The sequence below is a fragment of the Watersipora subatra genome, chromosome 3 (genome assembly GCF_963576615.1).
Source record: "Watersipora subatra chromosome 3, tzWatSuba1.1, whole genome shotgun sequence".
NCBI lineage: Eukaryota > Metazoa > Bryozoa > Gymnolaemata > Cheilostomatida > Watersiporidae > Watersipora > Watersipora subatra.
The window spans coordinates 35,552,671-35,760,241 of record NC_088710.1 but is presented as its reverse complement, the minus strand read 5'-3'; the positions used below and the strand labels follow the sequence as shown (position 1 = coordinate 35,760,241).

Here is a 207,571-nt window from a genome sequence, read left to right as displayed (position 1 = left end):
GCTTGTAGGCACCATAGATAGTCTTCTCATCGCGCTCAAGCTTTGGCTCCTCGTAATTTTGTTCGCTATCGACTCGGGATTATTTTGCATATAGTTTGACATCTTCGTCTACAACAAATATGTTAGTCGTTGCTAACTCACAAGCATAGCTGTGGTTCAGACAACATGGCTGACATGAAAGCCTAAACTGTGAAGCCTTGCATCGACAGATCGATGCAAGATGATGATCGATGCATCGATATATCGATGCAAATTTGGCAACATGCAGAATAGTAATAAAGACTGATTATTTCAGTGATTATATAAAACATTAATCAAAAATAACATTTTGTTACTGTATGTGTGAATATCAGGAATTATTTTGCTGTTTCATACAAAATCATGGCTAATAAAAATAGCTGTTTGTAGACAATTTGTATTACTCAATAACTTTGGATTGCTAGAGTTTACATAGCTAAACAGAAAGAGTAATTGATTTCGGTTACCGAATTCATTAAAACAACCAACATTCTAAATCCTAATCATACCCATTCGAAAAAGGGTATCGTGATTAACTAAGAATTTAATGATTAGACAGTCAACTTGATATATTCAGAGCCGGAAACTTTGAGCGGGGTTTACATATTAACGAGTTTAAAACCTCCGCAATTCCTCTCGCTGATTTTACCATTCAGCTAAGTTTCATAACCTGGACAATACTTTGTGAAACAGCGACTTAATGTGTGGTACAATGTTAGAACATTTAATTCGTACTTCGGAACATACAAAAGTGTAGAACGTAGGAAAAAATAAGTGCTTAATATTCCCACAATGACACTATGCAAGGTAGAGAGCTGAGACTAGGGACTACAAGTTAGAGAGCTGAGACTAGGGACTACAAGGTAGAGAGCTGAGACTAGGGACTACAAGTTAGAGAGCTGAGACTAGGGACTACAAGGTAGAGAGCTGAGACTAGGGACTACAAGGTAGAGAGCTGAGACTAGGGACTACAAGTTAGAGAGCTGAGACTAGGGACTACAAGGTAGAGAGCTGAGACTAGGGACTATAAGTTAGAGAGCTGAGACTAGGGACTACAAGGTAGAGAGCTGAGACTAGGGACTGCAAGGTAGAGAGCTGAGACTAGGGACTACAAGGTAGAGAGCTGAGACTAGGGACTACAAGGTAGAGAGCTGAGACTAGGGACTACAAGGTAGAGAGCTGAGACTAGGGACTACAAGGTAGAGAGCTGAGACTAGGGACTACAAGGTAGAGAGTTGAGACTAGGGACTGCAAGGTAGAGAGCTGAGACTAGGGACTACAAGATAGAGAGCTGTGACTAGGGACTACAAGAGGTTCTCGAATTAAATTCTAAAACTCGCGATGGCTTCATGTGAAACTCTTTTAACATATCAGGTCTACCTGAAACAAAAAAACATATTAATTTATTTCAAGTGATGTTAAAAGCAAAAAACTGTAATTAACATTTAAAAACCTTTGCCAAAACTTGTTACATAAATAGCTACAACTTTCTTGTTTTCAATTCCTCGCTATGTTACGCGCGACTTGTTAAGAACTATAGAGTGAACCACGGATAATACATGTTCTTCGGATCACTGAAAAGTTGTAACCAGCTAAAAAAGAATGAAACTGATGGCCCATTACGGCAATAAGATGACTCGGGCAGTACTGATAACCTACCGTATGACTATACACTATAAGCAGTAGAAACTGCGCTATGCTTATTGTCATTGTGACGTTTGAGGGAGGCTTTTGTATTAGAAAGACTAAGACGTCTGTTTGACTCGTGTATGTTGAGTATCTGTGAGACAGTCGAATTCTACAGACAGGAGAAAACACAACAGAGAACTAAAGGCAACATATAGGTTATGACAGGTTTGGGAGAAACAATAAGATACAAATAATATGTACATTTAGCAGACACATTTAGGTTGAATATGGCTAGCGTACCAAAGAGGTCAATAGGAACTTTCCTGACATGTTTAAGGATTTTTGAATTAGAAGTCACAAGAACTGTAGTTAACATCTTTATCAGCAGCTGAATTTTGCAAGTTCATGTTTCGTAATTTTAATTATCAAGTATAGATCATGGTGTAGAGTCAATATATGCAAAGTTACGAAATTGGGAGGTACAGAATCTACAATTCAATTAAACGTAAATGACGACACTTCTATATCTATTTATTGTTTTTTATCAGTACGAATTATCTATAATTTTTATGGTTCATATTCAAACAAATCATTTTGATGGAATAAAGATAGACAAAAATGTGAAAACAACTCTAATATTCTCGCCCATCTGCAAAAAACAGCTTCAACATTTGAGAATTTTTAAGCTTTGTTCACATCACCATCTGTATAAAACCCAATCCAGCATTAATTTTGCTTAAAGGTTGACTTGCAACAAAATTCACATTACAGTTATTTGGTATCAAAAGATTCACCATGTCTTACTCTGTTGTGTTGTAAGTGCCAAATATGTGGAAATGTGATTACAAGCTATTAAAAGCTCAAAAACGAAAAGCGGCCGTAGATTGGAATCTCTTTATTTCGATGACGTAACCACGAAATTTGGTTATCGTCTTTTTGAATTGAAAGGCCAATACAAAGCTCAATATAAAACTTATCGTAGTACTAGTTTATGACAAACACTTTGGGTTTTACCGAAGACCCCGTATCAAATATAGATACTCGCTACTTTACAGTTTTGCTTCGGCATTATTCAATCGTCAAGTCATTCTCTGATCATGTGACCCAATACTTCGCAAATAATTTCTGCAGCACTTTTTGATTATCACAGGTGACCAACAGGCTCAGCATGATTATCAGACAATGACATGTACTCCTTCGAGGTTAAAAAGGTTAAAAAGTTTAAAGATTTTTTACGGTAAGTTATAAGATATCAGTGCTAAAAGCGACAGCATTACAATGACGATAAAACAGACGCGTAAGAACAATAGAAATAGTTTTATTGAATGCGTGAAGTATATTCGTGAAAATATTTCGACGAATAAGGTTGCAAGAAAGTGTAAACAGAAACTATCTCTCACAACTACATCACATTTGAGCCGTTTTGGAAAGGGAATCCAAACTATGGCGGTTTCGTGTGGCTGCGATTTTCTGTTCGTTTTTGAGCTTTAAAGAGCTTGTAATCACCTTTCCACATATTTTGCACCTACAACACAACAGAGTAAGACATGGTGAATCTTTTCATATCAAATAACGGTAATGTGAATTTTGTTGCAAGTCAACCTTTAATGATTTCTACAATAATGGGAATAATACAACCATAAGACTAAAATTATGGATTCTAGGTCAGGTATCACGGTTTAAATATTGCGTACCAGATTTTACAAATTAAAGCGAATGCATTAAAGATATGAATCTGTCATTAGCTTCGGCAGGAACTTAAAGTATAACTACTCATATATGTATGAAATCATCACAAACTGTTAATGACGTAAGCGAAACAAACATACCTGGCAGGTAAATAACAACAACTAGAGCATCATCGGCCAGTACCTGGTCTGCCAGTACCTGGTCTGTCAATACCTGGTCTGTCAGTACCTGGTCTGTCAATACTGTTCAACAACACAGACTGCCGCTACTTAGCATCTGTATGTGTAGCATGCAACAGAGACAGACAATGATAACTACTAACATAAGCGAGCAATGGTATTTACAGAGTATTCAACGATGATTGCTAGACTGAAGGCCAAATAACCACAACGAATGTTCGCAAATCGTCCTGGTTACGCAACACGCTACTCTTATGTACGCAGTAAGAAGCCATGGTAATAAAATAAAAGCGCAGAAATCACGGGAAATTTGTGTTACCACGGCGGATCGTAACAACTGTTATACATCTAACGGCGCTCTGATGAGTTATGATGACCATGTTAATTCATAAGCATGAGTTGTATTTTAAAAGGAAAGATATTATGTTTTACATTAGCAAAAGTAGTAATGTTGTAGCGTGTAGAAAACAAACATCAAAATGCTCAACTTGTAAACATTATTTCAAACGTATATTTCCAAACATTGAAACAGTACAGAGATTACACAAATAATCAACATCGGTAAATAGAAAGAGTGTACAGAGGTAGCCTAGTATATGAGAATACTGTTATTTATTCATGAAGTTTTGTAATTACACTTTACGGCTAATAGTAACATAAACAAATACCATAAACCAAAAGCTGTTCGTTAAAAATGCAGACTTCAACCAGGAATGAACCATGGTTTTAGTTTAAAAGCTCTAGAAAACCTAAGTTCAATACCGAAACAGAAGCAACATATAAGTATGTATATGTTGCTTTTGTAGAGAACTAAAGCAACTTTACAGATCTGTGATTTTCCAATGACCCTTACCTAGTTGATAAACTTAAAAATTGAATCAGGGTTAATGATACAGTTGACGAAAACGGCTTTCATCTTTTTATTAATTGCCAACCTTCCATCTTGTGAATTTCTTATTTTTCTTAGTCACTCTCATGCAATCAGTCGAGTTGCGTCAGTCACACTGATTTCTAGTCATAAATTGTTTAGTTCATGACTAATAAATTAATGCACAACATCAAAGTTGCCATCGCGCTGAGCTCGTTCTGGAGTGGCAGATCTCGCACGCGCTTGACCTGCCTGCATCTGATACAGCTTGACAATTCTTCTCATCTTCGGGCTCTCAATTTGTCTCTGTTGAGTGCTCATCTAAAAATTTAATAAAGAGTATAGCGTATCTCTTACTACCTACTCTATGTTGATTCTGTCACACACACATTTTAGCCCTAACTTTGTATAAGAGTTATTATAGACGAACAGAGAAAGCATAGAATAATCGGAACAACCTGTAGACAACTTTAAGAGGAGAACTAAAGCAACTCTCTGGTCATAATGAAGCCGATACAAAACCTTTGCAACGGACTTGGTTTGAGACCGCCAAGAAACGCCCAAATCTTTCACACTGTTGCTGTCACAAGTTTATTTATTTTAAAATAAATAAAAATTATATGAACTTTCCTTTCGATTAGATGGAATTAGAAGAAGCTTGAATATAGTTTAAAAGCTGCAAAGCTTTTCTGTTGTTCTGGTGTCGAAGTTGCAAAATGATTCGGGTAACAACAGCTCGACAACAATTTTATGAAGCCTTAGACAATGTTCACATAAACATTTTACCCAGTCATATTCTCTATTGCTACATTTTAATAGAATTACCCTTATAAATGCGACTGAATGACCGGCTGACAAAAAATAAATTAGAAATCTTAAATTCGCAAGAGCTCAAGTTCACAAGGTCTTAAACCAATGCAACAAATGTGAAGACACAAAAATTTTTTTCTAATGATAAAGAACTAAATTACCGTGTACACTTGAATGTGAGAAGCATCTTCACCGTTCTGTTTATGGGAAAACTATTTGAACTTATGAAATTATAACACATGCACGAAGTAGTGACACCGTAGGTAGTAGCAGAAGAGCCACTCGTTACAAAAGAATACATGCAGTATCATTACTTACATTATTTTCACTACAGCAATATCATTATATAACAGAATCATTACCTTTCACGCTTCCACCGTGTAGAAATATTTCACAGCGACACTTCAAAACTGTTGAACAAAATGATTCGGAAACGAGGTATAACTAAAGAGGAATGAAAACTTGAATGCGTTATCTCAAATAATGTGATATCCAGTTTACATGATTAGACATTCATGTTGCCTCCAATACTTAACTTTGTGTGACGAGTACCTTAAGCAATGGTAACCGAAGTCAAGCTTGTGTTCCAAACTGATAGTAAGCAAGTGAGACGACCCTGTGGCTACGACAAGGAGTAAATAATTTTTTTAAACAGACAACCAGTTTTTTCTGCTTCAATGTTGTTTGTGCGGTGGTTGGAAAACTCAAGTCATTTGAAAGAATACAGTTGTACAAAGCATATTCAGGAGAAACCATAAGAGGTCTCTAATCAGAAACAAAAGAATACAAAGACTTATCAGAACATGTGTAGTAGAACCTACATCAACTCTTCTGACTTTATGCTATACATTGTCTTACTGATCAAAATAACCTACAAGATGAAACAACTCCTTAAAGTGTCATAAAATTCAGCATACGAAGGCTCAGAATGTTTTACAACTATTTCTTCTAGTAGTACAGACTGAGACATACGTATTACACACAGAGTAACACGTAATCAGTGAAAACTATACAAGGTGTGTAGTCATCTATCTCTCGTTACCTTTATTACCATGGGGCCGACTAACACAAGATATCTGGCTACAAACAAGTCTGTTTCAACTTTTTTCCACATGAAAATAATTTCATGAAAAATTGTGTAGCTCTTCAGAAGCAATAAAATTATAGAGATAATGCCGCTACATTCAACATAGCAGTCGGATGTTTCTAGGAGAGCAAAAAATAACGGGTGGATGCACTAATGACCAGGTGATGCAGCAAGAACCTCAAGGCTAGCAGCCAAAGCGCAACACATTAAATAATAATTCGAATTAAAAGCATAAGGCTTCTTTACGACTGTCTAAAATGTTTATCAATATGAACTCGCCTTGAGGGAGATTGGCATCCATATTTTTACCTCAAAATCCGCTTTCAAATAAATTTACAAAATTGCAATTGATCTTGTTGTCGAAGAAGAAACTTCTGGATTTTATAACAACGCGAATCATGTCTGACATAGAGGTACGTTTGCTGCCAGCGAGTACAGAAGGTTGCTGTGTTGCCAGCGAGTGCAGTAGAAAAGGCTGCCATGAGCGAATGAATCTAGAGTCTAGACCTTATTGCTAACATAACACAGCACGTCTGTGACGAAATGAGAGAAACCAAGTACATTTAAATGTTATTTATTGAAACTTCTCAAAATATAAGCACTATAAAAACCATAATTATTCAATGTATTGGAAATGAAGATGGAACTGTGTATATAAGTAATATTTACAGAATGCCTATAGATTGCCATTAGAGAGAACATCTTGAATATGATGAGAAATTCAATAGATATTAACAAAATGAAGCAAGCATGGCACAAGTCAACAGTGTGTGCTACCCCTACATGTACATGCTGCCCTAATCATGCAACATAGCGAATAGCCTCAAGAGATACGAGGAGAGAAACCTAATATAAATCCCATAGACAAAAATAAGTTACACATTCTAACACAACAATAATCTCTAATTTCGCACTTTTTATAATTTGAGGGCCTCAGACAATCAATACACATAATCAAATGTTGCCATTTTGCATAAAATTCTTAATATGCAGTGATGAGACAGAGCACAGCTCCATACGCATTGGAAACAAACTTGTCTTCTGGCAAATGCTACATTACAAAAAGCTAATAACAAGAAAGAACAAATTATATTATATATATTTTATCAGTAGAAAGAAAAAGCGATCAGCAAAGATACTCAACGCAAAACTCACTAGTATACTAACGAGTAGAGGCCTCTAATAGACAAAACTCACTAGTATACTAACGAGTAGAGGCCTCTAATAGACAAAGGCAAGCGATGCAAGTTTGGAAAAAACCACACACCTATGCTATTAAACAACAAGGGGGGGGGGTGCACATAGATTTCACTGTGACATAGGACGCTTTTCATGAGGACTCAGACTGTGCAGGTGCCCGGGTTCAGTGGAACCACCCAGTGTAGAGCTTCGGTACTTAGCATAGTGGGCGGACCTTATGGATCCCATGCTAATTTGGCTTTGATTATCTAGATGCATACGGAATGCATTGACAACACGTATCTACAATTAACACAAAACAGACTAAACTAAATAGAGGTGTTGCTATATAACATGCACTCCCGACAGAACAAAAAGCTTTGTCTTGGCTTCATGCCTAATAGACGCAGTCTTACAAAAAAGAAAGTATGACAGGGATACCAAAAATTTTCTGACGAAATGAGTTGCCATTGAACAACAGGATTCAAGATCATATTATTCAGGTTAAGTATCGATCAAATAGTAAACATAGTACATCTTGAAACTAAATAAGATAAAAAGGTTCAATTTATAAGCTCTAGACACCTCTAGTAGACAAAGAAGCCAAAAAAAGCAAAGACAAATAGTCAGTATTGTACACTTGAAATTGTCCGCCCCCTGCTATTAATGAGCCGACTCCCTAAAATCCTCAATTGACAGTTAGTACATATACGTGTGTGTCGCACTACGGGTATGGAGAAATGAGCATCCATGCTACATGCCCAGGCAGTTGCTACTGAAAGTAAAATTAGTAGTTGACTAAGATGCTGATTGAAAGGAGCGATTGACTAACACGCTTGAGAGATTCAAAATATGCACAAACTGAGAGCGCGGAGAGAGTACGCAAGGCAGTCACTAGTAGGCTCAATTCCTTAAAAAGATGTTCAACAAATGGCACTGGATGTGAATGACCAGAAAGGGAACAGTGGATTGAGGAACAGCAGGCTAGATGTATTCACACGAGTGTCGTCGAGTTTGTAGAAATGGTACGGACAGGTGGTTCTTGCCGACTAGGTACGTATCGTGAGGTGTGTGGCTTTTATTAAATTCCCTTAACAGAGTCACATGGTTGTCAGATCTCCGGCGATCTTGTGAAAGGAGAGATGCGGCAGCTCTTGGCAAGCTCTGACTTCTCAGTGAGCTATAAATAGACCTCTTCTCTTCCAGGTCCTCCAGGTAACTCCTGAATGCTCTAACTACTCGCAACTGGAAACGAGACATGCACAAGAGGCTGAACACTAAGCACTCCAAAAAACAAAGAAAGACGACTAGAAGAGGCCAGGTGCTTGAGCTCTGCAGAGATGAGGTTTGCGAACTGGTGATTGCAGCAGAAATGAATGTGCAGACAACTCAAGCTGCGGTGTCAGTTCAGCAGAGACAATGCAACGTTAGTAGCGAAGAAAAATACAAATTAACAGAGATCAAACACGCACATCGTGTCAACTGTTCACACAAAAGAAACCGAAGCCAGCGACAATGTCTTCCACCACGGTTACTCTGCAGCAGATGAGCCTGAGAAGCCAGTTAGGTGCAATTGGAACTGTGATCTGCCTACCACACAAACAAAAGGTTGCACAACATTCTATTCAGTAATTTAGGTTCATTAGTAGAAATTGCAGTTGCATACAACAAGCCGAGTGGCAAAAAACAACACTGCATTTTATTCATGAGTCCGCTTTAAAACTTTGACGAATGATATGTAATATCCCTTACCTTTACTTATCCGTCACTATCGATGATTCCAATCCATTGGATCTGCCATTTATTTCACATGATTGTAGAGCGCTCATAAGATTCTTGACGTATTTCTCTTTAGTAGTACGAGCTGCGGCGTACTTATACACCAAAACTAGGTGACAACAGGCGAGACAGGCTAACAGAAGCTAAGCTGACAACAACCAAAACGATAAAAACAACAACTGAAAAGCAAGCTCAGACCAACTCAATGAACAAAATTGAGAGAGAAGTCAAATAGAAGAGGGGTGAGAGGGCAGGCGGCGGATGAGAATGGCTAACAGAAGTAAACGGAAGACAATTTCACTATACAAGTGGTCGCAGAATGGACAGGATGAGCAGAATGCGCTCCACTGATAGACGAAAGATTATTGCATACAGGAAGCGCGAAGCTCAAGGTGCTCGTTATGGGCATTATAGAAAAAGGACACTGCTGGAATATGCAGATGAAGGTATTCAGTACATGTTGAACAATAAGGGACACACAACCATATACATTGCAAGTTACCAAAAGCCAGATGGCAATAGATACAAAAAAAACACATTGATAAATAAAGGCGGGTAGAAGTACAAGCAAACTCAACTGACAAAAGCACAGGTGGGTGGGGGGGGGAGCTTTTAACAAATTATGACATGTTCAACTCAAATGTTGTACATCTTCATGCATAAGTGATTTCTTGACACATGCGAAATGCCTGCTCGGTGTAACCAGGCTAAAGGACATGCATAATGGAGATTCAAGTTCATCGAGTTATCTGACAGATTTGAGACAATTAGAAAAACTAATAATAATCTTACCTGCTGCTGCAAGCGATTAATGCTCCTGATCCAGAGGATCTGACCTCTCGAGGGTCCATCTCCGCTCCGAGGCTCATGTGCGCTGAACGCTGCATGAGTGACCAGATCTTTCTCTCTCACCTCGCGACCAACCGACAGCGATTTGGGAAGCTTCTTGATCGGCAGCGAGGTAATTACCTCGAAAACAAAATTACAGAATCACAAATACTGAGGAATAACCTTGGAGCACAATGTGGACAAGAATAATATGGATATGTCGCAGGCATAATGGATACACGTCGATTATGAAATGTCAATGCATACACCAGTCAGCAAAGCTATCCTATAATATAATTGAAAACAATTAAATAAATTTGAGAGTTATCTCCATACGATTTTAGCTAGAAATTAGCATGTTGATGTATACAAGGCTGCCATAAAGCAGCAATAAACAACTTCAAGATCATTAGTTGCCATAGATGTATGTTCAGAACACCTCAGGTTACTACTATTAGAGATGAATGAGCGCCTCCGAATGCAAACTATACAATACAATAAAATATGAGGATTATATTATATAAAAAAGTGCATGAATATATCAGGTGAGCCCAGACTAACCAAATGACGTTTCAGTTGAGCCCAGACTAACCAAATGATGTTTCGGGTGAGCCCAGACTAACCAAATGACGTTTCAGTTGAGCCCAGACTAACCAAATGACGTTTCAGTTGAGCCCAGACTAACCAAATGATGTTTCGGGTGAGCCCAGACTAACCAAATGACGTTTCAGGTGAGCCCAGACTAACCAAATGATGTTTCGGGTGAGCCCAGACTAACCAAATGACGTTTCAGGTGAGCCCAGACTAACCAGATGACGTTTCAGGAGACGCTAACATTAGCAAGGCAAAATACTACAAGGAAGGAGTCATTCTGAAGACAACACGATAATTCCATGAACATCTAAGAACAGAATCCATGGGAACATCAATTCAACAGAAAACCTATCTAGAAAAAAATTTTCTCATCTCTAAGCTAACACAGTCCAATATTAGCCTAAACTCTTCTTAGTGATATTTATGGATATTCTGAAAACATGAAGATATATTAAAAACTGAAAACATTAAAAAAGAACTTCACTTATTTAAGGCAATGTTTTCATAGATGTTATGCTGTTTTTCATAAACAGTTTTGTCATTCCCATTGAACAACGATAAATAGTTCAAACACAGTAAAGAATGACTGAAAACTTGTTCTCCCTGATCATAATTAGCACAGTTGGCAATAACCAAAGAGTTCAATGCGTATGGTGTAACCACTAACCAGCTCTAACTGAAGATGTCAATGCTTATGGTGTAACCAGCACTAACTGATATCGCCTACAGGATGACATGTATGCGATGCGTGACACTACTGTAACCTTACATTTAAACAGACCATTGTCCCAGTAAAAACTCGAAATGCAGCGTTCTCAATTATTGCAACCTGAACATCATCAGAAGAAACTCTGCGCAAAAGTAAAAGAAAGAAGAGAAGTGATGTAAAGATACCTGGCTCCAAAGAAGAGTTCCGACACCGAAGAAGAGGCACCAGCCCCACTGTTCCCAGCTGAGTGGTACACAGCTAAACACCAGACCTCCCAATTGCACCAGGATTATCTATGTAAGTAACAAGAAGCAAATTGACAGCTAGTTGTGAGTTCACACTTAAGGAACTATCTGCTCTCTACATACAATCCAAATGATTAACTCTCCTATAGATACACACCAGAGAAACTCAGAGCTGCGCTTTAGCTATTTTTATCATGAGATTCAGAATGCAATAAACACAAATAACATAGTCTACGGCAAAACATCAGCAAAATAAATTTGACCAATCACAGTGCATGACCACATAATCAACAGCTTTTATTGGTTAATTCTATACCCTATTTGTTATAAAATGTACTTGATCTTGAGATACAATATGTTATTGCAGACGATTAGTCTCTCATTTTGTAGAGAAACTAAAGATTTGAATGGAAGCAGAAAATGCTTGGTTGCTTATATATTTTATTGCAGCGTTTGATAGGACAATGATTAGAATAAAAATGTCTACAGAATGTTACTCTGATCATATTGGTATGGCCAATCATATCAGCCAGTCATATGAAGATATATATTTGGTGCAGCCAGTCATATGAAGAGATATATATTGGTGCGGCCAGTCATATGAAGAGATATATATTGGTGCGGCCAGTCATATGAAGAGATATATATTGGTGCAGCCAGTCATATGAAGAGATATATATTGGTGCGGCCAGTCATATGAAGAGATATATATTTGGTGCGGCCAGTCATATGAAGAGATATATATTGGTGCGGCCAGCCATATGAAGAGATATATATTTGGTGTGGCCAGTCATATGAAGAGATATATATTGGTGCGGCCAGTCATATGAAGAGATATATATTGGTGCGGCCAGTCATATGAAGAGATATATATTGGTGCAGCCAGTCATATGAAGAGATATATATTGGTGCGGCCAGTCATATGAAGAGATATATATTGGTGCGGCCAGTCATATGAAGAGATATATATTTGGTGCGGCCAGTCATATGAAGAGATATATATTGGTGCAGCCAGTCATATGAAGAGATATATATTTGGTGTGGCCAGTCATATGAAGAGATATATATTGGTGCGGCCAGTCATATGAAGAGATATATATTGGTGCGGCCAGTCATATGAAGAGATATATATTGGTGCGGCTGGTCATATGAAGACATATATCTTTAATGGTATAATAGGTATAATTTTTTTATGAATTATCCCACGACCAAATGAGCGGATGCGAAGTGTGCGAGTTTTTATGATAAATGCATGTGCACACAACTTACGAAAATTATTCATCAACGATGAGACGAACCCTTGTTTTGAAATCTCATCAACAAATTTAACCATCGTTTTGTAGAGTCGTTAAAGTATAATAACGATACAAAACACATTTAAACCTATTTAAATATGTTACCAAGTCTTTGTAAACCGTCGGCATTATCTTAAAACTTACCCATCTGATCGAATTATACACAAATAGACAGATTAATTTGGATGAAAATTGCCACAAAACGCTTGAAAAGCTTGGTTTAATAAAAGTTAAGACCGGCCTACGATACGCCAATAAAGCCGTGCGACAGATAGTAGAACTATTTAGCAGTGCGCATTTCACGAGAAACCCGTGCTCATTTCACCAGTCTATGGCATTGTTTACTTGTAATCGAATTTATTCGAAGGTTTCTGTAATGAACGTAGACCTTTTGAGGCATAGGCCGAATTACAGGTACGAAATTGTGGTACACAGTGTATCAGCCTATGTTTTTTGTCCAATCACCGAAGGTTTCATTATTTAAAACGTTAGCCGAAAATATTTACAACTTATGTACAAGCTAGGGCCGAACTACAACGCCCCTTTATGACGAGAACATTTTTTATTTTAGTAGCTGCAGTTTGCAGAAAACTTTCAGAATCGCGAACGCTCATACTTGCTTTTTGTTAAAGATCGCTATCAAAACCATTCTACATTCAACGCAACCAACTTTCAAACTGTGTATAGTACACAGTAGCTTGCCATTTTACTTCTACTTTTGCATTTCTGAGTTATAATAAACATATTTCCTTATCGTTGTTGGTAAAATACATACATTACAGTAGGTTAGGCCTACAGCTTAAATTAATATTTTTTTTATCGTTGTAAAACAGGTTTGAGATAGTAGTAGATTAGGTGTGATTGTCTGTGTGATTAGGTGTGATTTATTATTGTATTAAACCAAGCTTTTCAAGCTATTTCTAGAACATTTTTATTTCAAACAAGTCTCATTTACACTATACTTTGTCAATTCCTGCTGAGAACTACTTTTTCAACAACCAACAGTACCCTTTCTTTTTTCCATTATCACTTTGGTCGTGGGCTGTATGACAGTGGAATTTCTAGTGTATTAATGTAGAGTAATCCAGGCATATTTGTAACTAGCATCAAGCCTGACATTGCCTAGGATATATTTCATTTTCGACCAGATAGCAGGAAGAAAGGGTGTAGATTTTTCATGCAAATCGCCATAATTCTTTCACAATAACCGTCCATGAACACATTTATCGAAGGCAATTGTCTTGATTGCATGCGAATGCGCAACCTTGAGTTTCTATTCAGATGTTTAGTGGAAGTTTAAGTGGCTGGTGCTCGGAAACCAGACGGTGTTTATTAACCAAATATTTTGGATGGTTTGGCGGAGGGCAAGGAGCATATGGATGGGAAATTTAGGCGAACTAGGCCAAAAAATATGAAAGAGCATAGTTCGCCACGCGCGTGTCAATATGTGATTTAATAAGAGAGATGTCATTAAAAACCAGAGGTGAACACAGGAGGACATAACAGCTCTTAAGTCTGCCGTAACACTCTAACAAGCTCGCGACTCAAACCTGTCCAATGAAAGTGCCAATCCAGATTCCGAGGAATAAATAGTTCTTATGCAAGCCATCTAGAATATTCCGCTGACCATGAATCTTCCTCGCGGTCACTTCATTAAAGAGAGTCATCAGGACGAATGTGTTGAATATCATTGTAAAATGGACTGTTGGCTTAGGACATGCCAAACTTGTTCCATCTTCAATGTCTAGCCATTTGGCTCCTAAAGTAACAGAATGTGTTTTCTACTATCCCAAAAAACAGCAATCTTACCAATTTTACTCATAAAAAAAAGACTCTTGAATTGAAATGAAACGCAGAGCTGAGTGTCCAGTGCATTAGCCTCAGTGTATAAGTTTAAAAACTGTATATCTTCACCAATAATATACATGAAAACATTGTAAATTAAACTTTAATTAATAAGATATTGAGAGAAGATTTCAGAGGAATGGCAAACTTTAGTTTTTGTTTAGTAATAATCTTCTACAGCCATGTTGACTTGACACCTACGATGAACACACCCTAGCTTCAGCAACTAATGAACTCCTCCCCTTCGCATCAAATCTCTCATGCAATCAACGTCTGGAGAGAAAATTTCTATCTGGGTCAGGTTTGCGATACAAAAATATACAAACTATTCCTTTCTGCATATTAAATCTTTTGAGACAACCAGACGCGAACACCAAGCGAACAGTTGGAAATGAGACCTACCGATGAAGAGCATGACAAAGAGGACTATTATCTGGTAGAAGCCTTGTCCGAGGATGTTAGCCATCATACGACGGCTGATGAGAGGCTTTGTACGGCCGTATGGCTTACGTTCAAGAAGCTCATCTGTAGGCACCTCAGTGGCGAGGGCGAGAGAAGCGAGGGTGTCCATGATCAGATTCACCCACAGCATCTGGATAGCCTTCAGAGGACTGTCCTGTGATCATATGTGAACAATGCTATGTAAGTAAGCGATGGTACGTATTGCACTGTTATTGTGTACAGGATATTTATTATCTTGCGTACTCAAGCCATGAATATTCCTTCAAAGCCGTATTGCGCAATATGCATAGCCACAATCAGATACAATTCTATAATAAACTATATGAACAAACTTGGGAAAGTGGGGAGTCCTGATGCAGTCGCTATTTAAATCTGTGCACTAAAATCATCATTTCTATAGATTCTTCAACTGTTTCTAAGAAACAGTTGAAGACTCTATTATTGGACAATATTAGTGGACATATTATGGATATATTATTTGACATTATATTGGACATATTATGGATATATATTATTGGACATATATACATGGATATTATTGGACATAACTGTTTGTAGCAAACACTTATGTCCAATAATATCATCAGAATTTGCTCAACCTTGCTCTTCATCTCAACTTTGATAAGTGAAGCTTTTAGGAAGCCTGTAGGTTTTGCTTACTACTATTCTAGGGCATTTTTAAGCTTGTGCATCATCGCACAAAAAATTGCAATCTATGAAAGAAATTTTCAGATCAGACACAGTGATAATAAAGTCGGCATATATTCAAAGATCTTCAAGAATATCAACTTTTATTATCACATTAAAATTTCATATTATGAAACTCAGTATGTAACTTACTAAATGTGGGGTAATTTACAATACTATGAGACATAGACCGTCAAGGTAGTGAGTGCACATGGAATGATCGGGAGAATACAAATATTTGGGAGCTCGTTCAGTTTGACAAGCACTCGAGTGAATTTGGTTAAAATACAAGAGAACACAATTCTCAACTTCTTAGACAATTGGCTAAAGCTTGTTTTATATTCACCCTCGGTGTGTGTTGAATAGGTCTGAATAGATCGGCAGTTTGCCTATCATGGCCAAAGAATTTGGTATAGTTCGTTACCCAACAATAATTTAGGATGGATGCTGACACAATACTGACCTTGATTGCGGCAGCTCCTACGAAGGCCACAACTATGGCGACTACGTTAACAGTGAGCTGAAACTGCAGGAACTTGGCAATACTGTCATAAACATTCCTGCCCCACATGACTGCCTTGACAATGCTTGTGAAGTTGTCATCCGTGAGTATAATATCAGAGGCCTCCTTCGCCACATCTGTGCCAGCAATGCCCTACAAAATGGGTTTAGAAGACTTTTCCGATTCAAATTCACATGCCTAGCTTGACCCAAACACACAAACTATTCATTCATTCATTCATTCATGAGAGAAGGGCTCACTAAGTTGACATTTCTTACAGGTTCGTGCTATGACTGACAACACTTTCAGAGAAGACTTGCCAGGTTGACAATTCATTGCACGGCCACACACGACTGTAAACCCTCTTATACTAAATAATACGTCACTCCCCAGTTGGAATAATAACCAATTTTAATAATCAGTATTTCTAACTTCCAACTTTCCCCTCGTCAAAGGAGAAACTATGATGTTGAAGATGGTAGATCAGCTAACTTATGGTATTGGTGTGAAGTGAAGGGCGAAGACAAAGTTTCACAAAATACCTCCAAAATGTCTCTTAGAAAACTGTAAAAAGTAAAATGACTTTTCAAGACTCCTGAAAAGATACAATATTTGAATTGTTTCCATAGCAACTAAATAAAATGAGTAAATAAGTGCTGACGTCAAGCTTGTCGATTAACAATTATTACAAACCGTCAGCCAATCAACCAGTCTGTTACAGCCAATCAGCCAGTCTGTTACAAACCGTCAGCCAATTGACTGAACTAAATGCTGTAGCATAATAACATAGATGTCAATAGTTAGAAACCAACTTTCTGCAAGTGTAGCCTTTTAGCTACCAAGCACGGCACACAAACAATAACAGAGCCTCTAAGGTGGTCCACAGAAGCCTTCAAAGATATTGCGTACCACAAACAACAATTTACAAAAAGTTGCCCAACACTACTCACCATCGCAAAACCCACATCAGCCACTTTCAAGGCTGGGCCATCATTCGTCCCATCTCCGGTGACGGCGACAACCTCACGGTTAGGATTTAGCTTGCTCTCTATTATGCCCTTGACCAATGTATACTTGTCGGATGGAGACGATCGAGCCAGCACCCTCAACTTTTGCCAAATCTTGTCAATGAGTTCCTGACGTACCTGTTGAAGTATGGTAAGTTCTATGGCCTAGCCCAACAACCTCAGCAAAATATCACATGACTCTTACAGTCATCGTGCATCCACAGCAACGATTTAATGCATGGGCACCACTGTCAATTGTACTATTGTCGATGCATTCCAGGCAATCAGATTTTGAAGCCCTAAAGCAGTGTTGTCATTGTACAATTCTAACAAGAATGTTGTTATCCTAGTATTTTGACCTGCCCACCCCAGCCGTGGTATGCCTGTGGAATGTGTGCCCAGCTGTTATCCCGCCAACAGCAAAGCCCTTCGATACTCAATTTTACTTTTAATGGAATGTGAAACTAAACCGAGTATGTCTGTCTATACTCCGTTGTAAGACAACGCAGTCAACATGGATGAAAACATGGAAACACTGGATGACACAGGCCTGCACTAGTCAATACTACTACTACTCGTTCAAAACTCACCTAAACCTCTACTACTCATCCTATAGTCTCTCACGCTGCCATTGAAGCGACCTTGACATTTGTAAGGCTGGTTAATATAATGGATCAAATTTGCATAAAAATTACTAAAAAGTGGCCTTGGTTTTAAAATTTTGAACAAAAGCGAAAATCCACAGGAAAAAAATTAAACATGCCTAGCTGAAGAAATGAAGAATAAAAGGCAGCTTATGGATTGATATTGACAAAGTCTAAAGAGTTAAAATATGGGCGGTCTGAACAAGCTCGACATAATAATGTGTTAGAATTAGCACAGATAGATAAAGCTTTGGATGATAGACATCAAAATTTAGATAACAAAATTACACTTCGTAACAGGACGCAACTTTCATGCAATATATTCACATATCTTGTGAATATACCTACTGAGATCGTGTAAACAGCTACTTACATAGTACATATACAAGGTGTCCATACAGTATACTCACAAGGTGTATTGCATATTTTTCTTTCGAATTAACATGACCGCATCAACAGAATGTTTGAAGAAATTTTGAATCATACTTTAAAATCATTTAAATTTTATGTAAGCAGCTTCTGGTTGATGAATGTAGCCTAAAAATAAAAGGCAGCAGCCAAGTTTTCATTGAAATATAGTGTCAATATGCTCATCGCTCGGCTGAGACTGCATCGTCTTGTGCAACTCGAATTCACATGAGTATAGATAGGTGATTATAGCCCAAGGTTTAATACAGCATTCATGTTTATGTTTGATACACTCACAATGCCATTCTCATCCTTGATCCGGTTGTTGAACTCTTTTCCATCGAGCACGAGGAAATCTGATTCAGGGGTGATGATTCCACATTTGGTTGCAATAGATCTGGCAGTATTGATATTGTCTCCAGTGACCATACGAACAGTAATGCCAGCGTTCTGACACTTCTGGATGGAATCAGGCACCTAGAGACCAACATACATGCAGTAGTTGTATGGATACATATATGCAGTAGTTGTACGAATATATACATGTGGTAGTTGTATGAAATACACATGCAGTAGTTGTATGAATACATACATGTAGTAGTTGTATAGATATACACATGTAGTAGTTGTACGAATATATACATGTAATAGTTGTATGAATATATATACATGTAGTAGTTGTATGAATATATATACATGTAGTAGTTGTACAGACATATACATGTAGTAGTTGTATGAATGCATCTTGCATGCTTATGCAATGCTAAATAGGTCATGGCTAAATCATACTCCCGATTCAAAGATGTACATAATCTCAAGAACATCAATGTTAACATCATCATCATCATTCAGAACATCATCCAATGTGTCACGATCTCTTTTTTACATTTTTCCAAAACTATTCATGAAATTTTCAATTTACGGTGGTTAGTCTTGAAAGCCTAAGTTCTGATGATATACTTGATGTCTATGTAAATTATAATGTAGAAATATAGTAAGGTAAGTATAGACATATAGTAAGGTAAGTAAATGTATATATAGTAAGGTAAGTATATGTATGCAGCACGGTAAGTGTATGTATATAGTAAGGTAGGTATATATACATAGTAAATTAAGTATAGTTATATAATAGTAAGTTAAGTATGGATATATAGCAAGGTAAGTATAGATATATAGTAAGGTAAGTATAGACATATAGTGAGGTAAGTATATGTATATAGTATGGTGTATATATATGTATACATCAAGGTAAGTGTATGTATATAGTAAGGTAGGTATATATATATATAGTAAGGTAAGTATATGTATGCAGCACGGTAAGTGTATGTATATAGTAAGGTAGGTATATATATATATAGCAAGGTAAGTATAGATATATAGTAAGGTAAGTATAGACATATAGTGAGGTAAGTATATGTATATAGTATGGTATATATATGTATACATCAAGGTAAGTGTATGTATATAGTAAGGTAGGTATATATATATATAGTAAGGTAAGTATAGGTATATAGTAAGGTGAATATAGGTAAATAATACGGTAAGTACAGTAGATGCTCCTACAATGTAAATAATTTGTTGTGGAATCGTTTACGCTATAGGAATTTTACATTATACAAACAGGCAATTTACATGTATTTTTCTAATTCCGTTCCAAGATCTTTCTAAACTCACTCCTTTGGCCCTTGACAAAGGTTGCAACGCTAGACTCAATGTTTTAATTTATTGGCTGTACTGTAACTGCAGTATTAATGGTTGTATCGACAACTTCACCTTTTTCTTACCACTCATTCAGTTTATAATCCATGATCGTAGTAATTTTACAATAAGTTAAGGGAAGCGCATATCTCCAATGTCAATTTACAACAATTGGTTCATTTTTTTTCTAGACAGCAAGATCTATTCTGCAAAGGAAAAATAATAAAATATATTTTATACTTCTACAACAAAGCTAAACAAAAATAAACTTTTGCTATTGTAACAGCGATGTCTATCTGTCCTTCTATTCGTCTCCAGGGTTCAAGTTAGGAGAAAACTGACATAGTTTTCGATGATACTCTAATTCGTCACATCAGGATTGGTCAAATGACACCCTAACACCTGCATCAATCGATAATCTTTCAAGTATTTCTGAATGATTGCGCGGCTACTGATTCTGTGCTTCATTGACACCAATAACGATCTCTCACGGCAAACTAGACTGCCAGAGTACTTGTGTATCTAATAGAGATATACATGTATGTCGTTTTCTTTCACAAGTATGGCAAAATAGAAAGCGCTATCTTTAACATCTGCATCAATTTATCGTCTTTTACGCACTTTTGAATAACTGGGCAGCTACTGATGCTACATGCTTTATCGACACATCTGACGATCACTCATGGTGAACTAGAGTGCCAGGTTATTTGCTTATATAATAGAGATATACATGTTCATCTTTTCTCTCCCAAGAACGACAGGATAAAAAGCGCTATCTTTAACGCCAACTACGAGATTTTCATTATTCAAACTGAATTTGAGAACTTGCACCAACTTGTCACTTTACGTTATATGGAACTTCTTTTGTAGTATGAAGCAAAAACTTAACATAAATTCTTTATGTTATGTGGAATTTACGTTATAGGAGCGTTTACTGTATAGGTATGTAGTAAGGCCAGCAGTCAAACCTCAATGCCGATATAAACTTGTTCAACAACACAAAAGCAGAGTACAGCAGATGCTCCTATAACTAAACTTTCTAAAATGTTAATTCCACATAATGTAAAGAATTTATGTAAAGTTTTTGCTTCATACTACATAAGAAATTCATATAACGTAAAACATCAAGTCAAGAATCTCATAGTTGGTCTTGTAATATCATTTTCTCTCTTGCCATGCTTGGGAGAGAAAAAGATTTATATTTCTATTATATACACAATTACTTTTCTTTAATAAATACAAAACAGACGAAGTTACCTCACCTCTGGTCTCACGGGGTCTTCAATGCCACAAATTGCTATGAAAGTCAATCCCCCCACAACACAGTTTTCATCTTCCCAGTTTATCTCTCCATCCTTTGGCAGTTGTATTTCATTTGCTGCCGGGTTAGCTGCAAAATGAGATTAAGTATGTTTATGGAGAAGATGTTTATAACAAAAGGCAGCTTATGGATTGATCTTGACAGAGTGTAAAGAGTTAAAATATGGGCGGCCTGAGCAAGCTCGACATAATGTGTTAGAATTAGCACAGATAGATAAAGCTTTGGATGATAGACATCAAAATTTAGATAACAAAAGTACACTTCGTAACAGGACGCAACTTTCATGCAATATATTCACATATCTTGTGAATATACCTACTGAGATCGTGTAAATTGCTACCTACATAGTATACATATGAAGTGTCCATACAGTATACTCACAATGTGCTTACACGGTAAACTCACAATGTACTTACACAGTAAACTCACAAGGTACTTACACAGTAAACTCACAAGGTACTTACATCGTATACTCACCCATGTACTTGCACGGTATACTCACAAGGTACTTACATCATATACTCACAATGTACTTACACGGTACCTCACAAGGTACTTACACAGTAAACTCACAAGGTACTTACATCGTATACTCACAAGGTACTTACACAGTAAACTCACAAGGTAATTACATCGTATAATCACAAAGTACTTACATCATGTACTCACAGTGTACTTACATCGTATACTCATAATGTACTTACACGGTACCTCACAAGGTACTTACACAGTAAACTCACAATCTACTTACACGGTATACTCACAAGGTACTTACATCGTATATCCACAATGTATTTACACGGTATACTCACAAGGTACTTACACGGTATATTCACAAGGTACTTAAATCGTATACTCACAAGGTACTTACACGGTATACTCACAAGGTACATACATCATATACTCACAAGGTACTTACACGGTATACTCACAAAGGTACTTGCATGTATACTCTTAAGATACCTGAGAGCAAACCTGAGAGCTTACCTAAACTATACTCACCAGGTACCTACAAAGCAATCTCCCAGATTATATAGGGAGTACTCACAGGGTACATAGTCCTTGTATGCCAGTGAGAGGGTTCTAAGACCTTCCATGGCCATTGGCTCTATGATATTAGCCACAAACTCTTCCTGGTCAGCTATGGGGAATGGTTCAGCGCCGTTACTGCTTTTCAGTACAAAATCACATCTGCAAGTGGATGTCATGTCATACATGCATCCAACACTCTATGGTGGCACGTTATGCTAGGATGTACTTAATAGTACAACGCCAAAAGATCCAAACAAAAATATACACCAGCAAATATTAACAAACATGTTGAGTACAGACAAGCTACATATGAGATACGGTAGTATTTTTATTATTTTCTGTTTGCAATATCTTTCTCAATAAAAACAACTTAATTTGTTCTTCCTATCAATTGAGTAATAGCTGCACTGATCGCTTCACATTAAAGTAAAAGAGAAAATAACTCTCAGTTTATTGATTATAATTTACCCACATTCAACAATAGATAAGAGGTATGCATTGGAAACCCAAAAGCACCCCCAAGAGTTTAAGTCTCTCACCTCTCTATGACAATAATCTAACACAAAAGAAACAGTTGATAATTTTAGACTGGTTTTTACCTAAGTGATTTTAAACAGATGAATAGTGAATATTTAACACATTCAAACACAGAATGAATACATCCCCAAAACATAAAGACAGAGAACGTAGATATAAACAAATACCTAGACATCTCCTTCACACTAATACGGATATTCGCAAACCTGCTCATTTAGGTTTGAACTGAATTACTTCTAGAATGTCAGAGAACAATAATAATATGACTTGTAATAAATTAGCTGCTGTTTTTATTATGTCAGCTCTCAAAAAACACAGATCGCCATGATGTATTCATGACCTGTCCATCGTACTGCTGCCTAAAGTTGCTTGAAGTTTCTAGTGAAACAGACCATAAACTTCCCCCATATTGGTACTTTTACAAATTCTGTAAGAAGATGCAGTGATGTTAGTGACTATAGAATGAAGTTTTCTTTACAATCTTTGTTTCCATGCTTTGAATAGGTTTGGAGTTGCGTGCTGCCGACGAAGTCACACCCTAGCGTTTCAACGGTTCAGAGTTGCAACATGTAGACCTTTCCTAGATTCACGATGATTCCTAGATGCCTCAAAACAAAACTTGTCCAGCAGACTTGCTTTCGGGTAAGGTCACTTTTCAATTCATGCGTAGACAACTAGTTCCACTAAAAAGTAATTATTTCGTCATCCTCGTATGAGCAATCCATCCTTGGCAAGTATATTTTCATGAAAAGGCAAAAAATCAACCGGAAACAGTAGTGAGTAGCAGTAGACCGTTTTCAGGGCAGAGGCCTCTGTGGTTGTCACCTGAAGTGTGCTGAATTTTTTTACCTCTTATGGGGAGAGCCTAGCCAATATTATCGATTCGGATCTATCAGCAGTGAGTGTTTCTATCATGTAAAGGTACTTCGACAGCGAGTGCCTTCACACAAATTAAGCAAAGCGAAATGGGGTCAAACTTATTCAGATTTTACCGTTACTAGGATTCGGAGTGGAAGCAACTCTGAACCATAGAAACAAAAACCTATTCGAAGCAAGAACACGCAGTGAATATGATCGACTAGCTCATGCAATATTGGAAGAGGAACAACCATGAAGTAACGCATTCTATCCAACCATAAAAAGGAGAGATAAGAGTGTAAGTTTATACTTTCTGAGAATAACTTCGGATGCGCCTTTGGTGAAGACTCGATAGGTTCCATTCTCCAGCTTTATGACAGTACTCATACACTTTCTCACAGAGTTGAATGTGTACACTTTAAATAGCGAGCTTTCTGGCCACGCTTCTCTAATAGGATCGTAATGCTTGCCCATGTTTAGAACCATCCCCAAAAGCGCGCACTCCGTTTTGTTGCCCAACTAGAAAGAGATAATAGTAATAAATATGATAAATATAAGAGAAAGTTGGTCAGCACAAACTTTCCCTCGGTTTATGGTTCATGATTACGGTAATTTTACGTTAATTTAAGGGAAGCACACGCCTTCAAAGTCAATTTAAATCGATTTTTTCATTTTTTTAAACAGCAAGGTCTATGCTGCAAAGAAAAAAGGAAACCATTTAGTTTACGTAAAAATAACACAAAATCAAAATATATTTTACTACAATACGTCTGTAGCCAAGGTTAGAGATTAGAATAAAAAATTGCTTTTAACATGATGTCAACTCGTTATATTTGGCTTAGTAGAGCGACACTAACAGCTGCACCAGTTGATCGCCTTTATGTACAGTAGACTCTCCTATAACATATACCCACTATAACGTAAATTCCACATAAAGTTAAGAATCTATGTGAAGTTTTTGCTTCATACAACGTGAGAAATTCTATACAACGTAAAGTGTGAAGTTGGTGTAAGTTCTCAAATTCAATTTGAATAGCGAGAGTCCTGTAGTTAGTTTCTTCCTTGTTTCCTTAGTTCTTCCAACTAGTTTTTTTCCTTTTGAAGGGCCAAAGGGGTAAGTTTGGGAAGGCCTAGGTAAAGTATTAGGCAATTAACATTTATTTTACTGTTCATATAATGTAAAATCCATATAACGCAAATGTTCCCGGGAGCAGATTATTTACATTGTATGCACATTTACATTGCATCTACTGTATTTCTGGATAATTGTACAGCTGCTTATTCTCTGTGCTTTATCGTGACACTTGGTGATCTATTATGACACACTTTATTGCCAGGGTACAAGGATATAGAGATAATAGAGTGTAGCAAGAGCAAAAACCGTATTATTAAGGCTAACCATGATTAAGGAGAACCCTAATCATTCAAATTGAATTTGAAAACTTGCACTGACTTGATGCTTTACGTTATATGGAATTTCTTATGTAATACTAAGCAGAAACTTTACATAAATTCTTTGCGTTAAGTGGAAGTTACGTAGAAGGAGGTTTACTTAAAAGTTGACTTGCAACAAAATTCACATTACAGTTAATTGGTATCAAAAGATTCACCATGCCTTACTATGCTGTGTTGTAGGCGCAAAATATGTGGAAATGCGATTATAAGCTCTTAAAAGCTCAAAAACAATCAGTTAATCGTCGCCATCTTGGAAGCGCCATAGGTTGGAATCAACTTATTTCTCTGACGTACTCAAGAAATTTGGTTATTGTTTTGGCACGTGATGTTCTCACGTGAATTGAAAGGCCAATAAAAGGCTCAACATAAAACTTCTCGTAGCACTAGTTTATGACAAACACTTCGGGTCTTACCAAAAAGCCTGTATCAAATATACATGTAGATGCTCGCTAATTTACAGTTTCGTTTCAGTTTGGTCTAATCATCTAGTCGTAATCTGATCATGTGACCCATACTTCCTGCCAAAGAGCACGAACAGTTTCAGCAGAATTTTTCAACTATCGCAGGTGACCAACAGGCTCGTCATGTTCATCAGAGGATGATATGCACTCCATCGAGCTAAGGTTAAAAAATCAAACAAATTTTTAAGGTAGGTTTTGAGATATCAGTGCTCAAATGATAGCTTTACAATTATGATGAAATAGACGCGTAAGGACAATAGACATGGTTTATTGAATGCATGAAGTATATTTGTGAAAATATTTCGACGAATGAAGTTGCATGAAAGTGTAAACGGAAGCCGTTTTGGAAATGGATTCCAATCTACGGCGTTTTTGTGATGGCAGCGATTAACTGTTCGTTTTTGAGCTTTTAAAAGCTTGTAATCACATTTCCACATACTTTGCACCTTCAAGACAGCAGAGTAAGACATGGTGAATCTGTTGATAACAAATAACTGTAATGTAAATTTTGTTGCAAGTCAACCTTTAAGTAGTCTAAAATAGCCATCAAGGATTTCAGTATAGAGTTCTACCTGATCAAACAGCTCAGTATTGTTGCCTTGCCGCAGCCTCGATGTGTAGCCACTGTTAAGTGAAATGGAATAGATTATGAGGTCAGCCAACATCGGCTCTAATTCATCATATTTGGGTATGCTTTTGTAAAGCTTTCCTGAAAGAATATATCTATGTATACAGTATGCTAGGAACAGTACACGTATGCTATTGTTATACATTTATACAGTATGCTGGGAACAGTACACGTATGCTATTGTTATACATTTATACAGTATGCTGGGAACAGTACACGTATGCTATTGTTATACATTTATACAGTATGCTAGGAACAGTACATGTATGCTATTGTTATACATTTATACAGTATGCTAGGAACAGTACACGTATGCTATTGTTATACATTTATACAGTATGCTAAGAACAGTACATGTATGCTATTGTTATACATTTATACAGTATGCTAGGAACAGTACAAGTGTGCTATTATTATACATTTATAAAGTATGCTAGGAACAGTACATGTATGCTATTATTATACATTTATACATGGCCTGCTAATGAGGCAACATAGAGAGGCGGAACTCACCGGCGAGATACGCCTGCACAACTGTCATTCTATTAGTTGTAAGGGTACCAGTTTTGTCTGAACAGATAGCAGTCGCGTTCCCCATCGTCTCACAAGCATCCAAGTGTCGTACGAGGTTGTTGTCGTGCATCATTTTCTACAATGATCAAAACGAGTAAGGCATTTGAGTGCGTGTGTGACAGGCTTGTGTCATAAATAACAATGCATGGATCATTTCACGTACATCTCCGAGATCTACTTAGTAGACGTAATGAGATAAAAAGAGCTTTCCACAAAGTTATACGTAGTGTCTATCCCTCTATAAATACACTCTATTAAGGTGCTCAGAAAGAGATCTCGCTCTATTTGTCCTAGAATTTAGCAGATGCTATTGACACGCTGTAACTAGTAAAAAACGAAAAATTATTATGGATGTATTTTCTAATAAAATTCATAAATATAATACAATAAAATACACAATAGAGAATGATACGAATCTATACACCTATAAAACTATGATCGCCTTGTAATCTTGCTTGAAACGGCTGCTCTGAACAAATGGTATAAGTGGTAATTAAAGCTACATTCAGTTTGAGATACTGACATCACACCCCTGTGCAATTCTGATCACCAATACGCAACGCAATAACAGTTACTATAATAGGAGTCGTGTTTGGTGATGTTAAAAATTGTCACTTGAAAAAAGAGTTATTAGATCAGACTACCAAAGCCGCAAGAGTTATCTACGGCTTAATGTAAGAAAGGAGGCCCAATGCAAGTAACGCTGGGCTCAATTGGTAATCTTAGAACTTTTGTTTTTCATGTAAATGTGCCCCTATCTATCTAATAAAAACTTGGGAATGCATGTTTGCATGCATCAAGGACAATTACAATCAATGAATGCATTCATGGTTTGTTGACGTAAAGTCAGACTAGCAATTTGCGTTGAAAATCTGCTTGAGTGCTAAGGTCTATCTGAATATAAACAAATTTGATATAAGTAATAGGCTATATTGATATGATGATCAAGGTTAGTTCAACAATTTAATCCAATATAAGTCAAGGAAGAGCTCATTTGCGGGAAAAGATCTCCTATATTATGCACAGCGAATGTTACATTGTAAATAACAATGCAGAGACATCGCTAAAAGAACAGTTCGAGAAATGTAAAACTGCAACCTCTGAATGTGAAAACAACTCCATTTACTATAACTAAATGTCAATACTCAGCCATCGTGTTCTCTCGTGAATGAGAGTTCACGTATATTGAACAATGAAAGGCTGCTAGGTAGAAAGTGCAATTAACGAACAAACCTATCAAACTTATTCTTTTGAAGCAGGAAGACTATTCATCGTGAACTTAAGGCAGAAAAAGGCCAATGAACAGATAACTCCCTATGACAAGGTGAACTGTTGATTGAGCCAGTTAAGGAATATAACTACAATAAACTTAATATTGAGCCAGTTAGAGAATATAACTACAATAGACTTAATATAGAGCCAGTTAGAGCATATAAATACAATAGACCTAATATGGAGCCAGTTAAGGAATATAACTACAATAGACTTAATATAGAACCAGTTAGAGCATATAAATACAATAGACCTAATACAGAGTCAGTTAGAGAATATAACTACAATAGACTTAATATAGAGCCAGTTAGAGAATATAAATACAATAGACCTAATATGGAGCCAGTTAAGGAATATAACTACAATAGACTTAATATAGAACCAGTTAAGGAATATAACTACAGTAGACCTAATATAGAGCCAGTTAGAGAATATAACTACAATAGACCTAATACAGAGATGGGCAGGTAGAAGAATGATTATTGCTAACTACGCAACTAGATGAATGCTAACACTTCGGATAGTCAAGTCCATCGCTTTTTACTTAATGTTCTTGTTACGAATGAGACCCACCCTGACAGAATATGCTAGGGCCAGTGTGACAGCTAGCGGCAGCCCTTCTGGCACAGCCACTACAAGCACAGTTACACCGATGATAAAGTAGTCCACAATCTTCTTCCAATGCTGTGTGTTATCCCATGGTTTGCCAGCAATCGCGAATTCCTCGACAGCCCATCTGATGAGCAGCACCAAAACCGTGAGGAGAGCGACAGCAGTTCCTAAGAAAAGTGATATCTACGTTCAAAGCATATCGAATGAGTGATATTAGTTATAGGATTTAGTTTGCGACAAGCATTCACTTCTCTGTACTAGTGGCCAAACCAGAAACCATTTTTATGTTCATGTTTCTGAAGCGCCTTTACTCAACTTCAAGTAGGTGTTGACAACAGGCCAGTTTACATATTACTAGAATTCTACTAATTTAACAAGGAGCATGATTAGATATTCTAGAATATACCATCTTATTATAACATGATATTCTAGAATATACCATCTTATTATAACATGATATTCTTAGAGTATACCGTCTCATATAACATGATATTCTTAGAGTATACCGTCTTATTATAACATGATATTCTAGAATATACCATCTTATTATAACATGATATTCTTAGAGTATACCATCTTATTATAACATGATATTCTAGAATATACCATCTTATTATAACATGATATTCTTAGAGTATACCGTCTCATATAACATGATATTCTTAGAGTATACCGTCTTATTATAACATGATATTCTAGAATATACCATCTTATTATAACATGATATTCTTAGAGTATACCGTCTCATATAACATGATATTCATAGAGCATACCATCACATATAACATGATATTCCTAGAGTATACCATCTCATATAACATGATATTCATAGAGTATACCATCTTATTATAACATGATATTCTTAGAGTATACCGTCTCATATAACATGATATTCATAGAGCATACCATCACATATAACATGATATTCCTAGAGTATACCATCTCATATAACATGATATTCATAGAGTATACCATCTCGTATAACATGATATTACTAAAGTATACCATCTCATATAACATGATATTCATAGAGTATACCATCTCATATAACATGATATTACTAAAGTATACCATCTCATATAACATGATATTCATAGAGCATACCATCACATATAACATGATATTCCTAGAGTATACCATCTCATTACAACATGATATTCTAGAATATACCATCTCATATAACATGATATTCCTAGAGTATATCATCTCATATAACATGATATTCATAGAGTATACCATTTCATTACAACATGATATTCTAGAATATACCATCTCATATAACATGATATTCCTAGAGTATATCATCTCATATAACATGATATTCATAGAGTATACCATCTCATATAACATGATATTCATAGAGTATACCATCTCATATAACATGATATTCATAGAGTATACCATCTCATATAACATGATATTACTAAAGTATACCATCTCATATAACATGATATTCATAGAGCATACCATCACATATAACATGATATTCCTAGAGTATACCATCTCATTACAACATGATATTCTAGAATATACCATCTCATATAACATGATATTCCTAGAGTATATCATCTCATATAACATGATATTCATAGAGTATACCATCTCATATAACATGATATTCATAGAGTATACCATCTCATATAACATGATATTACTAAAGTATACCATCTCATATAACATGATATTCCTAGAGTATATCATCTCATATAACATGATATTCATAGAGTATACCATCTCATATAACATGATATTCATAGAGTATACCATCTCATATAACATGATATTACTAAACTATACCATCTCATATAACATGATATTCCTAGAGTATGCCATCTCATATAACATGATATTCATAGAGTATACCATCTCATATAACATGATATTCTAGAATATACCATCTCATATAACATGATATTCATAGAGTATACCATCTCATATAACATGATATTCATAGAGTATACCATCTCGTATAACATGATATTCTAGAATATACCATCTCATATAACATGATATTCATAGAGTATACCATCTCATATAACATGATATTCATAGAGTATACCATCTCATATAACATGATATTACTAAAGTATACCATCTCATTACAACATGATATTCCTAGAGTATGCCATCTCATATAACATGATATTCTAGAATATACCATCTCATATAACATGATATTCCTAGAGTATGCCATCTCATATAACATGATATTCATAGAGTATACCATCTCGTATAACATGATATTCTAGAATATACCATCTCATATAACATGATATTCCTAGAGTATATCATCTCATATAACATGATATTCATAGAGTATACCATTTCATTACAACATGATATTCTAGAATATACCATCTCATATAACATGATATTCCTAGAGTATATCATCTCATATAACATGATATTCATAGAGTATACCATCTCATATAACATGATATTCATAGAGTATACCATCTCATATAACATGATATTCATAGAGTATACCATCTCATATAACATGATATTACTAAAGTATACCATCTCATATAACATGATATTCATAGAGCATACCATCACATATAACATGATATTCCTAGAGTATACCATCTCATTACAACATGATATTCTAGAATATACCATCTCATATAACATGATATTCCTAGAGTATATCATCTCATATAACATGATATTCATAGAGTATACCATCTCATATAACATGATATTCATAGAGTATACCATCTCATATAACATGATATTACTAAAGTATACCATCTCATATAACATGATATTCCTAGAGTATATCATCTCATATAACATGATATTCATAGAGTATACCATCTCATATAACATGATATTCATAGAGTATACCATCTCATATAACATGATATTACTAAACTATACCATCTCATATAACATGATATTCCTAGAGTATGCCATCTCATATAACATGATATTCATAGAGTATACCATCTCATATAACATGATATTCTAGAATATACCATCTCATATAACATGATATTCATAGAGTATACCATCTCATATAACATGATATTCATAGAGTATACCATCTCGTATAACATGATATTCTAGAATATACCATCTCATATAACATGATATTCATAGAGTATACCATCTCATATAACATGATATTCATAGAGTATACCATCTCATATAACATGATATTACTAAAGTATACCATCTCATTACAACATGATATTCCTAGAGTATGCCATCTCATATAACATGATATTCTAGAATATACCATCTCATATAACATGATATTCCTAGAGTATGCCATCTCATATAACATGATATTCATAGAGTATACCATCTCGTATAACATGATATTCTAGAATATACCATCTCATATAACATGATATTCCTAGAGTATACCATCTCATATAACATGATATTCCTAGAGTATACCATCTCATTACAACATGATATTCCTAGAGTATACCATCTCATATAACATGATATTCCTAGAGTATGCCATCTCATATAACATGATATTCATAGAGTATACCATCTCGTATAACATGATATTCTAGAATATACCATCTCATATAACATGATATTCCTAGAGTATACCATCTCATATAACATGATATTCCTAGAGTATACCATCTCATTACAACATGATATTCTAGAATATACCATCTCATATAACATGATATTCCTAGAGTATACCATCTCATATAACATGATATTCATAGAGTATACCATCTCATATAACATGATATTCCTAGAGTATACCATCTCATTACAACATGATATTCCTAGAGTATGCCACTTCATATAGCCGAAAAAGGAATAGCCATGCCTACCAGCATATCCTATCTGAATAGCGAGCCGAGTGAGCTTCGTCTGTAAGACTGACTGGTTTTTAAGCTTGGAGTCTTCCTCGCTGTCATCTTTGGAGTTGTTGGCAACATCTTCTTTTGATTGGTTGGCTATAAAAAGGTGAGTGGATTAGCATCTAGAACCTGCAGACCCTTATAAACATATAAGCAAGCCAAATCCCACACGAAGACACCTACTGCCATGCCACCAGACTCATTCTAGGGAAAACTATAGACTACCCAAGAAAGGCATACACAAACTACATGTAAACAATTGCTTAGCTAGAGTCGGCGGTAGGAAAGTTTTTATAAGTAATGAGATTTTGCACAAGAGCTACTAGTTTAACGTTCAGTAAAGCCTAGTTCCCACATACGTTGCAAAGCACAGGCGACAGCACAACAGGCTATTAGCGGTGAAATGGGAACCTGCACGCCGAGTACCGCCGATAGTTGCTGGCGGCAACGCAAGAGTTTAGCGCTGTTCAAATTTCGTGAAGAGCCGCAGGCAAAACCTTCCCGAAATGCATTGTACAGGTGAAGGTCAGCATTATCGAAACGGCATAGCGAGCGAACATTTTTATGCCGTAATTAGCGATGCAGCTTTATGTGAACATAAGCTGCCGAGCCTAGCATCGCAAGCGCTTTGCTGCGCAATATTACTGCCGGAGTCTCGCAATCGATATGGGAACCAGGCTTAAGGTAGGAGTGTACATGGTAGGAGTGTACATGGTAGTAGTACACTAGTATATTACATGGTACACTAGTACCATGTAATATATTGCCGTGTACACTAGTATCATGTACACTACTACCACATACACTAAAGCAATCTAATAATCTAATAAGTTTTGCTAGAAACTGGATAGCCCGATCATTCAGAACGAATTTCAGATTATGAGCGAATTAGAAGCAGACAAAAAAAATATTTTGCCAAAATTCAGATGGCTTGTGTTTAATCCATGGGCAATTATTGCATTACGATAGCCGATAGCCTACGAGTATGGTTTCATTTACTTATCAACCATAATCAGTTTTATTTTGAAACACGATCAAAATTTGCATTTTTCATCATCAAACTTAGTTTACTAAAAGCCACAAAGTTCACCAGAGTCTTTCGTTACAAACGAATATTGCGAGTCCTATTTATTGAACACCAGTGAAAGCTTTTGTTAAGAAGCATCTTAAAGCAGCAAGATGACTATCAAAAGTAGAGTGTTGTGACACCGCTAGTTGAACGGATAGCCTAGCAAAATATATGGAATTAACCATACTATTACATCCACTCTTTATCAAGTATTTTGTTTGAGTAAACGCACAATGATTTAAATAGCAGATCTACTAAAATGTATTTTTTTTGTGATAAACTGAAACAAATTAGCTCGAGCTAGCATTGACGGAATTGCAAGAAAAAACTATAAAATTAAATGATGTAAAGCCAATCAAGGCGACAATCTCGTCGCTGAAACTAGAAAAGAAATATCAGCTTAGTTAATTATGCTAAATGTTGCTTTTGATTGGAACAAAATGATAGAAATAGTGCAAGAGTTAGGGACTACTAGTGGAGAGTGTAGCACATAGATGAGAGCGAAATAATAAAATACAACATCTACTTGGCTACACTGCCAGCAAAATCCGTCAAAACAGTGAATTCACACCACCCGCTGCTTATAGTTAGTCTAGAGGTAAGTGTAGCTGCAAAACCCAGTTGTATAGAATAAATCCTTCATAAGCGTTGAGAGAATGCCAGTTACCTGCAGCTTTCTTGTTGGCCTCATTAAGTACTACAGAAAATGAAGAGATCTATTATTTGATTTATACTGACAGGTAATATAAGCTCCATTACACACAACATCTCTCAACACAAACACACACTCACAGCTAATGAACTGGTAAGCCCCTGAAAACAAACATACACAGCATTTTCAGGGTTTGACAGTAGCTTTCATTGGAGTTATAATTCCTTGGAAGAAATAATTACAGGCAAGTTCTGGTACACTAAGAGAAATCTTCCGCTAATCGAATTTTGTACTGTTGAGTAGAATTGTGTGTCGCTACTAAAGTAGATCGATGAACTACTAAACTGTCCACAGTAATTTACAATTATTAATTCCGTTCATTTATCAATTCACAATTTCAAAGGTTTTCTTTGAAGGCTATTTATATTTAAACATTGGAAACTTCACTAAAACATGTTAATCTTTGTATCATAGCTGAGATCAAGGGTGTCAGCTGCAGTTACAAGACACAGTCCTTAATACCATCTGACTATGATAGCAGTTAAAGTATTTCACAGATAACATTTCTATAGAATGGAGGATCCTTCAGGGCAGATTTTTGGAAAGATTAATCTTTCTTTAGTGGTGTATTATTTGAAGCTTTTAATCAACATAGGTGGCTCAATGCTCACTCATTTATACAAACACTTACGTGCAGCATGGATTAAAAAGCAACTGTCCATCTTTGATCTACTAGTTAAACGCCCTGAAACCTTATTTACCTGAAAATCAGTAATGAATCAAATAGTTGTAGATCTATTTTTGGCATAGCCAAGTTATTGGCATAGCCATGTGTATGCTAACATGACTCCTGCCTGTATATGCTAACATTACTCCTGCGTGCATATGCTAACATGACTCCTGCGTGTATATGCTAACATAAATCCTACATGTATATGCTAACATAACTACTGCATGTTTATGCTAACATGACTACTGCACGTGTATGCTAACATGACTCCTGCATGTGTATGCTAACATGACTCCTGCATGTGTATGCTAACATGACTACTGCATGTAAATGCTAACATGACTACTGCATGTGTATGCTAACATGACTCTTGCATGTATATGCTAACATGACTACTGCATGTATATGCTAACATGACTACTGCATGTGTATGCTAACATGACTACTGCATGTATATGCTAACATGACTACTGCATGTGTATGCTAACATGACTACTGCATGTGTATGCTAACATGACTCTTGCATGTATATGCTAACATGACACCTAGAATTCTTTTCATGAGTAAAACTGAGCACCAGCAACCTTTGGATTTGGGTAACGGAATAAAATTCATAAATCTACCAAAATCTTAAAAACCCTAAAATGAACGTTAAACAAATTTTTTGTCTAAAACATGCAGACATACAAGGTAGTTGGTGACTATAGGCAATCTATTATCCTTGGCCTCGTAGCTGGACTAAATTCATCACTTGGGTCTACGTCTACGTAGAACCAAAAGGAATGAAAAGAAATTATGCATATTTGGTATTCACATTGTCAATTAAACTAATCAATCGCATCCTAAATCCGTTCACATGGGATTGTCTAGAACTCAAGAGAGAATCCCCAGATAGTGTACACATAGTGTACGCAGTCAGTTTCTACCATTCTCGGATACAACTAATCATTTCAAACACGCCATCTCATCAACCAAAGAATAGTTCATCAATTAAGTCAATAGAGTGACAATGAATTTCCAAGGATACCAATCGAGCGGTCGAGTCAACATCTCCAACTGCTAACATTTACTTGCGTGCATCAATTCATCTCGTATCATTATGATAGTCGTGGCGGCTGTCATACGGGAAAACAAATATGATATTAATAGGACATCAATAATGAACTGCTGCCTCCCTCCTACACAGAATTGAATATGGCACGACGCAATTGCCAGTCAATGATTGAATGCAACCGATGATGGTGAAAGCTTGTAACCATAGGTCGCATAGCGCTCATACTGTCCTCTCAATTAATCTATTTTCATTTTTAACTCTCACAAGACCATTGGTTCGGATGCGGCGTCAACGAAACGGAATATCCAATGAATTGACAAGATGAAAGAGCTGATATGCGCAGCTGGATTACTATGCAATCAGATAGACACCTTGCCATTGAATAACGTGGAATGTTTTACCGAGATAAATTGGCATGTTTAAATAAAAATGGCATGAAAAGCACTAAGATTGACAGTTTGTTATTGAATACATGTAATTGACAATAATTTACAATGCTAACCTTTAAAATAAATTACTTACTCTCGAGGAAAGCGAGTAAGGGTGAGACAACTCCATATAAAATACCGCAGCTGTGATATTAACATCAAGTTAAAGGGAGACGTTTGTATTTGCCTCCAATACGCAGAATTTTTTTAATGATATCAATTTATTTCCATGACCTGCAACTTGTTAGAAATCAATAATAATAGCATTATTATTGCTGAAAGGCTCTGCTAAAGTCCTTCAATTAAACCTAAGCTTTGTTAAAGTCCTTCAATTAAACCTAAGCTTTGTTAGAGTCCTTCAAGTAAAAATAAGTAATAATCTAGAAGTTTCTCGACAGCTACTCAGCTCTATGCAATATACGGTGGCACATGGTCTATGCGGAAGTATGGTACAAAAAGCATGATTTTAAGAGCACAGCCTAAGCTATTTAAGATGAAAAGGCTACGACTATGATAACAGCAGACAGAATAACTTTAAGATAAATATCTCTGATCTGTTCATGGCATATTAAGTATAAGATGGCGAGAGCGAGTCAAGCTAAAAATCCTACAAATCAAGAATAGTCAGCAGCCAGAAGAATAGAGGTATTTACATGAAGGTATCCAGTGAATAAGCCTTAAATAAGCCTTACACTTGAAGTTTTCCGTCTTGAGAATTGACCTGCTTCTCTTTCAATAATTGACTTGATATTTCTTTCAATGAATCAGAATGCTTTCAAAAAATTCACATGATTTTACTTTTAGAGAATCAAAATGGCTATACTTTGAAAGGATAAAAAATGGTTTTACTTTCATAGCATCAAAAATTAAAGTTGAATTCAGATTCATATTACTAGTACTTGGCAACAAAGCCAAGATGGAATGTATACACACCTCATATGATGTGGTATATGAATTAATAATGTGTTGTTCAACTGCATTTTCTAGAAGCCAACACAATTTTATTACCTAAACGACTTCATTTTTCAACATCAAAGCCAATCATTTAGCCTAATATATTGCAACTGTATGTGTAAACGCCATATTGGAAGTTTACACTCTAAAGTAATATTTGTTGTGAGATGACTCTATATGATTAATGCTGAACCAGCAAACTCTATAACAGCGAGCGTGCAAAAATGCAACTTCAACAACAAGGGAAAAAGCTTAATTTTAACCCTTGCAAGAAATAAAAGGATGACAGTGCAAAGTGTCTCCTACCTACATTAACCAACTTACCCTGTCAAATAATTCACTAGTTTTTATTTACAGACATGAATAGTATTTCGTATTTTTAAGACCATAGACCACAACATGGTCCAATGTACAAATTGCATAGAGAATCCTAAATCTATAGATCATACACCACACCACTACTCGGCAATCCCACAGGCTACGAACAGACATACATCTAGGAGCCCATACTACCGTGTATTGCAAACACTATCCTAAAAGCAAGTTGCAAAAGACTTACACGGTGATAACAAACATTCAACAGCAACAAGTAAAAGTAATATTGAAGAGAAATTACGAAAAAAGATTAACTTACATGGCTGTTCGGCTGGCACGGCTACAAAAGTGAAGAGATATTAAAATTCTATTTCAAGCACTCATAAAAGCGATGATATAATATATGATATATGATAATATGATATGTATTTCATTAAGTGAGAAAAATGAGTGAAGTGGGTTACTGAGCATTCTCGATTGACACCGAATGTTTACACATAGAGATCATTGTGCATGTACACTCAGTTGCTTGTGTGAAGACCCGTCGTCATCCTAAAACCGGTCTCGCGTAAAAAACAGCCTGCGGTGAAAACAAATAAAATAATCCATTGGGAATAAACTTTCTTGTTTTGGCCCATTATAAATGTGTCCTGTTTAGATACGATGCATCTGGGCCCCTGTTAGCCACATTTTGGCTACTGTCTTTTTTTACTGGGTATAGGCCTTTTCCAACCAGAGGTCCCTTTGTTCACATCATGTTACAAGAAATCCTTATAGTGTCGATTACTTCTACCCGAAGTTTGAAAACTATAGTATGTTCATTTGTCCTAATACTAAACACTAGATGTATTAGTTTTATAGGAAAGTGTAATAATAAATATATTACCATATGCTGCCTTGCCATTTCCCTGAGCTTCCTTCGGAACTTCCTCAACCTGACCAGACTGATGCGCTGCATTCAATAGCTCCATGATGATCCCTGCCTGCGAGTTTACACCGACAGCTGTTACAACCATCTTTCCACTGCCTTCCATTACATGTGTTCCTGCACATAAAATACTATGGCTAGCCTGATCATCGCTGACTCGTATAGCCGGGACTATCACTAAACAATGAACAGAACTTGGAAAAAAAAACTCCGCAGACAAATTCAAAAATCCATGATCAATAATATTTTCCCGGCAGAAAATTGTACTTTCATATGGGTGCTATTGTTGGTTAACATCTATAAGACCTATTGGAAGACAACTTGACCTGATGGGAACAATGTACTAGAAAAAACTGCCACCCAACATCTCTGCAACTGATGGTTCCTTACCAGATAGTAACATGGGGTCTCTCTCTACTGATTTCTTCATTAGGTCCGACTCTCCGGTCAGCGAAGACTCGTCGATTTGCAAATCACTACCTTGAATGAGGATACCATCGGCAGGTAGGAGGTCTCCTAAATAGTGATGAAACAAATAACTTGTAAACATGCCAACTAAACAGAAGAGATCATTATTAAATTTATGGTAAACTAACGTAAAATAATCCCAACAAACAGCCAGACGCCGCTACCAAAAAATTTGTCTGCGCAAACTACAGAATGCTGCTTTATTGCCATAAAAAGGTATATTGTACCACTCTTCCCCACACTTATATAAGAATAACTTAATCTTATTCATATGGCTGGCTTGAAAATTGCTAGCAGCAGGAAGCCTTTTAATATTTTCTTTTGTAGTAGCTCTGGTTGAAACCCGCAGCTGATGACGCCTTGGTATTGTATGTAACAGACCTGGGTTGTATTTAACAGACCTGGTGTTGTATGTAACAGACCTGATTATGTATGTAACAGACCTCGTATTGTATGCAACAGACCTGGGTTGTATTTAACCGACCTGGTTTTGTATGTAACAGACCTGGTATTGTAAGTAACAGACCTGGTATTATATGTAACAGACTTGGGTTGTATGTAACAGACCTGATATTGTACATAACAGACCTGGTGTTGTATGAAACTGCCCTCGTTTTTCGTGTAACAGCGGTAGGTATATGCATGCGCATCTAGCGGTTGGTCAAGTAGTTTTTCCTCAACCCATGGTAAGTGATAGTAACAAAACATATAGACTCCTGAAAATATTAATGTTATTGCTTCCTGCACTTACCAACTATGTTATTACTGTTTTGTTATTGTTTATTTCACACCAATACCATTGTTTACCAATACCATTCCTCTCCGTACCTACCATATTTCACCTGAGCGATATCTCCCACAACGATGTCACTGACTGGGATTTGCTCAACCCTGCCCAGTCTGATAACTGCAAATTTGTGGTCGTTATCAATACGCTCCTGCAGACCTCTGAACTGTATCTCCTTTCTCCAATCATTGAATGCTGTGACAAGTACGACAATAATCACCGCTCCTAAGATGGCTACACCCTCTATCCAGCCGGGGTGATCAGCCCCCTCTTCGTCTTCTACAACAGTTCAGCGCTTAATGAACAGAAAAAATACACAATCAAGATTGTATGAATCCACCATTCTGATTGCGTGTCAGAATAAGGCGTGTAAATGAGTGATTGACAGGTTTAGAATTTGCCGATGGCTCCTTATCCAGGTTTTGGGATATCTGAAAGATGTTGAGTAACACAAGACATTCCGTATTATTTCCGACATTAGCTATTTTCAATCACCAAAAAACAACAATTCTACATATATACAAAAAACTAAGTTGAGATGATTTGTCTAATTTGACTAATAGCGGACAGTAACTGTATTGATTATATGTCTCTCTGTTGTTGGTGTTGTCACAGTATCGAATGGCTCGCAAGCATGCTGCCCTTGAATGTCCCGTGGATAAACAACCTTCGTCGATGCAAAAGTTGAACAGACCTTCCCTGAATAAATCACCAACATAATCAGGTGAGTTGCATGTCAACTTGAATGAAGATTTTTTTGGAGATTTGCAGCAAAAAGGAGAGCATCTGAATGAGACTTAGTTCGTTATTTGGCGATTTAAACCAGAGTTGTCTGCCCTGTAACCATTCTTCCTATGTTACTACTTCCTCAAACATACCTAATACTATCCTCTAATTTTAACATATTCTTTTCACATTCCACCACCTTAAATCTGTAAATACTGATGGGTTCATTTATTATGATCAACAGCAAAATATTGTGAAGATTACTTACACTCTATATCGACAAAGTTTTTGACTTCTTCCTAAGCCACCCAACTACTTGTTTGTGATCTAACTTTAATTTAATAAAATTATATACAAGAACGGATATTTTGTTTTTCAATCGCTGCTTTATTTATTCATACAAGCACAGTCAAGTCAGCTTAAATTAAAAGCTACATAGTTTGTATAGAACTAACCACAGGTGTCCTTTAGCGGGTATATTGCCGAAGCCGAGACCGGGCCGTAGTCTACACACACAAAATAACAACAAAGGTCCACGTAGTTCTGAGCAAAAACAAAAATATCCACCCAAATATCTCACCAATCCGATGAGCAGCACACACAAAAACTAAACCAATCGACAGCGCCACCCATCATGTCAAAATATTCCAAGTTTCAAGCCATGTCTTGCACAACTCACCTTATGGTTTGTCAAAACTTGTCCCAAAGTCCTTATTAATTTGAGACTGTCTAATATTCGTTTTAGAAATTGTCGCCGCTAGCCTAGCCTAACGTTCTGATTTAACATCTTAGTAACTATCGGGGCATTGCTGAGTGCTCTCGATCTTTTTGAGTCCCTCTTAAGTTTTGTTTACAATAGTGTTACCCCGATTTTGATTGGTTCTTGCATGCTCAAGAAAGATTCAAAAAGATTAGGAGCACTCAGCATTGCTCCGATAGTTACTAAGATGTTGAATCAGGACGTTAGGCTAGGCTAGCGGCAACCATTTCTAAAACGGATATTGGACAGTCTCAAATTAATAGGGACTTTGGGACAAGTTTTGACAAACCATAAGGTGAGTTGTGCAAGACATGACTTGAAACTTGGAATATTTTGACATGATGGGTGGCGCTGTCGATTGGTTTAGTTTTTGTGTGTGCTGCTCATCGGATTGGTGAGATATTTGGATGGATACTTTTGTTTTTGCTCAGAACTACGTGGACCTTTGTTGTTATTTTGTGTGTGTAGACTACGGCCCGATCTCGGCTTCGGCAATATCCCCGCTGAAGGACACCTGTGGAACTAACACTAAAGCTTGATTCTTTTCGTTTGCTCACGATTGGAAAATGCAGATATCTGGAAACCAGGGTTCTTATTCAGCAATCGGATCCGGATTCTGAATGTAAGATACCAAATGCTTGCAACAGTTAGGGTATTAAATACACCCACACACACGAAGATCATTAATGAAGCTACAGTCATACCTCGACATACACTAGGTTTCCATGACGCGCATAATCCGCGAATTTGAGCCAATCCGCAAGTTATCCCCGGCATGGAAACGGCATAAACGGAATCCATCGTGCTTGCAAATCATGAAAACGGCACTTGCGATTAATGCGCATTAGAATATCGATGGCTATTACATTAAAAACATTTTCACGCTTCAGTCGTTTTTATTTCGGTTTCAGCAGTTCCGAACGATTGCTGCTCAGCTTAGCATGACAAGACTGCATAGCTATTTATAGAGTCATTAATTGAGCTAATACTTGACCTATGGTGTCAAGCGCTGGCGTTAAATCCGCATCGACAGGTGTTCATTGAAACACTCGATTGCAAAGTAACTCAACTTGCGAATCATGCGAATGATGCGAATGATGTGAGTCATGGAAACATAGTGATACCAGCCTAATTCGTTCTACAGCTGAGCTAGCATGTCAATTAACTCGTGTCTCAAGGCACTATTTCCTATATAAAATATTTAAATACAAATTAATCCATTACCATACGATGAAAGAAACCACATAAAACAAGATATTGCAGTAGAAAAACATGTTTTTAATTTTTGTAATTCAGTACCTACGCTAACATCGCTAACTAACGCTAACTAGAATCTGCTATAAAATGTAACATTACTATGTACACTACAGTAAGTTTTTACCTTTGAAAAAGACTTAGTGGCTAGCGGCGGTCTGAGAGAAACTTGATAGCAACGCGTTCGGTACAATAAACTTCTGTGATGCTACGCAACAGAAACTTTGAAATTAATTTACAAGAATTTAGCTTACTAAACACACACTTGAAGGTAAATTTTAATCATTTACTAAACTTACTCTAATTTTGTCACCTGAATTTAATTTTTTTACTGTTTGACGCTTTTCTGCCTCGATTTACTATAGCTTTTAAGCGACCTTTTAAAAACTTTTTTTAAACTGATTCGAGAAGGACTAAGCGATGCTGTTCTCAAAAACGGCCTCTCACATACTTTGCCATATATAGTGGCCATCGAGAACCGGCTCGTATCTCGAAGATTACTCGTATCTCAAGAGAGAAACTTGCTTGAAATTTTACTCGTATCTCAATCTTCTCACATGTTGGGCACTCGTATGTCGTGGTATGACTGAATGCATTCAACCTCCTAGAGAAAAGAGCAAGAGACTAGAGGGAAACTATTGGTCACGAGGTCAATATTCCTACTTGTTGAAAAAAATTTATAAATCAAGATGGAAAACAGAAGTTTGTAATGTCTATAGGAGATAGAACTCACGACAGCCAGAGCTGGGCACGAAGGAGAGAGCAAGAGATATAATGGCGGCTATTATTAGAATTATTAGTGTGACATCCTGCAGGGCCTCCCAGACCAGCTGTAGAAATGTCTTGGGTGGTTTTGGAGGAATGACATTAGCTCCGTACTTAATTTGGTGCTCCTTGATCTCACCTGGACTGCCACCCAAACCTACAATCAACAATAGAACATAGCCTCAGTCTTCAATTATGAGGACTGAAATGACTAGACAACTAACAAGGAGACAAGGAAAGGCTTATGTTTAAGTTTTCATGTTGGGTAACCAGCCTGACTGGTTTAAGCATAGACATTGGCTGGACACGCTACAACAGGACAGCCACTGGCTCTCATGTACATTCCTTTATAAAACCATCAAGTCATTTATTACTTTGTAAATCTTAAGTAAGGGTCATAATATTTTCGTGCTAAAAATCAAACCAAAATTTGAATAATCGGAAAACAAACTTACAGAAGAATTAGTAGCTGATTTTTACAGGTTAATACAATATATAATAAAATAAAGCAATAATATAGGTATGGTCAGGCATACAAGTAATGAAACTCATAACCATAACTTATACTAGTAGCTCTGCAGATGTGAATTCATTCGGGAAAAAAATTGTTATATGACAAAAAATTGTTTTGCAAGCATCAAAAGTCATCGCAAATATTTAGAGCTATAGGCTACTGCTTTGGCATCACCTCCTCCTGTACACCAGTATTCCTAAACAAAACTAATCAGTAGCCACATTCAGCACTTGATACAGCCTTCCCGGCCGCGTGAAATTAGACACAAACAGCATAACTGTATGAGAAACTGTCAAACTTCAATAAGACCAAAACTCAGATTTAAAGTCTTTTACCATTATTTCTAAATGTGGAACATGCTGCTGCAGTTAATATATATATATATTATATATATAAACTAGCTGTGCTACTCGTCATTGCCCGGGTAATAAAGAAGCCTTTGGACAGAAAATAGATTTGTATTTAACATATAACAACATTTGTCACCCTAACTTTCAAACTACATATCATGAGAAAAGTGTTTTGTGTAGCTGAAATAAATTAAGATAGAAAATAAAAACAACTGTAAAGGTTTTCAAACTTTGTCAAACAACTTTTAAACTCATATGTTTCGTGCAGGTCAAATAAATTTTACAAAATAAAACGATTATAAAAAGGTTTAGATGTAAATGTAAAATGATTAGCAAGTATTAGCTAAATTAAGTCTGTTTTGCTACGATTACAATAAAATATGATTCGGTAATGATACAATTAATACGAACTGAGAAAACAAAATAAAAATCCGTAGCATATAGAATTAATAATAACAATTCTTGCATAGAAGTGTGTGTCTATAAAAAAGCTTACTGTTCCATCAGAAGCAATTCATAAAAATGATATAATTAATCGCGTGAGAAGAATTGACCTTGACCCCAGATATAGTAACTGAACCTTATGAAAAATATTTCTTAACAGGAACATCGTAACGCATGGGCGCATTGCTAAAATAATTAGCATGCACATGGGGTATTCAGTGTATGAAAACATCTTTAATCAACATGCTGTTCTAGCTCAGTGGTAGAGCGTCAGATAAGAAATTCGTCTTGAGTTCAAATCCATCAGGGTGCGGAACTTAAATATCAAGATTTTAATAGCCGGTTTGACAAAGAAAAGATCCACAGATTTGAGAAATATATATCTCAAAGTTTGTCATTATCTGTTCAGATGTCTGTCTGTCTGTCCAATTATAGCTATTAAAATACTGGAATGAAAATTTGTTATGGGCTGGATTTGAACTCACAGAGATTGCAACTGCAAGTTTCTAACCACGCATTTAACCACTGAGCTACACTGTCCTTATAATTTCATCGCTTTCACCATATACCGTATACCCTTTTCTTGATTGCACATGCTATATGACGTATTAATTGACACATTGCGTCCACGCGTTACGATGCCCCTGTTATAAAATATTTTTCGCCCAACTCCAAAAAACACAACGCTTTTTTGTCCTTGCCATACTAGGGTGAATTTGTTTCCGTCATACGATATCAACAATAATTTTTCTCGAAATTAAAATTTGGCGATTGCTGGACTGATAACGATAAAATAACAAAAATACTGACATGCTATTTTGCTGCTCAGTTTAGCGTTATCCGTTGTGGTAAAAGAAAATTTGCAAACAGATAAGTGATAAAAATTTAGTTGGATGTTTGCAGTTTACTAAAATACATGTATACTAAAACCTCGTTTAAGTATGTGTTTAGTAAGCTAAATTCATTTAAGTTAGATTCAGCTTTTGTTACACTTCTGTCTCAAAGGTAAGAACTCTTCACGTAGGACATTGTAATGTTACATTTTCTTGCAGGTCATAACCACAAAATGCACTAAAGTTATTGTAAGTAACTATAGTTACTAAGGTTAACATATTGTTTTTTTACTATTTTTAATGATGATGATTTCGATAATTTTTACCAGGAGGTGATTGCATTAGATAATGACCATGGGTTTCTATACCACTCTATGCAATATTTTCACCTTGTGATGCCACCACTAAAACGAACTACAATCTTATAACTGTATACCAAATAATTTTTCATTGTAATCGTAGCAAAACAGACTATATTTAGCCATTACTTGCTAAAGATTTCACATTTAAACACCTTTACAGTTTTATTTTTCCTCCCAATTTATTTCAACAAAACACTTCTTCCATGATACGAAATTTGAAAGTTAGTTGTTTTAAACCTTTACAGCTGTTTTATTTTTTTCTCAATTCATTTGAACTGCATGAAAAACACTTTTCTCACGATATGATGTTTAAAAGTTAAAATGATAAAGGTTGTATACATAAATAAAAATACATTTTTTGCCCAAAGACCTTTTTATTACCCGGGCAACACCTGGCATTCATCTAGTCTTTACTATAATAAGAGCCGTGTCTGTCTGTCTGATGCCATGATTGGATATTGACAACAAGAATTGCATCGCAAAAATTCAAACTCACAACAATCAGCTTCGCACACCGACACGCTAATATCTGCGTCAACAGACAACCTTTGTCCACATTGGAATAATTGTGCACATAGTTATTATACCATAAGATTTCTCACTGCGCACTAGACTGCTAGTTTTTATTATAATAAGTGGTATGTCAGCCTATGCCTGAAGCCACAGTTGGAAGCTGAAAAAGAATTGCATTGTACAGGATTCGAACATGCAACATTGGGCTAGGTCACACAATGCACTACCACCATGGCCAACCATTAACCTTCTACATTAGAATAATTGTGAACATACTTATTCTCTGTGCTTTACCCACACACCTGATGATCTCTCACAGCACACCATACTGCGGTTACTAATAAATATAATTTGAGCCACTACTACACAATAAAACGAGAAGATACAGACAAACTTCAACATAGGATTCGAATTCATTGACGATTTTCTTCATATGCTGAATTATTCCGTTCAACTTGTTCCAAAGTTTAAAAACTTGATGATCGTGCATAGCATTATAACAAATGCATTATATCAATCTGCACGCCAAAAACATAATTTTTATATAAATAATTAAATTGTGTAATACAACGATCCGCGCTACTTGGTGCCTCTCCTTCTACGGCTGAGTGCCTCACGGTTTATTAAAGTTTTATCCTGCATGACACTGAGGGGGTGACGAGTTCAGTATACATTTGACAAAGCGATAACAGATGAAAAAGCAAACTATTAGCCTATGGGCCTCTAAGATTATCAACTAAATCTGTAAAACAAATATTGTTGAACTATCTTATCGTTTGTCAATGCTACATAAGCGAAGGCTATTCGAGTGATTTTTTCCCGTCACAAGATCTTTTTGCAGCATGCTACTTACCATAGCAGCATACTACTTACTATTGCAGCATGCTACTTACCATTACAACATGCTACTAATCATAGTAGCATGCTACTTACCATAGAAAAGATGAACCAATCTATAAGGATGTTTTCAGCTAATACAACCTGATGAAGCAAATATTAGAATTATTGACTACCTTCATTTTTACCCAATCTGGGTCACAATAGATATGCTACACTTTATCCACTACGTGAACAATATGAAGAGCGTCTACGTGAACAATATGTACGTCTCACCTACAGTATTGGTCGCCATTACCATAATACCTGAAAGACCGGTGTAATCAGTAAACATATTTTTATTGTCACGTCGCTTGTACATTAAAGACATTTGGATTGACATATGACGTTGGCAGTTTGGGAGACAAATGGTGAATAAGTAGAAGTAGTGATAAAGATACGGAGTTGTTTCAACTTACACTATGTCAGCTTCAAATTAAAAACTATTTACATTCTTTTCTTTAGGTATTTAATATTTGTATATGTTATATTTAGTTATCATGGCCAGCCTCCCCATTTCTACTCATTCTAAGCCAACCTTACTTAGTGTCACTTTTGTTTTCTTTCTCATGATAACTACTGGAGAGGTTCAGAAATTTTATAAAACATGATTATTTACACTTTTTCTAAAATTTCTTGCGCTAATTCTAAGGAGAACACTGCGTTCTTTTTGTGATGCTCTCTTATTTTTCTTCTTCGATACTAATGCAATTCTCACAGGTTTTGTCTAATTCATGATTTTAAAATTTATAAAAGGAAAGCATGAAGCACTGATTTAGATTATTGCAGAACCAAATTACAGCGCACTCTTGCGTTACGTTACAGGGAGTGCTGTTTAAGATTATTCAGACATTGCATAAGCAAACTACAGTGCATCTATACAGTGCACCCACAGGTTACGACGTCCCAGTTTTACAGCTTTTTCGCCTGACCATGTAGAACACGATGTTTTTCCATCCCCTCCGTAGCACATTTTTTTCGTCATACAACATCAACAAGAATGTCTCTCAAAATTTAAATTTGGCAGTTGGTGTTGTGTATATGTCGGAACAACAAAGATGCCAATATGCTATTCTCCAAAATCCCTCCCTAAACGCCTGAAAGAGATACGATGCTAGCTCACTCTCAGTTCAGCATAATTTATTATAAGTTATTGTGAAAACGAAACTGAAACAGATAATAAAGATTAGGAGAATGCCAAAATCAAAGTTTAGTTTAGTAAAATACATACTAAAGCTTAGCTTTGTGCGTGTGCAGTAAGATAAATTTATTTAAGTAAAATTCAAAGTCTGTTGTATGTCTGTCTCGAAGGTAAGAGTTCCATATGGTACATATTGTACCTAGTAATGTTACATTTTATTGTAGATCATAACCACAAAATACACTAAAGTTACTGCATTTAACAATTATTATTTTTTTAATTTTCAACTAAAGATTATTAATTTTGTCATATGTACAGTACATCATGTACGTGTATAAAATCTTGATAGTTTTTACCGGAGGAGAGGGGGGTGGGGAGAGGGGGGTGTTTGCATTAGATAATTACTATGGGTTTCTATATTCCTCTATACAACATTTTCGCCTTACGAGGTCAACACCGAGGTCAACACCGAGGTCAACACCGGAATGAATTAATTTCACATGGTAGGGGTTTAAACACTAGACTCAGCTTTATAATTAACTAACTCTACCATAACTGTAGTACTAATGGTTTGTATCGACAACTTTTCTCCTTTGTCTTATTACTTTCACTCAATTTACGATCCATGATTGTGGTTATTTTACAATAAGTTAAGGGAGATGGCACCTCCAACATCAATTTACAATGATTTGTTCATATATTTCTAAACAACAAGGTCTACTCTGCGAAGGGAAAATAATAAAAAATATTTTATAGGTGTAAAATAAAGCCAAACAACCATATATTGTTGCTATAATAGGATCGGTGTCTATCTGTCTGGCCGTCTATTCACTTCCAGGGTTCAAGGTTGGGAAAAAATTTAGCTTTTGACAATATTCCAACTAGTGACATTCATATTGGTAGACTGACACCTTAACATCTGCATCAATTTATCGTCTTTTACGCACTTTTGAATAACTGGACAGCTACTGATGCTACATGCTTTATCGACACATCTGACGATCTCTCATGGTGAACTAGAGTGCCAGGTTATTTGCTTATATAATAGATATATACATGTTCATCATTTTCTCTCCCAAGAACGACAGGATAAAAAGCGCTATCTTTAACGCCAACTACGAGATTTTCATTATTCAAACTGAATTTGAGAACTTGCACCAACTTGTCACTTTACGTTATATGGAACTTCTTACGTAGTATGAAGCAAAAACTTAACATAAATTCTTTATGTTATGTGGAATTTACATTATAGAAAGTATATGTTATAGGAGCGTCTACTGTATAGCATTACTACATGTATATACTAGGGTCCAAGCTGAAAATAATGATTGGGAAACTCTTCATTTTGTTAGCATGTAGGAGTGACTACAGATGAGCTGACAATTTGAATAAGCATTTGTCAAGCAATGTCAAGGTAAACCTTAATTTCCATATAGTTCATGCGCAGCGGCTACATGCTCGTAAGATTGTCAGCAATGAAACGGTAAACCTACGTACTAAATGCTAATGGCTACTGGCAGAGGTCAGCGCAAGAGTTAAGCGCTATCCGACTAGCAGGAGAAACTCTAGACAACACTCCTTCAAAACGCATTGTGTAGGTGAAGGTCAGAATTTTTGTAGCATAAGATTGCTGTCGAAGTCTCGATGGCAATATGTGAGCCACACTTTGTAACTTCAGTCTTCTGTTAAGACCAACCATTTTCAACATGACCTTGACATTTACATTGCAACTCAACATTACATCGCAACCTGGGTAAGCGCTCAAAGGCGGCACAGCTAATGTGAATGAAAGCCGCAGTCTCAGCTCGCGGTATTTGGCTGGGTGAGATGGCCACCAAGCTATCGAGGCCAATGTGGGAACTACTCTTACCATAAAGGTTGTCTATGCTACAGATAATTAGCCTGGTTTCCATGCCAACAACCTCCCGCAGCGCAACACTGACAAAAGGCTAGACAGCCTGCCATCTGATCATGTAAAGCCATGGCAGCAATGATCACTTGGCCAGGCTGCTATGGAACAATGCACAGTAGATAGCCAGAATGAAGATTTTAGGGCAAAGGGGCATTCAGCACATATTAGTGGTTGCCAAGACCAGCCACAATCGCGATGCTGTGTACATACATGTAGTTGCTAGTTAACCATCATACCAGCACTTCACTTGTTCTAATACATATAGACAATTGATTATGCCTTTTCCAAGGCAATTTCACCAAACATGTTTACATTTTCCTTACTCACAGAGGAGGCAACACAAAGGGATAGATGGCTTCTCACTCAAAAAGTGTGCTCAGCCTTAACAGAATTACCAATTGAGATAAAATTATTGTGAAGCCATCTGAAGACTTCAACGGAAAAACGATCAATGTCACATTTGCTCAAACATGAGATATAGCCATTTTAAAGTTTAAAAACTTGGACATTGATCAGTTTTGCAAAGAGCTAGTCTATTTTAAGTAGGGATATCCCTTGACCTGAATCATTTTTGCTGAAAGTTTGTCACAGAGACTAAACTTTGTGGCCAGAACTATCTAATGGAAATTGAACTTAGTATTTTGAGTAAATGTGACATTGATCGTTCTTCCGTTGAGGTCTTCATCTGGATGTTGAATGCTAAACCTGTCGTGAAAGCACACACTTGGGCCTTTGTCAACCACTCAAGTGAGACTTCCCGACGAGGTATTCTCTAACCTTAAAGGTTGACTTGCAACAAAATTCACATTACAGTTATTTGATATCAAAAGATTCACCATGTTTTACTCCGTTGTGTTGTAAGTGCCAAATATGTGGAAATGCGATTACAAGCTCCTAAAAGCTAAAAAACAAAAAGCCGCCGCAGATTGGAATCTCTTTATTTATTTGACGTATTCATTACAGTTTGGTTATTGTCTTGTCACGTGATGTTCTCACGTGAATTGAAAGGCCAATAAAAAGCTCAATATCAAACTTATCGTAGCACTAGTTTAAGACAAACACTTCGGGTTTCACCGAAGACCCCGTATCAAATATAAATGCTCGCTACTTTACAGTTTTGTTTCGGCATTATTCAATCGACAAGTCATAATCTGATCAAGTGTAAACAGAAACCATTTACCACAGCTACGTAATATTTGAGCCGTTTTGGAAAGAGAATCCAAACTACGGCGGTCTCGTGTGGCTGCGATTAACTGTTCATTTTTTAGCTTTTAAGAGCTTGTAATCACATTTCCACATATTTGGCACCTATAACACAGCAGAGTAAGACATGGTGAATCGTTTCATATCAAATAACTGTAATATGAATGTTGTTGCAAGTCAACCTTTAAGCTTCTCTAATAAGTTTTAATTCACAGAAAATCTCGCAATGCGCACTCAGTTATAACTCAAGCAAACACCGAATATCAAACCTTCTTACCAGAGTCTGCAGTTGTGTAGAGTTTCTCACAGATATTGCCCACGCCTCCATAATAATCCTGGATGCGCTGTACTGCCTCCAAACCTCTCAGCTCCATCAATGCTCTCAGCTCTTCAACTGATACGGATAAGTATTCTACATCACGCTGGCTGTGGAAAACTCCTGCTGCTGAGTCTACCTCAGTTTTCCCATCTATTTCATCCAGGGGAATTACATCATGATCACCAGATGCCATCTTTCTACTGGCTACAACATAAAATAATATTTGCCAGCTAGTTGATTATGGCCCTTACATGACTTACAGTCACAACCATTGAATCACAGGAAACATAGTCAGACCTTGACATACGACCTCCATGCGTTTTAAGATACAAATTCATTAAATACAAATTAATCCTTCCTCTGAGAAAACGACTTAAAAACAGGATATTACAATGGAAAATGTGCTTGCATTGTTCTTCTTCACTACCTATGCTCGCAAAGTAACAAATACATTGTACCTATCTAGTGGTTAAGATCTGCAATAAAATGTAACATTATTAAGGTCTGGCCACACGTAACGAATTATTCGTTCAATCTGACCGAATCCACGAATTTCACAGAATTCACAGATCTATTCTGCCGAATATCATAGATTCGTCTGAGCTGTGCATGCACACCGAATTCGTTACCGAAACGCGTTTAATTGGCTAACCAATTTTTTTAGCGAGCACGATTCTATTAGCTTTGACAAGTGATATAGTCCAAGACACGTACGACGACCCACAATAAAAGTTTCATCGCGATATTACTTGATACATACGATGCAACTGCCTATATGCGCTATTGTTGGTTCTCTCTCGTTGGTTCACCATGACAGGAACTTCTCATCGTGTATCCAGAATTTCTTTTAGATATTTTAGAAGTTATGAATTATTTCTTTTTCAATAATAGTAATTTCTTTTTATGCAGCAAAAGCTCCGTCGCAAAAACAGTCGCTATCTCTAGCTCAAATAGGCAGTTGCATCGTATGTATCAAGTCATATCGCGGTCATACTTTTATTGTGTGTCGTCGTACGTGTCTTGGACTATATCACTTGTCAAAGCTAATAGAATCGTGCTCGCTAAAAAAATTGGTTAGCCAATTAAACGCGTTTCGGTAACGAATTCGGTGTGCATGCACAGCTCAGACGAATCTATGATATTCGGCAGAATAGATCTGTGAATTCTGTGAAATTCGTGGATTCGGTCAGATTGAACGAATAATTCGTTACGTGTGGCCGGACCTTTATACATGTACAGTACTGTGTTGAATTCTTACCTCCCAGACAGACAACAGCGGCTAGTGGTGTACCAACAGAGGTGTGAGAGAGACATGACAGCAATGTGTTCGGTACAATACACTTTTGTGACGCTACGTTACAGAAACTTTGAATTTAACTTCAATAAATTTAGCTTACTAAACACACTTAAAAATAAGTAAATTTACACTAAACTTAATTTTGTTTTCATTTTTTTATCTTAATATCTTACTTATATTAATATCTCAACTATTTATCATTTTCCGCCTTGGGCCTATTCGCCTTATTTTTTACTTGCTTTCACCTTCCCTTCAATCCGGCCATTTTAAAACTTGTTCAAACTGATCCGACAAGAAAAACCGAACAATGTTGGTTTCGTAAGCAGCCTCTGCCTACTCGACCAGCAGCCACCTAGCGAGAACCGCCTCGCATGCTCGTATCTCAACCTTGGCTCGTACCTCAAGGCGAAAACGTGCTTGAAATTTTCCTCATATCTCAAATTTTTCACATGTAGAGACCCTTGTATGTCGAGGTAAGACTGTAATCAACATTTAAATGGGTGAGTTGGTTTGTTAAACAATATCTGACATGATGACAGCATAGCCCAAATTTTCGCACTATTTATATGAATCCATATAAATATTAATAACCGAGTCATGTTTTTTGATGAGCAAATACCCTTGTAATACGACCATAATTAACATACTGCTTGTTTAAATAGTCGTAGAGTGTCTATATCGATTAAGATGTTTTTCAATATCCCCATAATTATCCCTGATACTTATATGGTTACAGTTAGCACTGCAGTGTTCTGTGTTCATAACTACAGCTTTGACCAGTCTAAGGGGGTGACATTTCTACCTACTTCATAACAACTTTCTATCAGCTTGACTCTATGCTATCTATGTGTACCTACTTCGCTCCAGTGTTTGTTCCTAACTCAAGTAGCTAGCATACATTTCTGTTATGCATGTAGCAAATCAGCTAATGCCACATTTACAACGTTGTACGCTTAAAACATGAGAAAATCGTGTAAATATTATGGCATAGTCGGTATGTCATCAAAAAGGCCTATGCAGTTTAATGTAAGTCACAACAGGAAGAAAACGAGCTGAGATTCCAAAAACCATTCTGAGTTTTCCTAAGCCTTTATTTACTTATTCCCTCATCGATCAGATTTCTAGCCTGATAGAATGATTTCTAGCGAGGTTCATATAGTCAAAATCATCACTTGAAATAATCAAACTTTAACACAAGGTAAGCAAAGTGTTTCCAAGAGCTGCCTTAACCGACTAGGATCACATTTGTAGATTCTTGTCTCTTTCAACCATTTTGCTGCCAGACAGTCACACCCTCAAAAAAATTAAATTCAATTCTTACAAATTTGGGAGGCATCATTTTGTTTTATTGAATACCAAACAGGCTTCTGCCTCAGACCACCTACAGTTTATGTCGCTTCCTGAGATACAAAACCTCTAAATCTATAAATCTTTTACTTTACGATTGAGGAAGTCAAATATCACTCCAACAATCTGATAGAATATTTTATATCAGTTTAGTGGGCAATTTATAAACAGGACCGCAATACATGAGCTCTTTTTACCTTTGATTCTTTTTATTGATTTGATTATTTTTACTTCAAATTGACCACAGCCACCTGTGGCAATGGGCAGACAAGTCCTACTGAATAAAGTTGCTCATTCTATGGCAAGAGCTATAGCCATTCAGCAGATCTAGATGAAGCAATTCCATGCAACTGAGTGCTCACTCGACTCAATAAAAACTTTCCAAGGTCAGGCTTTATTCGAGATGTTTCTTAGACTAGTGTTTTGTTTTAAATTTTAGGTAATTTTTGTTTCCAGAACATTAAAATTAGTATAGAAAACGTACAATGTAAATAATCTGTTCTGAGAACGTGTTATGGGGATTTTACATTGTACCAAGCGTACATTACATGTAAATAGTTTAATCAGTATTAAGATTTCCCCAAAGTCACCCATCAGCTTTTGAAAATGAAAAAACTAAACTTAACTTTTCAATTCAATGATTGTACAGTAATTGTGGTATTAATGGTTTGCATCAACAACTTTTCCCTTTTGTCTTATCACTTTTACTTGGTTTAGGGTGCACAATTACAGTTATTAACAGATCTACGCCGCTGATAAACACGACGTGTGCACACATTTATGATTTCTATGGGTTGTTAATGAACTATTAGAAATATATACATGCATGCATACATATATACTTCACACTATATTTATGAGTGAAGTGAAATCAAGCTTATTCCGTGAGAAAGTAAAACTGCGTGCTTTGATTTGCTATGATTGGCTGTCAAAACCAAATAAGCGTTTGCAAATTTAGCCAGTTCAAACTGCATTTCAGCCAATCTTCAGCACAGTCCAGCCGAAAATCCTAATACTACTAAATTCATGGGTTCAACGAGATTTTGGACAAAACTCCCATTTTTCGGCCCATATCCATTAGGCTAAGCGTAGCAATTAAGAACGCCTGTGCAATGCCATGAAACTGGAAGATATATTCGATACTAGCTGTGCCTCCCGGTGTTGCCCGGGTATTAAAAATCGCTTATAAACAATGAGATGTGATGAGATTTGCTTACCACTTGCTGGCAGGCAACTCTCAAGCAAGTGGTTGGCCGTTGCCAAGTGGCCTGGCACATTGCCAATGGAAAATTCCACTAACCTAGTTAGTAAGCTTCAAATGCTGGTAGACAATGACATTGCGTTAGCATTGTTGCCCAGCTAGGCTATTCTAATAATAGCTATAGCCGGAATGCAGACAGACATACGACACACGGACACTCTTTGAAAAATCTAAATATAGATATAGATGTTAATCTCTAACCCAGATTGGCTGACCATGACAGCATTCTGTGCTTTTGGAAAGTTGAGAGCTTTTATCAAGGCTCACATTTGAAGGCACTTCTATTCTAATCTATTCTATTACATTCCTTAACACTTTCAAACTGTGAGAAAGTCCTCTATAATTCATGATGACTGACATTACAAAAACACTACTGACCAATGAGCAGTTGCAATGACCGAATTGCTCATCAAACCAAAGAGTATACAGTTTAAAGAGTAGCAAGTGTATTTGCTTGTTTATTGTCCTTTTGCACCCAATATTATTTATTTACACAACATGCACTGCTGGTTTACCGGGAATTTCTGTCGCACACTCAGAAGTTGTGGGAGATCATGTTTGGTTTGTTTGTCGATAGCAAACAATTTATAGAATTTCCAAAGCGTCAGGCAAGTGAGTTCGCTTGAATTTTCATGCCAAGGCTAACAGTGCAGCATTTAAGCGCCTGGTACTAAATTTCTATATCTTTAAAGGTTGACTTGCAACAAAATTCACATTACAGTTATTTGGTATCAAAAGGTTCACCATGTCTTACCCTGCTGTGTTGTACATGTAGGTACAAAATATGTGAAAATGTGATTACAAGCTCTTAAAAGCTCAAAAACGAACAGTTAGTCGCCGCCATCACGAAACCGCCGTAGATTGAAATCAGTTTATTTCTCTGACATAGTCATTACATTTGGTTATTGTTTTGTCACGTGATGTTCTCACGTAAATTGAAAGGCCAATAAAAGGCTCAATATAAAACTTCTCGTAGCACTAGTTTATGACAAACACCTCGGGTTTTACCGAAGACCCGTATCAAATATAGATGCTCGTTAGTTTACAGTTTTGTTTCGGCTCGGTCTAATCATCCAGTCGTAATCTGACCATGTGACCCAAACTTTGCGAATAATTTCTGCAGCATTTTTCGAATATCACAGGTGACCAACAGGCTCATCGTGTTTATCATGACGAGTCTCCTTGATATGTACTCCTTCGAGCTAAGGTTAAAAAATTAAACGAATTTTATTGGTAGGTTTTGAGATATCAGTGTTCAAAATGACAGCATTACAATGATGATGAAATAGGAGCGTAACAACAATAGACATGGTTTTATTGAATGCGTGAAGTATATTTGTGAAAATATCTCGACGAATGAGGTTACGTGAAAGTGTAAACAGAAGCCATCCTGTACAACTACGTCCCATTTGAGTCATTTTGAAAAGAGATTCAAATTTACGGCGGTCTCGTGATAGCTGCGATTAACTGTTCGTTTTTGAGCTTTTAAGAGCTTGTAATCACATTTCCACATATTTTGCACCTACAACACAGCAGAGTAAGACACAGTGAATCCTTTGCTACCAAAAACTGTAATGCGAATTTTGTTGCAAGTCAACTTTTAAAGGACTATCTTTAGCATGAGTGAGCACACTTACTAAATTGGTTTCTCTGAAATAAATAACATCATCAAATCATAGCGCAACTCTACGCAGAAATATAGTTGTTCAATAGCACTGTTAGTGTTCAATACAAATATCAAAATTCAATAGAATTATTAGTGTTTAACAGAATTATTAATGTGTAATATAGTTATTATAGATTCAGAATGAAGATATTTTTGATTAGATAGGAAATATTCAATATTCATGACCAAAGGTTGGTGATATTATCACAAGTACTCATGCTATCAAATTAGTCAAATTCGAAGGCGTGAACAAAGAGATCTGCTAATTATCCTTTCCACCAAGGCTCACTGAAAGGCATACATCATCTACAGCAACTAAACTTGAAAGAGCTCAGCATGATCCATAAGCTCAAGTAACATTATTAAATGTTACTTCCAGTCATATTGTTTAAGGAACTTTGTGCTCCAGGGAGACTGTACTTAAGTACCACACTGTACTTGAACTACAGTTAACAGATAACTTCAAGGATAAGAAAACATACAACAAAAATAGTAAGTTGTATATGAACTAAAAAATTGCAAACTACAGGGTGTTGTGCATTACAACTCTCTATCCTACGCCTACCCAGCTCTGTAATTCGCATCTCTATCCTACGCCTACCCAGCTCTGTAACTCGCATGTCTATCCTACGCCTACCCAGCTCTGTAACTCGCATGTCTATCCTAAGCAAATAATTCTTTTCACTTTTTTAGTTTCAAATTGATGATCTACTCTACAAATGTCAAAAGAAATGCTAAAAATTAAGAGCTTGATTAAAGTGGTATTAACATAGTGAAAATATAAAACAAGATCTGGTACAAATACTCTACCAGTACAATACCAGTATAACACGATGCCTCAAACACGCTAACATGTAGCAAAGACCACACAAAATGAACTGCTAATGAGCTGGCATAATAGGCCTTCTATATGGCAGCCAGAGTGGGGGCACCTGCAGTAGTGGAGCACCTGCAGCGCCGCCGCCATACAAGTTGGCGCTATAAAAGTCAGCTGACCCGTAATGAGACTATTAATAAAATGCAACAAGACTCGTAACTCTCAGTGTGATTGAGAGACAACGAAGACTACCAAAGTAGACACATGTAAGAGCTATTTATAGCCGTTAATGTCCAGAATAGCTAATGTCCAGAATAGCTGATGGCCAAACGTATTTGCCATGATTTCTGAAAGCGGCTTGTCCAAAATAATCATGGTTCTTGATTCAGAAGCCTGGTAACTAGCCTCGGGACCAGTACTTCAGGCGGACACATCAAACTCTGGTAGCATTTAGCAACATCAACTCTAGTTATGTTCTAAGGTTGCCCAACAGGGATAACATGATTATTATTGACATTTCGCCTCGTGTACACCGTCTCTTACATCTGTGTGCTCAACATAATTAGAATAATTGATTTCAGATTTCATATATCCTAATAATCCATGGTTTAGACAGAGTAAAAGAAATCAAATATCCAACAAGTGCGTCTGGCAATGTTACAAGCAGCCATGGCTGTAGTCTCACTAAGCGTAGGTTAAGTTTATTAACCTATTTATTAAGTAAGTTTATTGATGTTGAAGCCAGTAAATAAGTATACCTACTGCGGAACTAGACGTACAAGCATTGTGCTACTTAGTCGGTGCTCACTATCAAGGTTACTTATAAATCAACTCCCTCGTACATTCATAACATTCAATGTTTCTATAGAGTAGATGAAGTGGATTTGGAGTTGTGTGCACGCTGAGTTACCGTGCAATAAGTGTTTTAATGGACACTCGCGTGTTGCGGATTAACATGTGTGTTTTGTTAAAAAGATAAGGAATTCTATGTCAGAGGTCGTAGCGGCACACTGCCGTCTCGCGCAAAGCAAAATAGGAATGACCGAAGTGTGGCAAATGTTTAAAGTGGAGTAGCTTGTGCGGTATTTTCTTCATCATCCGCAAGGGTCGTCTCCATCTTTGCAAGCATAAAGCATTCAATACAAATTTGCGAGTAACCAAACTTGCTCGACTTTCGAGATTTTGCCATTTACCATCTTGCGGATGATGAAAACTTGCGGATTAACCCCGTGATGAAAACGTAGCGATTATTTAAGAATTCCTTTTGTCACCCGAAAGAGATACCTAATGCCTGTAACCAGAATTATGTTCATCTGTTTTAATACAAAAATATAGCAAAATCTAGCGAAAATATAAAAATTGTAATATTGGGCAGTTAGTCTGGTTTGTCCAGAAGCATTTCACCTGACATGCAGCAGCTGGGCATTGAAAAATTTCCAAATTTTGCAATTATATTCTGCTCTTCCATTTATAAGTTGCACTAATAATAAAAATATTAATGTTTCTAATTATTTCTATTTGTTTGTGAAGCTGCAACTGCCAGGTGGACATCTCAGCGCCTTAATCTCCGAAAGCAATATTTTTAGAAAGAGTTCCTTCTTAAGATTCTATTCAAACGATTATATCAACCTACTACCATCGATATTTGCTGGACTGATTTCTGTCAATGGCTGTATTTTTGCCGATTTCTGAACGTATTGACATTTCGTTGATCAAATGTGTGACAGGAAAATTCAACGGTTTAAAAAGACCTTTGCATCCTCTGTTGCAATTTTTAGTTTAAGGCTTATTAAGGGCAAGCACATTTCACAACTGACTGATATTTTACTAAAGCTGTGGGGAATGCTAGCGGATTACATTTGCCAGAAGATACTAGGAAGAAATAAAGTTATCAGAGATAATTTTCAAGTAAACTAGCTTCATGAAATATCGTGCAAGAAAATGCTTAATAGAAGAAAATGCTTAATAGTTGTAAATCTTTTACATGAATTTGAAAACCCAATATCTTACAAGTGACCAGGTAGTTACTCCGACTAAAAGAGATCAATTTCATTAGCATTTCATTGCCAACATCTGCTCTACATACTGGAACTGATGAGCCTACAACTCCATGTACCTTGTTACATTGAGTACCCCATATTTCCTCTTTAGACTATCAACTCAACGCTCAAAATAGGTTTCCCAGTCAAACTAGGCCCGAAACATTAAAAATCTTAGAAAATATTCTTAAAGAAAAAGCGGAGGAGAAAGAGCAAAGAATTTGGTAACATGAAATAATAACAAAAAAGCAAACCAGCTTATATAACAAGAATACTCCCTTGGTTGAATACTCAAATAGCAGTTGGATCTAAATGTCACTGTTATACTCAGCACCAAAGGACAGCATTTTAACTAAATTAATAGTGTCGTGGTTATGCAGTGTGTCACAAGTGGTAAATATAGAACTATTAGTTAACTGCCTGGGCGCTGCCGGGTTAATGAAAAAATTCTTGCACAAAAAATGTATTTTTATTTAACATATACAACATTTACTATACTAATTATTAAAGTTCATGTTAATAGAAAAGCGTTTTGTGCAGTTCAAATAAATTTAGAGAAAAATAAAACAACTGTAAAGGTGTTTAAATGTGAAATTACTAGAAAGAAATAACTAAATAGTTAAGAATAAACATCAAAATTTATGTGAAGGTTTTTGCTTTCTACGACGTAAAAATTCCATGTCACAATGTACCAAGTCGGACGAGTTCTCAAAATCGATTTGAATGTTTATCTATCTTGCCACACTCGCAAAAGAAAAACGACACGCGTATAGTGTTATACTTGGTTATATATTATAAACGCTAATATCATAAACGTATACAACTTTTACAACAATCTAGTTCGTCGTGATAGATCGTCAGATGTGTCAACAAAACATAGCATAGGGTAGCTGCGTATCGTTCATAAATACAAAGGCAATCAATTGGTGCAGGTGTTATAGCGTTGGTCCATCAATCCAAATGTCACGAGTTGCAGTGTTGCCAAAAGTTCTCTTTTATTCTAACCTTGACCCCTGGATACAGATAGAGAACGAACAAGTAGTACCATTTTTTTGTAATACAATTGGTTGTAATGCTTTCTTGTAGACGTATAAAATATATGCTATTAGTTTTACTTTGAAGAGTACACATTGTTGTTTAAATAAATAATCAAATCGCTGTAAATGAACGTCGAAGATGTGCGCTCCCCATCAACTTATTGTAGAATTATCGCAATCATGTTCAATAAAAACCTGTGATATTGATCATAAAAAAGAGGAACGTTGTCTGTGTAAGCTAATGATGCTGCAGTTACGGTACAGCCAACAAAAAAAAGTTAAGTCAAATTTTTTCTTTATGTATGCCTAAAGGGATAAGTTTGGAAAGATCTTGGAACGGATTAGGCAATTTACATGTATTTTACTGTTCTTATAGCGTAGAATCCCTGTAACGTAAATGTTCCTGGAATGGATTATTCATGTTGAAGAAAAGCCTACTGTATAGATTTGAATATACAAAGCAGTCTAGAGCATAATGCATAATGCTACCATATAAACAATTTATTACTAATTGTATAGACAACTCCTTCTAACTTTGTGGATTACCCAAGATTTCGTGTTTGGGGCAACCCAGTCATTCAACTTAACAAGAGTAAACATACATTCTGAACCACTTATCTTTGCAGTTTAAATCAAATAATTTCCTATTACCAACATCATGTCAGCTAAACAAAAGCGAGCCGGAAATCAGTTTTCAAACCGTTATATAGATTTCTATCACAAGTAATATCTTTTACGCAAATATGACCCAAACCCAAGTTGAAACCCAAATATGACCCAAACCCAAGTTGAAACCCAAATATGACCCAAACCCAAGTTGAAACCCAAATATAACCCAAACCCAAGTTGAAACCCAAATATGACCCAAACCCAAGTTGAAACCCAAATATGACCCAAACCCAAGTTGAAACCCAAATATGACCCAAACCCAAGTTGAAACCCAAATATGACCCAAACCCAAGTTGAAACCCAAATATGACCCAAACCCAAGTTGAAACCCAAATATGACCCAAACCCAAGTTGAAACCCAAATATGACCCAAACCCAAGTTGAAACCCAAATATGACCCAAACCCAAGTTGAAACCCAAATATGACCCAAACCCAAGTTGATCGCGAAGTAACCCTGAAACGTGATGCCACTTGTACCGCATGATAATTAAGCAGATTTTGTTGAAAAATGAACGAGCAAAATTTTATTATCTGCAAATCAGACAGTGCCGAAATCAGCTGAAAATTGATTACTGAAGTTCAATCTGACAAAAATATCAACGTTCAGTGGGTGTGGTCCGTGTGTGCAATGGGTGTGGTCTCATGTGTGCATGAACAATGGTAAGTTTTACGGCTAAACATGTTCAACAGCAATATTTTATTGCTAGCATCTATAAACAATAAAAAACTGCCACTAAGATGCCGAGATCTCCTTGATTACAATCAATTGAACAGTCCCGGTTTTGAGCAACAGATAACACTTTAATTACATGTATATGGAACCTTGAACTAGGCAGTCACGTGTTACAGACAATTGTGTATAACCTGTTGAGTGATGGTAGACTATATCACATCTTTACTGATAGCATTCAACCTTCACATCATGTATAACCTGGACGGATATAACTGGAGTACCTCAGAACCTGATTGCAACCTCAGAACCTCTATGTATGCATGCATACATGTATGTATGCATGCATACATGCATGTATGCATGCATACATGCATGTATGCATGCATACATGTATGTATGCATGCATACATGCATGTATGCATGCATACATGCATGTATGCATGCATACATGTATGTATGCATGCATACATGCATGTATGCGTGCATACATGCATGTATGCATGCATACATAGAGGTTCTGAGGTTGCAATCAGGTTCTGAGGTACTCCAGTTATACCCGTCCGTATAACCTATTGAATGTTGGTAGACTATATCAGACCTTAACTGGTAGTATTCAACCTTCACATTGTGTATAACCTGTTGAGTGTTGGTAGACTATATAAGACCTTAACTGATAGCATTTGACCTTCACATTGTGTATAACCTGTCAGTTTTAGGAGCATTCCCTTTATGTCGCATCAAACATGCATCAGTATTCTGAATTCTGTTGCCTCTAGATGTCATTGCCTCTGATGGTATTTCATCAGATGTGTACAGCTTAAATTTGAATAGCAAAATTTTTAAATCCTATAAAAACTCAGGTTCTTCGACAAAGCTATAAAGATATAAGGTTTATTTATATATGGCTTACTAAAATATGGCTACTTTGTGGGGTTGTCTCCTCGATTGATATGCCTTAAACAGCACTTTGATTTAATATGATTTCTTCTAAATAAGGTAAAATTTAGCCTAATGATTATTAGAGGTTTTCTTGATCAAGAAAAGCACTGCAAGTTTTTAAATCAGCAACATTATTACAATAAAATACCAGCTACTAAAATAGTCATGTGGTACCACTGTATTGACTGACTGAGCTTAAACCTTATATGGAGTTTGCCACAAGGCAATACTGATTTCATGGCATATTTGCGAACTGAAAAATGGATCTGCTACTTTGTGCCGATAGACATTAGGAACATATATATGTCAGTCAAATTTTAAATATTTACTTCGAAGAATCGTGGAACAATGTAGCTGTTGCAGTAACAGCGGCGCGTGATATTGCGCAAATAGCGACTCAGAAAGTTTCATTGATGATGGGTATACATAAACCTTCACGGCGCATGATTAAAAATTACAACCCGCGATATTCATCAATATCTAATGTTTATCTATAACAATAATTAATATTTAATTAAGGGGGCTTTTGGATTCCGTAAACGTACTCAAGTTCTTTTCATCGAAAGAAATGCGTCCGACCACCTACTCGTGCTACGGCATTTACATCAATCATGTAGGTGCGTGTGCTATCCGACCGCTTATCATGTAGATGTTACTTTGGAGCTGATAGATTTTACAAGCTTAACATGATCACCTTATTAGCAATTCAACGCAAAAGTATCTGATACTTAGAAATTGGTAGCTACTCAAGTCTATATCGTAATGCTTTCGTCTCTTAAAAATCTCATATTTTAAATAAACTGTTTGTGCCGGTAATAAAAGGTGACAGAATTCATGAAGGTTCACGGGTAAATGGAAACTGCATTCGATGGAATCGATAATATAAACACACAAGAGGAACAACAATCTGTCTAAATTTTGGTTGCGTCTGAAACTGAAATGCTAGTAGCTATGGCAGAGCTATCTGAGACTTCCAAGTTGATATTATTCAAAAAATGACTCGTCACGATAGTGTCTTTTGTACCCATTTCAAGACAATTAAAATATTCATGAATAAATTATATTTCTATCTCAATCAATGATGCGGTATCCAAAAGATAGCGTTGACAATTCTTTCCTTGATATTATTTTAAGCATATGTATGGGATCTGAAAACGCCTTGAATCCTTAGCAAGCAGGAAGTATGTAGCCCCTGAAGCTGGCATTATTTTCCCATTGCTAGATACCCACGCATGTATAGACAAGTTTTCAAACCATTCAAATACAGTCCCACCATGATGTCTAACCACAATCAGTCAGGAATGCTATTCGAAAAGTGATTCATTCAAATTCCAAAAAAACTATTAAATAATGTTAATCCACTCCAAGACTAGAAACGACCTTTTTGTGCATTTTTACATTATTTCAGACCAAAAACTGTGCACAAAGAGAGCCCAGTAATACAAAGTACACTGCTTTTCTAATAAATACTTTATTAAGCGAGTATGCTAAGACTGGGAATGTATGACTGCATCTGTAGCAGCTCATACCCCAGCCTTGTTTCTTCAGATGTTTGCTTAAAATAAAGAGTACAAAAATAGCCTGTGTTTCATGTAAATAGAGAATAAAATTAAAGTAATATATTAAATATAGTCAGTATTTCTTAAACCACGACAAACACATCTGCGCACAATGATTGAGATGAAAACTAAAGACAACTAGCAAAAGGACTACAGCCAGCCAATGGACTTTCTTGGCGGAGGTTCGAATCTAAAATGTTTGTTTGGCAATAAAAGAAATCTCATATTTGTTCGAATTCAGATTCATAAGCATCTGAGATATTCACGATCTACTGTTGGACTCTAATGCTACATTCATACTAGAGTCATAGCCACAGGAACTTATCTTATTTAAATTAACAAAAATATGTAGTTTAATAGAGCTGAGGTTCTCTACAGATGACACCCCAGCTCGTAACAGACAAAAGCTAACCTTTATCTCGCATGAGAGAAGCCAAGAGCATGCTCTATAAATAATTCATCAAATGAGTAGCTAGTGACACTCAAACATCAGACTGAACCAAGCTGAGCAGCTGGAGACCATATCTAGCTTGATTCAGCTTCAGATTCGATATTACGAAAGTGATTGTAGGCTAACTGACCTTACATAATACATTAGTGAGATGCTTGCAGTGTGAGTAACTGACACTAATCAGTTAGTCATTATAACAATGGAGAGAAATTACAAAAGATAGATTAAACCTTTTTTCTATAAACATGAGATTGTAAAACTTTCCTTGGGTATGTAATTTAATGCAATTAAGATAAAAAAAATTGTGGGAGGAACATAAAGTTCTACTTTGAAATGGATATTCATGAAAATAAACATAAAATATTTGGTTTGTTGAAGAAGCTTTTTCGGATTAATCTAAAGCAATGGTCAGTGATATAGCCTAAATCTTACCCAAAGACACGTAGGCTAATGCAAACATTTTTGGTGCTACTTAAAAGTCTGAACATATAAAATGTATGAATCACAAGCTAATTTTATGTACATAGAAGTGAGTCTACAGGCTTGTAGGCTTCTCTCATAATCCGTAGAAGCTCAATGGTACATGTGCTGTATTTCGAGACAACTAAATTATAAAAGCTAATATCAAATGACCACTATTAAGGAGAAACCTCATGAAAACTTCAAGATACAGAGCCTATGCTAATACATTTTTGATCCAGTCTTTGACATAGGCAACAATCATGAAGTATGCCTTACCTTCCAGTCTATTAGTTATGTACGAGTTTTACCCCTAGTTACAATCAGTATATATATAGTTCTATGGCCTCAGGATAAAAAATGCCAGGTAGTTAGATTAGCCCTGTCATGGAAGAGCAACCTGCCAGGCCATAAAGTTCCATAGAGTTGGCCTATGGTCAAACGTGAAAGACATTGTAATGCTTACATCAATCATAGTGACATTCCTAAATGAGCAAATTAAAAATAAACTCAATGCCCACCAGAACGTGTCTGCTAATAAAAATAAGTCTTCACCGATCGAGATGTTTTTAAATTCCTGAAGTTTAGGGAGTGTGTGTGGAGGTGGGCACACGAGCTGGGATTTCAAATGCTTACCCTTTATCACAACTGTAAAATAGTCAGCAGTTTTTAATAGTCTGTGTAGTGATTAGGGTATACAATAGGACGTGATAAATAACTCGTCTAGACCTTAGGTAAACCTAGACTTCTCGATACATTGCCCAAAATCTTTGTAAGTATTTAATGTTTGCAGAATGCAAGAAGCAATAGGCTGTTTTGTAACAGACGTGTACAGTGACTGTTAACAAACGTTTAATTAGATTCGTACAGTAGCTACCATGTAAATCTGTATGTTTTGAATGCAGTGTAGAAGATAACTCCAGATACATAAAACCTTCGACGACAGGGTCTAGCAATCTCTGGTGAATATGTGTATGCTTACATTTGATGTAACTTTATCATGTAGCAAAACGTACCTATCGTCGGGTGTTAATACCTGGCAACTGCATAGATATCCTCTCTGTTCTTTCAGTATTAGGTTGTCTGCATACAGCCATCAATAATGTACACTTAACACTTATCGGTAGAAAAAAAAGCTAAAAAGTCTTAAAAATTACTGTCAAACTCAAAACTGAGTTCCTAAAATGTCACTGTGGCGGCGAATTTTTGAAAACAATTTCTGTTTTCACCTTGACATCTGCCTTGAAAGTTCTAGTTATTGGTATGAGGTGGCCTACTCCTGCTACTGACTGTCGAGGAGACGACATGTAGGACAGCAAGTTAAGTTGTGAGCGATAATAATAGCGATGCTCCTAATCTACTCAGCCATGACATATTTCAACCTACGCAAGCCTCTTATAGATTTTACAAGCAATACGCAGCGGCCTGTTCAATCCAATCGATATGAGAATTGCATAGTAAGAATGGAGCCGGTATTGTGGCAAGACATTGATAAAATGGCACTTACCTCGGCCTTCTACTCACTAAAACTAATGCTTTGTAACCTCTGTATCAGCTAGTTTCCATCAATTTTATAGTCTGGGAAAACCTGTGAAAGAGAGAAACAGAGCCATGGATATAAGTCTCATATTTACAGCTGTCAACAGGAAAAATGTTCACTGACAGTTTGAATGCTATGAACAACGTAATCTGTATTAACTAAGGGGGCTAGAAGATAAAATATCTTCCATAGAAACCAATTCAGGATGCTTTTAGACTCATTAGATTCATAGAGGGATACGTCTGTGAGACAAACTTTAAAAAAATTTCAATGATGCAATGCGGTATTTAATAAGTATTTGGTTCAATCTATGCAAATCAGTAAAATTATTGTCTGCATGCCACTCACTGTGTTTCCATTGGGTGGATGATGCGGATTTATAACTGTACACTCGCTAGGTTACTTTACGAAAAGTCTTTCAATGGACATACGCATGGGCGCCTGGTTAAAAAAGATAACAAAATCTATGCCGGAGGTAATAGCGACACACTCTTGTCGTCTCGCTTAGCAGCATGCTTTCGAAATAAGAATGACTGACGTATAAGAAATGTTTCAAGCGAAATAGCTTGAGTGGCATTTTCTTGCGTATCATTCGCAACCGCTGTTTCCATCTTTCCAAAAATTTGGGAGTAGCAAAACTCGCTTGACTGGCGGGTTTTTGCCGTTCCGATCTTACGTAACCCACAAACTTGCAGATTAACTGCATCACGGAACAGTGACTATCAGCGATATGTGACTGACAGAGCAATTACTCTAGCAATGACACTGACATGACATTTTAGCAACGCTGAACATGTTTGTTTCGAGGCGAGCATTTAATTGACATAGCCTAAAACATTGAAATGTTTATAAAGCTCTCAGATTATGTAAACAGAATCTAACCAACATGGTTAACGAATATCCTGGGTCCCAAAGAAAGACAAAAACTACAATAAATTTAAAACTACAAAGGGTACCCAAACCAGTATCCATTATAAAGCGAGGGCAACTGAAAGCATGTTAACTGAATAAACTAACTCAGGAATACTGTGTGATACTTGTTTACATACTGACCATCGCAAGCAACCGACATAGTTGTTACATCTGATAAAAATTGGGACATTCCATAGGCATGAAAATACATGCTGGGTAAACTATGAAGTCCGCATTTTATGAGACTCGTCTCTGGCCTAGATGGCATGTTACCGAGTTGAATCACCACATATTGATACTGTGAAGCTATCCCACAGACAATTCCTCACCAAATGTCATCATGAAGACCTAATATTAGGCCAGTGTTTGCTGCAGTACAAATGCATATGCTCCAGTTGGGCAAGCGCACGACAGCGATCAGACTGATCTTGGCTCGTACTTGACTAGCCAAGGATTATTGATTCAATAACATTCACCCAGCGGCAGTTCAGTTACCTGAGTTTAGGAAAAGAAGTAAGAGATAGTTGAGAAGCCTATTGACTAGATGAAGCTGTCTGTGATAGAAAATCATATTAAAGTTTCGTGTATCAACCATCCTTGTCTAACAGGCTTATTAAGATCAAATGAACGAAAAAGTATTAAAAAGCTAGTAAGGCATCAAAAACTGTAAAGTTACATATATACGATGGGTAAAATAAATATTCATCCATCTAATTTCAATATGAGATAAAGATCCAAATCATCCGATATTTTCAAGATTTTCAGTGACTGAATATTGCTTATTGGTGGTAAGATTCTAATCTGGCATATTTTGAATAAGGATGCTGACCTGCCTATATACAATTCCCTAGATATGCGAGTATCAGTTGTAAGCATTAGTCAATTTTATTTTGGAAATAGAAGAAGAAGAATACAGAAGCATAGGGTAACAAAATGAATTTCATTCTACAATAGCCACATACCTATTGCTAAATTGTCAGTGCCTAGTGTCGATAGTGATGTATAGCTTGTGATAGGTTGCATACCGGCTGCCATAACTGCATGAGGACTAATATACAGGACTAATAATGGAATGAGCTCAAATGATCACTATTGTAATATTTACCTCTTCTTCTTGATATGAACTATTATGAGAGCAATAGGTGTGTCTGTGATTACATAGTCTTGTTTACTTGCTTTAATTCACTGTTAAATTTACTACGACTTTGAAAGCCCATCAGAAAATATACTTTCATTTTCTTTGATTGCTCGTTGTAGGAATCCACTGTTTCATACTGTTAATGAGTCTAGTGTGAAGTTAACCAGTAATGAACAGCATGTTATTCGTTTTAATTAAAAAAGTGTCAGCAGTAACAGCTTCTTGATTGTGCTATTTCTCGTGTTAACTTGCCGTTGGCCAGCTGATGGCACATTGCACAATATATATCTCTTTGACTTCAGACACGAATGTTGCAACGATGCAATTTTTAGTACCGATGGTTTTACTAAAAATTAGTAAAACGTTTTATACATTAAGATTTTACTATTTTTTAAAACAGATTAAAACAAATGTTTTACGCTTTTAGGTGTACAAGCAGTGTAAAGCACACTTAGTCATGTCCAACCCATGTTTAGCTTCTGAAACTTTGAACCTAATATGATGATTTAATTCTAGTCAAGTTCATAATTGATTTATGTACATGTATATTGTATTCTAAACACCTTGAAGTATAAATTTCTATGCACATAAACTAGTTTCTGTACAGAATTAGTTGCATGGGTAGCCCGCAAAATAACATAGAACAGGGTTAAACTGGATTATAAACGACACCATCAGATCAGATCAAAAATCTTCCCACTAAACTCTTCAGAATGCAGCAACAGCGTGATAGTTAACACTAGCTTCACAGCTTCCAACTTTTTGAAAAGTAGTAAACTAATAACTATTAATGATGTCCGAAAATTCGTTATATGACTTTAAACCATGGACTCCTACATTAATGAGAAAATGTCCAAGTACGAACGAAGCAATGCATATTCCGACAAAAACTACGCTTATGAAGCTTTTCAATGTTTTACTGCAGCAAGTCATTCGACGCAAATCTTAAAATTAAAACAGCCTACCCTTGATAATTTTTCCAAATATCTTCTCGGAAGATCACACGAGCCTGTACTAGCTTAATGGCAGGTCTACTACTACATGTACTACTAGTACTAACTACGTTAAAATAGGGTTAAGCGGAAGCAATACTGTGGCGCCCGCCTTCGCGAAAGTCTGTACAAAGGAAAAGAAGACAACTTCGGTCTGATAAACTTGAGTCGTTCAAGCTCGCAGATTGGTGATTTGCAATGTAACTACAGTACTTCGAAGTGAGCAAAAAACCAGAATTGATATTTACTGTTCTTTTATAAAACTGATTTATATCCTTTAGGTGAGAAACTTCAAGATTTTCTTTTTAGATTAGCACTTAATCATACCTTTGCAATCTTCTCTGGTTAGTTACTATCCTTGCCTTTAGTGCTGGTGAACATCTTCATTCATACTTCATTGTGTCGTCATGTCATTATTCTTTGACAGCTTTTTTACATAAAAATCGAAAAGCTAAAAGCCATAACTTTTTTACCTATGATAGTTAATTTGTGGCATAAGAATTAAGGAAAGCTTATGCTTGCTAGCTTACCTTACCATTCAAAAGATTGCACATGCGAATTTTATTTCAAATAGATTCAATATCTTCATTTGTTACTTACTGGTGAGAAATTATCACCTTACTGTAATATAACTTATGATATCGGTCTTTAGCATCTTTGTATCTAATATCAGACAAGTTGCAACCCTTAAGAGGGCGCCTAGTTACTTGCTTGTATTGCTTGCTCATCACAGCTGTTTCTGTAACACGCTTGCAAGACCACCAATTTACAATGTTACACAAGTTCAAAAGCCAATACTTACTTTCGCAACACCAAGTTTACCTAAGGATTTGCTAGCATTTTTTGTTGTTTTTTCAAGCAATTTTGGCTACTTAATACATTTTTGTCAGGGGTGTAGGAATTTTGTTTTTCTTTTTGTAGTGAAACGTAGTTACATCATAGCATAGAATTTTTACAATATGTCACAAGCAACTACCAAGTGAAGCATGTCAGTAGTATCCACATTTGAACATAAGGAAAAAGCACATTGTGAGTAAGCTATTAAATAACAACAAAGTTTTAAAAATAAAATATTAAGCAATCCATAAATGATTTGTCAGTTCATACAGGCATTCTGTGAATAAATAAATCTAGCAAAGGATTCATAAATAAAGAACGGATGAACCAAAAAAAGAATTATGTCTGTCTTTAGAGTTACGGTCTTGTTCTGAATATAGTTCTGCCGGGTGATAATTATTGATAATGTCCAGCATTGCACGGGTAATAATAAAGCTTTTACACAGAAAATGTACTTTTAATCAAGATCTACCATTCTAGATTTTAAATGAAAGTGTTTGCTTATTTCTGTGTACTGTGTTTATTTCTGTTCAATTCATACTGTAACGGCTGCAGCGCCTACTACAGCTTTATACTGGTTCTAATAGTCTTTTGGCAATGTGTGTTTAAGCATTTTTCTTATGGTCAACAATTCTAGCCTGATGCTATCATTATGCTAGCTAAAATGTTTAGCATGAAGCCATTAAAGATTGGCATGTGTAATGAGTATGTACATAATTTATTCCATAATACAGCTAGTTGGGCAGTGTAGCTGTTGAATAAATGCCTGTCTGGGGAACTGGAGGTTCCAAGTTCAAATCCAGTGCATAGCATATTTTTCAAGCCTAAAGATTTGTTGCTATAACTGAACATGTGAACAGACACTAACAAAAAACAGAAGACAAGCACTGAGATATATATAGATGAGTAAAAACTCAATTGAACTGAAAGGATATTATGTCTTTTTTAGAGCTATCATTTGGTTCTAAAGACAGCTCTGCCAGGTAATGATAACAATTATTGAGCTATTTTAATACCAAGTCATTACAATTCAAAAAACATTACTGAAGTAGCTTTTTTTCTTGACATATATCTGTGAGAGATTTTTATTACAGGATATTTATCCCAATGAAGTTTATATACTGTGTATAAAAAAATTCTTTCCCCACCCCAGTTAACCCTTGCGGTTGGTAATTTTTGCTATAACTCGAGTCTCCTACCAGAGACCTTCGAGTTTGATATCACTCGCCTCAAGATCTTAGCTGTTCCTAATAGCACACTTTTCTGCAACTCACTTGTTGAGCTGCAGAAAAGTACTCTATATATATATATATATATATATATATATATATATATATATATATATATATGAAGATTATTAAAAACTACAGGTTAAAATCATTACTACTATTAGTTCCATGCAATCGTGTGGCAATCTTCAGGTAGAATGACTAAAATGTATAATGTACAAGCTATAAAATTACTTAATAAAGCTGAGGGCTTAATACTATTGTGTGATATATATATTATAGTATACAGCAAATTATGTAGTCAAATTATGTTATATTTTTATATTTTTATAAGTTATGTTCTTCAGACTCTACGGTTGCCTGATATACTATGCAGTCTGAAAGGCATTCTCCATTTAGAGGGCAATTTTCCCGATTTTTGCAGTTGCATTTTCTGTCGATGTTGGTTGGTTGCGATAGTGCTTGTTTATTGTGCCCGCTAATTATGTGGTTGATGTTTGAAGTACAGCTATAACTTAGTTTTACGGAGTTTTTGTTGAAGATTTTGTGTAATTTGTGTTCTGGTGGAAATTCACTCTCCAGGATCTGGAAAAATTGAACGCGATGGGCAAGAGACACAAACGTATGTAGGCCTCACCGAAACAACTTTTAAAACAAGACTAGCCAACCACAAAACATCCTTTAAATATCCTACTAAAAGGCTACAAACAGAATTGAGTAAATACATATGGGACTGAAAAGACAAGAACATTCGCTATAATATAACCTGGAAGATCATCAAAAGAGCGCGGTTTTACAACACATCAACAAAATCTTGCCAGTTATGTCTATGGGAAAAGTACTTCATCATATTTGAACCAAAGTTAGCCAGCCTTAACATTAGAAGTGAGCTGATATCCACATGCCGGCATGCCAGAAAACACCTAATTAGCTCAATAACATAATTTGACTACATAATTTGCTGTATACTATAATATATATATCACACAATAGTATTAAACCCTCAGCTTTATTAAGTAATTTTATAGCTTGTACATTATACATTTTAGTCATTCTACCTGAAGATTGCAACACGATTGCATGAAACTAATAGTAGTAATGATTTTAACCTGTAGTTTTTAATAAACTTCATACACAGCTCTAATTGACTCGATTATTGAGCACTTTACTTTACAGTGTAAACCACATATACTATATATATATATATATATATATATATATATTTGCCATGACTGAGGATTTAAATGAGCATATACCTACACTGCGATGCTAATACACTTCTTTTGTTCAGAGAGCACAACTCCAGTTTACTAATTATGATGAATCTGTCACGTATGTTTATGTTGCTTTATTTGGAGTAGATAGATTATGATTTACATTTCCATAGTATTTTCTGTTTTATCTCATGCTTTAATTATTTTTCCTTCAGAATGTGTATATGTTTGCTGTATGTTTGCTGTACATACGTATGTACATACATATGTATGTACGTATGTACATACGTACGTACATATGTACATACGTATGTATGAGTTTAGTGTATTTTCCTTTTGCTAGCTATTTTTAATAAGGATTTGTGTTGTTTGAATCTTGTTGTAAATCCTGTTTTGTATAGACTCACAATTGTTTTTTTAGATTGAATTGTTAGTTCTGTAACTGTTAGTTCTGTAACTGTTGGTTCTGTAACTGTTCTGTATTTGTTAGTTCTGTAATTGTTAGTTTTGTAACGGTTAGTTCTGTAACAGTTAGCTATGTAACTGTTAGTTCTATAACTGTTAGTTATGTAACGGTTGGTTCTGTAACTGTTAGTTCTGTAACTGTCAGCTCTGTAACTGTTAGTTCTGTAACCGTTGGTTCTATAATTGTTAGTTCTGTAACTGTTAGTTCTGTAACTGTTAGTCCTGTAACAGTTAGTTATGTAACTGTTAGTTCTGTAACTGTTAGTTTTGTAACAGTTAGTTATGTAACTGTTAGTTCTATAACTGTTAGTTTTGTGACAGTTAGTTCTGTAACTGTTAGTTCTGTAACTGTTAGTTCTGTAACTGTTAGTTATGTGACTGTTGGTTCTGTAACTGTTAGTTCTGCAACTGTCAGTTCTGTAACTGTTAGTTCTGTAACTGTTGGTTCTGTAATTGTTAGTTCTATAACTGTTAGTTCTGTAATTGTTAGTTCTGTAACAGTTAGTTTTGTAACTGTTAGTTCTGTAACAGTTAGTTCTGTAACTGCTGGTTCTGTAATTGTTAGTTCTGTAACTGTTAGTTCTGTAACTGTTAGTTCTGTGTACAGTTTTGTTTGTTACCAGCTTCACATTGTCTGTGTCAATTTGTTTGTTGCCAGCTTAAATGTCAAATAATTTTGGATTTAAATTTTTAGATATGTTTTTAAGTATACTTAGAGAGTAATTGTTTTTACTGTTAACATCCAGTATTGTCTTGTTACGCTTTAGATATAGTCTGTATATTTATATAGTTTACTAGGTCTGGTTTTGTTTTAACACTCTAATGTTTTTAGGTTTGCTTTAATAAGTATTTTTAAAGTTGTCACTTTTTTGTTATTTTTTATTATTTCTGCCTCGTGGTGGTTAGATTTGTATACAATTAATCTGTCATCTCTATAAAGGCTTTCTTCACAATCCAGTTATTTGTTATTATTGTGTAAAAGGAACACCTGACTACTACAATGGTTCTAACCCATCAAAGCTTCCCACCGTTACAACTATGCTTGTTATGTTGTTTGTCTTGGTCCACTGCTAGTTGCTATATAATAGTATAGACTTGTTATATTATATGTTTTGCCTCCTGTGTTGTTGCCTCCGGCTTTTCGTTTTTGAGCTTTTAAGAGCTTGTAATCACATTTCCCCATATTTGGCACCTACAACAAAACAGAGTAAGACATGGTGAATCTTTTGATACCAAATAACTGTAATGTGAATTTTGTTGCAATTCAACCTTTGAAGCATTTTCAATATTTTTTTAATGTCTTCAAAAATTGATGGATAAATTTGCATAAGTCAAAATTTATTAATGCAGTTTTTTTGCTTTTATCTTTCAAGTTTTTCAACAATTTCATAACAGGTTGAAAGTCTTGTCATTTGTTTAATTTTGTTTTTAACATTGTTTTGTTTTTTATATTATCAAATGGATGCTTTCTTATAAGTTAAGACTTTCTTATTAAGTTGGACTAATTTTTTGCTAGTAGGTTGATTTTTGAAATTGTTCTAGTGGCCTTTCTTGATAATGATTTTTCACTCACTATCTTTTTTATTCTGTCGTCAAGGTCCAGGATTTTTTGCGATCACTTTGCCTGTGAATGTTTTTGCGTCTATTTTATGGTATTTTCTGTTAATGCTGCTTGAAAGCAGTTCTGCATGTATAGATGGTTCCACTTTTAAAAAATGACTGTCCACTTTTGTTAACAGGTTTTCAAATTTTCAACTACGCTCAGTTTTTTTTTTATTGTTGCTTGACAACTGTTTTGTAATGCTTTTGAAATTTGGTATTTTGTATAAAGTCAAAAGTGCCTGACTGCATTGGTCAAATCCTCTAATACTCAAACACTCGCTAGATAATTTAAAGCCAAATTTTCAGCTTAGGAAAATAAATATTAAACCAAAAACCTATCATTCTTTGACAGAATCATATATTGTTTATTTTGACTGAATGCTCCAAGCTGGTATTCCTTGTATCAGAAACTGATAAAGAAAAACTAATACGGCTTCAAAAATTGTGTTTAATGGCTGTGTTACCTGTTATGGACAAGATATGAGAATCTGATATGAGGATCTGATATGAGCTAACTTTGTTACTATTTACTGTATAAAATATTCAGATCGCGTCTCCAATCTGCCTGACCATCTATTACCGTACATTAAATGTAAAAAAGTAAATCTTTTTTACTTTTCTAAAGAAACTGCTACACCTTATAACAGATGCGAACACCTTGCCAATCCAGATTACAGAACAATGTTATGAAAAAAAAGCTTTTTCTTTCAATACATATAATTTTACTTTATTATTCTTTATTTTATTTGTCCCATGTTCTAATTCACTTTGAAGGGCATTGAACGGTGATAATTAAGCTTATATCTATCTATAAATGTTTATTTGTTCACTTGTAGGGTTTGGGTAGAAAAAACGTCTCATCTCTTTTGCTCCATTAGCACGTTGAACATTTCTATCAGCCTTTTGCAGTAGTCATCCACATGTACTTTCTGGTACTGAATATTTTCCTTTTACTTGCACCTGCTATTTGCTAAACATGTTGACTGATTTAGAAAACATTGAATATTAAAAGAAATTCTACCTCTTGTGGTTTCAAATGAATTGTTCTTTTTAATTTAAAGCCTGTTTTAGCAAAATAATTGTATTTTTATAGTAAAAAATGTAAACTGTAAGTAAGTGTTATGCTGTTATTTAATTAAAATATGTTTCAAAATTTAAAAAGTTTGAAAATCCTTCAAATATTAATCGAATTGGAAGCCACGTTTTGCTCACTTTACTACCTATATTAAAAAATAATGATCTGCAAGTCTAAAGTTTATACAAGATAATTTTTCTTTCTCTCGCAGTCGATCAATTTGACAATGACTGTCTTATGGTTTAGGCTTTATCATTCACTTTCATGCAGCTCTGTTTCCCCGCCTTCTCATGCCATCTGTTTGTGATTAATTCTCTCAACCTCATGTTACGCTTAGCTACATCTTTGCATCTCAGTCTGAGTCTGCCCTGATTTCTCTTTCCTCTGTAGAGTTGTGAATATAATAGTTCTCTTGATAAGTAGTGACAATACAATATTCTCTATGAAATTAAAAATATTCTAGCAAATTCTAGATATTACTAAAATGTATTTTGAGTAAAAATGTCAATGTAAAATTGTTCAATCTATTATCTATGTTGTTCATGCTTTTGACTGGTTAATGATTTTATGTAAAAGTTTAGTAAGTTGTAGATATTGCTGCTCCTTCAATGTTGCTAATATCAATGATATATAACCCCCATGTGGTGGCTGCATATCATTGCTGATATCCATCATAATTACCCTTGCTTTTCGCACGTTGCTTTATAGAGAGTTTTGTTAGGCAAAAAGTTTATTAATTAGTCCTGGAATATGTTGCTCTATTTTTGGTTGATAGCGATGATAGCTACTAACTCACAATTTATCAGTCTTTCTTTAAAAAGTTTTTATTACACCCCTATTACATTGGTCGAACAATTCCCAAGCTTTGATGCTGTCCCAGATATTCACATCTTGCTATTAGCATTGATTAGACAACTCTTATTCTTGTTAATGGTATAGCAATTTTTTTTGTATATTTTTTCCTTCACTGTTAGTGAATGACGTTTGTTGTACATGCTGCATTTTGTTGGTTCTTGTCATGGTGCCATTATTTCCTTAATCCAACAAATTAGCATATTTCTTCCAGACTGTAAATCATTGTTTTTAACTCTGAGACTATTATAAACGAGCGACTCTTATAGAGCGGTCACGTCCACAATAATTTTTACATTAACTTTAGCTTGATAAAAAGGTGTTACAAGTATCGGTCTTTTATCATATATGCGGTTGCCAGTTGGTAAGATAAGAAGATCACTAACCAGCAATAACAAGCGTGCATAAATAGGGAGATTCGCATTGAACTCAAAAGTTTTGAGTCAAAACCCCAATAACAAAACTCAAAAGGGGTTTTAAGTTCAATGAAGATTCGTTATAAGAGGGCGTGTTGTAGAAAAAATGGTCTAAGCATCGCATACGGGAAAACTCGTTGACGAAAAATTAAATGCCCAACAATGGATTTAATCAACGCACCAATGTTTTACACAACTCAAGTTAAATCTCATGACATCAAACCACTGAATAATTTTCAAGTTTTAAAATTGTTTGAACGCTTTCAAACTTGAGTATATACGCATGTGTGTTACACGCATCCCAAAAAGTGATCCATGCTTACGATAAATTCGTACGTGCATGTATAAAAAACTGCCCAGCGTTGCCGCGTCTATGGCATTCGCGCATCGGGAAGAATTCTGGTAGTACGTGCAAAACGTCAGTTGTATTTTTTCTTCTCTTATTATATGGCGCACAGATCTTCTAGCTGATTACGAAGTACTTGACGTGTGAGTTAAGCTATTGAATGCATAGCTGGAAAGAAAGCAGCATTCAAGTTTATTAAGCCTTGGGTCACCAGCACTGTTTGAAATTGTACATAAATAACTCACCGGCATGGAAACCATTTTTATTATATCAATTATGCTAGTATTTTGATGGAAATGCACTGTCGTTATCGTTCAGTCATGTTACACGGCACGATTAGGTAGCATGTGAGCATTCTTTTTGCGTTTCTTTTTTGTAGTGCATCATTTAATAAAGTGATGCGTGGTAAAACTCTAGTAAAGAGCAATGGTCTTGTTTTTTTTGTAAATGTGGGGCGTTCACATAAATTATAAATTTTTGGTAGCGCTGGTTAACTCGATGAACTTTTTTGCATTAACGCAACAGGCCCTGTTGGCTAAATTGCTGGCAACATGGAACTTATACTGCTCAGACTAGGTACTATACTTTAAACTCCAATTATATACTCAAACTATATGACTCATTGTCTAGATGCATATCTAAAACCAGCCTCTTATTGTAGCAGTAGATCCAGGTTTATTTGCCTCTTATTCGACTTAATAAGGGTTTGTCTAACAGAATTAGGGCATGTGCTCTTCATATATTTTATGGTAGTTTGTGGAAAACATGGTAAAATATGACTATTGATTACCACAATAAAGATTGCTCATATATATATAGTTTGGTGTCTGAAATAGTTGCTGCCATACTTGCTCAAATTGTCTCCAGCTCTACACTTTAGCAGACTATCTACACAATGTGAGAGCTACCATAGAAGGTGTTCTCTTAACCTTGCTTGAGAGCGAAGGTAAAGCATTCACTTGTTCAAAGATGTTGCTAGCATCCATTCCTTTACATAGTGGTTGTACATTGCAGTGATCAGTTGGGGAAACTCTATGAGGCAAATTGTCCTTACTTAGACAATCATAAGTGTTTAGAATGATTTCCATGTAAAAGAAAAAGAAGTTAGCCTACACCAGAAGCCTTTGTATCTGTTAGATGCACGTTACGTATATAAGTCATATAATACAGTATTATCTATTTTAGCTACGGTCATAGCTTTTAATGATAGAAAATGTTTTCTTCATTTGCTGTCATGAGATCTGCTTGAAGTAAAAAAAGAGTCCTGTATATTTGAGTTCGATTTGCAGTCTTATTTTGTAACTTCAGTTAAGTTTGACTCTTCAAGCAAGATATTCCACTACCAAACAGTGAACAAACAATACCAAACAGGAAGCAGGTTGAAGATGTTTTATGAAATAGTTATTATGAAGAGACATAGGCCTACCTACAATTTTGGAGCCAACTATTTTGTTACACAATTAGTGATGGATTATATAGTGTGAAAACAAATACCTATGACCAAATACCTATGAAATACATTACAATAATATGCAACGATGTAATTATTACTTTCAAGTGACAGCTTTCAATAATTCAAGTACCACCAAGTACCTTCAATGGTGAATGAGTCTCAAGCAGCAAGTTCAATAATTTTTATTATAGGCTAGATGGTGGAAAGATGAAATTCTTTAATTGCACTGTGGATTTAAACTACTCTTGGAAGGATGTTGCTTTGGCAGTATTTCAACGTTACCCTAATCCATACAGGTATTGAAATATCGAGCTTCTAGTTTACTGATAGCAAGTGATAGGTTTGAAAGTTTCAAGTGATGGAAAGTTTTTGCTAGTCTAAGTGTTTTGCTTATTTGTTGGATTATTTGAACAAGTTTTTTACTATTTCATCATATTTTGTGCAAAAGTACCGTAAAACCTCGAATTTAATGCCACCTTTATTTGAACATCACCTCCATTTGACAGCTGCTATAGGAGAAAAGTTGCAAAATAAAGCACCACCCTTTAATTGAATGCCATCTCCATTTGAACACCAATTTGACATTCTTTGATCTTTACGAACCCATAATAGAAATTGATCCACAGAAATGTCCACGAAATAGTACTAATATCGACTCGGTTACATCAATAACAATCAATTCTTTGGTGGTTGCTGTTTGTTTTGAAGTCCATTTTTCAACTCTAAAGCTGACGGTTTTTTTTAAAACCTTGAAAGCGATTGCTAACATCTTTCCGGTTATGTCAGCTCGGCTTACAATGGACCGACGCTCATAACTCCTCTATTGCGCATAAAGAGCCAGTTTTGGCTGCAAACTGTAGCAAACATATCAGTGAGTGCAATTAGCTTTTATACATTATTGTTAAACATAGTTATAACATGAAAATCTGCCTTAAGATTTAGAATAAAGTAACAAATTGAAAGCTTCAACAAATTAAAAAGCAGGGCACAGGCTATAGTATCATCACAGGTTAATTGCAAGCAATAGACATTAACTGGTAGAAATATTTCTCAGCTTCCCAATGCAAATCTCTATTGAGAGATCTACAACAAGTTGGAGATAAGTTAGCAGATTTTTTTGCATCTAAAAGGATTAATGTCGCTCTGCCTGAATGAAAGTGCAAAATATAGACCTGTGACATTCGTTTCGCCCGTGAAAGAGTTAAATTTATCTTCCCAAAATTTTGACGAGTTATATGAAAAATGCAACACCAGCCTCCATTTGAACTTCACCTCTATTTGATCGCCACTATAGGGAAAGGCTGAAAAATAGAGCGCCATGGCATTCAAATAGAGGTTTTACAGTAATCAAATACTATATGTACTTTGAGAAGTGAGCATTGTCACAATTGGTCAGCTGTTGTACACGTGACAATCTCTCCTGGAATGCTAGACTGTGAGGGTACTAGTTTATGTATAATAGATATACTCCTACCGTAAGTCCTCATGCTCAAGCTGCGCGGCTTGTCGTTGGGCACGGCTTGTCGTTGGGCGCGGCTTGTCATTGGGCGCGGCTTGTCGTTGGGCGCGGCTTCTGGTTCAAGTTCATAGACCGCGGCTAAGGCCATTCTTTTAAAACTTACGTGGGGCTGAGGGCGGCTTCTTGATGAATGCGGTCTCTGCTCAGCTCCCGCGCTATAACCATAAAATCTCATTCATGATACACTTTTATGTGCGGTGTTTTGGCGACCTATTCGTTTATTTTCAAGGTCATGTTTTGGGAATACTTTAGGCTAAAGAATTTATCGCTGTAAGTCGAGACAAATTCGTGACACACCAGTGAGAGACAAGTGGTTGGGAGTGTGTTAATACCTGCTGACATTGAAGCAGAAACTGTGGACCAAACTGAGTGCAAAACTCACCATATCAAACAAACCGGATAAGCTAACCTCACAATCCTATTCAAATTATCAGTGAAGATTTTATTTAGTTTGAATTCATGACATTAAATTTCTTGGGTGTTTTTTTGTATTTTTTAAAAATAAATTTAAATTCCAAACGAAACTTTTATCTATGAAGGTGATGAGGTATGTTTAACTCACCACAGTCATAATTATTAACACCTTTTCATTCTTGACCGGCATCTTTCCATAAACATGAAGCCCTCTAACAGCGCAATAAAAGTCTAGCTGAGACATGGCAAGTAAGTTCTTGATGCAAGGGTTCAGGAATTTTAATTCGAATTTGGAAGTAAAAGAAAATTCTTTTCACATGTACTGATCTAGCCTGTTTTCTTATTCAAGAGGACGGAGGTATAGCGAAACCCGTCTCAACACTTTCGCTCCCGAAGGGGTCAAGGACGACAAAACCTCATTCGTTAGCCGCAGTCTGTGGGCATATGCGGCTTGTTGGTAAGGGCGGCTAGATACCACAGACGGCTTGTCGGAGGGTTATTTTTTCCTTCGTGAGTCATCTGTGAACACAAGCCGCACAGCTTGAGCATGAGGACTTATGGTATACGTTGATGTTATCTTAATTGCTGCAAGAGAGAAAACAATATTTTTAAGGCTAAATATGGGACTTTCGTTATTTAAATTGAATTTGAAAACTTGCACCGACTTGACACTTTGTTATTCGGAATTTCTTATATAATACGAAGCAGAAACTTGACAGAATTTTTTACGTGAAGGGCAATTTATGTTATAGGTTTACGTTGTAGGAGAGTCTACTGTAATGATTAGAGAAATGTCTTATGGTAGAGTTTGCGTTTTGTAAACGAGTTTAGGAATGCCGATTTTTATTGTAGAACCTGTCATGGATATTGTTAAAGAAAATGCTGAGTTAAACATGTATGACAATATGTGGATTGTTGTAATGAATGCTTTTTGTTTAGTGTTTTAAATATTAACAGTGCTGGAGGGTTAAGCAAAAAGAAGTGCCACAATAATGACTTCCTGTCTGCAACTAACCCAATCTTTACTATATTAAGAGCCATGGTGGTAGGTTGAGAAAAAATATTCTATCGCATGGGGTTTGAACTTGCGGCTTTCAGCATGGTAGAATGACACTAACAACTGCACCAGTTGTTCTCTGTTCTTTTTGGCAAACGTGATGATCACTAATGGCTCAGTAGGCTGCCAGGGCACTAGTTACTAACAATAGTAGGGAGTCTCTGAATATATTATAATTACTCACATTCTGATTCACCAACGTTTTCCAGCAAACACGTGTTAACGGAGGATGTCCTAGATAGACATGTCGATGATGAAGGCAACCTGCACACAACAAAGCTGCTAACCAAAACAAATTCTATGCCTAAATGGGGTGAAAGATTCTACAAAGGACCAAAATTTGTTGCCATTGTTGAAGAATCAGTGGTGGACCCAAAAGCCCAGACTTTTACAACGTATACTAGAAACATATCTATGTCACGGTTTATGGTAAGAATGGTTGTAAATTATTTTATTGGCTTGTCACCCAAATTACTTGACAGCTAATTAAAACTTTTATATCAAAAATTTGTGCTTAATATCACACTCATCAAAGCCATTATTATTTTCAAGCCTTATTTCATCTAGCGTTAACCTTTTGCTGTGATAGTTTCAGTTGTCAATTTGTAAATTTTCCTACGCAATTAAATCGAAATTTATTACAAACATGGTCTCGGTTCAGTTTATGAATTGTCATACCAAGCTATTGCCTTTTCAATTTATTATATTTTTCGATTATTTCCTTAATGTAGTCAATAAATATGCCGTATATGGTGCTTTATCTCTGGCTGCCACTGTATGTTTATCGGTTATATCAATGTTTTAGAGTTGTACTGAGAAGGTAGTATATTCAGCGAGTAGCTCTACGCATTCCTCGGTAGACAAGAATACATGGCTTGATTCACAAATGGGCTTTGGTCTCAGCGTTCCCATTCTCGAATTTGCCATACAGCGATACAAGAGCAACCAACACAAAGCCATCCTTGGCCTCGAGTACATCATTACGCAGCAGCAGCCATTGACACTAAGAGACAGAGTAAAGCAAAAAAAAGAGCACTTAACGGAGACTGCTATTCATTCAAAGGAATATATCTCCCAGAAGGCCAAAAAGGCATCAGAAATAGCAAGATCAAAAGCTGAACACGCAACATCAAAAGCTAAAGTTGAATTACCGAAAGTCAGTGCATGTGAGATGAACTTGTCAGTTCTATATTAAAATATCTCTTAGGATGAAACCATATGTTGGTGTGTTGTGTTTTCGTAGTCTAGTCGTTCTATTTGGGAATTAATATATAGAGTTCAAATTGAGAGAATCACTGATTCTATTAAACATCAACTGTTAATGTTATAGGACCCATTTTGTTATTTTTGAGACTAAATATCTCATACAGTAAATTTTATTACCAAGTCTATTGATTACAATAATACCATATAGAAATCAACTAGTGTAAAAAACGTCGAGCAATAAATAATAGGTAAATGTGGGACTCTTTTGATAAATGAACGAAATATAAGCACAACAGTTCATTGAATTACAATAGAATAACTATTAAACAACCAATAACATCTCTTATTAGCCTGATCTTCCAGAAGGATCGGTAAAATAGCTTGACAAGTGTGGAGTTTTGAAAACAACAGACAATAGTGATGCTATCATCATGATACAAATAAGTCAAATAAATTAAGGATACAATAGAGGACTATAATAAATATTTGGTCTGTCTTTGCAATTATACATACAGACTAGATGCTATTGTAAATAGTTCATGGATCTTCCATATTGGTTTGAAAATTGTTATGAGATTGATTGCCGAGACAGGGTCTTGTAAAACTATGAGAGACATGACTAAATAAAGGGTTCATACAGATACGCTACATAAATATGATCAGTGATTCCATCATTCATGTCTTGTAAAAAGTAGAAATATATAAGTGATTGTTAAGCGGAAGCGAAACAAAAGTTTTGCCGAGGGTCAAGTTAGTGACTAGAACATATGATTGCTCTGTGATAGGACAATTAACAATAGATCGCCTGCAATAAAAATGGCAACATGCGTTTGCAAGAGTATAACATTTCCTGGGCATGTTATTAGAGTATAATACCATCTTCAGAGTGCACCACTAGTCTAAAAACTAGTTCTTCAGGCTAAAGGCACGTGCATCGGTGGTACTTCTTGTTCTAGAGCATCAAAAGCTGCACTAATGCTTGGTTCATCGTAGGCTTCGGTGTTATTCAGATCAAGGCTGAGACCTAGAAAAACTGTCAAATTAATTACTTACATTAAAAGTTGACATTACTAGGTAGTGTCTCCACCCTGAGGCTAGCCGTGGCCTACCTCAAATATATTCCCTAAATTGAAAGATTAATATGATAGTCTTGACTCCAATATTATAGTATGAAAGTGTCGGGACATCTTCAACATTTAGTCCGTGTTTTATACATAGCCTAGAGAAATAAGAAGTTGTAAAGGACTCATGATCCAAAACTTTTGCATCAGCTTCATTATGCACTTGAACCATTTGATATTTTAGTTTTTCCTCTAGACCATTACAGTACATACTAGAAAAACGTAAATAATCTGTTCTGAGAATGTTTACATTGTAAGGATTTGAATTTAGATAAATAGTAAAATACATGTAAATTGCCTTATCGGTTCTAAGAACCGCCCCCCTACTTTGACCTTTCGAAAAGGAGAAAAACTAAACCTATCATTTTATTTTAATTAATGACTGTACAGTATTAAAACCTTTTGTTTTTTGTATTACTTTCACTTGGTTTAAATCATGATTACGGTAATTGTACATAGAGCTAATATGACAATAATAAAGTTAGGGAAGAGCACAACTTCGACGTTAATTTAAATAGATTTTTTCAACTTTTGTATATATCTAAAATGAAGTAAAACAAAAACATATCTTCACTATAATAAGGGCGTATCTGCCCATCCTAAGCCAGGGTTAGAGGTTAGAATGAACCGTAGCTTTCAATGAGACTCCAACTCTTTTCATTCAGCTTGGTAAACTGACACTCTAACACCAATAGACCACCTCCGGGTATTTCTGAATAAATGTGCAGCTACATCCTAGCTGAGTTAATCGACACTCCTGATGATCTCTCACGACAGACTAGGGTCAGGCCTGTATTCACTGGTTGCAAGTTGGGGCGGCTAATGTTAGGCAACTAGTTATGAACATCTGGTGGTGTGGAGGGGGCGGTGTGAGCCCCAACAGGTTTCTCTTACGTAGGGCCTCAGCTGGGCCTCTCATGTGAAGTTATAAAAAATTTTATCAGAAAGTATCAACATTTTTCTATTTTTTGAGATTTGTTTTGTTTTAGGTGGTGTGACTGATGAGACGTTTTTAAATTAAAATAGGCAAAACTTGACCGCAGTTAAAACGCTCAGAAAAAAGACATCTTTTTCTTTTGAGCGTTTTAACAAAGATCAATTTTGCCGATTTTATTTTAAGTTCATACGGAGGTTTCCACGCTTTCGATGAGACATGGCCAAGCGGATGTTTGGTAAAACTTGATATTTTGCAAACCGTTATAAAAGTTGTTAACAAAAATATTTTGCCACTGATGATGATAAAAATGACGCCTAAGAACTACTAAAAGTTGATGTTTGTCTCTATGGCTTGGAATAAAGTGATATTCTACAGCGATGAAAACCGTCTCCATAGCCATTGGGCAAATAACTTTTCGAATAAATGATGTTGAGATCGAGTTATCTAAAGCAATTTATCATTGCGTTGGAACTGACCAAACAAATCTGTTCGAGTTAACCTCGTGTTTGAGATGAAATGTTACATTTTATCCGAGGGCGAGTTATCCGAGTTTGACTGTACTTAGCTGCGGAAAGTTCCTAAAAAGTTGGGGCGGCTCAGCCGGCCAGCCGCCCCAGGGAATACGGGCCTGACTATGGTTCTAGTAAATATAATAGAGACAGCCCTACAAGTCTTTTTCCCTCGCAAGTGTAGCAAGAAATAAGACGATGGTTTTAAGGCTAACTATAAGAATTTCGTCATTCAAATCGAATTTGAGAACTTGCACTGACTTGACGTTATATGAAATTTTTTACGTAATTTGAAGCTAAAACTTTATATAAATCCATTATGTTAACTGGAATTTACGTAAAAGGAGGTTTTAGTTATATGAGCGTCTACTACACTACGATTTTTGGTATAAAGTTAAATATATGTAACCAGGCCTGAGCTAGTTGCGAAGTCAACAACAATTCACTCTCATGGGTAAGGGTGCAGAGATTATGAGCATATGAGCTCTTGATATTAATAGCAAATTGAGTCAGGCACCTACCGGCAGACCGAACACCATTACCGCCATTCATGACAGGATGCCCCGAAGGGTGGAGATGATTTGAGGTTAAAAAATCGGAGCTATTGCTGTTCTCCAAGCGGGTTATGCGTCTCTCGTCTTTATCGCCTAAATCTCCACCCATCATTATGGGCTCGCCGACGATCATGACATCTTGGTGAACAGGAAGCGTTGGCTAAAAGGAAAAATATTGAATAGTGAAAATTTGCAAATTTATTTGAAATGGAATTAAACTAAGATTATGATAGACTGATAAAAATGCAGGAAAGTTGAGGGTAAAGGGAGAATTGCTGGAGAGAATCAGACAACTTGCTATCCCATTTTAGCACTCACTGAGAGTTGTCCATGCTGTGTCTACACCAGTGACACAGCACATACATAACTGATTAGTCATGTATGATGTGCATGAAAAGTTTTACACGCAACGAGATAAGTCAGGCTTTATGCCATGACAAGTATTTGAATCGGACATACAAACCAAAAGTCATACTGGTTTCTATATACTATGACTTTTAAGGAATGTCGATTTTAACGAAGCGATTATTAGCTGCATGTATAATCAAATGACCAACTTATACAAGCAGGTGAAAAGCGAGTGGCCTGTCATTGATTTAAACTCCTTTATTCATCAGTTGCCAAAGAGTTGCGTCTGTATTGTGCTCCCCTGGAAATTTGTTAGGCCAACATTGTAGAATTTTGAATCCTGAAGTAAGTTGTAATAGAAAAAACTATTTATTACTTTGAAGTGAATGTAAAAGAAGCCCGATTGCATGCACTTAATAGGTTTATACGAAATATTGCAGAGCAGCTAATATTCACAGTCAATGTTTTGAGAAGCTACATGTAAACAGAATTGGGTTTCAACACGAATGAACTATTCCTGTTTGAAACCAGTGTAAAAAGTGTTCTTTAACGCTAGATTTGTGGAAACGAGCTAACATAAAGTAACACGAGAAAACCATGAGTAGGATCCGCTGCTCACTATAGCTAAGCTGACCGAGTACGATAAGCTTCATTCATGACGATGAAACCTGGCTTGGTGTAAGCATACATTTAACAATATGAAAAGTGTGTACACACTACACAGCTTATCTGTTGGACTATGCCCACTGCTCATCAAAAGGGGTGGCAGCACTAATAGAACAGGGGTAGTAGAATATGATTGGAGTTCGAAAAAAGCAAGGTGAGAGAGTCTTTCCTACCAAACTTCTCAGGTCAATATGTGCTAGTGCTGTGCTAGTACAGCCAAAAAACTGCCGGTAGTTGGAAATAAAGATAAGTAGACATTTAAACTTTGTTATTTATACTTTAAAAAAAATTAAAATGTACACTTATACTCGGTCTCGACTCATAAAACAAGGTTTCATCCAGTCATTCGATGATATATGTATATGAAGAATTGTGTCATATTGTTTAGAGCAGCTGACTGATGAATTAACAGCATTCACTTGTTTAATTCATTAGCGAATTAACTGAACATTAAAAGAATAATAACTGTTATTATTTTAATGTTCTTTTAACAACTAAGTGGACATACATGTACAACAACAGGCGAACACTTAGATTTATATATATAAATCATGCAAGAACTAATAGTCAAATTCCTCACTTATCTGTTATATATATATATATCTGTTATACTAGTCGAATGCCTGGCGTTGCTAGGCATTCAGCAAATGCTTTGGCGGTATGAAATAATTACCCAATGAATTTGAGTAACTTACCTGGTAAGCTAGTAAAATCTTTACTATAGTAAGAGCCGCGTGAGAAGCCAGCTTAATAAACGTTAAGTTACATGTAATGATTAAGTGCGCTAGTTAATAATCACAAGCATTTTAGTGAGTATTTTAATTGATGTAATGACTATGACCACGATTAATTCATAGTCATTAATCGTGAACTAAATCTCTGGTTTAAATATATGTATCAGTTATATACAATATATATAGTATACATGCCGTAAAACTAATTTGAATGCCATTTCAAATAAGAGACCACTACAGAAGGGTTGAAAAATACCACCGCTACCCTTTAATTGAACGCCACCTTTCAATTGAACGCCACCTCTATAATAAAAAGTGATCAGTAAAACAGTGTCCATAAAATGGTACTAATAATTACTAAAGCCTGGTTCCCATATACGTCGCAAAGCACCGGTGACAACACTGCAGGCTATTAGCAGTGAAATGGGAACCTACGCGCTGGGTACCGTCGGTAGTTGCTAGCGGCAACGCAAGAGTTTACCGCTGTTCAAATTTTACAAAGAGCCGCAGGCAAAACCTTCCCGAAATGCACTGTTCAGGTGGAGGTCAGCATTAAAAAAACAGCATGGCGAGCAAAAAATTTTATGTCGTTGTTAGCGATGAAGCTTTGTGTGAACATAAGTCGCCGAGCCTAACGTCGCAGGCGTTTTGCTGTGCAATATTACTACCGGAGTCTCCCAATCGATATGGGAACCAGGCTTTATGAATTGGTTACATCAATAACAATTAATTCCTTCGATGTTGATATAATAGTTGCCACGGTTTGAGTGACGGTGTACCTGGGAAGATTGATCGTCAAAGTCATCAGAACTACACCCTGATTAAAAGTCACCAAGGTCTAAAACATATCCATTGTCATCAGAATCATCTGATGACAATGGATTACAATCTGAATTGAAGACTTTAAAGCGTTTTGAGGAACGATGAGAATACTCTTGAGGAACACCATACAACATTATAACATGCATTTTTATGGCGTATTGAAGTCCGTTTGCTAATTCCAAAGCTTTACGATTTTTTTAAACTTAAAAAGTGACACTATTGAAATAATTAATAACTGTATCAGGCTAATATTTTTTCCGTCAAAGTAGTTCCATGTTTAACTTGGTCTGATAATTTGAGGTGTAGTGGGTTACGGTGTTCTTGCCTTAGTGTTGTTTCGATTTACGAAGTGGAATACAAAGTTTTTTCGGTTATGGCATTTTTCCCACCATACAGCATCAACCATATTCTCTTGAAAATTTAAATTTGAACAGCATCGCTCGGTCTTTCTTGTCTAACTATTTAAAAAAGTTTTAGTAAGGTCAGCTAAAAGTTATAGTAGAAGCGAAGCACAAAGCCGGAAACGGACAGGTAATAAAAAATTATAACGATGACAAAATTAAAGTTTAGTTTAGTAAAATATTCAAGCTTAACTCTAAATGTGTGCGTTTAATAAGCTAAATTTATTTAGGCTGAATTCCAAGTTTATGATATGTTACATGGTGTCACAAAAATCTAGCATACCGAATGCATTGCAAGTCTTTCTCACACCGCTGTTAGTCACTGCGTCTGTCTAGAAGATCATAACCACTAAATAGGTAATTATAGTTACTAAACTTACTATGCTACTTTATCACTAACTTTTAGTATGTACAGCATGCATCTAAAAATTAGATGTTTTCTCACCAGGGTTTGCATTAGATAATTACCATAGATTCTTATGTCTTTCCATACGAAATTTTCACCTTACGATTATAACACCAGAACGAATTAATGTCATATGACGGGGGTCCACTGTATATGAAAAACAATTTAGCAGAAATGCTAAAGCCGACCGCATTAATGTCGCTGCACGCGAAGAAGAGTGCAAAATAAAGGCGACGTTAGCATCACTTCGTCCGTTTTACGTGAAATTTATTTTCCCATAATTCAGACAAGCTATTCGAAAAATACAGCGCCACTCTCTATTTAAGCATCAGCTCTCATCAAATGCCAATATACGAGAAGGGTTGAAAAATACAGCGCCATGGCATTCAAATAAATGTTTTATGGTGTGAATATATATATATATATATATAGATACAGTATGTTCCAGAGTTGCATCGTAAGATGAAAATATCGTATCGAGGGGTATAGAAACCCATAGTAATAATTATCTAATGCAAACACCCCCTGGTAAATAGCATCAAAATTTTATATACATACTGTACATAATAGAAACTTGTACCAAAATAATACGTTAACCTTAGTAACTATAATTACCTACAGTAGCTTTAGTGTATTAAGTGGTTATGATCTGCAAGAAAATGTAACATTACAATGTATGTACAACATGCAGTACGTACTGTAGGTAGTTCTTACCTTCGAAACAGACGTATGACATAGACGTTGAATTTAATTTAAATGAATTTAGCCTGCTGAACACATACTTAAAGCTAAGTTTTAGCATGCATTTCAATTAAATTAAACTTAATTTTGACATCGGTTAAAATTTCATCATCTATCTGTTTCGGTTTCACTTTTACTATAACTTACAAACAAATAACGCTGAACTGAGAGAGCATTGTATCTCTTTCAGGCGTTGTGAGAGGTATTTCGGCGGATAGCGCATCAGCATCTTCGTTATTTCGACGTATTCAGCACACCGGCTGACAAATTTTAATTTTGAGAAAAATTTTTCTTGATATCGTATGCCAAAAAAAAATGTATGGCGAGAACGAAAATACTTTGTGTTCCACATTGTAAGCCGAAAAAATCATATAACAGGGACATCGTAACCTGGGGTGGACTGTATATACATATACATATATATTGTCAGCTCAAAAGTATCAAAACAACTATGATGCATGTTGGGATAAACTGGGTAATTGGGCAAGTTGGGCCATGGAGCAAGTTGGGCCAGGCCACATATGCGGCATTGCTGATTGTGTTTGTTTTCTTTAGCTAAGTCACTGAGAACATCTTAGGTGAAGGAAATTTTCTACCATTACTTAGCAAGAAACATTTAGCAGGTGAAAGTTTTATTTGACATTTACTACTATTTCATATCAAACGTAAATGTTACCTGCTATATTGTAGTATATGAGTTTTGTAGAAAAACAGCAGTATGTTTATGTAATTCAGAATGATAAATGGCTAAAATATCACCTTGATTTAGGACATAAAGACTTGCAGCTGCTAAAACCAATATTGAGAATAAGTTCATTTTGTGAAAAAAATACAGTTGTGGTAAGTAGGGTCAACCTTGATGGGGCAAGATGAGTCATTGGCCCAACTTACTCCATAAGCTTTTATTGATCTTGTACTTTTGCTAACATCTCTAAAAGGTAAGAAAATATAAGGTTTTATCAAATACAGTCGATATTGTCTTCACACTCAGTAGCTGAAGTCTTTGCAGCCACTACCAAAGGCACCAATAGAGAAAATCTACTGTATCAATAAGAAAGCTAGCACTGCAGTACTACCTGATACTCCGGAAATGTAACAACTGAAAAAATCCCTAAGAAAATGAAAAATCTGAATACAATCTTATCTTCAAAATCAGATGAAGAAACCTTGACAGACAGCTTGATTAGTTCAGACAGTGATTCACCAGTGTCAGAGACTGATAATGAAGAAGGGAAGAAATCTGTTCAGATAGGAAAGTTCATTTTAGTAAAGTTTGCTAGGAAGCGCAAGGATTTTGTTTATGTTGGAAAGGTAACAGGATGTGAGGGATTGGATTGGCTGGTAGACTTTTACAAAAGGACCCCTCAAGGAACATACGGCTAACCTAAACCGGAAGGCGTGTCACCAGTAGATCCGACCCAGATTAGTCAAATACCAGGTGCGCCGCTATTTACCGTTACAACTACCAGAACGCTAGGAAGTGTAAACTTTGGTGACAGTATGCAGGTAAATATGACAGTATGCAGGTAGATATGACAGTATGCAGGTACATGTAGATATGACATTATGCAGGTAGATATGAAGGACATTCGTGTAGAATTACACTAATAATGCTTTTTACACTTAATAAAGATATGCTATAATATTTCCTTAATAAAATTACTTATGCATAATATTGTATAAACATGTACGCATAATAATTATAAGTGTGAAATATATTTAAGTGTAAATCCAAAATATACTGCAGTTGCAGTTGTAAAGCTTTGTATCATAAAACTGCTCTACTGAATACTTTCTACTTAGACCCAACTTGCCACATCGACTGACTCAACTCGCCCCACAGGTGTGGTAAGTTTGGCCACACAACAAGTTTTCAAACGAGTATTTTGTCAGTTTGAACAAAGATTAACTATTGTGCATTTTCAGTAGAGCACACACACTAACCTATTTATAGGAAAGGTTTTACAATCCTAGAGCTTCCACTGCTGTCATATTTTGCATGAATGTGAATGAAATGAAATGTGAATCTTGCCTTCCCCTCTTATGAAGCAACCGCTGCAAGCAGGACCACACAAACGAAGCAACCAATCACAAAATTGGGTTCTGAGCTAAACTAACCTGTGCCAAAGCTGGGGTGGTTATAGGAGAAGAGATGTTGTTTATGGGAGCAGTCTTAGAAGGTTTACGAGGTGGTGTGATTGATGTATCTTTGGTAGTTGCAGTCTTTCTCAACCTCTTTGGTTTTTTAGCTGGCTTTGGGCTCTCTAATAAATAAACAGAAGCTGTTCAAGAGACGCCTGCAGAGAAGCATTAAATAACCACTTTGTAACGGTTAACATGTTCTAATGTGTAGGTTCATGAATTTTCGTTATCAGCATCGTGCTCTAGATAACACAACAGCTTGTAAGAGTAGAGAAGTGCAAATCACAGCATGTACTACGACTTTCTACTGCAATTACAACCAACAACTGTGCAGAGCTGCTAGGATAAGGCATAGATAAAATGCTGTATGTCACTTGAAAATACCAAAGTAAAAGTACTTAGTGGTGAGATACGCACTCGTGAGACAAAATCGCTCGGAACTAGTGGCACTGTCGGTGTTTGTGGAAAGAACAGGAGACTGGGTAAACTCAGCCATTGCTGGATTCATAACCTGAGTAGGCATGCTGTGGGCCATCATGCAGGTGGGGGCCACCTGATCCGTCTCACTGGCGGGCCAATTAGATAAGCGGTCATTAGGGAGCAGCTGGTAAGGGGTATTGCCATCTACATCTGTTCTTACCGAGTCAGATATAGCTGACACCTGCAAGAGGTACTTGGTGTTGCCTATGACATATCCATATGATTACTACAAGTGTTAGCTAATAAGACACTCGCAGGATGATGGCAACCAACTGACAGCAAAACAACTTTTCATCTGCGTTAAAATATGCTATACCATCTCAATGCTATGTCATCTCAATACTACATGTATGTTATCTCAATACTACATGTATGTCATCTCAATACTACATGTATGTTATCTCAATACTACATGTATGCTATCTCAATACTACATGTATGTTATCTCAATACTACATGTATGTTATCTCAATACTACATGTATGTTATCTCAATACTACATGTATGCTATCTCAATACTACATGTATGTTATCTCAATACTACATGTATGTTATCTCAATACTACATGTATGTTATCTCAATACTACATGTATGCTATCTCAATACTACATGTATGTTATCTCAATACTACACATATGTCATCTCAATACTACATGTATGTTATCTCAATACTACATGTATGTTATCTCAATACTACATGTATGTTATCTCAATACTACATGTATGCTATCTCAATACTACATGTATGTTATCTCAATACTACATGTATGTTATCTCAATACTACATGTATGCTATCTCAATACTACATGTATGTTATCTCAATACTACATGTATGTTATCTCAATACTACATGTATGTTATCTCAATACTACATGTATGCTATCTCAATACTACATGTATGCTATCTCAATACTACATGTATGTTATCTCAATACTACACGTATGTCATCTCAATACTACACGTATGTTATCTCAATACTACACGTATGTTATCTCAATACTACATGTATGTTATCTCAATACTACATGTATGTTATCTCAATACTACATGTATGTTATCTCAATACTACATGTATGTTATCTCAATACTACATGTGTCTGGACATTCGTTGCTACTGACATCTTACTATCTGACTATTTTAACAGTGAGATTTATGACCCCACAAGTTTTAACAGATCTCGTTGCCCAATCAAAATTATTCTCTAAACTATAGCATGTAATGTTATAGTTATAATCCAATACACTTGACTGAAGTTGGAATATAGTGAGTCATGCCATAAAACATCCAAGGCTATAGCATGTCTTCCCTTAGAGGTTACAACCGCTAGTCGGATGCGTATAAAACATGGCAAAAGCTCCCGAATATACAGCTAGACCCACGCTATATATAGAACTGTTAATGTACAAGATACAAGTTGCATCATAAATTTTAAAGGTGTTATTAAACAGACCAACTGAAAATCATACAACTTTCGTATTTTTTTCAGTATATTGGTTTATTTTTTGTGACACGAGAAAATCTGAGCAAACCTCTTACGTAAAAATGTGTTAGTCAACAAGTACTTTGTTAGAATAATTTGGAGAAAGATGAGAATATAAAGCCACATTTGCATGACTAGTCAGTATATACTGTATCTATCAACACTGCTGAGTTATTTGTACAGATATCCTTGCTAGCACACATTGTGTGGACTTGAGACTCATGAGAAGATGGGTACTTTATAGTGACAACAAGTCTTCACTCTAATAAAACCCACCTCGATCCCCTCGCTTAGAGTGTTAGAAAAAAAGATTGCACTGCTTGAAAACCGAACCTAGATATTCAGATTCCCAGCCAAGTGAGCTATCATCTGCACCACCCAACCACCTTCTCATATTTAAGAATAATTGAGAGGATATTCATTACACATGACGATCTCTCACAGCGCACGGGTCTACCGGTGCACTAGTAAGCATAATGCCAATGCTGCCATAAGCCATCGCTTTAAAGCATCGCCCCATTTATAAACTTTCCTTCATGGGAACTCATCTAGACATTTTTCATACCACTGAACTGGGTCATTGGCTGGTAAGATATGCAGGCCTGCATTATGAAGACAAGTTAGGACAACTCCGACTAAGACTTACATTGAGAAAATTAAGAGTGCAGCTATTGATGCCGAGTAGAGTGAAGTTACTCAACAGTGACTCTACCGAACCACTTTCCTACAAACAAGGAAACATTATGCGATGTTTGAACACAGGGCAACAAAGGTGTAACACTGGGTAAATGATTATCAAGATATTCTCTATGATATGTTTACACACCAACAGTAATGTTTAAGTAATTTGATGTCAACTCCACTCCCCAAAAACTTTCCTCTAAATATATAAACATTTATTGTTTGGAACAAGGTTCAGAAGTAACACGACACCAACTATTGCCTCAGAAAGCACTGCGATGCGCTTTAATGCTTCATCATAAAGTTCCCTTTAATCCATGATTAGGTGAAAATCTGGTAATAGTCTTGCTAAATAGAGCCATTTATGTGTCATAACATATAAGGTCATTTGAAGCATCAGTTCTCATGCAACTGATTAAAATGTACATTTATACTCTGCCATGACTCATAAAACAATTTAGGTTTCCACGAGTCATTTGACGACACGACGTATATAAAGAATTTCGCCTTATTGTTTCAAGTGGCTGACCAATGAATTAACAGCATACGATCCTTATACATGTATATAAGTAATGTACATGTACATTATATAACATATATACATATATACATGTATATACTAATAGACCAATTCCTCAGTTATCCTATTGAATGAAGCTAAACTATTGTTGAAGCAGATAAAGGACTGACTCAATTGTATCTCCTTCGATTGTTTCTAAGAATATTTATTTTCAATGAGTTTGTAGAATTCGACATTCCAGCAATGTGTGAGCGGAGTTTGTCGTTCAAGGTCAAATCTCACGTTACTCATCTTTTACTAAACGTTATCAATAGTGTGAATGCACCACTGAAGTGTTCTGCATGTAATGCGAATAAAAATTCTTTATACTAAAAATAGATCCTGATTAACTGAAGCATTTACAAGCTCCGAGACTAGCCTTTTGTAAACAATAATGCATAATTCTTTTCATGCCATAAAGTTACTAATCGAGGCTGTAGTTGTTTTTTGAGTCGTTGTCAAATATGCATTTACATTTTAGCAAGTTACTAGAAAACTGATGCTTCAAATGAAATGAAAGTTAGTGATTCTACATAAAAGACTGCTTAACAATATGATGTTAAAAACACGATGTTAACAACACAGTGTTAACAACACAATATTAACAACACGTTGTTAATAACACGAAATTAACAACATGGTTTTAACCGGTTATTTTGACCTGGCCAAACAGTAACTTTAATGATGATTAGGAGTAAATCTGGCAAGGGCCCAGATTTCCTTCATGTTCAATCAGAAAGTCAGCAGGTAGGTGTGAGGAGACTGGTTCTCAGGAACCAAACAGAGTTTTAAAACCAAATATTTTTAGTGACCTGGCAGAAGGCTTAGGAGGATATGCGTTTGAAGTTTGAATGAAATTGGTCAAAAAATATAGAAACACAGCGTTTATGGGGACTACCAGACGCACACACACAATGACAATGGAGGGTTTGTTAATATAAATGATACAAATAGAGAAATGTCTTTTGAAAATGATTAGTTCTTTGTACATCCAAGTCATTCAAATTACACTTATCCAATGGCCATAATAAGCAACAAGAGTAAACAACTCCCAGCCACATCTACTAAACACGATGATCACAAAATGTCCTTCAACCACTAGTGTGCAGCACACACACCATATGCAACATACCTGAACCCTTATAGAGATCATCTCCCTTGGTACATACTCTTTCTGTCTGAGCAGATACTGAGACCAAGAGAGAATTCTTGCTCGCTCATCAAAAGTACACTGCAGGCTCATTCGGCTGTCCACCAGCACCTGTAGGAGCAGACAGTCCGGCATGAGCGTTGGTGTTCAAACTATCACAAGCCTGCATAGGTTTGGTATGACAGCATTGGCATGGATGGAGCGCGCAAGAATAGTGCATGCCCATAGCAGACTAGTTTAGAATGATGGAATGGACAAGCTTTGAGTAGGCAAGATGGCAGATAGGTTTGAAGTTATGGGTGGACAAGTTTGGAGTGAATAGGGTGGACAAGCTGAAAGTGAACAGAAAAAACAAACAAAAGTGTTGAAGGTAAAACGGCACAACCTACTATTTTATTTACAAAAGACTCTTGTTTGCGGAGAGAATCTAGATGACAGAACATCAACCTTTACTTCTTTACTATATATCATAAAAGACGTGTCCATCCATCTGAAGCCACGCTGAGAGGCTACAAAAAAGACTGTTTTCAACGAGATTCAAACTCGCAACTTTTCACTTGGTAGGCTGACAATCTACCACCTGCGCTAATCAACTGCAACTCTCCACTTGAGAATAACTGTGGAGCTACTTATTACACCCGATGATCTCTCACGGTGCACTACACTGTCAGGGCTGTAATGAAGAGCTGTGATGGTAATGCTACACTACATATAATCAAAGTAAATGAGACGGCTTCAGGTTTCTCTATAGCAGGCAACACGTAACTGTCTTCTTAATAAATCAGTTGGAATAGTCATCAGATTCAAAATATGATGCTGGAATAGTAGCTAGAAGCATAACATCAAAAATTACCATAAAAAATTCAAATGTTCTTTTTCTGTTTTACTAAACTGTGTCTTTTAAAAGCGTGAAAGATGAGTTGGTAAATTCACAATCTCATATTAGCTTTCTCTGCCCATGGGGTGGGGAGTGGTCATTGGCTAAACTGCCTTGCCCATGGGGTGAAGAGTGGTCATTGGCTAAACTGCCTTGCCCATGGGGTGAAGAGTGGTCATTGGCTAAACTGCCTTGCCCATGGGGTGAAGAGTGGTCATTGGCTAAACTGCCTTGCCCATGGGGTGAAGGGTGGTCATTGGCTAAACTGCCTTGCCCATGGGGTGAAGAGTGGTCATTGGCTAAACTGCCTTGCCCATGGGGTGAAGAGTGGTCATTGGCTAAGCTGCCTTGCCCATGGGGTGAAGAGTGGTCATTGGCTAAATTGCCTGTCCAACCCTAAAGTATTTTGCCAGATTCAAATTTATTTCTAAATTCACCAAATTTACAGCAAAGAAATGTGTGGATGAGTCTGTGGTATTTGCCAATATCTCTAAAATTAATTTGCCTAGAAAACGTGGTTTAGAGAGCTTTCACCAGAGTCCATATTATATGTAATTCTAAGATCCCTTTTTTCCAGCTTCCCCTACACGGCATGCAACAATCCCTCTGACACCCTATTTACCCAAGGCACCAACCCATATTTTAGACCTAGACATGCACCATAACAAGTCAAAATGTGCGTACCCTGGCAAATGATGGCTGGAGGTACTGCGTGGTTGTGAGTACATTGTTACACTCAAGTACTGGGCCTGAGTGTGACAAATACTGCTGACAGTTGCTGAAGGTGAAGTGCATTTCCGTTACTCCGCCATCAAATATTGAGCTAAAATATTGTGGAATCATGGCCCTTCCAATGGCTAAAAACAACAAAAAGTACATGTGTTAGGAAGAGCTAGTACCTTGTAAAAGTCCGAGCTGTACAGGCGTATTAACCTGCAGAACGAGGAGATAAAATTATATCAGATGGTGATAGTGAAATGCTGAACTATAGAGGTAGTCGGATGGATGATCTAACAAATGCTATTACGGCCAACAACCCATGAGGTTTGTCTTATACCTTCTTACAACCTTATATTTTGGCATTTTCAAAGGTGCCCATGAAAAGTCCATTGCCATCGCAAAAAATTAGCAACAATAACCGGTGATGTAATATGCAAAAAAACAAATTTTGACTGGAAACCGAATAGAAATTACAAGTGTGAAGACAGAAATAATCAAATGACCCATTCAAGCTTAGACCAGCTTGCAAGATCACTGGTCTCTCAGTTAGGCACGAGTTGCAGAAGTTCTCACTAGTCTGTTGCAAGACGAGTAAAACAACCTTAAAATCTAAGGCCATGTGATACTTGAAAAGCAACTCGGATGTTTTCACATTTTATCCTAGCGGTTTACCGGATAGCTTCACACTGTTGACCTTTCAATGCGGGGTTGTCTATGATTTCCTATCGTTTGCCTGAATTTTTTCAGCATGAATGCCAGCAAGACCATTTGCACTTGACATATGATCCCCGACCCTAGTCTCATGCGTTACAGCTTTTGTTTTAGCCAACTACATTTTTAAACACCAAATAGTACGCACCGGTTGTTTCAGTAATATTCTACGTGCAGAACTGATATAGAAAATGTTGCCCCACTTTAAAACTTCAGTACCGAGTCTCAGGCTGACACTGACCTTTACAGAGACTTACATTCGTCAACAAACACAGCACCTTGAAGGAATGATCGAATATTAATTATTATTATTGCATCTTTATAGTCTAGTATAATCCTCCAATTGTAATTTCGTTGATGATCTGTCGCTCTGTAGAAATGCAATACTTCTTTTCAAGTACAGTACGTCCCCGAATTATGTCCCTGTTATTCGAATTTTTTGCCTTACGATGTGGAACACAGTGTTTTTTGTCCCTGTTGTACGACATTTGTTTTCGCCATACGACATCAACAGAAATTTATCTCGAAATTCAAATTTGGTCGTCGGTGTGCTGAATACATCGAACTAGGTAACTATAGTTACCAAGGTTAACATATTATGTATTTTGTCCCTAATTTTTAATATGTACAGTACATATATAAAATTTTGATGTTTTTTTACCAGGGGGCGTTTGCATTAGACAACTACAATGAGTTTCTATACCACCCCGTACAAAATTTTCGCTTTACGATGCGAACACTAAAATCGGATGGAGAGAGTCCGCCGTACTACCTAATTACACAAATTTTGCAACTTTGTTATACAGATATATATCACAAAAGATAACTAGTTGTAGCAGGCGACAGAGAACAGAACCAAGCTTATCAAGTTTAAACAATCTTTAGTCAGCCCATAAAACCTTTCTCAGCCGACACCCAACAAAACATTAATATTAAAACAGGAATAAAAAATAACTTTTTAAAGCAGATTTTTAAAAAGCCTTACTGAAATGTTTCTCTCCATCTGTAGGTGTACAGAAGGAGATAAGCATTGTGGCAGTGTCATCAAAAAACTCCATGGCAAAGCCATCCCACCACCACTGACTATTGAAGTCTGGACGCTCCTGCAGTCTTCGATTTATTTCATGTATTTTATGTTCCAAGGAGGGGGCGTACACAGGAGCTGGTGGTCTTGCCATTGGAGAAAGAGCATGCATTCTACAACATAACAAGAACTCAACGAGTTGTTTTTGATAAATAATGTATCTGTTTTCATAAAGCATTCGAATGTGAGCTCACCGCGGGCAACAATTGTATTTTTCACTGTGGCATAAACAAGCTTTATTCAAGCTTTATCGAAAAGTCAAAACCTATTCACTTGCGCTATTTATTTACCTATATATATATTATAATTATAATATACATAATCCTATATATAACATATATGAATATATATGCTACATTCTCTTTAATGTATGACAAAAGGGAATGCAATCAATTCTTATATATTTTATTTCCATTGACCTTAATTACCAATAATGATACCTGTGTTGCATAGATGCAACACAGGTATCATTTATATCTGAAAACAATATGGGTGAGACTGAATCTTTCTCCTGATTCTCATTCTACCCTTATGAGTTGTCTACACTTATCATTTGAATCCAATCTAAGGTTTTGGTATTCTCCCGGATGTCTTAATCAATATAAATAAAAGATTTATGAAGGAATATTTCATGCATCTTGTAAGAGATTTTATGTTCATGCATCTCTCAAAGTCTGTGGCTAGAGTAAAATGCGGCCCAAGTTCTATTGTATTTATGCTCCACGATCTAATCTTTCTATAGCAGAAAGCACGAAGGGTGCATTAAAGCATTTTCCCAAAATAATAAGATACCATAGAATGGCTTTTTTATCTGAATTTCTTGTAAATATCTAAATGTATCCCATCAATTTACTTCGATGCACCTCAGGTAATACATGAATGGGTAGCACAAAAGAGAATCAATGCAATGAATGTACAAGACAATATAGACACTTTGCAAGGTAGGCTATAGTCTAAAATACTATTCTGAGTGGTCAGTGGAAATACAACTTTGAGATACTTGAAACAATTTAACTTACGGTGTTTTGTAACTTTTATGAAGATCCACGATTAAAAATTTAACCAACCTAAAGTCAGAAGGTTAAAACCAAATTTAAAAGCTTTGTCATAATTAATTGCATTATACGGCACAATTAAACAACCATCTGACTAAAAGCCCTATTTTAGTATAAATAAAATATTTTATAACAGGATTCTTTTTAAAGTTTTCAGTTTTTTAAAGTTTTTAGGTCTTTATTGGGCATATTGAGAAACAATTGTGTGACCTAAAATTAAGCATTCTTACGGAGGAGGAACTGGAGAGGCGTACATGTTCCCATGGGCCGTCTGTGCCACATCCATGCCAATGATGCGCCAGCCAGTTCAGACAAAGGTCATTTGGCCATCTTGTAAGTTTACCAACTCACTACAATATCAAGCAAAACTTCTTTAGACTGCAACAACACCGAGCTATTTAGTGACGATACGAGATCTTAAAAATATTTGGCAATTTTAGCTTAAAACTGCAACGATTAATTTAGAAAATATGAACTGTTGATAATGAAAAAAAATAATACTCTTTTTGCTTTTTAAAGATTTTCAAAAAGTGTGCAACTGTAATGAATACGATCTTTTCTAAAAATTGTAACGGTACCAGCGCATTGGCTCACATACGAGAGCCAGATTATTCGACAAACCTACTTATTTGTAAAGCAAAAGCAACTATTTGGTGAGATACGTTAACTACACCAAAGGTTAATGAAGAGGAAAATTGCCTAGATTTTGCAAACCTCGAGTAACAGTTACATTGTAGGTGTGTTGTTAATGAAATTAGAAGTCAATTACACAAAGCAATAGGTTTACAACATCTACGAAGAGGAAAATAAGTATGTACTACAACAAAAAATTGATACAAACAATATTCCAATTTTAATTACGATCGTAGCGATGTACCCACACATTGAGACAATTGCAAGCAAGCTAACAGTTTAGGACATAATGAAGCCAAAAACACTTTGCGTTTATAATTTTATTTGCGTGGTCTTTAGCAACGCACTAGCATTTATGTTGAGTAGCAAATAATACACATTCTACCTGCAATCTTTTATCTGATGCATACATTGATTAGACATAGATATGAAAGAAACGTGAAAACACAAAACGTCTATGCACCACCAACCTAAGCTAATTCGGAGATTCGCAGAATGACTAAAATCAGCTGATTGATTGGTTGTTTGAGGCGCGCCTTACAAAAGTAAGAGACTTGCATAAAAGTGAAACCGAAGGGTAACAAAATAGTTTGCTCAAGCCCGTCACATTAGCTCAACTTGAGTAATATTCTCTGATCGAAGCACCTATTTGGTGTGACGCTTTATCACTTTTATTACTTGCAGCCCCTCTGCATTGCAACGATTTATGAACGCCTAAGGTAATTGTAGCAAGCGTCAAGCACTGCTCAGTTTCATGTTTTAGCGTAGTAGACAAAATGTGGAATTATGTGAGCATACCTGCCAACTCTCACTTATTGGGTGTGAGACTCACGCAATTGCCTCACCTCATGCTTCACGCGTGTCACGCCATTGCCCCTTTTACCTAAGAAAACCTGTTTTTTTGCCCCAATCTTCCAGTAGTAGTCATATACTTACTACTAATAAACAACTATGTATAAACCTATTTGTGGCATTCTCATCTATTAATAACCTCCTCGACATGTGGTTACTGGTTTCCATATGGAGTTATATTATCTTCCGCTGTGGTGTTTTTATATGCTATGAAAATTTACCCCACTTATCAAATCCTCGCATTTTTATTGCCCCCAAAATAGACTCTCACTCCTTTCTCCACTCCAGGGTTGGCAGGTCTGTATGTGAGACTACATTCAATGTCGCCAACTAACTCCTACTCTTAGCCAAAAGGTGCATGTCGTTCTGCTGTCTTGCTCAATCTCTTCAACTCCTCTTTATTTCGTTCTACCCTATGATGCTACGCATTAACACTGCGTTTCTCCCAAATGTTCAAGGTGCCACATGTTAGGTATATAGCTTCAAGTTAATGCTGCAGGTTCAAGCATGGGATACAAATGACCATGGCGCTAATAAAAACAAAGGTAGTTTTCAAGCTAATTTGGCAATTTGATTGGATTCAGCACATCAGTTTAACCCGTCTATGTTTGTAACCCCAACCTTGATGCCTTACCCAATATAGTTTGATTTGACAGCGGCAAACAGGAGTGTGCAACAATTTTATTCACTGTTTATTGTGGTTTATCAAACACTCAGTAAGCAACAGATCACTAGTACTTTTATTTAAATCTAAAACGCAACTGAATAGTCCATGTACATAGTCTAACACAAAGTCATTGCATCAAGCATGATGTAATGTAAGCATTGCAATAGGCTGTACATACTACATACTATGTAGGCAATACATTCTACATTTATTTCAGCATGTGTACTGGCAGTATGAACTTGAGCTCCATTGTAACTTAAAATTATACCATTATTGTAAAATAGAACTTCTATTGTGGTTGATAACTGTTGCTGTTGGCTTCTTCACATCATTTCTAACAATAAGAACTTGTTTCAGTCATTGTAGGGGACATCTTCGTTGTACCTGATGTCTTTTGTTGTGTTGCATCACTTGTCTGTTTGAATTGCATCTTTTTGTTTAGGGACCTTTACTCATGTACAGAACAGCCCTTATAAATGCACATTGAATTTAGGTCCTGGTTGTAAAGTAGTTGATCAAAGGAATAGCCAATAGGACATACTCCAAAAGACTTTTTTTGCTGCACATGTTTCACTTTCTTACTGCTCAATTAGTTTCCTCATGTTAGTTTAGAAGCTAGGATTTCTTTGATTTTATTAGGATTCCACCTTTGTCAATAATGTATCCAAAATTTCAACCAATTCTATATTAGATTCACATTTTTCTGGAGTAAATGTGACATTAACTGCTAACAGTGTTCCAGAATTCTATCACCTAGGTTGCGCTTTTTTCTGGTAAATTATATACCGATCTGTAATCTATCTATAGTGTAATTAGGCTTGAATATTAAGTGCTGTATTTCCTTACACATGTTTGCATTACGTGTTATGTTTGTCCTTGACATTGGGAGTCATTCTGGGCGCAAGTGAAGTAAAATAAACTGCCAATAAAACTACAATTCTTCTGTCTGTAGCCACTGAAGATCTAAAGACAATAACACTACATTATTGACCTGACAAACTACACTCTCGACTCTGACAATAATTTTCTACATTGGTCATTGAAAGATCTCTTGATTTCAGGAAATGCCAAACAGAAGCCATTTACAGTAACACTGGCTAAATGGGGTAATAAAACCCATACAGTTCTAGGAAGTCCGACCAAATCATCTGAATATATCCAGAAATGGCGTCCATCTTGCTATAACTAACATTCTTTAACCCACTTAGAGTTTTTTCTCTAGTATTCAAGGTATAGAACTCTTTTTAAACGGAGTAATTCAATGTGCTTTAGAGACAAAGCTTTTCACTGTTCTCAGGAATTACCATACAAAATGCTCGTCATTCTGTGGGAATTTCATTTTTTCCATTACCCTTAAAGCCTACAGTCTTCGTAGTTCCTTCTGTAGCTGAGCACGTCTTTCCATCACCATCTTTTCTCGGCATAAATTAGGCCTCAAGGATGCGTCATCTGTTGATTGCATCTCTTCCAAACCCTAAAAAATTGTGGATACTTTTGGATAAGGAGTCTGAAGCTAACTCATCTGTGAACTATTATCAGCTGAACCTCGGCTATTGTCGGTTTAGCCAGAAGTTGTGTCACTACATTTTCTTCTACATCATTCTATTTCTCAGCCACCTTCCTTCTAAATGTCATGGTCACCTTCGCAGTTTCATTTACGTTCGCCACCCAACTTTTTGACAATCAAACGTCTATGTTAAACTGTTAGATAGTAACCTTGCCATGTTTTATCATAACAAATTATTCCTTCCATTTATTATGTTTTAATTGGTTTAAAATAATTGCCAAGCATTTGAATTGTGTTTTCTAGAGTTTTTCTCTGATCCTTCCATCACCTCATCAAAATTGAACTATTTGTAACATAGTTCTCCCACTCCCATCTGTGTCAACACGTTAAATAATGGTTTTGCTCCAGATGTCTTAGATATCTGTGGCTAGTTGGTAGATCTTGGACAGCATTTTAAAATTTGCATCAGATGTCAAGCTACTGCCAGAGACGTCAACTCTAACATCTCTAATAGCAAAGCTAACATCTTTTACAATCAGTTTAGTCCTCAGCCATCTGGCTAGATGCTGTTAGAGTTTAATAATAACTGAAATGTTCAGCAAAGGATTATTAAAAAATGAAATACAGATTATTAAAAGTTCTTTTCCGTCAGACTAAAGCATCATGCATAGCCATCTGTAGGCAAATTCTGACACCGTGTGATACTGTGCTCAAAATCACGGAAAATCTCCTGCCTTTGGTTATAAGTTGTTTTCTAGCTAACTGCTTGCCATTCTTCTCCCTTGTGCCTTATGCGATGTCTTCAGTACTTCCCTATTCCATTCTACTTCATGCTGTCATATCAGAGATTGTCAACTAAGCGTTTGGTAGCTTCTGTTAGGTCATAAGAGTCAGCGTCAAGCTCTTTCTGTTTTCAGGCTATATAAAAAATCAAATAGAACTTGTTACATCTGTAAGGGGTTTGGGGTTTGATTTATCAACATTAAACTTGCTCTGTCTTCAATGGCAACTGCACAAGTACTCATCTAATGATGTAGTACTTATTGACACTTCAAATCATTATTTCTGTTCAACCTAAAAATCATGCAGCTGCATATATATCTTGTATCTATGCTGTGGGCTGCAGAATGTTAGCAGGTTCTGCAATGCCGATATATTGTAACAGATTCTATCTGGTGTAGGTGTTCTCTATGGATGTGTGAACTGATTTGTGATTATTTTTGCGTTCTCTTTAGCTTATAATACAGTTCGTCGGCTCTGCAATTTACATGGTCTTTTATTTTGATGCAGTTTTTGTCTATGAGAGGGAGATGTAGATAATCTTAGTTGCTATTTTCAGCTGGTAGAACTAACATGAGGGTTGACATTCAGTTAGTCATGGTGGGGGTGGACAAGTCCTGGAGGAGACTACATTTTTTTAAAAGCCTGCTAAACTCAGCAATAACCAGCTAGATTCTAGATTTTTCCATTCAAGGCATCTTTTATCAGACTGATGAGCAGACATTTAACCAACTCTGTCGAGTCAAACTGTCAAATGCATAAGTTGCTATACACAAATTCAATATTGTAAACTAGTATAAACTATATCTACATTATATGCTATATGGTTCTATTACAGTGATTATGTCTATCACACTAAGGAAGGCATTATAAATACTATAATTGATGTATGCATTCGTGGCGAGATTGAGTTAGAGGGAGGCAGTACTGAATTTCAAAATGGTAATTTTTATTACATCTTTTCTTAATCATTCTTTGTTGAGTTTATCTGTTCTCTGAATGTTTTTTTCCTTTTTTGTTGTTATTTTCATGCAAGTAGAATGATGGTTGCCAAGTAATTTTGCATAAATCTTTTTAGGTTAGCTGCTGTTTGCTGACTAAAGAAAGCACTTGCCTCACTAGTACTAAGTTTTTAGGTCAGCGACACGCTGTTCCACAATCTCAGAACATTACACAGAGATTATGCTCAAGCTAATTTTTAAAATGAAATTTGAAACCACTGAGCTACCACTTTACTAAGCAGTTTTTCTGGTGTTTTAGAGGAAGAGTCTTGCTCCTAGTTTCGCAGGTAAAAGATTGCTACCTTCTGAAGAAAATGTTAGTGGTGAACAGGTATTTGGCTTATTTTTCCTTATGTTAAAATTAGTATCATAAACTTATGATATTCAATGTAGTATCTTTCCTTCATGTGCATGTATATATAATGTGCTTTGAGCAATGCCATTCAATTCTCTCCTTGGAGATTTTTAAAGTGCTAATGTAATAATGTGCTAATGTTAAGATGTGTAATAAAACGAGATATCGATAAAATTAAATTATAATTTTATGCTGAAATCTATCATCTCATTGTAGAACAAAAGGGTGAGAGGTCTCACTCTAGTTAAACCTTTTATGTCTCCTTACAAAAGACCTCTTCGACCTGTGAACTGCTTGTCACCTTCCATCATGAGCAGTTCAAAGACAAAGCATGGCGAAGACACTTCCAAAGATACATATGTTAGTAGCACAGATATACGAGATGCATGCAGCTAGAATAGTGGCATTTGCAATACAGAGAATGGCCGAATATATTTTCCAACTGTTGTTTGTTTTAGGAGGATCTGATAAGGAAGATTTTGTCAAAGCCATTTAAAATTCCCATTCCTAATTACAATGGGCCAGTCTATACCAAGGCATTGGGAATCAGACGCCAGGGGGGTAAAAGAGCTCTTCACGATCCTGCTGAGGAAGGAGCACTCATTCTTTACCATCCAAAGGAATTGCGTGCTCATGAGCAGCTCACAATCAGGTCTCTGGCTTCCAAAGTTCTCGTAATATTACTTGATGGCGTTGTCTCAAGTTTTTAGCAGTTATTGCTGCGATAATATTATATCAACGAAATTTCTTTTCTACTAAGATATTTTTTATTGCTTTATCAATTTTTATGAAAAAATGTAAAAAAGTGATAATTCTAAGCTTGCCGTAGACTGCCAGCCTAAAAAAAGATGATATATTTTACAGTTAAATCTCAACATACATAATTAAACCACCTGGATATTCGCTTTGCGTGTAAAAACTTGTATGCTGGAACAAACAATCTTATAAGAATACATTGTATTTTGTATAATTTGATCCACATCTCAAACAGATAGTGATAAATACTACATATTATTACATAGAACATTAAACAAGCTAGTAATATACATCTACAAGCTAGTAATGTACAACTACATACTAGTAATATACAACTACAAATTAGTAATATACATCTACATGCTAGTAGTATACATCTACATGCTAGTAATATACAACTACATGCTAGTAATATATGACTACATGCTAGTAATATACAACTACATGCTAGTAATATACGACTACATGCTAGTAATATACAGCTACATGGTAGTATCATACATCTACATGCTAGTAATATACATCTGCATGTTAGTACTATACATCTACATGTTAGTAATATACATCTACATGCTAGTAATATACAAATACTTGCTAGTAATATACGACTACATGTTAGTTATATACAACTACACGTAAAAGCCTAAATTATATACAAAAACTAAAGAAATAAACTAGTAATAAATAAAAAAATTGTTTTTCTCATAGTTTTACATTAAAAACAGGCGAATTGAAGGGTAGTCTTGGTGATATAGGAGACAGACTTAGGTAGAGGTGGGGATAGATATATGGAGCTAGTCTAACTTATATAATGCAGTCCTTAAATTAACACAACTTATTTTTGTTTATACATCAAGTAATTTTGTACTTTTATCTGATTATCATGTCCAGTCTTTCCTGTCACTAGTTTTTTTACACTTTAATTTTTTTTTCATGTTCAGTAGACGCCTTTAGATTTTTGTTAAAGTTTGTATCCGAAGATCCCGGCTCATGTTTTATTTGTTGCTTTAATTTTGTTGCAAGTTTGTCCTTCCTTTTCCACCACTATGACTCACATTAGTCTTGGTATCCATGTTTGTAAAATGAAACAAGAAAGGTAGGAAGCACCATTAAATATTGATCAATCAACTTCAAACTAAACTATGTGAAGAAGCATACAAATGTTTAATTCAGAACATTGCCATGTTTCGAGAAATTTTGAACAATAAATGCTAAAACTTACTTGCACTCCATTTTTTTCAATCAGTTTCTACAGATATTCAGTTTTAGGTCTGCGAGTATTTATTCAAAGATTAAGGTTTGTAGGTAGTATTCACTTACTAAATAAAGTTAGCAAGTCTACCTTCCACCTCAGTATCTGGACAAACTCGTGTCAAATAAATTATATACCATCAGGATCATGCGCCGTTGTCCATAGAAGCTACTCACAAAGTTGCTAAGGTTGTAACATTGATCTTTATTTTACTACAGTGACAATGACCTTGAAGTGCATGTCGTCGTGGACCCGGTCCTCTCTAATGTGCTTCGTCCTCACCAGCGAGAGGGTGTAAAGTTTATGTACGACTGCGTAACAGGGGTAATATTATAATTAGTGTCTCTGTATAAACTCCTGAACGAGCATCCTAGTGTCTGCTCTTTGAAAATTTGATTGGCTAGGGCGCTGCTTTATTACTAAAAAATGGCATGGTAAAATTTGAAATATTTTTGTAAATAAGGGTATTTTTGTTAGATATTAAACTAAACCCTGAGTTAACAGGTTCATTCTTTTACTTTTTTTAATTTTTTAATATAAACAAAGTTTTCAAAAAAGTCATTTCACTGGCTATCATTCAGTCACAACTTAACCAATATTGAGCACATCTTGTGAGATCAGACTATAACTTCTGTTGTAACTATTAAACTGTAAATTGCTGTCTGTTATCTACTGATAGTTCAGTGCTATCACAGCTAATGTAAAGAAGTAACAATGTTCTATATATAGTAGTTATTATGTAACAAGTTGAATAAAGCGAATTTGTAGTTTTTATGGTATTGTGTTGATCTGGAGACCTATCAGGCTTGATTTGGTATCTGAGCAGATTCTGAATGGTTCGATTTGGTATCCTAAACAGTGTTGATGTACTTCTCTCGCTAAGATTGTAAGTTTAGTGTTAAAGTTTAGTGTCGTTTATATACTGTGTAGGCTAGTGCTGGACACTGTAATAAAACTCGTTGAACTTGCAGGTTTATCTTTTCTCGAGTCTCAGGTAATAGAAATTTTGAGCATTTCGATATTGCGGGTTCAGTTTTTACTTACGAGTTCTGGTTTTAGTACACCGATCAGTCGAGTAGAGTGAACAAAAACTCGGTCTATTGCGCCCTGTCCTCTAAGCACTGTTTAACAACTCACCTATTTACGGTGCAAGCACGAATATCGGTCGATAGTAAAAATAATAAATAAATTGAATAGAGCTATAATTGCGTTGTAAATTTTAAGATGTCTGATGTTTAAAAATTTTAGACATAAAACGTGTATTAACAAACCCGATACCCGAAAAACCCATTGGCCAAGAAGTACTCGTGCCCAGCACTAGTGTAGGCCATGCTTAGTATTCTATGTCATTGATAGACTATAATATTTGGTGTCATTATATTACACATTCATTATTAGCAGACGGGTTAACAGCCAATTGTAGGAAATGTTTTATAACCTGTTGAGAAATGCCTGCATGGTAACCTGAAATAACAGATTAATGTTTAATGGTTTAAGTTATTTTTAATATGCTAGAGTTTGTTTCATTTTACTGTAGGCTCAAATAGCTGATAACCATGGCAGCATAATGGCCGACGAAATGGGACTGGGAAAGACATTGCAGTGCATAACACTCCTATGGACAGTATTGGTATGTACAACTGATGCTGTTAACTTTATATTGGGAAGTTTCTGGTATGTTAATGAATGAATGATACAAGAATTGCTTAAATAAATTTCCATGCAGCAATAACTTATATTATCTGATTTTTAGTAAGACAATACTTTGATTTGACTTCCGTATCACTAAAATTACATGTGTTATGTTAGCTTCACTCACTACCAACTATATATTTTTATGGCTGACTACAGAGCCGTTTGAATCTTATTTACTCGCTTAATTTATACTTCAATGTTCAGTAGAACTTAATTTATACTTCAATGTTCAGTAAAACTTAAAGCTTTAAATTTTTAATATATAAACAAGATTATTCAATTTTTTCATAACGTATTTAATTTAAAGGTAGCTAGCAACTGATGCGTAATATCTTGATTAACAATACAATTTGACAGTTATTTCTAAGATTTTAGTAATCATAGACATTGCAAGATTTATGAGGGGATCCATTAAATGGTTTTTACTGAAAGATTAATTAATGTTACCGTATTTTCTGGGTGAATCGCTGTGGATAATAAGAAAGTTGTCCGCTTTCTGTAAGTACTTGGCTCGTACCTCTGTCCTATCATCAATTCTAATGTTTAAGATCAAAACCCTTGTCTGGTTCTTCATCCTACACCTTAAAGGTTGACTTGCAACAAAATTCACATTACAGTTATTTGGTATCAAAAGATTCACCATGTCTTACTCTGTTGTGTTGTAGGTGCAAAATATGTGGAAATGTGATTACAAGCTCTTAAAAGCTCAAAAACGAAAAGCCGCTGTAGATTGGAATCTCTTTATTTTGATGACGTAGCCACAAAATTTGGTTATCGTCTTGTCACGTATGTTTTCACGTGAATAGAAAGGCCAATAAAAAGCTCAATATAAAACTTATCGTAGCACTAGTTTATGACAAACACTTCGGGTTTTACCGAAGACCCCGTATCAAATATAGATGCTCGCAACTTTACAGTTTTGTTGCGGCCTGGTCTAATCGGCAAGTCGTCATCTGATCATGTGACCCAATACTTCGCAAAGAATTTTCGCAGCACTTTTCGATTATCACAGGTGACCAACAGGCTCGTCATGATTATCAGACATTGATATGTACTCCTTCGAGGTAAGGTTAAAAAGTTAAATGAATTTTTTAGCTTTTAAGAGTTTGTAATCACATTTCCACATATTTTGCACTTACAACACAACAGAGTAAGACATAGTGAATCTTATGATACCAAATAACTGTAATGTGAATTTTGTTGCAAGTCAACCTATAACATAATATGAACAGGTGTCACCGATGTGTCAAACATGACCAGTACTTCTGCTTGTTTTATCCCTTAAGATGAACTTGCGCACAATTTTTGGTAAATGTTATTAGAAAGTATCGGTATTTTTCTATCATTTCCGATTGTTTACGATGTTTGAGGTGATCTGAATGCCAAGATATTTTAAGATTAAAATCAATGAAACATGCTTGTAATTAAAATGCTCAGTTTTAATTAAACCCTAAACTCTTATGATCAACATTTTTAAGAAAGCTATTATAGAATCTTTGGATGAGGTTTGGATAGGGACATCATCAGTATCCCTTTATAGATATTAAAATCAACAATGGAATTGTATGTGGGTGACCTGTGCCAGATGACTTACATCTTTTAAAAATATCCTGTGTACGCTTTGTTTGAAGTGTTAGCGGTTAAAATAAATGCACCACTGGTATGATATACAGATTGTTAAGTTGAAATTATGCTCACCATGAAGTAGAACCGTCTTATCTAGAGTCATTAAATATTAGTTGAGTAAGTAGTTGATATAAGTAGAAGGGTAGTTCATCCAACTATTGCTGCCGAAAAGGATAAATTCCCAGAATTCAACATGAACTCTGCAGTAACCTCAATGTGTTTCTACATTCTAACATTATTATAATTAGGTGTCCTAACATGGATGTCATATTATGTTATGTTTTTATGCTTTTTTTATGTTATTATGTTATGCGATGTCATATTATTATATGTTAGGTGTCTTAACATATTATGTCAGAGTTCATAATAGGTGTCCTAACTGAATGGAAAAATTTGAATCTTATTCATAATGTCAGAAACATTTCATATTTTATTGCAGAAACAGAGTCCGTCTGGTTCGCCCCTAATAGACAAAGCACTAGTAGTGTGCCCATCTAGTCTTGTAAAGGTAAAGCATGAGCGTTCTACCCACTTCTTTTATCACCATTCAATGCTCGCATATTTATATCATTGATCTATTTGTGGTAAAATAAATATAGTATTTTATTTTATACACTCATACCTCGACATGCGACCTTAATGCGTTCCGGGACCGAGCTCCTATGTCAATTTTTTCGTATCTCAAAACAATATTTCCTATATAAAAAACTAAATACTAATTGATTCGCTCCCACCCTCTGAAAAAACCACTTAAAAACAGGATATTACAACGGAAAAATGTGTTTTTACTTGTCTTTCTTCACCACCTATGGCTCACAAAGTAACAAATATAGTGGTTAAGATCTGCAATAAAATGTAACATTATTATACATGTATAGTACATACTGTATGGAGTTTTTACCTTTCAAACAGACAACAGCAGCTAGTGGTGTACCAGCAGAGGTGTGAGAGAGACTTGACAGCATCGCATTTCCCATTATGCCTCGCGTTCCCTATAACTTTTAGCCAACCGTTTAACAACTTATTCAAACTGATTTGAAGAGAAAGCTTAAGCGATGCTGTTTTTGAAAGCAGCCTCTCACATACTTGACCATATAGTGACTATTGAGAACTGGCTCGCATGGATGGAAGAAACTTGCTCCAAATTCTGTTTGTCTCTCAATTTTCTTGTATATTGGGCACTCGTATGTCGAGGTATGACTGTACATAGTCAGGCGTGTGTCAACTATGGGAATTAACGGGAACAATAACTGGTTAATGACAATAGCTATTTCACCTCTAAGTTGACCTCCTTGTTCAGTACAGCTAATAAAGAAGTTGGCTTGTAATTTTTGTAAAAGTATGACTTGGTTTTGTCTAGTAGAGTTTCATAAAATTATTGCGGGTCATTATGTGACAGTCAGTGACCAGTCTACAAGGACCGCTAGCTGTAATCTAGAAATTGGGTTTGAGATTGGTTTACCAATCCTTCAGCATTTCTATAAATGCTACAGCTCCTCAACATCTCAACTATAAACATGCTGCTACGGCTGTATGCCTGATTGCCCTTATGGAACTTTTGAATGTAAATGGCTAACTCCAGAGTTGATTAGTGAAAATTTTATTATCCAGCAAACAGATTTGATCCGAAAATGTTAGCGGTTGTAGTATTCTGAGATGGTATCTTACAACATCTTTGTCGAAGAAATTGAAAAATTGGTTGAGTGCCAGAGACGCCTAAAACTGGTCTTGTTTTTTTGCATAAAATCTTGTTTCATTTGAATTGATAAAAATACTCACTGAAGATACGAATTGTCAGTCGAGTTGAGGGAGAGGACAAATGTTGCGCAGTTTAAATATTAAATTTGTTATCCTTTGGTTTACTTCTGGTATCTCCGGTTCATTCAGGCTGCCTTTAGTATAATGTAGATGAGCACAGTTTTTTCATTTGTAGAACTGGCATAATGAGATCAGCAAATGGTTGGGTCAAAAAGTCGCAGCCCTCGCCATAGATAGTGGCACAAAAGAGAAAATAGACAAGGATTTAGGTGAGGATTTTATGGCTTTCACCTTTCTTCTCTGATAGTAACTATACAATTAGGAATTATAGTTTTCTCCGGTAGTATCACTGACCTGAGGGTAAGTTTCTGCTATAGACCTTGTCACACTGGTCTCTACTTGACAGTTGGCCTGACAACTAACACTGAGAAGCCATATTATATGGTTGGCTACATTTAGCTTAGTTAACACACACTAGCATACTATACACATTAGCGTACTATACGCATTAGCGTACTACACGCATTAGCGTACTACACGCATTAGCGTACTACACGCATTAGCGTACTACACGCATTAGCGTACTACACGCATTAGCGTACTACACGCATTAGCGTACTACACGCATTAGCGTACTACACACATTAGCATACTATACGCATTAGCGTACTATACGCATTAGCGTACTACACACATTAGCGTACTATACACATTAGCGTACTATACACATTAGCGTACTATACACATTAGCGTACTATACACATTAGCGTACTATACACATTAGCGTACTACACGCATTAGCGTACTACACACATTAGCGTACTACACGCATTAGCGTACTATACACATTAGCGTACTACACGCATTAGCGTACTACACGCATTAGCATACTATACACGCTCACCAATAAGGTTTAATCAGATGTTACACTAAACTTAATTCTAATTATGTTTTATTTTTCTGTTTTTTCTACTTTTCTGTTTTTTTCTTGGCTATTTTGACCTCGTGTTTGACTCTCTTTCACCTTCACTTTCAGCTTTTTTAAAACTTCGGACTGTTTTAACGGGAAAGACCGAGCGATGCTGTTTTTGTAAGCCGCATCTCGCATACTCGGCCACCTAGCGGCCGTATCAGGAACCGTCTTGTATGTTTGTATCTCAAATTTGTCTCGTATCTCAAGGCAAAAACTTGCTTGAAATTTTCCTCATATCTCAATTTTTTCATATGCTGGGCCCTTGTATGTCAAGGTATATTAATATGGCTCTAGTGATGTTGATTCAGCTTTTTGCTACCGAAGGCCTAAATGACTATTGACGATTGGAACCCTACTGTTTTCTATGTTTTGGTCAATTTTGAACCATTCAAGGTCGAAGATATGCGTAAAGCTATCCAAGTTAGGGTGAGTAAAACATTGCACCACATATGTGTGCAATGAGTACTTTGAGAAGGGTCACCATGTTACATGGGTTCGCTTACTGTGATGGTTCGCACTCTACTATTGATCATAATTGGACTTTTGTTCTCCTCCTGTTATTTAATGTATACTGATTGTAGTAGATTGTGTAGTAGATAGTCAGGTCATAGTATCTGGTTGTTTTCTGGTAATCATGGAGCTGATAGTCAGGTCATAGTATCTGGTTGTTTTCTGGTAATCATGGAGCTGATAGTCAGGTCATAGTATCTGGTTGTTATCTAGTAATCATGGAGCTGATAGTCAGGTCATAGTATCTGGTATTTATCTAATGATAATGGTAGCTATAACCTTTGGAAAATTTTGGGCTATATGCTGTCTGGTGGAGGCTCACTCTAGCGTCTGTAGGAATGGGGTGTTGCCAAGAAGGGAGTAGTCTTTCCTGTATACAAATGCTGAATGCTTGATGTTGTCTACTTTAAGTTGCATTTCACTGTTTAATCTAATTGTTTTGTTGTTACAGCTTGTGTTGAGTCTCAAAATGCATCTCTTACAGCTGGGTTCATGCATAACTATGGCCGCCGTCACCCGACTCCCATACTTATCATATCTTATGAGACTCTCCGTCTTCATATAGATCAGCTCAACAGGGGACCAATAGGTATCATGTTCTGTGATGAGGTGAGTTTTTCAGCACTTCTGAATGCAATATTGTATTTTGGTTGTGCCAATAGACATTTTAACGGCTAACTCCTAATTTCCTTATTGTGGTCTGGCAATTCTCTATTCAATGGTTATGTATATAAACACAAACCCCTTCCCTCTGTAGAACCCACATCTGAGATTACTGATCTACAGTTCCCGCATACAAACTTATTTCAATCCATGATTTGCATTATTATGTTAAAAGCATTAAATGTAAATGTTTTTATAAGCATATATGCTATAATTCGTTTAACTTGTTCCACAACTCAACCACCTAGTGGAACTTCTTGATACTGTAAATGATCACACATATCATCAAGATAATTGTATTATATATTCTATGATATTTAAAGAACTAAATTATATGTAAATGATAAATTATTTGGGTACTAGTCCATGAGAAAAGTCTTCATTGCTACTTTACGTTTGAGAATAAACCTGTCGTGATGTGAATAAGTGACTGAACCTGTTGGCTGGACAAATTTTCAAGTTTGGCAGTAGAGTTGGTGATAGAGATTCACTGCAAAGGGATCGTTCTTCAATTTAGACTGTGCAAAGTTTAAACTAATGTAGCTTATGTATTTTTGTTAATGTCGAGTTATTTTGTATTTTCTTTATAATTCTTACTAGATTGTTCATATACAAGACTGATACTCTTTGGGAAACTTTGACAAATGTATATCAGAATATCTTTGGTTGTCAAGTACTTGCTCAAATTCTATATCAGGTTGAAGATTCAGATGTTGAGGTGATTGTAAGCAGACCTTTGACTGGTAACTAATAGTTTTTAAATACAAAGCAAATAAAAATTAAAAGTTATACTTTAGGTTTTAACTGATTTAAAAATATACAACTAGCTCAGCAAGTCTGCAACACTTCAGTATTTTATCTGCCAGAAAGACAGCAAGGGAAGATTTTCTTTCATCCTAGATTAAAAGATGTAAAGTTTTTACTATATTGATATGTTAAAATGAAATACCATTTTTAATAAGAATTTAACTACTTATGAAAGATAATATTGTTGGCATAGCTTGCTGAACATTTGCACTGTTGCGGCACAGTCGTCTCCCACCACCCTCTCTAAAACTAAACTAGCTAATGTTACGAGAAACTTTTATTCAAACTTCCAAAAACTCAATTTATACATTATAGAGGTGTGTTTTGGTTCGCAATTAAGTTATTCTACAAAATCATTGATAATATCATATCGCTGCCTCACATCAGTTTGTCATTACCAATGTCTTATTACTAGTATTTCTTTGTTAGCATAAGTCATTACTAGATATTCGCTTCATTATTTGTGTCACAGGCTAAAGAGCAGTTGTACTATGAGTCATTACTAAATATTTGTTTCATTTGTAGGGGCACAGGCTAAAGAATAGTGAGAACCAGACATATACTGCACTTAACTCTCTCCAATGCAAGAGAAGACTACTTCTCTCTGGCACTCCTATCCAAAATGATTTGCTTGAGTATTTTAGTCTGCTCAACTTTGTCAATCCTGGCCTTCTAGGTTGGTCTAATCTCACTGGGCCATTCTATGTTACTCTCTGTTTGCTCTATGCATTGCTTCTAGGTGGGTCTAATCTCACTGGGCCATTCTATGTTACTCTCTGTTTACTCTATGCATTGCTTCTAGGTTGGTTTAATCTCACTGGGTCATTCTATGTTACTCTCTGTTTGCTCTATGCATTGCTTCTAGGTTTGTCTAATCTCACTGGGCCATTCTATGGTACTCTCTGTTTGCTCTATGCATTGCTTCTAGGTTTGTCTAATCTCACTGGGCCATTCTATGGTACTCTCTGTTTGCTCTATGCATTGCTTCTAGGTTGGTCTAATCTCACTGGGCCATTCTATGTTACTCTCTGTTTACTCTATGCATTGCTTCTAGGTTGGTCTAATCTCACTGGGCCATTCTATGTTACTCTCTGCTTGCTCTATGCATTGCTTCTAGGTTTGTCTAATCTCACTGTGCCATTCTATCGTACTCTCTGTTTGCTCTATGCATTGCTTCTAGGTTGGTCTAATCTCACTGGGCCATTCTATGGTACTCTCTGTTTGCTCTATGCATTGCTTCTAGGTTTGTCTAATCTCACTGGGCCATTCTATGGTACTCTCTGTTTGCTTTATGCATTGCTTCTAGGTTGGTCTAATCTCACTGGGCCATTCTATGTTACTCTCTGTTTACTCTATGCATTGCTTCTAGGTTGGTCTAATCTCACTGGGCCATTCTATGGTACTCTCTGTTTGCTCTATGCATTGCTTCTAGGTTTGTCTAATCTCACTTGACCATTCTATCGTACTCTCTGTTTGCTCTATGCATTGCTTCTAGGTTGGTCTAATCTCATTGGGCCATTCTATGGTACTCTCTGTTTGCTCTATGCATTGCTTCTAGGTTTGTCTAATCTCACTGGGCCATTCTATGGTACTCTCTGTTTACTCTATGCATTGCTTCTAGGTTTGTCTAATCTCACTGTGCCATTCTATCGTACTCTCTGTTTGCTCTATGCATTGCTTCTAGGTTTGTCTAATCTCACTGGGCCATTCTATGGTACTCTCTGTTTGCTCTATGCATTGCTTCTAGGTTTGTCTAATCTCACTGGGCCATTCTATGTTACTCTCTGTTTGCTCTATGCATTGCTTCTAGGTTGGTCTAATCTCACTGGGCCATTCTATGTTACTCTCTGTTTACTCTATGCATTGCTTCTAGGTTGGTCTAATCTCACTGGGCCATTCTATGTTACTTTCTATTTGCTCTATGCATTGCTTCTAGGTTTGTCTAATCTCACTGGGCCATTCTATGGTACTCTCTGTTTGCTCTATGCATTGCCTAGATGTTCAAGCTGCAATGTTCGTTCTTGTGGATTTGACTAAACCTAGCAAGTATCATGTCATTTTATTTTGTATGTGAATTAATTTTGCTATTTACGCACGTGTTTTTGGGCTCTATCAAACGTACATGTGTCTGTTGAGCTCTATAAATTTTACATGAAATTCTATGAACTTGCATGAACATACGTACATATCAAGTGTTACTTCGTAAGTTCGCTCATCTCTAAACCTGCTTAGCATCGGGTCATGTTTCCGACTATCAACCTGCCAAAATCGGCGCTATAAATTCTAAGGCTAAATGTCAGCATCACTCTACAGCTTCATCCTAAATAAAGGACATTTTCTGTCGCTCTCTTTGTTATAAAATATTGAGTAGTTTTACATATGTACTGTTACGGCTTTTAGACCTTTTACTGTTTAGCCTTATTTCTCAGTTTTGTCTAAATATCAATCTATATGTCTGTTCTATCCACTTCTCTGTAGACTGATTTTTCACTCATTTGTCTATAGGATTCGTACCGTATATTTGATATGTGTTTTTATATTCTTAACTCACCATCATTCATACCACAGAAGTTCATAGTACATATAGCTTTAATTTCTACTAATTTTTTTTTACTACTATATGCTAAGTATGCACTATATATACACATTCGTCTATACTTTCATTGCACCATTATTGAACTTTCTTAAATTTAAAACTCCCAGTATACCTATGTTCTGTACATTCTCCGTGTGTGTATAGTACAGTTCCACTTTTCATTGGGTATTTGTATACTCTTTGTAACCCTTTTGTATTGTCTCTGTATATTCATGGCATACTTTTTGTACATTCTGTAGTCACGCTGCATATATAATGTGTATACTACTCTGCAAGGCACTCTCATATGTCAGTAATTTCTCTATATATTGTCAGTATACTTGTATTTCAATATTCTCTCACATCTCTCATCTGCACCTTATAAGTCTAGTGCACTTATATTGCAGGCACCGCCAGTGAGTTTAAGAAGAAATATGAAGCACCAATATTAAATAGCAGAGACGCTGATTCTTCAGACTCAGTTCACCAGAAGGGGAAAGAGAGGCTAGCCGAGCTGCTCACCCTTGTTGATCGCTGCATTATACGGAGAACTCAGGCTTTACTAACAAAATACTTACCAGTGAAAAGTGGGTCACTATCACCGTATATATCATGAGGGGAGTGAGAAAGTGAGATGGAGAGGTGGTAAGAAAGAAACAGTGCTAGAGGGAGATGTGAGAGAGAGGGTGGTGGGGTGAGGAAGTAGGAGAAATGCAAGGATAGATAGGAGAAAGGGGAAAAAAAGAAAGGTGTGAGAGAAAAGGGGGTCGATTAATAGAAAAATGGGAAGATCGAAATAGAGGAAAATGCAAAGAGAGCATGGGACATACAATAAGGGCAGAAGGAGAGCGGAGGGATGGGAGAGACATGAGAGACAGAGGAGAAGGGGGAAGCATGTGATGATACATTCGCAGTTAGGAAAATACTGATGACAATTTCCGTTATTCTGCAATCTTGTACAACGGAGACAAAAACTTTATTTGACAGGCGCTCATTTTGGTAAAGACCATATTCAGCTTACTAATTTAGAGGACTAACAGGGACTTGTCATGCTTCGTACATCAAAACTTTGTGTATACAGTCAAATCTCTACATAATACTACATACTATATACTACAGTCAAATCTCTACATACTGTAATCAAACCTTTACGTTTCAGTCGAACAAGTCGTCTGTTGCAAACTGACAGAACTGCAGTTGCAGCTCTACATGGCCTTCACCAAACACTACTCAGCTAAGTTTATAGAGTCTGAGGAACAGGAGAAGAACCCCTCCTCACTTTCTTCTATCACACAACTTAAGAAACTCTGCAATCGTAAGGTTTACCATATGCATGTAGGCTTCTTAATGAAATTTATATTTTCTGGATAAGTATCCAGGCGCATTAAAAGGCCATCAAAAAGCTTGTATTTACTTTTGTAATTAAATTATTCTGTACATGTTTTTGCTGCCATAGTGTATTGATGAGTTTCTGAGCTCTCCTATATGCCGACAAAAAAATTCTTGTGGATTTTCTGGTTAGTAATTAGTGTTTATTTTTTCAGCCATCTTATTTTGGTAGTGTTTCTGGTTTTTTTCTTTGTCCAAAATGTAATCCGTGGTTCAGCACACAAGCCTGGTGTGTTCGGTGTGATCAGATATAAAACAACTGACTTGCTGTAAGCATGGTACTATCTTATCATGTTACAAATCAGATGCACCATCTTTTAGTTTGGACTAAAGGCACTGCTGCTAGCTAACCAATCAATATTTTAAGTAAATAAACTGCAACAACAAAAATCACTTGGATATATTACAAAGAACAAAAGCTTTTTCCCCATAATTTAATTGTAAAAATATTCCTTCAAAATTCTCTTCTAGTCTTCCAACAGCCATATTTCTCCATTCAGACCAAATATTCCTCCTCCAAGCCTTCAGCCCTGTTAACTGATGACATTGTTTGGTTTGCGTAGATCCTGAGCTGATATATGAAGCATGCAGAACTGGCAAGGACAAGGATATTCCAAAGAATATCATGAAGATATTCCCTGATAATTTTGCTAATAATAAAAGCTTTCAGCCACAGCTGTCAGGTATTTGTATATTCTGAATATTTAAGGTTTTCATCTTCTAATCTAACAGTTGTGAACATGACTTGTAATCAATTGGCATTTCACATCTCACAACCTGCTGTCAAACTCAAGGTAAAATGCAAGTTCTGGACTTCCTGTTGGCCATGGTGAAGGCACAAACTGATGACAAAGTGGTGCTGGTATCCAACTACACTCAGACTCTTGACATGTTTGAGAAGTTCTCACGAATGAGAGGGTTTGTGTTTCTATATAGTATATACTCATTTTATACTTACCTATAATATATACTCTTATGCTTGCCTCTAACATACCCTTCATATATACTTACCTGGAATATATATTTATATACTTACCTATAATATATACTCCTTATATGCTTGCCTCTAATATACCCTTCATATATACTTACCTGGAATATATATTTATATACTTACCTATAATATATACTCCTTATATGCTTGTCTCTAATATACCCTCCATATATACTTACCTGTAATATGTATTTATGCACTTACCTATAATATATAATTCTTACATACTTACCTGTAATATATCCTACCTATATACTTACCTATAATATATAGTCCTTATATACTTACTTATAATATATACTCTTTATAAGATATATTCTTACATTACACTTTATAAGGTAGGTATGTATTTACTTATAATATACACTCCTAATATGGTATACACTTAACTATACTATATACTCTTTATAAGGTATATACTTACTTATAATGTATACACTTTGTAAAGTATGTGCTTACCCATAATATATACTCCTTATAAGGTGCAATGTATATACCTACCTAAAATATTTATTCATCATAAGGTATGTATTTACCCATAATATCAAAAATATCTATTCAGCATAAGGTATGTATTTACCCATAATATCAATTCAGTTTAAGGTATGTATATTTACCTATAATATCAATTCGGTATTAGGTATGCATATTTACATATAATATCAATTCGGTGTAAGGTATGTGTATTTACCTGTAATATCAATTAGGTATGTATTGTATGTTTATCTATAATATCTTGCGAATTTCAGAAATATATGTGCTATTATATGTCTTTTATTTTCTGTTCTGTCCTTATTTACATGTTATTGTGTAACTTTACTGCGTGGCCATGGATTACTTACTGTAAAACCTCTATTTGAGCTCCATGGCATAGTATTTTTCAACTCTTCCATTATAGTGACGTTCTATTAGAGGTGACATTCAAATAAAGGTGGCACTCAAAGTTATAAAATATAACTTATAAAATTATCCAGCTGTGTACATACATACCTATCTTGTGTAGTCTTAGCATGTGTACGTACCTCATCGACATGATACAAGTTAGTTGTAAATAGTCGTTAAAATGTGCGCATGATTGTAGCCGGTTGTTATTTCGCTTTCTCTGTAATTATGCACTCATTCGTTTGTATATTAATTCACAACCAGCGAATGTACTTGAAGGTATCTTGTATCCCTCTTCTTGCATTATCATGTGTTCATCGGAGTTGTCCTCTCTATGTTTTAGGTATCAGTTTGTACGACTAGATGGATCAATGAGCATAAAGAAAAGAGCTAAAGTTGTGGAAAGGTTCAATGACCCGACAGTAAGTCGTATTTTCAGGACTTGACCTTGACCTTTTAATTCACCCGCTTGTATGAGTCGTCAGCTTTACTGTCCCTTTCACTCCTCTATTTGTCTGTTTTTTACTTACTGGCTGTTTTATGTAAGCTTAAATTATGAATCTCACAACCGATTATTAAATCCATTGGTTAACAAAATATACTCTACATTAATCTCTCTTTTGAAATTTAACATGATTGATCTCTCACTTGAAGTTTAATATGTTTGTTATAATAACTCATATCATAAATCGGAACTAGATGTTTGTCACACTCATGTGAACTGTTTGTTTGAACTACGTGCGTTATTCGCAACCACTCAATGATTTCTCTTTTGAAACTAAAAGTTCCTCGCTTGTTCACTATTTTCTCTCTCCTTTGAATCATGATATACATGATACATGAATATAATGTATGTAATTCTTATGCACTTGTAGATGCACTTGTAGATGCACTTGTAGATGCACTTGTAGATGCACTTGTAGATATACTTGTAGATGCACTTGTAGATACACTTGTAGATACACTTGTAGATGCACTTGTAGATGCACTTGTAGATACACTTGTAGATGCACTTGTAGATGCACTTGTAGATGCACTTGTAGATGCACTTGTAGATACACTAGTAGATACACTTGTAGATACACTTGTAGATACACTTGTAGATACACTTGTAGATGCACTTGTAGATACACTAGTAGATACACTTGTAGATGCACTTGTAGATACACTTGTAGATACACTTGTAGATGCACTTGTAGATGCACTTGTAGATACACTTGTAGATGCACTTGTAGATGCACTTGTAGATGCACTTGTAGATACACTTGTAGATACACTTGTAGATGCACTTGTAGATGCACTTGTAGATACACTTGTAGATGCACTTGTAGATGCACTTGTAGATGCACTTGTAGATACACTTGTAGATACACTAGTAGACGCACTTGTAGATGCACTTGTAGATGCACTTGTAGATACACTTGTAGATGCACTTGTAGATACACTTGTAGATGCACTTGTAGATACACTTGTAGATGCACTTGTAGATACACTTGTAGATGCACTTGTAGATACACTTGTAGATGCACTTGTAGATGCACTTGTAGATACACTTGTAGATACACTTGTAGATACACTTGTAGATGCACTTGTAGATACACTTGTAGATACACTTGTAGATACACTTGTAGATACACTTGTAGATACACTTGTAGATGCACTTGTAGATACACTTGTAGATGCACTTGTAGATACACTTGTAGATGCACTTGTAGATGCACTTGTAGATGCACTTGTAGATACACTTGTAGATGCACTTGTAGATACACTTGTAGATGCACTTGTAGATGCACTTGTAGATGCACTTGTAGATACACTTGTAGATGCACTTGTAGATGCACTTGTAGATGCATTTGTAGATACACTTGTAGATGCACTTGTAGATACACTTGTAGATGCACTTGTAGATACACTTGTAGATGCACTTGTAGATACACTTGTAGATGCACTTGTAGATGCACTTGTAGATGCACTTGTAGATACACTTGTAGATGCACTTGTAGATGCACTTGTAGATGCACTTGTAGATACACTTGTAGATGCACTTGTAGATGCACTTGTAGATGCACTTGTAGATGCACTTGTAGATACACTAGTAGATACACTTGTAGATACACTTGTAGATACACTTGTAGATACACTTGTAGATGCACTTGTAGATACACTAGTAGATACACTTGTAGATGCACTTGTAGATACACTTGTAGATACACTAGTAGATACACTCATAGATACACTCGTAGATAAATCTATGTAAATCTAAACTTTCAGAGTTCGGACTTTATATTTATGCTGAGCAGTAAAGCCGGTGGCTGTGGTCTCAATTTGATTGGAGCAAATCGCTTGGTCATGTTTGACCCAGATTGGAACCCAGCCAATGACGACCAGGCTATGGCCAGAGTGTGGAGAGATGGTCAGAAGAAGCAGTGTTATATATACAGGCTTGTTGCTGTGAGTCGATATTCTGTTTGTAGTGCAGGTTGTCAGGTAGATGAGTCATAACCTCTTCACTCATCCATATACATGTATATAACCCTTGTTTGAGACTGCTGATGATTATAATCAAGCATCTTCATTCGGAGATGAAAAATGCATTGTAGACGGGCACAATCGAAGAAAAGATATTCCAGAGACAGGAACACAAAAAAGCATTGAGCAGCTGTGTGGTTGACCAGGAGGAGGATGTAGAAAGACACTTTAGTTTAGGAGACCTGCGGGAGCTTTTCACCTATAACCCAGATACTAAAAGTGACACGCATGACAGGTACCCTGTGATCATAAACTAGAGCTTGAGAGCAGAGTTATACGTGTCTGAGTTGCTAGTCAGTGTTTTTTAATAGAAAATTTTGAGTAAGTTGCAGAATGTGTTGATCTAAGCACTAGGCTAGCTAAGATCTAAGGCTAGCTATGAGTCATCTTCAGCAGAAGTAGATATGCAGTCTAACTCTAACCTCGGTCTTCCAATGTCTCAGATCTCAAACAACTTTGTGTTTGAACTAGAATTTTCAGACAAAAAAAGACTGGTGTAATTCCATTCTAGAGCAAACAAGCTGTAAAACACCTACATACAGTAATGACTCCTAGTTGAAACCCACCCGTGAGATCGTAACTAGATTTCTTTTAAGTAGTAGTCATAAATTTAACACCTCAGAACACTTGAGCTGCTTTTTAAACTTTTACAATTACTATACAGGTACATACACATGTGTGTCCTTCTACATGTTGCATACTTGTATAGTATATGCAAGTGTACATGTTGCATACTTGTATAGTATATGCAAGTGTACATGCAGCATACTTGTATAGTATATGCAAGTGTACATGCAGCATACTTGTATAGTATATGGTTTATACAATACTGAAATTCATATGAACTCGACAAGAAGTGTGTCGAGAATCTAAGAGGTAAACTCAATGATAAATATTTTTGAACCAATCGGTGTCACGATAACAAAATGTTGGAAAGCAACTTACGTATTGGCGATTCTCTGTAAATGAAGGAGGAGCGATGGTCAAATTCTGTTCAATAGCTAAAGAGCAGTCTTGATCTATTCCTGGAATGGATCCTCTTTTTATCGCTGACATCGACCAGCTCGTTGCTAGGGGGACTTCCATATTGAGACTGATTGTCTATTGCTATACATTGCTAAACGAAGGCAAAGAGAATGCACTGAAATCACATAGTGACAACAAGTATACTGTACATTGTACCACCGCTTCAATTTACTTATTTCAAAACAAGAAAACAACGTTTAAACATAAACTTATCATTACTAAATGAAAATCAAAAAACTCGAATAGAAGTGATGTTTAAAAACCATGAATGCACTGAAGCCCCAATAGTTAAAGCCACTATGTAGAAGGTATTACTGTATATATTGCCACGTTACTTTATATAACTCATTTAAATAATTTATGTAATTTTTTATGTATCGCATTAACATATATGAATGCAGTCAAACCTCGATATGCAAAATCGATCTTTTGACATACATTGTATGTAATTCACATAACCTGTTCTAACTTACGCTATATATATATATATATATATATATATATACAGTTTAATTAATGGTTTTTATTATATTTTCTTATATTATTTTATTTTTATTATATTTCTGCCAGTATTTTTGCTAGCTTTTAATTTGGAGAACTTGTTTTAAGAGAGTAGTTTTCATGTATCATCTGTTGGAATTACTTCAAATGTTGAGCCAAGTACTCGCTCATATGTTGGAAATATTGTATGTTGAGTCGTATGTTGTATGTTGAGTCGTATGTGCAAGTTTAACTGGGTAGCTTTAAATGTTGTACTGCGATTGTATATGTTTATATTAAAATATATTTGCACACGTGTATATTTGTAGTGTGTAGTTCTATTGCATATACATTGTATGTGAGGTATATATGATTCTGTTGTATATAAAATCATCTAGGTATGTTTACTTTCTTTGTGTATATCCATGCTATCATATGTATAGTTCTAATGTACACTCCTTGTTTTTACCATATCTCTTCATGAAACAGCAAGCCTAATAAACAAGACTTTAACATGAATGGCGGACACTGTACCTTCTCTTCCAGGCAAGACCATACAATAACACAGGGAAAGCTTCTCATGTCGGACTATTTCTTTGCAGGTTCAAATGTAGACGATGCGTGAATAACGTACAAGTGAAAGGTCCACCAGAAGGCAGTGATTGTAGAGATAGTTTATCTTCCTGGAATCATTCGGCTGTCAAGAAAGGCTTGAGTGATCCTATATTGAAGGGGGCGTGGCAATCTGTTGTCTCATTTGTCTATCACCACAAGTCTCATGAAAAACAGAAAGTTACTGTTTGAGTTTAACCATCTGTTTATTATATTACATATAATTTTATGTGTATTGTTATAGTACACTATAAAACAAACTTATTAATATAAATGGTTGTTAGTCGGAAATCCCTTTTAATTCTCAGGCTGGTGCTGGCACTATTTTAACACAGATATAATGCTTTTCATTCATTCAATATTTGCAGTTAAGGTTGGTTAATTTGGGATTTAGTACCTTTGATTTTTTATGCCATTAAAATAGTCCATTATGCAAATAATTGCTGAATGACCATCGCACATTTGAGCAATTATTCCCCTCTACATAAATACTCATTTTTCGTGCGAAGATTGTTCTTTATTCGAACATTTCACTATATTATCGAGTTGTCTTCTCGTTCTAAACCTTAGTTTTTCTATTATGCTCAACTAACGTATACTGCACGCAATATCTGTAAATACATTTTGTTAGTGTGTGACAACATGGTCTTTAGTCTATCTGTGAGGTCGTCCATGTGTCACAATATATTCAACGCTCGTCTACACATAGCTCTTCCAATCTTAATCGCTACAGCTATACTAATTATGCCTCCAAAAAAGAAAGATGCTCCAAGTAAAAAGACGGAACAAAAACAGAAGGCCAAAGTCATTGAGGTATAGCGATTAAATTTGATATAATGTCTCTCGTTAAATATTTTGGCCAATAAGTTAATGGAAAATTGTTTTAGAGTTGTATTTTTTCGCCACTCAAATCGTTATTAACCTTATGATTTAGTAATGCGTTTTGCTAACACAGTGTTAGTGAGCTCATAGGATAATTGTATATATGTATATACCTACAACTTGTCATTCGAGCAAGATTTTTCGTATAATCTCAGTGATATTTGGCAGTGACATTTTTGTTGTTTGTTTAGTTTAAATACTGCTATTTCGTTTAATTGCTGTGGTACTTTGTGGGAAACATATATTGTAAAATATGACTATTACTTACAGCAATGAAGATTACTCATTTGTATATTTGTTTTTTTTTCATTTTCTTATTGCTTTTGTTGATCAAACATTTTGGATGTTGTAGGACAAGACATTTGGCCTAAAAAATAAAAAAGGAACTAAACAACAAAAATTCATACAACAAGTTCAAAAACAAGTGTTGACTCCCCATCAGAAGGCATCACAAGAGCAAACAGCATTGCAAAAGAAGAAAGACGAAGAGGCAAAGAAGAAGGCGGAATTAAACAACTTATTTAGACCAGTACAAACTGTTTCTAAAGGTAAGGTAACATATTTTTATTCATTGGTTATGATGGATAATCGAGCAAGGTTAGATTATCCAAATATTCTCATGCTATAACTGATAGGCAACTAAATTTTGTCTATAATTCAGCCCGTGGCATTACATGCTTTTGATTACAAGTATTTTAAATCAATATTAATATTGTGACTGGTTAATAAAAAGTATTTGCTAGTTTATGATGCAGTAGGCAAGTTATTTTAATTAATGTTTCGAATAGCTTTTCTGCTGGCATCCTGTGTTTTGCAATAATTCAAATTCAGTCTTTTCGAGAAAATTGTAAGTTAACCCGAGAATACACGCAGGAGAAAATCACAACACTACCATACACATTAAATATACTCTAGGATTACCAAATAGCCCTCGAATTGAATTTTTTTGCATTGATTACAAAGAAACTGACTGTAATAGCATTTGTAGTTGCGCACTTCTTGCTAGATGTTCTATTATTACCTTATTGTGAACTCTTTGACTTACAGGTGCTGATCCTAAGTCGGTGTTGTGTGCATTTTTTAAACAAGGAAATTGTGGCAAAGGTGCCAAGTGTAAGTTTTCGCATGACCTAACAGTAGAAAAGAAAACAGAAAAAAGAAGCGTGTACAGTGATGGTAAAGGTAAGATAACTAATATGACCTTATCGGAAACACGGAGTAGATTGTTTGAATAAAATGCTCTATTAGATGCTAACGTTTGTGTAAAGATTCTTTCTATAAACTATACCAGTTTTATGATTGGTCAATAAAGTCATTTATGTAATAAATTGCGTGTTACATAATGTAGCAGAGATTTAATAGTTTTTATTTACTAGCGAACTTGTGGCATAACATAAGGCTGGATATTAATGTGTGCGCTTGCTGTGCTCTATTGTGGAGATTTTATGTTGTTCAGAGGTTCCTCTCCTAATGAATTTAGGTGACTAATTTTTTTTAAACCTCAAAGAGTCTGGAACGGAAATAAAACTTTTAAAATTGTCATGAATTCGCTAAAATCACCTTCATATTTTTCTTCCGCTATACATTTAATTTCAATTTTTTTTTGGTTCAAATGTTTGTTTAGCTTTTGTTGAGTTGTAGAAATTCATTCCTATATTCGCTCATTTGTTTCGATGGTGGTAAACAGATATATAAGGCCCTGATTGATGAATAGTCATCACCCATACACGTTGACATGCCTCGAGCGCTCTTCTTATTTTTCTCTCAACGTTTCATTCTTACCTGCTTAATATAGATTCTCATTTCACTCTACTGATATTGCTCCATTTGTAACCAGCATTACCCGAGTTCCATTATGTTTTGGCTTCTGTATAATTCTGTTTTGGCTTCTGTCATAATGTAATCTACTGTCGCATGTACCGCGCTGTGTCTGTCATACAGATGAAGATATGGATGGATGGGATCAGGCTAAGCTGGAAGATGTGGTGGATAAAAAGCACGGCTCTAAAAACAAAGGTCTTCCACCAACTACAATTGTAAGTAACTTCATATCCAGACAGACCTACTCGATGAAAGAATGCTTCTTTTGTGTATGAGATTGAACCAAAAACACTCAGGAGCATGTGGACTGCTGTCAGGGGTGTGCAGAACAATTGCTAACTGAGTTTTTTTGCAGTGTTAACAAGATTAGGAGCTGATCTGTATATATTACACTAGCTGTGCTACCCGGCGTTGTCCGGGTAATAAAAAAGTCTGGACAGAAAATTTATTTGTATTTAACATTTAAAACCATTTCCCATTCTAACGTTCAAACTACATATTATGAGAGAAGTGTTTTGTGTAGTTGAAACAAATTAGGAGAAAAATAAAGACAACTGTAAAGGTTTTAAAACTTTGTCAAACAACTGTAACTTTCAAGCTATTAGCCAGGTACACTGCCAATGGAAAATTCCAATAAGCTGCTAGGCTTCCAATGACGGTACTCTATGGCGTTGCGTCAGCATTGTTGTCCAGCTACAGTTATTCTAATAATAGCTATAGTCGGAATGCAGACAGACATACGGACATACTTTGAGAAATATATATATAGATTAATGGTGTTTTATTGCAGCTGGTTATGCTCACTTACCATTTATCATTGTTTTATTCAATGTAAAACACAGAGAGATGAGATGTGACAAGTATGGTCTTACTCTTTTAGATTTGCAAACACTTTCTAGAAGCATTGGAATCGAGTAAATATGGCTGGTTTTGGGAGTGTCCGGGTGGTGAAAAGTGTCACTACAAACATGCCCTCCCTCCAGGATACGTTCTTGCTAAAGATAAAAAGAAGATGGAGGAGCAAAAGGTGACATAAAATGTTTATGAAGAAATGAACTCACAGTTAGCGATAATTTCAGAGTAGGGAGAGTTTGTGTTAGTTTTAATGTTGGAGTTAGTCTGTATACCCTGCTTGAGATGGATTGCCTTTGAGTGGTGCTAGTTTATAGTCTACCAGTATTGCAATTACTTTAGGCGGTGAGTTGTTTCTTATGCTGCAATTCTAACGATGCTTTATATTTTTACACCTTTTGTTCTCAGCAGAATAAAGGGTAAATTCAACTGGCGCTACTCTGATTTAAGGGCTTGTAATTTGTTGCGCTAAGGATGGACAACTCTATAAATTATCTAGAGGTTATGACTACACTAGCATGTATCGTTCATGTTTATTCAGGAATCCATCACTTTGGAAGATTTAATTGAGAGAGAACGAGCTAAACTGGAAGGTAATCAACCCAAAATCACTCTGGAAAGTTTTCTTGCTTGGAAAACTAAAAAGGTTGGTTAAAACAACAGCCATGCAGAAACACCAATTGTATTGGCAGCAGGTACAGCATCGGCAGCAGTTATATAATAAAGATCTAAAAAAAACTTTTTGTCAGTCTGCATGCCTTGATAAAGTTCAATAGCTGCCTAGGGTAACATTTGTTTGTAATGGTTATTAGTACATTAGAACGTCTCTGCATTCACGCACCATTGACATGCTGGAAATTCATTGAACACTCTAAGGGTGTATATGTGACTAAATGACATGCAGAAATAGCTTTTTAAGTAATCTTATAATTGTATAAACTGGTTTATTTAGTCTGCAAAAAAATGACATTCATTTCACACCATTTGTTCGTGACTTTTGATTTGCAACTGCTGACAAGCCTTTTGCCGCACTTCTCCTCTACCTGTAATTCCAGTGCAAGTGGTCTCATGGTCTCATGCATTGTTTTGGTAAAGAGAAATTTTGATAACTTATTGCTTCAAGTTGTTAAAATTTGTGGGGTGGCATTTTCACATTTTTATTAATTATGTAGAAGTGTAATGTATTATCTCTGAAGTCAAATATCTCTGGTATAGTGGTGTAAATAGCATATGACTACTCAGTAGTACTGCTACTGCCGTTACTAAAAACATTGCAACCTCTTTTCATCATTGCATGATCTAGGAGAACTTACGAGTCTCATTTTGTGCATAGGCTAGAATAAAAATAAACAGAATAGTTGATAATCCAAAGGAAATGCATAAGTTCAGTGTTGGTTTGACCCTTAAATTTCTTACCATTCTGAGAAACTGTGTTGCCTTAGTACAGCAATACTAGCGTGTAGCCTTAATTCTTAATAAAATATATGTTTGTAGGCCAAATTTGTCTACTCAGCTGTTATTAAAACCAACAAAACAGCCCATTCATTGTTGTTTACTGCTAACAAATGCAACTTGTTGTTTGTAGAAAGTTGAAGATTTTACCAGACTAGCTGTAACTCTAATTATTATGATTCGTTGCAAATTTGAATTTTATATGACTGTTGAATGCAAGTAATATAAGAATTTGTCAAATTAAAGCATGTATGTCATTAATATTGAAAAGTGTATTCACCAGCATTCTGATGTGCAATACATTACACAAACAATTTGCATGAGCAAACGGGAAGCGTAAAAACAAAATTTATCTAAAAAAATCATAAAATTGATTAAAATAAAAAATTCAGGATTTTTTCTAACCCTGGAGTAACTTGTGTTGTTGAGTCGAGAACAAAGTGCTGTCTATGCAGCTGTTTTGACGTTGAATGAGTCCAGCAGTCAATTGGACTCTGTTTCCAAATCCCACATATATTCACATCAAGGTCATAAGTACATTTAACATCTAACATTAAAATAGGTCTGCATTAATATAGAAAGCAACTGCTGTAGCTATGCACTAGTAAAACACTTGCGCTTATCAAATTGGGAGGAATTTGACTGCTTTACTACGCAGTATTTTTATCCATTGCATAGCATTTCTTGAGTTGACTTCATTGCTCACCTCGACCTTGTGATTGAAGAGAAATGAAAGAATAAAGAAAGATAAGGCTGCTAATGAGAAAAAGAAGGCTGATTTCAAACAAGGAAAGATGTTTGGGGTCAGCGGTCGTGACCTTTTCACTTTCAACCCTGACCTTGTTGCGGGAGATGACGACGAGGCGGATGACACAACCTATATAAGAGAACGGGATACAGATGAGGAGGTCAGTATGTTTAAGTACATACGTTAGTCAAAGGATGTTTTTACAGATGAACGCATTCAAAGTCTTCACTATCGAGCATCGATATGAGCTGAAGGTTTAGTTATAGTATGTAGTTGTACATGTAGCATGTAGTTGTAGCATTTAGTTGTAGCATGTAGTTGTAACATGTAGTTGTAGCATGTAGTTGTAACATGTAGTTGTAGCATGTAGTTGTAACATGTAGTTGTAGCATGTAGTTGTAGCGTGTAGTTGTAACATGTAGTTATAACATGTAGTTGTAGCATGTAGTTGTAACATGTAGTTATAACATGTAGTTGTAGTGTGTAGTTGTAGCATGTAGTTGTAGCATTTAGTTGTAACATGTAGTTATAACATGTAGTTGTAGCATGTAGTTGTAGCATGTAGTTGTAACATGTAGTTATAACATGTAGTTGTAGCGTGTAGTTGTAGCATGTAGTTGTAGCATGTAGTTGTAACGTGTAGTTGTAGCATGTAGTTATAGCATGTAGTTGTAGTATGTAGTTGTACTATGTAGTTGTAGCATGTAGTTGTAGCATGTAGTTGTAGCATGTAGTTATAGCATGTAGTTATAGCATGTAGTTATAGCATGTAGTTGTAGCATGTAGTTGTAGCATGCAGTTGTAACATGTAGTTGTAGCGTGTAGTTGTAGCATGTAGTTGTAACATGTAGTTGTAACATGTAGTTATAGCGTGTAGTTATAGCGTGTAGTTGTAGCGTGTAGTTGTAGCGTGTAGTTGTAGCGTGTAGTTGTAGTATGTAGTTGTAGCGTGTAGTTGTAGCGTGTAGTTGTTTCGTGTAGTTGTAACATGTAGTTGTAACATGTAGTTGTAACATGTAGTTGTAACATGTAGTTGTAACATGTAGTTATAGCATGTAGTTGTAACATGTAGTTGTAGCATGTAGTTGTAGTATGTAGTTGTAGTATGTAGTTATAGCGTGTAGTTGTAGCGTGTAGTTGTAGCGTGTAGTTGTAGTATGTAGTTGTAACATGTAGTTGTAGCATTTAGGTGTAGCGTGTAGTTGTAGCGTGTAGTTGTAACACGTAGTTGTAGCACGTAGTTGTAGCGCGTAGTTGTAGCGTGTAGTTGTAGCGTGTAGTTGTAGCGTGTAGTTGTAGCGTGTAGTTGTAACACGTAGTTGTAGCACGTAGTTGTAACACGTAGTTGTAGCACGTAGTTGTAGCGCGTAGTTGTAGCGCGTAGTTGTAGCGCGTAGTTGTAGCGCGTAGTTGTAGCGCGTAGTTTTAACACGTAGTTGTAGCGTGTAGTTGTAACACGTAGTTGTAGCGCGTAGTTGTAGCGCGTAGTTGTAGCGCGTAGTTGTAGCGCGTAGTTGTAGCATCCTTAATTAGAGAAGCATCATTTTATTAATCCTTGATAGGTTAATAGTTGGTAACCTTTGGTTTCCCTGTAGTATCAGGACGGTCTCTGATTGGATGAGAGAATTAATCATTGTTTAGTAAGCCAATATCGTTTAAAGAAAAGCAAGTGCCTTGTTGAAACACACCAGAGAGAGAGAGAGCTTCGCTTGACGTTAACCATTTTCACAACTGTTCAATGGGTTTCAGGCGCTTGAGATGCAGTGCAAGGAGATAGATTTGTCCGAGTTTGCCTACTCATCCAGCAGATCAGAGGCACCAGCAATAGCTGCTGATATCTCTGTTGACACAGGTGAAAGATTTGCTGACCTCAACTATACCCTCAACACTAATGGCACTTGTTCTTCTGCTGGCAGAGGTAAAACATAGCTTTCTTTTTACTCTTCTTTCTCAAGAATAGCGTGGTAACAAATTATGTAGGCTGCAAGTCAGTTGTATGATGTACATATGTTATGACAACGGTGACAAAAACCTTGGGTAGGATATTTTACTCCCTTGTCATTCATCTCAGCATTTAGATTGTCCCATTCCATCAAAGACCTCCCTGTCACTGTATAGAATAGACTACGTACAATATATGTTGTTTATAAATGTCTTTCTGTGTTTATATCAGCTCATACAATGACAACCTTCACCGATCGAAAAAAGCACTTGATTCGGATTTGTTCATTTTTGTGCGCATCACTTTTTTAAATCAAGGGTATTGTTATTAACCTATTGGAATTCCATCTCTTGAGGTTTTCTGAGGGAGAGACATGTTTTTATATTTTAATGGATGATTTTACCTACTTTGATGATGGTATTATTGATTTTATATATGTAGTATGAGAATTCTGTTATGTGCAGATTTGTCTGCCCGTCCGCAAGGATATGTGGAAAGTATGAGCAAGGTCAGGTGACTGCTATAAACATTTCTTTAAACACATATTTACTGCTCAGTAAACCCCTTGAGTAAATATGTATCGTCAGTCCTGTCTGTTTTTTCTCTTAATCATAACTCAATGTCACTGTAGTTGCGCAGACAAAAGGCCGTATGCCACTTTTTCACCATTTCTTTGGCATCATGTCCTTTACATCGCACATTGCATAAACTCTGACCTCTAGCAGTTTGTGTTGATTACCCTACAGAGGTCTACCCCCTCCATCAAGTTGAATTTACACCATAAGTTGGGAGTACAACTTATGGTGTACAACTTACATTTGGAACACAAATGGGAGTTAACAACATGTTGAATTAATTTATTATATTTTTATATATTCCATCGACAGATAATGAAGAAAATAAAATGAACATGGCTGCAGCAGCGACAGATGAGGCGATCGCAGCAGCAATGGCTGCCACAATTGATGACGCAGGGCCTATAGATGAGAATCTGTTCGATGGTGATGACATAGACGAGCTAGATGATGATTTAGAGGAATTAACACTATAGCATCAGCACTATAGCATCAGCATGTATTTTTATATTTGCCATTCAAGACGTCATAGTTGTAGCATTTATTTGCTATGCTTGCTTTTGAATTGAATGTGCAGGAGAACACAACTCTTTTAACAATATGTGACAATTGTAGGTAAATGGTTTTATGACTGGCTCAGTGATATTGTTAAATATTGTGTATTAGATATATGGATGCGATGGAAAGGTCAGCTTTGTTATGTATTGGCAAACTGTGATATCACATGCTGCTCCAACTGTTGAACTTATAAGCAAAGATTTTCAGCTTCTTGGGTTGGCATGTATTCAACCAGGAAATATAAGCATTTGTCGAAGAGATAACAAGCACTGGTACTACAACACTAAGCGCAAATGGTAGCAATCTAAAATACGAATTGTACATACAGTCGTGACCCTCCATAAAATAACAAGTATACATTGACTATATAATTACAGACATGAAATAGTAGAACCGCTTGCTTTAGCGAATAGGCTTATTGCATGTCCATTTCTGCATCACAACCCATCTCATCCACAAAGCACACAGGGATATCATGGCTTAGTGGATTTGCGCTGAAATAAAAGCACTTGGTTAACTGACCCCAAAACTACAACTCAAAATAATCACACTCTGAACTAAGTAGCCTCATCATAAAGTAACGAACAGGGAATTGGTAATAACTGATGAAATGAGGTCTCGTCTGTATTGTATTGTATCCGGTCTCAGTCAATCATACTAACACCTCAACCTTTTTAGATCATGCCCTTTTATGTAGTCTCTTTACTAACTAAACTAACATGCAACTATTGCAACTTATATTCTAGATACTGAATTACCGGTATATTCATGTATGAAATTCATAGTTGACAGTAGAAATTCATAGTCACTTGCATATGTAATTAAACACAAATTTCTATAAAAAGCAAACAACTTCGACGAGTCCCAAGTTGATCAAAAATATTTGAGAATCACCAGTCACATTAATTCACAGTGCCTAGCCTTCATGAGTGACTGCATAGCGGATGAACTCGAACGCTGTGTAATGGTACATTAAGTTGGAAAGGCCAAGAACTATAAAGATGCACAATTAGAGTAAAATAGTGATCAAGGACGCCTTTTTTGCGACAGCAAAAAATGTTCATATCTAAAGGCGTTTACACAAACTTTCCAAGATTATCTTTAAATATTTAGTTTGGCTATTCACATCAGCAAAGACCACTTTTAGGTTAAGAATGATTTTATGCAATTACTTGAGAATATATTGTATTAGCAAATATGATGTATCAGTATATGAGAAAGGTAAGATGCGTAGTCGGCAACAATAACCTTGCAGTAGCCAGAAGCATGCCATTAGTGTGGAAGGGAAAGAAGTTATTGAACGATTGAAAAGGGTGAGGCAATTGACAGATATGGAATTGAGATATACCACGATCACTGGACAAACACAAAATTTACCTCGGACTGAAAAAAATTCATTCCATTTTATAAGATGCATTATGTGCGGGCTGAAGATCTGGTATCACAACTAGCATGTTTTATATGATAACTAGCATGCTTTATATGGTAACTAGCATGTTTTATATGGTAACTAGCATGTTTTATATGGTAACTAGCATGTTTTATATGATAACTAGCATGCTTTATATGGTAACTAGCATGTTTTATATGGTAACTAGCATGTTTTATATGGTAACTAGCATGTTTTATATGATAACTAGCATGTTTTATATGGTAACTAGCATGTTTTATACGATAACTAGCATGTTTTATATGATAACTAGCATGTTTTATACGATAACTAGCATGTTTTATATGGTAACTAGCATGTTTTATATGGTAACTAGCATATTTTATATGGTAACTAGCATGTTTTATACAATAACTAGCATGTTTTATTTGGTAACTATCACGTTTTATATGGCAACTAGCAGGTTTTATATGATAACTAGCATGCTTTATACGATAACTAGCATGTTTTATATGGTAACTAGCATGTTTTATATGGTAACTAGCATATTTTATATGGTAACTAGCATGTTTTATACAATAACTAGCATGTTTTATATGGTAACTAGCATGTTTTATACGATAACTAGAATGTTTTATACAATAAGTTAATGTTAAAGAAATTAACATTAACGTGAAAATTAAAGAATTAATGAAATAAGTAAACTATGCTGCAGCTGCCAGCTAATATATAATCGCTAATTGTAGAAAATTTCCCCTTCAAGCTTTCACCAAACCAATGTCAGTTAGAAAGTCTATGGTGTTACAGGAAGTACATTTACAACTATGCTGTCGTTGTAAGTATATTTACAACAGCTGCCATAGTAAGTATATATACAATCTAGAACTATCATGATGAGTATGTTGTAACACTAAGTACATATACAACTACATTGTTACAGTAATCGTATGCTGTTCATCAGAGGGAGTACAATATCAAAGTCACCAAATGAAATTGAGATACAACTGGAAACTAGGAACTATGCCTACCTGGCATTAGGTGGAGGAGTAGCGAGTTTAACAGTACAGTAGAAACTCAGCCTACCTGGCATTAGGTAGAGGAGTATCGGGTCTAACAGTAGAAACTCAGCCTACCTGGCATTAGGTGGAGGAGTATCGAGTTTAACAGTACTGTAGGAACTCAGCCTACCTGGCATTAGGTGGAGGAGTATCGGGTCTAACAGTACAGTAGCAACTCAGCCTACCTGGCATTAGGTGGAGGAGTATCGGGTCTAACAGTACAGTAGCAACTCAGCCTACCTGGCATTAGGTGGAGGAGTATCGGGTCTAACAGTCGGCACGGATAAAAGATTAGTAGAAAGAGTCCTCGTTGCCGTCTTTTTTTTACGTTTGGCCTTGAGCGTGTCAAGGTTTGTAGACGAAGATCCATCTTTTATAAATTCCACACCGGAAGGCTGCCAGAGGACAACCTCCTTACAAGGCCTGTAAACACCGCTTACATGTAGATAAGAGGCGCAGAAAGTGCTGCAGTAAAAGCTACAGTCACAGCTCTACACACCAAATTTATTCGTAATGTTTTTATAAGAATACGTTTTGCTTTTTTTAATTTGTTGCACAACTGAAAAATTTAATCATAAATACTCAAGTAATGAATGTATTATATAAAACTATGTAAAAACTAAATTCAAAGAACCGAATCACATACAGAACTAAATGAAAATAATAATCAAGAATAAGGATTTATTGTCACTTCATCTTTATGTTGCAAAACAGTTGAATGGAGACAGATAGTGCATAGGTAAGGATGGGAATAGAAATACTGAGTTAGTCTAACTTAGACTATGCTAACTCAAAATTAACATAAATTATTTATATTTTTGCCATTTTTGACATTTAATCAATTTTATTTTTAATCATTACATTCAGCCTCTCCATTTTCACTTGTTTTTAAGCTTTTCTTAACAACATTTCTACTTCCTTACTCACAATGACTCAATGTAAAGAACGGATCAGAAGTTGTTCACTCATGTTTTGTATTAATTCTAAAGACCACATTGCATTGTTTCTATTTTCACCTGTATGAACACTCACACTAATCACGGATCTTACGATCCATGATTCTATAACTACATAAGATGGTGCTAAGCGCACATTAATGGAACACGGTAGAACCAAACTATGGGAAGCATCATGTACTTACGTAATAACTTACAAACTGCAATGTTTCGAAATCTTTGAATATCAAGACCAATATTGGTAAAGTTTTATGTCAAAACGTTCATATATTAAAATGGGCGAAACGTGACTGTAATGACAAATGAAATAAACAGACTGACTGCAGCAATTTAAATTAAATATTCAGCCAGATAAGCCAACCGCTAATAAGTCATCAATTAGATTAGGTATAAATTGGCTTATTGTTAACACACGTGCCAAAATAAAATTTACCAGTGCTAGTTTGAAGAAACAAGCCAGAACCACAATACCGTTAGTAATGCATTTTCCTCACCGAGGCCTAAAAGATTGTAAAATTAAAAGCGCTTCAACAAAAAACCATTTAGTTTTGTAGCACAGGCCTTTCGCGGAGTACCAAACATGCAAGACTATTTACTGTACAATACTAGCACAATAGATTACATAATGTGTCCACTATACCAAAACTCTCATATTTAATAAGAAGTGTGAGCAGAAGAGAATTGAATGACTTACTTCGGTACAAGTATTTGCGGCAAAACATTTTTGTTGACAGCTAGTTTTGACTTGAGATCAGGTAAAATATGTAGTACAGGATCTTGAATATTTTCTGACGAATTCACTGAGTCTATGTCACCACCCATGTCTACTCCTTCATCTATTTCTATGTCCCCACAACTCTCTAATCTGCAAGGAGTTGATGATTGGGAGGCTTTATAGTAAATGTGACTGTTTGATGAGAAATTGCAATTAGACCAACAATCGAAACATGCACTCTAAAAATGCTAAGAACATCAGGTTGTTAACAACAAAACTGGAACCCTGGCAGTGACAGCTTTAGGATAAGAGATAAACGCTTCCAATACATACATTTAACATCTTGATATACTTCATGATGCATTTGGCAATCGGGAAATTAAAACAACTGCCAAAATGTCTAGTTCATGGAACTAAAATCGAGAACCAACATTAAAATCACGAATGTGAAATTATCTTACCAATAAATGAAGGAATGCACAACTCCTAATAACTACAACGAGTGGGGAAAATACTCACTTTTGCTCTAGGTTATGATAATGGTCCCACATAGCACTGACAGTGCCAGCATCGGTTTCTGGCATGACATTAGAAGTAGATGCTTGTACATCTGAGAACAACGACATGTTGTGAAACTGCTGAGCAACCTTCTCTTCGTTAATCCGCATCTTACAGGGCGGGTCATCTAAAAATCTTCAACAAAGGAATGCATAAGAGTTAGAAAAAAACCAAGACTTTTTTAGAAATAATCCCATTTTTTATTTAAATCAATTTTTTATGTTCCTGGTTTTTAAATGAATTTGATTTTCGTTTCTCATTTTTGCTCATGTAAATTTTCTGTGTATTGTATGACACGTCAGAATGCTAGCAAACCAACTTTTCAGTACAGTCATACCTCGACATACAAGCTTAATGGGTTGTGGGACTGAGCGCTTGTAAATCAATTTACTCGCATCTCAAGGCACTATTTACTAAATAAAATCACTAAATACAAATTAATTCGCTACCATACTATAAAAACCACCTAAACAGGATACTTCGGTGGAATTTTAATGGTGTGTTTTTAATTGTTGTAATTCAGTACCACAATTATAGCGGTTTAGTTGCTATGATCTGCAATAAAATGTAATATCATTACTATGTACACTACTGTAAGTTATACCTTCCAGACGAACAATGTGGATACAGGCGGTCTGAGAGAGACTTGAAAGCAACGCGTTCGGTGCACTAAACTTTCGTGACCCTACGTAATAGAAACTAAATCTAATTTCAATAAATTTAACTTACTAAACACACACTCGAAGCAAAGTTTTAATCTCTTGCTAAACTTACTTTAATTTTATCGTCGCAATTTTTCAGTATATGCCTCCGGTTAAGCAGTTTTTGCCTCTCATTCACAATAACTTTTAGTCAACCTTTTAAAAACTTTTTCTAACTGATTCGAAAAGAAAGATCAAGCGATGCTGTGTTTGAAAGCGGCCTCTCGCCTACTTGGCCATATAGTGTAGTGGCCATCAAGAAACGGCTTACATCTCAAAGATTATTCATATCTCAAGGAAGCTAGCGAAAAAGTCAGCTCGTATCTCGAGTTTGTCACATGTTAAGGCAATCGTATGTAGAGGTGTGACGGTATTGGAGACTTACATGCTCGAATTTGACAAATTTTTATATCTCTTGCATTCAGCAGCCATATAAAATTATAATGTGCAACCTACATGTAAGTTTGTAGAGTTAAGGGTAACGGTGCATCTTAGGTCGGTATAACGCGCATACAACGCGTGTGCAACGGACATACAAGACACTTGCAACGCACAAACATTGTGGATACAACGCGCATACACTATCATCACAACGCACATACAACGGTCAATAGAAAATAAATAGAATACTTTGTGTAATGTTTTAAACCTGTTTTATTGACAGACTATAAATATAAATAGAATATTGAATAATAATATAATATTACTACTATTATTACACATTAATATTATTAATATTATTAATATTAATGTGTTAACAGTGTCACGTTGTGCCGCATGCGTTGTTAATTACTTGTGTCGGCGTTGCATCCACAATGTTTGCGCGTTGCAAGTGCCTTGTATGTCCGTTGCGCATGCGTTGTATGCACGTTGTACCGACCTAAGACGCACGGTTACCGAGTAAAGCTACTAGCAGTTTTATACAAAGTGCGAGTGAGAGCCAAAAACAAAAGGCACTATGAGATATTTAAGCGTATTCTTTTTTGGTGTGATCGATGCAGTTGTTCAGGCAAAAAATAAACATCAGCTTACTGGTTTTTTTCAGTACATAGCCAGTTTTTTATTTTTTAATGAATGAAAGCAAAAGTTTAGAGTACTCTTTCAATGCTTGCACTTGAGCTGATTGCAGTAGAGAGTTTGATGTCATTCATTCAACAGAGTAGAGAGGGAAAGCTGTATCAGTTAAACTTGCTACCTTATAATTAATCCTGCTTTGAGGTTTATTAAATAAACTCCCAGGTATTAACTTTAAACATCTGTAGCACTGTACAACAAATGCGGTCAATTATCTCCATCGCACTTGCTAATTCATGATAGAGGAGTGTTTACAGATTTACAACGCAGACGTCAAAACAAGATAGCTTGTCAAGAAACACTGACTTGTGCAATATTATGAAAAAGTTGATTTTTCGCCCAAAAAACTCAACATTTTATTATCATTTTAAATCATTTGATTTTTGCATGTCAATCTAAGAATGAATGGTAATCACGCCTTATTATAGTACATATGTTAAAGGAGTAAGGTTAGAGAAACGGTGAGTCACAAGAGAACGAGACAAGACATTTGCCATTAATGGCTTGGAACCATCATTTAGGCAGAAATATTTGTAGTTTTCAGAATAGTTGTGTTGTTAGATTAACTATGTAATACCTCAGTTGGTGAATGGAATATTCAACAACCGACAGCAAAGTCAAACAACAAAAAGTCTCAAAATACACATCGAGTACTGCCCTGAACTTTATAAAATACAACTATTTACCACACCTAATGCCTAAAAAAGGTTTGGCGCTTCCTTGAATTAATGAACTAGCAATAAAGGGGTTGCAGCAATGACTGTTGTTAGCAACAGTGAAGCAATTATGGCAACAAATGCTATAGTGAAAGGTGAGTGAAATACTTTAATAGGAACCTTGACCTTGGTACTGTAGCTCTTTCATAGGACTATGACACTATAGGTATATGACACTACAGGTATATGACACTACAGGTATATGACACTACAGTCATATGACACTACAGGTATATGATACTACAGGTATTTGACACTACAAGTATATAACACTACAGGTCTATGACACTACAGGTATATAACACTACAGGTATATAACAGTACAGGTATATAACACTGTAGATATATGACACTACAGGTATATAACAGTACAAGTATATAACACTGTAGATATATGACACTACAGGTATATAACACTACAGGTATATGACACTACAGGTATATAACACTAGTTATATAGCACTAAAGGTCTATGACGCTATGAGTATATAACACTACAGGTATATGACACTACAGGTATATGACACTAGTTATATAACACTAAAGGTCTATGACGCTATGAGTATATAACACTACAGGTATATAACACTACAGGTATATAACACTACAGGTATATAACACTACAGGTATATAACACTACAGGTATATAACACCACAGGTATATAACACCTCAGTTATATAACACTACAGGTATATAACACTACAGGTATATGACACTACAGGTATAGGACACTACAGGTATATGACACTACAGGTATATGACACTACAGGTATATAACACTACAGGTATATGACACTACAGGTATATGACACTACAGGTATATGACACTACAGGTATATAACACTACAGGTATATGACACTACAGGTATATAACAGTACAGGCATATAACACTACAGGTATATAACAGTACAGGTATATAACAGTACATGTATATAACAGTACAGGTATATAACACTGTAGATATATGACGTTACAGGTTGATAACTGTGTCAGTAGTAAGATTTATGTTCTTTACTCAAAGCACTGTATCCTTTTAGAAGACTTTTTAAAGGTTGACTTGCAACAAAATTCACATTACAGTTATTTGGTATCAAAAGATTCACCATGTCTTACTCTGTTGTGTTGTAGGTGCCAAATATGTGGAAATGTGATTACAAGCTCTTAAAAGCTAAAAAACAAAAAGCCGCCGTAAATTGGAATCGCTTTATTTCTTTGACGTAGTCATGAAATTTATTTATTGTCTTGTCATTTGATGTTCTCACGTGAATAGAAAGGCCAATAAAAAGCTCAATATTAACTTATCGTAGCACTAGTTTATGACAAACACTTCGGGTTTTACCGAAGACCCCGTATCAAATATAGATGCTCGCTACTTTACAGTTTTGTTTCGGTTTGGTCTAATCGGCAAGTCGTAATCTGATCATGTGACCTAATACTTCGCAAATAATTTTTGCAGCACTTTTCGATTATCACAGATGACCAACAGGCTCGTCATGATTATCAGACAATGATATGTACTCCTTCATGTAAGGCTAAAAAATTAAACAAATTTTTATGGTAAGTTATAAGATATCTCTGCTAAAAGTGGCAGCATTACAATGACGATAAAACAGACGCGTAAGAACAATAGACATGGTTTTATTGAATGCGTAAAATATATTTGTGAAAATATTTCGACGAATAAGGTTGCATGAAAGTGTAAACAGAAACCATCTCACACAATTATGTCACATTTGAGCCGTTTTGGAAAGAGAATCCAAACTACGACGGTCTCGTGTGGCCGCGATTAACTGTTCGTTTTTGAGATTTTAAGAGCTTGTAATCACATTCCCACATATTAGGCACCTACAACACAACAGAGTAAGATATGGTGAATCTTTTCATATCAAATAACCGCAATGTGAATTTTGTTGCAAGTCAACCTTTAACAACTTTGGACTTGAAAGCATCGGAGAGAAATAATATATTGCATAGTTGTTAGAGTTGATTATCAACTACATAACAATAAAAATAATAATCCTACATGTCATTGCCTTGTATTACTGCTCTGGCACAAACATATTCAATAGGTGAAGTGGTCTCAAGAGAAAATCAACACGGATCAAAATAACAATTTAGGCGAAATTGATAGACTTTGCTAGTGCTCACTTCCTTCAAAAGGTCTACTATATAACAAACTTCAAGATACGCTAATAACTGTCAGCCAATTAAGAAAGGCAGACAGAAAATAAACTCGCTACACATCTGAACCTGTGTGCCATATGTCCCAGGTGTTTCATTCTCAACTTTCAACCCCAAGGGCTTGACGAAAAAAAGGACGTTTTAGGGGTGTTTTTTGGTGGTCAGACACTCTAGAGTGTTTCCATAAAAAAGGGATGGATAGGTGGGTAGGGGCCAAACCTGTCTCATTGAGATTCCACACAGTGGAAAGAGGTACTAATGAGCTAAAAAAGGGGAAAATTAGTCTGTAGTGATGAAGTAATAAAGGCTAGTTTTTTTATTAATGTTTAAGTCAGTTAAAAGGGTACATTTTATAACATCTCAGACTAGCCCTTGGGGATGAAAAGAAAAGAGTGAAACCCCTGGGCCGTATGCACATTTTTAGAACATAAGAAATGTAGTAAAACCAACCTGTCATCACTTGGCCAGTGTCTCTTGTGTTTGAAATTGCTATAATTCAGCTGAGAACTGCAAAAGAAAAATTAGTCATTGGTGGCTGCTAGTCAACTGTTAGTCAACTAGTTAGCAGTTAGTCAGCTGCCAACTGATAACTCAGCTTGCTCAGATCAACAACCAAAAACATTCTACTCAAACACATACTATTAGCTAAAGATTAAATTGTAGTCTATGAACATAATATTTTATTGAAAACACCGTGTAATTTAGCCGCATATTCAATATGCAAAGACATTCTCATCCGAAAGTCATATCCTGACGGGTATATCCTAAGTGATATACCCTCGTCATCTAAGAAATACTGTAACAATACTCATATATGCAAACAAACTTTCTTTAACACAATACTGTTCCAATGAGTTACATAAACATAGGAATACTCTAGTATAGCACAACTCCGTCTTGCATCAATTATTTTAATACAGACACTCTAAGATAACAGAACATTCAGGTAAAACAAAAGTGCAACTTCCTGTCAGTTTAGATCTACTCACCGAAGCGGTTCATCTGTACTTGAATGTGCTTTATATAATGTTTTGTTACGAATGACAGAAAATGGGTGTATGTATACAGCATTGTCAATGTTTGAAAGTTACAAGAAAAGGCTGTGGTTGAATAAGCCTATCCTAGTGAATCAATACTAACACATTATGTACTGGAGTTGAGCCTCGCATCCATGAAACATCTGAGGGTAATGACCGACTAAAAGACCCTCCATTTTGTGCTGAGTTGTTCGTACCCATGTAGCGCCAGTCGGATGAAATGTCAGTCTTGGGTTGCAAAGTGGCAACATCTTCTACAGGAAATCCACTAACCCTTGGGTCTGGTGTGTCACATCTCACGGAGGTTTTATGGCTCATCGCTAAATCACACACATGTAAACAGTCTTGAACAACAATGTACCCCAATGGAATCAAAAGAACATGGCATCAAAGAGTATGCATGCATCATTAGATAGTTTGTTAAATTTGCAGATATTTTCAAGCTGGTGACCAAATACACGCATGCATACAAGTTAAGTTACAAAAAACTAATGCTTTAAATGGTATGAAATTAAGCGATTATATGTAACCAAAAGGACTGCTGCATAACATGGGTATTAAAAGATTTTTGCATATCACCACAGTTAAAAATACCCCTAATCACCGAGAAGCTACACAAAAAAAATTCCTGTGCCATATATTACCTTGTGATTAATGCTTGTGTTATGCCAGATAGTTTATATTATATCATATTAAAATGTTTTTTGTAACAAACACAAGCTAGACCTTAAAATAGCAACAGATTTCTTTGAAATATAAGATTTAAATTAAGATCGCTATTTATAATAGTAATGCTACTAAGCAGAATTGTTATGTGTATGTGCCGTGATGCATAAAAAGCTCCTCTACATAACATGTAGAACACGTGGGTACTTGTTTTCTTGTAAGCAGTCCGTGTATAATTCTAATGACATGACTGCTTAAACTTGGTCATTCGTTGACTAACAGAAGTAAATTCAAAGTACACTCCGACCATGTTTCTTTTATTGGGCACACGCATTCAAAACATTTTTCTCTAGCGCATTGCGAGCAACCTAACTTTAAAGAAAAATGTGCCAAGAAATGTCACTTGCAGGTTCTTCACTATGTATGAGTATAATAGAAATTAGTTTCATTGTTTAAAGTTATGGAGATAAATTTTCAGCTTTTGAGCGGTTAAATATCTTTTCCAATTTTAGGCAGGCGTATGTATAGCAGATGGTTAAACAACACATAATAATTGTGCCTATTTAAATATTTTATTTCCACCGATTCCAGTCTCTAGCTGTTCAACCATGAGTTTCGCTAGCCTATCTACTGCGATGGCTAATTTACATGGATTCAGTATCAGAATCTTAATTCTTCTGGACACAAAAATATTTTGAAATTCGTTTGAAGAAATTCTGCAAAGTGGTTTATACAACCGATCCATTGTTATGTCTGGGCCTGAACAAGATTTTGCCAGGTTTTCGCTAGAAACAGATTTAAAAAATCTGAATGTTTGAGAATGTTTTTGTCAAACCTTTTAACATTTGAATAGTATAATATAATATGCTGTTGAATGGAAAGATCACCAAAACAAAATACAAACCTGAGCCTGAAGCCAGACCACAAGATAAGCATACAATACATACAAACGGCAAGACACCCACGACATCAAAAGATCCAATGATTACAAAACGTCAAAAAGAAAATTAGAAACTTCAAAATGAGAGAAATCAATAATAAGAAATGAGTCATTCACCCTGCCTGAAAACCCCAAGAGCAACATTGGAGAGAAATCAAATGACTACTCGTATCCAGATCTGCGGCCCTTTGTCAGACACAACCTAGATACCAGGAGTAAGTCACAAGCTCCATTCTACATCACTTACGCCAGCTGGAGACTTACTCACGCAAGATATCTTCGCATACCTGACATAAAGCTTTGAACCTTAGCAGTCAACCTACTCCCATCGACTAGCCTTCCTACATGGTGGACAACTATAAAAGAGAACAGCTTCAATGACTCAGCCTTTCTTTCCTGAGGGCCTGCTTAGGTACTCTCCCTCTGCCTGCTGAGGAGCCTCTCTCTCCTGTCTGTAGAGTCTCTTTTCTCCTATCACTTGCTAAAACTCTCTACCTATGGACTGTCACGACTCTCATTTGACTATCAAGACTCACGCCTTATGGGACTGAGCAAACGAACATGGATGATCATCCGAGTACGTGGTGTAACTTTTATTAGCTATTTTTATCCTTTTGTCATTAATTTAATGCTTCAAATTCAGTTAGTTGTGTATTTCAATTGTTGGACTGATAAAATAAAGAAATATCTTTTACTGGTAAATGGATTATAGTCCGAACCTCGATGGGTTTTAAGCTCGACGAGTTTGTATATCGACAACGGTTGGTCCAATCTCGACAGCGGTTGGTCTCAATCTTATTATAATATTAAGTTAATTTATTAATATTATAATTATTACATTTTGCATTATTATTATATTTATAGAAGTTTATAGTTTTACAGTCTATAGTCTTATTATTTTCTTGTGTTCATTGATTTTCTCAATTTTCTCTCTTGAGCAGTTCATTTACAATTTTGGTATCACCATTATGATAATGATTATGCAAAGGCATGCTATCAATTTAAATCAGATAACCACTGGAGGTTATTTCTAGTTTGTGGGTCTAAAATTTCTTCTATCACCGTGATATTGGTGGTGTACAGTACAGCATAAATGGTCGATATTTGTCGATATTCAGACCAACCTTTGTCTACATTCGGACCAACCTCTGTCGTGATTGGAACTTTTCTAGGTTCGGACTTGTCGATGTTGGGACTGCTTCCCCTGGTGAATACCAGTATTGCTTACAATAGCTTAACACCTTCACTGGTACCCATACCTGCCAACTCTCACGCATTGGGCGTGAGACTCACGCAATTGTCCCATGCCTCACCCAACTCACCCCAGTGTCACGCAATTGCCCCTTATACCCAAGCAAGCAAACCTGTGTTTTGCCCCAATCTTCAAGTAGTAGTCATATACTTACTACTAATAAACAACTATGTATGAACATATTTGTGGCATTCTCATCTATCAATAACCTCCACGACATGTGGTTTCCATATGGAGTTATATTATCGTTCGCTGTGGTGTTTTTATACGCTATGAAAATTTGCCTCACTTATCAAATCCTCGCGTTTTCATTGCCCCCAGAATAGACTCTCACTCCTTTCTCCACTCCAGTGTTGGCAGGTCTGCTGGTACCTGAACCAGGAATAATCAATCCAGCTTCCACAAGTTAAGCAAAAATGCACAACTGAACATAGTCAAATTAAAATAAAATGACAAAAGCAAATTCAACACTGATGTTGTGTGTGGATTCAGATTAGTTATGCATAACGTAATTTTTTCCATATCCGCCCATAAGAACGTGTCTGTTCAAGCCGCAAGGAATTACTTTGTTGTTGCGGCAAAGCATTGTTGAGAATTCTATTGCTTCTCTTTAAAACTTCACAATATTCAGTTGTTGAACCAGGTATAATCACAGCTTTGACATAGAGCTTGGTCAAAAGCTTATTGTCTGTATATATTGTTTCGCGACACCTTTGCTGTATAAAAGTATTGTTACTTACTTGCCTCCTTTCCTTACTTGCTTATCTCAGTAATTGTGAAAGCCATATACTCTATAACTGCAACCAAACACTTTATACACGAAATGATACGTAAGGTGTGTATTCGCGCAGTTTCTAGAAAAATCTGTAATTATCAAAATAATTAAAAAATCGTTTGCGCTCGGACGAATAAACTTTGCACAAATGTTAAAATTAGTCCAGCTGTTACAGTTGCTTTGATAGCGTATCCGCCAGATACGTTTGTGCTGTATGACTGACTCGCATCTGCGAATGTAGTACGCACTCACAACCGTTGGCTGCAGGTGCTCTGCTCTTATCGTAAACCGAACGCCCTGGACTGAACACGATAGATAGATCATAGAAAAACGCATAAAAACGGTAATCATTTGCTTAAAAGTTATCAAAAGAATATCATTTGCAAAAGAATATCATTGCAGATTGAAAAAATAAATAACAAGTTCCCTTTCATAGGGCTACGTATAGGTAACTGTCGATATGTTGAATTTTGCAGTTTGTTGGGATGGTTAGTGTCAAATGTTTAATATCTACATTACCAAAGTGTGAACGAATTTTACGAATAGCTATGCAGGATTTAAAAAACTAATTGTCCCACGACTCTGCGCTGATCATACCACAAATAGAAGTTGGTTACTCGTGGTTAGGTCGGTGAAGATAACTCCAAGTTGTGTTCACAAATGTAGTAAACATCTAGTCCATGCTGGGGGATGTGCGTTGGATGGTGTGACACAACATACATCGCTTCGCATTTGTTTATGTATATATAATTGGTCGATAAAATGATGATATGCAAGAATACAAGTTTGGGTTAATTTAAAAAAAGGCTAGTCAAAAGCTCATTTGTTGCAGATTGTAGCTCTGCCACAGTTGAATCACTCATCACAAGCAGTTATACTTGCACAGCTCGCATTAGAGTATTGTATCCGTAGAAAGCGACTCAGCTACTCCTACATTGTGACCAATTTCAGGTTAGCTTAATAGAATTACAGGGTTTTAGTCGTAATGGATGTTTAATGATTCGAGTTTGGATCATGCAAACATTTCTACTATCTTTGTTTCCTACAATTGTGTGTTTCCTTGTACATTCATTCGTTAGAGTATCATTTTAAGGCTCAAGATGAAGTATATCTTCAGAAATCCTTTATAGCAGTTTGTAGTCCCACCATATACTGTATATATGGTGGAAGTAAAATTATGAGCCTGCTGAAATATGAGCCTTACAAATGGTCAGTCATTGGCTCAGATTTTGGGCTGTGTACAGTATAATTTCTATTATATAGTATACAGTCTAATCTCCAGATACGGTGTACAGTTTAATCCTTATATACAGTGTACATCCAACTTCTATTATATAGTGTGCAGTCCAATCTCTATTATATAGTGTACAGTCTAATATCTATTATATAGTGTACGGTTTATTCTCTATATACAGTGTATAGTCTAATATCTATTATATAGTGAGCAGTTCATTTTCTATATACAGTGTATAGTCTAATCTCTGTTTTATAGTGTACAGTTTAATCCCTATATACAGTGTACATCCAACTTTTATTATATAGTGTGCAGTCCAATCTCTATTATATAGTGTACAGTCTAATATCTATTATATAGTGTACGTTTTATTCTCTATATACAGTGTATAGATTAATATCTATTATATAATGTACATTTTATTCTCTATATACAGTGTATAGTCTAATATCTATTATATAGTGTGCAGTTTATTTTCTATATACAGTGTATACTCTAACCTATATTATATACTGTGTATAGTTTATTAGTTTATTAAATAGTTTATTTACTGTGTAACCTTTATTATGTACAGTGTACTGTCTAATATTTATTTTATACAGTGTTCAGTCTAAACTCTATTATATATCACTATGTTTCCATGACATGCATGATGCCATTAGAGTTTTGCGTAAGTTGAGTTACCGTGCCATTAAATGTTTGAATCATAGACCTATTAACTAATAACTATACTTACATAGTATAATTAATATGTATAGTTAATATCAGTTAATAATAATAGTTAGTATACGTATAGTTGATAGGTCTATGGTTTTAATAGACATTTGCAAGTTGCCATCTAACCCTAGTGTTTGCTAAAAATACCAGACTGCATCGCTAATTATTGACCCTACAGGTCAATAAATAGTGATGCAGTCATGTCACTCTTAGCAGTATGTAATCCCACCATGAGTGCATTCATTCGGAACAGCTGAAATCGAGATGCATTTATAAAAGATTGAAATGTGAAAATATTTATACATAATGGCACTGCCTGCCCAATATTTTATTGCGTATCATTAATTTGCAAGTGCTGTTTTCATCATTCACAAGCATGAAACATTCGATAAAGATTCACGAATAGCAAAACTCGCTTACCTAACTTACGTATTTTTGTCGTTTCCATGATGAGGATCTTCTGCGGATTGGCTCAAACTTGTGCATCATGTGCGTCATGGAAACTGCATATCTCTATAATCAGTAAGTCAGTGGTTTGAATCACAGAAGGACTATTGATGGTGTCAGGAGGGGCATCCAGCCACAATTACTCCTGTTCCAAATCCCATGCTCAGAGGGTCACAGTATATTTAGGTCCAGGATAAAACTGGTTTGGAATAATGCGACATATATGCAGCCAAGAGGGCATAAGTCTTGATAATTAAATTAAAAATAATTGAATTAAAATGAAATTTAGAAAATTATGCAGTGTAGTCTAATCTCCATTATATAAAGTTGTACTTTAACCTCTATTTTATACGGTATAGTGTGCACTCTAAAATCAATGTGATCATAGCCTTATACATCACCAAGTTACTGTAAAATTAGCCTTAGTCACTCCTAGGTCAGTGTCACCATAGCCTTAGACACAACTAGGTTAGAGTGAATTTAGCCTTAGTCACTCCTAGGTCAGTATGATCTCTCACTGATCGCCTAGAACAACTTAGACTGCTCTTTCTTTTTAATGTCTGTTTATATGATTGTTCATGCGGCGGCGGTTTTACATTTTAACCTAATTGAGGTCAGAGGTTGTGACCTCATTGTATATATTGATATCAAATGACATCAAAGTCAAGGAGGCAGTGCTTGCAGAACTGCGAGCCATAGGTCAGTATTGCAGCAGCATAAGCAGAAGTAGCCCTTGTCACACAGGTACAGTACTTGCCAGCATCAATTTCAAACTCATATCTTATCTTTATGATTCTAAGCTGCAATTTGTAAATTCTACTTTATATATAGTTATAGTGTGTAAGTTTTACTGTAAAATATGTAAAATAACTAAAAAATGTGCAAGCATTAGCCTATGGCTACCTCTCATTTTTATCTGCTCATTGTCATGATTTTCTTCAAAGATCCGTAATTTACAAGTTTGCTTACGTTTAGACCTGCCTTTCATCGAGATATTCGTTGGCAGAATCTTATGATCAAGGCTAGCTAATATTTATGATCAAGGCTAGCTAATATTTATGATCAGGGCTAGCTAATATTTATGATCAGGGCTAGCTAATATTTATGATCAGTGCTAGCTAATATTTAGAATAAAATTAAGAATTGTTCTGTTAGAATGTTCTACGTAAAATGTGCACAATGTTGAATAAGATTTTGTATAAGTAGTTTTATAAGTAATTTATAATTCATCCATCGCTCTAATCTTTATGATCTCTGTAAACGGTTTGCTTTTTATTCAAGCAGAATGTCTGCTCCCTTTCTTGGCCTTGCATGAGTTTTGGTAATTTCTTGTTGTCATTTCTGTGCACCTTTTCTACAGCATCGCAGTTATCATTGTAGTTCATCTCCTTAAAGAACTTACTTGAGGCATCGTTACCGAGACAAGATGAAACGTATTTTAACGCATCTCAAATCTCAAAGTAAGTCTAGTGAAATTAGCAAATTCTGTTTGTATTTTAAGTTTTTACCTTCGGGTAGTGCAGCTAAGGTAGGTCTGTGATAAGGTAGGTCTGTGAGAAGGTAGGTCTGTGATAAGGTAGGTCTGTGATAAGTTAGGTCTGTGATAAGGCACTGTAGGTCTGTGAGAAGGTAGGTCTGCGATAAGGTAGGTCTGCGATAAACTAGGTCTGTGATAAGGTAGGTCTGTGATAAGGTGCTGTAGGTCTGTGAGAAGGTAGGTATGTGATAAGGTAGGTCTGTGATAAGGTACTGTATGTCTGTGAGAAGGTAGGTATGTGATGAGGTAGGTCTGTGAAAAGGTAGGTCTGTGATAGGTAGGTCAATGATAAGGTACTGTAGGTCTGCGATAAGGCTTATTGAAACATCAAGTTATTGCTTGTAGTTTCTCAAACTTTTGTGACACTTTTGTATACTTTTGTAACCTTTAATGTATCATACAGATACTAACAAACTGTACAAGTGTGCAGTATGTTAGTATCTGTGTATGACTACAAGTGTGCATTATATTAGTATCTGTGTATGTCTACAAGTGTGCAGTATGTTAGTGTCTGTGTATGACTACAAGTGTGCAGTATATTAGTATCTGTGTATGACTACAAGTGTGCAATGTGTTAGTATCTGTGTATGACTACAAGTGTGCAGTATGTTAGTATCTGTGTATGACTACAAGTGTGCAATGTGTTAGTATCTGTGTATGACTACAAGTGTGCAGTATGCTAGTATCTGTGTATGACTACAAAGTTCAGTCACATCCGACTAGCCTAGTGTGATGTGCACTTGTATAAGACAGCATTAAATGTAATATCTCTGGGGAACTAATTGCTTCTTTTCAATTTTTCTCTTTTATTCAGTTGTTTGCTAACCTTTTAAACGATTTTGAACAATACAAATGAGAAAGCTGCTTGAAGAAAGGTATTTATATACCAGAGTCTTTGTCATGCCGTATCAGCAGTAGCTTTTGCTTTAAGGGCCACCATATGTCTGATATCTCATCTGCCCATGTGCCAATCGAGCTACTCACACAGGCCATAACTGGTAAAATTAGAGTATTGATGATGGTCACGTTGAACTGTCGTTTACCATGATTAGAAGGTGAAGAAGTGAATAGTCATATGGATTTGTATAAGTTAATGTTATGTGCTTCTGAGACAGTTGTTCACACTCGTACCATGAAAGTTGAGGTCCAAATGTGAGCTACTATAACTTGTGTCGGTTCATTTATATGTGTTAAAAAGACCCAAACACCTTAGCTGTACAGTAATGACAGATTTTAGTTCTATTTCATCTTCTGGAGATTTTTGGCGCCTGCTAATGATTCCTTTAACGGTTGACTTGCAAAAAAATTCACATTACAGTTAGGGTATTAGGTATCAAAAGATTCACCATGTCTTACTGCTGAAAGGTAGATGCTGTGTTGTAAGTGCAAAATTTGTGGAAATGTGATTACAAGCTCTTAAAAGCTCAAAAACGAACAGTTAATCGCAGCCATCACGAAACCGCTGTAGATTGAAATCCCTTTCCAAAACGGCTCAAATGGGACGTAATGGAACACGATGGCTTCCGTTTAAACTTTCATGAAACCTCGTTCATCGAAATATTTTCACAAATATACTTCACGCATTCAATAAAACCATGTCTATTGTCATTACGCGGCTATTTCATCGTCATCGTAATGCTGTCCCTTCGAGCACTGATATCTCAAAACCTACCGTAAAAATTCGTTTGTTTGTTTGTTTACCTTCGCTCGAAAGAGTGCATATATCATCCTCTGATAAAGATGATGAGCCTGTTGGTCACCTGTGAAAGTCGAAAAATGCTGCAGAAACTGTTCGCGCTGTTTGGCAGGAAGTATGGGTCACATGATCAGATTACGACTACATGATTAGACCAAGCCATAACAAAACTGTAAAGTAGCGAGCATCTATATTTGATACAGACTTTTCGGTAGAACCCGAAATGTTTGTCATAAACTAGTGCTACGAGCCGTTTTATATTAAGCCTTTTATTGGCCTTTCAATTCACGTGAGAATATCACATGACAAAACAATAACCAAATGTAATGACTACGTCAGAGAAATAAACTGATTTCAATCTACGGCAGTTTCATGATGGCGGCGATTAACTGTTCATTTTTGAGCTTTTAAGAGCTTGTAATCACATTTCCACATATTTGGCACCTACAGCACAACAGAGTAAGACATGGTGAATCTTTTGATACCAAATAACTGTAATGTGAATTTTGTTGCAAGTCAACCTTTAAGATCTATAGCCGGATTTCTGACTAACACACGGACAGACTTTGAGAAATATATATATTAAGCTATAAGCTATATAACAATAATCTACCAAATGCTACAAATATCATTCAAGAACAAGTGACATAAACGAACCATACTTATGATACATGCAGCAACAAAAATTAACGCTTTTGAAACAAAAATATTTGCATCATTTGCTCTGCCAGTTGCATCCTAATTGCTGCGTTCGATGGAGCGAACATCTTCTGATTGTTCAATACCTTCCACAATGTCTTCTGACCTCAACTCTTCTTCTTCAAAGCATTTGTGCAAAGTGCAACACGTAAAAGTTTTGATTTTCCACTTCCACTTGATCGTCACGTTGACATACTTCAATCTTTACGAACCCATAATACTAAGTCATGAGTAAAAAAGTGTCCACAAAATCTTATTAATGTTTAATCAATGTTTAATGTTTAATCAATTAATTAATGTTTACATCAATAATAATCAATTCTCTTGTTGTTCAACTCTAAGGCTTTTCATTTTTTCTCGTTAAACCTTTGAGAGCAACACTGTAGCAATAATTAATAACTGTATGAGGCTAATAGTAGTTCCTTGTTTAACACGGTTTTGGTACTTCGAAGTACACGTATATAAAAACGGTTTACATTGGTCTAACAGTTTACGATGGTATATGAACGACTAGTTTTCGACTAGAAGTCGTGCTTAGCGAGCAAAACTTTTACGCGTTGCATTTTGCATAAATGCTTTGAAGAAGAAGAGTTGAGGTCAGAAGACATTGTGGAAGGTATTGAACAATCAGAAGATGTTTGCTCCATCGAACGCAGCAATTAGGATGCAACTGGCAGAGCAAATGATGCAAATATTTTTGTTTCAAAAGCGTTAATTTTTGTTGCTGCATGTATCATAAGTATGGTTCGTTTACGTCACTTGTTCTTGAATGATATATGTAGCATTTGGTAGATTATTGTTATATAGCTTATAGCTTAATATATATATTTCTCAAAGTCTGTCCGTGTGTTAGTCGGAAATCCGGCTATAGATCTTAAAGGTTGACTTGCAACAAATTTCACATTACAGTTATTTGGTATCAAAAGATTCACCATGTCTTACTCTGTTGTGTTGTAGGTGCCAAATATGTGGAAGTGTGATTACAAGCTCTTAAAAGCTCAAAAACGAAAAGCCGCCATAGATTGGAATCTCTTTATTTCTCTGACGTAGCCATGAAATTTGGTTATTGTCTTGTCACGTGATGCTCTCACGTGAACTGAAAGGTCAATAAAAAGCTCAATATAAAACTTATCGTAGTACTAGTTTATGACAAACATTTCGGGTTTTACCGAAGACCTTATATCAAATATAGATGCTTGCTACTTTACAGTTTTGTTTCGGTTTGGTCTAATCGGCAAGTTGTAATCTGATCATGTGACCCAATACTTCGCAAATAATTTTCGCAGCACTTTTCGATTATCACAGGTGACCAACAAACTCGTCATGATTATCAGACAATGATATGTACTCCTTCAAGCTAAGGCTAAAAAATTAAACGAGTTTTTACGGTGAGTTATAAGATATCACTGCTAAAAGTGACAGCATTACAATGACGATAAAACAGACGCGTAAGAACAATAGACATGGTTTTATTGAAATGCGTAAAGTATATTTGGGAAAATATTTCGACGAATAAGGTTGCATGAAAGTGTAAACAGAAACCATCTCCCACAGCTACGTCACATTTGAGCTGTTTTGGAAAGAGAATCCAAACTACAGCGGTCTCGTGTGGCTGCGATTTTCTGTTTGTTTTGGAGCTTTTGAGAGCTTGTAATCACATTTCCACATATTTTGCACCTACAACACAACAGAGTAAGACATGGTGAATCTTTTCATATCAAATAACTAATGTGAATTTCGTTGCAAGTCAACCTTTAAAATCTTGGAATAAATATTCCGTACCGAAGAGAATTCGATCTCGGACCAAGCCGTTCACCAGTCTTAAGGGGTGGTCACACGAGCACCGAACCGAACTAAATGACGCAAAACGACGTCGCTTTCAGCTGTAAAAAGTTCGGCCGAAGACATTTCTGGCCGAAACGAACCATTTCAGTCCTGCTCGAAATTTTGTGGCAGAACCCTTGCTCTTATTGGCTGGTTAAAATTCTAAAATTCTAGCGAGCACGCGTCACATTTCTCTTTACGTGCGTGTCAGTAAAGTTAAAAAAGAAATGGGACGATACTTTTATTTCGTTAAATAAACAACATGAAGCAATTTACGACAAGGCTTACCTGGACTTGTGATTGTGTTGCATAAAGGTAAGATGTTGCACTCAAGTTTTGCATAAATGTAAGAGAATGGTTGTGATATTCTTTCGTGTAGAATATAAGCAATGTGTCATAGTCATCCTGATGAAGTATCGTTGACTGATTTATTTATGTAAAACCACAGTACTATGATAAAGACTGTTTTTGTTTATGTACTCAGAATAGAAAAACATTCATATGTTAATAAAAAAAAATGATTATGTTGATGAAAAGGTTTGGCAAAATCTTTGTATCAAGTGATTTATTTTGAGCAACTGAATGATCTTCTGATAAAACTGCTGTGTAATTATAATTTATAATTGTTCCTCAAAGTTGTTTCTTTACAATAGAAATATTCAACTCAAATGCATAAAAACTACTAATGAAACAGTGTGTTGTCTTTATACGTGTGGTATTTAGGAAGCGAAGTGACTTCGGATGCCGTGTGACATGTGCCACGAACTGAACCAGCCTCCAAACCGATCCTACGTCTGTTCGGTGCTCGTGTGACCACGCCTTTACGCCTAGCCCACTAGACTACGGAAGTCGAATTGCTAGCCTGCCAATATAAGTCATTATATCAGAACTATACCTAACTGCTTTACGTATGACGCGGGTCATAGCATAACGTCGCGAGAAGCTGTTTGCTCACATTATTAAACTGGCTAATAGCAAAACTCTCACTACTTCTCATTGCTTATAAGACAAAAAACTTTTCTCATGATATGTAGTTTGAAAGTTAGAATGGCAAATCTTGTTATATGTTAAATACAAATCAATTTTCTGTCCAAATACTCTTCTATTACACGGAAACGCCGGGTGTAGCCTGTCTTGACAAACTGTTGTTTTTGCGGAGTTGTTCCCCCGTTGAGTGGGTGAGCAATGCAACAGCTTGTCACAAGACGTACTGCACTTGATGCATCAGCTGCACTTACAGGGAGTTGTTCTCTTCCGTCTATGCAGCTTGGTTGCGATGTTATGTCGGTCGCTCCGTTGGTAATCATAACGGATTTCGGGCAAATATTTATGTAGAAAAAATAAGATTACAACGTTTAACCAGCGACCAGTCTCTGCGGTAAACTTTAGTAGAACTTGAGAACTTAGGCAACAACAGCGACTAAAAGTGTCATTATTTGTGCGCTCAGTCAGTTTTATTTCTATTTTTGTATCAGTCAGTTTTATTTGTTCTTATGGATTTTATTTTCAATTTATTTTGTTCTTAAATTGTACTAACGTTTACAACGGAGACTGGTCTTTGGTTAAACGTTGTAATCTTATTTTTTTCGACATAAATTTTTGCGCGAACTCTGTTATGGTTACCAATGGAGCGACCGCCATAACATCACAGCCAAGCCGCATAGACGGAAGAGAACAACTCCCTTTCAGTGCAGCTGATGCACCAGGTGCAGTGCGTTTTGTGACAAGCTATTGTGTTGCTCGCCCGCTCGACGGAGAGGGGGGACAAGTCCGCAAAAACAACAGTTTGTCAAGACAGGCTATTCTGGGTGGCACAGCTAGTAGCTTATAAATTTGTAGATTTATAGCGTATTATTTGATAGCATCATTGCGATAATGTAATCTTACTATGGATCGACGCTCGTAACTCCACTTCTATTGCACATAAAAACATAAAAAGCCAGTTTTAGTTGCAAACTGTCGGAAACATATCAACGCGTGCATTGAGCTTTTATGCAATATTGCTAATTATAGATATAAAATATAAATATGTCTTCAAATTTAAGAATGACGTAAAAGTTGAAAGATCCCAACAAATTGCAAAGCAGGGCACAGGTTATAATATCATTTCAGATTAATTGCAAGCGATAGATATCAGCTGGTAAATATATTTCTCGACTTCTCAATGCATATTTATGAGAGATAGTTGACAAGTTGGAGGTAAGTTAGCAGATTTATTGCATCCAAAAGGGTTTAATATCGCTCCACCTAAAAGAGAGGTCAAAATATAGGCGATATTCGCTTCACCTGTAAAAGGGCTAAATTTATCTTTCCAAAATTCTAATGAGCCATTTAAAAAGTACAACGCTAGCCTCTATCTGAATTTGACTGCCACTTCTATTTGACTGCCCCTATAGATGAAGGGCTGAAAAATAGAACGCCATAGCATTCAATACGAGGTTTCACGGTACTTCTATTATTTGTTATTTTAGTTTCATTTTTAATTCTTTCGCTACCGCAAGCCGATGTATCGGCTTTCGCGGTAATATATCGACTTATTAACAGTTTCAATTTTATTTTCATTACAAAGCCTACACATTAGCTAGACCAAATAAATTTGGTCTCCAATGAAACAACATTGTTGCCAATCACGTGCAACCAATGGAAATTTTTTTGGCTCAACTATTCCATTTCTAATTATTTTCCAAAACGAGAAAACCAGATCGTTATCGTCATGGCAATAAGAAACACCGCGTTCGTTCAACGCAAAGAAAGCGTCAGAAAGTTTGCGAGAGTGGGATTCATTAAACAATTTTATACTTATCTTGTAGAGAATTTTGTTCTGAATAAGATGCATGATACAGTAAAATGATATCTACATCGATTCTCGAGATATTGCCTAATTACTAGCGGTATATCGGTTTTTCACAATTCTGGTTGAGTTAATTTGGGCAGAGTAATCATTCGGTCATAATTTAATGCGGTAGCGAAAGAGTTAAAAACAGTTTGTCATCAGAAATTTCTATTTGCTTTATGTACTGCTCTGTCACGATGTAACTATGTTCTAGCAGTAGTTGGTCTGGTGTTTCAGGATCAATTTTATTAGTGGGCTATATTCACTCACCAGTGTCATTGATCATTAAATTTTTAATGTAGTAGATGTCAGCCAATTGTTTTTCATCGTGCTGACACAATGTCAGTCTGTGGCTATATATCTCACGATATTCTAACATATCGACCTGTTGTTGTTCAAATATGTACTACGAACTGCGATTCTACATCGACTTTTTGATCACCAGTATGGCAGTTTTCAGGTCTGCCGGCAATCCAGGCAAGCGAGAATGGTGCCAGTAGATTCACTGATAGCGGTATTTGAGTAGATGTATGTGTAGATTGTTGTTTAATGTCATTTGCTTATTATTTGAACTACCCTGGAGTCTTTGGTTTGCCATTCCAGCTTGCTGATATAAATGTTGTAACATAAAAAGTTCTAATAGTGTACAGAGTAATAATTTGTGACACACTGTAAGGTTCTAAAAAAGACTGACCAAGAAAGCCCAGTTAATGAGTAACACCAATCGAGACACTAGATCACAGCCATCAGCCAATGAAATAGCCCAGCAAGGCCACCCAACCCAAAGCATCAAGGACCGCCAAGGCGTTATTACTGGTGTGATCCGGTCACCTTGGCTAAGGTCAGACTGTATAAACAATAAGTATTACCTAGTTCATCTTGTAATGAAGGTCAACGCATCCAATGCCCAGCTCAGTGCAATTGTGTGGCACTAGAAAAAACTCTCTACAACCAGTCCATCGTACAAGTCTGCTCATAGAATGGTAGTACTTGTTTTACATCATCGGTTTTGCGCCGAATTTATACACCCTCGTCTCTGATGCATTCTTACATCTCTAAAGAACAAAGCTTAGATTTTTAGAGACAATTATTTTTCTTATAAGGCTTGCTCGACGCTGTACCAGTGAGCAGATCTCAGACCAAGATGCTAGTCTTCATTATACATGTGATAAGAGCCCTGTCTGTCTGGCTGTTTGTGGTTACAAAAAATATTGCATAGTGCGGGTTCAAATTGCAACTCTCAGCATGTTAGACCAACACTGTTACAACTACACTGATTACAGCCCACTGGTTTTATGGAATAATTGTTTGCATAGTTATTAAGCCTGAACATGTCTTCTGATGATCTGTTATAAGCCAGGGCTAGAGGTTTGGAAAAAGATTACTTACAGTAGGATTCGAACTCGCAACTTTTGGCTTGGTAGACTGAAGCTCGACCATCTGCCCACCTTGTCACATTTTGAAATAATTGTGCAGTTAGTTGTTACACCCAGGACTGGCAGGGTACTAGTACCCTAGTACGTACTAGTATAGTACCCTGTACTATACTAGTACGGGGTGCTAGTAGTAGTACCCTGTACTATACTAGTACAGGGTACTACTTATAATAAAAGGTGTAAGCTAATATATCATCCAAAAAATTACCTACGGTATGTTGAGTAGTATGTACCAATCTGCCTTGACTTGGAGCAGGTGATTGAATAATGGTAAAGCTTTATTGATGTTGTTGTTTATGTGTGTCTTATATTACATGACCATTTCGCTACCAAATATGCCTGTTTCAAATCTCTAGAGTCACTCTACACTCTATCTATAGCTCGATGCAGCAAAAGACACACATCCAGCTATGTTCAAGGTCAGCCAGACGGACCAACTATGAAAACCGCTTTTCCCGGACCAAAATCGCTCGCTCAGAAGGCAGCTCTACAAAACATGCAGGTACATTTTATATCATGGTCTGTATGGAAGGTCCATATTTTAAAGCGCTTTGGGTTGGCTACGTGTGCTATAGGGGGTAGGTGGGACCAAAATATATCTAGTGTGGTGGCGCATGTGATAAACAATCCTTTAGGCCAACGCTTATCTATAAGCTTAGGGTTATCTTTACCATGCTGCTTTTTACTGCATGCAGCTCGCTGTATCTATGATCAGTGACCACTTGCTGTATCTATGATCAGTGACCACTTGCTGTATCTATGACCAGTGACCGCATATCCAATAAAACTTTTGTGGCTTACATTGAACACGTTTGTTATAAAGCAAGCATTTGGTTGGGTAGCCTAAATACAGTGAAACTCGGATAACTCGCCCTCGGAGAGCTCGAACACATGGTTAACTCTAACGGATTTTTTTGGTCCGTTCCCACGCAATGATAAATTGATTTAGATAACTCGACGTTAACCTCGTTAACTCGAACAGTTTTTTGCCCAACGGCTACCAAGACGGTTGTTATCGCTTTAGAATATCACTTTATTCCAAGCCATAGAGATAAACATCAACTTTTAGTAGTTTTAGGCGTCATTATTACCACTATCGGCAAACTATTTTCGTTAACGATTTTTCTAATAGTTTGCAAAAAATCAAATTTTAACAAACATCTGCTTGGGGATAGCCTTCCGAAAGCAAGGAGAAGCGAGTTAACCTTCAGATAAGCTTAAAGAAAAATCGGCAAAATTGGTTTTTGTTAAACCGCTCAAAAGAAAAATATGTCTTTTTTTACTGAGCGTTTCAACCACGATCAAGTTTTGCCTATTTTAATCTGAAAACGTCCTGGCAGTCACATCACCTAAAACAAACAAACAAACAAGTCTCAAGTAATAGCAAAATATTGAGACTTTCTGTCTTTCTGATAAAAATGGATTAAAATATTACATGAATAGCCCCTTAACTTGCAACAAGCAATCAATGCTTTTGATTTATACATAGTTTGTATATGTACTGATAAATACATGTACTTGTGACAGTGTTCTCAAAACTTGAACACTCTGATAACTCGAACACTTTCTCTCGGTCCCGTGAAGGTCGAGTTAGCCGAGTTTCACTGTATATTAAAATAATCATGAATATCCAGGTCACAGCTTTTATTAATGTATTGCCACTGTCAATTGACCCAACTCGTTATTGTCTACCAATGTTTATCCCAATCAGACAAAAACTACTGTATATCTCCAAACATTGTTAGGGGTACAAGATTGGACTCTGAATGTCTCATGCGTAACCAATCCCATACTCCTAGGTATAGAGAATCTGAAGGCCCCTTTTCACTACTGTATGTTTTTTGAATTACGAGAGTTTTGTCACATTTATGCATCATGGAGTAGATGTTGCTAAATAAATAATTGTTAAGCAGATTTATAGATTTTATTCACCTTCATGGACAATGATTGTATTCTGCATAATGTATGAGAGAATTCCTCACAGAGCAACTTGAAATAAGTAACAGGTAGTACTAGAGCTATGGAGCAGCTAATCTTGCGTTCCCATCGGCGCCATCAGTTTACATGTCGTTACTCATAAAGTATTTAAGCCCATCAGACGATTGTTGCTTGCGTATATGTCATCAGTGTTATAATAGACTAGCATCGATGAAATAGCTATCTCCGATCTTTCAGCTTCCAATATTCTAGCTATCTGTCAAGGTCTCTTCCATTTTAATGCAGATTGGTTAGAATTTAACCTGTGAACCTTCCTACCCCCACAATGAGGTCACCTGGCTGTAACTATTGTTTTGTATACTTGGTAAGTAAGAAATTTTGTGGTAAGTAGTACCCCATCACTGACCTTGACTTTTAGGCTGCGGGTGGAGTCTCTTTTTTTGCCGACTACAACAAGAGTCTCGGGAATTATGTGGCCGATGTTGATGGAAATGTGCTGTTGGATTTTCTAATGCAGATTTCATCCCTGCCTCTCGGTAAGTTCTCATCCGCCTCTGTCTACAGGTGCTACCTTCCACTACAGATAATATTGTAAGTGACACCTCGCTGCACTGCTAGATTAACGCTGTCTGGTCTGTCATGAACTGGAAAGCAGTGCATTCGTGCTACCAGGTAGTCTGCTTATACATTATCAGCAAATATGCACTTAAATCAGTGTCAATATAATATATCGACACTGGACCATATGACATATAACTAAACCTAATCGTTTATGATAATGCACCTTACAATATTATTGTAAGGTGCATTATCATAGGAGACTAGGTTCAGTTATTGTAGGTTCAGTCTGGCAGCGACTGAAGCGGTAGCAGATATGATAACTAGAATGGCAATCACTGTAGTTTGGACATGCTAACAATACCTGGCAGTCGATTAAATATACTATTAACTTTTTATAAAATATTTTGGTTTTGTCAAATATTTCGGCTTAACGTTGAATACGTATACGTAGTAATAAAAATAATGTCTCGAAATTTGCGTAAAACATAATTATAATATATTTTATAATAACAAAGTTAAATGTTCTTAATTTGATCTGCTGTCTAAATGGCTCTTGTAGCTAACAGATTAGTTGTATTCTACATTGCTATGTCATGATATCAACCAGCTTATATTAGTTTTTGATGATCCCATTGAATTTACAATTTAAATTCTTGTAATGATGTATTTTCGTCAACCAAAGCCGACAAAACTATAGATGAGTTGAATTTTTCATAAGATAAGTTGCTAGCAACTGGTCTACATCAAGTCATCGAAGCATTGGTGTACTAGCCTAGCTCTACGTAGACATGTTTTTCACATATTTATATCACATTTTAGGTTACAATCATCCGAGGATTTCAGAGGCTATGAGAGACCCTAAAAACATAGTAAGTGACAAAAACTTCAATTTTACAGTTAACAGTAAACTAGTCAGTTGTACTGAAGCGCTATTTGGATTATAGCAGCTGTAATCAAATGGCATCTAATAGGTCTGTCATTCTTCGGAGGACAAGTTCACTTTTGGAGTTATCAAATCTTACAAGGTGGCCTTCTATATACAGTCAAACACGGATAACTCAAACTTCATGGGACCGAGCGAAAGTGTTCGAGTTATCAGAGCGTTGAAGTTATCAGAGCACTGTCGCAAGTCCATGTATTTATTCGTAGATACATGTACATATACAAACTATAATAGGTCCTATAAATCAAAAGCATAAATGGCTTGTTTCAAATTAAATGCTTCTAATGTAGTTTAAAATTTTTTTATTAAAAAGTCTCGAGATTTTTTTATCACTTGAGATTGGTTTGTTGTTTGAGGTGATGTTATCGCCAGGACATTTTTTAGATTAAAATTGGCAAAACTTGATCGCTATTAAAATGCTCAGAAGAAAATACATCTTTTTTTTCTTTTGAGTGTTTTAACCAAGATCAATTTTGCCGATTTTTTTTTAAGTTTATGCGAAGGTTACCTCACTTTCCCTTGCTTCCGAAGGGTGATCGCTAAGCGGATGTTTGGTGAAAATCAAATTTCACCAAACCTTTAGAAAAGCCATTGACAAAAATATTTTGCCAATGATGGAAATAATGACGCCTATGGACTACGAAAATTTGAGATTTACCTCTATGGCTTGGAATAAAGTGATTTTCTAAAGCGATAACAACCGTTTCGGTAGCCGTTGGGCAAAAAGCTGTTCGAGTTAACAAAGTTGAGATCGAGTTATCTAAAGCAATTTATCATTACGTGGGAACGGATCAAACAAAACCGTTCTAGTTAACCATGTGTTCGAGCTATCCGAGGGCGAATGATCCATGTTTGACTGTATATAAATCGCAGTGTCTGCCTGTCCAGTTAGAACGATAAAGTTTTAGTAACGAAAAATCCGTCTTGCAGAGGATTTGATCTCGGAACCTCCAGATTTTTAGGCATTGGACTTACTCATTAGACTACAACGTTCAATGAGCGTAGGTATCAATAATGGCTCATATTGGCAACATATTCATTACATCGATTAAAATACGCAAAATGACTTGCATCACCCGTAACGATTACCAGCTGGCCTCATTAGGTGAATGCTCGGTGTTGCACAGGTAATAAAACCGTCTTATAGTAATGTAAATGTAATGTTTATATGCTGTTGTCCATTACCCGTGCAATGCAGGGCATTCATCTAGTTTATTTATAAGAAATCATTGCATGAACAAATCAAATGGCTTTAAACTATGTATCCAATAGTCACAGATTTCTGCCTTGCAACTATCTATTGTAAGAAACCTTACTACATCCTCTCTATGCAGCGCTAATGGTTTCTCTCACATGCGTAACCTTGCAAAGCCAGGCTACAAAGTATGGATGGAAATTAACTAACATTCTGGGCTAAATAATGACCAGGGCAACTACATCAGTAACATGATTGGCTCGCTGCAGACTTAGGAATGTTTCGCACAGAAGGTGGAGTCAAGATAACATGCTGGGTCAATTGAGCTTATAACCTCTTGTATTTTGATTTGAGAGGCGATACTTGTAATGGCATCATGGAGTAGATAGTTACTATTGTTTGTTTTTCATATGATTGTCTATATCAGCTTGCAGTCTATATCCGCAGTATATATCCACTTGCAGTCTATAATAGCTGACGATCATTTTGAGGGACTTACGACAGTATGCTGCTTCAGAATACATTATAGTCAAACCACAGTTTTCGACCGGTATTCATTCTGGAAGGTTATTCGAAAAGCAAATTTTGTTAAATAGAAAGCCATTTTTCCATTATAATTAATATAAATAGTTTTAATCCGGTCCAAGTCTAGAAAAAAGTTTAAAAATCTTTACCTGGGCTTCTAACTCCATTTTTGTCCCTCCTGTTCTCGTAACACTCCAAACTGCTGACTACAATACCTCTTCGTGAGAAATAATTACTGAAGACGTGTGATTTGGATGTGAAGTTTTTTTTTGACTGAGTGATACACCCTTCAGTACAATAATATTAATGTCAGCCTAAAATGGCTTGAAAGCATTAGATCATCATTAGACTTTAGCTGAACAAAGTGAAAATAATAAAATTATATTTTTAAAATATGATTTTAATTCACATAAGACTTTGAAGAAGTTTGGAGAAAAATGCCAACAACAAAAAACTGTTTTCGACCAAAATATTTCGAGTCTATTTAGACCTTTGATAAGCCATCTTAGGAGGTATCATCTTTTGCAGAATATCTGCAAAGATGATTGTAGGGCAGCGACTTTAAATCAATGTGCTAGTTTACTCGTTTAGTCATTTGAAGTGATTTTGTGCTGACAAACCATTTCTTTCTAGTATCATATTTTTATATAACTATGTCAACCATTAGCAGGTGTCAACCATTAGCAGGTGTCAACCATTAGCAGGTGTCAACCATTAGCAGGTGTCACATCACGACTATTCATACTAGTTAAAGGTTGACTCGCAACAATATTCACATTATAGTTATTTGGTACCAAAAGATTCACCATGTCTTACTCTGCTGTGTTGTAGGTCAAAAATAGGTGAATAATTAGCTAGATAAAAAGGTAGATAAATAAATAGATAGATATTTGATAAATAGGTAGGTAGATAGAGATAATTGGAAAGATACATGTAGATATGAACTTTATTATCACCAGTTAATGCCACGATTGTACTGTACATGTATATTGTATCATGATTGTATATAGACTCGCAGACAATCTTCATGCCAGTTGGGTTGTTACAGCAAGATGGAGGAGTTTTACTGTATTGAATAATATCTTTATTCCTAATCAACCAAAGAAGAAGCAACTTTCCAAACCAGTCGTTTTTATTGTTCTGGCAGCAAGAGGTTTCTGGCAGCAAGAGGTTTCTGGCAGCAAGGTGTCGCACTAAAGATTGTTTCACGAAATAAAGAGCACTCACCCTTTGAAATAAAGCTGATTCTTGAGATTTTTTGGCATAACTTATGATAATCTCTTAGAGTGAATGTCTGACTAAGCAGCATAGTTTGAGTAAATTTGTTTTTGCTGTCTTGCTGGGAACTCTTGCTATTACAGACTACAGTGAATATTGCATGCAAGGTCTGCTCAATCAAATGAAGAACAAACATTAGTATGTAACTATCTACCGCAGGATGTCATGACTAGTATTACCTCTCTATTAAAGATACAAAAGGTCATAAGGTCGATTGGCCCAAGATGTCATCTTTATCCCTCTTCCTGTGCAAAACATTCCAGAGTCTGCAGTGAACCAATCATATTACTGATGTAGTTGCTCTGGTCATTATTTAACCACAGTTAGTTATTTTCTACCAATATTTTGTAGCCCGGGTTTGCAAGATAATGCATGTGAGAAACCATAAGTGCTGCAGATATAAGATATAGCAAAGTTTCTTACAATAGATGCTTGTAGGGCAAAATTCTGCGGCTATTGAATGTACAGTTTAAAGCCATTCAAATGGTTCACGCAATGATTTATGTGGAAAAGGTCCACCTTTTAAGAGTCGATAACTCCAAGCTTGGATTTTCTGCTTAGGATTGTCAAACCTTTTTGTTCTGAAGATTATAAGTTTTGTTTGTTATTCTCCCAAAGATGAACAGAGTCAGAGTATGTTTGGAAATTGCTGTTTGTTTTGTTTAAAGATTCGCTGCGATATTATTCCTTACCTCTTCGATAACTGTCAACAGAGACACAATATGATTTCATGGGAATTTAGAAAAGGCGCATGATGTGTGATGGTTAGAGAAACTAACAGATTTATATGGCTGCGCAAGCTTCAGAAAAAGCTGTTTTTGTGGAAAACTGTTATAACACTCATCCTATTAAGTTCATTTATTTGTGGCTTCATTAACTTTTACTGGTAGCATCATTCATTTCTTTTACTGGTAGCATCATTCATTTCTTTTACTGGCAGCATTATTCACTTCTTTTACTGGTAGCATCATTCATTTCTTTTACTGGCAGCATTATTCACTTCTTTTACTGGCAGCATTATTCACTTCTTTTACTGGTAGCATCATTCATTTCTTTTACTGGCAGCATTATTCACTTCTTTTACTGGCAGCATTATTCACTTCTTTTACTGGTAGCATTATTCATTTCTTTTACTGGTAGCATCATTCATTTCTTTTACTGGCAGCATCATTCACTTCTTTTACTGGCAGCATTGTTCACTTCTTTTACTGGCAGCATTATTTACTCCTTTTACTGGCTGCATTATTAACTTCTTTTACTGGCAGCATTATTTACTCTTAGTTTTCTGTTCTGTCACACATCAAATTTATATTATCTCTACTTGTAGTCTGATAGGTTAATAATGGATGCTGTGCTACAGAAGTGCACATCAGAGTTGCACAGATCATGCTACACTTTTTGTAAGATGGAAAATTGACAGTTTAACCCTGCTATGGATTTTTATTATTTTTGATATTTTCAAAATGGGATGTTTCTAATGTGAGACAGTTTTTATGTACACTTTGCAATTTATTAAAATTTATAAATATTCCAAACTTTTAAATTACGAAGTAATGTGAATAATTCTTGTTGAAGCTCTTAACTAACTTTACAACTATCAAAATAAACTTGATAAAGTCATTTTAAAACTGTTTCAAAAGTTTTAATTTTCTTACAGCACCAAACTGTATTTTATCTGAATTGTCTCTTCTAGATGGCAACCAGTGATATGTACTGTTTTTATAAATAATAATAATTATTATTATATGTAGGCTAGATATACAATGACCAACATACTGTATATGAAGTCTCTCTATTGCCATCGTATTGCCATAGGATTTCTATGGCAAGACTTGTGTTTTTATCAGACCATGAAGTCAGCCATTGCCACTTGTGATAAATAAATTTGACCTTATTCCTGTGCAGGGCAGGCCTGACAGTAAGTTCTTTTGTGGATAATAATAATAATGATACAGGTTTTATATCTTCGCTTGCAGTAGCTACAGTAGCTCTTGTTTCAAGTTGAAGGTTTGGTTAGGTTTTTAATGTATCATACTTTTCGGACTATTAGCCGCTACTTTTTTCTGATGATTTGAGCCATGCGGCTTATATAAGGGTGCTGCTATTCTTTGGCTTTTTCTTTCACCTCTAAGGCGCATTAACTGGAATCTCTGGTTAGTGTGCCTCTAGCGGTGAAAGAAAAAATGAAACAATGCCTAACGGTACTGTTCCGCTAGGCACTAGGTTAAAAAGCGTCGGTTAATACGAAACAGGTTAGGCACTGTTCCGTTTTAAACAGGAAAGTTGCTGCCGTGTTATAAAGCACCGTCCTGATTTCTGTGACCTATACAAAGGTGCGGTCTATGTATTGTTTCATTATCGCTTTTTGGAAAATAAAGCAGATACGGCTTATATAGGGGTGCGGTTTATAGTCCGAAAAGTATAGTATGTTCAGCATTATCTGTTATTCTATAAATAAGTCATGAAATTTTTGGTAGATGAGACTAAAAGTAATTAACATTTAAGAAGAGAGAAAACAAGTCATCATATTTTCATCACACTCAGTCAGCATAAGTTTGAGGATGCAGCATTTGTATTTTTTCCGAGGGCTAAAAAACTGAGGCAAATTAATTTTAGTGCATTTATCTATTTAAAAAAGTTTGAATATGATAGAGGGTAGAGGCTATGTTCATTATATAATATAATCACTACTATTAATCGTGTCTCGTTAGAATAAAGTCATCTATCAGCTAAAACAAAAGAAACTTGATGATAGAATGATTCCCAGCCAATCTACAAGATTAAACTATTACTATGTACATATATATACCGGTATACTTTCTTCTCTGACTAGTCACGTCTCACGACTCGCCCGGCTCTTGGGTTCATACCTCCTGCTGATTGGATGGATCAGCTTAACTCAACCCTGATGAGCGTGGCACCTGCTGGTGTAGACGGTGTGCAACTGATGATGTGTGGCAGCTGTGGCAATGAATATGCATTCAAAGCTGCATTCATATATCACCAGGTCTGTCATTTTAGCTTCTCACTTTCATACTCGCTGTTTCTGCAGTGGTCCTGCTCCTTGAAATGAACAGCTATAATGAACAGTATTAATACATATTGATGGTACAGTTAAAATGCTGTGATATAGTTCTGTTATATTAGTGTTATAGAGTAGTACTGTTATATTAGTATTATAGAGTAGTACTGTTATATTAGTATTATAAAGTAGTACTGTTATATTAGTATTATAGAGTAGTACTGTTATATTAGTATTATAGAGTAGTACTGTTATATTAGTATTATAGAGTAGTACTGTTATATTAGTATTATAGAGTAGTACTGTTATATTAGTATTATAGAGTAGTACTGTTATATTAGTATTATAGAGTAGTACTGTTATATTAGTATTATAGAGTAGTACTGTTATATTAGTATTATAGAGTAGTACTGTTATATTAGTATTATAGAGTAGTACTGTTATATTAGTATTATAGAGTAGTACTGTTATATTAGTATTATAGAGTAGTACTGTTATATTAGTATTATAAAAAAATGCGCTGAAGCTAGCTTTTGCAATGAATATTTCATGACAGGCAAAGAAAAGGGGAGGAGCCTTGCCAACAGCAGAAGAAAACGAGAGCTGTCTTTGGAATAAGAAACCAGGAAGTCCCGATCTAGCCATACTGTCTTTCGAGAATGCATTTCACGGCCGCACTACTGGTGTGTTTTGGTTTGTGCAACTCCCTTCACAGGTCTTCAGATAATTTAACGCTAAAAATTCTCTTGTCTACGACGACCAATCAGATGTTTTTGTATAAATTATAAATATCACACTTATCATATCTTCACTCATTTACGCCAGCACATTCCTAATTTCAAACCGGTAAAATTGATTAGGCAATGATTTTTTAAATTACTAGCATGTGAATTATAGAGTTTTAAAAAGCAGAATTGCCTTTCATAAAGTAAAATTTATGATAAAACTTTCAAAGCAAAAAACTCAGCGCTTTTGCTAAGACATGGCAAGTGAAGAACTGTTTTTCGAATTAATAGAATCTCACAAAGCCTCTGCGGAGCCCATTCTAGAATGATACAGTGCACTTGCATGTACGTACATGTTTTATTAGTTGTACTGAGTTGATGCAATGAATTAAGGGAGACCTTGAGCAAATTGCTTTGGTTGTTTGTCTGAGGAGCCCAAAGCTGGACATAACCAATATTTTGAGTGTTTATTTCCTATTAAACTTGAATCTTAGTTTGTACTTAGTTCAGTAATTTATACATTATTCAATCAAATGAAATTCTGTGTAGAATAATGAACCCACCTAAAGATGAGTGAACAACTCTCTATCTGACTGTTTCACTACTTTCTGTAGCATGTATAGCGGTATTAGTTCCACTCCATTCTTAAGTTTTGTTAGATGGGCCATTTAAAGGTTTCTTATAAATGTTGCTATTTTTAGTAATACCTGAGCAGTGAAAATAAATTTATCCCATTGTCTTGCACATCATTTTTGATAGTTTTAAAAATCTGTGAATTACAAACTATTTCATTGTCAACTCCTACCAAATCTTGAGTTAAAATAGTAGATTGGCTTTTCACCTACTTCCTGTGAACACATTTGTTCATATGTAGTGGACAAAGTTTTATTCAAACTATTGTGACAGCAATCACTATTACTAGTGTGATAGTTAATCTGCCTTTACGAATGCGGGTATGTCACACATAATAGACTTCAGGCTGGACAAACTGTGTACTGGCTGAGTGTATATGTACCTTACAATAGATTAATCGTCAGCCACTGTGTATTGCACGTATTAGATACCGTCTGCTCATTAATCAATGTTCATGTACACAGGTAGACGGAAAGTAACAATTAACCAATCATTCCTGACCTAGATAATGCCTAGGTTCATGCTAATGCCTCATCACTGCTAATAAACTGTGGTTTTTTAATAGAAAATTTGGTGGCTATTTACTTTTTCTGATTTGTTTTGCATTACATAATGTTTATTACAATCGTTCGATGTTGTAGTAGCCATTTAAAATAGTTCTCACTGAAATAATAAATATAGATGAGCGTTGTTCTATACTCAGGGTCTCTGAGTACCTCGCATGCCAAACCTGTACATAAACTGGATTTCCCGACCTTAGACTGGCCTCACGCCCCATTTCCTCAACTCAAGTACCCTCTGGAGAAACATGTCAAGGAGAATAGGAATGAAGAGCAGCGGTGTCTCAATGAGGTATTTCACGAAGTCCTTCAGATGGGTTTGACTAAGACAACATTGTAACACGCCGGAAAAAATATCTAGTGTTTACCGTAAGTCCTTATGCTCAAGCCGCGCGGCCTGTCATTGGGCGCGGCTTTTGGTTTAAGGTCATAGGCCACGGCTAAAGCCAAGTTTTTAAAACTTACGTGGGGCTCAGGGCGGCTTCTCGATAAATGCGGTCTCTGCTCAGTTCCGCGCTATAACCATAGAATCGCAGTCATGATACACTTTTATGTACAGGGTTGTGGCCACCTACTCGTTTATTTTCAAGGTCATGTTTATGGAATACTTTAGAATAAAGAAGAACTTATCGCTCATGTTTAACTCACCACAGTCATAGGTAATTAACACCTTTTCATTCTTGACCGGCATCTTTCCATAAACGTGAAGCCCTCTAACAGTGCAATAAAAATCTAGCTGAGACATGGCAAGTAAGTTATTGATGCAAGGGCTTAGGAATTTTAATTCGAACTTGGAAGTAAAAGAAAATTCTTTTCACGTGTACTGATTTAACCTGGTTTTTTATTCAAGAGGACGGGGGTATAGCGAAACCCGTCTTAACACTCTCGCTCCTGAAGGGGGTCAAGGACGACAAAACCTCAGTCATTAGCCGCGGTCTGCGGGCATATGTGGCTTGTTGGAGGATTATTTTTTCTTTCGTGAGTCATCTGTTTTTGAGCACAAGCCGCACGGCTTGAGCATGAGGACTTACGGTAGTCTATTGGCTGCATCACAGGTGCTTGGGTGTCTCGTTTGCAAGCTAAGTCAGGAAATGGTCATTCTTAGCATGGCAAGAGTAGGCACCTCAGCGATTATTCAACACATTCTATAAATGTAGTCTATCAAGTCTATTTCACACGTACTTCGACGCATTTAGAATATGACATGCAGTGTTGCACCCAATTTAGAATTTATCGAGTGCGTATTGTATCTTTATTCTCCAAAATACTATATTGGACTTCCATTTTCAATAGCGCCCTGGCTGAAATAGAGACTAAACATGTTAAAGTTTTAGCCTGTGATGTGTTGGATGTTTTGAGGTTGAGCGGTTGATTGACGAAAGAGCAGCGATTGGGCAGAGCGTTGCCGGCATCGTAGTGGAACCAATAATGGCCGAGGGTGGAGACCATGCTGCCACCCCTGAGTTCTATAAACAGTTGCAAGCAATCTGTAAAAAGGTCAGTTACACGCCTCTTTTATTTCTCTATTTAAACTCCTGTATTGTTCTAGACTCCTGTATTGTTCTATTGTCTTGATGAGTTTGATAGTGAATTAGCCTTTGTATCTTGTGAAACCAATTAAATCAGCAAAGCTATAATAAATAAAAATAATTTGTTTTATTACTTACCTCAGAGACACCAATATAAATAGTAGAGAAGCATAAATGGAAGCGAAGGCTACATGTAGGTTCAAAAATAGAAATGTTGATAGAGTATAACTTACTTAACCTACTTACTTACCTACTTACTAGGGCTACTCTAAACTCCTGTCAGTATGTATATCTTTTGTTATTTTTGAAATTTTTTTTTCTAATTTTTACAAGTTATTCCACTTTCACTTAGGAAACTAGAATGCTTCAAAGAACTTCCAATGTTGTTAAAAACTATTTCTCATACCGTACAGGATGAATTTATTCGCGGAGTTATATTTCGCAAAAATTGTCTTTTCATGCAAATTCGCGGATGAATTTATTCGCGGCTGAAAACTGCCACTCTCTAGGAAAAGTTAACTCTATTACATCTAGTAATAGAGTTAACCTTACGCATGCGCGACTACACGCATTGCGCGTTTTGTTTTCTATTTAGCTTACAACTACGGGTGGATCGTGCTAAGCTATAAATTCTTTGCTGCGTTCAGAGGTTTTCACGAATATTCATAGATTTGAAGGCCTTTGAGGAACCAACAATTTGTGGTAAGTAATGAGTTTTTCACATTTACTAAATTAGTTGAATCTTACTTTGGTTTTTCGGTAAAACGCAATATTTATTTTTCCATCCCTACCGCTTCATTATTTGTTTTAGTGTGAGAGAGAAATTTCTCATCATACACAGAAGAACAATGATTGCAAGGGTGGTAGATGTCATTCTTAGAAGATCACCAATCATTCAGGGAGGTCTTGAAATTGAAGTAGAAGTGGCCGCAGCTGCTGACGAGGAGAATATATCTGTTTTAAAAATGGAACAAAAACGCCTTTACGAGCACAAATCTTTGGCCAACCGGCAGAACTTTGCAATAGTAAGCCACGAGGAGAGTTCTGATGATAACTTTCTTACCAGTCATGTAGTAGCGAGAGAATCGCCTTTAACATCTACCCAAGAAAGTGACAGAGCAGCTATTACCAAAATAACTAGTCAGAGAGCACCATTACACGCTAGTATTCACTTATCAAGAGTACCAGTTTAATTTTATTGCTAGATAACCGCCATAATGACTAAACTGTTTATATTTACTCCATTCATCGTTTGTAAAATTTTATTTGTGTTTGAAATATTTTATTTGTACACTCAAGTTTGTAGTAAATTATAATATATCTATACATGAAATAAAATATATAATTTAATCATGTTTGCTGCAGCGATATCAAGGAGTTGTTGTCGATGAAGGGGTCTAAGTTGACTGGTTGCCTCTCTGCCAATATTCCTGCCTTGATGAATATTACTACTTGTCTCTAGTTTTCGTAATAGGAGTAGGTTGTTTCATTCTCAATCTGCAGTAAACACAAAAAAGAAAAAAAATATTAGCAAGTGTCAAGGAAGTACAAAAACAATAGCTGAAGTATTTAATGAGAGCGATCAGTTTTTAAACAAAAGAATTAACTAATGCAGTTAATTATGGAAAAACCTATCTGCACTGCAAATCAATTACATACCATAATGTCCAGATCAGAATCATGATCGTCCTCAACTTCGGTATTAGAGATTGATGGAGTTGATTTCAATGTAAAAAGACTAGGAGAGATTTTTGCGATGACGAAGCCATGCAGAATAACTTGTGAAAACCTTGAATAATTTTGTAAAGTTTGATGCAATGGCAATAAAACTCGAAGCCCGGCGATGATTTTAAAGAAGTTTTGGAACTCGGCTACGTTTAGTACTTTTGCCTAGTGGCTATTTTTGTGATGACGCCATTCTGCATATCTTGTGACAACCTTGAATAATTTTGTAAAGAAATGTGATGCATTGGCAATGATGTTAGCTCAAAGCCCAGGCAATGATTTTAACAATGTTTTGAAACTTAACTACGTTTAGTATTTATATTAAAAACCAGCCTAGCGGCTAGTTTTTAATTTGATGCAGTAGTTATTCTCCCTTGTGATTAAAAATAGAACTAATTATTCACGGAATTTAATAATTCGCGGAGTTGTCTGTTTGCGAAATCACGAATTTTCATAACCAACAAATATTTTCATCCTGTACGGTATAGAGTCAACTAATCTTTCAGATTTCACATCATAATTAACATATCGAGGTAAGCATAATATGTATGTACTATATAAACAATAATTATTATTATTATTTCTTTTATACAATATGCTTGTCATGCCTTTGAGATTCTACTCAACACATAAAGTTACTTTTGCTTTCAAGGTGTTAGGGAAAATTAAGTTCACTGAATGTTTGAGTTGAATTATTGTTGGAGTTACGAACATCTGTTAGACTAAATTGAGAAGACTATTATTAATATTGTTTTTCATAGTAATCCTATTACTAAAAGTATGCTTCATTGTGCATGCTGTGCATCCTCCATTTACTGCAGTAAAAAAACTTATTTATGGTGCGGTATGTTCATACAGTACATACAGGGCTGATCCTCAGAGGTAAGTCGCACTCAGTGTATAGATGGGCGACCTGTGATAAATCAACTAACCCAACGTTTAGAGTCTCAAGTTGTTTGCAGAGGGACATAGTATTCATAGTTGATGAGGTACAGACTGGTGTTGCCATCACAGGCAAGATGTGGGGTCATGAACACTGGGGGCTGGAGTCACCCCCAGACATAACCGTGTTCGCTAAGAAGATGATAACCGCTGGCTTCTTTTACAAGAAGCACCTTATTCCAGAGCAGGTGAGTCTATTGCACCACTCGATATCTTTAGCACTCCTTTATAATGTCTGATTACACTATGCATAGAGATAAAAATTGTTAGTTGTCATCTCATTTTCCTGATGAGATTAAAGAGCCAAGCTTTTTATAAATATATGACGATTGGAAAAAGCAGATGATTGTTTTAAGGCGTGTTTACGCTAACGGCAGCATTTTATAAATTTGTTGATTTTGACCAATGTATAAAAATGTTAAACGTTAGCAAGATTAATTTATTCATGAACATTCTATGCTTTACTATTGCTTTACATGCAATACATTTTATGCTGAGTTGAAATAACAATTTTACTATGATAGGATCCCTCAGTTTGGATGCTCTTGCTATAACTTTGGCTAAACAAAACTATTACATAAATAAAATAGGTTTTTGTATGATGATTATAAACTCACTATTATTTAGGCTTGCTGTAGGCAATCTTGTCTATCCAACCACTCAGTATTATGTTTTGGTACACTGCGAAGTACATGTAATTAGTTTTTTCTATTTAAGCTAGAACAATCTTTCCAGATTATTACTACAGCAACTACCATGAATTGCCTGTAATTGTGTTGGTGGTATTTTACTTGTAAAGTGTAACAAATTGGGTAGTAAATAGTTGCTTGATAGAATAGACAGTTTTCATTTAGATTCATATATTCTATCACTGGTTTGCAGATGACCAATTTTAAAGTTGTTTGCTCTCTGATTAGCTCATCTCTGTTACTGGTGTCCTTTTTGAATTAATCTTGTCAAAAACCTTCGGAAGTTACGGCTGGTCCATTTTCCATCTACACATTGCAGCATTGGTTTCCAATCACATTCAAGGTCGAGGTCATTAGCTCCTGTCTTGCCAAAAACTCAGCAGTGTCTTTTCTGCGTCACTCTCAAGATGAGCTACAGTCAAACCTCTACTTTTCCAGCGTCCGAAATAGAATGGAATATTTTAACAAGTATTATACTCGACACGCAAAGTAGCTTCTAGCATGTAATGCTCTAAATTTTTCAGAGCATTGTGGTTTTGTTAGTTAAATGAAAAGGCTTGTAAATTTTAAAGGGAGATGGTAAAAATATCAAAGTAATATAAAATTTGCCAGCTCAGTTAGTTTAAACATTTCTGAGTCAGAGTCAGAGTGAGTTAAGTCTTATATCTCTATCAGCACTTATGAGTATACACATACATGCATGTACCTCATACGACAGTTTAAACTTAGAATATGTTCGTTTGAACCTAAAGGTTTTACTGTAGTATGTAGAGGTTTGACTGTAGTGTGTAGATGTTTGATTTCAAGTTCTTCATATGGAGTACTAAATATAGGGGTTTGACTGTAGACGCAGTAGCATTGAGTGGCAAGTTAGTTTTTTGGTTTACAATGGGAGCCACTATCTAGCTGTGATTAGCTTACTGTAATGACTGCCTTGTGCCGGTTGGAAGCTTGATTATGCGAGCGGTGTTCTTCAACCAGGGTCATCGAATATTCAACACCTGGATGGGAGATCCACACAAACTCGTCATACTAGAAGCAGTACTTGAGGTGACAAAAGAGGAAAAGCTGATAGAAAATATGGCCACCCAGGGTGTACGACTGAAGGAAGGTCTACAAAAGCTCCAGGTCAGTCTGACAGCGCCGCACAAAAGTCACTAGTTTGTGTTCACTTCATGGTATAAATCTATGCAATGTATACAGCAGAAGTAAAACATAGCTAGAAGGTACACAAAATATTAACGAGTAAAGTTTTTGCAGTAGTAATAAAATGAATTTCAAAATAGAGGCGCTGCGAGCTCTTCACCTTGCTGAAATTAATGGAGAACCTATGACCTACTTGGGCAATTTCAATAAATGTTTGGTGTGTGATTATTCAACGTCATTCATTGCATGATGTCAACCTAAGACTATTTCTTTAAGGAGAAATATTCGGATCAGGTTTCTAAAGTCAGAGGAGTTGGTTCTTTCCTAGCTTTTGATGGCTCAAGTCCTGAGGCTAGAGACAGTATCATCCGTAGAATGGGTGATAAAGGTGTGTACAACTCCCCAAAACTGATAGCAGATGTTTATACATGATTTGCCATAATACGTACTCAGGGTGTCTAATTGGGGATTTCCTTAAATATGTCCTAAATAGCTCATGAAATAATCTCATGTTAATCTATAGGATGAGTTCATGTTAATCTATAGGATGAGTTCATGTTAATCTATGGGATGATCTCATGTTAATCTATGGGATGATCTCATGTTAATCTAAGGGATGAGTTCATGTTAATATATGAGATGAGTTCATGTTAGGTTATGAGATGAGTTCATATTAATCCATGTAATAATCTCATGTTAATCTATAGGATGAGTTCATGTTAATCTATAGGATGAGTTCATGTTAATCTATGGGATGATATCATGGTAATCTATGTGATGATCTCATGTTAATCTATGGGATGATCTCATGTTAATCTAAGGGATGAGTTCATGTTAATATATGAGATGAGTTCATGTTAGGTTATGAGATGAGTTCATATTAATCCATGTAATAATCTCATGTTAATCTATAGGATGAGTTCATGTTAATATATGAGATGAGTTCATGTTAATATATGAGATGAGTTCATGTTAACATATGAGATGAGTTCATGTTAATATATGAGATGAGTTCATGTTAGTATATGGGATGAGTTCATGTTAATATATGAGATGAGTTCATGTTAATATATGAGATGAGTTCATGTTAATATATGAGATGAGTTCATGTTAGTATATGAGATGAGTTCATGTTAGTATATGAGATGAGTCCATGTTAATATATAATGTGAGTTCATGTTAATATATAATATGAGTTCATGTTAATATATGAGATGAGTTCATGTTAATATAGTCAAACATGGATCACTCGCCCACGGTTAGCTCGAACACACGGTTAATTCGAACGGTTTCTTTGGTCCGTTCCCACGTAATGATAAATTGCTATATATAACTCGAACTCAACACTGTTAACTCGAACTGTTTTTTGCCCAACGGCTACCGAAACGGTTGTTATCGCTTTAGAAAATCACTTTATTCCAAGCCATAGAGGTAAACCTCAACTTTTCGTAATTCATAAGCGTCGTTATTACCACCATCGGCAAAATATTTTTGTCAACGACTTTTCTAAAGGTTTGGTGAAATCTGATTTATACCAAACATCCGCTTAGCGATCGCCCTTCGAAAGCAAGGTAAAGTTTGTTTGTTTGCGAATATTATTTATTGAGGTTTTCGTGAGAAAATAGTGTTCTGTTGACCTCATAGTTAAAAGTGAGGTAATCTTTGCATAAACTTCAAGAAAAATCGGCAAAATTGATCGTGGGTAAAACGCTCAAAAGAAAAAGATGTTTTTTTTTAGCATTTCAACAACGATCAAGTTTTGCCAATGTCAATCTAAAAAACGTCCTGGCATAACATCACCTCAAACAACAAACCAATCTCAAGTGATAGAAAAATCTCTATACTTTTTGATAAAAAACATTTTAAACTTTACATTAGAAGCATGTAATTTGAAACAAGCCATTTGTGCTTTTGATTTATATTATAGTTTGTATATGTACATGTATCTACTAATAAATAAGTAAATACATGGACTTGTGACAGTGCTCTGATAACTTGAACGCTCTGATAATTCGAACACCTTCGCTCGGTCCTGTGAAGTTCGAGTTATCCATGTTTGACTGTATATGAGATGAGTTCATGTTAATATATGAGATGAGTTCATGTTAGTATATGCGATGAGTTCATGTTAGTATATGGGATGAGTTTACGTTAATATATGAGATGAGTTCATGTTAGTATATGAGATGAGTTCATGTTAATATATGAGATGAGTTCATGTTAGTATATGAGATGAGTTCATGTTAGTATATGAGATGAGTTCATGTTAATATATGAGATGAGTTCATGTTAGTATATGAGATGAGTTCATGTTAGTATATGAGATGAGTTCATGTTAATATATGAGATGAGTTCATGTTAGTATATGAGATGAGTTCATGTTAGTATATGAGATGAGTTCATGTTAGTATATGAGATGAGTTCATGTTAATATATGAGATGAGTTCATGTTAGTATATGAGATGAGTTCATGTTAATATATGAGATGAGTTCATGTTAGTATATGAGATGATTTCATGTTAGTATATGAGATGAGTTCATGTTAATATATGAGATGAGTTCATGTTAGTATATGAGATGAGTTCATGTTAGTATATGAGATGAGTTCATGTTAATATATGAGATGCGTTCATGTTAGTATATGAGATGAGTTCATGTTAGTATATGAGATGAGTTCATGTTAATATATGAGATGAGTTCATGTTAGTATATGAGATGAGTTCATGTTAGTATATGAGATGAGTTCATGTTAGTATATGAGATGAGTTCATGTTAGTATATAAGATGGAGTTCATGTTAGTATATGAGATGAGTTCATGTTAGTATATGAGATGAGCTTAGATTGATACTCACTTTGATAACTTACATTTAATACTTCACATACTTACTTCACATACTTACCTACATCAAATATTCCGAATACTTATTCTGAATACCTACTTTGAATACATACTGTGAATACATTCACTTTGAATACGTACTTTAAATACTAACTTCAAGCCAGCCGCTGTATCTTGAGCTCCAATGTAATCTCACAACACATGCGCCATTTATAAAAATGTGCTGCCAATCGGATAAACAAAGGTATACTTGTACTTTGATATATACATATGTATATTAACATGTATATTTACTGCTTTTATAATTAGAGGATTAAGGAATGTTTGGTTTGGTTCATAATGAAAAATTGTTTAAAAGCTGGATTCAAAAGAATGAAACAAAAGAATGGTTTTTACAAAAGCTACTCTTGTAATCTGCTTTGGTTGAGTAAATAATTTGTCAGTTGTCTTTTCTTATATGCAGCGTGTAGCCCTTGGAAGTTGGATAACCCTTTGCTGGGCTACAATTGAGTTTATGAATCAATAGTAATGTGCCATTTATCTGGGAGTGTAAAAAAACTGTCTTGGTTATGTTTATGAAAAGAAGTACGAGATCGATGCAAGATTTTTGTACCTTTTTGTTTTTTATGAAGAACATACCATACGATTTGGAGAGTTTTATTCTTTTGCAAAATAGGTTTCACAGAGGTCATGAATTTGCTCATATAGTTATTTCTCCTAAGACTCACGCTGCCTAGGAACTATTTCACAAAGAATTTTTAACTGCACTAAATGAAATCTTCATAGTTTTGTCTTTCCGGGTCAAAACGTAATTACAACTTTGCTAATAGGCCTTGACAAACTTGATGTTTTAAGGAGACATGATAGAATAGGTTTCTGTGTTTTGTATATACTTTTGGTAATATGCAACCTTATTAGTTGAGTCATATGGTAGGGAGAGTCACATGGGATAACTTGTAATGGAAAGATAACTCCCGTCTTGCTCATCTTTGAGTTTGCACCATAATATTTATACCTTTCAGGTGTTCTTGCTCTCGGTTGTGGTTCACAGAGCCTTAGACTGAGGCCCGCGAATATTATCGAGCAATGTCATGCGGATATTTTTATAAATACCCTTGATGAAGTGCTCAAAGAAACCTAGGTACTCAGGCAAGAACAACATAAGATACTTTTATATACTAACATATATACTATTATATTTGTAATAGTCAGTTCTATTGCCTTCGGATGAAATAGTTCACTTCTCATTGGCAGCTTAATTTTTAAATACATTTACCTCAAAGTTGTTTGTAAATTTGCTGTTTTTTGATGAATGTATATGGTATCGTCATGTATTTCCAGTACGTTTATTCAGCTATTGAAAAAGACCTTCAGAAAAACTAAAAGAAACAACTATAGAAACAAGTGAATATTTGTGCATTTAGTTGAACCTTTTCAAATTTAGTTGAACCTTGTCACATTTTTATTTTGGCAATCGAGAACTTTTCAAATATTAAACAATGTGTCACATAGAAAAATTTTAGATTTGATAAAATGCTTATTATAATGAAAGCTTTTTTAACAAGTGAAGTCATTTTATGCTTGCATTATTAATTACATGTAAAATAGTTCTATTGTGTATTGTTTTAGTATTGCTCACACTCTAACCAATTTTTGTACACATTCTATTTCCTGCGAATCTGATATTGAACATTATTAAATATTACTAAGAAAAATATGCGAGAAACTGCTGAATTGTGATCGGTTTGTAGGAAAAATTATTTGTATGAATGTGAGTCATCTTTCGCAGACAGAATTAGCTGTTACTAACACAGAAAGCTGCAATTCGGAATGGTGGGAAGACAATTCTGCACTAATTAATATTTGTTGTTTCTAAATGAACTATGCAAAACATTAAGAATTGTCATCTCATCATGTATTCTGTTTGAACTTGTCACTGTGATGAATGCTGGTGAATACATCACCTGTTAATATTCTTACTGTCTTATCTGTTTCATTATCAATATGATAGACAGTTACTATCTATTAGATTAGATAACGTGATATGAGTCTAAATACAGTAACTATGTTTATTCTTGTTTAGTTTTTAAGAAAAACACAACCACTGCAACAATAAGATCCTTCCAGAGAGTGCTCCCAGAAAGAGGATTCTCTTTATGAGAGTGCTAGAATGCGATCGTCAAAAATTGAACTGCTCGTCTCTGAAAGAGAAAACCAACATAAAATACTAAATATCTCAGCTCAAAATTTTAGCTCTATGAGTAAGAGAGCCGGAGATAAGTTCTGATTATTATTTCAACTGTTTTATAAAATTTAATGGGAGTTGTCTCACCCAATACTAACAATGTGAAGGACCTAGATATGATATGTGATATCACAACTAAAGTTTAGTTACAAGCCATACACAAGAAGCATTAGCTTATCTGACCATGATAGTGTCAACACTTACTGCATTTGCAAAGGTCGCAGCCATTGCTGTCAGTCGCTCTGCCAAACGGGCAATAGATTGCACATACTACTCCGAATCCACAGTTACCAGTATGTCGGCCCAGGACTGCTGCATTGGCTATAAATGCATATTTATACTTGATCAGATATTTGATATTATAATTATTCATGTACCTAAATGATATACAATGCAGGGGCATTGTGCATGTAACCTTCACTGTGCATGTACAGTGATACATTGCATAATATGCAATGTATATAATGCCTGCTATATTTAACATTTGTAAAAAATGTATATTTCAATGGACTCCTCCGGTAGATTCTTAAAAGTTTTGAAATGAATTTCTACATTTCTATGAGTGTTAGTATTACCAGTATTAATAGATATATAGTAAACCGGTTGAATGCTCGGCATTGCATGGGTAATAAATAAACAGCTGATAAACGGTGGCAGGTAATGTAGCTACCATTGGCTAAGTTGACTAATTAGCAATCTTAGCAAATTGGCTAGTTTGAGTGACTTAAGCTAGTAAATTCAGTTTGCTTATATTACTAAACTTACTATAATAATAGTCACGAGCCGTGAAGCCAGCTCGTGTGACGTTACGTGTCCCACAACGTTGTTAATTGTATTTTAACTGATATAATGAATATGCGCACAATTACTCTATTGTATACCAAGTAGGCCCGTGTGGCTAAATGGAGTAGCTCGCTTGTCTACAAACCTGGTGGTTGTAAGTTCAAACGCATTGCGAAGTGGATTTGCATTCACAAAACTTTATTGCTTTAACTGGAAACACAAAGGACAGACCAACAAACAGACAAATCACAAGCATTGAGATTTATATACGGTATATATAAAGTATGTAGTAAATAGTATTAATGCTCAACGCTAAATTCTGATCATTTTAGTTCTTTCTCAAGCAGCTTCAACGCCATTTGGCTGATGAGATTTTGTTTTGTTAGATTGTCATCATTTTTTAAACATGTAAACATAACAGCAAGTTTTAATACAAGAATGGCAACTAAACTGTACATTGTCCCCTCTACACTAGTATCCTCACTCCGCTGCCACTATTACTTTAGACAGCATACTCTGAATATGGTAGCCGCACCTTCTGTATCAATTTGTAGAAATGAGTAACTAAACTTTATTCAACCTTTTTGTATTCTCCTCAGACCTCGAAACAGTCAACAATTATAGTATTAGCATAAAGCACTTCTGGTATAAGTTGGCCATTGGTACAAGTTGATCATTAAACTGAGACACGTGAATAGTGTCTTGGTAATCTAAAATGTTTTTCACCATTCAAACGTTTGTAGACTAAAGGCTTTTGTTTTGATGCTGACTCTAACATTCTTCCCAGTGTCTGTTTTACAGAGCAGCGCTGTAGTTAAACACATCATACCTATTCGAAATGCTGCATGCTCCATGCACGTCGGTGAGTTGCCTGGCCCCTCTGCGCCGGAGTTGTTTATGGCCTCCAGTATATACTTTCTCCCACTTTTTGGTAGTGTAGGAAACAGCTGTTTTGATGTCGTCTACTGTGAGCAACTATTTTCTCTCTTGAATGATGATTGGTTGACTCTCCAAAATGGATGCATTTGAACATTAATAAGGTAAAACTGATAAAATTGATGTTCTCGAGGTGCAAGCTACGCTAATACATCTCTGTAGCTCATACCAGCAAAGGTTTTTAACTAAGGTTTGTAAAAACACTGAAATAATTATAGTTCAATTAAAGTCGACAAATTAAAACCATTTTTTTTATTGTTGATATTACAAGCCAGATGAAAAAAGTAAATCACAAAAGTAAGTCACGTTAGGTTTATGGTTAAGGCAGTTAATGGTTGCATGTTACTATATATTGTTCAGTTTCAGAGATCGTTTTTTAAAATTAGATAATTTGTTGAGGTTGATGTTAAGCTAAAGGCTAAAAATAGATCAAATTAATTCCATCCTGGATCGCATGCACCCACATCTTGAGGCTGTCGAGAAGTGTATGCGCTGTTGTAGCCAAATATAGGTTAAATATGTGAGAAGAGTGAAGGGGATAGAAGTAGGTGTGAGAGAGATAGGTGTAGGAGTAGTGAGAGAGATAGGTGTAGGAGTGAGAGAGATAGGTGAAGGAGTGTGGGAGATAGATGTAGGAGTGAGAGAGATAGGTGTAGGAGTGAAAGAGAGATAGGTGTAGGAGTGAGAGAGATAGGTGTAGGAGTGAGAGAGATAGGTGTAGGAGGAGTGAGAGAGATAGGTGTAGGAGGAGTGAGAGAGATAGGTGTAGGAGGAGTGAGAGAGATAGGTGTAGGAGGAGTGAGAGAGATAGGTGTAGGAGGAGTGAGAGAGATAGGTGTAGGAGGAGTGAGAGAGATAGGTGTAGGAGGAGTGAGAGAGATAGGTGTAGGAGTGAGAGAGAGATAGGTGTAGGAGTAGTGAGTGAGAGAGATAGGTGTAGGAGTGAGAGAGATAGGTGTAGGAGTAGTAAGTGAGAGAGATAGGTGTAGGAGTGAGAGAGATAGGTGTAGGAGTAGTGAGTGAGAGAGATAGGTGTAGGAGTAGTGAGTGAGAGAGATAGGTGTAGGAGTGAGAGAGATAGGTGTTGGAATGAGAGAGGTAGGTATAGGAGTGAGAGAAATAGGTGTTGGAATGAGAGTATGGAAATTGTTGATGATACGTTAACACCAGCTTCAAATTTTTTCCGTTCATGATTTCCCATCAGCGAAGCCTATAACAGCTCCACTTTTTTGTAACCAAAGCCTATAAGAAACAGTAATGCTTCTTCATGTTTCCTGAATTGTCTTTAGGCAGCTTTGGGTGCCAACAAGCATTCTGTTCAGTGGTCCTCTGTAAGCACCTTCAGCATCCAATGGAGCATGGCTTTTGAAAAACCCAATTCTTCCTGTGAAATAAACTGTGTTGAGCCGCGTGTGCCTTATTTTATGCCTACATCATCTGTAGCAAGTACTTTGTTAGATAAGAACATGTCCTCAGTCATTTGTTTTAGTCTTGGATGCTTATCTTCATCAGGCATTCCAGGCCTTAGTTCAGGGATCCGTTTTCTGTTGTCCTTTTCAAAATCAATAAGCAGCCATTTGCTTCTTTTATTTTTTTCTCCTCGTACAGCTTCTTCATTTTTAAGATAATTTAATTGTGTCTTATGTTTTCAGGTAAAATTTTGACTCCTGGCTGCTCCAAGCTGAAGGTTTCTGCTAATTTGTTAGAAATGTATGATTTTGTCAAATCCTAAACTTGACTAGGGGCCACCAGGCAGAATTAGGATTTGTTCTAGAATTTTCCTTGACACAAAGTTTCACTATGTTTAGCCTAATGTACCTTTGTGTTATTTTGTTGTGCATAATTATACAGTTCACTATGAGGGTAATCTATGAAAGCTATCTAATAGGTTGTAAATTCGCTTTGTATTTGAATAACCATTGAACAGAGCTCTTAGAAGGAACATAATTTGATTGATATAGGAGAAATTTATGACATCCTGTGCTTTCATCTGTCTGCTGCACTTGCTTTTTTGTTTTAATTATCAGATTAGAGACAAAAGTACGTTTAGTTGCTCACAGCTGTTATAACTACTAGTACCCTGACAGTCTAGTGTACTATGAGAGATCATCAGGTGTGCAGATGAAGAACAGAGATTAAGTATGTACATAACTATTCTAAAATCTATGAAAATGAATGATTAGGGCAGGTGGTAGTGTGCTGGACAGCAAAGCCTGTACTAGTACCCGGACAGTCAGAAGTGAAATCATCAGGCATGTCAATAAAGCACAGAGAATACGCATGTGCACAACTATTCTAAAACAATGGAATGTGAACGATTAGCGCGAATGGTAGTATGTCTGGCTGCCAACCTGAATATCATGAGTTTGAATCTTGTACAATCCAATTTTTTCCCAACCTTCAATTGCACCTTCAGACAGATGAACACGACACTTATTATAGTAAAGATGTCAGTTACTGCTTTGACACGTAGAAATTAATGCCACAACTACAGACAAAAATAAATATTAGCATGTGCTCACCATAAAAAGCCATAGCAATGGTTATGAGCAAGAAAAGAATCTTCATGTTGTCTGGCCTCTTGCGCAAGTAACTGAGAAATGTGCGGACAACAGCAGCTGGTACTCTGATAAAGTATGAGGAGAGAAATGTGCTCTTTCTCAGCACTCCTAAAGTTATCTGTGAAGGTGAGTGTAGGTTGATAAACTACCAATTATGTAACTAATTTGAGAAAAGGTCAGCTCACATGTAGTATAAACTATTCAGAGATGAGCAGTAGTGTCACTGCTTGCTGCAGGAAGAAAACATACTAGCATTTTTACAGCGGTGTCTGACACCTTTGCTGGAGAACTAAAATTCTCATTCACAACACTGTTACTCATTGTGAATTTAGCCATAAGTTATATATTAAACTAATCCTTGTTTTGTCCTGATTTCAAATATATAAATGAGCCAACGGCAAAATTACGTTTTTTAATGACCAAGTAGATTAAATTCTGAACACTTCATTTCTTTGACGGCTGAAGATAACAACCTGTGTGGATGTAATCATACATTTTTATTCGCTTATTTCAAGTCAGACACATGCCCAGTTTATTTCGACCATCCTTTGAGCTAGCCATGTCTTGTAGTGAAAAACTAGAATTAATTCCTTAGCTTGTCATCTTTGAAATAATTGCCATGATCAAAGAGATGAGGAAAAATATTGTAAAGCTGATGCCTTCCCTACACTATCAGCATCAGTGTGACTCACAACCCAATAGTTGGAAATATTCTCAAGCTATGTTATTCACGATTAGTCTATGCTATAATAAGAGCGCGCTTGTCTGTTTGAAGCAACAATTGGAGGTTGGAAAAAGAACTGCATCATATTGGATTCAAACCCATGACAATGACTACTTGCACCAATCACGTGTTACATGTTTAAAAATTATTGTGCGTATACACACTCATATTTTATGTTTTATTGGCACACCGGGCTGCCAGGGTACAAGCATACATGTATTTAAGGGCAGCACTTTAGAATAGGAACTATTAAACAGTGAAATAAAGATAGTCTGAGCTTCCATCTAAAGACCTACTTGAAATGAGCTTTTCCAGTCAATGATAAAACTCATACCAATTGTTGGTTACCAATCATCAAGTCACTCAAAAAGTGTGAAAGTGAACTGTGTAAATATGGAGTCGTTCTCTCCAGCCCTTTTGAAGTTTAATATCTAGATATTAGAGCCAAAGCAAGCTCTTTCTTAGTTACGCTGTAAGGTGTTTGGTGCACAAGCGCTTACCCTTATGAAGACATTACTAAAACTAATACCTACTAACAAATAATATCTGAGACCATAATATGACCAGTTCACTAACAACTTCTTACTAACTGCGGACTTGTTACGATCAGGGGACAATTTTCAATGACCTGCGCATTGTCCTTCTCCTTCCATGGAGAATGTGTTTTAGTAATAGACCAAGTATATAAAAATGATTTAGCAAAGATTGAGCAAGTTATTTGAAGAAGGCCATTCAATTTATCTAACCTGACTGCGTAAGAAGTAATACTGGTGAGCTCTTGCAGAAACCACCCTCGGAACTCAGCTACTATTACACCCGTTACGGTATCTCTGTTTTTGCAATTTTAAGGAATAATTATGAAAGCAAAGCTCCAATGATGAGAACCCACTACAGTGATTACTATCATATACTGCCTGAAGACAGACTACCATAGTGTTGCAGCAGCTTACATCGCGTTACAAAGTGTCCACTTCTATTGTTTTAGACTAAAACATATTTTCAGTCGTGTCTTAGCGGTCTAGAATACCTGACCAGCAAACGATAGGTCGGTACTCAGTTCTTTAAAAAGGTCACAGATGGTAGCAGGAATGACTTCCAATATTACATTGCTCCCTGGAACTAAGCATGTCTTCCATTGTCGAGGTTCAGCCTTGCCACTGCACTCAGACATGTCCAACCGAGATCACAAAGCCATCGTCTGTGCAACGATGCTATTAAAATCAGACAGCCTCTGCTTGCAGTAAGCTAAGTAGACATCATACTGAATCTTCGAGGAGTTGCTCACCCACACACATTTTTCAATGCAAGATTGAGGATGAAGAAAACTGCTGTCAGCTATTTATATTTAAGCTGTTGGTTTTATGGGTTACTCATACAGATGTCAATGAGAGGGAGCCATTTTGTGCTTAACGTAAGTCAAATACTGTATATGCATGCTACTTTTGAAGTCTACAGGATATCTATGGGAACTTACAAGCCTCAACTTTTCAACAGTCCAATATTGAAGACATTTCAATAACATACTATTCATGAGAAAGCTTCAACGAGAAAATCCTGGTAAGCATGTGGTAACTCGAATACATTTTTGCGAAGTTCGCAGAGAGTAAAAAATATTTGACAAATTGGGTAGGCAATAAAAACCTGCGGTATGAAAAAAGAAAAGGCAATTCCTTAAACAGTTGAGACAACAAAAGTGGAAGCTAATAGGATTAATGACTATACGATAGCAAACAACAAAATAAGTCTTCCATTAAAGTATCAGTAGTGGAAAGTGAACATACATTACGCAACCGATTAGGAGATCGAACGCGTTAACTCCCTGATTTGCCAGTAAAGGTGTAAATTTCAGAGATCTGAAGACAAAGGCACTAAAACTCAAACGGCTCAACAACTGAGACGCACATGACTATTTCCAGTCCATAGATGTACATATCCATAGCTCTACAGATGCATAGATCTACAGATCCATAGATCTAGAGATATTGGAACATTTGTTACCAAATTTCATGAGGTAACAGCCAGTTGTTCTAATCCAGCCTGCATATCATTGCGGGTCGACCCATGACCACGACGGCGTCTCCCTCGCTTGCTTGGTTTCTGTGGCTCATTGTGGTGACCTGAAAAAAATCACAAACAGTTTGTTAGAATAAAAAGTTTGACAAACATATTTGACGGTAAGAAACTGTTACCAATATAATATGCACGTCTTTTTGGAGACAGTGATAAACAATCATATAATGCTATTAATATATTAATATAATATACACTATACAGTAATCCTACTACTTACCAGGGTTACGTTTTGGATGGTAAGTTCAGCTAAATAAAAACTAATTTTTAAGCCCTATTTTAACACGTCAGAACACTTTAGCTGCTTTTTAAACTTTCACAATGACTATACAAGTAAGTACATACACATGTATGTCCTTCTACATGTGACATACTTATATAGTACATTATATATAGAATACTAAAATGTGTATAAGATTATCGAGAACTGAGCAGCGAAGCATGACTCGGGTGCGAATCAGAGAAGTAAAGTCACTGATAAATATTCTTTAACCAATCATTATCAGATGGCAAAGTGATGAAAAGCATTTATATTGGTGATTCTCTGTAGATAAAGGAGGAGCGATGGTCAAATTCCACTCAATAGCTGAGAAGCGCTCTCAACTTACCAATAAAAAAATTCCACTTTATCACTGACATCAACGAGCTCATTGTAAGGGAACTTCCATACAAACAGACTGTACACTCCGTGTTAATGTTTTGTGAATATTGTGTCAGTTTCATATATAAGAAGTATATGAAGTGAAGTTTTCTTGATTGACTTTCAGTTCATATTTTAACTTCAGTCCTAGTATGTTAAACCAAACAGTGCACTTATGCTTTAGTATAGACTTGAATCTGTCTGAATATTCTCGCTTGTGATTAATTGGGTTCGTTGTGAGAAAAAGGCACACACTTGTACACATTAGAGAGAGGTGATAACTCTTGATGGTCACAAACATTTTGTGATGACACTAACATTATATTGTTGCATGTATTCGAAAGAAAGCTATCAAAAACCAGCGATACCTCAGAACAGCGATAGTTGAAGTCATGAAAAAAAGGACTACTGTCACAACTAGTGTATAATAATGGCATACAAAACAGCTTTGAGTTGACCCTTAGGAATATTGATCACAATAGACAATTTAAAAACAGTGCAGAGATGTTGAAAGCACCCAAAGTTATATTCAGGTCTTCTGCAGATGACGTTGCTACGATAAGGAACCAGAGCCTTAAATAGCAGGAAACGACATGCTATAACAAGTGGCTACTTCCAAACTCGGTCCATCAGGAATGGAAAGTTACAAGAGAATTATATGGAACTACAATGATGTCTTTAACCGTTTTAATAAATGGCTAACAGCGATAGTCAGCAACAGACAGCTCTTGGTCATGAAACAAACCTACTATTTAGTCTGTCACCACCAGACTAAATAGTTGGGACATAAAATCAGCAATACATGATTTTTAGCGTTGAACTTTGAATAGCTTTAAAGCTTGACTTGCAACAAAATTCACATTACCGTTATTAAATTCACATTATAATTATTTGATATGAAAAGATTGACTATGTCTTACTCTGTTGTGTTGTAGGTGCAAAATATCTGGAAAGGTGATTACAAGCTCTTAAAAGCTAAAAAACGAACAGAAAATCGCAGCCACACGAGACCGCCCTAGTTTGGATTCCCTTTCCAAAACGGCTCAAATGTGATGTAGTTGTGGGAGATGGTTTCTGTTACCCTTTCTCGCAACCTTATTCGTCGAAATATTTTCACAAATATACTTCACGCATTCAATAAAACTACAGTATGTCTATTGTTCTTACGCGTCTGTTTTATCGTCATCGTAATGCTGTCACTTTTAGCAGTGATATCTTATAACTTACCGTAAAAACTCGTTTAATTTTTTAGCCTTAGCTTGAAGGAGTACATATCATTGTCTGATAATCATGATGAGCCTGTTGGTAACTTGTGATAATCGAAAAGTGCTGCAGAAATTATTTGCAAAGTATTGGGTCACATGATCAGATTACGACTTGCCGATTAGACCAAACCGAAACAAAACTGTAAAGTAGTAGCGAGCATCTATATTTGATACAGGGTCTTCGGTAAAACCCGAAGTGTTTGTCATAAACTAGTGCTACGATAGGTTTTATATTGAGCTTTGTATTGGCCTTTCAATTCACGTGAGAACATACGTGACAAGACGATAACCAAATTTCGTGGTTACGTCATCGAAATAAGAGAGTCCAATCTACGGCGGCTTTTCGTTTTTGAGCTTTTAAGAGCTTGTAATCACATTTCCACATATTTGGCACCTACAACACAACAGAGTAAGACACGGTGAATCTTTTGATACCAAATAAATGTTGTTGCAAGTCAACCCTTAAAGTTTTTACAGATTGATTTCCAAAACTACACATAATCTGATTCCTTATTCTGTTAATATTCTAATGAGTTTAATTTTATCATTTTAATAAAGTTGGACACTATTTAAGGCAGCATATCTATAAATACCACCAATTGTCACATTCTTAATAAGAAACTTCTCTGATCAGAACTCCCTAATATTCTTATTTCTAGAGGTTTAATAAACTCTTTCTATTATGGTGACCTTGAAAATGACTATTATGTTCAGGAAATTAGTTTTATAATTTGGTGATATTAATTCTCAAGTAAGTTATTTCAGATTCCTTATAGTTTAATCATTCTATTAATATATAAATATCCATAGTATCTGGATGAGACAACAAATATGTTGTGATAACAACTTTGGTATGAATTAGCATATTAAACAATTGCATAGCAACTATCTTGTCCAGCGCTGTAATTGACATTATTACCTACTTGCGAAGTGACTGTAGTTAGTCCATGTCACCTAGTGAAAATTTAAACCATTTTGGCTTATTCATAACATGAGAACATTTTTTAGCAAAAAGTAGAGTTGTTTGCTAGCAAATAAGGTGTTCACTCCGGGAAGACTTGTTACAGAATATTGCTCTGATGTAACAAAAGGGAAGATTTTACGAATAGCCCGAGAGAAGAGTACTTGAATAGTAGAATATTTGTCGTTTTGTGTTCTCACTATAATCCTTAAAGGTTACATTTAGTGACAAACCCGTTGTTATCTATGTACCCGCTGAGTGCATACCTTCCTGAGCAGACTTTTTGTGTCCTTGCCGAGAATGTCTAGTCTGCTGGTCACTCATGGGTGTGTGAGGAAAGAACTTGGTGACAGATCCTACAGCCTTCGTTCTCCCCTCCCTGAACACCATACGCATGTTCTCTGCAATACACATGCTAGTCTATAACGCTACAATAAGACAAGATGTACAGGCGTGTCAGAGGGTATACTACTAGCTACTTTAGGTTGATTACTGAAAATTTCTGATGACATGACAGAAAATTTTCAAATAAAACTGTCTTTACTATGATTTTCCTAGGCGTCTCCTGCGCCTGCCCTAAAGCTCGTGGTTGAAGTCGTTGACGACAAAAAAGCTTAATGAAACTTTTTATAATTCAGAAAGCTTTCTCGCAGATCTGTAAAACTTTGGTAGAAAATTTTTGTTGAAAATGAGAATGTTTAAAAAAACAATTACACTGGATGTTTTGACAGTTTTGAAATGATAAAACTGTAAAATGCTATTTTCTCAAAATACAAATAAAAGTTTTCTTATCAAAACAATCTTTTCCACATCTATGTATCGATTTACAGTCATGATATGTTCAATTTAATAAGTACAATAAATGAATACAATAGATAACCAAAACTAACCTTTCATATATTCTGGATATTTTATGAACTTGAATCTGCAAGTAGCTTTGTCACCTGTGCGCAGGTAGTCTTGTGACATACTTAAAATAGTAGCTGTTTGTCGAATGCTGCCTACGTGCACTGTAAGATAAAAAGGAGTATGAGCACTTATACAATGTTATAAATAGTTTAAGAAGACTAGCTATAAGTCTAGAAGTTTAGATAGTCTAAGAATTTACGCAGAATATACTAGATATTTGAAAATCCATTTAGTATTGGTTGAAAGCAAGCTGTAGAACCTCAGCAATTGCATTTAGCCCAGATTCCTCACACTCTAAAAGCAATAGAATGTCGCAATTCTCAACCAACACCAATTGTATTATGTCTATAAAACATTATTTACTATGCATACACTTCTAACACAATTAGTAACCATGACAAAGAGATGAGCACTGTTTAAAAAACCTACAAAGAAGTGAGTTATGAATGTGCCGTAAAAGGGTACACTGCAAGTCAAACTCTGTTCATACCTTTAGTGGTAATGTTCATTCTTTTGGTGTTCTCATTTAAGTTTGACCTGGCTAATTGAGAAGCTCGGAAGTGGATATATTTTACATTACATGTAGTGACGATTATTGGGAGTTACTCATCAGGTTAAAGTTGTCCAAAAATATGCTTTAAAGTTGACTTGCAACAAAATTCACATTACAGTTATTTGGTACCAAAAAATTCATCATGTCTTACTCTGCTGTGTTGTAGGTGCAAAAGATGTGGAAATGTGATTACAAGCTCCTAAAAGCTCACAAACGAACAGTTAAGCGCAGCCATTACGAAACCGCCGTAGATTGGAATCACTTTCCAAAACGGCTCAAATGGGACGTAGTTGAACACGATGGCTTCCGTTTACACTTTCATGCAGCCTCATTCGTCGAAATATTTTCACAAATATACTTCATGCATTCAATAAAACCATGTCTATTGTCCTTACGCGTCTATTTCAACATCATTGTAATGCTGTCACTTTGAGCACTGATATCTCAAAACCTACCGTGAAAATTTGTTTAATTTTTTAACCTTAGCTCGAAGGAGTGCTATGTAGCAGGAAGAATGGGTTATATGATCAGATTACGACTCGATGATTAGACCAAGCTGAAGCAAAACTGTAAAGTAGCGAGCATCTATATTTGATAAGGGCTTTCCGGTAGAACCCAAAGTGTTTGTCATAAACTAGTGCTACAAGACATTTTATATTGAGCCTTTTATTGGCCTTTAATTTCACAAGAGGATACCACTTGTCAAAACAATAACCACCATGTTTGAGTACGTCATCGAAATAAAAAGATTCCAAACTACGGCATTTTCGTGATGGCTGCGATTTACTGTTCGTGTTTGAGCTTTTAAGAGCTTGTAATCACATTTTCACATATTTTGCACCTAAAACACAGCAGGGTAAAACATGGTAAACCTTTTGATACCAAATACTTGTAATGTGAATTCTGTTGCAAGTCAACCTTTAAAGAAGTTTAATGAATATGCAAAGAGTATTGCGTTGAATAGTTTTGTAATGAATAATCTGGCCTTATAGATAAGGTTAAATACAGCGACAAGGAATTGAGGCTATATCCAGTGAAATCAACCTATGAATATTCTATAACAACTCCAGTGAGCCTAACAACTTCAGAGGAAGAAAACTCCCAAGGAGGAAAACTATATAGATATATATTAACAAGACAAGAATGAAACTAATACACTTTTTAACCGTTAATTATACCCACCCATAGCCTGATATCTTGGACTGATGGTCGTCGGATGATGTAACACAAGGATGTCTCCTTCAAACTCCCAGCAGGCCTTAGGCTGCAGAGCAGGGGACACAAGGACCATCCCTTTACGGAGTTGCTGTTTCTTTATCTGCACCAGAGAGTTACAATGTCAGCGGCACACCATAACACTAGATCAGCACCCTGTCTTTAACCACACCCTATGATGGCATAACAGAATACGCCGTTACTTAATACGATCTCCAATTATTTCTTATAACTTTGGCTAAGTAAATTCTCTATTTATGAGGTTCTAATTCACCTTTCCTATATTAAACGCTGTTTACCACATGCTCCGGGCTATAAACCACCTAAACCAGTTAAGTGTTCAAGTATAACCTGTTTAAGGGTTACAGGCGCTGCCTCTCAGAGCTTTTGAATGTCCTTTTAATAACATCGTTTACTATTATTAATGCTAGCACAGTTGCAGTTTAGTGTGCAATGAGGGATCGTCAGGTGTACTGAGAAAGCACTGAGTACACTGAGGAAATACTGGGACGCGATTGATTGCTGCAGTTGCTTGAGTGTCGGTCAACTGTGCTGAAATTCATGAGTTCGAGTTCCGTAAGATGCATTCTTTTTTCCCAAGCATCAACAGTAGCTTCAGACAGACAGACATGGTTTATTACAGTAAAGGTTAAACCTGATTTCTGAGGCACGGATTGGACTGCTACAGCGAATATTAAAACTACATGATTTTGCTGGACAATGCTAAGTAATCCATAAAATAGTAAACAGTAACTTTTATGAAGTTTTGGCAAATATTTAGCTTGGCCAGATGATCCAACCTTTTTAAGTGCAAAAGAAGCTGTTTGTCCACCTTTGACCTCCTTGACAGGTAGACGCTTTCTATGTATACTTTTGATAGGGACCGGGGTGAAATTGCCAAGAGGATCAGGTCCCAGCATCATCGTATCGTTTAGTCTGATGGTCCCTTTTATCGTAGTGCCAGACACAACGGTGCCTACACCCTACAACACAAATGGCTCAAAATGGCGCAAGCCGAAATAACAACTAGTTAAGCATGTGTGGGCAACGACAGAAAACTTCCAAACCCACACTGAGGCATTACTACAGCAACATAACTAAACAAAAACTTTTTAATTTGGTCGTCAGCTTAGTAATCTAGTAATCCAGCTGAATTTATCATATATATAAGAAATTATCATAGAGATTGTATTCATCAACTAATAGAATCACACAAGAGCATCTACAAAGCCAGATTTCTTGAAAAATAGGTAATATTTTGGTGTGTTTAGTGACTATTTTATAGGAAATACTTTGAATATTTCAAATTAGCATTTAAATCACCACCACCAGCAATTATGGTTTCACATATGTCATTATAATAAGTACATGTATTCATTGATATAAAAAATAATTAATGAATTGTCTCGCCATTAAATAAAAAGTAACCTGAGATTATCAAACACTGAATATATTTAGATATGAGGAAGTCTGCACAATAGACTAAAGCTATGTACCGGCACACTGAATGTTGAGTCAATCTGAAATTCAGCAGGTTCCGATGCGTCTGTGCACACGGATGTTTGAAGTAGATTCATGAACATCTTGACCAACTCGAGATTTTCTCCTGTCACATTTGACACTTGAAAGATCGGACACATTCTATAACAGCGGAGGTCATTTAGAGCGCAGGCTAAAGAGATGGTGTTCACGCAAGAATCGAAATAAAGCTTTCAAACTTTGCAATATTTGTTAATATCTCAATATCAATTGGATCAGCCATTTGCAAGGTTAATACTGCATTCGCTAATGAAACTGTTATCCGAGCAAATGCGAGGTTCGGTTACAAGCTTTGGGCATTTATTAACCAAAGCTTACCATGTGGCCACCCCTTGCTGTGCTACTAGAACAAGGGCCAAAAAAAGGGTAAAATGAAAGGGCAGGTGTTGAGAATAGCTTTGACTTATCAGAGCAAACTGTATGATAACTCTAGAAGCAATTTGTGACCATGACAGGAAACAATATTCAATAAACATTATATTCCATGTAAAGTAAGAGCACATTTTACTGACTAATCATAATGAACTCCAGGGCATTGTTAAGACTTCCGCAATAGCCTGAACTAAAAGGAAAAAAATTAAGGCTGAATTTAGAAATAAGGCTAAATAAAACATTTTCCAAGTTTCATTATAGAACATACGCTGTCCTGCAGGGATACAAATAAAACTCCGATCTATTTTACAGCTCTTACAAAAAGGCTTCACAAAGTTTGTTATGGAACTTACAAGGGGCAGCAACTCTGGTGTGACGACTCTCAACCTACTGTAAGTACACACGTACTGTAAGTACACATGTACTGTAAGTACATGCTGATGGCTGACACCGAAACTAACAGCATCCAGTTTAATGATTACCTATTATTATGTATTAACTAACAAGCTAATTACGGGTGCAAAGGCTAACAAGCATTAGTCAGCAGGCTAATAAACAACCTCTCTGAACGGAAATTGGTGGCGCAGCAGATGACATCATCAACATTTTGAACAAGAACAGGAATCTTCTTGCAGCCGGGTGACTTTAGCACCCTTTGAATCATCTTAAGCGTGTCGGCGAGAACATTTGATGGGCACATGTCTATCTTTGTCACAACGACGAAGACCGGTACATTGAGAGCCAGGGCTAGACCTAAATGTTCCTTCGTCATTCCAATCACTCCAGCATTTGCACCGACCTACCAGTTGTGAACACAGATTCTAGGCAAACAGAGGCAGTTTCTAATCAACAAATGCATATAGCTATAGAGGTAACATACTTTCTATAGAATATTCAGATGTAAAGTTCTAGAAATAACAAGAAATGAATTAAGGAAGTTGTCAAATAAGAGCGCCTAACAAATAATTAATCATCTATTTTAACAACAACATCGACTTCCATTTACAGATCTTGACTTTTACTTTCAGTTTGAAACTTTAGCTGAACTCAGTGGATGTTAAACCCGCATCTGTCATCAACCCGCTGTAACTCCCATGAGATTAAACCTCTTAAAAATTCATTTTGTATTAAAAAATTGGTCGAAAGTATCAAACTGTCAAAAGTGCCTGACATCAGTTGTAGTTGAGCTGACTCTAAAAGAACAACACTAGGTACAACATTCACTACACTAAAAATGGTGACCATGTTTCATCAAATCATCAAACACATGAATTAGATACTACGGTACGTAATTAATACCTGGATAAAGCGGTTTCAAGGCCATACACCTTTATTGCTTTAAGCATCACAGTTGCAATAGAAACTGAAAGTGCTTATAATGAAACTCACACAAGTTACTATAAAAATGAAAGTGCTTATAATGGAACTCTAACCATATACAAGTTACTATAAAAATGAAAGTTCTTATAATGAAACTCTAACGATATAGTTACAATAGAAACGGAAAGTGCTTATAATGAAACTCTAACGATATAGTTACAATAGAAACTGAAAGTGCTTATAATGAAACTATCCATATACGTAGTTGCAACAGAAACTGAAAGTGCTTATAACGATCTACAATCAATATTATATTAGAATGAAGTATGGACTCACCATAAGCATACAGAAGTCAGGTAAATGCCCGGTCATGCCAAAGACTGTAGTCTTTAGGTACTTCTCGTGGCCAGCGAGGTCAATAAACGTAATAATCTTCAACAATCATTAATCAAAGCTACAGTGTAGTGACCAGTAGCTGAGTTGAATGCACCATCGAGGGAGCAGTACAGCAGTACATATGATAGAGCTAGGCGGTGAATATGAACGTTGCTAAACGAATAACAGTCAACAGAGAGCACAGTTTGTCTAACGGAAAATTTAAAATACTGCTGCTTTACCTAAACCACCAACCATAGCAAAGAATGTAACACATATACTAAAGAGAGACCACTGACCAAAGCAAAGAATGTAACACATCCTAAAGAGAGACCACCGACCATAGCAAAGAATGTAACACATCCTAAAGAGAGTAAAGTATTTCAATATATTGACAAGTCAATGGTGACATGAGAGAAAACTTGGCCCTCTTCTGTTGACAAAGGATACAACCATAAACACTTTCACAAAAGCTAAACATTTTAATTACCATTAAACATAGAAACAGCAAACACCTATATTTCAATCTGAACCCTTCAACGTATCCTTAATGGAGAATAGCTTTGGTTACACAAACTTGCTTGTTTAAAATTGAAGCATTTATCAATCAAGCATATATTTAGAGGCATGAAATAAAAAGTGTGATTGGAAACATTTTAAAATTCAAAGTTTATTCATTGCGACAAACAGGAAGCATTGCAACAGAAAACCATTTGTGAGTGTTTATAATTAGATTAGCTACTCCACTTTTACTCTTTGTTGAATTGTTTATATTTGATAATGTTTACAATGTATACTCCATTCTTAGCACTATTTAGTTTGTTTGATCAACTTGGTATCTTACAACTTATCGACAGACCATTAACCATGAATCATGGGTAAAGAAAGGCCACCAAACATAAAATTGGTCAAAAACTATAGAACACAACTATGATCTTAATTGAGGAATTACATAGAAATGAAAACTGCTACTCATACATAGCCTTAGTACCTTCCATTTAAAAACTTCAAAATATCTCTATTTGGAAGAAGAGTTTGTTTATTACTGTAATCTACCTTGGATGACTGCTGGCAAATCTTTGTCCAATCAAGGTTTCCATGAACTGGTTTATTTATGACATTTCCAATTGTATCAAATCCGAGGATGTCATTTCCCACACTGCTCGTCCTTCCTGTCTCCATCTCATGCTTGTGTCTGAACAGCTTCTGTCTCGCGAAACCTCTGCCATTGTCTAATTCACCATGAGTTAGCACTCCAAGCAATGTACTCTTGCCAGCGTCAACATTGCCTACCACTGCCACTCTGTGATTATAATATAGTTCAGCTAATTCTCTCTACTATCTGTGGCATCATCAGCAAAAAGTACGAGCATGAATAAACCTATACATGTAGTTGAGAAAAAAACTAGCACGAGCATAATAAATCCCTGAACAAGGAACCACTTAGCCTACACCTATACTGCCTTGTAAACCGCTACTTGAAGTCCATTGCCTTTGTAAATATATGTGTAACGCCTTTTCACAATTCTTAAAAGCCTCAATGTATACAAGAATTGCTAGACAAAATAACCAACAATCCTAATCTGTACACAAAAGAGTTAGAATCCTCAAAGTGCACTAGAAAACTTCTTACTAAAGTCAGCATTTAGACTGACCTTGGCAGCTCTTTCAGTATTTTCATGATAAAACTGACTGATGAACTGGATTGAGCAATAAGAAGATAATTGAAATATGTGAGAAGAGCAAATTTACCGAACTTCCATGAAGTCCTCGCTGTCGGTTTCCTTTCGAACAAGGAATTCTTTTACCATTCCTTCTGTTTCTGCTCTCTCTCGCAGCAGCACACACTGGGCATTAAGACTACCAGCAAGGGCTTCCAGGGTGGCAACTGACGCCTCCATGTCCTTTTCATTTAGCCCAGGTTCCTCACACTCTAAAAGCAATAGAATGCCGCAATTCTCAACCAACACCAATTGTATTATGTCTATAAAACATTAGTTACTATGCATACACTTCTAACACAATTAGTAACCATGACAAATAGATAAGCAGATTAATAAACCTACAAAGAAGTGAGATATGAAAGTGCCCTAAAAAGGGTACACTGCAAGTCAAACTCTGTTCATACCTTTAGTGGTAATGTTCATTCTTTTGGAGTTCTTATTTAAGTTTGACCTGGTCAATTGAGAAGCTCGAAAGTCGATATACTTTACATTACAAGTAGCTCTCACTTAATGACGATTATCGGGAGTTACATCAACATGTTAAAAATTGTGAAAATTATATGTGTATATGAGCCAGGCAATTGTTTTATGCGTGTATGGTATTGGGACATAGACAACTATCTGCTATTTAGGCGCCTACGGTACCAGGTGTCAGGCTAATATCCGCTGTAGTCAGGGCATTATAAAAAAAGGCCTATGATACATAATAATTAATAATAATATGGCTGTCTGTCGGGAGACGACAATGACTTGCATTTTAGCGATGCAAGCTTGGGTCGAGCCATATGGTACCCAGTACCGTATGGTACCCAGTGACCTGGTACCGTATGGTACGGTGACTCAGTTCTCAGTATCTACCACTTCCAGATTAACCTGAAGGGATGCCTTTGCAACATCTCCAGTTTGAAAGAGCCAGGTATCCATTTCACTTGCCCAATGTGCGAGGACAGAGGTGGATCTTTAACATGCCCACATTGTCAGTGTGGTGCACGGGGCCTCCAAGTTATGGTCTAGATCCGAAAAACCCTGCAATTTAGGGTTGAAAGCTTGCTGAGAGCTTTTTTTCAGATAGGCATTGAGCAGGATTCAAACCACCAACCCCATGGTTGACAGACAAAGACGCTATGATGATACATAAGAAATGCTAAAAAACAAAACTGACAAAAAAGTGAACATAAAGCATAGGTAAAAATATGTAACATCTACTGCAATGCACTCTATGGTAGCCTAACATTTGTTTACATACTTGTGCATGTACAAAAGCTGAATGCAAAAGAACATGCGAAAATTTCATGTTCTTATTAAAAGTTTACACTTATTAATAAAAAACGAATAGAAAGCAAAGAAAGAGAAAAGTGCACAAGTGCAGTATAAATAGCCAATATGCATGTAACAGAGACTAGGCAGGGGTTTGTTTAACAACGGAATCGCTTAATGATGGGGTCTTCAAAATGTAACCCGGGTCGTTAAGTGAAGACAACTTGTCCTTAATCATAACTCAACAATGCATATCTAAAAAAATTGATAAGCTGTACTTTTTAAGTTAGAAAAACAGTTTTAACAGTATTACAAACTTAACACGGAACTAAAAAAAATTTTTACCTCATTTTTTAGCAGCTTTTGTTTGTCACAAATAGATCATAAATACTAAACAATATAATAACTACTACTTTAAACTATCTCACATAATAAACTCTTTCTGCATAGAGCAAATCACCAAAATACTGCTCTACAAATAGCTTTAAATATGTTCATCAGGTTAGTAGTTAATAATACTTACATTCAAACAGCTTGCAATGTTAGTATTTGTTTTGTTATCTCTTACCAAAGAATCATGAATTGCTTTAGCTTACCACCAGTTCCAATTTCGTAGATTGTTTCCCCTTGAAGAAGTCGCTCCCTAAGCCTACTGGAGAGCAAAATAAATTGCTCATCAGTTGGGCTTACCATCATGGTTTTAGATATGATGTCTAACTCATCAAGAGCATCACATTTTTCCTCTGGCTGAAACAGGTTCAGGGCTGGAGCCCCAACAGCACCATTCATCTCTCCTCGATTTTCAGCGATACTTTCCATTTATCAAATAGTATCGAGTGATTCGAGTCCGCTAGAACAAACACGATTGCTACAAACTTCGGAAGCAGTATAATAAAGCATAAAATGTAAAAACGTGAAATAATTGTGGCTTCAATCCTTTCACAAACAATTTACTATAATGTATACAATCCATGCAAGTTTAATGTATTGTTGTTAAATCAGATTTGTAGCGGGCACCTCTCTCACAAAGTCGGTTACCGAAGTGGTCATTGTCCACTATTATCCCATATTTTCTTTAGCCGAGAAATCTGAGCGTTTCAAGAATATACTGCCATTACGATATATGTACCCACCAGTAAATTTGCATCGCTTTATATACTTTCTATACAGATTCTATTTTCAAAGCTGTTTCACAATATGATGTAAGTTCAAAACCTGATGGTGACAGACTAGCATTTCAACAGAATTGTGGGCGCTAACCGACGGTACGTTCGTGTCGGTTAGCCTGAGTTTTCATATTCTGTAGAATGGTGTTGTTAGCAGTCTCATCGATGTATGTATATGTATTATTGTATTATTGACTATAAACATAATAAACAAATGTACCCGTGAATATTGTTATGGATTTCCGGAGTTAGCGAGTCAGTGAGATTCGATTTTGTGGTTTGCTGACCGTAAACCCACAACTACCACTGGTTAGTTGCCCTGTTCCCGCAGTAGTCTG

General features: G+C 36.0%; 8 protein-coding genes across 16 annotated transcripts; 4 read left to right on the top strand and 4 right to left on the bottom strand.

The window, feature by feature from the left end:
* Positions 1 to 4,003: 4,003 nt before the first annotated feature.
* On the bottom strand, positions 4,004 to 70,976 carry LOC137390088 (plasma membrane calcium-transporting ATPase 2-like). Of its 2 annotated transcripts, XR_010978095.1 has the most exons (25): positions 70,878 to 70,976; positions 67,830 to 67,910; positions 52,066 to 52,311; positions 43,609 to 43,797; positions 40,181 to 40,414; positions 39,271 to 39,396; positions 38,839 to 38,997; positions 38,272 to 38,292; positions 34,487 to 34,516; positions 32,721 to 32,846; positions 28,873 to 29,078; positions 26,968 to 27,103; positions 26,399 to 26,535; positions 24,221 to 24,429; positions 22,532 to 22,674; positions 21,425 to 21,552; positions 18,762 to 18,941; positions 17,356 to 17,550; positions 16,367 to 16,558; positions 15,157 to 15,370; positions 14,460 to 14,668; positions 11,555 to 11,662; positions 10,031 to 10,207; positions 7,500 to 7,762; positions 6,839 to 7,457 (listed from the first exon to the last, which is right to left on the bottom strand). XR_010978095.1 is itself a non-coding variant. In XM_068076336.1 (24 exons), the coding sequence occupies exons 3-24, from the start codon at positions 52,298 to 52,300 to the stop codon at positions 4,561 to 4,563; spliced, it is 3,498 nt and encodes a 1,165-aa protein (XP_067932437.1). In that variant the 5' UTR covers positions 52,301 to 52,311; positions 67,830 to 67,910; positions 70,878 to 70,976; the 3' UTR covers positions 4,004 to 4,560. The 2 variants fall into 2 exon arrangements, 1 of the variants encoding a protein (XP_067932437.1); XM_068076336.1 differs by lacking the exons at positions 6,839 to 7,457; positions 7,500 to 7,762 and adding an exon at positions 4,004 to 4,704.
* Positions 70,977 to 78,968: 7,992 nt separating this feature from the next.
* On the top strand, positions 78,969 to 84,762 carry LOC137392244 (PRELI domain-containing protein 1, mitochondrial-like). The gene is made up of 4 exons (XM_068078909.1): positions 78,969 to 79,083; positions 80,585 to 80,689; positions 83,593 to 83,812; positions 84,189 to 84,762. Exons 2-4 carry the CDS (start codon positions 80,601 to 80,603, stop codon positions 84,576 to 84,578), a joined length of 699 nt encoding a protein of 232 aa, XP_067935010.1. The 5' UTR covers positions 78,969 to 79,083; positions 80,585 to 80,600; the 3' UTR covers positions 84,579 to 84,762.
* Positions 84,763 to 84,894: 132 nt separating this feature from the next.
* Positions 84,895 to 103,153, bottom strand: LOC137392243 (LIM domain-binding protein 2-like). Of its 2 annotated transcripts, none has more exons than XM_068078907.1 (9): positions 103,002 to 103,153; positions 101,618 to 101,829; positions 99,886 to 100,058; positions 98,307 to 98,435; positions 96,581 to 96,658; positions 94,388 to 94,631; positions 93,947 to 94,092; positions 87,678 to 87,870; positions 84,895 to 85,622 (listed from the first exon to the last, which is right to left on the bottom strand). In XM_068078907.1, the coding sequence occupies exons 1-9, from the start codon at positions 103,055 to 103,057 to the stop codon at positions 85,504 to 85,506; spliced, it is 1,350 nt and encodes a 449-aa protein (XP_067935008.1). In that variant the 5' UTR covers positions 103,058 to 103,153; the 3' UTR covers positions 84,895 to 85,503. The 2 variants fall into 2 exon arrangements, with proteins under 2 accessions (XP_067935008.1, XP_067935009.1); XM_068078908.1 differs by having other exon boundaries at positions 84,895 to 85,613.
* Positions 103,154 to 103,986: 833 nt separating this feature from the next.
* LOC137391319 (DNA repair and recombination protein RAD54-like) lies at positions 103,987 to 129,694 on the top strand. Its single transcript, XM_068077749.1, has 19 exons — positions 103,987 to 104,123; positions 108,049 to 108,152; positions 108,471 to 108,542; positions 108,783 to 108,926; positions 109,025 to 109,218; positions 110,793 to 110,898; positions 112,112 to 112,204; positions 114,335 to 114,403; positions 115,829 to 115,922; positions 117,621 to 117,745; positions 119,132 to 119,282; positions 121,589 to 121,768; positions 122,341 to 122,496; positions 123,134 to 123,253; positions 123,365 to 123,488; positions 124,790 to 124,868; positions 126,718 to 126,897; positions 127,047 to 127,210; positions 129,084 to 129,694. Exons 2-19 carry the CDS (start codon positions 108,150 to 108,152, stop codon positions 129,283 to 129,285), a joined length of 2,256 nt encoding a protein of 751 aa, XP_067933850.1. The 5' UTR covers positions 103,987 to 104,123; positions 108,049 to 108,149; the 3' UTR covers positions 129,286 to 129,694.
* Positions 129,695 to 129,766: 72 nt separating this feature from the next.
* LOC137391321 (zinc finger CCCH domain-containing protein 15-like) lies at positions 129,767 to 138,163 on the top strand. Its single transcript, XM_068077754.1, has 9 exons — positions 129,767 to 129,906; positions 130,328 to 130,523; positions 131,023 to 131,157; positions 131,917 to 132,011; positions 132,677 to 132,823; positions 133,190 to 133,294; positions 134,826 to 135,008; positions 136,598 to 136,766; positions 137,678 to 138,163. The coding sequence occupies exons 1-9, from the start codon at positions 129,838 to 129,840 to the stop codon at positions 137,839 to 137,841; spliced, it is 1,263 nt and encodes a 420-aa protein (XP_067933855.1). The 5' UTR covers positions 129,767 to 129,837; the 3' UTR covers positions 137,842 to 138,163.
* LOC137391322 (uncharacterized) lies at positions 138,132 to 154,409 on the bottom strand. 4 transcript variants are annotated; one of them, XM_068077758.1, is made up of 7 exons: positions 154,325 to 154,409; positions 148,415 to 148,631; positions 147,725 to 147,781; positions 142,562 to 142,735; positions 142,022 to 142,192; positions 140,612 to 140,794; positions 138,132 to 139,306 (listed from the first exon to the last, which is right to left on the bottom strand). In XM_068077758.1, exons 1-7 carry the CDS (start codon positions 154,341 to 154,343, stop codon positions 139,297 to 139,299), a joined length of 831 nt encoding a protein of 276 aa, XP_067933859.1. In that variant the 5' UTR covers positions 154,344 to 154,409; the 3' UTR covers positions 138,132 to 139,296. The 4 variants fall into 4 exon arrangements, with proteins under 4 accessions (XP_067933859.1, XP_067933856.1, XP_067933857.1 ...); XM_068077755.1 differs by having other exon boundaries at positions 138,132 to 138,417; XM_068077756.1 differs by lacking the exon at positions 154,325 to 154,409 and adding an exon at positions 151,910 to 152,077 and having other exon boundaries at positions 138,132 to 138,417.
* LOC137391320 (4-aminobutyrate aminotransferase, mitochondrial-like) lies at positions 152,208 to 186,683 on the top strand. 4 transcript variants are annotated; one of them, XM_068077751.1, is made up of 14 exons: positions 152,208 to 152,287; positions 152,777 to 152,895; positions 155,723 to 155,802; positions 164,748 to 164,869; positions 166,724 to 166,841; positions 167,686 to 167,735; positions 173,641 to 173,814; positions 174,386 to 174,512; positions 175,891 to 176,039; positions 177,107 to 177,244; positions 179,964 to 180,131; positions 181,614 to 181,760; positions 182,055 to 182,166; positions 185,641 to 186,683. In XM_068077751.1, the coding sequence occupies exons 3-14, from the start codon at positions 155,769 to 155,771 to the stop codon at positions 185,757 to 185,759; spliced, it is 1,458 nt and encodes a 485-aa protein (XP_067933852.1). In that variant the 5' UTR covers positions 152,208 to 152,287; positions 152,777 to 152,895; positions 155,723 to 155,768; the 3' UTR covers positions 185,760 to 186,683. The 4 variants fall into 4 exon arrangements, with proteins under 4 accessions (XP_067933852.1, XP_067933853.1, XP_067933854.1 ...); XM_068077753.1 differs by having other exon boundaries at positions 152,247 to 152,287; positions 152,784 to 152,895; XM_068077752.1 differs by lacking the exon at positions 152,777 to 152,895 and having other exon boundaries at positions 152,242 to 152,287.
* Positions 186,684 to 193,283: 6,600 nt separating this feature from the next.
* On the bottom strand, positions 193,284 to 207,341 carry LOC137389781 (GTP-binding protein 1-like). The gene is made up of 12 exons (XM_068075879.1): positions 207,201 to 207,341; positions 206,664 to 206,917; positions 204,839 to 205,019; positions 204,143 to 204,389; positions 203,048 to 203,143; positions 201,952 to 202,190; positions 200,977 to 201,121; positions 200,281 to 200,463; positions 199,448 to 199,583; positions 197,694 to 197,813; positions 197,070 to 197,204; positions 193,284 to 193,984 (listed from the first exon to the last, which is right to left on the bottom strand). Exons 2-12 carry the CDS (start codon positions 206,884 to 206,886, stop codon positions 193,872 to 193,874), a joined length of 1,818 nt encoding a protein of 605 aa, XP_067931980.1. The 5' UTR covers positions 206,887 to 206,917; positions 207,201 to 207,341; the 3' UTR covers positions 193,284 to 193,871.
* Between the last annotated feature and the right edge of the window lie 230 nt (positions 207,342 to 207,571).

What these genes read in the sequence shown, in the direction of transcription:
- LOC137390088 (XM_068076336.1), bottom strand. Translation starts at nt 52,300, where the DNA reads ATGGCATCTGGTGATCATGATGTAATTCCCCTGGATGAAATAGATGGG. An exon ending in CGTGCCAGCCGAACAGCCAT is followed by an intron (nt 34,517 to 38,271) that starts GTAAGTTAATCT and finishes CATTTTCTGTAG; the next exon opens with TACTTAATGAGGCCAACAAG. An exon ending in GAACTCTTCTTTGGAGCCAG is followed by an intron (nt 10,208 to 11,554) that starts GTATCTTTACAT and finishes TTTGTTTTCGAG; the next exon opens with GTAATTACCTCGCTGCCGAT.
- LOC137392244 (XM_068078909.1), top strand. Translation starts at nt 80,601, where the DNA reads ATGAAATTCTTTAATTGCACTGTGGATTTAAACTACTCTTGGAAGGAT. An exon ending in CGTTACCCTAATCCATACAG is followed by an intron (nt 80,690 to 83,592) that starts GTATTGAAATAT and finishes AACGTTTTCCAG; the next exon opens with CAAACACGTGTTAACGGAGG. An exon ending in TATCTATGTCACGGTTTATG is followed by an intron (nt 83,813 to 84,188) that starts GTAAGAATGGTT and finishes TCAATGTTTTAG; the next exon opens with AGTTGTACTGAGAAGGTAGT.
- LOC137392243 (XM_068078907.1), bottom strand. Translation starts at nt 103,057, where the DNA reads ATGGATGTGGCACAGACGGCCCATGGGAACATGTACGCCTCTCCAGTT. An exon ending in CGAGCGATTTTGTCTCACGA is followed by an intron (nt 94,093 to 94,387) that starts GTGCGTATCTCA and finishes TTTATTTATTAG; the next exon opens with AGAGCCCAAAGCCAGCTAAA. An exon ending in TAATGGTGTTCGGTCTGCCG is followed by an intron (nt 85,623 to 87,677) that starts GTAGGTGCCTGA and finishes TTAATTTGACAG; the next exon opens with TTTTTCTAGGTCTCAGCCTT.
- LOC137391319 (XM_068077749.1), top strand. An exon ending in CACTCCTATGGACAGTATTG is followed by an intron (nt 112,205 to 114,334) that starts GTATGTACAACT and finishes ATTTTATTGCAG; the next exon opens with AAACAGAGTCCGTCTGGTTC. An exon ending in AAAATACTTACCAGTGAAAA is followed by an intron (nt 121,769 to 122,340) that starts GTGGGTCACTAT and finishes TTTACGTTTCAG; the next exon opens with TCGAACAAGTCGTCTGTTGC.
- LOC137391321 (XM_068077754.1), top strand. Translation starts at nt 129,838, where the DNA reads ATGCCTCCAAAAAAGAAAGATGCTCCAAGTAAAAAGACGGAACAAAAA. An exon ending in AGAAGATGGAGGAGCAAAAG is followed by an intron (nt 132,824 to 133,189) that starts GTGACATAAAAT and finishes ATGTTTATTCAG; the next exon opens with GAATCCATCACTTTGGAAGA. An exon ending in TTGTTCTTCTGCTGGCAGAG is followed by an intron (nt 136,767 to 137,677) that starts GTAAAACATAGC and finishes TTCCATCGACAG; the next exon opens with ATAATGAAGAAAATAAAATG.
- LOC137391322 (XM_068077755.1), bottom strand. An exon ending in CACTGGCCAAGTGATGACAG is followed by an intron (nt 142,736 to 147,724) that starts GTTGGTTTTACT and finishes CCTTTGTTGAAG; the next exon opens with ATTTTTAGATGACCCGCCCT. An exon ending in TATCATAACCTAGAGCAAAA is followed by an intron (nt 142,193 to 142,561) that starts GTGAGTATTTTC and finishes AACTCCTTGCAG; the next exon opens with ATTAGAGAGTTGTGGGGACA.
- LOC137391320 (XM_068077751.1), top strand. Translation starts at nt 155,769, where the DNA reads ATGAAACGTATTTTAACGCATCTCAAATCTCAAA. An exon ending in ATTTCACGGCCGCACTACTG is followed by an intron (nt 174,513 to 175,890) that starts GTGTGTTTTGGT and finishes TTCTATACTCAG; the next exon opens with GGTCTCTGAGTACCTCGCAT. An exon ending in AGCACCTTATTCCAGAGCAG is followed by an intron (nt 180,132 to 181,613) that starts GTGAGTCTATTG and finishes TTCTTCAACCAG; the next exon opens with GGTCATCGAATATTCAACAC.
- LOC137389781 (XM_068075879.1), bottom strand. Translation starts at nt 206,886, where the DNA reads ATGGAAAGTATCGCTGAAAATCGAGGAGAGATGAATGGTGCTGTTGGG. An exon ending in GAGGACTTCATGGAAGTTCG is followed by an intron (nt 204,390 to 204,838) that starts GTAAATTTGCTC and finishes TTATAATCACAG; the next exon opens with AGTGGCAGTGGTAGGCAATG. An exon ending in TCCAAGATATCAGGCTATGG is followed by an intron (nt 197,814 to 199,447) that starts GTGGGTATAATT and finishes TTTATCTTACAG; the next exon opens with TGCACGTAGGCAGCATTCGA.